The sequence below is a fragment of the Python bivittatus genome, unplaced genomic scaffold (assembly GCF_059951505.1).
Source record: "Python bivittatus isolate LINGU-HERP-01145 unplaced genomic scaffold, Pbiv_v1 ctg000350_np1212, whole genome shotgun sequence".
Lineage (NCBI taxonomy): Eukaryota > Metazoa > Chordata > Lepidosauria > Squamata > Pythonidae > Python > Python bivittatus.
The window spans coordinates 2114391-2369736 of NW_028277074.1; the positions used below are offsets into that span (position 1 = coordinate 2114391).

At 38.4% G+C, this 255346-nt stretch overlaps 1 protein-coding gene and 1 long non-coding RNA gene across 8 annotated transcripts; one reads left to right on the plus strand and one right to left on the minus strand.

The window, feature by feature from the left end:
* Positions 1-7282: 7282 nt before the first annotated feature.
* Positions 7283-69009, minus strand: LOC112540426 (uncharacterized). Of its 3 annotated transcripts, XR_015796743.1 has the most exons (5): positions 68873-69009; positions 41904-42047; positions 19276-19390; positions 11072-11223; positions 7283-8957 (listed from the first exon to the last, which is right to left on the minus strand). It is a non-coding gene; the product is annotated as an uncharacterized LOC112540426 (long non-coding RNA). The 3 variants fall into 3 exon arrangements; XR_015796742.1 differs by lacking the exon at positions 7283-8957 and having other exon boundaries at positions 10146-11223; XR_003084504.2 differs by lacking the exons at positions 7283-8957; positions 68873-69009 and adding an exon at positions 48597-48783 and having other exon boundaries at positions 10146-11223.
* A 215-nt stretch (positions 69010-69224) lies between these two features.
* On the plus strand, positions 69225-143063 carry NECTIN3 (nectin cell adhesion molecule 3). Of its 5 annotated transcripts, none has more exons than XM_088144504.1 (9): positions 69225-69378; positions 103286-103624; positions 110099-110395; positions 116190-116307; positions 120245-120396; positions 135013-135151; positions 136459-136543; positions 137334-137433; positions 139580-139743. In XM_088144504.1, the coding sequence occupies exons 1-9, from the start codon at positions 69225-69227 to the stop codon at positions 139603-139605; spliced, it is 1410 nt and encodes a 469-aa protein (XP_088000630.1). In that variant the 3' UTR covers positions 139606-139743. The 5 variants fall into 5 exon arrangements, with proteins under 5 accessions (XP_088000630.1, XP_088000631.1, XP_088000629.1 ...); XM_088144505.1 differs by having other exon boundaries at positions 139583-139743; XM_088144503.1 differs by lacking the exon at positions 137334-137433 and having other exon boundaries at positions 139580-143063.
* Positions 143064-255346: the final 112283 nt, after the last annotated feature.

Sequence of the window (255346 nt, forward strand, 5' to 3'; positions counted from 1 at the left end):
GGAGATGTTTTTGTTCACCTATTTCTAAAGAAGTTAATTATAACACTAAAGTCACCTATTTAGATGATAATCTTCCTTTCACAGTCAGCATAATCTGCCCTTCCTATTCACCTTCTTCTGATATCCCTACAGGTTCCCCCCCCCGGGCCTCTGTGTTAAGATAGGACTATACTGACATAGTCAAAGCTACTCCAAATATAGTTCTTGCTAGCTGTTTAGGAAACAGAAGTTGAATCAGCACAGGCAGCATCAGAGTAAGAATCTAGTACAAATACAGCCTGAGATGCAGCAACTGCCAGAAATAATTTCCAGAGCCCAAGGGTCAACAAATGCAGAGAGTCTAACACAGGAATTGGCAAGTGAAGAGACTTTCACCATTTCGTCTCATGTGATTTATAGCATCCTATAGCATCATCCAGCTGTTGCTGTGCTGATATATCAGCAATGAGGACAGGCTTTATATATCACACAAAGATGGCTAGGTGATGCTATAAGATGCTATAAATCACAACTGAGGAAAATAGCCATTACTTCAGGAACTAGCTACACAGAATTAAAGGCTTTTCAGACCAAATTCTTTGAGCTCAGCTAGAGCAAAGCTGCAAGTATCTGACAGACCCTTGCAAAGTCCCTACTCAGGAACAGATACCTACTCAAATGTAGGTTATTGCTCATGAAACATTCTGCTTGTGATTTTTAAACAAGCACTTTTAAATTTAGTAGATGAAAGTCTGCACCCTTTGAAACTACTGTAGTGTTCTTTAGGGCTGGTTCAGCTTCTCAGAATTATAGTTTATCTACTGAAGAAACAGATTAAGGAGTATCTCCTTCAATACTTGTACAAGGAAGTTGGTCCCTAGGATGCTCCAGAATCCCCAAAATGAACCCACCAAAAGAGACAGTGCATGATACCATTATTAATTAATATTATTAATATTTAACTTGTCCCCGCCCATCTCCCTGCAATGGGGGACTCTGGGCGGCTTACAACACACTAAAAACATAAATACAATTAAAAGTTATAAGTTTATTATGTATTATTTGTGCATTGCTCCAAATAATAATGATGTCACCAGGAAAATACACACACACACACACACACACATGTACATACACACACAGCTGTCAATAATGTGACTTTAGTTTGCATAAAGTTTGTGAATTGTGATATCCCCATGTCAAAGTACTTCATTTTGATTATTGATTAATTTTATATAACACAGAAATGAGATAAAAGGTAAAATAAAGAAATAAAACCAGGCAGAACAAAATATAAATTAAACACAGATCGCATGGGTGAAAATGTCTTAGTTCAGATTAAACCAGTTTGAACAGTAATATAATTAACACAAAGGCTTCAGACCATTGCAAATATAGCTAGAAACAGTTAAAGAGGAAGGCTAACACTTACTGTTATTACTAAACGTGGAGCATGTTTAATCAAGTCAAACTATTCCTGGTAATATCTTATTGGAACTTGCTAGCTATTAAACAAAAATTGGTAAAATTATAGGGCAGTATAACTCTGGTCAGCTAAAAGATAATTGATACATAAAGAGTCAATACAGCCTGGATATTGAGTTAATGAAGGTGTGTAAATGTGTGATAAATTTATACTGCATTTCTTGATAGGGTTGACAGTAAAAAAAGCATGTGAGCTGCTGTTTCAATAGCTCCTGATTTACAGTGACAAAGGTGTTCATCTTATGAGATTTTCTGAAATCTCCCTTCTAGAACTGTAGTTTGTAGGCATTATAGTGCACAAGCGTCAGAACCCTTTGGAATTTTGATATAATAATCAGATGAATACATCTAGCAGACTTTTGACTGGTACCCTGTTTGTCTAAGAAGACATCAGTAGAAATTAGTGTTTCTACTGTGCTCAGTTTGATGCTCCAAATAAATATACAGAAACATCAAAGGCAGGGCAAATAACTAGTATGGATGGGGGGCAGTCATATTCTATTTTCTATCCCTCTTCTGACCCAGATCAAGAGGAAAATAAAATATCATCCAGTGTAGTAGCTGTAGATGAGGAAGATATTTCTTTGGAATGTTTTCTAATGCAACTTTGCCCAATTTTCTACTTTCAATCCAATCTGAAGCCAAGACTCAGTAAAATGCGTATACTTCCCATGTTATGCCACCTTCTGCCTCATTTTGTGATGCAGTTCTCCAAATTGGGGGGGGGGGGCTATAAACATGTGTCTATTAGATTGAAAGGATACATGTACAGTATATGCATACACAAATGAAAATATTTTGCAAGATTGTGTTACATAAAAGTTCATATGTAAACGTTAGGAAAAAAATTGAACTCAAACAAGATACAGAAAATATGAAGAACATTGCTTCTGGAATTCTTTCCAACTCCTTTACCAGCAATAGCCTGAAAGTGTCAGGTTTCTTCTGTATAATGAAGTACTGATTTTATGTGTGTGTGTGTGTGGGGAGGGTGTTTCTGCTCCCCCTTTGTGTTGCATCTGTGAATGTTTGTGCATATGTATGCACTCAACATCATAGTGAGGACTGTAAATACTCCTCCTAGGCTGATCAGCAACATTCTGAGCAGCTGCCCAATGGCCTCTCCCATAGGATGCACCCATGGGAATTTTTTTGGGAATATCCATATTCCCAGCCAGATCGGAACCACTTTTCAACTTGAGATTTCTTTTGCTGGCTTCTCTCCCCATCCTCACCTTCCATACCACATTTGGTCTCATTTTGTTTAGTTTTACCATAGTTATTCTCCTGATGGACAGAGCTTCCATAATTTCTTACCAATATTTTGTTAGACTGAAATAATAAAAGGGTCTGTAGTAGGAGAATTACAAACAGATTGTATGCAATTTTTCAGACAAAGATTTGTTTTAAAAAAACTCGGGGGTGCAAAACGGGACATACTGAACTGCAGACTGGAAAAATGAGAATCAGGGACAAACTGCAACTCAGAGATTTGCTTATTATACATTGTAAGATATCATTACAGAGGGTGCACTGGCTCTTTCTTTACCTAGCATAATTTAACCTCCTAGTTGCAGATGGTCATAGAGAAAAAATGCTGACTCAGAGGGTCTGCCTCTGAAGAACGAAAAACTAGTACTGATTCACCTAACAGTCCACCGACGATATGAGCTAATTATGAGGTGGAAGATCCAAAGGCTTCTAATTAGAATGAATGGCTTTTATTTTTTCAGCTTTATGCTTACTATCAGGATTTCAGAGAGAAATAGTTTCAAAAAGGAGTCTGAAAGGTTGTGGAAACCTTGACAGAGCTGAACAAAACAGGATGCTCAAGCAGCAAAACAACTTCAGTCAAGTCCATGGAAAAATTAAACTTCTGTGCATTAGTAATAGAGAGGAGGGTTTATCCAACTGTGATATAAATTCATATGTCACATTGTTTAACTGGAAACACGATTTTAAATGTCATTTATCACAACAATCAAACCTGTGAATAATATACATTTCACAATGCTATGAATAAAAGGATGGGAGAGAAATGGCCATATTGAAAGGAATCTTTTGAGCTGTGGGCGTTTATTCCTCTAATTATTTCCTGATGCAATGAAGTTGTTCTCCTTCTGGTGCCCCATATTTATCAAGCCAAATTGTCCATAAAACTTTGTGCAAACCTTATTAATAAACACATGCTTATTCTTGTATTTTTATACACTGGTTGCAATATTTCTTATTTCAGGTCAGGAAAAAATTCTATTGGGAACGAATGTACTATATCACCTGGAATGCTTTCATACACAGGATTTAAAATAGTTTTTGCAACAATAGTTTGTGGTACAGGTGTCAAATTTCCAGTGTCTTAAGTATTCATTTTCACTTCAACTACTTTTCCTTCATTTTTTCCACCAAAACAAAGGAAAAGTGTTTATGATTACATTTTAGCACACTTTATCTCTAGAGGAGTACATATTGTTCTGTTCCCATTCCTTTTTTATTCTTTCAGCAACCCTAGGAGGCAGACTGGGGAAAGAGATGTTGGTCACCTGTATACAATATACTTGTCTGTTGTTAACTGTGGGTTATTCAGTTAACTGAATTCCTGGGTTCACACAATTCCCTCAATCATGAACAAACCACACTGGTTAGGTTGTGACTGAGTGTGTTGTAAAAACCAGGATGTGTTGTTAGAGGTCATTCAAGTCAATGTTCTTCTTGGAGGTTCCCCCCCCCCCAAATTAAATAAATAAAATAGCCTCCTACAAAGTCAAATTACAGTACGCATACAGTAAAAGCATATAACCTATCAAATGAACTCTTGCCAAGCTCAGTGGGAAAAACACATTTTCAAAGCTCCTAGATGGTGACTTAGTTCAAAGCTGTAATGGGCAAAAAGAATAACCCTGAGGAAGAGCCCCAACCAAGACAACAATCAGATAAAAGAAATCTGAGTCTAGGCCAGAACTGTAACTTTAGAAGGGGCCTCAGACAAGATCCTCCCTAGTTCTCACAAAAATAAAGGGGGGCAGGGGAGAGGGAAGAAGCGCATTCAACTTGCAATAATCTCTTACTTAACCTTATAATAAAAGTAGCATTAGCTTGTATGTCTTTTGTTTCCTAGTCCAGTCTACCGTAGAGGGCTGACAAAAGCACATTGGCCATCTACCATGCCAACCTGCAGATCTTTGTGTTTGGCATGTTGGCAGGTGAAAAGGCATTGACAGGTTCAGGTGCTGTTGGGCTTCTACTACACTGTGACCATCAGATTTAACTGGGGAACAAACCATCAGGTGAATTCTGCTGCTAATTAATATAAAAAACATAACAGCAATACATCATCTCTGATATATAATATATTGCTCTTATGTTTTTATTAGCCTCCGAGAGTTGTTTTTAGAAACAGCTTAGAAATATGTTAAATACATAAGCAAGCAAATAAATAATATAGTACACTAATACAAATGTGCAAACTATTGATAATTTCAGAGAAAGAACTGAGCCAAAGATACTCAATACATTTTGTGAACATTTCAGCAGTGTCAAAACACACCATCAACTTTGATTTTCCAATGAAAATGCTGACATACTCATTTTCCTCCCTTACTTTTTTCTCTTCTCTTTATTAACAGTCAGTGTATCACAGAGCCAAATCTGAGTCACTATGTAGAATCGTATTATTATTCTATTTCATATGTGAAGCTTCAATTCAGTTGGATCTCCATGCAATCAATCGAGGAGGGAAGAAAAAAAGCATTATATAGAAAAACTTCCCAGCTTTAAATTGTATGGTCACCTTTATTATAGTGGCCATACAATTTAAAGCTGGGAAGTACATCATTTAACTGGCCACTTTTGCCTTTAAATTCTGCGTTGGGGCCATATACCAAGTGAAATTTCATTTTAGTTTTAATTTACATTTCATTAAAATTAATATACTTAATATGATTAGTTATGTATTTAATCACTTTCTCTTCTGTCATATTAAAAAAATAGTTTGGTAGAAACTTTTCAATGCCTCTGAAGATCTTAATCTAGGCTTTTAGGAGATGCATGCAGGTTGTATATCTCTACTTTAGACAAAACCAAATTTAATCATTCAACAGACAGATCTTGCATTAGAGCAGGGTGCAAACTTCAGTCAGCTTGGGGACACACCAGGTTTGCATGGCATGACAAGGGCTGTACTTCCAAAGTGTGTGAGTGGTGGTAGTGGGGGGAACCAGTATCCATTTGGGAGAAGTAAGAACTTTAAAGGATGAATTGTGTGCCCTAAAATTCTGAAAGGCTTAAGACACCTTTCTAAACAATTGCAATTTTCAGAAGATATTTGGATTCAAATTTGGATTTTAAAAAGAGACGGTTTTAGGCAACTGCATAAGTAAATTTTGAGTAATAGGGGTGTGTGGAGGGGGACAAAATGGTTGAACTTTTATGAGCATGTTACAGAGCAGAGACAGTAGACAGTCTGGCAGTGTAATATGGGAATGAACTTGGAAGACAGGAGGATGAGCCACAGCCTAGACAATGGTTTGATAAATGAAATCTGAGTCCGAAGGAGGGGTCGGGGTAGAGAAAGCATCTCAGAAGGGACCCTTCCTAGAATCTGTCACTGTAACTTTACAATAAAGGTAATGTTAGTACTCACGGTTGGTGCTTCTTGTCTGGACTACCTCGAAGGACTGACAGGCAGGGACTAATCATGGCATATCTTAGTACAGTAGTTCTCACTATGAGCCATATGGCACCCCAAGGGCCCATGCCATATTTCTAGGGGGCCATGGTCTTTTTTCCAGCTAACAGCTACTATGGAGGGGGGTCACAGAAGTAAATGAAGCTCAGAAGGGGCCCAGGAGCCAAAAGGTTTGAGAATCCCTGATTTGGGGATGAGAAGCAGAAGCTGGTAAACCTTTGAAGGACAAAGGCTATTGAGCCAACTGGAAGTTCACCCTAAGTTCTAAATAATTACTGATATTGAACTAGAGGAAAGAAGGTAGGAAAGAAAGGAAATCTGAAAACTCTGAACCTAACCATGCCAGTGATGTCATTTATTAGGGGCTTTCCCTTCATAATAAAATGTCACAATTTTTTTTTCTGCATGGTAATTGTTTTAATAATAATAATATTAATAATTTATTAAATTTATATGGTGCCCAACTCCCAGCAACTCTTTTTATGAGTTTTTATGACTCAAGTAAATGCCATTTTCTTCAAATATTGTTTTCATATTTGGGAAGGGCTTCATTTAGGATATGTTTTTCATATCTATGCCTAAATATTGTAAATTTGAAAAGCAAAAAGTATTCAAGGAACACAAAAACATCAAAATGCAATAAAAAGGGTAAAGACACTAAGTCAGCAACTCAGTTTTCAAGGGATGGAATGGAGCTCCAAAGGATTTCCTTTCAAGAAAAACAAGAATGTTTCCTTTTCCTGTACTTGGAGCTAATGGAAACATAAGTGGTCAGTTTAAACATGACTGATGTGGATCACTGTTTCAGGCTGGAAAGAAACAGGTTTGGACTACAAAGCCTTTGGCTCTTCATCAGACAAAAGTTTATGTCATGGCTATCTGAACATTCATATGATCTTCCAAAGTTCAAGGCTGTCTCCAGGCCACTGTTTCAAGATATTTGATCTTTTATTGCAGCAGAAATTCAGTAACATGATGATATAGGCAAGACAATGGCATGTAAGATGCTAGTACAGCTTGGTAAATTTTAAGGGTCACTTAACTAATACTTACAGTTTTCTTTTTACTGTCATTGAATTTGAGTGGTCTACACTTTCACAAAAGTTCTTCCACAGCTCAGGTATCTCCAAAATTCCCAGTCATAGTAGCCAGTCACTTGATGGTTGCAGTGATAAAAAGTGGACTCACAAAATATTTGCACTGACGTATATTGAACAAGGACATATAATAGGAAAAGCTAAACTTTAATTCTGTGAAAAGAATACTTTTTTCTAGTTTCCAGTTCCGGTCCTGACTAGTTCCAGAGCAATCAAGGAACAGTACAGGAAGAAACAGTGCCTGGTCAGTCATCTATGGAGCCACTACATCCCTATGTCAAGAAGTAACTTCTCTTCTGAAACACCCATAGGTTCATTGCTTTCCATGTTCAGTCTTATATTTGAGGTGTAAAAGACCTCTTGCACTTTCCATTCAGGTAATTACAAATTGCATCTCTTAAACTCTTTTCACTGAAGGCACCCTTTCTGGCGTCTAGTATGTCAGTTTGGCATGGGCTTGGGGGCTGACAGATGCTATGTGCCCTTTGCCTATATTCCATAGTATCCATACTATCCAGCTTTTACATTGATTCTAAAAGTTTTTTGCAGGAGTCAGAAATTAGTGTTATCATCATTCTATCTCAGGTCTGAAACTCACTTGGAGAATGAATGATACAAATTGGATGTTCACAGAATGGTCATAATATATTTGGTACAAACTGCAGAATTTAGGACTTCAGACTACTTTTTGTGCCTTTTCAACAGTTGATATAAGGTTTCAGTACAACCATTATAGATGGAACTAAACATGCTTTTCCTTGGCATATGAATGTATCATTGTCCTGGTAGCAAAATTGACTAGGAGTGCAATGATTTCAGCCCTCTTTGATATCAGAGCTCCAATACAGAGCAGCTACTTGGTTTTCTGTTTCTTCACATGGTGAGATTGCTCCTATCTTCCCTCCCCAAAGGATGGCTCCAATATATCCCGCTATGGGATATCCTATTCCACTAGAGGAAAATATATCATTGGACTTACTGTAAAAGTCAATTTTTTAAAAAGTGGAAAGAAGATAGCTATACTTACAAGTGTGTTTTTTATCAATTTGAGGTAGCATTTTACTTTGGTCTAGGCTAGTTTATTTTTGTTTCCCAGTTTCCAGGTGTTGGGTAAATTCAGTTCGTTTTTCAACATTGGGAAGTGTGCCTTTGCCCAAAGTTTTAACCAAAAATGTTTTGGGCCTCCCTGCTGGGGCACATTGGAGGAACAAATTTCTATTGGATGCCCTCTCTACACCCTAGAAAAAGGATCTTCATGATAAGACCAACGATATATTTCTAGTTTGTGTCACCTGTAAGTCAGTCCCTTCCTGTTTTTGTTTTAAATTCTAAAATACATATAGTAGGAATGGTAAATTTTCAGTTCATGCTAATTAATCATGTGCTTATTCATAAGTCTATTCCATCCTGTTTTTATAGTAACATGACATTTCCCCAGTCTATAAAATAATCGCATATAATTACAAATGTATAGAAATGTATTTCATCTAATCATTTACATTTATGAATGTAGCTTCATGCTTATAATGAAACAGCACTTCATAAATTTCAGAATTGCATCACAAGATTCAAATAATATCAAAGGATAATGATATTATGTTCAGTACCTTACTTCAAAGTAGTTCAAAATTCACAAAAATCAGTTTCCTCAAACATCTCTAATAGGTCCCCAATCACAAGACCAGGTCAGCCTTCTGTTGATTCAAAAAGGCCTAAGATTTAAAAGAAGAGACATGTATGTGCATGGTCTGGTTTCTGTGCTTTGCAGGAGACCTATCTTCTCTTTATGTATGATTTCTGTCTTGTTTGTAGTCAAGTAACTTACCTAGCTAACCATGCCATCTATAACTTCTGCTGTAACCCAGTCCCTGAAGAGTTGAGATTTATTGCTGAGCTTGGTATGAAGTCTGATATATGCATAGAGATGTATGGAACAGAAAGTTAGATTGGTAACATTTACATGGTAAATTTGTATACCGCTTATGGGCTTGCATGCTTAATGTCTTTAATTTGATAAGATAGACCTTAATTACTTCATGAAATACAGTCAGGAAGACATAGAAATACAACTGGCAGAATGGGAAGAAAGAGTATGAGGGTCTTTCTTTCTACAAAGACACAATTTAATGAGAGTCTGGAGTGCTCAGTGGTGTTTTCATACCAAGTGTGACAGATTAGCTTTATTAGGTTATAGATACCTTATTTATTTTATGGACAGTGGAAGTATACAAGTCAGATGTAAGGTCACTCTTTTATATACTATCCCTCTGAGTATGAACAAAAGGTAACTATCCTTGCAGTGGAAAAATTTTATGCTTTTTATGTGTGATATTGCCAATTCGTTGTGCACCAAACTCATTTGTTAGAAGCTGAGCTTTTTAACTGTGAAATCATTATTGGGCTGACTGCTGATTATGTGATTAAGCATGTGGCTTCCTGCGTTTTTTATGACTCTTAAATATATATGTTTTAGTACTCTGTGTCATTGATAACTAAGGTCTTTAGAGTGCATGACTACCCAGTAGCCTGTTCTATGATGAGTCTTTGAATCACTGCACTGGTTCTGCATCACATTATGGATTATCTATTCCCAGGAAGCTTTCTTAAAATGAGACCACTGTTTTTTTTAGAAAATTATTATTATATGCATGAACTTCAGTTGCTAGAATTCTCCATCCAGCATTGCTGAGAATTCTGGGAGCTGAAGTCTATATACTTGGAAGGTGCATACATTAGAGAGGTTATTGGGAATGATATCATTTAAATACCAACTTGCTATGGTTTTGTATGTGTCCGTCCTTATCATTATGCAAATTATGAAAAATGCAGTATGATATCCCAATATAAGCATTTTGCATTTATGTCACAACATCACACACAAATGGATAAAGGGTGGAGTTTGCATTGTTTATTTTATTTATGTATTCATTTAACAAATTTGTTTAACAAATTAAACAAATTTATTTAACATTGTTTTGTCAGTTTGCCCTCCTTTGTTCCCTCCTCTCAGTCTTCAAGGATTCATACATGGATCTTTTTTTTCCCTCTGACCTGGAAAATGCCAGGATTGAATTGGAAGATTTTCCATGCAAGGCAGTGTATTCTGTCACAGAGCCATAAGATACGGACAGTCAGGGCTGCATAACTGCTATTGAAGCCTAAAAGTATGTTATCCAGGAAATGTTAGTGAAATGACTTGTATATAATGAATAGGAAATTATTAAATCCATACAACGTTTTTTTCTCTCTTTGATAAACAGGGAAGATTTGATTTCTGGATCACATTCATGACTAGAAACTTGTGAACATCACTAAATAATGTGGCTGAAATTCTAATACTGAAATTTAGGCTCTGCAAGCAAAATCATATTTTTGTGAGCACTTATGAACTGTTGAGAAACCTATCATTATGTATCTAAATTCTAAGACCCAGTCCTCAAATTTCAATTGCACTTAAAATGAGATTTCCAAAGAAATAAATTTATGTCTAAGCTACATTATTCTAATATAAGTTAACTCTAGAATAAGCTGAAGCAAAATGGTGCCTGGAATTTTGTGAACTGGGATGTGGAAAGCCAATATGAGAAAATACATTTTTCTAAATTTTTCATGGAGGTCAAAATTATCCATCAGTTTAGAGGAAAACTGCAGCCACTGTCAAAGCAGTATCAGAGCATTATGGGAGGAAAAAAAAAAAAGCCAATTTGAGTCATAAAAATGAGTATTCCGATATTTCCACTAAATTCCAAGTAAGGAAAAAAAAACCTGAAAGAAGACAACTCCCAGCATAATTACTAATAGAAAATTGGATACACAACACACTTACTGGTGTATTTCATAGCAAATATCTTACTCCTTGTTTCAGGTATGTCTGTATACATGCTCCAAGGTTTCCAGAAAGGCTTCCATATGAACGTCCTGCTCAGTGTTCTCCTGGGGGTAATGTTCCTGGAGCATCTATATTGCAGCAGGTCTCTACTGGAAAATAGAGGTTTCAACCCATGAAATTCAGATATGTAAGTAGGCCTGAGAAGCTAAAACCACAAGTCTTAGAAGACCACTTTTGTTCTCTAGCCAAATAGTTCATTAAAGGTTTTGTAGCTTTAACCTTGTGACGAACCCTGAATCCCAGCTGGAATCCATTCTGTCTATATGAGAATGATTCAGAGATTGGCTTCAGGTTAACCCTGCAAGCAACATGAGACTCACTATGCATATGTTTTGCAGGAAATCAAGCATGGCCTCCCTTGCTGCCCCCCCCCCCCCCCGCGGGAGATGTCAGCAGCAACTGTTAAAACCTGAAAATGTAGGTATTATAAAGACCAAAATAAATATAAAATAAAAAGTATTGCCAAAAATGGCATCTGCAAAGATAAATTGACTCCAAATATTTATTCTTTGAAACTGAATGTTTTGGATGATTCTTTAATCCAAAATACAGATTATTTTTAAATTGCTGAAACTATACAAATTAGTCTTGTTTTGTATTATAGGTAGCACTATTTTCTGCATTCATAGATAAATTATGGTTTTATAAAATATATCCATTATAATACTTACATTAGACTTATAATTATATAATCATTGTCAAAAATTTAAACATGCTTTATGCTAAAAAATAATATGTGCAAGTATGGCTTTTCTAGCTGTTATGAAGCTAAACATTTTTATATTAAAGTCACACTCCTCTTTTGTTAGCATATGGACACAAAAATGATGTTGTTGGATCAAACCCCAAAGTTTATCTCAATTACCATTGTTTTTCCATTAACAGAAATTCATGCATCCTGAGCCTCTACCTTTCCTGAAGTTATGTTGCAGCCTATCAAATTTGAGGCTTTGATGTTTTTTAAAAATTCACAGACTTATAAAGCTATCGCTCAATAGCTTTCAATAGAGGGATATATTCAATAGAGACTTAAAAACTGTAATATAAATAACAAATTAATATGTTCAGACATATGCAATTACATTGATGTATTCAAAATCCTAATTTGCATTTTCCAAGTGTGTGTGTACTTGGAAAATTAAATCTTACTTTTCATCATTATTTAATGAATCCTAGAAGGAGTATTCCACTACCCTTCCAAAATGCTAAAGAGTAGTTTTCTATATTGTATGATGTCCTAATTATACATAATTATATATCACAATTGGAATATGAGGTTCAGTTGGTTTTTTCTGCAGCAAAAGCCAGTCGTCAGAATTCCTTAACTTGGGAGAATTATTTAATTCACTGGGCATATAGCAATGTGGATTTTAGGTTTAGAATTCCCCATACCTTGGTTTCCTGTTGAATTATAGTATAAAACATTTTAAAATTATGTTGTGGCAGGAATTATGTTTGGTTGGAAGAAAAGTTTTCTAAATTACATGCTCATCTGATTTCAAGCATTTCCCAGAAACATATAAATGACACTGAGTTATTTTCAGATTCTTTTTATACATTGGCAAGAGGAAAGCACTACCCTCAAAGATCATGGAGAGGGAATTTAATGACCTTCCTTACCTGGAAAGGATGAATGGGTGGGTGGGTGGATGGATGGATAGATAGACGGACGGATGCTTGGAGGTAGAGATTGAGACAGTTGCAAATGTTCCATTGACCTGACTTTTAGACCTTATCTAGCATACAATGCTAATTTCTCTTCTTATTAGCAAATGTTTGGGTTGACCCCAATCAGAGACTGTAAATTTGTTAATTTATTATATTTATATTCCACTGCAATCAGTTTTTATTAAAATATCAGTCTAGCAAAGTTTCTGGGAAAGCTGCAAGTGTTATGCCATCACAACCTCTGTTGGAAAATATTGCATCTGAGCTATACATCAACTAACACATTTAGATAAATCAGTGGGTTTATGAAGTGTGATCGTCTCTTATGATTTCTGTCCTTGTTAAATTGCTTTCAGGTACCCTGTTCTGGTTTTTATGTTAACTTTTGGTCCATGACCATATAGCAAATAAATAAATTATACCTCCTGTGAGAAATTGTCTTTACTTTTTTCTAGCAGTTACTCATAGAGCCACTATTATTTACATGTTTATATTTTTACAAATGTCAGCTTGTCAGTATTAGTTTTTGCTGCTTCTTTGCTAGCCAGTACTTGTACATCCTTTATGTCTTCCTGTGGGTCCTGTCCCCAGTGCAACAGAACATGATAAAGTCCCTTAATTTTCCCATTCCACAAAAAGAACATAAAACTACTTGCTAGCATGGGAATGTGAAGTCTGATTTTGAGATTAAATCAGAAGATATTTTACTCAATCTCCAACTCAAATCGGTGTTTTTTTATTCTTTTTAATTGAATCACCTGTGCAGATTGAAAGCTGAAAGTTTATGATTTAATTTTAAGTCAAGCTGATTTTCCAAATGAAATCAATCAATAATTGAATGAATGAATTGAACTGAACTGATTTCAGTTGGAACCAAATTTCACACATTTGTCTCATTCCTGCCCCAAGATTCATGTATTTTTCTACATCTATTTGTTTTCATTTATTTGGCAGTGTGAAGAACAATAGTATCTTCAAAATTGTTCTGGGGGGGAAGGAAATGTAAAAATTGTAAATGAATGCTGCTAGATTCAACAGTTCCATAGACAAGGTAATACACCAGTAAGTTGAATTCAAACATCCATCTGACTGGCTGCAATCATGGTAGCATGCCAGCAGAATTCAAAACTGCATGCAGAATTCTTCCAAGTGACTGAAAACTTGCAGTTATGCTGTATTTCAAACCTCTTACTGCATAGGAGTGGAGGAAAACCTGTTGTAAACAATGCCTACACTAATACCAGAATATTATAAGTTTTACAAGCAAGACACTAAACTTTGGTGGGAGAGAGAAGTAGAGAAGATGGATTGCATACAGCTATAAAGCCTTGGGATAGATAAAAAATGAATTGTTAAAATTGAGCATTGTGTAGAGATGGTGGGCATGGCAAGAAATCCCTCTCACTGGAAATACTGTATATAACCCACAAGTCATAGCAGGAGCACGGCTGAAATTTTAATGACCTTTCTAAAGGCATCCAGAGTTGGGGCCTATCATATATTGTGGAGAGATGGGAGAGATAGATCTTTGCAGAGCACAGGGGTAGCAGCTAAAAAGGCATGTTTCCCAGGTCCATAAGATGGCAATGTTTAAATAAGAGAATGGAGCATGCCCTCCCTATGGTAGCATGTGGGGTGGACAAATATTCTTGAAAGAAGGAGATCTTGCAAGTAATCTGGTCCTATGCCATGTAGGGCTTTAAAGGTGATAACCAGCACCTTGAATAGCACTTGGGAGCCTATTGGGAGCCAATCAAGCTCACAGATTAGCAGCATCATTGCATAAGGACCTGTGCCCCTAACTATCTGTGCCACTGCATTCAGGGCCAAATGAAGCTTCCAGATCATCTTCAAGGACAGCCCCATGTACAGCTTATTGCAGTAGTCCAATTGGAAGGTGACTAAGGCATCCATGGAATGGATGCAACTGGCAAACAAAACACAGTTGTGCAAAAACCCTCTGGCTACAGCTGCCACCTACTCTTCGAGCAGGAGCTGTGAGCACAGGAGGACCCCCAGAGTGAGTCTGAACAGCCACTCTGTCCAGAATCAAAGATGAAAACACTCCAGTTGCCAGATCAGAGGGACATAAAACCTACAGGCACTCCATCTTGGTGGTTTGAGCTGCAATCTGTTCTTCCCAATGCAATAACAATATCAGCAACATTGCCATTAAAAAACAAACAGAAAATGGCAAGGGAGAGATGAACATGGATGAGGGTAGAAATGGAATGGCTTTTGCATCATGAAATCTGCCAGTAGGTGGAGCAGTCTGCTGGTGGATTGAGAAGACATCTGGCAAACCTTTTAAAGTATAAGTAATTTCAGTGTTCTGGATCAGCCCATTAATTATAAATTATGTTGTGCATTGGCATCAAGCTGGTATATAAGTATTTAAAATAAATAACTATGTCTGGATCTGGCATTAATTATAAAATATCTTGTACATTGGCATAATTCAATATACAGTTAGTCTTTGCTTAACATCCATTTGTTTTGTGACCATTCAAAATGATGATGGCACTGAAAAAATTGACTTGTGACCAATCCTTGAACTTACGACTATTGCAGCACCCCCACGGTCACATTCAAGCCAGCCCACCTTTATGACCGTCTCCCTCCCACCGTCACCTCCCCCAGCTGACCTTCATTGTCTTCACCTGCCTCCCTTTCACTGGTATCCTGACCATGCATCAAACCACACTGGTTAGCAATGGAAATTCCATCCCCAATTATAGTAATTCATCAAGGACTACCTGTATAATGTAAATATTTAAATAAATAACTATAGTTTACCACTTTTGTTAGCTAGGAGAAGAAGGGTAGGAAGAGCAAATAACTCTCATGTGCTTTTCTTTTTATTCATCTAAGAATTAGAGGTAGAGAAGTGTGACAGCTCCCTTCAATCTTCTGTCCAATTTTGGTGGCCCACCTCTCTGTCAGAGCAAATTTGACAGATTACCAAAAGTTCTGTAATACTTTAGTGCTTCATGCATTGATTCATTTTTCAAACAAGGACAAGTATGGTTTGATGGATACCTTTACAAGAATCCTCAGATTATAATGGCTACTTGAGAATCACATCCAAGTTTAAACTCTCTTACCTACTTTGTTAGATTTTTTTAAAGACATACAATTTTGCTATTTCCCCCCCTTTTCCCATTATGGTATCAACAGAATTATTGTGACTCAGAAATATTTTAACATCAAATTTTGGCATGTCTCAGAATACTTGCAGTAATTAACTTCTTATTCAATCACTTGCCCGTTCAAGGTCTTATTCAAGGGGTCTTCAGACTGAATAAACTAGGAGGTCAGAGACCCTTCATTTATGTCTTTAATTTTACTGAAATAAATAAACTCAGAAAACAGTATTGCAAATCCAAACCCAACCTGTCTGAAACTTTTCACCACCTGAGCAAATAGTCTAATCTATAACACAAGGTGCATTTTCTCTAGAACAGAATTTAACAGATTTATATGCAATGAGTTTTTTTCCTCCATGGAATGTGTTGCATCATGGAAACTGTTCATATGCATAGTTGATAGGTTAGGATTTCTACTTAGATTGGTCACAAAATCATTTTCTCTGCAAGAATGATCTGTCACACAGAATGGAACAGGAACTGTGGAACTGAAGTTTTAACATTTGTATTGACCTTGCAGAAATATAATGATATGCTAGAATATATCAAGATTTCATCAGAAGTTTATCATAACAGGTGAGAATATTTAAAATTCTATTGCTACAGAAATGGAGAATGTATATCCCTGTTACCAAACTATAATTCCTATTACTGTTATTGCTGTTAATAATTTGATTTGTATCCTGCCTGTGTCCTGTCATGCAGTCTCCAAGCCCTGGCAGGTTCAGCATCTCAAGTGGTGGATTCCACATTTGGTCAAACTTTATGGAACAGCGTTTTTCAAACTGTGTTCCATGGAACATGTGAGAACTTGGTGGGGTTCCATGAGATACTAAGAGCAAAAAATAAATTTTAAAAAGTTCACTCAAACACAGCCAATTTTCTATCACTAGAACTTTGCTTTTTGCTCAAGGGAAGATTTTGTTCTAAGCAATTTCAGTGACTTGAAAAAGTTTGCAAACCCCTGACACAAAATAAATGAACCATAGTGATTAAGTTGCTGGATTTGAACCAGAGAGACACAAGATGAACTCACCATTCCACCAGACTTCAGTGAGTGACTTTGGGCTACTCTTAGTTAAATATGCCTGAGAGGATGGTTTCTATAGAGACAAAATTAAAGCAGCCTCCTATGTACTACTGCCTTGAGCTTTTTCACATAATATGGCATAAGCTTCCATATTATTTGCTACACTATAAAGCATCACAATTTCTAAATCTTCCAGAATTATCACAGCCACAAATTTGATAACACTTTTTGGGATGATATTTTCCAGTAATTATCGGAATATTAATATTTTATTAAAATAATGCATCTACATTAACAAATCCTACATGATTAACAGTAGTTATTGAGGAAAATTTCCTCCCTTCCCAGTTTGACTTGTCCAACTGAAATTATTCCTCCCCGGCCTTCCATCAGACAAATATTTAATCTAATTTCAAGAATATATTGTATGAAGCTCCCTGGATTAGAGCGAGCAACCATAGTCTAGCATTCAGATCACACAGTAAACACTTAAATGCATTGAGGAAGCTTAAAGCATAGACAGGCCTCTCCCAGAATTTCTCCCCAGCAACATTCACATGTGACTGACAAATGGTGTTTAAGGAGTGCTGTTTATGATTCAAGAACATAGTATAGAGCTATCAGTAGTAACCACTAATAGTTCACTCTGCCATGAATGTGCCTAGTGTCCTTTTAAAACCATTATATTGGTATCTATACCACCCATCTCACAAGAAGCCTCTGCCTCATGAGATGGGCAGTGTCCAAATTTGAAATATAAACAAACAAATTCTTCACATCTGTCAGATCAGGAGTAGTACAACATTGTCCTGTCCATCTTGCCAGCACTATCCTCTACTTGTCTGGCTGGCTCACAGCCTACATCCCTTTCCTCCTATGGTTTCATCAGTTTTGCTGCTTCTCCAGTGTATTTAGTAATAATTAATTAATTTATTTACTAGAAATTAATAAATTAAAATTTATTATCTAATTTTATTCAAGAACTCATGGTGGTATACATGGCCCTCCCTCTTCCAATTTTTTTTCCCATAGCAAGAACCCTGTGATGTAAGTTTAGCTTAGAGAGAGAGCAATTGGCCCTAAGTCACCCAATGAACTTCCATGGTTGAGGGTGGACTTAAACCTCGGTCTCTCCATCTCAGTCTAGTACCTTAACTACTTCACTATATTAACATTAACAGGAGAAAAAGAGAATAAACACTTATTCTTTGTGTCATTGACGCCATCAGCATGCCCAAATATATGGTGCTTGATGCCATTGGTAGTAAACCAGTGATCAGGCATCCCAGGGAAATAATATTCCCCAGAGCTTCTAGTATTTCAGTCACAACTATATCTGAGAAAACAGCTGGGAAAACAGAATTTTCCCTCCCTTCCTCAGGACAACAATAAAGATGGAGAGACTCTTTGTTTTGTGACAGCATGAGTAGGAGGATAAAGATGAGTTCTTGTTCAGGCTGGAATAACAGGTGAACCGTAGAACATTAACTTCAGCAGCATCTCTAATTAAAAGTGCAATTCTACCCTTGATTTTCACCTGCTGCACAAGATAGATTCAGTAAGTCCTTTTGTGCTATATGAGCATAAAACCATGCTTCTGTCTACCATTTATAAACAATCTATCAAAATTGAAAATCAGTGAAAAAAGGGAAATAAACATTAAGATAAGGTAGCAACTTTCTCACTCACTTACCATCCTGACCATGTATTCCTGTAATTTCTGTAGTGCAGTTCCTGACCATTAGTTATTATTATGCCTATGGACTTTTGTTTCCCTAAAGGCAACCAGGTAGGGCCCTCACCAACGTAGGGAGAAGAATATTCATTGTCCCAAGTAAGATCAGCAAAAGTCTGCAAGAGTGCTCATCTACTTTCCCTGCTACTAAGCTTTTGCTCTTCTGGAGCAGAGCATATAGGACAGATGACAGTGAAAAACAAAACAAAACTGTGACTGAACATGATAAACCACTATTATCTGATCTTACAGCAGGGAACTGGAGTTATTTTAACCTAAGCACAATTTTCAGTATTTAGCAGTAGGCTGGTTCCTGTCTTAATCATATGAGAACATCCACTGAAACCATTGAATGGCCAATCAAAGTATTCTTTTAGTAGATAAGCATGATTAACTCTAACTCCAAATTTAATTCAGGTACATGTAATCACTCTAAGGCAGCGTTTCCCATCTTAAAGTTGCTAAGGTTAAAGTGAGAAACACTGCTCTAAGGTATCTAGACCATACACAGTTCTTTCTCTGTTGCTAATTTATTAAAAAAGAACAAGTGATTAAGCATTACCTATTTGGTTAACCTGTTGCTCCTTCTTTTGGAGAGCTACTCTTGTTAAGCAGTCCATTGTTTGCAAAGGGTTATAATTCGCTCCACCTTTCTGAAAAGCTGAAATCCAGAAAACCTGCATGAGATGAGGGGAAAAGACTTAGAATAAGCTGCAGTATTCACAATTCCTCTGCGTCTGGTACCATCAAACAGTGCTTTTTTTTTTTTTTTTTTTTGCTATTCCAAATATGTTCCTTAGCACAATTATTCTGCTATTCTCAGAGGTGATTTTACTCTAGATAAGGAGGTGTTTTAAATGCATTAGGAGTAAGATATATTATAGGCTATTATAACTTTTTTTGTATTCACAGGCATTTGTGTCAGTAAACAGCCACGACTACAACCATGAATTTATGTTAAACTTTTCAGATTTTTTTCTGTCTCTTATCTTATAAAGAGAAGAGCAGCTGTCTCCAACCAGTGCCTCGATCATACACACACACAACCTCAATTCCTATAATCCACAGATAGTATGGGCAATAGTTTCTTAAATGGAATAGTGATAGTTGTAATCTATAGGGAAAAGGTTAGACCACAACAAAGCACTACGTTCATTATATATACTGTACACATATACACATATATACACATATACACACCTACTTACATACACATATATATATACATACCTCTTTCTCCTTGATTTTACTTTAACAAGTAAGGGATTGAAAATATATTATTACAAACAGCAAATTCTAAGATTCTTGTTTTCAAGCTCTTTTCTACTGGCCCAGCCTCACTAGGACTGGACATTCAGGAACTTTAAGTGATAATAGCCTTTTTAAATTATACTGGATTCCTGGATGCCTGGAGGGAATGTCCAAATCTGGAGGATTTGCAGGTTTTGCTTATTCAACCAGATCTTTGCACAAATGTTAGGTGCATATAATGGCATGAACATGTTTGGATAATGTAGGGCAATAGGTGGTTCCTGATTCCTTTGGCTCCATCAATTGCTAAATAAATTATATATAAAATTTATCTACAATAAATACACATCCTGGCTTAGGCAGAAGCTAGCTGGGTGATTGTGGCCAGTCATTCTCTTTCAGCCCTAGGAAGAAGGTAATGGCAAACTACTTTGGAAATCTTGCCTGGAAAATTGCATGGCATTCACAAGGAGTCAAGAATGACTTGAAGGCACCAAAAAACAAAACAAAACAAAACAGAAACAGATTTTAAAAATTAAAAAAAATGTTGTACTATATAAATAAGGAATTCCTTTTTCCAGAGAAAAGACCATTCATGTGGATAGGCTTTGCAGCAGAGTTAATACAAAGAGGAAGAGGAAAAGAGAAAGAAAGAAAGAAAGAAAGAAAGAAAGAAAGAAAGAAAGAAAGAAAGAAAGAAAGAAAGAAAGAAAGAAAGAAAAGGATAGGTTTTCTACAACTTCTGGTGTGAATGAATAATTTATATTAATCCATATTTATTCACTGTCAGCTGACTTTTAAATGGGTAACAGGGATCAATTCAGTATGTAGCTGAAGAAAATATGATAGACAAAGAGCCAACTTCATATACAGCACCCCCAAAGAGAGAAGTTAAATAAACACTTAATCTTCTTAGATATAATCACATTACCGCTGTTTAGAATTTTAGATAAAGATTATGTTTCAGTTCAAGCATGACACATAGATGCCCCGTGCATGCAGGAGGTGAAATCACATCTTTATAACAGAACCATTTGACCTTTTAACTTGTCAGTCTGGAATAAATAGTATCTTAATTAAGGAGCATTTTTTGACAGCCACCACTGGTTGAGATCCAGAATTCTTTATGGATGCTACAGGACCACTGCAGCTTTTGTACTGGCATTGAAAGATGCCCTTGAAGACTACAGAAAGAAGGATTCAATGAAGCAAGAACAGCTCAGTTTAGAGAAAAGCACAGCAATTTCCATGAATTAAAATACTTAACCTACAATTATGGATTTGTTGATTATATTTCATTTATTTACTTATGGTGATCTACTGGATACCAGGAATTTATTTCTCTGAGGTGAACAGGTTGAGTTGGGGGTTGGTGCTTGCTAATCATTTTACTTCCCAGAACAGAAAAGAATTATTTTTGCCCTAAGGAGGAACACAAAAACAAAAGCAAAACATTGCATTTAATATGGACAAATGTTCTTACATAACCATAATTTGTCAATGTATTTTTAAAAAGTCATATATTTTAATATTGTATTGAAGAGTTCAAGTATTTAAGCAGAATGTCTTGTCATTCATTTTTGCATAATTTTGTACATTTTAGGTAACTTTATTTTTAAGTAAATAAATGAATAAAATATAAACAGAAATCCAAAACCAATACAGAAGTTTAGTGAGAGCATCCATATTCATGTTTTAAAACAGCTGTTTTTCACTTTCACACTTCTCTCATTTAAAGTATATTTGAACTCCTAATATATATTTTTAAGCTAGAAACATCAATCAAGATACTTGTAAGGTTGTACAGTACATAGGTTCACTGGACTTAAATATCTAGTTGAAGTTACTGCTGAGCCCAAAATTATTAATAAAAAAATTTCAACTGTTCTCCTTCAATTTGATGAAAATAGATAACTTTCTATTTATTTGTCAAAGAAGAAATTGATGAAATTCTCACAAGGTTGAAGTCAGATTTCTTATATTTCTTGCAGTTACAAGATAGCTGTGGGGGTTATATTAATATCCTAACTTTCATTGTCCAACCATTCCTACAGCAGTCTGCAGGTTCCCCAGCTTCAGTTAAAATTTAGTGGAAGACTTTATAGAAACATTTCCTCCAAGGGGCTTTTTTCAGATCAGGAGAAGCGTGCACCCAGATAGGTTGCAAAATGTTGTTAAACAGTGAAGCCAACTTAAAAAGAAGAGACAGAGATTTGAAAACACTCTGACAATGAGGTAGAAAAAAGAGACTTATTTTGTGGGGGAGAAAACCTTTGGGCACAATATTAGTTGAAATGTGTTCCATCTTGTAATAATTGTTCTGATAATTTGCAAATCTGAGAAATACTGTGTTGAACACTGTGAAATCTTTTCATCTGGATAGCACAAACAGGTTGATCTTACAATATCTTACAAGGTTTGCAAGAGCCATTTGCCATCCCACACCCCAAATATATCCCTATTTAGTGGAAAGAGATTTTTCTGCTCAAGGCTTATAGCTCACCCCAATTTTCAAGAAGTTTCTTCTTCTCACTCACTCTTCTCAACTTACTTAGTTTTATTTTTCCTGCTTCAAATGCCTTTTACCCTGGAAATTTGCAGGTTCTTCACAAGCTATACCTTATGGCTATACAACCTTTGACCTGAATATTTTGGCTTACATTATTGAATTGAATCATTGAATCAGATACCTTTGAATTTATTTGAAGATGTGATATACCTTTGTGCATGTATATACATTATTTAAGGCAACTAATTCTTTGAATTGAATTTCATATTCAAACTGAAGATTACAATTGAATTGCAAAGTTGAATCAGATCTTAGCTGATTCCCCATAATTATTTTAAATTCCAGAATGGATGTATAATATACCTAGTTACCCCAAATATTTAGACATAAATTTGCTTCTCTTTTCTAAATGAATAAGCATTCTAAATGAATAAGCAAGATCAAAGTTTGCTATTGAAAAAGAATGTTAATTTTCTATATAGCAAGCCTACATAGAATATTCATATATTAGAGAATCTGTTTACATGATTCATGTGCCCTCTTGAGTGAACTGCACTGAGAGTATCCAATTAGTTTTGTTTTCAAAATGTTTGCAAACATACTTTGATATACACATTTATGAATCCTTCCTCATATAAAGTATTTGTGTGATGGGGTTTTGTAGCCAAAATAATGCAATTTGCATTATAGAGTTACAAACAAATGTGAGAAAATTTCATGTCTGCAAAAAGGCAAAAAAAGGGGGGGAATTGGATGAAAGAATATACCCAGAAACAACCCAATACAGACAGCAAGTTCAGTTATCCAATAAATGCTGAATAACTTTTAAGGGGCAGAGCTAAAAAGTAGATGGAGGGAGAACAGAATGGAAGGAGTGATAAATAGTTCTTTTTGGTCTGTTTTATATTTATCCAAATAGATCATTTCCCAATTCATTCTGACCAGCTATTTTTAAATATCCCTTGGAATGGAATGAGAGCTGGACATAGGTATCACAAAGAAATCCATTAAGAACTAAGCATGATCAGTGGATATAAAATACTAAATGTGGTAGAGGGGAAAAATAAAGCTAGGATAAAAAGAAATGGAATGGAACTGAGTATTTGGAATCCTGAACCAAAGCAGTCCACACTGCATATTTTGTTACATGAACTCTTGTAAAGAATGTTTTTCTTACACAAAAAGTATTTTAGTGACTCCTAAGTGATATACATCTATTTTAGCAGCATTGTTCTATAAGTCTTGTATAGCATCCCATAAAATATAACAGAAATGTCTTTCCAAGACACAGATAAAAGGAACACAAGGTTTGCACTGATGTAATAAGTGTAAAATATAAATCTAAAACCATTTGTGATTACAGTATAAATAGCATCAAATTCCATTCCTCTGGGTAATATATAATATGTATTTTGAAACTGCCTTGACAAGTAGAAATCACATGGAATTGATATTTCTATTTTGATTCAAGATCATTGTTATAATTACAATTGATTTATTAGTTCATTTCAGGGAAATATCTAGCACATTTATATACAGTGAAGTTGTTTCTAGTTTCTTGTGTATAAATATGTCCTGTACAAACCCCCACCCCTCTAAGATTAAAAAATGCTATGAAATGTAACAATGAACTATTTGTTATGGGCCTAATGGAATTAGGAACCAAAGCATCAAGAGGTTTTTTGGTTTGTTTTGATCAGGGTAAGAAATCTTATTTATTAAGGCTTTGCATGCTTCAGAAATTTGGAATCTCCAAGATATATGAATACAGCACCTCTCTACTGTTCTTTAAAGCAATCCAATTTTTTAAAGTTTCTGTGCAACCCTGAAAAAGAGATGCCACTATTTTATGAATCATTGCTTAATGTGATTCTTAAAGTAGCAGTACATTGTTGTTGTTTCAGGCTCACACAGAAGCCTGAAAAAAAGGTAAGGTGCTTTAATGAATGACAGAGTGCTCTCACTTGCACAAGGTCAAGCCTTCTTTCAAATACTTTTTGAAGCATGCACAGGTCTATTATTACATTACTGTATATTAGTACAGCATTTCCACAATAATCTCTCAGAATTCACGTAGATTAAGAGGACATCGTTTTAGAAAGAACAGTGCTACACTGTGTGAACTACTGCTTGTTTAAAGAAGGGTCATTTTATTAACAGAAACAAACACATCTTTTCCTCTACAGTAAAGTAGCCTATAAGAATGATACTTGGGGTCTATTCTTCTTTAGGATTTTTGCCAGGTTTCCACTGAATTACTCCAGACATGGCAGCAGGTCCTAAACCACATACATTTTCAGATCCTCCAATCCAGTTCCACTGGAAGCAATGATACTGTGCTAAAAAATCACCAATTATTTGTGTTATGTTGTAGAGTGGGGAGCAACTCAGTTTCATGGCAACCAGAATATAGACACTTTTGATCATTCTGATTTTTTTCAATTCAATTCCCATTATTCAAATCTTAATTTCATTTTTTCCCACTGAAGCAGTAGTCCATCATTTTTTAATAAAAGTCTACATGGATTGCATGACAATTTGCATTCACCCCTTCTAATTTGCACACTTTTGACATATAGTATGCATTTTATACAGTTTATTCCAGAATAGCGTGTTTTTGTATGTTATCTTCCCTTGTATACACATTATGTGAACATTTCCCCAATGAAATACAAACTACAAACTTTCCTACAGAACACTTGACTAGAGCAGTACATTTATCAAAGGATAATTGCATTTTAATTCTTGTATCAGCTTAGGAAGTATGACTTTACCTTTGGTTTATGGTGATTGGGAATGGATAAAACTTAACACAGAGCATATCAAATAGCATATCTTGTAATATCTTATCTGAGGTCTCAGATCAAGGTTAGGTAACACAGGTATAAGCCCAGCAGTGGGCCTGTGGAGACCTTCCTTGGTATCTGTCAGGCTCCCTATCCATCTGATTTAATTATAGTTGGCTTGGGGGTATGGGGAGTGTGGGGTAATCCTTTAAAAAAATAAGCACATTGAAAAACAAAGTGACAACCTTTAGCACTGTCTAGTCATGGGAATACTTCTTCACCACAATTACCAAAAACGTTCCTAGAAAATAAAAACAGTGAGTGTTTTTGAACACCTAGAAAATAAAAACAGAGAGTGACTTTGTTTTGAAGTCTCCAGAAATAAAAAAAGGACAATGTGTGGTAGGGAGAAGGACTAGTGGTAGAGTTACCAGATCTGGATTGCAAGAATCTAAATGACCATAGAGATACCGAAGCCCTAGCATATTGTTCTCATCTAACGGTTGGCCAATTTTTGCAACCAAGATCTAGTAGCCCTATTAGTGAGGGTAACGATCAGCAACCATACCAGAGGAGTATTTGCCCATGCTCCCCAAGGCAGCCATTTTGAGAACAAAGTAGTTCTCTATGGCAACCCCTCTGTGAGTTTATCTACAATGTGTTTTCAAAATTCCAAATCCTTCCACCTATCCAATTGTTGCCTCCCTAAGATATAACTGTGAAAGCTGCTGCCAATTAAAATTGACAGCAGTAGCTAGGTAGATGAAAGATTCAGCTGACTCAGTATACTAGAGAATATAGCAATAGCTTGGCAAATGGTTCTAAGCCAAATTTTGTCCTCACAACATTAAATTATTTGCTAACAAATCATCAACTTTTCTGTCTGATTTTGTATAAATATTAGACTTAAGGAGCTTTCTGCAGACCAGCCTTTAAACAATATGTTTTGTAACTAGTAGTCTGTATTTTCAGTAGTAAAATTAAAAATTAAACACGTTTTATTCCTTAAACAAATTAAAGCATTACTTCAATCACAAAATATTTCCACCAGGTAAAAAATTTCATAAAATAATGAGCATTTACAGTACTAATTTTATGGGTTGGCTGAAAGGGAATAAGTTTATTTTCAAGGGCAAGATGCTATGAGGTATGCTAGTAATCAGCCTTTTAAATTTTATATTATGTCAACAGTATTACTTATTTTCTGGTCTAATGTGCATGTTGCAATTTAGTAGAACCACATACCAAACCTTAGGAGGGGTATTGTACATATATACAACATATTTTCAACGATCCTTTTTAGAAATAATCATATCAAAGGAGAAACTTTTGTTCAGTTTAATTCCTTTACAATCTGTCTATTTATTACCTTCCTCCAACTGTTCTAGATGTCTTCATATATACAGAAAAATCTATCATGCTATTCCTTTTCAGAGTAAGCAATATTAAGCAGGGTGCAGAAAAGAAGTAAGAAATAGTTAGCCAAAGAAATTAAAGTCATGAGATAAGAAGAAGATATTAAAAAAAGAAAACACCATAGCTCAACATATGGATTCATAGATACTAACCTCCACTGTCTATTCTGGCTTCACTCAATTGAAGATTTCACATAATACTTTTTAGAAAGAAAGAGAAGCTGTAAACAGTTTACTAGACTTAGTCATACCTGTGCCACATAGCAGTATCCCTGAATAACGCAAGGGCAAGACTAGTCAAGTTTGACAGAAGAGCAACCAAAGCCCAATTATACTGAATGATGCTCACACTACTTTGTGCAAGCTGGGATTCCTGTAAGCCATCATATTTTTTGCCATATCCCACCACAACTAGAAGGTGTATGCAGAATACTGACATATATGCAGGATGTCTGTGAGAAATCAGCCTCACTGAACTAAAATAGTAATCATAAAATAAACAAATAAAATACTTATTTCCTATTCTATATTTAGTTAAAATTGTCCATTTGTTTGCTTAACTAAAGACTACATCAACAGATCATAAACTTCTTTTAATGTGGTTGTAGAAATTATTTTCTTATGCTTGCACTGAAAAATGACTAAAGGTTGTAAGTTCTGGTATAATCTGCATAAGAATGTAGGAAGAGCTTCATTGTTTGTTTGCTTGCAGATGTTTCATTTCCTGATGAATGTGCTCTGAACACTGATGATGTTAACTAGTTGGGTAATGAAATGTCTGCAAGCAAATGACCAAGATCAGAGAGCACCAAGGACTCCACAGTTCAACCCTGAGTACATATATTCACTTCTATTGGAATGTAGTAAGAGTCACAGTGGAGTAGACTAAGAATATATTTAGTGTAGCATTAAGTTTCAACAATCTGCAGCTAGATGCATATTGAATCAAATATCCTCTTGAAATCAACACTGAAACTACAAGTGAATGAAATACAACTGAGAAGTATTATGTTATATTGTTTGAGGAGGCTTCCGAATGAGGAAAAATAGTGAACTAGACATCTCAGAAAGAGCGGAGATGCTGCTGTGGCAACAACCAAAGGACCAGTGGCAAACCTGGTCCAATGGAACCTCTGCTGACAAGGAGAGGGTGAGAGATTGCCCACTTGCACTCCAGATGGGTGCTCCTTGCAAGGAAACCACAGGATAGTGGTTATCCTTGCGAGTCTGGGTGCCAGGAGATGAGGGAAGCCCTCAAGCCCTCATCCGTGGTGGAGCCTTTAAGGATACTGGGTTCAACCACCTCACTTTCTAATCACCTTTGGATTTAAACTATTTTACAGTTAAAAGTAAATTAAGGGACAAGACAAATTTGGAATGTTAGGACTTTTGCTAAGATTCTTTTAAAAAATTGATTATACAAAACAACATTTCCACGGGCATACAAATTGTTTAATCTATCAGAAAAGAGATCATTGACTGACAGTTGGGAAAAAAGCAACAATGAAACCTGAGCCTTCGCAAATATAGAAAGGATAGAGGGGGTTAAAGTTCCAGGAAGGGAAAAAAAAGTGACATTTATAAAATGATGGGCAGAGGTTGAGACATTTGCTTGAGACATTTCAAGGGATTTTTGAAAAATTGGGAAAGAAACTTATAACTTTTTAAAGAAAATTATAAAGAAAAAGTGAAAGATGTAACTGACAACAATATGGAAGAATTTATGGATAGACAGGATGAAGTGGGGATACAAATTCTAGCTGATGGAGAAATACTGGAAAATAAAGAAATTGAGGATTATAAGACACAGATGACAGAGTGGAAATACAAAAGACAAATCAGGAGATGAAAAGGGACCTGGGCAAGGACTTATTTTTGGATTTACAAAAGAGGGTTCTAAAATCTTGAAGAAATCTTTGAGATGGAAAAAGAAAGTCTGAATGGAGACTCAGTCCTATGACAGCAACTTGATGAATTAAAGATTCAGATTGTTAGAAGCAAAAGAAAGGAATATAAAATTGACTTGTTTGATCAGGGTTAAAATAAGAAATATTTTAATAAAATTCTGGAAACCCTTTATGGGCTTTTTGCTAATATTTGGACATAAACGGCACCAATTTTTGGATTTGTGAATGGATAACGGGGGGTTATGAGAAGAAGTGAACCACATACATAATTTCATAGGGGATGGAGAATTATTAATTTGCTTATACTTGTTGCAAGGAAGATTGGGAGTCACTTCTTTAAATATTCTTTTTTCTACCTCTCTTTTTTGTACTTTGTATTTCTTTTCTTTCTTTTTCTGATTTCAGTCTGTATTATCTTTTAGTATTGTAAAACTCTTTAATAAAAAGTTTTTTTAAAAAACAAGGTTTTCTGTTTGAGATTATATTTTGCCTGACCAACAACTGTCTTTCTGAATACCTGCTCTAGTTTCCAGCTTGACTTTCAACTGTGTCTATGCTATAATTTCTGTTCCTGGTTTCTGCAAGCTCCAAATGTCCTATGCTTTAGCCTGATATCATTTGAAGAGGTTTTATTCAACTATAATCTCTGATTTTCATAAAACTAGAAATTTCACATGGTATGTTAAACAATGAAATAATGAAATTTCTTTAAAACTGGTACATGGATTAATGAGTTCCTTTTAGAAAGTTACATAATAGACATTCTAACATTCTATTTTTTTTTTTTCTTACACTCAACATGTTATGTAGATTCCAGTAAAAAAACAAAATGCAGAGTTGTAGTTCTTTTCCTGCTTTTTAATCATCTTCACTCTTATTCATCAAATATTATTCTGGATTTTTGTGTATTAGTTATAAAAATGAACTTGCTAGAAATTATGATGGCTATCTCAAATCACCAGGAATATATTCTAGTGGCCTTTTTATTCTGTAATAAACTGTACATATTACTTCCTCTCAGAACTCTCCTTGGGATAGTCAGAGAAAAAAAATTATATTAATATTTATTCTTTAATAGCCAGCTCTGTTTGACAACATCCTTTCTGTTTTCACAGCCACAGTTTTTCAATTTCAAAGCAATATAATATGATGAGTGGTTTAGAGAGAAGAGAAAGGGATTTCTCCCATTCTTTTGCTTTTGAAATTAGGAATTTTTTGCATTTCAAAGGGCAGTCTCTTTTACCACAACCCCAAAATTCTTGCCTCCTTGCTTGGATTATTATTTTTTTAAAATTCAATTTTTTCCTCCCAAAAATCTTAAAATTGAGACTTCATCTAAAATATTGTAATATTCAATAGTGGTAAAAACAATGCTGTTATGAACAGATAACCTATAATACCATATGGTTAAATGTAGGAAAAGCAGGAAAAAACTTCTGACTAAATGAATTACTACAATCAGATCTATGCACAAAACTTCATGAAACATACAATGAATTTTTTTAGAAAAGTGGGGAACGAAGAGCTGATTAAAGCTAAAATTATTTTAAACAACCTGTGTCACTAACTACTCTGTCCTGGAATATGCCAAGGACTGACTCCTACTCTCCCTCCTTCCTAAGCTGTAAAAGGAAGAAGGGTGAAGAACAAAGACAAGACAGAAAAGGAAGGAAGGAAGGAAGGAAGGAAGGAAGGAAGGAAGGAAGGAAGGAAGGAAGGAAGGAAGGAAGGAAGGAAGGAAGGAAGGAAGGAAGGAAGGAAGGAAGGAAGGATAGCAAAAGGAGGTAGAAATATATCCTCCCTAAATTGAGTGTATATATGTATGTATTTATGCATGTACGGAGAGAGAGAGAGAGTGTATTCCAATATATCCACTATACCTACAAAACAATAAATCTTTTCAGAGTAGACTGTTAGAATAATTCTGCAATAATTCTGAGAATCCATCCATTTTATGAGATAACTAAAGCTGTTTCTAGATCACAAAATTTTCTTATCCCAGTATCCAAGGAAAAGCCAAAGACCAAAGGATATGCGTGGGCGGCCATGAGGTGTACTTGGCAGAACTATTGATATTTCTTTATAACCCCTCAGGACAAATCTGGAAATAGCATGATATATTTTTTCTCCTTCATACTCCAAAATCTTTGCATTCCTCATTGCTTATAATATTTGAACACAATTAGACTTGCAAAGAAATGGAGGATTTGAAGATTGTGAAGACTTATATCTTAAAGGCAGCCAAAATTGAACTGCATCAATCCAATTAGCACAACCTAATTGAAACAGCTCCTGAACGCATTTTACTATGACATCTGCTAAACATCTTTATGTTCCTAAAAAGGAAAAATGATAAGGAGATTTTTTTCCCCCCTGCATGCATGACCTTGGATCTGGTTCGGAGCTTTTTGGCAAGTTACCACCTCTTTATACCTTGTTGTCATTTGAGTGACTAATGTTATAATCAGTTTCTCATGTCTCACTCTTAACTTCTTTCTCTTTTAAGTTTTGTTCAATATTATTTTTTTTTCCTTCTGCATGATCAACTCTGTTGATATGGTCTGAGAGGTTATGATTTATTACTTGTGCCATCACCAGAATCTCAAAATTGGTCAGTCTGGTGAAATTTGGGAACCAAAATGGTTCTGTATCTATCTCCCATTTGAATCAGAGTTTCAGCCACAGTCCCCACCTGTCAGGGAGAGGGATAATTTTGTACTCAGCCTAAATATGCAACATTCTGACAGCAACTCCAGAAGGTGGAGCAGGGAGTGGGGGGTGTCTGCCTAAAGGAAGTCTGCACTATGAGAACAGAAGCAGGAGAGGAAAGAGTCTGCTTATTATATTTGCATGGCATTTTTATCTCCCCCAAATTCTGGGAACAACCGGGAACACTTTAATTGCTATTTCTGCTTACCGGCTGTCATCAGAAACATTCACAAGTATTGCTTTCACAACTCCTGAAGGGAAGGAGAAGTGAGCTGCATTTTAGAGCATTGTCATTTTGGCAGATGTCTTCCTCAGTAATCCAGTCTTACAGTGATCAAGGTATAATTTACTGTAGCTAAGGTTTCCTGGGCCAGGTAGGGCCATAAATGGCATACCAGCGGAAGCTGCATCCACCTGTTGTTCAGGGTTAGGGTTCAGGCAGGATCCATGATACCAAAAGGCTCTCCAAGTCACAGACTTGCCCTTTCAGGGAGAGTGCAAACCTGTCTACAGCAACTACCAAGGCTAATAGCCATGAATGGTCAATATATATTATGGACAATCAGCATTTCCATCTTACTATGTCTTACTTACCGGCTGTCATCAGAAACATTCACAAGTATTGCTTTCACAACTCCTGAAGGGAAGGAGAAGTGAGCTGCATTTTAGAGCATTGTCATTTTGGCAGATGTCTTCCTCAGTAATCCAGTCTTACAGTGATCTACTTACTATGGTTTAGTCAAGGCTAGTTTCTTCCCATCCAGCTCCTAACAGTCTCCAAACAGAAGTTTAAGACTTCTACAACTTTTTTGCATGGCTGGGATGATGACAGGATAATGGAGTGTCTTCAGCCTATTGATGAATACTTCACCCCAAAAGACGGATAACCTCCCCAAGCAGTTTCATATACATGTAAAATAAATGAAGAGGAGGACAGAGTTTTGTGGCAATCCGTACTGGAACGACTATGCTATGCGTGGTGTGACACACCTGCAGTTGCCATCACATTTTGCTGGCTTGTCACATGTACATATTTAAATGCAGATACTCAAATAAATGTTTCATGTTAGTCTGTTCTAGTTTTGCTTATAAAGAGAATAGGCAGAGTTTAGTTCTCCAGGACAGAAGCAGGGGATGCAGATGGGCTGGTTTGGAGGTGGGGTCATAAGAAATCATCAGATAGTGCTCTGGGAAGAAGGAAGGAATATAACTGGAATGGACGCAATGGCTGGCAGGTAGATAGATTTAAACAGATCTATGGTTTTAATAAGGAACATTGTGGGCTGGCACACGTGAGCTGACTTGGGCAGTGTTTACACTGCTGAATGTTTGTTAATTTGAGGAAAAATTTGCTGAAAAGAGCTGTTGGGCATGATCCAGAAAACCCAAAAAGGAGGATGCTGGGATGTGATCTATGTTGTACAGAGGATCCCCTAGTGGTAAAAAAGGATGAAACTTCAAAGGTTTTATGACCCAGAGAAAAGGCAGTTGCGAGCCTCGCCCCAATTTCTATATGCTCCCTTAACTCTAAAGTAGGAAATACGTTAAGAACTGAGTGGTGCATGCTTATATTAAACTCACATCAAAATCTGCAAATATTATATCTTTTGAGTTGCTTTAAGCTGAAGTCTTGAAGTACAGAAAAAAAAAATGGTTGTGCTATTTCAAAAGGCAAGCTGCTAAGAAGGTTTCAGAGGAGAAAATAATTTACAATGGAATACAACACAGTTAGGTATGCTTGCCAAGTGAGCCTAAGAAAACAAAACTGCTCTTGCTTACTACTTTAACATGTTTCTTAATAAAAAGGAGGGGAAAAAATCCAAAAGAGCTGTCTTTGCATTGTAACATTCATCAAATCCTATGAATGCACAGGAATCCCCTGTAATATACAGGTTAAATTGGACTACCATGTCCAGACCATGATTATCAACTGGAACTGTCCATTCAAGGAGAAGAATAACCACCACTACAAAATGATGACCCCAACATCTAAATCCTTGCAGATGGTTCGGAACAATGTCATCATTAACTGTATCATGTACTGTACAGTTGAAATGTGAATACTTTTTAATGCACATATGGAATTAGTATTGTTTATTTCTATTAGAATTAATTATACTATTAGAAATTCTTCACCCACCAAGAAAAACAAAATACAAAAAGTTAAAAAAAAAAAGTGTTACAGAACATGTTTTTCCTAAACCAGATCTTTTCCAAAGGTTCTGTTCTTTGGAAATTGCATTTGACTCCAGCTCTTTTAGCATTTAGGAAATATGGAGAGAAAGCCTTTGACAACTTGGAATGGTCTTTCGTGCTTGCAATTTTGAAAAAAAAAAAAGAGTTTTGGCCCTAATTTTTTCACATGGACACAGAATATTTATAAACAATAAGAAGCCAAGATAATAGTAAACAGTTCATTTTATCACAACAATGCACTATAGTGAAGGGGGCAAGGTAAGATTTGGTAAGGTCCTTATTTTTATTGGCATTAGAGCCACTGGCAATGAAAATATATCTAAAGTTTCAAATGTAAAATTAGCAATTCAAGACATAAATTGAAATTATATGCTGATGATTTTGTATTGACTGAACGAATCAATAATATACCTATCTAGGGTACTGATGCATATGTTCAGACATTGAAAGTGAGATGGTTGCACATGTACTTTTGAAATGCCCCATATATCACTCTTGGAAGATGGAGCTAATCTCTCCTCTAATCTCAAATTATCCAGACAATTCCAACAGGGAACTGTATGCTTACTATAAACAATGAAGACCACAAAGTCTCTAGGAAGATGGTCAAATTCTGTGCTCTAGTGATGGCAGTCAGAAACCACTGGACCTGAACATAAGTAACTAAGTAAGACAGGCATACTTAGTTTCTGCTGTTAAGTAGGCTTTTATTGTGGATATCTTGCATTTTAATTTTGTTTCTTTTGTATGACTGCAAATTCTCTTATAAAGAAGAGAATTTATACATTCTCTTATAAATTCTTTGGTAGTTGATAGTAAACCAAGTTAAATACATTTTTTAAGAATTTCAATGATTATTTTGCCTTCCATCCTTCCAACCCAGATGCTTATGCACAAAATATATGTGAATTCACCACTGGGGGTAGGAGTGGGGGAATAGGCAGTTCACTACAAGCTGCTAACTCAAGACCCTTTATTTCCTTGACTTAGACTTGGTTATAAATTAAAATGTACAGTACATAAACTGTAGAAGTCAGATTACCAATATCCATATATTTTACATTACAAAATTTCAGCTGTCCTTTTTCCATTCAAATGTAAGGCAACTCTTCATGTATAAAAAAATTCTCATATTTCCAGTGCTGGAATTCTCTAACAACTGGCATTACAGAAATATTATGCCTTGGCAAATAAAACAATGGTATAAAAATACGTAGACAATTTATTTATGTCTTATTTCACTTACCCTATCTGTTATTACATGCTTCATTCTTTGAGTAAGGTGCTAAAACTGTAAGACTAACAGGAAGTTAGGATAATGTAAGAATCATTATATGAGAAGCTACATCATCAGACAAGTTTTAGGAAATCTTATGAAAAAGCCTTAGGGGAAAACTTTAAGTGATTAGACAGTTTAACATTTAAATGATAGCCTGCTAGTACTGGCAAGCCACAATGGACATAGCTATCCCTCTTTTTCTAGTGTTTGTGATAAAGATGGTTTAAACTGTTAGACCAAAATTCTTTTGACTATTAGAGTTAAAGAGAGATTTCTTTTTTTTTTTAAGTTGAAAGGATTGATTACTTCCACATTATAAAAGTAAACATTGTAGCCTCAATCACTATATTGAGACGGGGTGCGGGTAGTACATCCATCCTAGTGCTCCTTGATCTCTCAGCGGCTTTCAACATTGTCGACCACAGTATCCTTCTGGACTGGCTGTGGGGCTTAGGAATGGGAGGCATTGTGCTCCAGTGGTTCACTTCCTTCCTCAGTGGTAAGTTCCAATCAATGTTGACAGGGTGGGGAGAGATCGCATCCACAGCCCCTCATGTGTGGGGTGCCTCAAGGCTTGATGCTCTTACCTTTCCTGTTCAACATCTACATGAAACTACTGGGTGATGTCATCCACCAGTTCAGGGTGTGGTATCATCAATATGCTGACGATATCCAGCTTTACATCTCCACCCTAGGCGGCACAGGTAAAGCTGTCAATGACCCAGTATCTGGAGGCTGTTCAGGTCTGGATGGGGCAGAACAGATTTCGGCTCAATCCTAACAAGACTGAATGGCTGTGGCTGTTTGGACCCCCTGGGTCAGGGATGTCACCATCTTTGGTCTTGGATGGGGCGGCACTTCCCCAGTGAAGACTGATGTTCAGCTTGGGGGTCCTTCTGGACTCGCAGCTACTGCTTGAAGAGCAGGTGGCAGCTGTGGCCAGGAAGGCCTTTGCACAGGTTTGTCTTGTGCACCAGCTGCGCCCTTTCCTCAATCGGGAAGTCCTTCAGAAAGTCATTCATGCCCTGGTGTCAATCTTACTACGTAGAGCAGGCAGGAAACATGACCAGATGAGCTAATTCTACTTTATTGTAAGACTACATTAACAGAATCTTGAAAGTCTGAAAGTACAATTCTCTCCCTCTTTCCTTTACACCCTGGGAAATTAGGGAGGGTTTCTTCTGAGCCTCTTGCCCCGCTAACTATCCAGCTGTGGGCTATGCTGTCTCCTATCTGACTGTTCCCTATGCAGTGTCTCTGGGCCCATCTCCCAAGGTTATTCCCACATACCATTATAGCTGGTCACTTCACAATTGGATTATTGCAATGCACTCTACATGGGGCTGCCCTTGAAGACAACCCAGAAGCTACAGCTGGTTCAAAATGCAGCAGCACAAGCAGTAATGGGCACCTCTCATTGTGCCCATGTGTCACCACTGCTGTGCAAGCTGCATTGGCTGCCAATTGGCTACTGAGTGCAATTCAAGGTGCTGGTTATTACCTATAAAGCCCTGTATGGCATAAGGCCCAGATATCTGAGACACTTCTTGTCTCCAACTGTTTCTGCCTGCCCAGTATGATCCAGCAGAGTGGGTGTACTTCAGGTCCTCTCCATTAAACATTGCCACCTTGTGGGATGTAGGAAGCATGGCTTCTGTTATGGCCCCACCCCCTGGAACAGCATCCCCCCAGATATAAGGATGGCACCCCCTCTCCTAGGGTTCCAGAAAGATTTGAAAACCTGGCTTTGGTCTAGGCCTGGGATTGATGTTTATTATTTGTTCAATGACCCCTGTTTTGTTTTGTTGATTTTGCTGTCTGTTAGATTATTTTAGTCTGGGCTGCCTATTTGATTTGATGTTTTTAGTTATTTTTATGTTTTGTCTAGTTCTGAACATCACACAGAGTCTACTGGAGTTGGGTGGCCAATAAATTTAAATAAATAAATGTAATCCCATACAAATAACTACCATCCATAATTCATAAAAAATCCAGTGGAAAGAAGTTACTGGCATGTTGAATTAGAACTGTGAAGACTCACATTCAGTTCTACCTACAGCCAGGGAAAATCACTAGGTGATCTTGAGTCAATCTCTTATCTTTCAGCTAGTGTATCTCACAGGATTGTTAGACAAAATTGGAAGAGGGAGTGCACTGCTTTTAGCCCCTAGATCAGGAATTAGCAACATATATCCAAACAGCATCTGTGGCACCCTAACTTTTGTTTAAAATAATAGTTATAATCTAGAATTAAGAATCAGCCTATAATAAATAAAATTAAACTGAGAGAGCAATTCACACAGATGTTCACACAAATTAGTCATAAATGTTGAGTCAAATTACTGTTTCTCTTAAAATCTGGCACAAAATTACTGCTCTGTATGAAAATTATTCTACACACTGGTAATAGGAACCTCTGGTAATAAGGAAACTATAACAGACTCACATCAAAGTCCAAAGTCATGTTATATACCTAAGTGCCAACTGTGCCCTTATTCAAAGCCAGGAACATAAAAGGTCTATCAACAATAACTCATAAATTCACTATAAATATGCCTCTGCGATCTTACATAAAATGATTAATTGAAATTCTATATTTAGTAGGCAAGATCTATTTGGAAAAAACCCGGATATAAACTTGATATTTTTCAGGCTTTGAATGAATATTTTAATCTCACAATCTTCTTAGATACCTTGGATTAGAATCCTCAAAAATGCTAATTTGGAACACACAAAGATAGCAGCATATAAACATATTTAGAAATACAGTATATCAGTTGCTGAACAGTGAGTTTGGTTTCTTTTCAAATTACTAAAAAAGCAGCTGGGATCAAGAAAAGAATTTCTTATTTTGCAACTTGAATTTTATGATATACAATTTGGTTTTGGTGACATTTTAAATGCAAAAGAACGCTGAGTCTAAGCATTTAATATACAATCCAATTACTTACGTTCTTTCCATGAAAATCATTTGTTAGTCTTACAGGTCCAGACTAATTCTTCAGCCTTCTTTCTACATTATTATTAGTACAGGGTTCCTCCCTCTACTCCTGTTCCTGCTGCATTACCCTTTTTTTGCCCAGAATATTGTGGAACAGAGTCCTAACCACTTTTGGAAACTTAATTGTCCACTAACACCCTTGCATACAAGCCAATCACACAGAGGCATGATTCAAATAGTCAGCTGCTTGACAACTTAACCTCTTTGCAATATCCAAAGTGATCAAAGCACAGTACATCCGGTTATTCTGACCAGTATATGGGAGCCTAAAAGTCTTCCAAAATTTGCAGAAGTCAATAAAATATGACCGAAATATCACTTTTAGAGAAACAGCAACTGTCATGCATAATGACTTTTATTTTTCCTGCAAGCTCTCAGAGTTCCTGCTGGGCCAGTGTTTGCCCTCTCTGCACAACTGAGGATTTTGAGCAGCTCTGTTGCATTCTTTACTTCCTGATATTTCTAGTTCAGTGATCTGTATTCTGTAGAGGGAGATTGACAGAAATCTCATTTGACAGTGTGAGAAAAAACAACTTTTTACTTAACTTAAAACAAATTCTACATGTTCTATTCACAAAGTTTTTATGGGCTTCAGACTGGTGTCGGTGGGGCAGTGATTAATTATTGTTATTTAATATAATTATTAAATATAATTAATTTATAATCATATTATTATTAAAGCATAATAAAAGCAGCAGAAATCCACATATGCAGTTTTTGATCTTTCTGAAGACAGAAAGTTGTTGCAATGTGTTTTACCTTGTTCAGAATGTTCTATATTGGGGATGAGCAACCTTTGGTATCTGAACTGCAGTTAATATATTCATAGCACCAGAGTTACATCATCGAGGCCAACCTCTTCCTCTGTGCAGGAATCCAAATAAAAGCATTTCCGACAAATGGTTATCCAACATCTATCCAGAAAGGGAAGCCTATCACCTTTCTGGGTGACTGACTGCATTATTTTCTGTAGCTGGAACCAATATTTTAGCCGATGCAGCCTAAAATTGCATTTGCCTTTTTTCAGTTGCATCATATTGTAGACTATATACAGTATTCAGTGTGCAATCAGCTACTATATCAAGATGCTTTTTACAAATACTATTCCTTAGCCATAAATGCTAAAATGCCTTTACATTTTATTTCTATTTTCTGGGTAAGGAACTTAGTGTCTTTTAAATTTAATATTGTTATTTCAGCTCATTTCTCTAACTTATCAAGAGAATTTGAATATTATTTCTGTCATCTATGGTATTAGCTATTTAGTCCAGTTTTTGTATTATCTGCAGATCTGTTATGCATTCCTTATACATCATCATCATCATCATCATCATCCAAGTCAGTAATAAAAATGTTGAGAATAGATTACAGGGACAGAACCTTGTGGCCTGTTCTGTAAAATCTCGCTTTAGTCTGATAAAGAACGATTGATGGACACTCTTGGAGTGAGATTTTTGTGCCAGCCATGCTTAATTGATATGCCAATCTAGTTTACTAATAAATAATACACAGGATACTTTGTCAAATGCTTTCCTTTAATCAAGATATATTGTGTCTACAACATTGCCATAATCTAAGGAATTACCCAATCAAAAAATGAGATAAGTTTAGTATTTCAATACACATTCTTCTTAAATCTATAATGACTTCTTGTAATTACTGCACTATTTTCAAAGTGCCCAGAGACCTATTTCTTTTATTACCTGCTGCAAAATCTTCCCAGCTTTTGATGTCAGACTGACTGATTTGTAGTTCCCCAGATACTCCTTTAGAAATAAGGGCTATATTTGCCATCCTTCAGTCATCTGGCAATTTATGTTTTTTGATTCTACATGGTCCAGATTCACATGATGTGAGATGGGTGACCATGCAAATATGATAAATAAAAATAAATTTATTCATCTATCTATCTATCTATCTATCTATCTATCTATCTATCTATCTATCTATCTATCTATCTATATTCTTCAAACAAAAGCACCCTATGATAAGCCTATTTGAGAGTTTGATTTACCCTTTTCATGCAGTTCCTGCCTGAGAATAGTCACAGATTCATAGGATTCTAAGCCAGAACACCTCCTCGCCAGCAGTCAACACCCAGATAAGCAGAGATTAACACCAAGGTTAACACCAGACAAACAATCAAGTAGTAAACAATATCCTAATCAAGGAACTACCAACTCCGACAGACAGTTAAGCAGTAAAGAACAGCCTAATCAAGGAACTACCAAGGAGAAAACCACACCCCCACCAACACTGACAGGGCAAGCCACTGTATAGAAACAGAGAGCAAACCCCACTCCCTTCTAGCACTGAAGATATTACCTAGCCGGGTAACAAAACGTTTGCAAGAAAACAACCTAGTTCAGAGAACCCAAAGGACTCCACAATCATAGGATTGGAAAGAACCTTGGAAGTCTTTAGTTCAACCCTCTTCCCAGCAAAGGAATCTTTACAGCATCCTAGGCAAATCCCAGGCTGTCCAATCTTTTCTCGAAAAGTTCCAGTGATAGAGCACCCACAGCTTCAGGAGATAGGCTGCTCTATTGCTTAATAGTTCTCATAGTCAGGATATTCCTCCTAATTTTAAATTTGGATCTTTTTTTGTAAAGCTTCTTCCCAATGATTCTTGTCTTACCTGCAGGTATTCTGGACAATAAATCTACAACCTCTGCCTTCATATATTGGAAGGCTATTAGCCTTCTCTTCTTTAAGCTAACCATACCAAGTTCCTTTAACAGCTCTGTGGGGAGACTGCCCTGCCAAACATTTGCAATAATGGTCAAAGGAATTTGCTAAGGCCACAAAACCAAAAAGCAGTTTGGGAGGGGAACATGGATATGTATCACAGACTGCCCAACCCTTGGCAATAAGGATGAGGAGAAATTCATATCTGAGTATGAATTTCCCCACATTCACATTTTTGTATCAATGTTTGAACTGAAATTTAGTTATTATTCACAATTATGTTCAAGGGACTTTTTTATAATATAATACCTTGTAAAATTATGTACATTGAGTGAAAATTCAAATGTGTATCTGCTTGGAGAAATGGTACCAAAATACTAATTTTAATACACACTTTATCAACAACAAAACTCTTTTGGCAGCTTTACCCATTCCTAACTGGCACTGGCTCACCAGATTTTCAAACCACGATCTTTTTTAGCTCTATTTGAGCTTCAGATCTTCTGCTTCTGTCGTTTGTTCCTTAGAAACAATGAATGAGTCAAATGATTCAGTCTGAAGATCCATGTAGATCATATACACGATTTATTATGGGTGTGCATTGGAAGGTGCCCTCCCTGCCTATTTCTTGGAAAAACATGATTTTTGGAACTGGAAAGAATCTAAATCAATTAGATTCACTAATAACACGTAACACAAACACTATAGCTGAAGTAAATAATGGAAAGATAACTTATAATTCAAGAGCTCTCAGATACCTTTTGGAGGAGGAAAAAATGTGGGTTTTTTGACAAAACTGTTAACAAATAAATCATAAGAGTTTCTTAACAGGCCAAATTGCAATATATTCCAGCTACAAATATATTCCAAAAATATATGTATATGGCTGCATTTTACAGTCAGGTAGAGAACAAATGTAGAATAAGGGCATAGAAGGTGAAAATAAAAGTATAAAAAAATCTAACAGAGAAAGCTAAGAAAAGATAAGGTGAACAGAAAACCACACCTTGTTCCAAGGTGTTTAAAGATTTAATTCAATGCTTATCTGAAACCTTTGAACTGTACTGGAAGGCAAAGTTTTGCTGAGAAAAGCACCTTAGCTTTATAACCTTTACTTTGCTTGGAGCCCGTTCATTAACATCAATAACAATTCCTAACATATTATTTCATTCAGCTGCTGTAAGACAAATATATGTTATCTTCTTTTAAGCTACCTGTTTAAAAATAATTCTGCTTGATTGATTACTAGTTTATTAATTATTAACACTATTTAAATGCCACCCAATAATCAATGTATTTTGGACACTTACAATGGCAACAGAAATAATAGTGTGTTTATGCAAGCATATATTCATTCATTATTGGAGAGGGTGGTGTTTACAGTTAAATAGATTTTGAATTTAGTAGGCTGTTTAAAAAAAAAAAACAGTCTTCAAACCAAAAACTCACCATCACAAAAAAAGTGTCAAGCCTCTTTGTTGAGAGAATTCCACAACATTTTCCCACACATTTTCCCATGCCTTAGGGAAGCCAGCCTGTGATCCACCACATTTATGAGGATGACAGCAAATTCTGCATAGATACTTGAGGAATCTGCCAAAAGAAAAAGAAAAAATATATAACCCTTCTATACTGAGAGTTCTCAAAAGTATTCTTATACTTTAATCATGGAACCTTGTAACCATATTTTACTGGCTGTCCTAAATAATTCATGGTTAAGCCATGGTTCAGACATTTCCTGACCCAGTTTCTCACCCATATTAGAAGCATCATATAATTTGGTGTATGTCTGCTTTCCCCAGCCTGGCACCCTTCAAATGCATTAGGATTACAAATACCAGTATATTTTTAGCCAGAACCACTAAGGGTTGTGCTGGTTTTCAGGATACTCAGATTGAGGAAGGTTACCCTAGATCCACTGTCTTAACAAGTTTTCTTCCATTATAGGTTCTACAGCTGCCTTAACACCCATAAGATCTATAACAAGAGACTGCTCAACTTTTCCCAACCCTTACATGAATCTTTCTACAAAATCTCAGAGTTAAATTAGCATAATTCTCATTATAAAATATATACTTGAAGAACTATCATGTAACTATAAACCCCTTTCAAATGCAGTAATCTACATTTACGTTCCATTTTTAATTTTTAAAAAAAATAGACATGGCGGTGAGCAAAAGTCATGTGAATTACCTTACCCTGGCAAGTTACCTTCTGGAGAAGGTAAGCAACTTCCAGTTATAGCAAAAGCACTCAAGCTTGTTGCTATTGATAGATCTCTAGAAAATACAGTGATGAAAGACTGATAAAAGTCTTCCATCACTCTGGGAAAGAGACTTCAGTCTGAGCACATTCACTGATTTTATCCACCTTAAAAAGAAAAACATACAGTACAACCTCAATAAGGGACAAGCTAAGCCAACACATACACAAAGAGATGCTGTGAACAGAGTGTGGTACGGTAAAAGGATTTTGTCCACAATGGGAAATGATTGCAAATCCTAGCAACAAGAAGAAAACGAACTGGAAAAAAATGGATTTGTAATATTGTTTTCTTCTGGGAAACATTTGCAACATTAAAAGGCAAGGTAGGGTGATTCTTCCTGCTGCCAATGTATTGTAAATATCTGTTATGTATATATTGGAGGGAGATCTAAAGAATTTTCACACAAGGATTGTGCACCAGAGTGAAAGAAGCTCCCAATCTCTTTTTTTTAAATATATTTTTATTAAGAATTTTGATTACAATAGTAAAAACTAATACAAACTAAATTTAGAGAAAGAGAAAATAATAAAAAGAAAAGAAAAACGAAAAACGAAAAGAAAGAAAAAAGAAAAGAAAGAAAAAAGAAAAGAAAAAGAACAAAAGAAAAGAAAAGAATAAAGAAAAAGAAAAGAAATATATGAAGTGACTTCCAACCATCATCACAAGTATAAACAAATTTAGTAACTCTTCACCCCCTATAAGGTTACAAAGAGATATCTCTTCATCCCATATCTCATCCCTTAACTATAAACAAATCCATAAAACATCAACTTTGCAATCCTGGTGTCAGCAAAAAGTCCATAAAGAGTTGCCAGAACTTTGCAAAAAAAAAAAAAAAAAGTATTATTTTAACCTTGATCAAATAAACCAACTTTATATTCCTTCCTTTTACTTCTAACAGTCTTAATCTTTAATTCAGTCAAATATTGTCATAGGATTTGATTTCTCTTCAATTCATCTTTATTCCATCACACAGATTTCTCTTCAAAGCTTTAACAAGCTTCTTTTGTAAATCCAATAAGAAAACATTTTCCAGGTCATTCTCTTAGTTTATCATTTGTATTTCTCTTTTAATATTTAAAACTTCAGCCTGTTTCTTTTGTATATCCAGTAAAGCATCCTTTTCCAAATCATTCTCTTGGCCTGTCATTTGTAGTTCCATTTTCAGTACTTTCTCTGTCTTGTCAGATAAAATTTGTTCTAGATCTGCCGTTCCTTCATTTTGGACATAGTTTATCCATAGAAGCAGGCATCATTACTGACAGTGTTGATATTGTAATTACTAATTTCTGGCTCCATTCTTCAAAGATTTTCTTTAATGTTTCCAATGTTATAACATTTTGTGTCATTTTGTAAGTCCCAGTATTAACTGACAACAGACAGACAGACAGACAGACTTTATTGATTAGTCAGTTGACCATATCAAGGCATGGGCATTAGCCACAGTAAGATACAACAAAATGAGGTAAGGTAAGATACAGTAAAATGAGTTAAAATAGACTACAGTATGGTAGAATAAAATAAAATCTAGTGAAGTAAGATAAAATAAAGACAAAAGAGTAAGATAAAATAGTATAAGATAAAATAGAATAAAGAGATATATAGTAAGATGCATATTAAAATTCAAAAACAGTGTTTGTTTAGATGAATTCATCACCTTTGCATGCAACCCCAATGTCCTATAAAACATGTTCTCTGTTGGACAGCCCTGACTATGAACTTAACAGTTCTAGTGACTACATATATGTTTGTGCCCTGAAGGAAATAAGATAATCTTATTTCTGATGTTCCACAAACACATGTTCTCTCAAAATATGGCACTTTGTGAAATTGTCTGTATTTGACCATAGAATCTAGCTGCTTGAATCCTGCTCTGGTAAGGGCTATCCTATGGTATTGGGTCAAACCCACTGTCAAGTATTTCTGTGTTTGAAAGGACGTTTTATTTTGGCCAGCCATTTCAATGACCTAGTATTTGCAAGTGACTCAATATTGGTTTGGGCATTAACATCCAGGACTCTTTGTTTGAACATTGCTTCGGCCTGATGTGTGGGTGAGAATAGATATTGTGTTGAGAAGCCGAGATGAGAGATGATTTGGAGAAGTTGATTGATCCATATGGTGGGTTGAAGTATGCTCATCTGTTCTTCAAGGCACATTTTTGGTAGTCTATCAGGTTCCATTAAGAGGGTCTTCCATCAGTAATTAAAGACTTTGATTACTGTTAGACTATAAGTGAAGTGGGTGCCTGTTTCAGCTCTTTCTGCTGCTGCAGGCGTATTCCTGTCAGTCCCCAAAATAGTTCTTAAAAGGTGTGCTTGATTTTGTTTGTGTAAGGAGGCCTTTGATAGGCCCTACAGATCTGTGACATATGTTAGCTTTGGTACAATTTTTGCCTTGTGGACCTTAAAATGGGGAGCAGAATGCTTGGGTGGTTATAACTAAGTAGTTTAATTAGCATTTTAGAGCTTGCTGTTGCCTTTTTAGAACTTTGTTTGAAGTGGTTGGTCCAAGACCCTTTATCTGTAAAAAATACACTTAAATATGAGAAGGAATCTATTTGTTTTATAGGCTTCCCATCCAAGTGCCAATTGTATTTGGGCTGTCTTTTTTTCAAAAATCACCACTTTGGATTTAGTCTTATTCATATTCAAAAAGTTTGAAGCATAATAGGCACCAAATTTCCCCATCAATCTTCTCAGGCCTACTTGGGAGAGTGCCATCAGAACCATGTCATCAGCATACAAAAGGATGTTGATATGTCTTTGGCATATGAACATCCATAGAATGGAGAAAATCCTGGGATGTCATTAACATAAAGATTAAACAACATCGGGGCCAAGGTCTGACACCGTTGTAAGTGGGTATGCTCAGTATAACAGAGCCATTGACTCCAGCATGTATTTGTATACAGGACCTTTACCAGGTATAGAAAACTAGGTTCCATAGTTTGGCAAGCTTCTCCCATAAGATGTCTCTATTTATGGAGTCAAGTGCCACACTAAAATCTATGAAAGATGTAAAAAGATATTTACCATCTGTTGTATATTTGGTAATAAGATGGTGTAGAACAAAGCAAGTATTTATGTGGAGTACCCAGGTCTGAACCCAGCCTGTTCCTCCACTAATATATTCTTCTCAATCGCCCTATCCTCTATATTTCTCAAGAGATGTTTTGCATACATCTTAACGGTTATATCAATAAGGCTTACAGATTTTGGGGGTCTTGTCTCCTTTTTTGTGTATGGGAACTATGATGGAGAGTTCCCAACCTGCTGGGATATGGCCAGCGTTATCTATATATGTAAACAGCCCTGCCAACAGTGAAGCCCATCAGTCAATGTGTGTCCTGAAAAGTTCTGGGGTTAGGAAGTCTTCACCAAGTGCCTTACTGAGTTTCAGTGACTGAATAACACGTTTAATATCTGTCACTGATACTGGTGGCCAGCGAGGGAGCTTATCAAGGGTCAGAGACTCAGTAGGATTTCTGGATGATCCTGCTTGAAGTTGGCAAATAAGTTAGTATAAAAATCTTCCCAAACTATAGCTTACGTTCCTTCAGCATGCCAGATACAATGTTCTAAAATATGACTGACTTGGACCTTTTTGCTGACTTTTCTAGCTCAGACCAAACTGTAGCTGGTGTTGAGCCTTCTTAGTGGCTATTAGTCTCTTTTAATAGCATCTAAGCTTTAACATCTTGGCATGATTGTTTGGTGTGGGGTTTTTTTTGAACCAAACGCATAGCTGCTTTTAGGGTTGAACCAATTAGATCTTATGGGCTGTTGGTTCCTAGCTGGCAATTTTTCTATTAAAAAGTTTCTTAACATGTAACACAGATTAGCGTACCTGGCAAAAATCCCATTTGGGTCTTGAGTAGGTGTAACAACTATTTTCACCCAGGATTGAGCCTTCTCAGAGTTCATAAAGCTGGCAGTTGTCCTGGTGTCCACCTTAGACCATTTGAGCTTCCTAGCTTGCCTCACTTCAAGGTTAGCGAGTAAAAGTTCACTGCAATTGGTTGATGGTCACTGTCCTTCCTCATGTAAACTTGAATGTCTCAGAATAAGTCAGTTTTGTCTGTTGAGACACATATGTAATCCAGGACACTGCTTGCATTCCCAGCATGGAAAGTAAAGGGATATATGAACCAACTGTCTTTGCCTCCTAGGATATGAAGATCGCATGTATAGTTCAAAGAGATCAGCTTGGAGTTCCTTTTAGAGTCTGTAGAGTACCAGGGTTGGTCATTTGATAAATAGTCCTTCGGTATGATGCCCAAGTGGGAATAATCATGCAAGGAAGTCCCACCCAAGTGTTAAAGTTTCCCAGTAGGATCACAATGGCTTTGAGTTGTTTTATATTTAACTTTAAGACTGTCTTTTCTAATTGCACCCAGATGTCAGGAGAGAAGCAGGGAGAGAAATATGGGATAGATATACATTTAGCAGCACAACTTCAGATGATTTGTATTTAAACTGAATAGCTAGAAGATAGAACTGAATAGCCAGTTCCTGTCCTTGGCAGCCCAATTCTGCCTTGGCAAGTATGGATAATCCCCGAGGCCCGCCTTTTATCTTGAATATATATGCTTGTGTAGACCCTGACCTAAAGCCTGGTAGTTGATCATCTTCATCATCAGTAGTTAGCCATTGTCCTCTATTTGCCCTGTTGTTTGATATTTGTAGGGTGATTTCATTAGGCTGTAAGTAGTACCGTATTTTTCCGACTATAAGACGATACTTTTTTCTAAAATCCTTATGCTCAAAATTGAAGGGCGTCTTATTCAAGGAAGTCAGCTGAAAAGAGAACCGCGCAGTGGCAAAACTGCCCATGTCTTGTCTCTGCGAACGGGCTTCCTCCTATTGCTAGCCTCTAACCACGAGTGAAACTGCCCATACCTTGCCTCTGCGAACGGGCTTCCTCCAATCACAAGCCTCCAACCACGAGTGAAACTGCCCATACTTTGTCTCTGCGAACGGGCTTCCTCCAATCAGGAGCCTTATGTAACGGACGTCAGCTGATGCTGAACAAACCAGTTGGAACGCATCCCATTGGAGGTGGAGAGCCCATAAAGATGTCAGAAAATAAAAATATACATAAGAGAATGTCTTACTGTGCAAAATTTAAACTGAATGTAATCAGTTTTGCAAAACAGCATGGAAACAGAGCTGCAGAGAGACAGTTTGGATCTCCTCCCACTGAGTGTATCAGGTAAATGTTACCTAATTACTAAATAAAAATGTGCTCTGCTTTATCTTTAAAATATTGATTTCTTAATTTTGGGTTGGAAAAATTCCGTCTTATAGTCGGAAAAATACGGTATTTGTGATTGAAATGCCTCTCTCCCTTAGTTACATGATCACTAGGCACTTGCTTCTCACCCTTCTCCTCATGAGTGGTCAGCTGTCTCTGATTGTTATTCTCTCTCTCTTCCTTAGTGTAAGTGTAAGGTTGCCCATGATTTCCCTGCTGACTGCTTTTATGGCAGACTTTGTACAGGAGGTCTAAGCTTTAGCAATGTTCTCATTTGATTGGTTTTCAATAACCTTTACAAAGGCCTCTTTTAAAGAGTCCACTTTGGTTTGGACTGTGGACAACAGCTCAAAGACAGAAAGAACAGTCTGCGCTGTCGGCAGGCTTTGTCTTGTTAGAAAGTCAGTAATATTTTCATCCTTTAAGTTTATCAGATTTGTATTACCCTGCAAAAGCTGTGCAGCTGCTGAGCAGATTACAGCAGTGTGTTCGGGGGGGGGGGCATCCTCTTCCATAGTAGAGGAGAGGTCTATAAGCTGTTGGCTTTCGATCTCTGCTTGTAGATCCTACTCTGGAGCATCATGTCCATTGGAGGGATTAGAGGGGATTGGATTACTTACAGGAGGTGGCTGCCTGCTTGTTAGGTAACTGTCCACTTTCAGCTGTTTTGTGGGCTCAGATGTAGCTCGTGTTGCAGAATGTGTCCAGTGTCTCTTCCTTCTTCTTCCCATGATGATTGGTGGTGTCCTGAAATTTTCTCTGCTCTTTCTGTATGTTGAGGGTTCTGATAGGGCAGCACGAGGCTGTCACACTAAAAGCATGGGTGGAGAGGTAATTGTACAATAAAATAAGCTAGTATTTAAAACATTAAGATTAAGAAAAAAGATTATTTAAAAAAATAATCTTTTGGAGGAGCTCTTTACAGCAGTTGCTGCCTCATCACCATCTTGGCTCATCTTATAGTAAAAGTCAATATTCCAAATATACAGTATGTGCACCCTTAGTCCATTTATAACTTTCTTAGATCAAAATCTTATTTAGCTTTTTGCTGTTTATTTCAAATTCTATTAGTTCTTAAACTTATAATTAATTTTTATTTTATTCCAAGTTGAAGATAAAACTCACCCGATGATTTTTCATACTTGTTGTTCTGAAGGTCTCTAACAGCTTTAAGATGGTTAATAGGCAATTTATGAAAGTGATTAGAAAGTGAGGTTTGCAAATTTAATATCCTTTAAAAGGCTCTGCCGCGGTTGCAAGCAAGATGGCTAAATCCCTCCATATCCTATCACTCAAACCCATGGAAAACCGCTATCTTGCAGTCTCCTCATAAGGATCAGCCGTCCAGAGCTCGCGTGGGTGATTTCCTGTCCTCCAGTCCTTTCCTTATCTGGAGAGGTTCCAAGGAACTGGTCTACTCACCAGTTCCTTGGTCTTTGCCACAGCTGTCAGCTCTGTTTTTATGGAGACATCTTCACTTCACCATACCTCCCCTGGAAGTCCAAAGAAGCTCTCCATGATTCCCCAACAGTGGCTATATTTTGGAGCTGAGTTCATTTATTGCTGGCTCAGCTATAGTGTATTTGCAACAACAGTAAAAGTAGTTCCATGGATCGTGTAGGTGACCCATTTCCTTTTTACATGAACTCCTTTTACACTATACCTTCTGGCTTCTAGATCTTTCAGAAGAAAAAGTAGTTTGATGCTTTTTCAGCACAGGAATCTGAACAGCAGGATTTTTCTGCATGCAACCAGTCAAATACACCAAACAGAAAATATAGAAAGGGTATGTTGCAAGCAGTTTGTTTGTTTGTTTGTTTGTTTATACATACATACATACCTACATGAAGGATGTGAAAGGATTTTTCTTACTGCAGGTTTGCAACAGTTTAAAGAGCAGTGATCCTTTGCTCCTTTTGCTTAAGACTTTTAGGGTGGCATATTTGAAGACCATTGTGGATCATTTTCAACCTGCTTTTGAAGGGTTAGTATATGAAAGCAATGTGAGGAGAAAGTATTCTTAATCCCAGGAAAAAAAAATACTGTTCATGTGTAATCCTTGGGTCTGTGCCTACACTTTGGCTGTCAGAGTAACAATCTCTCTTCTCTTTTTAACACAACTCCAGTATGTAGGAAACAGTTACTATTTATTTCACATTATCCAAGAGCAAATTAATTAACAATAAAATACAAGCATATTCATCATCACAAATATTCTATATTATACAACACTTCCCTTTGTACTCTTTGGAGTTGCCTGGGCACCTTTAAAGCCTGTATCCTCAGATCTGTGGTCATATCAAATTCTAGGCAATATGGACATTTATATCCAGCAGTGAGGGACATAGCAGGTTCCAATTCAAGTATTTTGGGTACCTGGCGATAAGGACTCAACAAGCAGTAGCGGGGGTGGGGGGTTTAGCTGCCTCTTTCATTTCGAAAGTATAGATGTGACTTAAATGCATCTTGTATTGAACACAACAATACAATACCAGTACCATTAAAGCTACTACTTGGTGTCAGGCTCCACCAATATCTGTTCCAGTCATAGTCCACAACATATACTGTATCCTGAGACAACAGGCTCTTCCGAAAGCGAAAGGAAAGGAAAGGAAAGGAAAGGAAAGGAAAGGAAAGGAAAGGAAAGGAAAGGAAAGGAAAGGAAAGGAAAGGAAAGGAAAGGAAAGGAAAGGAAAGGACTTAATACAAAGTGCAGCCTTCTTGTTTCTTCAACATTCAACATGTTTCCTCCAATAACTCAAGTGATGCCACATCATCTATCCTCCCCAGTAGAAACGGTTTGTCCTTTCTTTAGCTTTACATATGCATACTGTCTATTTTGTCCAATTCAATTTAAAACATTAGGCATCACCAGCAACTCTTGATGAAGTAGGGAGATGTGGAGGCATTATGGAAGAGGGGATCATTAATTCACTTACAGCACTATATCAGTAAACAGGAAATGTAAGAGACAACAGTTCAACCATGATTTGGGCAGCAGACGTCTGTAAATCGTAAAGTTCCATTGATCAACAACAACCAGACTCCAGCCCAGGTTCCCAGCCACCTTAATTCTTTACTGGTGGATCTACCTGAATTGAGTGGAACATGCTGCCCAGTACCTGCACCAGAAACCCTCAGCAGCAATGGCCACTTCAATTCCAAGCAAGCATTTCTGTTTCTGCATGTGGAAGGGAATGTGATTTGACTAGCCAGCCTGTGTGTAGATATATGTATTGGGGTGGGGTAGGGGGAAGGGGAAGAATGATGACCCAATCAAGAATGAGACCCAATCAAAGAGTATGTGTGTTTCTGTGGGTCATGACATATTAATCAGATTCATAACTGTTGGAGTATTTCTCAAATGGAAGGGCATTGCACATTTGTCAAACAATTTCTCTGCTGAAGAATTTAGCAGTTTAAGTTAAATTAAGCAGTTTAAGAAGTTAGAATGCAATATATATTTGCTTCTGATGAATAGCAGGATAGCAATAAAAAGCAAAACAGTAGAAAAGCCTGTGGAGCTTTCCAAATGGCTCCTTTGATTATATATAACCTTATACATTTAAATAAGCAAAGAAACAAACAGCTGATTTAGGATGATAGAAGTTGTTGGGATGAATGGAAGTTGTACTCCAATGTGTGTTGAGGGACCAGGCTCAGAAAAGCTGGCTTATGCCATTTTACAGATTATGTCCTTGCTTATAGGAATGCCCAGGAGGTGGAGAGACCAGTAGATGCAAACAGATAGCAACCAGCTTCTACCTTACTTTCACTCTGTGTAATATGTGAAAATGTTGGTTTTCTGCTTTGAAATGAAATAATGTATTTCTACTTTACACACGTTCCTTTCACTGCTGTAATATAATATCAATATCTAATGTAAAAAGACCCCTTCCTAAGCTAATCTCTGCGAAGCAGCTGTTCCTGTGAAAGCCCAATTACTATTATACTTGCCTTATTTGATATTTCTATGTTTTAACGATTGCTCACCAAGGCAATTGGGGCTCTTTAATAGAAGTTTAAAACATACAGAAAATGCCTATAGTAATTTGTAAGAGGAGTTATCCAGACTCCATAATCAGTAGCAGCAGGGGAATGCTAGTGTCATGCACATAATAGTGATTTTTTTTGGGGGGGGGTCTACAATTGCAGTTTTTGGAGGAAACTCTATGTAGTTAAAGAACTAGAATCCAACCCTGCATTTGTTTTATTCAAAATGGTGGCTCTAGAGAGACAGTCAGTAAATTTTATGATAACAATATATTTTGTCCATACTGATCATCAAGCTGTAATGTCAAATATTCTGGAACACGCAGGAAACTACATAACTATATAATCAAAACCCTTACTCATGAAATAGATACTTTGCTGTCATATTCTGTAAATATCCAAGGAAGAGGGTTTTGCAAGACATTCTCTACCAAATTTAGAATACAGAAAAGACTCACATTCATGGGCATGCAAGATCTGTTTTTAGTATTGAAAAGACATGCAGTGGACACATCTTTTCCAACTTGTCAGAATATCCAGAACTATAGCTATCCAGGAACTCTTTCAACACCATCAATTGGGCCCTTGCTTATTCTATCAATTCCTTCTCATAAATCTACCACAATTAGATCTAGAACAAAGGCTGCTACCCCAGCTAGAAATCTCATCCATTTCCTAAATGTTGCCATGTAGTGGGACCTAGGAAGTGTGTCTTTTCCATAGCAGGCCTGTTCCATGGAATACCCTTCACCCAGCATCTGGTAGGCCATCACCCTTTTAGTCTTCCAGAAAGCAGTAAAGAGCTGGTTCTTCTTCCAAATGTTGGGACAAGGTAAGGTTGGAGCTGGGGATGGTACTGTTGGGTGCTTGGGTGAAGGATGGTTGAAGTGCCAAGTTTTGGTTTTATTTGATGGGGGGATTGGTTTTTATTATTCTTGTGAGCTACCCAGAGTTGTGTATCTTGATGGGCGGCCATATAAGTCTTATAAATAAATAAGCTCCCATGAGCAGAGTTGCTCTGGCCAAGGGATAGAAAAAGGATATGGATCTTTTCTGATCCATCCAAGGAACATGCCTTCTTTTGGTCATCCTTGCCTTGATACCCTTCTGTTGATCTTCAGTGACCAGATAACTAAGGTTCATGATGGTTGAGTAATTAAAAGACTTGAAACCCCAAACTTCTAAAGGGCACTAAATTGGGGGTAGATGTTGAACTCTCAGTATGTATAGAATGAGGGAGAATCAGTATTAATTGTCTATGAGTATTAAACCATGTCAGTATAGTAAATCCTGGCTACAGAAGAAGGTAGTGTATAATGCTGAGTCATGTCAAGCTGAGTGGAGTCTATACCTACAAAGATCAGAATTGTGCAGGCAATAGTTGCAGGCACAGGTTTTCCCTATGACAATCTAAGGAAGCTAATGTTGGACTTTGAAGAATCAGGATACAAAGATTATTGATGCTTTTGAAGTTGGTGCTGGAGAAATCTCCTAAGAACTCCATGAATAGCCAAGAAAACAAATGAATGGATTATTGAACAAATCAACCCAGAGTTCTCACTCAAGGCAGAAATGACTAGGCTCAAGTTATATTTTGTACATATTATGCAAAGAATTACCTCTCTGGAGAGGTCTATAATGTTGGGAATGTGGAAGGAAAGAGAAGAAGAGGACAACCAGCAACAAGGTGGATGGATTCAGTTATAGAGACAATGGATGCACCATTGAATGATCTGAAGGACCAGATTGAGCACAAATCCTCATGGAGAAAATCTATCTGTGTGGCTGCTAAGAGTCAACATCAACTTAATGGCACATAATCACTCAGTCAGGATAGTGAAAATACTTTTAAACAAATGACATTTGTTATAAGCTTTCCTCTCTTATGTTTCTAGTAAAGCATCATCTATGTACTTATGAGCTCAGTAGCTCCATGAATAACAGACCTCTTTACATTTCCATATAAACCAATAGCAAATATATAATAGCAAAAGCCAATACCAAAAGTACATGGAAAAAATGAAATTGACAGCCACTTGCAACAGTTTAGGCATCACTGGTCAAACTATATGCTTCAGTGAATTCCTAAATGAATAGAAACTGACACAACCACAACATTATTACAAAAATCTATTATTTTTTCCACCTGTACACAATTTCCTTGCCACTGGGTGCCCAACAACTCCAAAGAGACACAAAGCTACTCCTGTGCTTAATGTCTGGCAAGGTGTTCTCTTCGTGAAATGTTTTACCCCTTTTGCCCAAATGTGTAGTTTGTGGCTAAACAAGTTCACTTTACATTTCATCAGTCCAAAACACTTTGTTCCAAAATATTTCAAGCTTATCAGGGTTTTATTTTGCATACTTTAGATGATGTCTTTGTGATGAGGTCAGAGAAAAAAATGTCCTTCTGACAACTCTCTCATGTATGACCAATTCTGTACTGGGGTCCTGTGGACAACTACAACAGTTTCAGCTAAACTTTTCAGTAGGTGGTTTATAGTAATCTTTGGATTCTGTTTTGCAGATCTGGCTAGTTTTTAGGAAATTCTAGCAGTTATCTTTCTAGGTCTTCCAGTTCCTGCACTGATTTCAATAATGTCATGTAACTTTCCTTCCTTAACAATATTTTTCATAGTGGAAACAGATAGCGGGAAGCATTTAGAGACCTTTTAAAGCCCTATTGTGCTTTATATATGTGAATTATCTTCATGTTCAAATGCTCAGACACCTGCTGCTTAGAGGAGCCCATGGCTACTAAAAGTAGGAAGAACAACAATCACAATCTGAGAGTGGAAGAGCCAGTATTTGTTCAACTGTGGAATTGTATTCACCTGGCTAATTGTAGACCTAATATTTGGGGATTTATTAATACTTTTACATTTTTTAAAAAGTAGTCTCAATCAACTGGAATGGTGTTCAAAGTTCTGCACTTGCCTTATCCACTATTTTCTTATTTTGAATCTGTAAACAACTGCACCTCAAATTTGCATAAATACGTTGTGTTTTACTTTGTACTATGCAGAGACTCTGTCAGCTTCTGTTCACATAGGGATTTATTGAAACAGAGCAATTTGAGCAGGGGTATCCAAGTCTTGCTTTAAAACAGTCTGCAGTCAGAACAAAAACTAAAAGAACTGGGGCAGGAACTAAACTAAAGAAGATCAGAAACTAAGCAAACAGTATTAGTCACAAATGCCAACTCCTGAAATCTTACCTGCCCAGGTCTCTAGGGTTGAGTCCTTCTAAGATCTCATCCTCTGAATCAGACATAAGATTCTTGTCGTATGGGGTTTTAATCCTGTGTCAACAACCTCTCAGGATCCTGGACTACTTTGCCTCCAGTCTGAGGTTTCATGTAGGCTACTACTTCCTAGAGATCTGAGTCAAGTCATGGTGTCTGATTGGCCTCTGAGCAAATTCCTTCAGCAGAGCACCACAAAGCAAGGTGCAATGTTTGCATATGAGTCTCACATTTTGAACATCTGAAAATATCTGGGAACAAGATTTTCACATGGCAATAAAAAGCTCAGTGCATGTGATGCAATGTTAATCACTGCTCTTTGGGCTGGAGCAAAAAAGGTTGTGATATCATTATTTGAGGCAATACATCAGAAAAAAGATCAAGCTCATTTTAGCCTGCTTATTTATGTTTTTCTTTTTTCCCAGGGTTGAAAGAAATGAGCCCTATTTAACAGGTTTAGATGTAAAATGGAAGATAACTCCTAAAAGTATATACTGTCCATACTTCATATATCCAAGAGAATTATTAGGAATGTGACCTTCCTACTATATCAGTAGCTTTAGAGGCATTTATATAAGAAAGCTTCTAAGTAGTAGTGTCCTTCTATATTTCTAACGCTAGGCATTTTTTTACTGTTTATAAATTGCCTTTTGTCAAATTTTATTCAAGATTGCTGAAAGTACTATTACTAAGGCAGATATACATACTGTAGTAATCCACATTATTTATTTCAAATGCCATCCCTTTATATTACTATTTTTATAATTAATGCTTAAATTAGGACATCTTTAATCTCAAACTTGAACTATTTTACTAATATGGTTCATGCATCATACTAAGATATGGTTGGTTAACTATGTTTATTGAATGAATCACAACTGTTTAAGGTGTGCAACATGCTAAGCCATAAACTAGGGATACCACTTCTAACTCAACCTCTTTAACTACTGACAAGATGGATTTCCAATAGCATGGAGATGTCACTAGAAGGCTCAAATTTTCAGCCAGTTTTATGCTCAGTTTTGGAGAGGTTTTAAGGTTGGGAATGTGTGAGTTTTGCTTCACTAAACCCTTGCAATCTGATTTCTGTTTTTAAAATATGCTTCAGAAAGCTGGACATTTTGCTCCCAAATTTCCATGTCAGAATGGGATTTGGGGAGCACATAAGGTTTGTTGATTATTCATCCTTGAAATAAATTATGTACAAACCCAGTGTTTTGGTTTATGTAAATTAATAAATTATGTACAAACCCAGGGTTCGTAAATATCATATCAAACTATGTTGCCATTTGTTTGCTTTTAGCTTAATTAGTTGTGTGAACTAAGCCATTTACTCTTTCAATGTTACTGTTAGGTCACATTTCTTCTCCTCCTCCTTCCTCTAGACAATTATAACATAATTATGGATTCAATCAGAAGGATTTTCAAGCAGTTTCAGAACAGTGTATCAGTTCAGAATCTTGGTAGTATTGTGACTTTTGAATTGTAATTAGAGTTTTAGAAGGAAAACTGATGCATAGGTTATAGTAACACAAATTTATCTTTTAATGAGATAAAATGAGGCACTGTAGACCAGTGATGGCCAATCTTTTGAACAAGTATCAGTTTTATTTTATAAGCCTTTGTTATCTATAATAGTTATAATAGCAAAACTACAGATGACACATTAAAAAAAGACTTTATACATGTACAAATACTTATCCACCATTTTATACATGCACAAAGAAACAAAACAAACAAAAAACAAAAAGGGAAAGTGTGGAAACTTTCAAAGTTCATGTGAAAACACTGACCACATATACTGAGCTTGGTCTCTTTTTATCAACCAGTTATGTAAAATAGCTGGTTATGAAATTAGGTATAATACAACTACCTATAAGAAGCAATATCACTCATTATTAATACCCCAAATGGAACAGTGTTCTATTCATGGTTTACCATGATGGTGTGGTTCATGCCATTGTAGTTTGTAAACCACTATGTGTAGTTCAACATGCTGTGTGAAACCAACTGTAAGTTAAGCTCTCCTGATACACTTGCAATTCAGGCTGTTTTCTCTAAGGAACATACTTTTGTGCCATCATAAAGTTCTTAATTTGTGCAACAGAATTCATAAAGAAATGCCAGTTCCCCAGAAGCTGCACATTACATTGCCTCAGTTCCAAAAAAAAGGAGAGGTCTTGCCTAGACTTTCTTGAAGGGAACAGAAAATTAAGTTCAGGTTCTACATATATTGCAAAAGCTATGCTCTACAACACACTAACCCAAAATTAACTAAATCATGGTATCCCTGATTATTTCAACTTACACAACAGATTGATTAGTTTGCCTAACAGCAGTATGAGAGACGATACCTAGACTGGTGCTCTCCTTCTCCCCCTTTATGCATGGATTCCCTTCCCCTTTTCATGATTTTTTTGAGCCACAGTTTCTCATGATGCTGAAACTACCAATGCTTAACACCTGTTGAAAAGCATAGCTGAAGAAAGTCAGCTGCTTAATAGTCATTTTCAGAGTTATTGGTAGGTGATTGTTATAGCATTTTTCAAATTCCAGACAGACATAATCATCCTATAGTGCTGTATTTTAGAAATGCAACTTGCAGTTTTGCCTTTATATCTATGGTATTAAATTTTATACTTATGCATATGCATGAACAGAAAAAGGCATCTACATATTTAATACTTTTTATATAAATAGCATATCATTAACTTAAATTAGTGCCTGTGGCTTTGTTGTATATAAAATAGTTGTGCAGTGCACTGTTTATTCAACCTTATATATATTTCACGCATATTTAGGAAAATATTCTTCTGTTTAGTCCCAAAACACAGACAATATTACTATCTACCAAGACAGACATTTTGCCCCCAAAGACAGATATCTGATAGCAGACAAAAGTACTGCTATGTTGGTTATGTTGGCTGTTTCTATTATTAGCAGGATTCACATTTGAACAATTACAAAGTAATTCAGTTATACAAAGAAAAAAAGTTTCATTTTGCCATTTGTTTTTAAAGTTTTGTCCATTTCATTTTCTATAATTATAGCTCATTTGTTGTTTTTCATTACAGTGCTACATCGGGATACGAACGCCTCTACTAACGAACTTTTCGGGTTACAACCAGCTCCGGCCGCAATAATTTACCTCGATGTGCAAACTCCGCCTCGGGGTACGGTCATTTTTCCACCCCTGACACATGGTCCGTGGCCATTTTTCCGCCCCTGACACGTGGTCCGCGGCCATTTTTCCGCCCCTGACACGTGGTCCGCGGCCATTTTTCCGCCCCTGACACATGGTCCGTGGCCATTTTTCAGCCCCTGATACGTGGTCCGCGGCCATTTTTCTGCCCCTGACATGTGGTCCGTGGCCATTTTTCCGCCCCTGACACGTGGTCCGCAGCCATTTTTCCACCAGACTCGTGGTCTGCGGCCATTTTTCCGCCCCTGACACGTGGTCCACGGCCATTTTTCCGCCCCTGACACATGGTCCGTGGCCATTTTTCCGCCCCGACACGTGGTCCGCGGCCATTTTCCCGCCGCACCGCGCAGTGTCCGGCCGTTTTCCCGCCGCGCCGCACGGCGCCCGGCCGTTTTCCCACCCCTGATGCGTGGTCTGCGGATGCCAGAACGGATTAACAGTAATTACATTGAACCTTATGGGAAAATTTGCTTCGGGGTGCGACCAAATTCGGAGGGCGGAACAGATTAACCGGATTTACACTGAACCCTATGGGGACATTTGCGTCGGGTTACGACCAACTCGGGATACGCCCAGAGTCACAGAACGGATTAAGTTCGTATCCTGAGGTACCACTGTAGTTGTTTTTCTATTGATTTCAGTAATAAATAGATAAGCCAGGTAGGCTTTGATTGTCTTTAATTTTTGAGTTTTCTATACTCATGCCATAAGATGTTCAAGTGTCTTTTTAGCTATGGTTACAGAAACCCAGACAACCTTTAGATTTGTTGGTTAACTGTTAAACATTTTGTGGTATTTGAATTGCACTTATACAATTAATAAAGATACTCTATGCATGTAATATCTAGCATTGAAATGTATTCCTTGCCATAAAATATGTATAAAAATTAATCCCTTTCCTTCATTCTTATTATTTTTCCCTTCAGCTAGATAATACTTGTATTTCATGTATGAAATATGAATTATTGTTACAATTTATTACATTTTGAGACAAACTTAATGCATGTTCCCTTACACACCCAAATATTGCATTATAAATGCGTAAATGCATACATGTAAGTTATTACAAGCACACACAAATAGTCTGGCAAAGGTAAAAGGAAATTATGCATCCTTTCTTTTTCCTTTAATAAGTCACATATATTACAAAACTGTGAGTAGCCAAGCCATTTTGAAGCAATATTTAACCATCACTCCAGATCTATCAAAGTGAGAAAATCAGTTAAGACTAATGCTCTAACTTGAATTTACAGTGAAAGAAAATGAATACCAAATGCTGGGGCATGTGGATGGGGTGAACATGGGTATATGGAATTAAAATTATGCACATTATTACACAACTACTGCTGTGTTGATCCCCAAAGCTGTAAGACTTCCTTTGCTCAAATAGGAGTATACAAAAACAAAGTATTATAACAAAGACATAATTCATGATGTAGTTTCCAAAAGGACAAAACTGTATAGCAATAATAAGCAACAGTATAAATAACTTAAAGTTTGATGGCCTTACATGACATTCTAAAATCAACTTCACATGGTGGCCGTCTCACTCTGCTTAGACCCTGATATAAACCATCACAATTTCTTCACCAAATCAAATATATATCTAAGATACTTTAGATGCTCTTCAGTGGAAACTCTCAGACTAATTAGGATAACACCATGAAACAATCAATAATAAAATATTTCAAAAGAGTGCATCATCATCATCATCATCATCATCATCATCATCATCTTCTTCTTCTTCATCATCATCTTTTTATCTCATATTTAATATAAATATAATATAAATATATTTAATTTATAACCCCCAATTAACTAAAAATCATCAACAATTTAAAAAATTCCAGGAGGCACAGAACACAGAAATGGCACCAAACAGTTTTGGGGAGGGAATTTTAAATGAGGGTACTATCATTGGTCACCATTTATTAGTATAGGGGTTGAACCAGGACTTTGGAGACCTTAACGTCTGCACAGGTTAAGAGATAGTACTCTCATTTGTTACAATAATCCTGATGTCCTATGGACAAAATAACTTAGTAGAAACATAACAGGATAAATAATGTAGTTGCATCTCCTCCACATGAGGTTGATAGAGTTACCAATTAGACATCAGGAAATCATCATCATCATCATCACCATCATCCAAAAGAACAGAAGTATACAAGCAGAGCCAGCATCAAGTACGTATATTGCTGTAAATTCCTTGGATATTGTATTATGTAATATCTTTACATTTAGTTCAGGCTTAATACTTTGATAGTTCTACAGGCTCCAAAATGCCTGTTGATGTATCAGTCTAGGTGACTGAATAAATAGCAGCTATTGACAGATTGTCCAACAGTTAGACTTTTAGTTATACCTACTTTTTCAGTAAATTGCAAATCTAAATGACATTATACTAGACTTACCAAAAAATGTCTTAAATCATGTTTTGATTACTTGCTTCACAATTGGTTCTATAGTGTCATGGAGAAAAATGTATTTGCAAAAACATTAGATAGCAATAACCTTATGGAAATAACATTTTAGCATTTTACAGATATATGAAGGAGCTTGATGTCAGTTTATCTCACAATTTCACAGTTTGACTCATCCTCTCATCTTACCATGAAATACTGTATCATGGCCTTAGATTGCAGCCCTATGCACTAATACTTAATAATCCTTTTGTGGTACAATGGCAGGATCACACAATATGCTTAGCTAGATTGATAGTAGAGACTGCATGTTATGTAAATCCACTTACCTAGTCAATACTGGGGTAGGAGAAGGAAGTTTTAACTGAAAACTACACCAGAGCATTTGTGACTCAAATTACTGTCCCTAATCAATCATTTGATACAAATCCAAAAATCCAGTCAAAAATGGGGCAATGTCCAAGCCTCATGTACTCAGTTTTCCAAAAAAGATGAAAGTATGAGCTTCTGAAAATTCAAGACCTCTGGTATAAGAGTTGCTGCTGAGGCCGCAATGCTACATATCACATTTTGCAACATGCATCCCACATCCACTTCTGTCTACTGGAAAATAAAGGGACCATTGAAATAATGAAGCCTTGCACCAATTCTCTCTTGACACAAAATAAAACTGGAATAAGTGCAAGGGCACTATTCCCCAAAATTGTGATCCTTGACCTGGTCATCACAAGTGCGTTCTGTCAGATCCAATAGTAAGTTGTTATGAGTGTGAGATTTGCCCCGTTCGACAGAGAAACTCTCGTGACACGCGTGGTTCACAAAGAAGGTTTACTCATGCGTAACGTAGTAGTCACACATAAAGCCAGGACTCACATTGAGTGCTACCCGGTACACACCGAGGAGCGCTCACCTTTCTTTCCCTGCAGCCAAGACCGGAGAGGAATTGATTAACGGCACCAGGAGATGGCAAGCGATGGGGAAACCGCGTGCCAGCTGGGCTACCAGGAGCCCAGATCCGAAGGCGTGATGGCGGGACCAGTCCGGGGCGAATGGCGCACGGACACAGCCAAGAGGGCGCCAGAGGACGGGTGGTCGTTCGGCGGGGGCAGGAGCCCCAACGGGTCGCCAGCATGGGGGGTCGCGACGAGTAGTGACTCGGAACCCGAGGCCCGAGAGCTTGAGGAACGATTCACCCGACTGGAGGCCAAGATCGAGCAGCGGATGGATGCTGTCCAAGTGATGTTGCAGACCATCTTTCGGCGGGGCAAGGCCCCAGGGGCAGAGTCGCAGGCGAAGAAGGAATCGGGCGATAACGGCAGCAGTGAGGATATGACCTCAAGAAACTGCACGGAGCCTAGACCAGAGGTTGCGCAGATGACTCCAGTCCCTAGCGTGAGGAAGAGGGGACCCACAACCACGGCCAGTTTGCGGGGCGCCAAGCGGGCGCTCAGCAGCGGGGCGGAGCCAGAGGGCTTGACGGGACGTGCGGTTCCCGGGAGCAGCGGCGCAGGGTCCAGGAGCCAGGAGCCGGAGGAGAGGCTGGACGGGCTGGAGGGCGACCTCCAGCAGCAGACGACAGCTGTACCGGGCATGCGGGAGGCATGGAGTGGCGGACCCAGGGCCCCAGCTGGGGCAGCCGCAGAGGGCGGCGTGGAGACCAGGCTAGCAGAAGTGGTCAGCCTGACGGGGAGCGCGAAGGGAGGTCGGCGGCCAGCAGAAGCGCCCCGATTCAGGAGCTCAAGGAGCGAGCTCTTGGGGCGCCCCAAGCCACTAACCTATCTCCCTGTGCAGGACAGGCTCCACTCAGAGATCCAGGGGGGAGCACCCAGTAGGGACGACCTGGAGGCTCTAGTGAAGTGGAGCTGGCTGGTGGAGACGGCGGGGGATGCCGGAGACCCGGGGAAGCGAGAGGCGCGAGCCCCGATACCAGCCACAGCGGACCAAAGTGAGGCGGCACCGGAGGCGAGACGCAGGAGCCGACGGCAGAGGATCGAGGTTGGAAACGCCCGGCAGACTGCAGGGACCTGCTACCGGTGTGGAGGCAAGGGGCATCGGATGGTGCAGTGCCCCTCGAGGCAGGGGGTCTTGGCGAGCTGCACAAAGGACGGGGGCCGGCGATTCCCGGCTATAAGGGACCCCGACCGATCCTGGGAGGAGACAGCAGCTAGTGGAGCGGTGTGCAGCGGAGCCGGCTGGCTCACGAGGAAGCCCGGCTCTGCGAGGAGGGGAGAGCGAGCCAGCGGGAGGCGATGGCCGGCGACGCTGAGGCGCACCCCAGAGCAGCCAACGGAGTGGCAGCGTGAGGAAGGGCGGGACAGAAGAAGCTACTCGCCCATGAGGATCAGGGTCCACCTCAAGGGGGTGAGATCAGAAGCAGAGGCGAAAGTCGATGCCTTGCTGGATTCGGGATGCACCCACTGCCTGATCCACCCGGTACTGGCATCCGCACTGGGGCTCAGCGTGAGGAGACTCAGGAAGCCCCTTGCACTCAGCCAGTTGGATGGATCGACGGCAGGGGGGGAACCGGCGCAGTATCGCACTGAGCCGGTCGGTTTGACAGTGGGGACAAGCCGGGAGGAGCTAGGCTTAGTAGTTGCCCCGGGGGCCGGCCATGCACTAGTGCTGGGGCTGGCATGGCTTACGCGCCAGAACCCGCACATCGATTGGGTGGCCAAGACGGTGCGGTTCGGCGGCACCACCGAGCAGACGGGGTCGAGCTGCGGAGGTGGCACGAGAACAGGGGGCCCCACAGAACCCGGCGAGGTGGCGGCAGCGGCGGCAATAGAGCCCGGGAAACCAACTGCACACGCGGCGAGGGCGGCGCCGAGGGGGACCGGCAGAGGAGCCGAGGCGGCAAGCGCACGAGAGAGCGTGGCAGCAGAGACGGTGCGATTCGACGGCACCACCGGGGAAGCCGGGTCGAGCCGCGGAGGCGGCGCGGGAGCTGAGGACCCCACGGAGCTAGGCGAGGTGGCGACTGCGCGACGGAGAGCCGAGGGCCGGCAAGCCGCAGCAGCGACAGCAGCGGGGCCCGGGCGACCAACCGCCCGTCAGGCGAATACGAGGACGGCGCCGAGGGCGACCAACAAACGAGAGGGGTCAGAGACCGCCGAGGTGGCGGTGGCATCAACGACGAAGGGCCCCACAGCAACGCAGGGGTCGGCTACAGCAGAGACGGTGGCAGCGGGACCCGAAGGCCCCGTGGCAAAGCAGGCGGCGATCACACTGGCATCAAGAGCGGGGGCAGGAGCGGCGCCGGGAGCCGACTGGTCCGCGCCAAGCGTGAGTGAAGCAACCGGCGATAGACTGGGACCCGGCCGTGGCCAGGGGAACCTGGAAGGTTGTAGGACACTGAGGGAGCCGCCACTCGAATTGACAGACCCAACAAGGAGGACCCAGCTGGAGGCGAAAGGCGGAGCCCAACCCCCAAGGGAGAAGCAGGGGAAGGGAGCCGAGCCGGAGCTGAGGCGGCGCTGTGCAGAGGCGAGCGAGGGAGACCCCTGGTTAGTAAACAACAAGGACTCCCTGACGAAACAAGGGACCTGCTGGGAGCACAAGGGGAGGCTCTACGTTCCAGAAGCTTGCCGGGTGGATGTGCTCCGGAGAGGGCACACCGAGGACACTACGGGACACTGTGGGTTTGTTAGGACTTTCCACCTCCTGCGTGAACAGTTCTGGTGGCCGTCTCTCCGGAGGGATACGAGGGAGTACGTGGCCAGCTGCTCGACGTGCGCAGCGGCGAAGGAAGGGAAGGAGGGGAAGGAGAACCTTCGGGGACCCATCCTATAAGTGACTTAGCCAAGGAAAGGCACACCGTTATGGCAGATGGGGGCAACACCCTAGTAGCCCAATTAAGAGGGGGACTTGTCTTCAGGGGGCGGTATGTCATGTTCGGTCTGCACTGGTCTTCGGTTAAGCTCGTAGCCAGCGAACTCCACCGGCGGCAGCTAGCGAGGGAAAGAGGAACTGAAAGTGCCGCTAATTAATGGGCCACCTGCGCCCAGCCAAACAGGAAAACCGCAGCGGAAGCTTTTAACTATAAACTGATAACGGCGCGAGCCAACAATGAACGGGGCCGCAGGCAGCGAAACAAGATCGCGCGCAGCACAGAACCCGCGGGCTTGCACGTAACGGGGAGGGACCAACCCAAGCCGGGGGGGACTGCCCATCAAGGACAATGGACCCTGACCGAACCTGCCATCATGGACAATCAAGGGGGATTATTGGGGGGGCCAATAATCCGCAGCAGCAACGTGATCGCGGGGCGGGAAAAAAGTGCGGGAAGGGGGGAATATAACAAGTGATGCAATTGTACCAAGCCAGTCCTGGCTTTGCTTGTGACTACTACGTTACGCATGAGTAAACCTTCTTTGTGAACCACACGTGTCACGAGAGTTTCTCTGTCGAACGGGGCAAATCTCACAATGAGCAGGTAAATGAATGCCTGAGTTAAGTATGTTGTGTGAATGCAGCCAATGATACTTTGATACAATGATACCTACTAGAAGGACCCTTCTAGCACTGAAGATGTTACCTAGCCAGGTAATGAAATGTCTGCCAGGAAACAACCAAGCTCAGAGAACCCCAAGGACTCCACAGTTCAACCCTGAGCTACATATATTCTCTTCTATTGATATCACAGCATGATTTTACAAAGCGACGCGCTACTCCTCCAACATTGCTCATATGATCAGTTCTTCATGCAAATATATTACTTGAACTGATGATATAGCTAATGACATAGTCCTAGCACTTTTTTTCACCCTTCACACTCCTCTCAGACCTTACCATTTAATGAGATGGTTCAAAATTGGTGCCACGTTTTCTTACTATTTTGATGTGGGAAACACACACAGACTATAATCCCTAAAAAAGCTTTGCATCATTGATCCTCCTACAGCAGACCTCACTTTCTCCAAAAAAAGGTGTGATCCAAACCCACCAAAAGTTTGGCTAGCTATGCTGTAAATAAAGATTAAAGTAATTTTGAAGACAGAACAATCATCTCTACTAACAAGTTATACCTTGTAACAGTTTTCCTAATCATTGTTTTTAATTCATAAATTTTTATGGCCTGTTTATTAGCAAATATTTTTAAAATATAGCTGGATCTTGATAAGCAGACCAGTATGTATCAGAGATAAATTTAACTCATAATTAGAATTTGTCCACTGTTTAAATTCACAACCACTGCAGAATTAAACCTGTTCATGTTGGTTTATGTACATTATACAAGTTATTTTATCAAACTTAAAATTATTTTCCCCATAGAAATATATAATAGAATATTACTTTGTGATGCTTATGTACTAGAATGCTGGGATGTGCCTAGAAATTTGCAGTTGTGGCAGCATACAAATAACAGAAAATAAGTACATTTTAAAACACATCTAAACAAATAAAGATGCATTAGAAGAATTAAAAAACAGCCTCCATACAGCTCCAGCACACAGATGAGAAATCTCTTATTAAAATACTTTCCAGAAAGCAATCTTTCTTTTTTCTCATACAAAGTAGTACATTAGGAAGAAAAGTGGGGATGTTGGCCAGAACTTGATAAGCACATTTATTCAGTGATGAAAGAACAAACATGCAATCCCAGTCAAAAATCTGAACTAGGGATAATTCCAATACATTACATTATTCCAATAACAGTCTATCAAAAGAAAGGGGATAAGGTAACTTTAGCAGCTAAGAAATTAGACTGTAAGCACTGTCACTGGATATTTAGTTATAATATGAACTTCAGGAAGGAAAAATCTTACATAAAAAAAAACTAGTAGATGCATAATATTCCAATTTACAGCTACCTCAATCTGTAATTTAGATACAGATTACTGGGAGTCTCCTTTTCACTTCACACTAGAGATTCTTCTTTTGGCTCTGCAGACTTTTGCCCTTCAAGCACAACATGTTCCAAGTAAGCAGGAGGAATTGATGCAATTTGGATTAAATTGTTTCTTTTAGGGGCTTCCCTGCCTTTGGCTGCTCACAGCATCTTTGTTTTCTCAACTCAATTTAAAGTCAAAATTTGCATGCGTAAGACGAGAAGAAAAAAAACCTTGCAGCATCAAATATACCCAGTTTCTAACATGTATAGCAACTGACCTCTAGGAAAAATAAAAGCAGGATATGAAAACAATATCTCCCCCACCCCCCATTGTTTGTCTAAACCATTAAATATTGACTATTTAAGAGTAGCTTTCTTCAACCTAGTGCCCTCCAGATGTAGTCAACTATAACACCCGGAATCTGCAAGCAACCTGGCCAAATTACAAAAAAATAAGTCCCAGTTCTGAATACATATTTGTGTATTTATCACTTGGGATGTTTACTAAGGAAGTGCTTTCCAATATGTGGTAAAATGTTTGAGGATTCAAGTTTTGAAAGAAATAGTTAAATATATATTTATTGTGCTCTTTTAAACCATATATGTAAAACCCATAGCATTAAGATACACACACACAAAATTCAGAACTTGGCCATTTTTTCTTTCAAATTTGACATTGCCATGTTAATTTAGGACAGTGAGACTAAATATATACTCTTAATTAGGAACTGTATACACTGTGATGTAATAAAACAATGCAATATATAAAACCATTTAATTTGTATCTTTCTATAGACAGAATTCTCTCTCTATACATTCGTATAGACACTCATATCCAAAGTAAGCCCATCATCAGTTGTGTTCCATGATTATTTTCTTCAAAGGTTCAGAATAAAGAGCAAACAAGTTCATTACAGTCCAGAAGATCTCTCTGGAAGGACTAAGTATTGCAGAATCAGGCTCTCAGTATGTGCCAATTTCTCAAAACCACACACAAGACATGTTCATAAACATTCTTCCATCATCTCCTCATCTCCAAACCCCACTATTTCTAAAGAGATCTGATTGGCTAAGAGGATTGGGAACATGATATGCTGCTTTTCACTCCTGCCAATTCTAATCTATTTCTACAGCGCAACAGCTCAACATCTCACGTTTTTAATGGACTGTGCAAAATGAGCTTTGTGGCTATTTTATCAGTACAAGCCAAATGTCCACAACATAAAAATGACCCCAAGAAAGGACACTTGCTGAGGATAGGTAAGCAAGGGAAAGAGCCTTCCCCCACCCGCTTGAAAATAAAGACTTTTCTAAAGTTTGCATTGTCACTGTCTCTTCGATTATTTTTTCTCCTGTCTTTCTTTTCCTATCCCCTTCTGTTGAATCGATATAAAACTACATAATTACTACCACGGAACCTGATCTATTTCACTGGCAATTAAGTTGGCAATAAAAACATATTTAATAATCCAGTAATAGGGAGCCTCATCCTAACTTTTGTCAGGCAGACTATTTCCTTCCTCTCCCCTCCAACTGTTATCCATTAACAGCCACGACGGAAAACAGTGTAAAACTCCACACTTAAAAACAATCCCCGCCAGGTTCGTGCAAAACGCCCAAGAAAAGGCGGGATGGGGGCGGGAGGGGATCCTACTGGCGTTAGCGTCGCGAACCACTCCTGGCCGCAGGCGAATATGGGAAGTCGTGTCACGGCTAGATGCTATTGATGGCGAAGAATTGCTGGGTTTGGGGTGGGAGAGTTGCTGCTGATTTGCCTCGAGACAGAGAGAAAACCTCGATCTTCATCTTCTTTCTCCTCCTTGCTGTGTGTTTGTAGTACTCTGTACATGCCTCCCTTAGCTCGTCGGAGAACACAGTTGGCCCAGCGGGAAGGGAGGAAGAGTGAGCTAGCAAAAGCGTTTGTCAGCAAGCCAAGTTTTCCAGCATCGTGAGGGATTTAACAATGCCAAGAGTAAAATGGAGAGGAAGGAAAAAAATAAGGACTGAGAAGTAACGAAAAAGCTGGAAAAGGGAAATTATGGCAAGGAATTATATTATTGTTAGAAACAAAGGACTCACAAAAACACACTACGGAGAAAGGAAAAAATGTGGATAAAGCAAAAAGCGAGAGAAAGAAAAGCAATGATTCCCCCCCCCCCCGGTTTGGGTTGCTGCAAGTGAGTAGGGGGAGGAACGGGACGTACCAATAACATTTATGGGGGAAGAAGACGACATTGTGACATCTCCAAGATGTCCAGCTTCCCAGGAGGTGCTACGTCATCCAGACTGGGGACAGTTCCTTAGGGCTGGGCCTTCAGGAAGGGAGAAGCTCCGCGCGCCGTGGCTCAGCGCGTATGGGGAAAGTCTGCCTTTCCTCCCCCCTCCTCTGGCAGGCGGGGTGGTGTGTCCCGTTCCTTTGGAGGGAGGGGCGGCGGGGGCGGTGCCTCCCCTCACAGTGACACACGGACCCGGCGCAGGGAAGAGGAGAAGGAGGCTGTAGCGGGAGCGCTTGGGAGTCGTAGCGGCGGCGGTTGGGAGCAGATCCTAGCCTCCAGCATGGCTGGGTCCATAGAGGCGGCCGCTCCGCCCGGCCGCGAGTTAGCGTCCTCTTCCCCGTCGCCCCGGCGTTGCTGCTGCTGCCGCCGCCGAGCCATGCTTGCCTTGCCCGGCTTGCTGTCGTTGGGCTTGCTCCTCTCCCGCGTCTGCTGTGGTGAGTAGTGCAGAAACTTTTTTTTTCCGGGAAGGGGGCGGAGGCGGCGGTTCGCCGGTCCAAACCAGTTTCCTCCCAGAGTCTGTCCCAACGTGGAGCTCGGAGGGGCCGCTGCCGAGAGCGGAGTGGCGGGCGGGACTTTGGGGAAACTTTTCTCTGCCGTCCGCAAGCGAAGTTTCGGTGGGAAAAGGGGGCGGCGGTGAGGCGAGAAGAAAGTGCCTCACTTCTTTCCTTAGAAGGGGCCGAAAGAAGAGCGCGCCCGCCCGCCCTCTCCCATCTTTGAACGCGTTTCATTCCTGCGTTAGTATTTCACCCACATGTAAATGCAGCAGCGGAGAGGCGGGGGGCTCGGGCGGAGCGGCCGCTGGGTGCTGCTTCTGGGTGGACCGGCGGAGAGATCGCGAATCCAGATAAGGGGGGGGGGAGAAGACTGGTGGGAAAAAGGGGTCCATGTGCGTGAGAAAGAGTTGCCTGCTCGGTATTTCCCTTCGAGTGACTCCCAACCTTAGCTATTTAAACTTGGTTAATGCGGGTTGCAGCACTTTGGAGACTAACGAGGATCTGAGCTGTTGTGATAAACATTTGTGACTGTCGCGCCATGAGCGTTTTCATAGGCGTCTCTCTCCGGCGGCGATTTGGTAGGAGCTTGCGAGAAGGTCGAAGCCTGCAATTCTTTCTCTCTGTGTTTTATGAACGTGCGTCTGTCTGCCTGCCTGCCTGCCTCTGGTTTGCGTTTCTACAAGAAGCGCGCCTCCGTGCGGGCGGGCGGGGGCGAAGTGTGTGTCCCGCTGCCTTGTTATGGTTTGTTGTCGGCGCTGTTGCTGGGAGTTAGAGCTGTAGGGATTCCACTTGTCACTTGGAGCCGCCGCCGAGACCGTTACGTCCAGCATTCTGGGAGAGCTGTGATGGGCAGGGCTGGCTGGAAGCTGCATTTGCCGTCTCCTCGCTGTCTAGGCTGATGATGGGATAGCTCTGATTGGGGAGGAAGACAGGCGGATGTCTTTCTATAGCTGGACTCCGCCCTTTTAAATACATTCCATTCCGGATTCCCTCACCTTTCTCGGGATTGGGCGGGGGACTGAAAAGCCACTAACTGATTAGGACTGTCAGATAACCAGCTTGATGTTTATTAGCAGGTGCCGAAGTGAACGCGGATGCGTATGACATTCGAGTTCTTTCAGAGTCTGTTTAGTCTTACAGTTACTTCTTAGTTTTTATCAGTAATACCAGTAGACAGATGGAAAGGCAGGTATTGGTACTTGAGAGAACTCAAAGTAAAGATAGTGAAGACCTAGCTGAACAATAAACATAAATACCATAAATCTACTTTGGAAGGATTAAAGGTGGATTTGTGTGAAGTGATTGCAGAAAACAGTATGTTAAGATTACTGAACTGGTGTAGTAGTAATACTGTCTTATCTGATCTTCTGCAAGCTTAATCAGAAGTAAATACTGCTGAGTTTGTTTCAGGCAAGCATGAATGGGATTGCAAACAATTTTCTAGTGCTCTGGAGCTGGAATATAAAGGACAAAGAATAGCTCCTAGTTGTGTGTTAGTCCTGCTCTGCCATGGAGTTGTGGTATGAAAAGGGAGATAACATCCTATTGGTAAAATGTTTTGGGTAAGCCTAAGGATTTGGAAAACTGCCTACCATAAGAGTTAAATGGATGCATCATTCTCATTCAGAAGGTGAGAAGAGTGAGCATACTGCTTTCACATCATGCCTTAACACTGTATTAATGGTTGTGAGTTGTGATCTGAAAAGCAGGCAGATTTTGAAAGGAATAAACCATCCTCTATATTATAGAAAGCTAGCCTGACTTTTCAGAGTCATTGTTTGCTTATGGCTCTTGAGTTTTCCAAGAATTAGTTTTACTAGTTAAAATAATTATACTGAAGTTTGACGGGACATGATTTAATAATGGAAAAGGCTTAAAACTGAAGGGTCAAGTTGTAATGCAACCTTAGAAAATTGTCATTGTGCACAAATTTATAATGCATTCATAAGTCTAAGAAAGCTTTTCTAGAATTTAATATATTAGTTCCCTGAAGTTGGGGGAAATTGTTATATTTGGCACAACATAAAGAAAAAAGATACTTGATTCATTATCCCTGTGTATGCTGTGCTCAAACAGTTTTTAATCCATTTCATGGCTTGTTATTTTATATAGGCAGAGATCAATGCTGGCGGAACTCACAGTGTAGTTTATGAAGTTAATGCGACCTCCACTCTGCTGGCATACCTTTAGAGGCAACAACAGAATGAATTCAGTAGAATTTAATTTAAAATACATTTGGATAAAATTTTAAACGTTGACAAGTTATATGAGTTATATTTAGCATCTTAATTTCTGTTGAGAAATAATGTGGCTTGTAGGAAAGCAGAGAATACCTTGGCATTGTGTTTGTAATGAATAGCTAATCCCACAGTTGCCATATATATACTTTCTTATTATTTTGTAGCATTCTTCAGAACATGAAATGTCTTTCAGCATTCATTACAGTTTATTAAAGTTTATTGTTAAGTATTTCAAACTTGTTTGAAGGCTATCTAGTGAGAGGGTCTATTGCCATTCCAGTATTCCTGAAATTTGCCTCAGTCTATGAAAATGTTTAATATTTTTAGTTTTTTGCTTTCTTTATTCTAGCAAGTCATAATACAAACAGTGAATTGGCAGCCAGTTCTGCTTTGTTTACAAGATTAGGCAGTGCATATTATAACTGGTACTATCAGCCATAGAATAGCCATTGATTGTGAACACACATTCTCTCTTTTATCATTGAGCTTAGTTTGAAAAAGTATGAAGCAGACAATGTATTTCTCAGATCTATTCCTCATGTTTTTTCTAGAAGAGCATCACATGAGATTGGATCAAACACTTGTTGAACTCCAAATAATACTATGCTGACTACATGTCTTTATTCAACTAAAATAAAATTACCATGCCACCAAGAGATTCAAATGAATTTTGAGGTGGATTTGCTGCAGAATTCCTCACAATGAAATTGGATATAAAATGTTTGACTTGTCTAGGCAGGGATTAATTTAGAATGTGAAAGCATTATGATATGTTTCTTTATCACCTTTAGACTTGAATGAACCTAGTATAATTTGAGTCCTTCAGGATATCATGGTATCCATAGAAGAGCTGACCTACACAGCAAAGTCGTTTCTGCTGCTGCTGAGTCCTCTGAGAGTGACAGAGTTTGAGGATCATACTTTAATGTTTATAGGATGCCTCATATTGTAGGGGCATTTAGGGACTACCAAGGATTGTGACTTAGAGGTGGATGATTGTTAGGCCTCTTATCTCCTGGATAATTCCACAGAGGAATAAAATCGGCCAAAAAGTAAGAATTTGCTGTGTTGGGATAACTGCCCATGACTTTATTCACATGCATACTTTATTAATGTATAATGTGCCAATAGTGGGTTATACACCACTATTAATACATGTCATTGTTCCTGCTCTGAAATAGTCGAGTTAAATTGCAGTTGACTCTCTATGCAAATTGAAATGCTTGACATAATCTGTGCTACGTTTCATTATGTTATAGAAAACATATTACATGTTTAATTTAGAGAAAACAAAGTAGGTAGATTAGAATTATGTGTTGTGCAAAGGTGGTGATGCAGGTTATTTGCTGAATGTGATAAGAGCAGCATATAATGAAAAGAAAGTAGGCTTGAGAATAAATGGAAAGCTATATTAAAGGCTCAACACTAAGGAGTAAACAATATGTAATGTTGCCTTACTTAGTATATGTGTGGATGCACATACAAAGGATGCTTGTTATGATATTAGAGATATATTGGTTAAGGATGTGAATGTGTGAGGACTTTTCTCTGTCGACGAGGCCACACTGACTGAAAATGTACAACAAATGTTAAAGTGTATGATGCAGTGAAGAATATAAATCTGAAAATGTACAAACACTGAGATACTTGTGCTTTACAGAGCAAATTGAGTGAATCATTGCAATTATACATAAATTGTGAAATCTAGAGCAAGTAAATGAATTTGCATACTTTGCTAGAATGTTTCCTAAAGATGGAAAAGTGATTGAGAAACCATTAAGATATGAAATCCTGGCAGAAAGTTAGTGGTTAGTAGTACATGTTCAGTTGCAAAGAATGTTTGTTGAAAAAAACTAAAAAGGCTGTGTATAAAAACTTTTGCCCACTTTGGAAGTGAGAATTAGCTGTGTCAGGAGAAGCCGAGGTGTGAGTTGAATGCAGTGGGAATAGATTACTTAAATAACCAAATTTGTGAGTTTCCCCTTCCCATTTTTAAAAAATTAATGTGTAGGGATAAAATTTGAGGCAGGAGTATTATAATAATTGTGAAATTATAATTTCAATTTAAATCCTACCCATCTATCTGCAGAGTATTCAAGGTGACTTGGAATGCCACAGTAAGCTCATAAAGGAAGATAGACAAATATCTGAAAATAAATATATGTACAACCATAAAGTTAGAAAGGGCTATCTAATCTATTGTATCAAATCCTGTGTTCAGTGCAAGGATCCAGACTAAACTGTTCCCAACAGACAATAATCCAGTTTCTACTTTAACGTATCCAGGAAAGGGCAGCTTGAGTCTTCTATAATTAGTTACACCTGCATTTACCATTAGGAAGTCTTTCCTATTATTCAATTAGAGAGTGCCTTCCTGTAATTTAAGACCATTATTCAATATTGTGCTTATGAAGATGAAAAGGAACAAATTATCTGTGACATACAGGTAATCCTCAACTTACGATCATTTGTTTAATGACCATTCAAAGTTATGACAGCTCTGACAAAAGTAACTTGCAGCTGTTCCTCACACTTATAACCATTGCAACATCCCTGTAGTCATGTGATCATAATTCAGGTGCTTGGCAGCCGACATGTATTTACATTTTCTGAGTCCTGGGATCATTTGATCACCATTTGTGACCTTCTCAGGGGGCTTCCAACAAGCAAGTCAATAGGGGAAGTCAGATTCACTTAACAACCATGGTGATTCGCTTAATGACTGTGGCAAAAGGTTGTAAAATTGGACACAACTCAACGATCACATTGCTTAGCTGTGGAAGTTCTTTCAGGTACATTTATCCTTTTCTCAAGGCCAAGTATACCAATTTCCTCATTCTCTTATAGGCTTTGCTTATGGGCTCCTGATCATCTTCATTGTGTTTCTTTGTTTCTTTGTATCTTTTTCATTTTCTTTTAATGTTTCTTTCTTCCTGAAGAAAAGTGTTGTTTTGTAGTCTGTGATTATGCAATTTGGAAGTCCATTCATGCCCAGGAAGAGGTTCCTAGTATATGTCAACAATTCCACTAAAATTGCCATTACTGAAATGTATCTGGGTCTGAAGATCAATATAGTGAAGTAATACAAATGAAGAATAAAAGCTCCAAGCTTCCAAATGTGAGTTTAGTATCAGAGGAAGGGTAGAAGTCAATTATGGAAAATAGGCAGCATGTGGAAAGAATCTTGGGATTGTGTTAAAGGTTAGGTGTAGATTGAATCTAAAGCTTTCCCTTTAAAAGGGGGCTGGACACATGGAGACAACAATTATTCAGATTAGAATTAAAGAAAAGAAACAGTACCTTCTTTACTGGAATGAACAAAATACTCTTAGATTTTGAATTAGTTGATTAGACAGCTGCTTACTTTAGACAGATTGGAACAAGAGGTTCTTAAGAGAGATTTAGAGAGATCATAAGGAACACTTGATCTGTCAGAAGTTGGTGGTCATGATCGACCCAATGATATCTAAGTCTCTTTCAAAATATCCAGAAAATTAAACAGGATAAAGCAATCTTAAATCTTAGCGGATGGAATTATTTCATTTGAAGTCACTTGAAAAACAAAGATTAAAAAAAATCCCTAATAACTCTAATTCTAATTGCATATATATTTTTACATAACTGATATGTAGGTTATCTACTTTAAATATGATACTTGCTAATAATTTTGCACATTACTGTGAGGACCTTTCTGCTTGTTGTTATGAACCTTTGTGTAGCTACTTGGAACAATAAAAAAATTGTTTTGTAAAACGGACAAATTGTCAGAAAGATTTCAAAGTGTGTGTGTGTGAGAGAGAGAGAATGAGAATGTATCATTATGGCTGATAAGGACTGTCATCAGAATTTATATATTAAACGTGTGTCCTGCCTTTTGTGCAGGAGCTCAAGGTGATGTGCATAGTGCTCTATCCTATTTTCCTCCCCCTGGGAGGAAAAGTAACCCCCTAGGATAGGGTGGGCTGAGAGAGAGTGACTATTTCAATGTCACCCAGTAAACTTTCTTGACTGAGGTGGATTGAGCCTGGGTCTCTCCTCTCCTAGTCTAGCACTTTAACTACCATATCACATTCGCTTTCACCTTGGATTTAGCATGGTGTGGTGGTATTGAGAATCTTCAAGCCGAATGTGCTCATTTTATGATCCTGCCAATCTCTGCCAAATTATATTAAATAATTTAACCTTCAGGCACTGATGCAAATAGAATGAGTTTTAGCAGTTTGGCCCCACTGCAAAAAGCTGGCATCACCATCACTCATTAATTAACTATATATCTCTCCTCCCCCCCCAAAAAAGTTTTCCTGGCAGGTATTGGCTTGTGTTAAAGCAGTGGATTAGCACTGTTAATTATTAGCACAGGAAGCTTCTCCAATGTGTTTTTGTATATGTAGATTGATAACTAAATGGGGGGTGGACATTGAGATTACCATGTCACAAGCCCCTGAAGCCTAGCATCATTAGGTATGCTATTTACATTGTTTTCAAACATTTGCATTATCTCTTTTGATGACATTACAGGTAGTCCTTGCTTAACAAGCACAGTTGGGACCAGCAGCTCCATCACTAAGCAACATGGTCGTTAAACAAAACATCACATGACCACAGCTTTGGATTTTACTGCCAGCTTCCCCATTGACTCTGTTTGTCAGAAGCTGGCAGTGAAGCTCACAAATGGCAATCCAGTGACCGTTGGACACTGCGATGGTCATAAATGCCCACCAGTTGCGAAGTGCCTGAATCTTGATCACGTGGCAGCGGGGACATTGCAATGGTTGTAAGTGCAAGAACCAGTCGTAAATATACCTTTTCAGCACTGTTATAACTTCAAATGGTTGTTAAACTGGGCAGTCGTTAAGTGAGAGCTACCTGTACTAATCCATGAAATAGCTCCCTGAAAACTGCAGACTACCTTTAGTGTATTTAAACTGTGATCACTTACCTACTTTATTCAACATCTGAATTTTTGGATTCATTTTCATTAAATGAACGAATGGTATCCCAATCAGGTGTTGTCAATAAATACTTCGGAAATGAGAAATACTTCTGGTAAAGAAGTAAGTTATTAAACTTGTATGCCACCCGACCTTCAGCAACTCTGGGTGGCTCACACAAGCAAACAAAGAAATTACAATAAGATCAGTAAAAAATAAATATGAAAGATAGCAAGTGTGATAAAGCAAGGGGTCTCACTCTCCCTCACCAAAGGTGAAGAGGAAAGTGACAAATACAGGTAGTCCTTGACTTACAACATTCGTTTAACGACCATTTAAAGTTATGATGGCACTAAAAAAAGTGGCTTGTGACCAGTCCTTGCACATATGACCATTGCAGCATCTCCATGGTCACATGACCAACATTTGGGCACTTAGCAACCAGCATGTATTTACGATGGTTGCAGCATCCCAGAGTCATGTGATCGTCATTTGTGACCTTCCAGGGGTTTCCACCAAGTACAGTCAATGGGGGAAGTCGGATTCGCTTATTAACCATGTGATTCACTTAATGACTACAGTAATTCACTTAACTGTGGCAAAAATGTAAAATCAGATATGACTCATTTAGCAACCTCATCACTTAGCGATGGAAGTTCTGGTCCCAATTGTGGTTGTAAGTCAAGGACTATCTGTATTTGAATTGCATGGGGCAGTGTACAGTCATGCAGTCTTCATTTTTGAGAAAGTACACACACTTATATTTACATACCTATTTATCTCTATACTCCTTTCTAAGTAAGAATTTGGAACTGATCCCCCTGTTGAGAAAAACTTCTGTTGATTACTGTAATACTATGTATCTGTAAAAAACTAAAGATCAAGGCTTTTGCAGTAGCATAGGCTGGAATGGCTCATTTATATATCTTTGCAGTTTATCACATTCAAAAACTAAAAGATGCTTCAAACCATGTGGGGCTGGGGTAGAGAGAAACTTTTTTGCAACTCCTTAAAGCAGATGCATATTTCTTTGGATTATGTGGTAGCAGCTGCATGTTCCCATAAAAGACACAGATGCTGTAAGGAGTTGCAGACAGGTATTACATTCATGCCCCAGCATACACTTTTTTACCTTAAAACTGAAGTGCTGGAAAGCCATATTAATTAGTGAAATTCTGGCTATGAAACTGAACACTTTTAAGAAAAAAAAGATGTGATTCATTAAGGTTAATACAAAATTGAACCTAAGAAAGTCATCTGGGAAACAACAAAGCTAGGATTTAGGCTTTGTCGCACCTGTCTAATAGGTGACTTTTAGACCACTCCCAATCTTGTCCTCATCTGGATTGTGGGAGTAACAAAAACTTAATTTTTCAACAATCTTGTAAATATTTCTCATAGTTATACATGTAAATCATTTTATTGTAATATGGAAGTATTAATACATTTGTTCTAATATTGTGTTTAAAATTCCTTGGAATTTTGGATGATACAAAAATATCTGCATAGTATAATAATTTTTTATTAGAACTATTGCTACTGTTTTGAATTAAATCCACTAGGCTTTCTGTGCTACCTGAATTGAATTTTATTAGGACTCCCTTAATCAAGAACAGTTAAATGAATAATACTTATGCAGAGTACTAGCCTTTAACATCATCCTTGTTTCTAAAAAAAATGTGTCTGGAAACTACATTGTCTTAAGAGGTGTTTTTTTTTCCCCCTGAGCAAACCTTATTCTGCAAGGCCTTTTCTTTGCAGTCAAACACTTCAAGTAGCATGTGACTTCAAATCTTCAAACATCTGTGTTCAAGACATTTTATATGTTGTAATTGCATGCTGTCTATTGGTTCTTATAAAAACAAGGTCAGATTCCATTCTTCAGAAAGTCTGGGATATTAGACATTTGAGGCTCTATTTTATTCCTAGATGATATTTGTGAAGCTCTTGGCAATAGAATTTTGTTTTCCACTATACCCACCCATCTCCCTCTTCATTGGCAAGGCTTGACTCAACACCACACACTTCAAAGATTCTGCAAACCATATTACAGCCTTCCATTTAAATATATTATGAAGCTGTTTTCAGAAATGAATATTAAAAAACTTTTTTTTTAAATTGCCATTAAGACTCCATGTGAGTTGGGAGGGAGCAGATGGTTCTGCTGGGCATATTCTTGCTACCCAGCCAGATTTCTTCTTTTCATATTTTTGGTCTGTTCGCTATTTCCAACTTGCCCCTGTAGTTGCAGCATTTTCCCCACAAGCCATTTTCTTCCCCCACTCTTGCATATCCAGTTTTCTTGCCTTTTCAACAATAACAGAACTGTCACCATCATTCATTTCCTGTGTGTTCTCTTCCAACTGGCATGTGGAGTTAGTTACTTCTATTATACTAGTAGTGCCTATTGGAAAGGCAAGGGAAAAAGAAAGGTGAATGCAAAGAACTATATTTGGAAGAAAAAATCATATGGAAGAGAGACTAGGCATGTGAACGTGAAGGTAGGTCTTCACAGGCACATCTATGCTTAAAAATGCCATATCCATTAGACTTTAATGGAAGACTTTTATTATGAATATTGTAATTCTGTTATCTGCAAGCTAATCTATGGCTTATCATAAATAGGTATGTAACTTAAAATTTTTCTGCAAGGATTGTTTTGTTTTTTCTGTTCTGTGGGAGGGTAGGCAATCATCAGTGTACTGAATGGATGCAACTGCCTTGTTTGCTGTGATCAAAGTATATTACTCCAGTCTTGTTTCATTTCTGCTGGCTGTCTTACTAATGTGTATATCACAATAAATTATTCTAAAATGTATATTAAATTCAGATTGAGCAGTATCAAAATTGGTGAGAAAAATGGTCCTATTAAAATAGAAGGATTGGCTATGGATTATGAAATAGAAATGCTTTCAGCATATATCTATAATGGAGGAAAAGAAAGTATTTTGCCTCCTACAGGAGGGAATTTTATAATCAGCTCTTCAAAATAGGCTAGGTCAGAAAAACAGACAGTACAATGAATATAGGAATTCTAGTTTATTGTTGTAGGGTTTAATAATAGAACTTAACGAATTTTCGCTGTGCTCCCTATTATATGAAACTGATTCAAGGTATGCTTATTTTAATTTTATGTATTATTTTCATTCATTATATTATTTTGAATATCTTTCTCATGCTTTCTCCTTTCCCAGGACTGAGTTTCTCTTATTTTGCCTTAACTGTTCCTACATATCTTCAAAGTTATATCCACATTTCTCTATAGAAAGTGCTATATTAGCTGATTATACAGAAAAAGAAGAGTCAGTGAGAAGTGCCTTCACTGGTGTTCTGTGTGAAAGGGGTGTTTGAGATAATTAAATTTGTTAATGGGAGAATTACAATTTTTTTGTAGTACTGATTGTAATCTGTCTGGTTCTCAATCCTTTGTGTTGTAAGATCCATCAACCACTTCATCAAAGAACCTGAGCCCCACTGTGATGGGGGGGGGACCACATTTTCCAAGAAGAATATGTATATGTTTACAAGCATTTGATATATTTATAATTCATGATAAATTTGAATGGTCAAGATTATTTTTGAATCTCACCTATTGTATACCTATCAGTTTCAGAACACATTGACCTAATTCATACCAGTATTCTGGTAGCCATATTTTAAATCAACTGTAATTTTCAACTTAAAGAATTATATCATTCAGCCTAAATGAACATAAATAAGAGATATATGTTCTGTCTTCTCTTGATGGTAATCATTTCTTGCCTAGTGAAAGATGATAAAAAAAAGTTCATGGCAATCATGGACACCTGTTATGAGGGACAATAGGCTTCTTTTGGAACTACCTAGCTTAATATGCAGAAACTTTGAGGGACGCTGTGGTGCAGGGCTTAATGACGCTGGAGTTTGCCGGTCAGAAATGATCGGCACTCCAGCGGTTTGGGCCCAGCTCCGCGGGATGGGGTGAGCTCCTGTCACTCGTCCCAGCTTCTGCTCACCCAGCAGTTCGAAAGCAATTCCATCTGCGAGTAGATAAATGGGGACTCCCAACTAGATGGGAGGAACCGGCGGTGCTACATGGGGGAGCAAAATACCGGTGTTGGACCGAACTCCGAATGCAACTGGCACGAACGATGATTGATGCGAGCGGTGAGAAAGATCTGTGGAGGAGGAAAAGCCTGGATGACCCCCTAGCAACCACTGCTGGTCACATAGTGTAATATATATAGCACTGTAGATTTGTAATTGTAAGAATTGTTAGTCACTGTTAGGATTATATACTTTATGAGCCGCCCAGAGTTCCCCATTGGGGGGAGATGGGCGGAGAATAAATTGAATATATAAATAAATAAATAAACTTTAGACAGCACAATTCCCAATTATCAGTATCTATATTTGGAAGCACATTTCTAGTGCTTTTAGGGAACTGGTTTAAGCAGGTTCTGATGATTGCTTTGCATTTGGCTAGATGGAAATATTACTGGATTGAAGTAATATGGTGCAGATGCCCTAGTCTCCCTAGGGTCACCAGTCATTTTCCACTGACTGATTATCACCACAATGCTGATGTAAGGAAGAAAGTAAATAAGCTATTTCTCTTGAAGAAGACTGATTTGCCTCTTCTTCCTTTGTTTAGTCAAGGTATGATATACCTAAGGTAGCAGATTAGGAAAGAGTCCATAGAAAGAAAAGGCATTGAGTTGACTTACAGGAGACACTTCTGGCCACAAGAGGGCATTCAGGTCTAGGAAATAGGAGAGAATGCTTTGAGATTATTAAAGATGCTAAGTGGAAAATAATAATAATTATTATTATTATTATTATTATTTATTATTATTATAAGGCTAACACTTATTTATCAAGTTCTTTATCTTTCTTATGAAGAAGAAAATTTAAAAGGATTGCAGTCTCATGTTTAAGAGATTTAGGCTTGAAAATAGTACATAATTTTATATTTCCTTCATGCAGCTCCAGTGGCTTCCAATCATTAATTCAGAACTCCCACTTCTTCCTTAGAATATAAAGATGGAAATGAGCCAACATAGAGATGAGACCAGTCAATCTCTAAATCACCTTTCCTACTGGCTTTATATAGACTATTGTGATGGAATGGAATTATGAAGGCCAGACTCAGGGAGAAAAACATTTTCTTTCATCTCCTGAGGTGAGAGGGAGAGATAAGAGGATGAGACTGGCACCTCCCTGAGGAATTCACAATGTTGTGGCTGGCATTACTTGGGAACTGGGGTTTCAGTCTGGGAAGATTCTTGCTAGAGGTTGTAGCTAATAAACATTGCTGGACTGAATTTTTATTTCCTTGGGCTAGGCCTGACAACCATAAAGACAAGAGGGACAAGATGGAATAACCTTCCCAGAAGGTCCACAATTACTATATAACTGCCCTTTAGTTCTACCCTAACAAGGTGTGGAACATCATCCCCCCAGAACTTGAATTGGCCCTCGTCCTGCCAGCCTTTAGGAAGGCCCTGAAGACATAGCTCTGCCACCATGCTTGGGGTCCGGCAATGGTGTGGAGTTTTTACAATGGCTTTCTTCACTCAAGAAAAGACTTTGGCTACTGACCATGGTTATTCTTTTTAAACTGGTTATTGGTATTTTATATGTTCGTATATTGGTTTTTAACTTGTTTTTACTGGATTGTTGGTTTAACTGTCATGAGCTACCCAGAGTCATTTAGGTGAGAGGGATAACCATACAAATTGAATAAATAAATTTTAAAAAGTGATCTATAAAGACACTTTATTAATATCTATTAAGATGATTAAGAAGCTTATGCCTGTTGCTTGTGAAAGTAGTTCCTGAAGAATAGTTGTACAAATTAATCTTGAGACAGAATATTGGAAAAATATTTATTGTTCCTCCACATGCCAAGTCATCTAATTGTGTCTTAGTCTGTTAGCTGAGCAGTGACAGAAAGTTAATTTTTTATTCTGTTCAGTGCATCCTTATCTGTTTGAGCTTAATAAATTATTTCTTGGCTGTGGTAGTTTCAGAACTTTAATGAAAAAATAAAATTTGAATGCTTATAGTGATCAAAATTCAGGTACTTCACAACCAGTGGGTGTTTATCACTATCACAGCATCCCACATTCACGTGATCACCATTTGCACACTTCACAGCTGGCTTCTGACAGAGTCAACAGAGAAGCTGGCAGTAAAATTGCAAGTCGCGATCATGTAATGTCTCACTTAATGACTTTGGTGACTCATGTAACAACCAAATGGGAAGTGACATTGTAAGTCCATCGTGGTCACATAATATTTTGCTTAATGACTGCATTGCTTAGTGATGGAGTTGCCGGTCCCAATTGTCACTAAGCAAGGACTACCTGTATTGGGGAACATTTTCAACATCTGGATTGCTATAGCATTTATACATCATTCAATAATCTTACAACTACCAGCAGCACTAGCAAACTGGTATTATCAACTAAAACAAGATAAAAATGTCTGTTCTGAAGCAGAGAAAGATTCCATAGCAGTGAAACAATTGTATAGTCGTAAAAAGAAAGGTAGCTCAATGCCATAGGAGATTATGGATGCTATTAACCAAATAGTTCTTAACCAAATAGTTCTCACTGGCCATGACAGGGTAGCTTTAGATGACCAGCTATTTCACATGGTGGAAGATACTAGTTTCCAGAGCCTTTTCAAGCTCTGCTAACTATCAAATGTTGCTAGGTATGACTTTCAGCACGCAAATGGTGGCCTCCTTTAGGCAGATATGCAAAGCAAAAACTTTGGGACTTTCAGATCAAGAAAACTCCTGGTTCATCTCTTATTATTTATTTATCAGACTTCCTAGGAAGGCGGTGAATTCTTTTTCCCTGGAGTTGTTTAAATAGAGACTGGATGGCTATCTGTTAGGATGCTGTAGTAGTAGATTTTTTACTTGTGTTAGCCCTGCAAAGTATTCCAGACAAGAAGCAAAACCAGGAGTATTAGCTCTAACTTTATTGTAAGGTTACATTAATGGAACCTTGCAAGACTGAAAATATTTCTCCCCTTCTTTCCTTTTACTCTCTGGAAAACTGGGGAGGGTCTCTTCTGAAACATTTCCCACGCCATCCCCCCTTCTGTAGGCTGAGACTTCTCATGCCACTTTTCCTGTCTGTGGCTGTCCCTCCCAATGTCATTCCCACATACCATTACACTGAGCAGGAGATTGGACTAGGTGTTTGAAAGATCTCTTCCAACCCTTACACTCTATAATTCTTTGACCAGTCCAAGATGGAAGATCGAATAGCACTATGTACTTCAACAGTGATTCAATCCAAAGAGTTGCCACACTCACTTCTTACTACTCCCACATTGTGCATGGTCTGAATGGAACAAGGTGACATCTGCTGCTACTGTTGTCAGCACATTCCCTGTTGCTATACCCAAGCATGCATGAGGGCTGGTCCACACTGAGGAGATACATTTCTACTACACAGTAGGTAGTGTTGGTAATAACTTGCATGTTTGATAGCTGGCTGTCAGGAGCTAGGATTAAAATCATTCCTGAAAGAAATGACATTTGCTACCTTGAATGTTATGCAGAAGTACTGTAAGATTGTTCCTCTTCAGATTATCTTGCAATCTACAAACGAATAAGAAGATCAAGTCTGAACTTCATCAACACTTGATTCTGTAGAATATCGTTCCACCTACTTTTTGCTTAAGCAACTTCATGATCAAGAGGTGACAGTATGCAACATGGCAAGACAGAACTCTGATGCTTCAAACATCAGGGATGGAAAATCATATCGGAGGCTTTTTTGTGCTCTAACTAATATGACAGATACGCTGAGCCAAATTCTGCCTATGACCAGGACCACTGAATTCTGAGGAACGTGATGCTTTGACAAGCTGAGGACTTGTAAATAATGTAGCTGGTGAGGCAGGAACCAGCAGGCCAGACAGCCAGATGTCAACATAAACCAGGTGCCTTTGAAGACCATCAAAGAAAAAGCCACATAATCCATTCAATTTGCAGGATGGAAGGCATTTAAAATCTCAAGCTTGAATGCAGACCTGTATAAAAACTGATTTCTGAGTACCACTGTAGGCAAACCATTTTTGTGTATATAGCTTTATTATTTTTGTCTGCAATAAAGGGACATATCTAGCTGACTTGTTTACTTTTCACTAAATTTTGAATAAAGGTAAGAGGTATCTGGAGAACCAAAATGAATAGTTGTGTTATGGTGCAAAACCAGAGGTGTACGCTAGGTCACTTGAAACAAGTTTCTACTGCTTCACTGCTGAGCTTAGTTCTGTGATTGTCTATGCAGACACATTAAAAAAATATCCAACTGTAGTTTTATCTCTTTGCTATGGTGTACGGTTGTAAGTGCAAAGACCGGTGGTTAAATTTTTGAGTGCCATTGTAACTTTGAATGATCGCTAAACGGAGTCATTAAGTGAGGACTACCTGTACTGTTTTCTCTTCCACAGTTCCTATAAACATTTAATTTAAAGATATTGAAAAGCAGAAACAAAAGGGTGATATCATCTTAACTAGTTCCTACCCTGCTAAATTAAAGCAGTTAATTCACCACTGTGTCTCAATCTCCGGACTTTTTTGTGACTACCAACTTGTGTCACTCAAAGCTGCAGTCCAGAGTGGTTCTCAGTCTTTGTGCTAAACTGATTTCCTCTACTGTGCTCTTCCTCTCCTCCACTAGCTCCATTTAATGAGAGATGGAACATGAACCTACAGTTGTATTTGCTTATGCTCTCCAAATCTCTGTGGTTTGGAGTAAAAAATAAAAGTCAGTTCAAACAGAACAATGTCAGAACAATGGGACCAAACTATAGACTATGGAAAGTTTTGTTCCATGCTGAGAATTCTTGAAATGAGTATTTCTAACCCAACACATTGGGTTTTGAATACTTGCTGACACCCATTAGCCCAATTTAAAAGATTATATATACTCTATGTGTGTGTGTGTGTGTGTGTGTGTGAATATGTATATATATTCACATAGTGGATATATGAAACGTATGAGGGAACTATGGATAGACAGAAGGCCTACATCCACACTAACTGAGAAACAACTAGTTACCCAGTGTTTCAACATAGTGAAGAGGAAGCTGCTCTCACAAATTGAGATAGACCAACTCCACATTACAACCCGGACTCAAGCAGACCTGGAAGAACAAGCAGATATGCAGCCAACACCTGAAGCTGGAATGTCATTACCACCCCTTCCATTACAGAGCACAGCAGCTGATATAAGGCATAAGATCATGGATAAACTAGCTACAGTCAACCCTCGAGTCCGATTACCAAGGCTCAATGGAGAAGTACCATCAGATAGTATGCTAGAAGATGCCAACAGAGCCCTCCAGACAATCCCTACTATCACCATAACTGAAACCAATGAATTGGTATATGCTACAGCCGCTGTAATCCTGGAAATGCTTGGCTACATGATCAAGAAAAACAGCAGTACATACCCACCCTGGAAAATGAGATTGGAGGTTAAGATCAAGGCAACTCGAAGAGAGGTCAGTCAGCTGATGGAACTACAGAAGGGTGTGGAGATTAAGGATAAGACTCGGCTACTGAAAAAATATATGGGCCTGACTCCATCTGAAGCCCTAGAGACTGCTAAACAAAGGCTCACAGCACTGGCTGCCAGGCTAAGGACCTACACTAGAGAAGCAGAGGCCAAGACGATAAATGCCCTGTTCTCCAAAGAACCATCCAAAGTGTACTCCCAACTGCAGTGCAACCACAGAGTAACAGCTAAGCCACCAGCAGCGGAAACTGAACAGTACTGGAAGAAAACATGGGAGAAAGAGAAGACACATAACACCAGTGCAAAGTGGCTGCAGGACCTGAAAGCAGACCACAGCAATATCCCAGAACAGGAACCAGTCACCATCACAGTAGCAGACATCCAACAGCGGGTGAAGAACATGAAAAGCTGGACAGCACCTGGCCCGGACATGATCCACACCTACTGGCTAAAGAAACTAACAGCAGTACATGAATGCCTAGCACCACAGATGAATCAACTGCTAACAACAGCCTGGCTCAGACTCAGACTGGCTAACACAAGGAAGTGCTGATCATGAAAGACCCTCACAAAGGAATAGCACCATCCAACTACCGGCCAATAACCTGCCTCCCCACAACATGGAAAGTTCTATCAGGCATCATAGCTGCCAAGCTACAAAACCATATAGGCCAGTACATGAGCACAGCTCAGAAGGGCATTGGGAACAACACCAGAGGCTCAAAACACCTGTTACTCATAGATAGAGCAGTTGCCCGAGACTCAAGGTCTAGGTAGACCAATCTGAGCACAGCCTGGATTGACTACAGGAAAGCCTATGACTCAGTGCTGCACACATGGATCTGTGAATGCCTGGCACTATACAAAGTCAACAGGACACTAAGGACCTTCCTCAAGAACTCAATGGGACTGTGGATGACAACACTGGAAGTCAACTCAAGAAAGATCGCACAAGTGGCCATCAAGTGCGGCATATACCAAGGTGATGTACTGTCCCCACTGCTGTTCTGCATAGGCTTAAACCCCCTCAGCCAGATAATCACAAGGTCTGGATACTAATACAAGTTCAAGAATGGAACTACCATGAGCCACCTCCTCCACATGGATGACATCAAGCTGTATGCTAAGAGTGAACGAGACATCGACTCACTGATCCACCTGACACGGATCTATAGTGAGGACATTGGGATGTCATTCGGACTGGAGAAGTGTGGCAGGATGATAGTAAAGAGAGGGAAGGTAGTTAAGACCGATGGAGTAGAACTACCAGTAGGCCACATAGCAGACATAGAGACCAGCTATAAATACCTTGGTGTCCCACAGTCACATGGGAACCATGAGGAGGAGGCAAGGAAGGCAGCAACATCCAAGTACCACCAAAGGATAAGACAGGTCCTGAAGAGCCAGCTCAGTGGGAAGAACAAGATCCATGCCATCAACATGTATGCCCTGCCAGTCATCAGATACCCTGCCAGTATAGTGAGCTGGCCAAAGGAAGACATGGAGGCTGCGGATGTGAAGACCCGGAAGCTATTCACAATGTACGGGGGTTTCCACCCCAAGTCCAACACCCATAGACTGTACACCAGCCACAAAGAGGGTGGGCGGGGTCTGATGAGTGTCAAAGCCACTGTCCTGGACGAAACCTGGAGTATCCAGGAGTACATCAGTAAGATGGCACCCAAAGATGAGCTGCTGAGAGAATGCCTTAGGCAGCAGCAGACAAGGCAGGCGGTTCAAGCAGAGGAAGTGCCATGGCAAGACAAGCCCCTGCATGGGATGTACCATGGACAGATAGCTGAGGTGGCTGACACTGGGAAATCCTACCAGTGGCTGGAAAGGGCCAGACTAAAAGACAGCACTGAGGCACTGATCATAGCAGCACAAGAACAGGCACTAAGCATCAGATCCATAGAAGCAGGGATCTACCACACTAGACAGGACCCAAGGTGCAGATTGTGCAAAGAGGCCTCAGAGACAATCCAACACATAGTGGCAGGGTGTAAGATGTGGGCAGGAACAGCATACACTGAACGGCACAACCAAGTAGCTGGCATTGTTTACAGGAACATCTGCACAGTGTATGAGCTAGACCCCCCCAAGTCCAGATGGGAGATTTCACAGAAGGTTGTAGAGAATAACAGGGCTAAGATCCTGTGGGACTTCCAGATCCAGACGGACAGGCAGGTGCCAGATATCGTGGTAGTAGACAAAGACCAGAAGACAGCGGTAGTGATGTAGCAGTGCCAAGTGACAGCAACATCAGGAAGAAGGAGCATGAGAAGCTGGAGAATACCAGGGCCTGAAGGAAGAAATAGGATGTGGAAAGTCAAAGCCAAAGTGGTCCCAGTGGTGATAGGAGCACTCAGGCCGTGACTCCTAAGCTGGGAGAATGGCTCCAACAGAACCCAGGAACAACATCAGAGCTCTCTGTGCAGAAGAGTGCAGTGCTAGGAACAGCTAAGATACTGCGCAGAACCCTCAAACTCCCAGGCCTCTAGTAGAGGACCTGAGATTGAGGAAGACACATACCACCCATAGGGGTGAGAGGGGAATTTTTTATATATTTTACTTGCTCAGCCTTTCTGAGCAAGTGGGGCATTTCTCATCTGATATGTATAAGAATAAGTGGAATGCTGCTCACTTCATTGCACTTCTAGTCCTTTGAGGTTTAGATAAGTTGGCAGGAGGACAAGCAGACAATTCACCAAGCTCTATAAAACTCCGAAAGAGAGACCACAAGAAAAAAAGGAACTCAATTATTTCATCTATGTTGAAAATAGCAATACCCCCTGCAGTCACATGAAAACTGAAATCCTTTATAAAAAGTGTCCCTACTATATACTACCTTTTTTTTTCACTCATTCTGAAAGAAAATATTTAGTTTCTTATTGAAAGTTTTTAAATTGTCTTTTACCTCAGTTCCAATGCTAATCTGTTGGAATCTGTGTCCAAAGTATTTATGTGTTTTCTACAATTTTGTCTCTGAGTATGCATGTTTAACACCTGAAGCTTCCAAAAATTAGGAGACATACCGTATTTTTCCGACAATAAGACGCCTCCATATACAAGACGCCCCCCACTTTTCTAGCCCAAAATTTAAAAATCAGTATTTTAAAGATAATGCAGAACACATTTTTATTTAGTAATTAGTTAACATTTACCTGATACAATCGGTGGGAGGAGGTCCAAACTGTCTCTCTGCAGCTCTATTTCCAGGCTCTTTTGCATAACTGATTACATTCAAGCACGAGTGAAACTGCCGATAGCTTGTCTCTGCAAACAGCCTTCCTCTGATTGGTTTGTTCAGCATCAGCTGACATCAGTTATATCAGGCTCGTGATTGGAGGAAGTCTGTTTGGGAGACAAGCTATTTCACTCGTGATTGGAGGCTAGCAATAGGAAGAAGCCTCTCTGCAGAAACAAAGTTTGGCAGTTTTGCAACCGCGATTCTCGGCTGGCTTCCTTGAATAAGACGCCCTTCAGTTTTTAGGGTAAGGATTTTAGAAAAAAGTATCATCTTATAGTCCGAAAAATACGGTAATTTCTTAACAATCTTTTTTGGGAAGCTGTAAGAATCAGTCGGTTTGCTCTTTTAATATCTCCTTCCAGATTTATTACAAAAGTGAGGTGGGTTTTGGCTATGTAGGGCAGCAGGAATGAACTTTAACTTGAGGCATCTTGGCTTGGCTGGGTGTCAGTTCCTTGAAATGCTGAGGGAAACCTCCGCCATTATTGTTTAGGGAGGGGGTTCTCTTTTCCCCATGTAATTTAGCATCTGTGTCAAACTCCTAAGGAAATGTGTATTCATATCACTAATATGCCAGCGACATCGACTCATTTCGATTTCACTCAGTGGATATTATCATAATCCTAAACTCTTACCTAGTTACAGTAATGGATTAGATGTCGGGTGCCAAAATTAAAACTCTAGAGAGCATAGCTAATGCCCTTGAACGACAGAAGGAAGAGCTGCTACCAAGGCAACAGACAAGTAGCATTTGAGCCTATTCCAAGAAACCAATTTAAGTAAATATCTCAGGCCTCTCCCTAGTTCACATTGAGATAAAGTAAGGAAGGGGGGAAGCATTTTCAGCTTTGTAGCGTTATGTTACTATAGATATTACAATAAAAGTAGTCCTGACCTATAGTTTTTAGTCTGGTCTACCTTTTAAGGCTGACAAGCTGGAGAGAGAGAAAGAGAGAGAGAGATGATAGAAGTGCTTGTAGTCAACAGAGCTACTTCTGGAATTAAGGTGTAAATGTGTGCTGGTTGAGTGAGCACTATTGTTAAAATGAATGATAATCATTCAGGTTCTTCTGATCAAAGTGTTGATCTTCAATATCCAGGTCTCAGCTATGGCCAGAAGTCCCTTACATTTATTCCAGTAGAAGTTATAGCATGGCACATACATTGTGTGTATTAGCATGCTCTTTATAGGGATGTTTCTGAACAGTATTTGAAGACTACATTTCATTGAGTTTGCCAAGTCAGAAATGGTTCATGATTTCTTGTCTGCCATGATGACTACGTACCAGTACTAAATGGTATCTCGTTTCACACCTGCAGTAGGACCCATGCTAGATTTAGCATTCTGTACTTCTGGAGCTAGTGAATGAAAATGAGGGAACTAGTGGACTAATTACTCTGATTAACTTAAACTGGTGGCTGCTGTAAATCTCTGCGAGCTTAGAGGACCAGTTAAAATTATTTAACCCAGTATTTCTTAAAATATGTTCCTAGGGCTATGAGGGAACCCCAAGATCCTCTCAGGGATCCACAAAATCAAAATTATTTACCAGCCTATGTTGAAAAATGATACAGTATTAAAATCGCATCAAACAATTGTGATAAGTGGTAGTGGCAGTAAATGTGTCAATTTTAATTTTTAATATAATAAATTTAGATAAGTATAGCCCATACGAACAAAAGATTCTAAAAGTGAGAAGCGGTCCTGAGAGAAAAAAAGTTTAAAAAACACTAATCTAACCCATGTATCTTACATATCATGATGGTTTACCAAATGTATCCTCATTTAGCAACTGCAATTGGGACTGGCAACTCAATCATTAAGCAAAGTGGTCACTAACTGAAAAATGACATGAGGGTGATGATGCAGTTTTACACAGAAGAACACGTATTGACTGTAATGGCAAACATGACAGAGAGAGATGCTACAAAGGTCGTAAATGTGGGCGTTGGTTGCAAAGTTACCTTTTCAGCACTGTCGTAACTGAACGGTCACTATCCAAGGCAGTTGCTAAGTGAGGACTACCTGTACTTTATTATTAATTCTTCTTCATTGCAGGGCATATGTCAATGTTTAGGTGAACTTCCAATGTACATAGAATCAACCACTCCTTATCTAATTAATGGCTTATTAGATATCTTCTGAAACCACATTTCAACCCCTAAGCATTGGATCTGTTTTTTGGGTATATATCTGATCTCAATTTATTATATTTGTTTTTGTGTTTGATCAAAAACTGATTTAAAGTTTATCTAATCAATGACTTGCAACCTGTCCATGCATTATCATAATTAGATACTCTTACAGACTTTGGAAAGTCTCCTAACCACATATTGCCCTTTTTAATGCAAAACATCCACCAAAAGTTAAGAGACAAATTAAATTCAGTCTTCTTTACTAGGTATTAAACAGGTAAGTTACACTGATAATAAATTATGTTACTGTCAAAGAACATATGAAGCTTTGTAAAGAAAGAGTTTTATCTTTCAAGATTACAAGCAGATTTGCAAGATACAAGTTCCAGTTAAGGGGGCTAGTCCTAACTAGAATCCTGACAAAATGAGTTGTTGATGCAGGAGTGGGAGGTAAGGAAGCTAGGGTGCAGTGATAGAGTCTGCACATGCATCTGGAGTATAATAACGATGGAATATCCTCTGGACTTATTTATTTAAGCAATTTATATGGCTGCCCAACTCACGGTGACTTCAGGCAGTTTACAGGAATAAAAATCCCAAATACAGAACCCATTACACCCCTTACCCTCCTGGCAACAACAACACATTTACACTAGCCATTTGATGTGCTCCATATCAACCTGGGATTCCCAGTCCCTCTGGCAAAACCATGTCTTCAGGGCCTTGCGGAAGAGCATCAAGGTGGGGGCCAGTCTTACCTCTGCGGGAATGTTATTCTACAGGGAAGGAGCCACCACAGACAAGGCCGTTCTTGGTTCCACTAGATGGACCTTCTTAATAGGGACCTTTAACCTACCCTGACTCCCCAATGTGGTGAGTGAGGCAGATGAAACTGGGAAAAGGTGGTTCTTCAAATAACCTGGTCCCAAGCCATGTAGAGCTTTAAAGGTGATAACCAGCACCTTGAATTGGACCCAGAAGCAAATCAGCCAATGCAGCTCCCGCAAGAGAGGTAGCATGTGCAAATCTAGACTTGCACAAAACTCTGCAGGCCACTGTGTTCTGAACCAGCTGAAGCTTCCAGATACTTTTCGAGGGCATCCCCTGTAGAATGCATTACAATGGTCAAGACAGGAAGTGACTAGGGCATGGGTGACTGTGAGCAAGGTCTGTTGATCTAGGAAAGGGCGTAACTGACACACAACCTGCAGTTGTGCAAAGGCCCTCCTGGCCATGGCTGCCACCTGCTCCTTGAGCAGGAGTTGTGAGTCCAGGACAATCCCCAGATTATGCACCAGGTCTATCTGGGGCAGTGCAACCCCATCCAAGACCAAAGATGGCAATTCTCCATGGACCAAAGAACCCCAAACCCAGAGTCATTCTGTCTTCCCAGGGTTCAGTTTCAACCCATTGCTCCCCATCCAGTCCTTAACAACTTCCAGGCACTGTGTGAGAGAGGTCATGGCATTGTTTAACTCACCGTGGGCTGAGATATATGTCTGAGTATCATCAGCATACTCATATCTCACCCCATGGTGACAGATGATCTCACCCAGCAGCTTCATGTTAAACAGAAGCGGAGAAAGTACTGAACCCTGCAAAACCCCACAAAGCAGGGGCTGAGTGCCGGACATCTCACTCCCTATCAATGCCAACTGGGAACATCTACAGAGGAAGGAAGTGAACAAGGACAACACAGTGCCACCCACTCCCAATCCCCAAAACTGCTCCAGAAGGATACCATGGTCAATGGTATCGAAGGCTGCTGAGAGGTCAAGTAGAGCAAGAATGGATGCACTGCCCCCATCTTGCTCCTGCCAGATGTCATCAAAAAGCATGACCAATGCCGTTTCCATCCCATATCCGTGCCTGAACCCTGACTGAAAAGACCCAGATAATTGGTTTAATCCAAGAACCTCTGGGGCTGCAGCGCAACCACCTTTTCAGCAACCTTCCACAAAAAGGGAAGATTGGAGGCAGGACGAAAATTATCCAACAAGATGGAATCTAGTGATGGCCTGTTAAGAAGAGGATGGACCACAGCTTCCTTAAAAGGTTGGGGCACCACCCTCTCCTCCAGAGAAGCGTTAATTACCACCAGAACCCACCCACATGTCACATTCTGGGAGGCTTTCACCAGCCAGGAGGGGCATGGGTCTAAAACACAGGTGGTTGTGCTCACACTCCCTAGGAACTTGTCCACTTCCTCAAGAGCAACAGGATCAAACCATTCCCAGATAACCAGGCAAGAGCCTGCCCCACGCACCTCCACTAGACCAACTGCCATGCCAGAGTCTAACTGGGAACGAATCTGAGCAACTTTGTCTTCCAGAAAATCAACAAATGCCTTAGCAGGCCCCTGCAGATAGACTTCTCTATCCTCGTTCCCCAGAAGGAAAATGGTCACCTTAAAGAGGGTCACTGGGCAGTTATCTGCAGACACAATTAGTGCAGAGAAGTATTTACGCTTTGCCGCCTGAATCACCATGAGGTAGGCTTTAATAGCAGATCTTACCTGTGTTTGGTTAAATTCATTCTTTGTCTTCCACCATTTCATCCCTCTCAATTCCTCTGTATACCACAGGGGGCAATGAAGTCCATGGGTCAGAAGAAGTCACATGGGCACAATCCTGTCCAAAGCCCCTGTCACCTTCCTATTCCAAGTGGCGGCTAGGCACTCAGCAGGACTATGCAGCAGATCTTCAGTAATAGCCCCCAGCTCCTTTTGAAATCCATCTGGGTCCGTCACCAGGATGGACCAATCAAATGTTCTGCCTCCCTGCAGAGGGGTATGGCCTTAGAGAAGCTCATAGCCGCCAAGACATGATCTGACCATGACAAGGGGACCAAAGATAGGTCCTCCAATTTCAGATTATGTAAGCACCACTTCAACAAGAACACCAAATCAAGTGTGTGATCACTAATTCTAGTCAGGCCCTGGATAACCTGGGACAGGCCCATGGAAGTTGTGGTTTCCATGAACTCCCGAGCTACCTCTGACCCCACCCTCAGGGATGGCAGATTGAAGTCCCCCAAAACTATAAGTTCGGGGAACTCCACCACCAGCCCTGTAGTGAGGTCCAGGAGCTCGGGTAGGGAAGCCACTATGCAGCAGGGAGGCTGGTACAGCAGCAGCTATCCCATCTGGTCCCTTGAGCCCAACCTATGAAAAAGGGTCTCACAACCAGGCACTTGTGGAGTAATGCCCCTAGAGGCCACCAGGGATTCTCTGATGACCACAGCCACACCCCCTCCCCGGCCCTGTAGTCAAGGTTGATGCCATACTTAATAACCAGCTGGGCACATTTCCAAGAGAAGAACCCCCACCCTTTGGTCCCAGCCAGGTCTCAGTAATACAAGCCAGATCATCCTTTTCCGCAAGAATCAAATCAGCGATAAGGGAAGCCTTATTCCAGGGTGATCTGGCATTTAAGAACACCAGCCTAAAACCCAGGCCTCCACACATCTGCTGACCAGGTAAATGGGTTGAGTTCAAGAGAGTGGAGCACAAGATCGGTATAAGGCATCGAGGTCGCATTCCCCGTGAGTAGCCTGCCCCTTGTCTCCTGCCATATTTCCCTTTATCTGACAACACCAAAATACATTGCCCTACCCTGTTTGCCCTACCAGCCATTCCATGCACCATCCTCAGACCTCTTGATCTAAAAGGGGAATCCCACTAACCAACATACAAACAGGGATAAGGTGAGCCCAACAGGTGCTATAGCAGTTGCTCTCAGCACCATCAAGCCACCACCCCTCCACTTACCTCAACACCAGAGAAGGTCACATCAACACCCCCTTCTCCCCTTTCATACTCACCTTGACTCCACTCCAACTCACAAGCACAACCCTACCTGGTTGGTCTCACCCACCCAGCAGGGAGCCACTCCCCCTCCCCTGGCCCTCACCTAGGGGAGAAGGGACAACCACATTCACCTGACTCTCACCAAGCACCCACCCCCACAACCCCAGGATCTCCTGAACGACCTCCCAGGGCAAGATCATAAGCCCATACAAGGATTGATCTAAAAAAATCAGACAAGCAGTCCAAAAAATGCTTGTCCCACGGTGTCCCAAGTGCCCCAAGTGCTGTTGCAGCTGCCAAGCGGTCAAATGCCTCCAAGAGTCCAAAGCTCTCAAATGCCAGTAAGAGTCCGAAGCTCCCCAAAACCAGTCAATTGGCCAAAAATCTAGCCAGTAGCCTACCATACTCTCCAATGCCAACGTGTGTGAGTAGGTCTGGCTGCCAGTGAAGGCCGGGGGGGGGGGTTGTCAGCTCCACTGCCATCATGCAGTCTGCACCATCTTCTGAAGTTGCAGTAGCTGCAACAGCTGATTCTCAGGGTCTCAAACTTGGGCTCTGGTCTAGCCATTCACCACACAGTAAAGGTAGTCTACTGGGTCCAGGGGAGTCCAGAGGGAATCCAAGAGATCCCAAACATCCATAAAATTCAGCCCCCTTCTCTGTCTTCACTCTCACCCACCCCTCTCCAATCTCTCCGCTCTTCTAATTCTCTGCCAATTGTCCAGCCTCTCATTCTTCATTCCCGCCCCTTATTCTAAGCTTCCTATTAATACAGTCCTCCACAATCCTCCATATCCACAAACCAACCTCAACATCCAAAGTTCTTCTGAAAAATCCTTCTACAAATCTCTCAGAGCACCATCGAGCATCCAAATGCACTGCCACCATTTTCAGACTTTTGCTAGAAACACTATTCTTTATTCTCTGGTGTCTAGGGTTCCAATCTCACTTTTCAGTTTTTGGCTTTTATAACTATTGTTTTGTTTTGTTTTACTTTGTCTGCATTTTCCCTTACTTTATTCCAGAATGTTCCTATGGTAGCCCTTGCTTATGGTCAGCTTATACGTTCACCCCAGGCAACAAAGGCATTTTTCAAAACTATAGTTAATTTTATCCTCCTGACTTGCAGTCTTCATCACCTGTTTCCTGACTTACTTTCTTTTGCAGCTCAGCAGACTTTCATCCACCTGCGATTGCCCCATTTTAAACAGCAGAGAGGACAAACCACATCCTATTGCATCCTTTGCTTTGCACTTTTAAGAAGTTATAATTTTAGCTACAAAAATGCTTTTAAGTGCTAACATTAAAGTAAGACAGCACATCAAACTAATGCAAATTTTAAAATTTGAATTCTAAAGTTTTCCAACAGAAGCAGGGAAGATATCTCCATTGAGGCTGCATGGAACAGGCTGGCAATTTTTTTCTGTTTTGTGTGGCCCTTCTTCTATCAAGATGGGGGGAGTTGTCCATATGGAATATTTTCAATTTGTAGATCTTTACTATTGGATTTCTTCTAAACAAGCCTTTCTCAGCCTTTTGACCCTCAAGGAACCCTTGAAATATATTTCAAGCCTCACGGAACCCCTGTACATGCAGGCTCAAATATAGGCCAGAAGTTATTTGTTTCTTGTATAGGCTTATATATGTGCATTAACAGTGTTCTTAAACTAAAAATAAAGAATGAAACCTACTTCTTTAATGTGAAACCTGTGCTTGTGTTTTGCTCCACAAATAATCAATCCTGGGCCAAACTCGAGATAAGCACACAGAGATTTTTTCAACTGAAATAAGATGATTTCTGTCTTTGCTTTTGATGCTTGTTAAACAAGAAAAATGCAGATCTCCTCTAGAGCAGTGATGTTTTGGGGCTGTCGCTGGGCAACACGGACTTCCAACTCCCTCCAAAGGTTTTCCATGGGGTTGAGATCTGGAGACTGGCTAGGCCACTCCAGGACCTTGAAATGCTTCTTATGAAGCCACTCCTTCGTTGCCCGGGCGGTGTGTTTGGGATCATTCTCATGCTGAAAGACCCAACCACGTTTCATCTTCAGTGCCCTTGCTGATGGAAGGAGGTGTTCACTCAAAATCTCACAATACATGGCCCCATTCATTCTTTCCTTTACACGGATCAGTCGTCCTGGTCCCTTTGCAGAAAAACAGCCCCAAAGCATGATGTTTCCACCCCCATGCTTCATAGTAGGTATGGTGTTCTTTGGATGCAACTCAGCATTTTCTCTCCTCCAAACACAACGAGTTGAGTTTAGACCAAAACATTCTACTTTGGTTTCATCTGACCATACGACATTCTCCCAATCCTCTTCTGGATCATCCAAATGCTCTCTAGCAAACTTCAGACGGGCCCGGACATGTACTGGCTTAAGCAGGGGGACACGTCTGGCACTGCAGGATTTGAGTCCCTGGCGGTGTAGTGTGTTACTGATGGTACCCTTTGTTACTTTGGTCCCAGCTCTCTGCAGGTCATTCACTAGGTCCCCCCATGTGGTTCTGGGATTTTTGCTCACCGTTCTTGTGATCATTTTGACCCCACGGGGTGAGATATTGCGTGGAGCCCCAGATCGAGGGAGATTATCAGTGGTCTTGTATGTCTTCCATTTTCTAATTATTGCTCCCACAGTTGATTTCTTCACACCAAGCTGCTTGCCTCTGTTTTTTTAAATAAATCACAATCTCCCGAGGAACCCCTAGGGACCTCTCGCAGAACCCTAGTTGAGAGACCTTGCTTTATACTTGAGCAAGAAGGCTCATAGCCAGGAATTCAAGATCATAATTCTAATAAGATAATAAAAGAGCCATTCATAACAAAGGAAACCAGAAAACTATAGGAAAATCAATGAATCAATGAATGATGCACATGCACACACACACACCTTCACTAGCTTGCTCAATCCTTGCTCCTCGTGGTTGATTAGATCAGCCAAGGTTGGATTGACACCTGTGTTAAAATGAGCAATGCATATTTGGTGGGGTGTTTTCCAATCTGTGTAAATATGGCAGTTAAAGGGCTTGAAAAAGCCCTTTAGAAATCTTATATTTATAGGCCAGGCCAATCTCAGATATTCCATTCCTTCATAAGATGATAAAGAAGTTGGTAGTTTCACAATTTCAGATATTTTTATATTTTTATTTTTATTTTTATTTTATTTATATTATAACATATTTATATATATTATATAGATATAGATATAGATATAGTGGCTGGATAGTGTAGTGGTTAGAACACCGCCTTTGATGCAGGAGACCGGGGTTCAAATCTATGCAAAGAGTGAACGAGACATCGACTCACTGATCCACCTGACACGGATCTACAGTGAGGACATTGAGAAGTCTTGTGGGACTTCCAGATCCAGATGGACAGGCAGGTACTGGCTAATCAACCAGACATCGTGGTAGTAGACAAAGACCAGAAGACAGCGGTAATGATAGATGTAGCAGTGCCAAGTGACAGCAACATCAGGAAGAAGGAGCATGAGAAGCTGGAGAAGTACCAGGGCCTGAAGGAAGAAATAGAGAGGATGTGGAAAGTAAAGGCCAAAGTGGTCCCAGTGGTGGTAGGAACACTCGGGGCCATGACTCCTAAGCTGGGAGAATGGCTCCAACAGATCCCAGGAACAACATCAGAGCTCTCTGTACAGAAGAGTGCAGTGCTAGGAACAGCTAAGATCCTGTGCAAAACCCTCAAACTCCCAGGCCTCTCGTAGAGGCCCGAGATTGAGGAAGACACGTACCACCCATAGGGGTGAGAGGGGAATTTTTTTATAAATAAAAAAAAATATTTATGGCTGCCCACTCCAGGCCCTAGGCAGCTTACAAAATCCCCCCCTCGCCAAAAAAAACCCTAGTAAAAACAGTTAAAAACATAAAACAACACAGACTGGACTAAACCATAACAGTAAAAAGAAACCATAACAGGGGCCCCACAAACACATTAACCCCAGGCTTGGGACCAAAGCCAGGTCTCAAGGGCTTTCTGAAACTCCAGGAGAGAGGGTACTGTCCGTGTCTCTGGGGGATGCTGTTCCAGAGCATAGGGGCTGCGGCAGAGAAGGCATACTTCCTCAGTCCCAGAAGGTGACAAAGTTAAAGAGAGACCTGGAATGCATCCATTTTGCTAGAAAGTACCTGCCAGGCAGAAACAATTGGAGATGGGCAATACAGGTAGTCTTCACTTACCAACCACTTGTTCAGCGGCCATCAAAGATACAACAGTGCTGAAGAATGAAACTTACAACTAGTCTTCAAAGTTGCAGCCGTCACAACATCCTTGTGACCACATGATCACAATTCAGGCACTTGGCAACTGGCTCACATTTACAGTAGTCGCAGCATCCCACTGTCTCATGATTGCCGTTTGTGACCTTCACAGCCAGCTTCCAACAAGCAAAGTCAATGTGGAAGCCATAGAAAGCCACAAGTGGCGGTCACCGTGACATCACACTTAGTAACCCACGGTGATTTGTTTAATGACCATAGCTGGAACTGACATAACTGATGTCATAGGTCAGCACAGTTACATGACATCGCGCTTAACAACTGCACCACTTAGCAATAGAGTTGCTGGTCCCTGTTGCAGTCAGTAAGCGAGGACTATCTGTATTTGGGTTAAATCAATTATATGGACTAATTTCATTTAAAGTTTCATCTAAGGATGTACTAAAACTACTTTGCTCATCTGGGTAGTTGATCTGTGGCAGAAACTAGACTGAGCTGTGCAGTCCTACTGGTTCTTTTGGACATTGCAGTGATTTTTAGTACCATAAATCATGGTATTCTTCTGGACTACCTGGTAGGTCGGACTTCAGAGAAGCTGTCTTGCACTGTCATGGTGGTGCTGGGGAATGACTGTTTTATAGATGATTGTACCTTGTTCTGTTTAACAACTACATAAAACTGCTAGTAGAAGGCATTTTGAATTTTAGTGTCATGAATATGTTGGTATACAGTTCCGCCTAGTTTGCCTGGTGCTACTCTCACAGAAAGAAATTTCTGAACCTTCCTGAGCCAGTCAGACTTGATGGCAATTATCCATAGTTTGATTATAACCAGTTTTGGCAATCCTTGAAAAGTATCCAGAAATTGCAAAGGGTGGAAAATGCAGCAACCTGGTTGGTCATACAGTATTTGTACTAAAGATCAGCTCTAGGTGCTAATTGCCTACTGGGCACAATTTAAGGTACTATTGTTTTAAAGTTTTAAATGGTTTAGGATCTGATAGCCTCTCCCACTATGAATCTCCCTGTTTACTTACATCAGCCCTACTGTTATGAAATGTCCTGGTTAGTTAGAGAGTCTCTTCTAAGATACACCTACTGTCAGAATATCAACTACCAGATAAAATGGGAGAGTTTCTCCTTTGGGATTGCCAGGCTATGGAATGCAGCCCCAAATGCAAGTGCTTGGCCCCCATACTCACAGTTTTGAAGAAGATGGCAAACTTTTAATTATCATTTTAATGATACTGACTTTTTAAAATGTTGGTTATATTTATTTCACCATTCTATATTTTGTGATATACAGTACATTATTGTTATGAGCCACCTTAAGCACTATATAAACAGAAGAACAATGTATCAGTTATAAATATAATAAAATTTAAAAACATTTATAGCAGCTTCCTCATATGATGGCTTTTGATGGTGAAGCAGAGATCTGCATAAAGGAACAGGTTTGGAACTACTAATAAAAACCAAGAATCATAGAAACAGAAAGTAAGTTGGTATCAAATATAGACTCAATGAAAGGCCCTCTGAAATAACTCAGTTTTTAAAGTTTCCTGGAAACCAACAAGGAGTGGCCAGTCTGATTTCTGTTGGGAGGCTATTCCAAAGTACTGGCAATGCCACAAAAAAGTAGCTCTGTCTAGTCTCAGCCCCCAAACCTCTTGGAAATGTGTAATTACAAGAAGTTTCTCCCTACCTGTTCTAACTGACCAGGCTATATTGGTTGGAACAGACAGTCCTGAAGAAATCTAGGTGCCAATCCATAAAGCGCATTATAGGTCAATACAGTACCTTAAATTATGCCTGGAAACTAATTATAATCAGTGTGGAGCCTGCAAAATCAGTGTTATTTGCTCCCAGCTGTGAGCACCAGTAGGCAACTGAGTCACTGCATTCTGAACCAGTTACGATTTCTGAGTAGCCTTTAAAGGCAGCTCCATGTAAAGCACATCACAGTAATCAAAATGGGTTGTGATGAGGGCATGGGTTATATTGTAGTCAGGTACTCTTGCCCCAGTTGCAGCTGTATACCAGCTATAGGTGGGCATAGGTCCCTCTCAGTATACCTCCACCTGCTGATCTTGGAGGAGCCATGAATTCAAAAGGTCCCCCATATTGCAGACCTGCTGTTTCATGCGCAGCACCTGCCTGTCAAGGAACAACTCTGGCAGCTGCAGAGAACCCCAGTGGAAAAATAACTCCATCTTATTAAAGTTGAATTTCATCCTATTTTCTCCTATCCAAACCCTTACAACATCTAGGTGCTGGGAAAGACATCAAAAGCATCTTCCTTATAGCCTGGAGTAGCGATTTACAATGGATTATTTATAAGGTGGTGATAGCTGGATAGCTCCAGTGCATAATGATAATGGAAGAATGGGGGATGGGGTTTTGAAAATATTTGGAACTTTCATATCCTCTGATTGAATGTGATCCAGGGTAAATAATTATTCTGTTAGGTGACATGAATGGGTTGATAGGACTAAGATGAGAGTGTACAGAAAAATGTACCGGACCATTTGGTGATCCAAGAATGAATGAGTGGTGATTGTCAAGAATTTGCTTAGAAAAAGTCTTGCTTGCCTTAAATACATGGTTTAAAGATAAGTCTGTTTATATATACACATGGAAGAGAAATAAATTTAAAAGCCCAATTGGTGTTGTTATTTATCTTTGTGAAAAGCAGGCTTCAAGCCTAACATTCAGAGCTTCTTATGCCAGACAAGCTCAGGCGTACCCAGCAAACATGTTCAGTCAGGTATGGACTTTTGCATATAAGTAAGAATTACATTCATCTCAAATCTTTCCTACTTAGTTAGGAAGAGGTTTCACTGTTTGGAATACTGAAAGCAAAACTCCAGAAACATGGGGCAAGAAATTTCTGTGCCAGAGCTAGGGCATACAATTTCCCTAACAGCTCTGATAAATGGCTAGAATTAATCTGGAAGAGGATTGAGGGAGGTCTAGAGGACTTTGCTTAAGGATTCAGTTTATTACTAAGGAATAGGTAGGTACTCTAATTGAATGTGTATTAAGTCTTTTTTGTGTTTTTGTCTAGCTTGAGAAGATTTCAATAAAGAGATAAGTAATGCTAAAATCCAAATTAAAAACTATAAGATTAAAATTAATTGCATGAATCAATTCCACATGTAGGAAAATACAGTGTTAGTCCACTTCTAAAGTAGGGCTTCATTAAAGTTTCACATAGTGTGATATAATATAGAGAAAAGTTATCTTAAATGGTAACACAGGTGAGTGAATTTGTCTAATCTGCCTAATAGCTCAAGTCTTCAATTATTTAAAATGAGAGAGAAAGTATAACAGGGAAAAAATATGATCTTGTATTATTTATCTTTCCTTAGCTTACCTGTGTGTTAATTAAATAATCCTGTCTTAAGTAATGCAAATTCAGCAACTGAGTGTATTATTTTGGAGTCTTTGTTTAACAGAAGATATGGAACATAGTTATCTGGGTGACCAGGGAATATCTTTAGGGGTTCCAAGAAAGAGCTTCTAAAGTCTCAATAATAACTATAACATAACAGGGTATGGGTCAAAGATTCATTGGGCTCTGAGCCACATGAGCAGTGTCTGTCTGCATAATGAACCTTCCAGTATCTGCCTTCAAAAAGTGCTGATGGAAAAATGTTAATTATCCTAAAAAATACTTGTGGAGCATCAACTGATATTTTGTCCTATTTTGTCCCTCTTTTTTAGGTGCCTTAGCTGGACCAATAGTTGATCCACATGTGAGAGCAGTTTGGGGAAAGAATGTTACATTGAAGTGCATAATTGATATCAATGAAACATTAACACAGATTACATGGGAAAAGATACATGGGAAAAGTGCTCAGACTATTGCTGTTCATCATCCTCAGTATGGAGTTTCTGTTCAAGGAGAATATCAAGGAAGAGTATTATTGAAAAACACCTCGCTAACTGATGCTTCTATCATCTTAATTAATGTTACCTTTTCTGATTCTGGAGAATATGTATGCAAAGCAGCTACATTCCCTCTAGGAAATTCCCAATCATCAACAACTGTAGCTGTATTGGGTAAGCCTATTTTATATTTATTTTGAAAATGTTTCATCCAAAATGTTTGAAAGTCAAAACTAAAACTAATAAACCTTACTATGAACAATATCCAAAATTCATTTATATATGTAGGTTTGATCTCCTTTTAATAATGGAGGAAACAGAGATCCAATGGAGATATCCTGTTGAAGGAAAGGTGCAGATTACTTCTAATCATTTCTCTTGCCCTTGCTGCCCTTAATCCAACTCCCTATTTAGTTGCAGATTGTCCTTGACTTTCCAGAGCAGATATTCAGGGGCATAGATGGCTGTAAAAAGAGGCAAGGAGGTTTGGAAACAATTCAGCTTTTACCAGCAGGAGTATTTAGTTCATCACACAGTTTGAATCTTTTAGTGAATGAGCAATTCTAAGAATAATTACCACATACCATATCTGAAGAAGGGAGCTTCTGATTTATTTTTTCATTTAAGAGAGTTGCCTACAGATACTTTTTTTTTTTTGGTTTGGAAATGTGAAAGCAATGAAAAAAAATGGGGCAAGGGGTCCCCCTTTGGGAGAATGTGGCTATAATTTTTCAGCCCTCTTTGTTTTTTTGAAGGGGAGGAAATGAAATATATGCAGTAATTTTTCCATCCACCTTTCAAGTGTCAAGTTACTTTTTCGTTTATAAAATACACCATATGTGAATTGGCTTCCTCATGAAGGTATGCTTTTCTGTAATAAATGTGTGTTTTTGCTATGTCTGCTTCTGTGCTAATGCTGTGGGGCATAGTGAGGATAGGAACAGATCCACCAACTCCTAGATCAAATTAGTAAGAGAAAATAAGGCCTTAGGTGGAAAAAAAATCCTAAATTATTCTCTTCTGAATAATATCCCTTTTGGATAAAGAAATGTACGGGTAGTCCTCATTTAGTAACTGGTTCATACAGGAACCATTCGCAGTTAGATGGTGATGAAAAAGTAACTTTGTGAACTAGTCCATGTATTTATGACCTTCACAAGTCTGTAAAACAAAGGAAAGCTGAAGTAAGATCATAAGCACAGTTGCGGTTTCACTTGGTGACCATTTAACTTAATGACTGAGTTGCTGGCCCCAATTGTGGTCACTAAACAAGGACTACCTGCATTCTTATTGTATTATCTGAGATTTGTAAATTATGGTAACAAACACCAAGAAAAAAAAAACAGGAAAAAAACTTCAGGCTTCCAGTATTCTTTAATAAGTTAGCCAAAATGTTCTGCCTCAAATAGTTGGAAAGCCAGTTTGAAATAGATCTGGATAATGTTCATTGAAGATTCTCTAACGCTGAGACATAATACTTAAGTACATAGGTGAAAAATCAAATATTTGAAACTAGCTAGAAAGGTGAAAAATCAAATATTTGAGACTAGCTAGAAATTACTTACGTGGTAATCAAAGTTTCAGTTAAAGCTGGGTAGAAGTATAAATTCTGAAAAAAAAAAAAAACTTAACAATTCTGTTTATCAGGTCTGATAATCATAATACCATATTTTTCCATCAATAAGACGCCCCCATGTACATGACGACCCCCACTTTTCCAACCCAAAATTAAGAAATCAATATTTTAAAGATAGTGCAGAACACATTTTTATTTAGTAATTAGTTAACATTTACCTGATACACTTAGTGGGAGGAGGTCCAAACCGTCTCTCTGCAGCTCTATTTCCATGCTCTTTTGCATAACTGATTACATTCAATCACAAGTGAAACTGCCAATAGCTTGTCTCTGCAAACAGACTTCCTCTAATTGGTTTGTTCAGCATCAGCTGACGCCAGTTACATAAGGCTCATGATTGGAGGAAGCCTGTTTGCAGAGTCAAGCTATTTCACTCGTGATTGGAGGCTAGAAATAGGAGGAAGCCTGTTGGCAGAGACAAAGTATGGGCAGTTTTGCAACCACGCGGTTCTCTCCTCGGCTTACTTCCTTGAATAAGACGCCCTTCAATTTTTAGCGTAAGGATTTTAGAAAAAACTATCGTCTTATAGTCGGAAAAATACGGTACATCAAGTGCTATGTTTTCATTCCAGATTTAAATATTGTTTCACTCCAGATTTAAATATTGTTAAATATCTTTTTTCTCTCCTATGGAGTAACATCAAATATTTCATTATATTTTGCATATCTGTAGCATTTCTGTTAGGTCAAATATAATAACAGTCTATTAATATCATATATGCTTTTGACAGTAATATCCATCCAAAAGGGTGGCTATATTGGTGTAGAGAGTAAGAAAGATGATCTTGATGGAGATATGCAGGAACTATTATTTAGACAAAAGGGTCTGAAATATTTTTTTTTTGTTTTAATCCAGAGCAGTGAGATAAATTTGGAAGCAGCTTATGCAGACACCTTTCTTAATTCACTGGGATATAAAAAGGAAGGGAAGGATAGCACAATCATACCTGCAAGATTCTGTTATAGCCAATCTCAGTAAAAGTAGTTTTAGCCTTCATGTGGAGTTGATTTTCTGGTCTACCTAGTGGTGCTCACATGGTTGTCTTGGGGCAACCTTCAAGACTTAAACATTTATTGTTGATAAGCTTCCATGGAGCATAGTCTGCTTTGCTTCCAGAAATAATTATAATGACAAAAGTATTAACAGTGTGTGATTGAAGTTCATATACATTTAACATAATGCCTCATCATGCACTTCTAAGTGGCTGTTGAATAAGGTTTTTGTATACATAATTACTATACAAGGAAAGTATTTTTTGTTTTAATGTCTGCCACTTTTTATTTAAATGCTAAGATACACCTTGATTCTCTATCATCATGTGCCTGTGGAATTAATATTTATCTTAGTTTTTACTATTGTTCTCTAATATCATCTTTATTTGTATTAAATAATTATTAACAGTTGTATGCATTGGAGTAATATATTTGGTACTGCTTATATATCATTTGGAACTTACTATTGAATGACTTTTCATTGAAATTACAACATTGGAAGGATAAATCTACTAGCAACAATGTTGATATTTATTTTCTATTAATATTTGGAACTAGTCCTTTTTTGACAATGGGACAAGAAAGAATTTTTAGTCAGTTCAGTCAACAAGCCTCTTGATAGATTAGGCACTGAACGGTGCCAACTATGGCAGTCCTCTAATAGCATCAGTCCCAACAGGCAGACTAGACACCAAGCTTCAGCAGTTGCCCAATAGCCTTTGCTCCAGCTGTGACAGTAGCTAGCAACCCTCCAAGGGCCAGGTTTGTCTCAGAGGCCAAGGAAGGTGATACAGAAACATTCAAACCTCTCAGGACATAGCAAGGTTATGTGAATTAGTTTTTCCTTCTGTCTTTCACCAGAATGGAAGCAGTAGAACTGAGGAGTGCCAGAATGTAGCAATATGTAAGAGAAATGGGTTTGAGCCCCAGTAGAACAGCGAAGACCCAGGGCAGCCTAACAGCATGGTGGTTCAGGATTCTGAGGAGGAACAGGCTGTGATTGAGTCCAGTCTATCCACAGAGAACATGGAAGTTTCAGCCCTATCCCTCCTTGAGTGGAGTAGTCTCTAGAGCTGAGTTGTACAGAATATTAAATCAGCTCATTCCAAAACAAGCAGGAAGAGATTGGAAACAGTCATCTTTACTTTCAGAAGCTCATTAAGCAGATCCTACCTTTCTCTGTCATCTGTTTACTTGAACCTAGTTTTACCTCTTTTGACATGCTCATGTGAAAAAAAGAAGATACCCAAACAGGCACAAAGAAAAGAGATTCAGAAAGGAGATGGACATCTATCCTGACAACATTAGAGACAAAGGGACTGAAAGAATATCTCATGCTCAGGATCCTCAGCTTTCATTGTACTGAGTAATGAGGAATCATAATATTTTTCAGGCTGTTTCCTAGAAAGCTGGATTGGAACAGATATACAGGAACACAAGGATATAAAAATGGCAGATTTACTGTGGAAATGCTGAGAAGCCATTATGAAAGAATTCTAGCAACTGCAGGGTACCAAATATGAGTTCTGTTCATATTGCAATGTTCAAATTTGTGTATTTCCTTCTTCTGCCTATTCTATGAAGCTATTCACTTGGCCAGGAGAAACAATTGCTCCTTGTTTTGATACTAGATATGGTATCAGGCAGTTTACTTCTCACTATTTGAAAACCAGCTCTTATACCAGTCAAGGAAGTCAAAGATGGGGCAATGTGACACATCTGAGACCAAATCCACTGGGGTTTGGATTGAGAGCAAAGTTTGCCTTCACATGATGCCTTTGCACAATTAACACCCTCACATCAGAGGTTGTTTAGTGTTCATTTATTTCCAGTGATATTTCTTAAGTCAGCAAAGTCATTAGATCTCTTCCTCAGCAAATGTACAACCAGTACTCCAAGGAATGAAATGAATCCAGAAAGAAGAACTGTGCATCAGGACTGCAGCCATCCTTTCCGTCATCACCTGACTTTAGTAATATGGGCATGAGAAGTGTTTGAAAATACTGTACTTAACACTTCTATTATTATATAATTCCCTATGAACTAAGTTTAATATTTTTTTATTCAGCACTTTATTCAGTACCAGAAATAGTTTAATTTTAAGAACTTTTATCCTTCCTAACCCTCAGCTGTGCATGGCATCTACAACTACTCAATCTTGGCTGATTTTAAACAAGCTAAACAAGATGGGAAATTATCAGAGTTTGGTTGGGAGACTACAGGTAGTCCTTGCGTAATGACGGTAATTGGGACTGGAATTTCTGTTGCTAAATGATGTCATAATGTGTGATATCACATGACTGCATCACTTAGCAACAGCAATCCTGGCAGTCCCCATTGCTGTCGTTAAGCAAGGACCTCACATGACCACAATTTGTGACTTCCTGATGGCTTCCAACAAGCAAAGTCAATGGGGAAGCTGGCAGGAAGGTACAGTACAAGTCCCTGTCACAACAAGCATTTCCTTAGGTGGGTTGCCAGGTTAGGGTGGATGCTGTGGCACGGCACAAGTGTGGGCGGGTGGGGCTGCTATGGCCTGGTGCAAGTGCAGGCAGGCCATCCGGGAACTTCTTAGATGAAAATGGCAGGAGTGACTTGCGATCTCCTCCCGGCTTCCTCATTGACTTTGTTTGTGGGAAGCCAGCAGGGAAGGTTGCAGATGGCAATCACATGACCGCAGGACACTGCAGCTGTTGTAAGTGCAAGCTGGTTGCCAAGTACCTGAATCATGATCACGTGACCATGGGGATGTTCTAACAGTTGCAATTTCGAAGACCAGTCATAAGTCCCCCTCATTCAACACTATCATAACTTTGAACAGTCACTGAATAAATGGTCATAAACTGAGGGCTACCTGTACCAGGAAATTCCAGAGCTATAGGCTATAGTAGGTAGGATGAGGGCAGTAGCAAACAACTTATGAATTGTTGCCAAGAACATATATATCCATGAAGTCAACTACAGGCAAGCTCAGTTCAAAAGAGACTTGACATGTTTTTATTCTCCCTAAGGGGGGATGGTTCACTTTGCCTAGCAACACTTCTCTTTTGGAATATATATAGTTTCATTTATTTGTAAGGATTTTTAAAAATAATTTCTATTAAACTAGTGAAATACAAAAGAAAAACTATACATTGAATGTGATAACACAGTGGGGGGGGGGACTAATTATAATGGTTAAATAAATAAAACTCCATATGGTAAGTATAAAAATCCATATGACACATATTAGTGAAGAAAGCCTAATGCAAAATCTCTGCACAAGCCCCACACCCTCTTATGTATTTTGTATCTTTCCTTGTATTCTCTAGTAAAACTTCAGTTTTTTCTTTGCAAGTACTGACTGGGAAAAGCAAGTGAGGGTGAGCAGTGAAGTCTGCGAAAGTGTTCAGTCGTGATGGATTTGTGGTGTAGACTTATTCCTGCTCCTCATTCAGATGAACAGACTAACTAAAAACCGCACCTATGCCTTTTTGCTTACTTTGCCCATTCCAGAAAGCCTCACGAACGGCCAGCAACTTTGTAAAAATGAAGGACTCCCCTGGAGCATGTGGCAGAGTGCTGGTGGCTGCAGAGGGCGTAGGCTTTTAAGCCTTTAGTGAGGCTGGGGGCCACCCACAACCTTGGCTGGCCATGCTTGTGGCTCAGGAATCCACCAGGGTCCTGAAGGGCTGCTGACCCTTACACTGTGCAAAAGGAACCTGGCTGCTTAGGTATCCCACATGTGGCAGTGCCTGAGCACCTTTATGAATGGACATCCCCACAGGTCCATTTTTCAGGAATGCTTCCAACAGGAGCCTGCATCCCTCCACTCCCTCTAGCGACTTTCTGTAGTCTCCTAGCTAATGTTGCTGTTAATATTTTACTATCCACTGTATTTGTCAGTTTCTTGAAAGATGATACATTTCTGTAGAAGAGAAATTACAATTAAAGGTGAATTTCATGAAGTTGGAAGCTGTTCCACATGTTCTATTTAGAAAAGTTAAAGTATTTATGATTTCTTTGTATTTTTTCTGTAGTTGAACCAACTGTGAGTTTAACAAAGGGACCAAATGCTTTAATAGATGGTGCCAATCAGACAGTTGCAGCCATTTGTACAGCAGCCACTGGAAAACCAGCTGCAGAAGTTGTCTGGGAAGGTGGTCTTGGTGAAATGGAATCCACTTCAACTTCATTTCCAAATGAAACAGTCACAGTGCAGAGTCAATACAAGCTTGTTCCTACCCGGTTTGCTAGAGGAAGACGTATAACCTGTATTGTGAAACACCCAGCATTAGAGAAGGAGATAAGAATGCTTTATGTGCTCGATATTCAGTGTAAGTAATGATATACTCTATATCATTGGTGGACATATCTTTTGATGGGTGTGGCCTATACCTATATTTTTTGCACAGACACGGACTATAGTACCTGGTCATGTTACAGTGGGTATGAGCAAAATTTCCTATTTTTTTCTTGATTTGAGGCAATATAATCCACACACACAAACCTGTTGCTTTCATGTTTCATGAATCAAAATTATGGTGACCATTCTTCTGATGTTCGGCAATTATAGTTCAGAGAGGGCTTCAAGCGCTGTAAAATGGAGGTCTGGTATTTTGGGGCCTCAGCTTGCCCACTCCTGCTTATTACTTTTCTTTCTGTAAAACTGTTTCAAGTTATGAATGTTAGGATAGTCTTACATGGAATATTTCAATTTAGGCATCTTCAAATGGCTCTGAAAGGTATTAAAACACCATTATTGTTGTTGGTCTCACAGTTAGCCAGATGTTTAGACATTTTTATCCACCTATCAGATCCTTCCCAAGGACCTGGGATAGGCAGATGTTGTTTGATGGTGTTAAAGGTATCGTCGCAGGATATAAGCTGTTCCAAATAAAGCTGCCTTTTGCAATTGACTGATGGTGATTTTGTCAATGCTGATGGTCTTCAAGTGGTGCTCCAGATGTTTTGAGATTGCGCCTAAGGCATCTATAACTATTGGTACTATCTTTGCTTTCTTTTGCCATAGTCGTCTGCTTCTATTTGCAGGTCTTTATATTTTGTGATTTTCTCCAGTTCTTTTTCTTCTGTCCTGCTGTCTTCAGGTATTGCAATGTCCACTATCCAGACTTTTTTGTCTGTCTTATCAACATCTGTTGAGTCTGGGGTGTTGTGTGGTAGGTGCTTGTCTGAATTCTAAAGTCCCAGAGCTCTTTAGCTTCTTCATTTTCTATTACTTTGTCTGTTTTGTGGTCCCACCAGTTCTTGCTTGCAGGCAAATGGTATTTCTTGCAGATATCCCAGTGCACCATTGTTGCTACTTTGTCATGCCGTTTTTTTGTAGTCAGTCTGTGCAATCTTCTTGCAGCAGCTAACTAGGTGGTCCACTGTTTCTTCAGTTTCTTTGCAGAAGCAGCATTTGCTATCTGTTGCTGTCATCTCAATTCTGGCTTTGTATGCATTTGTTCTTAAGGCTTGGTCTTGTGCAGCCAGAATTAGCCCTTCTGTCTCTTTCTTCAACTTTCCTGCTCTTAGCCATTGCCAGGTTATCTGCTTTGCCTGCTAGTTTGTGTGTGAGTGTGTGTGTGTACTGATCATGTATTACTTTGCCTTGCCGTGTCTCTTCTTCATTTGGTCTTTCTTACAGGCTATTTTGGTTTCTTTGGTATTCAGTAAGCCTTCACGGTATACTAGCTTCAATGCATCTTCTTTACTGTCCTTCAGATATTCTTCCAATGCCGTTTTTCTTCTTCAACTGTCTGGTGTACTTGTAACGTTCCACGCCCACCTATGCTCCTTGGTAACTAGAGTCTGTTAATGTCGCTGTGTGGATGAAGGGCATGATTCATTGTCATTATTTTTCTGGTTTTCCTATCCAGGGCTTTTAGTTCAATTGAGTCCAGTCCACTATTCCAGCTGTATATCTAATGCCTGGACTGCCCAGGTGTTAATTGCCTTGATGGTATTTCCTCCACTGAGTTTGGACTTTAAGATCTTCTTCACTCTTCTGATCTATTCACTACTAACCTTCTTGACTTTAGTGTGCTTGATGTTGTCAGCTTGAAGGATGCCCAGGTATTTGTAGTGATCTTCTTCGTCCAGACTCTTGATGTTATTTTCATAGGGCATCTTGATTCCTTCAATTTTCACTATTTTTCTCTTGTTGATATGACTTTCTGTAATCTCCTAGCTAACGTTGCTGTTAATATTTTACCATCCACTGTATTTGTCAGTTTCTTGTAAGATGTTACATTTCTGTAGAAGAGAAACTACAGTCAAAACTGAATTCCATGAACCTGGAAGCTGTTCCATCTGTTCTACTTAGAAAAGTTAAAGTATTTATGGTAAGGGTGGCACATTCATCCAGTCCAAACTCCACTGCAATATCTTGGTTGTATATTTGAACAGTATTGAGCAATGATCCTATTTCTGATGATGTTTTACATACAGCTTCAGATCGTCCATATAAAGGAGGTAGGATAACCTGGCAGATGTTTTTGATGTTTGATAGCCATGGCCTGATTGTTCAGTATTGTTGACAGAAGAATCAGTGCAATGACAGACAGTAGTGGTGATAGTGAGTCTCCTTGAAAGATTCCTCTCTTGATATTAAACTCTATTACCATTGACCAGCATTTGTGTCTTCCGTTGTGCCATTGATCTTTGCACAAAGCTTCTGATGTTTCTACTGACTGCTGTTATTTCTAGGCACTTGATTATCCAGTCATGTGACAGAGTTGAATGCCTTCTTGTAATCAATCCAACCTACATTCAAGGTGGTCTTCCTTCTCTTGCAGTTTTCCAAAATCATATTGTCAATTAGGAGCTGATCTTTTGTTCCTCTGCTGTTTGGGCAGTTTCCTTTCTGCTCAGATGGAAATAACTTGTTTTCAACTAGATGCTGTTGGACTGCATCAGCTACCACACTGATGTTAGCAATTTGAAAGTTGTCGGTAAGCAGGTAATTGGCCTGTAGTTGCCTAATGCTGCCTCTTTTGTTGGATCTTTAATTATCAGGTAGGTTTTGCTAGATGTTAACCAGTACAGATAGTCCTCACTTAACCATTCATTAAGTGACTGTTCAAAGTTACAACAGTGCTGAATAAAGGGACTTATAACTGGTCCTTGCACTTACAACCTTCATAGCACCCCTGCGGTCATGTGATTGCAATCCAGGTGCTTGGCAACCAGCTCGTATTTACAACAGTTGCAGCATCCCAGAGTCACATGATTGCCATTTGCGACCTTCCCAGCTGATCCAGCAAGCAAAATCAACTTTTCTTCCAGTAGTCCTGCAGCTGCTGGCCCTGGTTGCTCAGCCAACAGTCCTGAGTCCTGTAGCCCACTTTTCACCAGATGTCCAGGAACTAGAACAGCTAATGTGGTCCTTGTTGACCTGGGCAACGACTGATTCGGTATAGGTTTCTGTAAATTACGTCTCACTGCATGAGTTGCTTAATGACCACATGATTCGCTTACTGGCCATGGTGATTCACTTAAGAACCATTGCAAAAAAGGTCATAAAATTGGGCATGACTCACTTAAGAAGCAACCTGCTTAACAGCAAATTTTCCGGTCCCTATTGTGGTCACAAGGACTATCTGTATGTTGTTAAACTACTTGGCAATGAGTGGGTGCAGACCAGTCAGATGTTTCAACCAAAAACCATACAATTCATCTTCACCTGGAGTTGACCAATTCTTGATCTTCCTTGCCCTTTTCTCCACCATTTCTGTTGTTATTACAAGTTATTTCATTTCAGCTTCTTTTATATTCTTATCTACCCCCTTTTTCCAAGCTGCATTCTTGTTGTATTTCTTTGGGTTGTCCCATAGTTGCGCCCAGAAATGCACTGTTTCTTCTTTGTCAGATGTTGACTGGTTCATTGTAGTTTCTCTATTAATGGATTGGTAGAAATGTTTCTGATTCATCTAAAATTGGAGATTCTGCCTATAGTGTGCAATTCAAGCTTCATATTTGCTGATCTTTTTGGCTATGACTGTTATTTGCTGCTTTATTGGTCAGCTTTTCTTTTATCTGTTCTGGCTTGCTTGGATCTGATCTTGGCATGCTGATCTTATTTTCCAACTTGATCTTCAATTTTGGTGGTGTGCTGTTTGGTTTTTTTTTTTTTTTCTTGTTTGTTGATTTTGCATCGAAGGTTAGAACTGCAGCCGTGTTATACGTTAGTTGGCTTGTTTCTTGCAGTGAGCTGGTGCTTATATTTGATATTACAGCATTGGCATAATGTAATACTTGTGCTAGCTGTTTTTTTGTAGCAATCTTCAATGCAGGCAACCTTATTCTGTTGTTATTTTATGTTGTTCTAGATGTTCAGTTATTCTTTGTTTCAATTTATCTTGTTTTTTAGTTAGAAGGCTTTATTCTTTCTCAGGAGAAGGCAGAGGAGAGGGTGCTTGGTTTGGGAATGAAAATGATTCAGTAGCTATGCTGGCTTTCTCTACTGTTGACTCACCCTAGTTTGCCTCCACAGTCTAAGCTACTTCTGGCATGGCTTTGATTTCTTTGCCCTGCGTAGACCTTTGCAGTTCTTCCAATTCTACTTCTCTGAATACTGTATTTCATATTATAAATCAGTGTTGATCTGCTAGCGTCTGTTCTGTTATTTCTGATTCTGAATGTTGTTCTTCCAGAACTGGTGCATTTTTTTCACATTCCTCTTCTCCTTGGACTTGATTTGTAATAGCAGATCATTATTTCTGTGTTTTAGTCTTCATATATTTGCAACAGGTAAACAACTTTTCTTTCAGTAGTCCTGCAGCTGCTGACCCTGGTTGCTCAGCCAACAGTCCTGAATTCTGTAACCCACTTGTCACCAGATGTACAGGAACTAGAACAGCTAACCTGGTCCTTGTTGACCCAGGCGATGACCAATTCGGTATAGGTTTCTGTAAATTACGTCTCACCATATTGTTTATGGGAGAGACACTCTTCACCTGGCTCCTCTGATGAGACCTGTCCAGTATGGTTGAACCTCTGGCATAGCTCTCATCCTCCTTGGAACACTCAAGCCCCACAACCACATCAAGATAGTGCCACACTCGGGGTGGTGATAGTTGTTGTGTTGTTGTTCTTAACAATGAGCCTTTGAGTCGTTGGGCAAGTTCCTGCAGTTTTCTTTGTGTGATTTTGGAAGTAGTTTGCTATTGCTTACTTCCTGGGGCTGAGGGAGAGTGACTGGCCTAAGGTCACCCAGCTGGCTTTGTGCCTAAAGCGGGATTATTTATTTATTTATTTATTTATTTATTTATTTATTTTGTCCCCTGCCCATCTCCCCCCAATGGGGGACTCCGGGCAGCTCACAACACGTTAAAACAATAAATAAATATACAATTAAAACCTGTAACAATACACATTCACAAAAATGAAAAAATCTAGAAGGCCGTTGGTTCAAGGCAGCAACGCCAGGCCACCTGGTCTCTAGCCCAGTGCCTTAACTACTTCACCAAACTGGCTCTGTTAAAGCATTAACATATGGAGCACATATTATGAATGAACACATGAAATTGTTTAACATATATTGAAGATACCTAATCTGTCTACGTCTAATTATTTCTGCTGATGTTGGACCTTGCATTGTAAACTTAAGTTTGAATAATGCATCGACCAAGCTAGAACTTATTTTTCTCAGCTTCATTCAGAGAGACAAAATCAAACTAATTTTTGGTCTGTTTCTAATATGTCTATAAAATGCAACAGAATGAAAAATTTAACAATTACTACCTAGTCATTTTATCTTTAGTCTTAATAAAAACATTCTCAACTTTATCTGATTTACTGTGCAAAAAAAATGTACTGTATTCATCACATTTTAAAAGTTATGAATTGTTAAGAGACTACTTATGTGTTTCTATTTGAGAAGTGTCCTCAAGACTAAGTCAGCTTTTTCATGGAAGCAAATATAATTTGATTCATTCTGTTAACCATGCAGTTTGATATAGGTAGTTAACACTTAAAGGATTATTTTTTTGATGTTAGTAGTACTAGCCTTTGAAATTATAAAATAGTTTAAAAGGGTACTGTTGTCTACAGATTTTACTCTGGACTTGATTTTTAAGTACTTCCATAATGACTTATGCAAAACCTTTTAATTATGTATGTTTGTAGATTCTCCTGAGGTTACAGTAACTGGATATGATGGAAACTGGTATATTGGAAGAGAGAATGTTTTACTCAGGTGTAATGCTGATGCAAATCCATTACCAATGGAGTTTACATGGAGTCGGTAAGTCATTCTCAAAATAAATTAAACTTACCTAAATAAGTTTAATTTTCTTAATCAAAATCAGTATTCTTTTTTCAAATCCACTTCTTAAAATATTGTTTAACATTTTAGAATATTTCTTATTCCTTGCCCATCAGTCTATGAAATCAGGATAAGAAACTTGGCACCACCAGATACTGCTGAAATATAATTTTAAAAATTAGATCAATTCAATAATAGCTTATAATCATATATTCATATCTGAATGTGCTGTATTTCTAATTTACCAGATATTGGGAGCAAATATAGCAGAATATTTTGAATCTTCCAAAAACACCTAATTGAGAAATAGAACTGTAGATTAAAAGGCATTTTTGTTTAAGCCAGCAAATCAGAAGTGACAAATGGCATAATTGTCATTGTTAAAAGATTATACTTGGGATATTGCACTAATCTTCACAGACTTGAAATCATTGCATTTCCTACATATTAAATAACATAAGATACAGATACAGTTTGAATAATTTATTTTCAAAAAGTTAAAATAATTAAATGTACTTTAAATAATAGTTTTCTTTTAAATAAATGTATTAGCAATTTAATTAACTGATAAAACTCAGTCATATACTCTTTAAAATGGTATTCAATTGTACCGTTCAGAACAAAATTTAAAAGAGCCTTTTGAAGTTCTGCAGAACTTTTAAAATTTTGTGGGTGCTTTTTTCAGTTGTACAGTTAGATGTTAAAGACAAATATGGATGTGGGGTTTAACATGGATTTTGTAGATGTTCCAGGTGAGAATATTTCAACAGTTTAATAGTGTGAACTATGAACATATAGCACTGTACAGACTGAATAAAATATTTAAATAAAATCATGAACATTAATTAATTATATATATTATAATTATATATATTAATTATATCATACTATTTGCTAATATGAAGAAGTAAGTTAAGAGTTCTGGTAACTGACTTCTGTATAGGTTCATAGACAAAATAGATAATTTAATAATAAGACAGTTTAAAATATGATCATTCTCCTAGCACACTTTTGAAAAATGCCTTCCAAACATCTACATTTAACTGAATTGAAACTAATTCAGTTATTTGTGATTTCACTAGTACCCACTCTCATTTTCTGTAACTTAATTTGAGAAAAATCTGATTGTTTTATATGAGTATCTCTCAAAAATCTTTGAATACATAAAATATATTTCCAGAAAATATCAACCAATAAGAATACATTTTTACTTGAAATAATTTTAAATTCTGAGTAGCAGCTAAATTGTAATTTAAATCATAAAGCTGAATCTTCCTAATTAGTGATTTAAATCATAATTTAAACCAGTTTGATTTATATATTGTATTAGTTTGATTTAAGTAACAAAAATAAAATATTATGTATTATATTTTTATTGCTATAGCACATACAGTCAGGTCCAGAAATATTGGGACATCGACACAATTCTAACATCTTTGGCTCTGTACACCACCACAATGGATTTGGAATGAAGCAAACACAATGTGCTTTAACTGCAGACTGTCAGCTTTAATTTGAGGGTATGTACATCCAACTCAGGTGAACGGTGTAGGAATTACAACAGTTTGCATATGTGCCTCCCGCTTGTTAAGGGACCAAAAGTAACGGGACAGAATAATAATCATAAATCAAACTTTCCCTTTTTAATACTTGGTTGCAAATCTGTTGCAGTCAATCACAGCCTGAAGCCTGGAACGCATAGACATCACCAGACGCTGGGTTTCATCCCTGGTGATGCTCTGCCGGGCCTCTACTGCAACTGTCTTCAGTTCCTGCTTGTTCTTGGGGCATTTTCCCTTCAGTTTTGTCTTCAGCAAGTGAAATGCATGCTCAATGGGATTCAGGTCAGGTGATTGACTTGGCCATTGCATAACATTCCACTTCTGTCCCTTCAAAAACTCTTTGGTTGCTTTTGCAGTATGCTTTGGGTCATTGTCCATCTGTACTGTGAAGCGCCGTCCAATGGGTTCTGCAGCATTTGGCTGAATGTGAGCAGATAATATTGCCCGAAACACTGCAGAATTCATCCTGCTGCTTTTGTCAGCAGTCACATCATCAATAAATACAAGAGAACCAGTTCCATTGGCAGCCATACATGTCCACGCCATGACACTACCACCACCATGCTTCACTGATGAGGTGGTATGCTTAGGATCATGAGCAGTTCCTTTCCTTCTCCATACTCTTCTCTTCCCATCACTCTGGTACAAGTTGATCTTGGTCTCATCTGCCCATAGGATGTTGTTCCAGAACTGTGAAGGCTTTTTTAGATGTCGTTTGGCAAACTCTAATCTGGCCTTCCTGTTTCTGAGGCTCACCAATGGTTTACATCTTGTGGTGAACCCTCTGTATTCACTCTGGTGAAGTCTTCTTTTGATTGTTGACTTTGACACACATACACCTACCTCCTGGAGAGTGTTCTTGATCTGGCCAACTGTTGTGAAGAGTGTTTTCTTCACCAGGGAAAGGATTCTTCGGTCATCCACCACAGTTGTTTTCTGTTGTCTCCCGGGTCTTTTGGTGTTGCTGAGCTCACCGGTGCGTTCCTTCTTTTTGAGAATGTTCCAAACAGTTGTTTTGGCCACGCCTAATGTTCTTGCTATCTCTCTGATGGGTTTGTTTTGTTTCTTCAGCCTACTGATGGCTTGCTTCACTGATAGTGACAGCTCTTTGGATCTCATCTTGAGAGTTGACAGCAACAGATTCCAAATGCAAATAGCACACTTGAAATGAACTCTGGGCCTTTTATCTGCACATTGTAATTGGGGTGCTGAGGGAATATCACACACCTGGCCATGGAACAGCTGAGAAGCCAATTGTCCCATTACTTTTGGTCCCTTACCAAGCGGGAGGCACATATGCAAACTGTTGTAATTCCTACACCGTTCACCTGAGTTGGATGTACATACCCTCAAATTAAAGCTGACAGTCTGCAGTTAAGGCACATTGTGTTTGTTTCATTCCAAATCCATTGTGGTGGTGTATAGAGCCAAAGATGTTAGAATTGTGTCGATGTCCCAATATTTCTGGACCTGACTGTACTTTGTAGAAAAGTGTTCATGATTGATTACTAATTAGGATTCCAAAACAGTATCTTGAGAGAGTCTGGTTAACATACATGAACCATGTACAGATCTAAAATTTCAGTGCCAAATTTAGTAGTTTGCATCTGTGGACCTCAGCAACTTCTAAGACTTCAATTTTCTGGCAACATCCACCAGTGCTGCTTTGTGTCTTCTGGTTGCCATTTTAAGTTACCAACAATGTCACTTTAGAATGTTCAAATGGTGGTTCTTAGCCTCCTACCAGTTAGCTAAAGCAGCTCTATAGGCCCTCCCAAACCTGGATTAACCCTATCTAAGAAAAGGAGCTTTGTAACTTTTGTTTTATACATATGCACTGGCCAGGAAATATAACAAATTATATGGAATTTCTAGTAAAGACTTGCTAGCATGTATTCTTTTCCTTCAGTATCTGGTATATGTTTCTCTTATCATTTAGCTAATGTAACATACATACACCCCTGCATGTGCTAGGGAACAGATTTCAGAACATGAATGCTATAAATAACTAGCTATAAAGATGCTTCTTAAATATGTAGCTTGATTTCCATTAATAAGGTTTTATACATTACATTCTTGTATAATTTTTGGTATCCCCTTGTTGCTATTTACTCATTATATACTCTAGATAACTCCTCTGGGAATGAATAGACACTTTTCTAAGTAGCACTTACATATACTGTATTAGTTTCATGATAAATCAGTGATTCTGTTGAATTCTTTTATTAGTAGCATAAAATATGGTTACAGCCATTGGTTTCATGCAAGTAAATATATTTCTGTTCTGGAAAATGAGAACAATCAGTATGAAATATTATTTGCAAAATGCTCATACTACTCTAAATATTTTGCAGGCTGGATGGGCATTGGCCTGAGGGATTACAGCCTTCCAACAATACTTTACATTTCAATAGTCCTTTGTCTTACAATTATACTGGAACTTACATTTGTAAAGTGGCCAATTCACTTGGTCAAAAAAGTGATCAAAAGACTATTTACATATTAGGTAAGTTTTTCCCCTCCCCCATTTTGGTTATTTTTCCCTCTCTCCCTTCCCATACATTTCATTTTTCTTAAATGTTATCTCAGAGTTTGTCTCATATATTTGATTTTTTAAAAACAATTTTCAAGGTATGGTTACTATTGCATAATTTAGATATCTGCGTGAGACCTGTTTTTTTCAAGGTATGGTTACTATCTTTTTCACCTACGCCCCTCCAGTGTGAATGGCAAAAACAAATTTCTTTTAAAATCTTTGATTTTAAAAAATGTTTTTATTGTTTTTCTTCTATATTTTATATCTTTGATATTGTCTCACTATATTGCTGTTATTTTTTATTGTTAAATCGCTTAAATGTTTTATAGGAAGTACCAGATAAATATTTTAAGTAAAGAAATAATGAAACTATATCATAGATAATTACTTATACTTTTTAAATCTATGTTAGCTTGAAAAAACAATTTCCAAATTACTTACACATTCAATGAGATTAAATATCCAGGAGCTCTGTTCTATTTGCATGATTTCAGGTTACATCAGCAAAATTATGTGATACATCTCTACACAACATGGACAGAAATAATATAATTATTGTGATAGTACTGGTACAAGAAGCAGATCACAAATGGTGTGTATACTGTGAGTAGGAAACTGGTGTAGCAGAAGGCTACTTGAAATACGAAATGGAGAGATTAGTACCAGGAGTCAGTTCTGTTGTTATTTTGTTGCTAACAAGCCAGTCTGTATCCGTTTTAGCCCCACTGAAAATGTTTCATCTAGCAATGCTTTTAGCATGAAATGGGTCATTTGAAATATCATGGAAGCATTTCAAACTGATCTGTTCCGTGCTCAAAACACTATTTGAATGGCCTTTTGCACTAAGAAGAGGGGTTCCAAATTCCAAATGAGACATGCAGAATTTTGCACTTGTAACATATTAAAATGAAGTCTTTTGCATATCCTGAAGGGATATACAGTTGATCTATTTTACCAAGTTGTAAAAAATGACAAGATACTGTATGTAAAATATTTTGAACCTGTCCTAAATGTTCAAGTAAAGAATTTATTTTAGATGCTAGGTAGATAGGATATATGGCTCATGAAAGCAGCATGGTTCCTTCCACAATTTTTCAGCCTATCTAGAAAGTATCTATAACGTCTTTGTACATGATCTGAAAGTTAGTTGAAGAGAAATTATGTGCTGAATTTTCATCTGCAAACCATGGCTGTAATGTAATGTATTGTCCAATAGTATCCTTTAAAATCTTGAACTGTGTTAGCATCTTTTTCTAGTAGTTCTTGCTCTGACAGGAATCCTGTTTGTTCAGATCAGCATCTATCTTGTCTATCCTATTTCCCACAGGGCCCAGTGAGATGCATTTATGAAACACAAGCAAAACATGAGAACAGTGAAAAAATTATAGACTATTTCACAATGCAAATAAAGTAGTAGGAGTGGGTCAGCTTCCCTAGGTTTTATACTGTATGTCTCCAGACTGTGAAGTAATTGAACATCCTTTTCCATAAAGTGAAAAAAGAGACCTATTACTGCTAAGCCAGACCTAAAAATATCTTGTGGCAAGTGATGCTATCAAAAATATAATTGGGTTCTAGTTCCACTCTTTACATAGCACTGATAAGGAATCAAAGAAATCTTTCCCTGGATGCCTAATACATGTTGCTCTTGTAGCAGCATCCCCTCTTCTGGGAAGTAGAAAATAAGGTTTTCACATCTGGACACCAAGCTAAAAAATATTGAAGGCCAGAAGCACCCCTTAATGCTTGATAGAATCAAGTTCTATATGTGATAATGTCTTTAGTATTTAAAATATGGAGATAATACATTATTGATATAAGAGGAGAAAGTATCAGTAGAGAAAATGATCCTGTGGTATTAGCTGCAAATTCAGCAAGCATTCTTTCAAAAAGAAATGGGAAATGAAAATAATGCAAGGCTTGCATTTCTGAAGCTGAAAAAATCAGCTACAATATATTAATTTCACTTTAGAAAATGACAGTTTAATTACAGTGGATGGGAAAGCCCCCCCCCCCATATTAATAAACTTTGAAAGTAGGTTATCTTGATGTAATATCAGTTTTAAACAGGGCTGTAATACAGCACTGATCATTATGGCTGTGTTCTTCCTCTTGAATCAAAGGCAATAAAGATGTGACCTAATATCTTTGACCTAATCCAGTAGAACTTCTTATGACATTTTAACTACTACTTAATTTTTATGAGACTTTTTTGTCTTGTCTGTTTGTTTTTGCTGCTGTTTATGCTTTTACCAGGGTTGCTGCTTTTGTTGCATTATATTGTACACTTTGATGTGCTTGTGAATGCTTGTAATCTCTCCTGGGAACTTATTTTGGAGGGAGGGGTAAAAATCTCCTTCATAGGTAATTCCTGAAACCATAAAGAAATAATTAAATAACTGTAACTTTTCATTAATTACAATTAAGGTTTCTATTAATATTTTTAGTTAAATACGTATATAACACATAATCTTACAGTTATATAATAAAATTAGTGTTCCATTTCAGTTGAAATGTGTTTACAGCACAAATCTTTTTTTTAAAAAAATTGAGCAGTACACTTCTACCCAGAGAAACTGATTGTGTGATATTATTTCAAGATTATTTTTAAACTATTTACTTTATTTCAGTTGCTGATCTGTAAGTCATTTAGGAATTTTGGCAACTTGAAATGTGAGTTGTAAATTAAATAATAAAAAAGAATCATAATACTATTTATGAGGATAGTGGTAACAAAGAGATGTTAACATATAAAAAGTGTACATTAATTTTTTCTACTATACTTGTTATGCTAAACTATGATGGGAAAGGCTCTCAAATAAGATCCTCATTTATTCTTTCAATTTGTGTCGCAGTTATGAAGTTCTGACTTTGGGTCTGTTGTACACCCTTCAGTAGTTACTCACTAAGTTCAGTGTATAAAAATAGAATATTAAGTACAGTTTTTAAAGAATGGAAGTGTTCACTGTTTCACCTACGAAAGAGCATTTTAATTCCCACAATATTCTTTGCATTCCTAATCTGGTCTAGCAAATTAGAGGACTCTCAGGAATAGATTTGTACTGTTCTTGGAATGGAGAGGAAGAGAGTAATGGGAAGTTCAATTATATAAGCAGAAGTCTGTTTGAGTAATGATGGATGAAGAATCCTACATAGGCCAACTAATCTGTTTCAAGGAAGAAAGGGCTTGAAAAGGAGTATTTGCATACTCCAAGTATATTACTATCTCCTTTTCCATGCATTCTTCTCTTTTTTAATCCTAGATTTAAATATGACAGAACTTATTTAAGTAATCTTATCTCCGTTTTATGCCCATATATCAATTCCTACTCAGATCCACTTTCCAGGCACACACACACACAGCATTGTTCTCTAAATAATGGTGATTATTTTTGTAGTGTTTTTAAGTAAATAACTTGTGTGTATTTTGAATAGATAAGTAGCCTTGGCTTAACAAATTATACAGCACAGTTCTACACAATTTCAAGTGGAGCTGTTTAGAGTCTCTTATCTGTTTCACTCCCCTGCCCGCCGCTCTTACTCAAGCAGCTTCTCTCAGTACTTTTACTTCTGGGGTCACTCATATCTGGGAAGGGCTGGGACCAGAAGGGGGGAAGCAATTGTTTCTTGGGCTTTTTGGATTCTGGCACATTTGTTACGTTTTTGTCTCTAGTGTTCTCCAAAAGCTGCAGTCCTTTCTACCTGTCCGCCTTTGTAGATCCCTCCCTTAGTCCTCCTTGTTCCTGTTAGGTCATAACAGATTCCTCTTTCACCTCTTCCTTGATACACACAGTATCTCCAGTCCCCACCATACAAATACAACTCCAGAAATGTCCAGTAATCTCCTCCCCATTGTTTAACACTTCCCCCTTTTAAATATTTTCAATTATAAGGCAGATGTGCCTGCATCCAGGTATTTTAATCAGGAATGAAGCTTTTCTGTATCTATGACACTGAGCCTGATGTTGACACACAGAAGAATACTTTAACCTTGAGACCATTAGGACAACTTAGGCTGCCAAATATTTAAAGTAATTCTGTGTATAGATAAAATATTTATATATTAGTTTGTTGTTCATTAACTTACAAAGCAATAAATACCCCTGGTACTTGAACAGAAGTCATAGTAATTCTCATCATGTAAAATATTGAAAAAAAATTCTGCATAACTCTGATGCAAAATGATGATGATGATGATGATGATGATGATGATGATGATGATGATGGAATGGGGGGGAAGGAAAAGAAAATAGACCATGAAAAGATCTTAAAACAAAATTGATTTCAGAAACAAGTTCTAGATAAAGGGGCAATCTATAAATAACAAAAAGACACTTGTGAGCACCTTAAAAATAACATCTATTTATTACAAGCTTTCATGATTTACTGCACCTCATACGCATGAAACACCATCCTTATTTGGCAAGTATGTACCCTATTATATCCCCTATACCAGATGTTCTCAAAGTATGGCCCGTGGGCCGGATACGGCCCGCCAGGGTCATTTATCCAGCCCACCTGCCTGATTGGCCGCTGCTTCTGTCTGTCAGAAGTGGAAGTGTCAGGTCTGTGTCGGGAGCTGCAGGCGATGCACAAGGAGGGAGATTGCAGAGCCAGACTATTCTACATGACAGGTATGCCGGGTCTGGCGGCTCTCCTCCTCTCCTCAAACTATAGTCCGGCCCCCCAACATTCTGAGGGACTGTGAACTGGCCCCCTGTTTAAAAAGTTTGAGGACCCCTGCCCTATGCCCTATTAAAAGCCACAGAGGATCATGATGACAAATGGAAGAAGGTGAGTTTGTTTTTTTCCCTTTCTGTCTTTCAAGTCACTTGCTTTTTCATGGAGTCATTCCACAGTACGTTATTCATCTATTAATTAGGTGCCATAATTCCCTTGCCCTCATCTAGCATCTGAGGAAATAATGACTCGCTATCTATTCTTTCAACTGCCATTACCAATCCAATTTTACATGAATGAGCTGCATATAAAGGCATGAAGTAGTTGCTTTCCTACCAGTATACACTTTTGTTATAATGAAAGTTTATTAATGGCCTGATTGATGCACTCATTGAATGATAATGTGCCATCAGATCAGTGTCAATTCTTATTGGCCATATAAAGAGACCTCCTCTTTTGGTGACCACATAGACAGACATTCTCCATGATGATGTATCCCCAACCTAGCCTTCAAGTTTCCCAACAGCATACTCATTACCACTCTAATCAAGTCCATCCACCTTGCTGCTGTGCTTCTTTTTCTATATGTCCCAGCATTATGGGTTCTCAAGGGAGCTGGGTCTTTGCATAATGTGTCCAAAATATAATTTGAGCCTAATTATTTATGCCTTAAGTGGGAACTCTAGATTGATGTTCTAAAATCCATGTACCATATTTTTCCGTCAATAAGATGCCCCCATGTACAAGACGACCCCCACTTTTCCAACCCAAAATTAAGAAATCAATATTTTAAAGAGAGTGCAGAACACATTTTTATTTAGTAATTAGTTAACATTTACCTGATACACTCGGTGGGAGGAGGTCCAAACCGTCTCTTTGCAGCTCTATTTCCATGCTCTTTTGCATAACTGATTACATTCAATCATGAGTGAAACTGCCGATAGCTTGTCTCTGCAAACAGACTTCCTCTAATTGGTTTGTTCAGCATCAGCTGACGTCAGTTACATAAGGCTCATGATTGGAGGAAGTCTGTTTGCAGACTCAAGCTATTTCACTCGTGATTGGAGGCTAGCAATAGGAGGAAGCCTCTTTGCAGAGACAAAGTATGGGCAGTTTTGCAACCGCATGGTTCTCTCCTCAGCTGACTTCCTTGAATAAGACGCCCTTCAATTTTTAGCGTAAGGATTTTAGAAAAAAGTATCATCTTATAGTCGGAAAAATACGGTATTTGTTTTCCTGGCTATCCATGGTACTATCTCTTTTGGTGTTGGTCTTCTCTAATACCAAAATTCAAAAGTGTCAGTGCACCTTTTGTCTTGCTTCTTGATTCCCATTTTCCTAATGACATTACACATTTGACATGGTTCACACAATGAAAAGCCTCTCTGTAATCAATGAAGCATGTATTGACTTTTTTCTTAATTATCTAGTGTGCGTCAGTTTCATGTTTCTTGGCCTTTAACATCCAGCCTAAATTTCTGGCCACTCCATTTCCATGTACAGCTCTAATCTGCACTGATTGATCCTGAGCATTATTTTGTTTTATGTAGAATTAAGGATATCGTGTGATAGTTTGCACACACTGTTAAATCTCCTCTCTTTGGTACTGGTATGTAGACTGACCTCTTTCAATCTGTTGGACACTGTCATTCTGCAGATATGCTGTCATAATTTGCTTAGAACCTTTGCAGATTCTTCTTGTGTTACTTGCTATATTTTTGTAGATGTTCCATCAATTCTTATATCCTTCCAACCTGGTAATGACCAGACTACTGATCTGACTTCATCTTCGACTATTAGAAGATCTTGTAAATAGGGAATGTCTTCTAAGGTATCTTGAATGTTGACATCTCTGCTGTATAGAATTTCAGTATACCCCTTCCATCTTGGTTTGAATCAGTTACTATCTGTCTATTCACATCCTTTAACAGATCAAATACAGGCTGGAACTCCTCCTGAGCTTGGAGTTCTTTTGGAAGAATGTCCTTGTTTTTCTATACCTTTTTTCATCAGTGTCTTTACTGATGTCACTGTAAATTGTTTCTTATCTCTTCTAGCAGCTCTCTGAAATCCTTTGCTAAGTTGCCTCCTGAGATCTTTGTCTTACTTAGCTTTGACTTCTCTTCTTGGCAATTTCCACTGTCTGTTCTGACATCCAGTTTGCTTTCTTCTGTTTCTTGCTCTTTGGCAATCTCTTTTAATACTGACCCATAACTGCCCATCGTTGAGAGTTAGGACTTCAAAACTATTTCTGATCTCCTTGAAAATGGTGGGTATCTGGTTGAAACTTGCACATGAACAATTCATGATCTGTTCTCCAGTCAACCCCTGGCCACGTCTTTGCTGTTATAACTTAGTTCTTCCACCTCCTTGCTCCAATAATATAGTCGATTTCATTTAGTCTATCTTTGTATTTATTATATACACTATATGCATGGTGGTATCCATGTATGTAGGTATTGTTTTGGTTGACTTAAAGACTGTGTTAGCAATGAAGAAATGACTGAATTAGTAGAAAGTGATGAACAGAAGTGTTATTTTCAAAACATAATTAGCATCATGTTTTCTTAGTTGTTTTTTTTTAAGGGGACAACCTTTGGAATACTTTTGTTTGAAGAAATTGCAGAAGCTTAAAGTTTGGGTTTGCTTGTTTGCTTTTCAGTTGTAAGATGGTTGATGGGAATCCGTGGATTTCATTCACTTTTTAAAACTAAACATCATGTTCTAGATCCATCCATTTATCTGTGTAGTATCTCTGTTCATCTGTTTTTATTTTTCATTCAGTGCACTTTAATATGGGCATAGTTAATTTAACAAATTATGTGATGAAACTGAATAAGTTGTATGTGATATATACCTAACATTAGTAGTGTATTTTTAACTTTTATTGTGAATTCTTTATCTTGATAGCAAGGCATTACAAAAATAAGCTCTATAGGCTATTAAATGAAATGAAGTATTGAATTGGATTAATTAAAATATTCAGTATATGTTCATTTTAATTATCTCAGTGATTAAAATGCCTTATTTTCTCACATTGAGCTTAGATTTTGTCTTGCCTACATTGCTAATGAAGTCTTTGAATGTAGTTTAAACATTATACTTAACACTTACTAATAGCTTTCTACATTAATTTTACTTCAAATGATGATATCCAGCTGCTAAGGAAACTACTCTAAAAAAGTCCCCTAAACTGACCATCATCTTTTTTATTATTATTTTTGCATTATCTTCAAGATACTTTCTATAATAAGTATAATTTATATTCACATGATTCATAATTGTCACTATTCAAAGAAATATTAGAGGGCCAAAGCTTGGGGGCATGTTTAGTATATTTTTAGCCCATTTCTTCTGATACATTGGTATGTCATAGACTAATGAAAGTCAAAAACTTTTGTCAGTTAGCATTAGAACAGAGCTATTGCTTCATGTGCATAGCTTTCTAGTTTGCATATTTTTAGATTCAGTTTTTAATGTACTGTCTATACACAGCTAAGATATTCCAGTACCCCAATTTAAATATGCATTCAGTTTGCACAATCAGTCCCTGATAAACCTGAGCAATGTTGATTCTCAGCATTGATTATATTGCTAAGTCTTAAAATAACAACCTCATAATAGAAGAAAAGTCTACATTTTGTGTCAGGTAGTAAGACTTATTAGATACTTTTCACATAAACTTCAAAATAATTTTAGTTTTAGAATTATTTCTTTAGTTTTAGCTCTTTGTTTGATTAACTGTTTAACCAGACAGCAAGAATTTCAGAAGCATTGAAATGAACAAAATACCCTTAATGCATTGATTGCTAAATCCTAACTATAAATCATATTATATATTTTGGAGGCAAGGTTTAATTATATCTATCTAACTTTGGCATGCAGTTTATTTTTTTTTTAGTTTTTCATTCTTTAATAATCCCTAAGTTATATATTATCCAGGAGGTCTTTCATTTGTTTATTTTGAACTCTGACAAGGGAAATAAGGAATTTACTAACTTCTCTCAGCTGATGGAATTGATCCATGTTTGCTACAAAACAACATGGAAACATTGTCTTATTAAATTATTTTAATATATTAGCAAAATATCCAGAAGCTGTACATAATTGTGTTTTCCACCAGTAGTAAACAGTTTTAAAATAAAATGAAGAATGAAAAACTATGTTAAGGTACACTTACTTACTCATCAACTGTGCTTTCTTATCAGCTCTTAACTTAAAATAGTTTGCATTGACATTCTCTGCCTTTCTGTCTTGTGTATCTCTTTGCTCTTTCATTAGATCCTCCCACTACTACCACTTCACCATTCACGATTCCATGGCTTCCTTCAACTGATGGCATCACAGGTTTAGCAACTCAACCAAAACTAAAGCTTTTTCCAACATCATCATGGCCAGCAATACAGGAAGACAATTGGGGCACCATCATCGGTAGTGCAGTGGGCGGGGCTCTTTTCCTCATTCTTGTATGTGTCCTGGTTGGAGCTCTCTGGTATAGGAGAAGGAGGACGTTCCGTGGTGACTACTTCGCTAAGAACTACATTCCACCATCAGATATGCAAAAGGAGTCCCAGATAGATACCCTGCAGGTTGAGGATGTGGATTCTTACCCTGACAGTGTGAAAAAAGAAATAAAACACCCCGTGAACAGTCTCTTAACTAAAGACTACTTGGGAGAAACTGAAAAAACAGACTGGAACAAAGTAGATACTATTAACAGATACCAGGACAGGTATGAAAGACCAATGGATTACTATGAAAGTGGAACACTGGGAATGAAATACTTGGGTGATGAATGTTATGATGAAAATGAAGATGACTTAGTTTCACATGTAGATGGCTCTGTAATATCTCGAAAGGAGTGGTATGTGTAACAGTAACGTCATCCACTTTCATGTCTTGACTATACATAAAGTTCCTTCATTAGCTGATCACTTTCAGATTGTTTATACTTTTTCTTGAGGAATAAGCTTTTTCAAGTTGATTTTCAAGCTTTTTATATTCTAACTTGACAAATGAAATGTAAAAACCTCATTTAAATGTACTGAAGCTGCTTTATGTTTTTTTTTTCCAATGCTGTACTACTGTCTTTCATAAAAATGAATTTTAATATAGTGCTCTATTTGGCATATAGCACAAGATAAGAACAACCTGCTACATTTAAAAAAGAAATTCTTATAAAAAGTTTGAAATGAAACAACTGTCTTGTTATTGTAAATTTATGATAAAAATTACCTTGATAGAACTTTTTGAACTATAGTTCTACTAAATGGCAACATGAAGCTGATTCAGAATCAGAACTGATCTAAGGCACATTTTGTTTACAGAAATGACTTTTATGATATGAAATATTCTGATGGCACAGTTTTTTCAAAGCTTTATTGTTAGGTTTTCTGCACAGAATTTAATACCTCTACATTTTTGAGCCTTGCCATAATTAGATACTGTAGTGGGTGGTACCTTTTACAGATGACTTGTTGCACTGAACCTGCTGCAGTGGATGTTTCAATGAACAGATCTTGCAATGTAACAGGAACATTATATTTTTTTACACTGCATCTTATTTCCAAGCACTGGAATACTAGAATTCAAAACTTTTAGTTAAATTTACAGAAGAATCCCTTCCATAAAATTTATTATATATTGTTTCAATCAAATGGTTTTCCTTAAGTATTGTTCAGGAGATGGCTAAGTTTCCCTAACCATTCTACTGAATGTTTGTTAAGCACAAAGCTATGAATGCATTGAATCTCAGATGCAACTTCTATATTCAATGAAGGTGCATTTTAAGAAATAAACATTTGACTTTTCACAGAATTTGGTGGTGTTTCAAGGCATATATGGGCTATATAAGGAGTTGACTTAAAGAACGGGCCACTTTAAATGCAAGAGTAACTTTATGTGTATGGTAAGCTGTATTTATGGATATTTTGAAAAAGCAGAATGAAAAGGGTGTTGCAACACAAACATAAAAGAATACTTAAATGGAAGATACACTTTCCTAATGGTGTATTTCCTGTGAGACATTTTGGGAAATGTATGTTGCTTCAAAAGAAATGTGATAGAGAGAAGCTTGCTACTAAACTAAGGAATTGAACAGATGGAAGAAACAAATATATATAACAAAAGGGATTTGTGATCTCTGATGAGAAAGGATAACTCTGGTGTTTTAAAAATTCTATCAATAGATTTAGAAAATGAATGTAGTTCATTGTACAGAGGATAATGCAGTGCAACAAATAAGAATCAAATAGTAGTTTTAAGCGTATGTGCTTAGAAGCAAAGTCCATTGAAATCAGTGGAAATTTTCTTTTCATTAACTATAAAACTGAAAAGGTGAGTGTGTTTAAAGAAGTTGAAGTAACTTTAAAATATTAGTTGAATTTGGCAGCATGAATATATGGAAGAATAGTGCTCTTTAGCAACTATTTTTCAATATTTATCATGGAATATTATGAACATATTACAAAAAGATCTACAGTATTTTAGCTTTTCAGTGAGTATAGTATCTATAAGGGTGCAGTTTTGACAGTACACTGTGATTTGGTTGCTGTGTCTTCAAAAATGTGACTGCAGCTTAGTATTTATACATTAAACTGGTTTTCTACATATCTCCATCACATTGATAATTCAAGTGTTAACATTTTACTTGACCAGAGTCTCTCTTCAGTGTATTTGAAAGTAAAATTATCACACCATATTTTCTGTGAACTCAAGTGAGTTTTTGTAATTACTTTATCAATCTGATTTATCGTCTAGCTGAAGTGCTTTCTTCTAATCAAAGTTATCCTTTGGTCAGATCCTTAAGCTAACAGTGGATTCTAAACTCTGCTTGGTTGGCGGGAGGGGGGGGAAATAGTTTAGTTTTGGATTTTGTTTTGAGGGTTTTTTTCCCATTTTGGTTTTGAACATAGCTTGTGGTCCTAGGAACATCTCCATTGTAATATACTCTGTATGCCCTCTGAATGGTCTTTTGTAACACGAACATCTAGAAGGAAGTACCCAATATTCTGTGTTTTTTTTATTATAATTTTGTTAAATTTATCAAGAATTTTACAGTTGAATATGAAAAGATTCATAATAGGTTTACAGTTCAATGTTGCAGTGTTTCTTAATGTATGTTTGGTGTAAATAGAGAATTTATTGTAAGTATGAATAGTTGTGTCAAATAAATCTTTTGTTAAATTAACCTCTTGAATGCAGGTCATATGCATAAATGATTGAAATGCATATAAAATAAAACATTTATGTTCAGCAAGTGGGGTAGGTTAGAAATCAATATAGAAGTATATAGAAAAAAAGTGTCTGAAGTATTTTGGCACAAATTATTAAATATGGCTATTATTATGAAAGGTTATGTATTAACAATTCTGAAAACCAGTTGATAGTTGAATTTTACATAATTCACGCTATGGTTAAGTTGCACAGAACACAAGCTTTTTTTTTTTAATACTATTGTTAAAAATTGCTTCACACAAATATTTGTCAACTATTTTACTTGAAGAGGCAAAAGTAAAGTCAGCCATGGGTAAAAGTTGAGTAATAATCTGTAAACACATAAAAACTTAAGAAAGCAAGGTCTGTAGTTGGACTGTATAGAAAATCAGAGATACTTCCAGGAAGCTCACAAGCAGGACATGAGCATAATAGCATTTTTCTGTTTGTATTGTCCAATAATAGTTGTTGAAATGTATTTTAGAAGTGTCCTGATAGGGAAGTAGCCATTGTTAAATTTATTCTCCATGAATTTATATAATGGCATTCTCATTTAGTTTCTCCCTGGATCTGAGGCAAAAGTATTAGTCTTCTTTGCAGAAGTTATAAGAAGTGGACTGTTAATAAAACCTGTATATTGCCTATGTTTTAGTGAGTTGGTAACTTTTTCAGAATGCTTTATTAATTTAGTGCCACTAGTAATTTAACTTTAAAGAACACATACGGTAAAACTTCCAGCTTAAGTTCAGTAGGATCCATCTACAAAACATACAAAATTCATAGATGGAAGTTTGTCAATCGAATCTTCATGAAGAACTCTATAGTTATTTCACATATCCCAATTCTTCAAAAGCGCTGAACCTGAAGCTTGCACATAATTATCCTATTCAAATAGTTTAAACAGTCTGTTCTGTCAGCATCTGTAGTAAAATTGTTATTAGAACTCATTTATCAGCCCGGGTAGCATGCTGTGTTCTAAATTTCCAAATTGGGTTCAGTGTGTACTGAAGTGCAGGTTCACACCAATACTTTGTGCAAGAAATGCTAAACAGTGAGAAATAAAGACACAATGAAATAGTATTAACCCAGGATGTATGTCATTGCATATATATTGCATAAAACTATACAATACTTAGCAAATTTAGGCTTCAGTCAAGCTTTCGTTTGTCATGTTTAAGTTCCCTGAAAACAAAAAGCCTTCATATAGCCTTGGTTAAAATGTCTTACTGGTTTATTAACTTGGGACAAATAATATGTTTTATTTATTTGGTCATAGGTAGTATGGGCCAATATTTGAATGGGGAACCCCTTCCTTGCAGGATGAAAAGTATTTGGTGTGTGAACTACCAGATGATATAATGCATTGTAAGCTGTCCTAGAAAAAAGAATTTTTGAAGAATGGACTAAACAAGAATGGATTAACATTTCCATACTCTACCTTTTGCTTTAGATCTCACTCTATAAAGCTTTATCTTGTAAAGGACAGAAAAGGGAAATTGAAGGCAAACTTGACATAATTAACAACAGCTAGTTTGTCCTTAGTTGTGACTAGCTTTTTATCTGGATTAGACCTGTGGAATTGTATATAGTGGTGTCATGCTGACTAGAGCATCTGCTTTTCAAACAGATTCTTTTCATCCTGCACTGACCTCCTATCCATTTTAGAGAATAGGAATCTTTTAGAACAGAATTGGCTGCATGTGTAGAGATGAGGGAGGGTAAGACGCGGAGGAAATCCCATTGCACAAGTCCTTATATAACTTGAGATGCCTTTGAAAGATCAAAGCATTCTTCCTTAGAAATGATGTCCATATGAAATTATTGGAATATGGAAATATTAAATTATTGGAATGTTGTCTACATTTCTTTTAATTTGGTAATATGCTATTTCAGTAAGCCAAAATTAGAGCAAGCACTGAAATGTTCTGAAGAATGGTAGGGAAAAATTGTTGTTTTGAAAAGTATTTGTGTTTATTTAGTAAACATAAACCAACCCAATATATTACTAAGGTTATGATCTACATACCTAGCTATTATTTATACCTAAAAAGTTAATATTGTCTTATCACTAAGCTATTTAGATGCATTGCTATAAAGTTAATTCATACTTGCAGTTAGTGGAGCACCAAACTTTGTTAATGAAATGAATTATATTTATGGAAGTAGCTTAATTTGTGAAAAATCATATCTACTATGTTGATGAAAAATATGCATAGAAAATAGATATTCCATTACAATAACAGTGATCTCACTGACAATCAATAGGCAAGGTTAATTTGGTAAATACAACTATTCATATAATTTTGTTGAAAAAATTTCAGATAATAGTTTCTAAAGTGTTTCAGTGTCACATATTCATATATCAAAATCCAAATCTTTTGCTAAGCTAAAACGTACTAGAAATTTGTAAAGGCAATTTTCTCAAAGTAATGTTTAGTAGGTCTGGCATTGAAAAAAAAATGCCATTTTTTTCTTTTCAATATTTAAAAACTCAAATTGACATATATAAAGTGTGTCACGTTATTTTTTTCATACTACAAGGCAGTTGGTGCATATGCAACAAAAACAATGAACTGTAGATTCTATGAAAAGTTTATTTTTTAAAGGCAGAAAACTACATTTTGTATTCAGAATTTAAGATATATTAACCACATGGCTTGAAATCATAATGATCGATGACTTACATTTCAGATGTGCCATTTAAGCAGTCATCATCAGTAGCTGTAGCTGGGGCTGTAATTGGAGCAGTACTTGCTCTCTTTATTATTACCATCTTTATAATAGTACTACTGACTCCCAGAAAAAAGCGGCCATCTTATTTGGACAAAATGTAAGTTTGCTGTATTTTGTTTCAAACTTCAGTCAAGTTCTTGGTCTGTAAAAGTATAAACCCTACTTTGGTATAAATACGTGTTTTTACTTTTATCCTGAATTCATAATTGTGTTTGGAAGCACAGTTACTGAAATTAGTAAGGCAAATGGTCAGAATGGGTTTGTTTGTTTGTTTATTATACATATACTCTTAATCTAAAGGACCTTGCTTTTAGAGATCAGTTATTTGTTTTTCCTTAAGCAGATGACAATCATTGCATTAGTGGTGAAAGGTAATTGCCTATTCTATGTAAACTTTGCCTTTTACATAATTTATGAAAAAGTTCAAGGGAGTTAGGAAAAAAAACTTTAGTACTGTGTGCATGTGTCTGTTATAGAAGTAAAGTAGTGACTAGGCATCAGAACTTACAGTGCTTCCTCTTTAATTTATATTTGTAAGGTTGTCCAGTTCATAATTGCTCTGGGCAGCATCACTCTTAAAAACAGACAAAAACAATTATCAAAAGATGAGGCAACATAGAAGATTTGGCATGATTCCCCAGTAGTCTTTTGCAGGTTTTTCCCAACACAGAATTTTGCCTCCTCCTGTTAGCTCTCATATTGACATTGATGCTACTTGCCTGTATTAGATAAGAAATGGTTGGGTATTACTGATGTTATTCCAAAAACATTTATATGGATATAGTTCTCTGCGCATAATAATAATTCTGATCCATAAAACTAATGAAAGAGACCCCACATGATGAGAAGTTCCTAGATAAGTATAAAGGGCAGAATTGCCACAATCACTTTCAAAAAGCTTTGACAGCATTTTATCATCTTATGGAACAAGGGAATTACAAAGACAAGGGAGGAGGTGAGTGAGTGTAGCATTACTAAGAAGGTTTAGAGAGAATCTTAGCAAGTGGTTATAGCTGCTGTTTAAACCACATGGTATTAGAATCATTCCAAGATGATGATGATGATGATGATGATGATTTTCTTTAAGTGAAGTGAGGAAGTTGCATTATAAATGGAACCCATGCATATGATTCTTGAATATAACTATTATAGAAACGTTTCTGATAATCTAAACATGCATTTTCCCAACTTTCATTAATTTCTTGTGTCATTTTCAGTTGTTTTGGCTGATGTTTCTTATACCACTTTAAAAGAATGTTCAAATACAGAATTTGCAAGATTCCATCAATGTAAAATTACACTACTACATTAGAGAGAAGGTGTATTTATTTAATTTCAGCTCTAATATGAATTGATTTTTATCACAGCAGTGGTAGTTACTAAATCATACATTTTCTAATTTAGGATTGATCTTCCACCAACACACAAGCCTACATCTTCCTATAAGAAAAGAAATATTTCTCGGTCTCAGAAAGAAATAATCAATGCAGTAAGTTGTTAATCAAAGGTCACAATTCCAAAGGAAAGAACACACTCCTACTGTATATAATATCCCATATTTGGAATTTATATTTTGTTCATTAGTAGATAATCGTTGATGAAATATATTCCTACCATCAGTCTGTGGCTGATTAAGTAGATTTTTAGATTGTGAAAGACTGACTGGGCTTGTCCCAAGTTATTTGAAGAACTGTTTGTGAGGGATGTGATATGTTCACAAAGTGTAGAGTTAGCACTGATCATTTTTCCTACAGTAAGGGTATCTCCTAACTTGCTTCATTGCACCCATGCCACAGCTGTCACCTTTTTCCTTTCTCCATGATTGAGAATTACGTAGCTAATGCTGTCCTTTAACCTGTCAGAGGAGTTCCTCATAGCTGTACCAACCATAGGGGGTCAGGATTGGAAGATACAGCTTTTAGGCATGCTAGGTGGCCTTCTTATCTAAGTGGCTCCCAAGAATAGCTGCAGCACCAGAAGCAGTGGCCACCAATGAGCTAACTTCTACTCTTTCAATGAATCAGACCAAGCAAGGGAAGGGGTATAAGCCAGCAACACCAGATGCCTCATTCTCTCCCTCCCTCCCCCCCCTCCCCATTGCTGAGGGAACAACAGCATTTCAACTCTTCAGGTGGCTATGCCAGGTAATTCATAGTACTGTACAAACACAGACACCATTACCCAGACTTCCCCTGGCTCTCTCGAAGAGGGATAGAGGCCCACTCCATGGGCCTCTGAAGCACCCAGACATCTTTTTACAAAGTCAGTTCTCCAAACAGGACTATGTGCAAGGGACAAGCTCGTTGGAGGGAGCCGGTTGGCTCAATGAAAACTGGAGCCCAAAGGAAAAGTTACGGAAGTTGCATACTTTTTCAGTAGGTAGGTTTGCTTCTAAAGCAAATGTTATCAAAGTAATATTTTGCATTAATAAGCTATTTTTGGAGTTTTGTATAGTTGAAGCATCTTTCCTATGTGTTTACTTATAACTGGCCCATTTGCAAAAGAAATCTACCACATACAGTATAAACCGAGAATTTTAGGTGGCAAAATATAGCCCAAAATTGGGTTCAGCTTGTTTGTGGATGGGCTTATCCACAAATATATATGCAATACTTTTTAAAAGTACCCATAATATCCTGTTTATACTTACAGATAGACCCATCGATTGGATAAGCTGATCCTCAAATTTTTAACCAAATACTATGAAAACTCGTGCATAAGCCAATTGTGAAAATTAAAACAAACATTTTGAAGGTTGGCTTATCCTCAGGTGGCACATTTTTCATGGTATTTTGGTTAAAAATCTGAGGATCAGCTGAGGGTAGGCTTAAACATGAGTTTAAAACTGGAGAGCCAATTTGGTGTAGTGGTTAAGGTATTGGTCTAGAACCAGGAGACTGAGTTCTAGGCCTCCTTAGGCATGAAAGCCAGCTGGGTGACTTTGGGCCAGTCACTTTCGGTGACAGGATTGTTGTGGGGAAAATAGGAGGCGGGGTATTAGGTATGTTCTCTGCCTTGAGTTATATATAAAACAGGACGGGATAAAAATATCATCATCATATCCTAGGCCCTTGGGAAGGACTCAATATGTGGATAAAAATGCCAAATCCAGTCTAAGCATCTGGCTGACTGTGCAACCAACAATAATATATAGTACACCCTTTTGAAAGGCTTTGATAAAGCTATAAATCAGCACTTTAAAATTGCTGAGTTACATTTACTAAAATCCAAACAGGCATGAATAATAGTGGTGTGCAAAACATTTTGAATCCAGCCATCTCATATTCAAAATACCTCATTTTGAGTGCAAAGTGCCCTGTTTTGTATGTGAAATGAGACAAATGGCCTCTTCTGCATGCAAGAGGGCTCTTCCACATTTGAAACAGGTTGCATTATATTTCACGTTCAGTTTAAAACATTTTGCACCTCCCTTATAAGGAGATTACTCATATTTATTTCTTAGTTTATGGCCTGAAACTGTAACCATTGAAACTTATTGATATAGAAATATAATAAATATTTTTCTAGATTTTTTAAATTTTCATTTTCTGTAAAAAATTTAAAGGACTTTGAAGAAAAACAGTCACAAATAAGCTTCTAATAACAAAAATATTTATTTGTCAAATTTATATGGTCACCCATTTCACATGAAGTGACTCTGGGTAGCACACAATAAAACCTATTAAAGCATACTACAAAACCCTTAAAAACAAAACAATAAACAAAAATAGAAACAAAACCATAGCAGGGAAATACTGCAGATTATACGGTCAAAGCACAGGCTTCCTATCACAAGAGGTTCCCCAGGCTTGCTGAAAAAGCAAGTTTTAAGGTCTTTCCAGAAAGCCATGAGGGAAGACCATATTAATAATTTTAATTAATAGTTTTAAAATATGTTAAAAGTAAAGTCAGTTATAACTAGGGTAGCTGACAGGTGGATTAAAAGTCTAATTCATATGGCCTTCCTAATCTCAATGGTGAGATTGCTCCACCAGGGAACATCATAATGGAAAATAAGGCTGTGCACCATTTCAGATCTGAAGACAAAGCTGTGTTGAAGCAGGCGGGGTGCCATGTAACATTTTACTACAGCTCCTTAAAGCAGATGCACCCTTTCCAGGAACATGCAGCTGTCACATAATCCCAGGAAAAACATGCATTTGATTTAAGGATTGCAGCATGGTGCGATGCTTGTACCCTCGCGAGGTCTGAAGCACTTTTTTGTCTTTGGAGACAAATTGTTTAATAGCCCTAATGGAGAATGCCTTTTGTGGTAGCCTTGCTAAGAGAAATCAGGAAGTATTGTAGTTGGGAGAGCACCCTCGGCCAAATGCAAGGATGGATAGATTTGTATGGAGAAAAAGTAGTTTGTTCTGTTAGTTGTCCCAAGCGCCTTACATGCCTCGTAAACCAATAACAGTGTTATTGTGGTGCATGAGCAGCATCTATAAGAGGAAAGTGATACAAAGAAGGTCATAAACAGAAGATTGATTTATGATACCCATTTGTATTTTTTTCCCCCTAGAAGATGATAAATTGCAGGCTATTTAGCTGTGAAGATGAAAACCCCATGTCTCAAGACAGAGATCAACAAATGTACCCAGCATTGAAAGAAACAAACTGCAAAGATTGGATCAATAAGAAGCACCCAGATCCAGGCAATGGAAGAATATATATCAATCCCAGGGAACAATATGTATGACTCAATCTCTCATATGTGAATTGATGTTGAAAGAAACACGACCTAATCACCATTTTACATAATTTCTGATTACTGTGTGTTCGAGTTAGTAGTTTGTTTTCTTTGTGAAAAAGAAATATAAATGTTTGTATGCCATCAGCCATTCTCTATGCCGCTTAAGAAATGTCAGTTTATTATCTATTAATTAGATGTGCATATAATAATGGAATTAGAATCTTTTCTACCTATTCCTCTGAATTATTTCTACCCAAAACATTGTTTAATAGCATAGCGTTCTCCTCCCCAGTACTTAAGTATTGCTGGTCTTCCATAGTGGTTACCTATTCCATTATGTAGTAAGAGGAAAGACCACATGAGGTTCTTTTGGTATTAGCTTTATCCATGATCATAGCGATTTGCTTCAGGAAAAAAAAATGGTTTGTGACTCATGTGGAATATTGAGATCTGCTGCCTAGTTCATATATCAACTACGTTTGCACCCTTTTGCTAATGTCTAGGGTTGATACTGGCCAACATATCATAGGTTCAAAAATATAGTACTATCACTTAAATCTGTGGACTGAAACTTACAGGATGTGTTTTCATGTAAATGATTCCCCATACTCATGAGTACATGTGTTGCCCATGCTAGAAATAACAGTTGGAGATTAAAGAGAAGTTTTAAGTGTTCCAGAAAGAAGAATGTAGATAGATAGATAGATAGATAGATAGATAGATAGATAGATAGATAGATAGATAGATAGATAGATAGATAGATAGATAGATAATCAATCCCCTCTGACCCCTATGGGTGCTATGTGTCTTTCTCTATCTTGGGTCCTGTACCAGAGGCCTGGGACTTTGGGGGTTCAGCACAGTATCTTAGCCATTTCTAGCACTGTACTGTTCTGGACAGACAGCTCTGATGTTGTTCCTGGGATCTGTTGGAGCCATTCTCCCAGCTTAGGAGTCAGGGCCCTGAGTGAGACCACTTTGGCCTTTACTTTACACACACACACTGTGTGTGTGTGTGTGTGTGTGTGTGTGTAAGCAAGATTAAAGGATAACAGGAATTAAAGCTGTTTTTGTTTATGTTCTGTTCTTTGAAGTGAGGGTGGAAAACAGTTTAATGGGCAGCCTAGTTGCATTCAGAGTTTTTTCTTTGTTTGCCACATGAACTACTTTGTGCTAATTCTAGCACAATTATATATAATCTCACGGGCATAAAAGGCTCCTACATTTAGTTTTTACATCCCACTGCAAGATGCATCAAGCGGTGACTTTGCTTGCTTCTTCAGTACAGTTTAAGATTAACTTCACCTAGTGTGCCTTTTCCTTTTTTAGAGTGGCAAACACAAATGGGGAAGGTTTTGTCATGCTGATAGTAACAGGGTAATGAGAGAAATGTAGATCCACACACCTACATTATGCTGATTTTTTGTTGGTTTTTTATTGTATGGTGCTGTTTCATGGAGTTTATAGAAATGCAAATAGCTTTTGAACAGGTTTGACTATTGCTAAAGATAACTAGAGAATAAATTACAAGTAACTTTGAAATGTAAATCAATACTAACATAGTGTACACATAAAGCTAGCAGATAAATATATGATTTTACTGGTATACAGTAGAAAGGCATGAACAGTAGCAGAGCATGTTAAGTTATATATTTGCCTGTATGATTTTGCAGTACAAGTGTAGCACTTAGAAAAAAAATGTATAGAAAGGATGTAGGGAGACAAGGGAATTCAGAACATAATATACATTCTTAAAAAATATGAATTTGGCATTTAAAAAAGCAGTTATTAAGTTCTAGCATTCTGTTGAAATATTAAACGGATGTTGATATTTTGGTAGCCTGAAAGTGTAATATTGACTCTGAATTAAAACAAATCAAGAATATGAATTTGCATCAATATAATTTATTTAAAGATACAATATATAGATGGAGCATTTTTAATTCAACTATTCTAAATGTGCATGGTCGGAATGAATTGTTTCACTATATCTGCACTATACTCAAATGAGGGGTAAGGAAAGTTAGACTTGAGTTTTTGGAAATATTCCAACTTTGATCTTTGTCCCTCTGGACCACTTTAGTCCCCTGTCTTTTTCTAAATGTAAGCAAACAAGATGAGAATAATAAAGATCTACAATAATGCCTTAAGCCAAATAGAGACTGTGATGTTCCTGTTATTACTAGGTAAAATGGATAAGGAAGGCAATGGAATCTTGGGTGAAAATGCAGTTATCACAGGATTCTGTTCAAGACATGGATTGCACTTGCACATATTACACATTGCCCAATGTTTTAAAAAAATATTGACACAGCATTCTGTTATTATATATTTCTTGACAGATTTTATTTGATGACTAATAGATTTACTTTAATGTACTTTAATTTGCATTCATTTTTTTTTTTCATTTTGGAGAAATCAGTGGAAAACTACATCTTTGTGGACATTATCGTGGTTCACAGGCTGATTTTCATTGACAACATAGTTCAAATGTCTGATGTTTACTACTTTCCAAAGGCAAGGTTCCTCTTCAGCCCTTGTCTATGCGTTAGTTGAATCTAAGAAGTCCTAGTATTCCAACTGATTGTTCCTGCTATATTTTCTCTTATGAAATAGTAAACTTAATTTTGTTCAAGAAGCTTTTAATATCTTGTAATCAGTATCCCTGTTTCAAAAGAAATGGAACCCCTGAAAAGCAAGAAGACACCAACATCCTTACAGGAAGCAGAGAAAAAGTTCCCATCCACCCCAAAAAGAAAGCAGGCCACTGAAACCCAAATAAAGCATTGTTATTTCAGGCAGGGAAAGGGAGGACTTGAATAAAATATATTTGCCCTTGGAAAATATCAGGGGACTTAAATACAATATAGAGAAATGACTGACTGGAATCCTGTACCCGTTAGGATATAAGAATATGTTGTATCTAGTGGCATGTCACAAATGTAAAGTTAAACACTGACTGAAATACAAGCTTTGATTTTTAATTCAGTTTTTCGGCACACATAATTCACATATACTTATATTCATTAAATTCACACCAGATTATGAAAATAAGATGCACTGCTGATAGTAATAATAATTTAAAATGCATTTTATAACCGATGCTGGATTTTATAACATTAACTTCATAAGTTAAAATAATTATGAATACTTTAGGGAAAATATATAATCAATATTGCATAATATGGAGTGATAATTTTCAACAAAACTTGCACACATCTGTTCAACATAGCTGCTGTTCATTTTGTCATCTTTAAACAACCTCAAATTCTTCAATTTAGTAGATTTTGCTATACACACATTGGTAAATTATATTAATTTCATTGGTTTTATTTTACTTTTTTTTCTTTCTATCCCAGTGGAATTTGTGGGGGGGTGGGGCAGAATTTGTAAAGGAACATAGGATTCTTGTCTGTCAGTAGGACACCACTCTAAAAACTGAACAGAACAGGTTCAAATTGATATGGTGGCAGAAGCCAGGAGATAGAAAGTTCAAAAACTGGCTACATTCAGTTTGGGAAGAAAAAACTCCCCAGCCTATCCCTACTGAAAATGCAATTGCTGACTCCTCCACTCTAAGGCCACCTGGACAAGTAATCCAGAGGGAAACATTTGCAGCCCGCCCTGTGCTTTCCAGTGCACACATATGCACCCAGATACAACCTGAGGGGAAAGTAGTAATACACAAAGACGCAACACATTATTTCATTACACAGAAGAAAATACAAACACCTCCTATGGCTACTGCTGGTAAAGGATTGGAAAGAATTCCAAAAGCCATGCTCTGCACGTTTTCCCTCATTTGCATTTACTATTGTTCTTGTAGAATCTGCTGCTTTTTAAAAAAAATTTTCTATGATGTTTACTGCATTTTTTAAATGATAAATTCTCCTGGAGGTTTGGTAGGTAGAAAGACAGGATATAAATATTTAAAATAAATAATGCTCCCAATTGGTATGTAATTGTAGGAACACTGTAAATTAAATTTCATTTTTCAGTATAGTTTGCTGTTTTCGGGCAATGAAGTAGATTAAGCTGAAGAATGTATGAACTATAGTACTTAAAAATTGAATATAAAAATAGGTAAAGCATTAAATATTGTTGAACTCAAGGGTAATATTATGCATCCTAGAATGATCTGCAGAAGTAATATCCACTGTTCACCAATTTTTAACTAATAGCAAATGCTGAAACTCTAGTCTAATGCCTTAAACACTATACCTTAAGTATGTTGGTTACAGTATGCTTTCCCTGCTTATGCTTTGCTTTTGTTGGAAACAACCTGGCTCCACTTTTTTTCATTGTATTGAATGCAATAAACTTTATAGACTTTTGCTTTCTTTTTATTAAGTTATGAATTCTAGGCTCCTGAACAACTTTTGACTTGGTAATCTCTTGTCCAGTTATACCTTGTTACTGTCCAACCAATTTGCAGGTAGGCTACATGCATTATACTTTGGAGTAGTATTGATCCCTCTTGGTAAGTGAAATTTATGAATTCATATATTCATCAAAATATATCTGCTATATTGTTTCACTCATCAACATGATGAACAACAATGGTGGATACCCATCCTGTTAGATCTGGCAGGAGAGGCATGCTCCAGGTTCCATCCACGACAGAGTGTTGTCTGTTGGAACCCATGAGGAGAGCCTTTTCCGCTGTGCTGCCCACTCTCTGGAACATCACCCACCCCCACCCCAAAATCAGACTTGCCTCAATCCTGCTGGCCTTTTGCAAGGAACTAAAAACCTGGCTTTGCCTTCTAGCCTGGGGCCCTGGGGGCGGGGGGGGGGGGGCGTTCCATGGTTAGTTTGAGTGTTACGAGTGTTCTCAGCTGCTATTTTGTGCTATTTCTGTTTTTAATTTTGCTTGTTTTATTGTTTTTGCTGTTTTAAGTGTTAGACATCCAGAGTCACACATATGAGAAGGATGGCCATATAAATTTAATTAATAAATAATTTTTTAAAAACCCTAAGCTACTAGTAGTCCTGGGTTAAAAATAACACCACTGGAAAAGCTTCTTTCATCATGACACTAAATAATCATAAAGAATTAAAGATACTTTTTCTGTTTATTTTAAGCTGATCATCGTATTGTCTGTCTTGTCATTTGTGGCACATCTTGGAAATACAATTATTTTTCTGCTTTATTCCTGTTGTTTTCTGGATCCAGTATGTGACTGGCAGTGAACAATGTTATAAGGAATTTATGGAATGGCACGAGTTGTGAATACTTTGTGTTTCTGTATATTAAACTAACTGCAGCAAATGTTTGAGAATAATAATAATTGTTGTGGATATTGCTAGAATAGACAGCCTATTAAGAAATCCTCTCAGCTATTAATGATTAAAACCTTTATTACATCTTTGACAGAGAGGGTGGACATTGTATTTTCTTATGTTTATGATTTTTATTATTATTAAGCATAACTATTAAGAAATGAATTTATGTGATTTTTAGGACCAAGACTCACTTCCCCTATGTGAAACTTAATTCTCCAAAATCTAACATTTATTACACCAGAAACAGTTTTCTTATATATCCTTTTAGATGTCCGTGAATTAATATTGGGAAAATGGGACATCTAATGTAACAATAGTAAAAGAAGTCATCTTGCCGTAGTAGTAATGAACCACCATCCTAGATTCCTGATTTTAGTAGAGTTCTCATACAGATACCCATTTCACGAGGGCAAACCCCTTAGATATGACCATTGAGCAGAATTCAGAACACAGCTTGCATTAGCAATGATCTCATTTGGGATAATTGAATATCTATTTGTTCTGCATGTAATAATTCCATGTGCAGTGCCTATAATAAACTGTGATACTAAATAAAAGGCTGTGCTGACGAACTCTGACTTTGGTTAAACGTAAATTGATTCCTTGATAAAGTAGTAACTCCAGCTTCATAAATTTCACTTAGCAGTACTATTAGTAATCCTAAACATCCTTGACTGCTTCTTGGATAAGAAAATTGTTGTTCTAGCTTATCTTCTTATTTTCTAATTAGTCTTGTTCCTCTCTGCTCACTCCAAAACTATTAATCAGATTAGAACTAGAAATCTTTTGCATTTATTTCACAAAATGAAATAAAATAATAGTCAGTTAAAAACATACACAATTATGAAGGCAAATTCTAAATTTGTAAATCCCATTTTGTTTTTAATTGCAAAAATTCAAAAATCTTTTAACTATTTCCCTTCTAAACTATTTGCCTATAGTAATGCAATAATCAGTAATAATTTCTTTATTCATTTATTTATTTGATAATGTGTATGCTATCCAAGGGGGACACGGTGGCGCAGCGGCTTAATGACGCTGAAAGTTGCCGGCCAGAAATGGTCGACACTTCAGCGGTTCGAGTCCAGCCTTCGTGTTAAACAGGGTGAGCTCCTGTTTCCTCCCCAGTTCCTGTCAACCCAAGAGTTCAAAAACTTACGTGAGTAGATAAATGGGTACTTTCACTCCGGTGGGAGGAAAAATGCTGGTGGCGCCTTGCAAAAAGGAGTTGGGAGCAGTTGCCGGTAAGCACGAAAAACCGCGCGCCCGAAAAGGGCGCAAAGCAACGGAAACCCCGCCTCCTGCGCTCACCAGCTGGGCTCTGCCCTAGGAAGGAGGCTCTGGCAAACCACTTCCGAAAAACAATTGCCTTGAAAACTGCAAGGACTCGTCCAAGCAGTCACTGCAGGGTCAGCAATGACTGAGCGCAGACAAAAAAAAAAAAAATGCTATCCAAAGATGCTAATTACAGTAAGAAAAATATATCAATAGCGCATCAACAATTCCCAAGTAAACCAACCAATGTCATAAATCTGGAGGAAGCATGTCCAACCTTGTCCTTTTAGACCTCTCAACAGCCTTCAATCCTTCTGAACTGCCTGCAGGGATTGGGGATTAGGGGCACTGTACTGCAGTGATTGTGCTCCTTTCCTCTTGTTGGGTGGGAGAGATCACTCTGAAGGCTACTCTTGTGTTCTACTTCCCCTCCTACTGAATATTTACTTTAACTTGCTGGGAGAGGTCATCTGAAGGTTTGGGGTTCAGTATCATCAATGTGCTGCTCTGGTTCTTTGGAACAGCCTCCCTGTACACTTCTGGTTGGCTCCACTCTAACTGCCTTCCTTAACTTGCTCAAAACAGAGCTCTTTCAGAGGGCATTTAGTCTTTGATCCCATCTTGGTTTTGTTATAGTCTGGGTTTTTTTTTTTTTTTATCCGTTCAATTGTGTCTGATTCTCAGAGGCTGCCTGATCAAGTCACTGCAGTTTTCAGTGGCAAGAAGTGGTTTGCCAGTTTCTCCTTCCTAGGGTAAGAGGAAGTGACTCGCCCAAGGTCAACCAACTGGCTTTGTGCCTAGGCAGGACTAGAACTCACAGTCTCCCATTTCTAGCCTGATGCCTTAGCCACTACACCAAACTGGCTCTCTAATGCTGTTATAACTTTGTTGTTCCATAGTGTGAGAGCAGCCCCTGAGAAAGATTGCCTTGACCCTCTTGATTTCACAAGGGGATGGGGACCCTCAGCATGCCTCTTTTAAAAGGACAGGACAAGCAGTCTGTCTTCTGTCCACTCAGAAGAGATGGCCTGCAAGTACATGGGGACTGAGCTGTCTATGGCTTTACAGGTCAACACCTGTACTTTTTTATGTTGGACCTACAAACCTACTGATAACCTACAGCAACCTCAGCACTGGAATTCCATTGCTAAACTTTCTCGTGCCGGTTAGCAACTGGGCCATTGCCTTTTGAAATAACTGCAGCTTCCTAGGCAACGTCAGAGGCAACTCCATCTAATGTGTTTGTGATAGTCTAATTGTGTGATAATGAAGGCATGAGTCACCATCCATGGTTTTCTAGTCCAGGAAGGCCTGCAGCTAGTATACCAGCCAATGCTGGGCAAAGGCTCCACAACTGGCAGATTCCACCTGCTGTTCTAGTGGGAGCCGTAAATCTAGTGGAACTCCCAGATCACAAACTTACTCTTTCAGGGGGAGTGCAACCAGATTCAGAGCCAAACTCAGAAATGAAGATTGATAACCAACAAACAGCAATTTGATCTTGCTAGGATTCAATTTAAGCTTCTTTTGTCCCATCAAAAGTGTGATTCAAGGTGCTGGTGGTTACCTTCAAAGCTCTGTATGGCATAGGACCAAGTTACTTGAGGAACCACTTTCTCCTCAAAACATTTGCCCACCCCACAATGATATATCATCACAGGGAGGGCATGTTCAAGGTTCCTTCTTTTAAGTCTTGTCATCTTATGGGACCAAAGAAGCATGCCTTTTCTGTGGTTGGCCCTGCTCTCTGGAACAATCTCTCCCCAGATATATGACAGGCCCCAATTCTCCTTGCCTTTAAGAAAGCCCTTAAGGCCTGGTTCTTCCCCCAGGCATTAGGGTTCAGCTGAGTGGAAATCTCCCCTCTTAGGTTTGTTTTGTTCTGTGTTTGGGTGCCATTTACATTTTAGCTTTTGTATTTATTGGTTGTTTGTTGTTTGTATTGTTATTATGAGTTTATGTTGTACACCACCCAGAGTCACACTGTCTGAGTTGGGTGGTCAAATAAATAAATAAATCTTCATAGCAGGACTGGAAGAATTTCCTGTGGAATTTTATAAGACATTTATTGACATATTTGATACTAAATTCTACCAACTATACAATGAGATTTTTGAAATGGTGTTTTATCTTCTTCATTTAATGAAGCATATATCACAGTTATACCAAAATCTGGCAAAGATCATATGTTGTATGTTGTCATTCTACTTTATTGATCAATGTAATCAAATGTATTAATTAATTTTAAGTGCTATTTTAGCTAATAGACTTCAAGTGATTTCAGTGGTCAAGAATGATCAACTCAGCTTTACCAAAACTAGATAACAGATCAGATAATATTTGGTTAGTAGTACATTTGATTTATTTGAACCAAAACAAAAAAATCAAAGTTGCAATTCTATCAATCATTCGATACAGAAAAAGATTTTGATAAAAATCAGTAGAGAGCATATGTATGTTACCTTAGCCAACTTAGAATTTCCAAAGAATTTATAAAATGAGTCCATATTCTCTCTGTGGCCCCAAAATCTAAGGTGAAGATCAACAATATTTTTAATCTAAATTTTTACAAATATAGGTATGGACAGAGATGTCCACTTTTTCCTTTGTTTTTGAATATTACCTTGGGATCCTTAGCTTGTGGTATTAGAAAACATTATAATATCCATGCTTTTTAAACTGTTCATTAGAATATAAATTAATATTATATGTTGATATGTCATTGTTTATTTTTTAATGTTATATTTTGATTCTGGGTCTGATGAATTACATAATATTCTATTAACTGGTCTAAGTCAGAAATGATGCCAATGTGCAAAAATTATTCATACACTGAATGATTATAATATTTGTATGTGTATTGAATTGATTTATTCAGGAATTCTTATCTTATGTGCCATTTCTCAAATAACACTGGGAAACAAAAAAAAAGTGTGTATGTTTCACAAACAAAAACTGATTAATCTTATACTATTTTTTATGCTGAATTTGAATATGCTTTAAGAATTTATCAGGCAAAATTTTTGAAGAACATACAACTTTACTTTGATAAGAACCTATATTTACAGGTTAATTAAAACCACAAAAGTATTATCTAAAAAGAAGCAGTGTTTGATTTTCTGCCAAATGTCACCTCAGTAACATCTCTCCTAAGGGTCCCACAGTAGTCAGCCACCATACTGGGACACTACTTGCCCTGATTCTGCTTTTCCATGTTTGAAACGTCCTGATGAAATCATTCACTGTGCTCATCACTGACTGTGTTGAGGTTGTCAGAGAAAAGGAGAGAGTCTGAGAAATGAATTTTCAATTATGTGTTACATCCCATAGCTTGGCTCAACTTCAGGGTATCACTCACTATTTTGCAATAATCGCTTGCTTTATGATTTCCTAAAAGGTTTTTGCAGATGCTTTTGAATCATTGCCATGCAGCCTTTTTTAACTTCACTTAATTCATCAAATTTGTCATCTTTTTTCAGTTCTCTTATCTGAAGACCTACAAAAATACCTTCCTTAATCTTAGCATCACTAATCCTGAGAAATTCATTCCTCAAGTATGTGAATCTAGTTCCTGTTTTAACTGTCATTTTAACCAAGTTTTTCATAAGTCCAAGTCTGATGTGCAAAGAAGGAAGGGAAACCTTTTTGGGGTCGACAAATGGACTGTTTTCTACATTCTTTTTTTCTGGAACAAGTAAGGTATGTTTTGCCCATTGTTTCTGAATGTAATGGTTTTTCCTGTTCCTTCTGTCCTTTCACACAAAAAGCAACAGTACTTTATGTATCCAAACTGCAGACAAGCAGAAGTGAATTGACCTTCAGATCTCCACAAATATTCCATTTATATTATTCATGCTGGATCTTTTCCAAAAGTAGTTTCATGTACTCATATGACTGTTTCATGTTAGCAGCATGAGCTAATGGTGCAGATGGTAACTTATTTCTGTTATGAAGGACAGTTTTCAAGTTATCTTTTGAGGAGTCAATGAACAAATGCCACTCATTTACAATGTGTTCATGGCCAAGAGCCTCCATAACCAAACATATTTACAAAACACCATCTTCTTAGGAGAAGAATTTGTTAAATTCATCATGGCTATGAAAGAAACACATTTTAGTATGGCAGAGAAGATTCCAGCCATTTAATCTTGAACCTAAAAGTTCAGCCTGTTTCTTAGACAAGTTCAAACTCTGAACAAAATCATTCAGATGCCCTATGTTAACAGTTGTGGTTCATTTGAAAAGCAGATAACTTGAAATATTGGGTCAGAATTAATATTTTCCTTTTTCTGCTTTGTATATGTACCACCATCATCACCACTAGATTCATTGTCACTAAATGTCACCTTTTCTGGAGGCTTTGGTACAAGCAATACTTCACTATGTGGGACTGGCCTTGTTGCAGATGGTAAATCAAGGTATTTCACAGCGTGCTTCCTTTTAGAGGTGATCCCTGTTGTGCTTGTTGGGCAAAAATAACAATCTGATGAATGGTCCTTTGGCTTCCTCCAAATGATAGAAATGGCAAATGGCATATGGTGTGAATCCTTTAACCATCCTGCTAAAAGTCTAACACGTGTCACACAGCAAATATGAGGGACCCAGTTCTTATTCTGATCACCCACTTTACAACCAAAATAAAATTCATAGCATTTTTGACAAGTAGGGATGAACTTTTCTTTCTGAGATTTAAATGTTAACTCTCCACATACATAGCAGAAAATATCAGGATGAGTTGCACTGTTTCGCAACATGATAACATGTACATAAGCACAACACTATTATAATCTAATATTTAATTGGAATACAGACAATATACATGTAAACTGTCACCAGACTGACAAGGAATTGCTATCCAGGCTGGGCTCAAGTCTAGACATTTCCAAACATGACTCAACCTGCACAGTTTGCTGCTCAGTGCTATTTATCTGGCCTTCTTCCTTTGTCTTGAGGTTATTTATGTTACAGAACAGTAACAGCTAGATTTTGCTCAATGACTGTTATAAATACAAATAAAATATAGTACTATAATATCACTAATTGAATGGAATAATAAAGATGGGGGCCACAAGAAAGCAGTTTGATAGGGAAAAAATGAATTTCATTTATGAATTCAGCATGAAAATTTCTGCTTCACATTACAATTCATGTAACAAAGTTGTTCTTGACCAGTGTAATTAAATAGCATATGAATTAAGATGTATAAAAAAGGTTTCCTTGGATTTTGATAGATGGGAGTCAAAGGCTTAACCTTTGAGGTAGGATTAACTTTTTCATCCCCTTAAGTTCTGCTACACTGTCTGAGGGGGGGGGGGGGCAGAGCATTCCTGGGAGTGATGAATGAAGAATCAACCAAGGTGTGAAGGTCATTTCAGCTACTCAGCTAAAGCAAGCAGGCATCTACATCAGGCAGCAGTGATATAGGAAGATGCTGGAGGTAGATGATCACTTTAGTGATGGCAAAGGCACCATTTCATACCAGGAGAATGCAGTGCTAAACCATACTTATGTGCCAGAACTAATTGGTACTGTCCTACCATTAGCAGGGATTGCTACATGTGGCATAGGTACAACTAAGGCTGATAACTTTGTCTATACAACCTGTCTTACTAAAAAGTGTTAGGTGAAAGCATCAATTGACCTAAGCTGAGGTAAGCAGCCAAGATCATATCGATGGGTCCCTTTGGATTTTTTAAAATGACTACGGCATATAGAAAATTACAGCTTAAAATATAGGATGAGTATACGGTAAAAAGCATAAATTAATGAACAAAATAACTCTTTGCTGTTCTTTTTAGAACGAGAATGTATTGATTGTTGTGGATCACTGAAGGCCAGTCTGAATTTCAAATTAAATCATATTCCACTACCACTATCAAATGTGATTATGATAAACATAAAATCCTCTCTTGGAGAGCCTCATAGACATGAGATTGTCTCTTAATCATAGAATCAAAGTCAATGGGTCATAAAGGTTGAGAACTTTGTCTTTTCTTTTGCCAGTTCTATACATTCAGTTCTACACAGTGATGAGGCTTGAGTGAAGATGTCTCTTTTGTTAGAAGTTTCTCTTCCTGATGAATGGGTGAAGGCTCCCAGGGTATATGAATTCTGCCCTTTGAGATTTGCTTTGCCCCCCACCCCTCACTGTAAAGATGTATTTATTTCATCAGGCTTTAAGTTGTTAGATGATTTTAGTGCTGAGTTGATAGATAATTTTAATTTGTATTTTTAACATTTTATATTCTGCTTGTGTTTTAACATTTTGTTAGCTACTGGATAGCTTGCCAGAGCAGGAAATTTGGATCTAATTTAATCAAAATAGATAAAAAGAATAGATAGTTATTTTATTTCAGTCCAAGACCAAGGATGTAATAGACAAACATGTATGTGGGGAAAAAAAAAAGTTTGTGACCAGGGATGTAACAGACAAATGTGTATGTGACATTCTTTACAGAATTTAGAATCAGTTGGTTGTGCTCAAATGTTAATCCAAAAGTTGATACTAATGAATAACAAAATATTTTTAAAAGTGAAGAAAAAATAAAAGGATAATATGAAAAATATTTTTTTGATAGAAAGCGAAAAATTCATACTACCCCTCATAATGCTTGCCATGAATTCTATATAACATCAGAATAACCCTTTTAATTTACTTATTTTACCTGTATGTACCTTTATTATTCGCAATGCAAAGAATCTCAGTTGTTTTCATCAAGTCAGTTTTTGTTGTTGTTGTTGTTGCTGCTGGATACTACCACATTTCATAACAATTATTTTCTCATGGAGTAGGATCCATAGCACATTATATGCGGTTGTGAGTGTTGTGTGAAACACATTTTCACAAATGTCCAAATTTCAGTGTTAAAAAACAATTTTCTATGTTAAAAACAGCTCATGGCTTTGCAGCATGGCTATACGCTTAAAGAAAAACATGGGTTTCTGAAATCTGCTGGTAAGGCTTATTTGTAAAAAGCTGTTGCAGATGTCGGCTTTATCCAATTATTACCTCATGTTTAGCTTTTAAATGAGCTATTTTCACTTATAATAAAGCAGGGATGGGCAACCTAGTAGTTGTGGGCATCAATATGCCAGTAGATGATTCCCTCAACACCCACTAGATGTTAAAAAATGAATGGAAAACAGGTCTACCTACCTACCTACCTACCTACCTACCTATCTATCTATCTATCTATCTATCTATCTATCTATCTATCTATCTATCTATCTATCTATCTATCTAGTGGGTGGCTCACAACAATTATTTAAAACCAAAATATTGCAAAACAGAATAATACTGTCTACCATCATCTGTCCTCATTAAATGCCACTGAGCATATAGACATTCTTCTTTTTAAAAAGTGGATGGATACAGCCCTGTGCTTTTGAAGTGTTGCCATCTGCTTAGATAAGATAAAGACTGGAGTAGAGCATTCTGAGAAGTTACAGGAAATGGTGGAAAGCAAGTTTTTTTGGCAAAACAATGGAGTTTTGGACAGGTTGCGCCTACCATGGTAATAATTTTGTTAGAGTATTCACTCTAACAAAACTCCAGATATACCCACTGACCACCACCATCACCACCCAAAAAGTTGCCCATATCTACTTTTTTTTTCTAGTTTTGAGAACTGGAAGATGTCCAGCAGAGTCAGGTCTGATTGTTTTAATCAGTAAGACACCAAGCCATCCATGGAAATGCAGGTAGAAAAGGAAATGCAATTGAGGGAGAAAGTACAGAAGACAATACAACAGTAAGATTTAAATGGAGCATACTGTATCAATGCTACTGATTCTAAATGTGATCTTTGTTAAACTGAAGCAATTGTAATTGGTTCAGTTTGAATGACATTCCTAAACTGGTGCCTTCCACATATTTGAACAACAACTAAGGAATTCTCACTCAGAAAGACTGCACTAGAAACTTACCTGTTATGACCCATTTAATTTACCAAGTGTTATTTATATCAAGTTCAGCTATGTAAAATGTACAACTGATTATCAAGGCAATAGGAATTTGTACTTCTGCTACCTTAAGAGGAAGCCTATTTGTTTAAAAAAATTATAATCTGCACAATTCATGGAATGCATGCTAGGATAGAATTTAGTTAGGTGGATCTCTAACATTAGCCTATTTTTGTAGAGTAGTTAAAGTATTGGACTAGGAACAGAGAGACTCAAGTTGAAATCTGGCATCATCCATGGGAGTTGACCAGATGACTCTCAAATCAAATCAGATCTCGACTCTGGGCCAGTTAATATCTCTTAGCTTAACCCACTTCACAGAATTGTATTAGAAGAAAATTGGAGGAAGCAAATTGTTAAATATACATCTTGACTTCTTGGAGGAAAGGTGGAATTTAAATCATAATAATAATATTGTTATGGAATAAGTCCTAATTACTAAGTCTACACATTGAGCTAACCACAATGACTGAGCATACACAGCAAATGATCCTTTATGAAGACAGTTCCAGAGCTTAGTTAATAATGAAATAATGAAATGAAGTGAAATTCATCTTAAAATGAATGTCATTCTAACTAATTAGGACCAGGGCAATAAATGTTTAAGTTTTTAATAAATGTAATACAGGGTAGCTATTTTGTATTCCACTAGTTTAGAAAGCTGGCACCTATTCCTGCCAAAATTTCTATCCGAAAACAATTTTCTCCAAGGCTTTCTAAAGCTCTGTATTTAATTGCTGCTATGTAAAATAGCAAAGAACCCTGTGAGTCTTGTTCATAATTGTATAATTCCTTCTTAATGCTAACCAACAGCTCAGCATGTGAATTAACTAGTGTTTTATGGTTTTTTGTCTCCATTAACAGTCTTGAAAATGCTGTGCATTAAGCACCAAATGCCTTGGCTACATAGAACATTGGAAGACAGTGGAATTATTTTAGCTGTTGTCTGCAGCTCACTGATGGCTTTGTCACTTATTCAAATTGCCATATATCTTTGTCGAACTATAGTTCTTTGTTGTTTTACCTTCTGAATTATTTGCTTCTTCATTTAAAATCCTGTATTATCTGTCCATTCATCAATTAAACAGCCTTCACTGTTTAGTTTAGTTTATAAAATGTTTGACTCTAGGGCTGATGGGCATGCAATGTTAAGGTTTAGTCAAAAGAGGGAGGCCATGGAAATAAATTGCTCTACTTCCTTCCATTCTGATTCTTTCTTACATGTAGTGTGCATTTATTACCAATAATCAATCAGGTCAGAGTAAGAGAGGGAGGGCTGCAAAGGGCTTGGAAATGAACTTAAATGGCTCCTAAAAATCCATCTCAAAACAGAAAGATTTTCAGCTCAGTGACAGCATCCTCAATTTCCAATTGCTTTTTCTTTTCCTATTATAGCCCAATATATCCAAATCATGGATGAAGGGTGAAACATTCACCCTATTTTATTGAGTAACCAGTTACTCAGATATGGCAACACAGAAGTACAATCAGTGACCATTGGACATTTTCTAACACCCCCCATACTATGGCTGGTGTGGGTCTTCCGGGCTGTGTGGCCGTGTTCTGGAAGTTTTGTTTCCTAACGTTTCGCCAGCACCTGTGACCGGCATCTTCAGAGTGCAGGAGCACAGACAGGAGCAGTTCTCTCTGTACCCAGGGTGAGTTGACCCTTTTGTGGGTATTTATAGAGATCTGAGGGGGGGGAAGGAGGGGATTGGGGGAGGGGGACCCTAACCTTAACCCAACACCCCCCACCCCCCTTCCCCACCCCCCCCTCAGATCTCTATAAATACCCACAAAAGGGTCAACTCATCCTGGGCACAGAGAGAACTGCTCCTGTCTGTGCTCCTGCACTCTGAAGATGCCGGTCACAGGTGCTGGCGAAACGTTCGGAAACAAAACTTCCAGAACACGGCCACACAGCCCGGAAGACCCACACCAGCCATCGTATGCCGGCCGTGAAAGCCTTCGACAATACCCCCCATACTATCAATTTGATCATTTCTGTAAGAGCTTCATCTTTCTAGGGTTAATGCACAGCAAACTGTATGCCTGATAGGTACAGAATAAAGTTTCTCTCTCTCTCTCTCTCTCTCTCTCTCTCTCTCTCTCACACACACACACACACACACACACACACACACACTTCCTACTGTCCTGGGACAATGTCTCACACAGTGATGAACGATCAGCTTCTTCTCTGAGTAAACATCCAATCTGTGTTGAATCTTAAAGTACATCTAAATAAAGTTAGTGGCAATTCTAATAAGTGCTTCAAACTCCAGGCATCCACTTAAAAGCAGATGACTCATTTTTAATAGTTATATTCAAAAGGCGCACACTAGTGCCAAAACACACATTGACATAATCGGCAGACTGACAAAGGAATTACTTGCTGAAAGTTCCATTCTATAAAATCAACACAATTCTACAAAATCAGTATAATGCATATTTAAGCAACAGAGAATCTGCTGTATGTTTTAAACTTTTTTTTTTCCATGCTTGCCTATTTCTGCAAAATAGAATATTCTGAATAGTCATTCCTGTTTGATTCTGGTGTTTGTTGTTGATTCATGGTGCAGATTAAAAGTCAGCAATCTGGTAAGAACAACAAAATGCATGTAACCAAACAAATAGTTGGATGTCTAACAGGAAATATCAGAGCTAATTGTACTTGAAAGTGGTTCCATGTAATTTCAGCGCATCCTTACGATGTAATGCCAGCAATTTTGCCAGAGCTATAATTTCCCAAACATAATGAGTTGGCCATTACATGTGTAATGGATCTGCATATATTCAGGACAACAGAAGCTGTATTGCTGTAGACAGAGTTTAGCAGTTTCATTTGACTTTATTGTCACCACTCTATCACTTTCAAAAATGAAACGTGTGTGAGAGAATCACAAACAAAATGGCTTAGATCTTGCACTCCCATAGCTTAAAACATCTCATGTTGCATGTAAAGAGAGACTAGATTACTTGAGCAGGACTTCATCTGCTTTCCAACTACCATAGTTTTTTGGTCTGGCTATTCAGAAGAAAAACCCAAAGACGGTAATGACAGAACAGCTCCTTTCTCCAGTAACTATATGTAAAGCTTCTGCAAAGGCACTTAGCTGTTGTTATGGTTTTGATTACACTTGGTTAAGCACATAGGACCCATTGTAATCAAGGCTATTCCACACATAGAGAGAAGGCTTCAATCGCTCTGCAGTATTCTGCTTTGTAGAAGTCTCATTCCACCTTCCACCCTCCACCCCATACATAAGTATGTATATAGTTGACAAAAAGTAAAAAAATCCAAAAGTGATAATTAAAGTTCTTTTTTTAATCATTTGCTCTGGATTTCCCAAAATAAAACAGGTAGGAAGGGGTGGAAAGATAAGTCATCTGTGATGGATTCAATTAGAATTAGGCCCCGACTACCCTAAAGAAAAAATGAGGTAAACCAAATGCTAATCATTTAATATACCTCAGGTCATAATCTGAGTTCCCAGATACTGTTTTCTGCCTGTCTGCTTATTTGTCTGGTGTTGATCCCTGCTTATCCCTAGCATCCTGGAAGCCTGACATTCAGACAAATCAGCCATCAATAGACATATAGAGATAAACCACATTTATATAACATGCAAAAGTGACAATAAAAAACCTAGGAAGGAAACAAAAAGACTACAACACATCCCCTCCTACAGCCAACACTCAGGTAAGCAGGGATCAACATTAGACAAAAAATCAGGCAGAAAAACAATACTCCAATCAAGGAACCACCAAGGAGGAAACCATACCCCCACCAAAACTGGCAGGGCAAACCCCCCCCACACACACACTGATGATGTTACCTAGTTGGGTAATGAAACATCTGCAAGCAAATAACCAAGCTCAGAGAACAGTTCAACCCTGAGCTACATATATTCCCTTCTATTGAAACAATTATTATTTCAGTGAGTAGTTTATGCTTCCTAGAAATAATTTGCAGATGTTCTGAGGAAGAAAGCTGTCAAAACTTCCTAGTAATACGTTAAAAAGTTTTATAGAAAAGGAAATGGACGAATAAGACCATCCAGCAATCTTCCCAACCTCTTATCCCTGAATGAGCTGGAACTGCAGCTCCCAAAATTTCTACCTGAACTTTCCCCAAACCATTTTTACATGACAGATTCTGGAATTTCAGTCTGAAAACATCCAAAGAGTGGATATTGCAGGAGACAGCCATGTTCTGTAATGGTATGTGGGAAAGACCTTGGGAGATGGGGCAAAGAGATGCTGCCTAGGGAATTATCAGATAAGAGACAGCATAGTCCACAGATTCTGTTAATATAGCTTTACAATAAGATAGAATTAGCTTATCTGATTGTGTTTCCTGCCTGGTCTACCTAGTAAGGCTGACGTCAATTTTGCAATTCTGAATGTACAGTTCTCCCACCATCACCTTTACAACCCAAGAACATAGGGAGGGCCACTTCTGAGCCTCTTGCTCCACCCACTATGCAGCTGTGGACTATGCTGTCTCTTTTCTGATTGTTCCGTAGGCAGCATCTCTTTGCCCCATCTCCCAAGGCCTTTCCCTCATACTATTACATGTTCATACATTAGACTTGCGTTCTACTCACTACAGCAGACAGACTCCATGCATTCAGCCAGGAAAAGTAATAATCCTCTTATTTCCCACAAAGGTAAATTTAAAGATGCAGACATTTTCTAGGAAGCAAGAAAAGTCATTAAAACAATAAAAAACAAAAGTTTATCATTCCTGCTGCCTTTCTACATTAGAAGATAGCTGTTGGACTCTGTTGCTTTGTTTGATGATCAGGAAATCATAGTATTTCCTAGCCACAGCTGTTTCAGCCCATTCAGAACTATCTTTCATTATTTAGTTACTCTCTCTGTATTAACTCATACTTCCTCTCTTCCCTGATTTTGTAACATCATTATGTATTTAGGGTAAGCTACAGCATGAAAGAAAGCCTAGGCAATGCAGAGTGGCTCCTGGCAAAATTGCCCAACTCACTTAATGGTAATTATACCACTGGGGCCAACCTGACTAGTTTTCTAGTAGGTCTGGGCAAAATTTAAAAGAACCAATTCACTCTGATGGTTCAAGCAAAGCACCACCCTCAAAGCTGCTTCATGTAGCAATGTGGCTATCTTGCTTCTAAGAGTGGAGTGCCCAGGTATGCTGAACAATGGGGTAGAAAAGCCAAAGCCTCTTTCCCAGAGTAAGTACATTTTGGGATAGGAAGATAGAGTTGGGTATAGTATCCGTGATAATAGAGTGTGAAGGGCAAATCTTTTGTGGGCTCATACTGTCATATGCATGAGTATAATGCTTCGCCACTTAAAGAACAACTGGTTACTTTAAAACTGGAAGATAACTTAAAGATAACCTTTATTAACACAGGCAAAAAATAAAGAAAACAATGAAGTGATGTAATTTTCAAGATGCAGATTTCATTCAATTCAGTTCTATTCAGTTAATGTTTTCAAAAGCAAAAGAAGCCATATCTAAATGCAGAAATGAGTACAAATGCATTCAGTACCACCCATGCCTGTCTTTTGAGAAAGATCAAGCACTGAAGCCTAACTGCTGAGCAAAGTAAGTTATCAGCTCTCTTATTATAGTTTATGGTCAAACAGCTTGTGAAATTCATTTTCTGGTGAAGCTTTATAAACTGACACTTGAAATCCCTAAGTCAATTGTGACTCTGTTTGCTTCTAATTTGTGACTATTACAACTGAATCCACTTACCTCAGTGGCCTATATTTTCTCCCTTGCCTTCTTTGTAAAGAGGAAAGACCTGCCAAATAAATTATTGGATTGGACCTCACCTTTTAAAAGTTTATCTTGGCAGCTACCTTGATTTAATCATTGTATCCAAGGGTACAAACCGTCAAGCAATGGAATCCTTGAATCATTGTCTCAGCTTCTTGCTATGCAACTTCTTCTCTGTGCAGGCTTACTGTGGTATTTCTATTATTATTCAGTTTCTTTCTATATAATTCCTTTTATTATAGAATCTTTGCTTATTTTAGAAGATTGCATGTAAGAAAGAGCCTACACTGCAGTTCAAAAGCCTCCAAAAATTAACAAAAGGGTACCTTTTGGAGCATTCTAAATAAAATGCTTCATTGCAACTGTTATATCAATTCCTTCTTGTTGTTGTTCAGTCGTTAAGTCGTGTCCGACTCTTTGTGACCCCATGAACCATATCGTGCCAGGCCTTCCTGTCCTTCACTGCCTCCTTGAGTTTGCTCAGTTTCATGCTCATATATATACACACACACACACAACAGTGATTAAAAATGTGCTACAAAGAATGATTAAAATCATATATAGCAGACATAGATGGGATGAAAAGCTCCACTCCACATAAAAATTAAGTAATTAACCTAAGGACATGTTAGGGGGGCTGGGAAAATAAAAATGTCTCTGCTGGGCACTGAATGTTGCCAAGAGTACTTCACCAAGAAGGACATTTTAGAGTTCCAGGACACCACAGAAAAAATCTGATCCCAGATTGTATTTTGCTACCAATCAGCACAGAAAAAGCTCTTAATTACTTTCTTAGGATACTATAGAAACATTCTTCAAGCCATGTTCTTTTAGATCCTGTAGTCTCAAGTACTGCTTTTTAGACTAATACCAACACCTTGAAATGAACCTTTGTTAGGGTTAGTAGCCAACCTATAGAGGAAAGAGGGAATGGCCTTGAAGGACAGGAGGAAGAGCCACTACCAAGGCAATGGCCAGATAAAAGGGGCCTGGGCCCAGGCCAAGAAAGTAATGTGAGTAAATGTCTCAGACAGTCCCCTTCCCTAGTTCATGTGAACTTAAAAGGAAGGAGTGGGGAAGCACATTCAGGTTTGCAAGGTTTTGTTACTATAGCTTTACAATAGAAGTAGTGCTGACCTACATGGCATTGGTTTTCTAGTCTGGTCTACCTTGAAGGGCTGACACAACCAAATTGTTTTTAAACTTATGTCAATATAGAACATTTATTTACCAAACAGGAGCTGCAGAATTTAGCTAAGGAACTTCTTTGGTTCAGTGCTTAGGTTGAATGCCTGACCCACCCAACTATGTCCATGCCACTATGGCTGGAGGACTCTGTGTGGATAGTAAACCAAGTAGAATGTTAGACATTTATCTAGGTTGCAGACTGTGCATTATTTACACTTTGAACAATCTCTAGACAACCTACTTTGGTTTATAGGGATAATAAAAGAAAGCAAGTACCTTCTAAAAGAGCAGTGGATGAGCATTGGTAAGAGTCTGAAATCATCTGTGATACTGGCATTATTCCTTAACTAAATGAAAATGAATCCATACATGCAATCAGCTAGTACATTGGGGATAATGCTAGATTAAATAATTATTTCTAAAGAGCTAGTTTGTTATGAGTCCCCTCTGTAATACTCTGAAGCAGGCCAATACAAAATTCCATAGATTCATTCTGTCTAATGAATAGATTCATTTAGAGACATTGCAATATCATTCAATAGTTGAGTAACCATAATATTTAACATAGGCAGATGATAACTTTCTGTAAAAAGATTGCAATTGACAGAAACCAGTTGTATACCACATGGAAGCAAAAAAGAATAACATTATATCTTGACATTGCTCAGATTGGATTGGATTGGACACTGTCTATTCCTAGAGCAAAAGCCTAGAATTGACCAAAAAGCAAATACCTAGTTTTCTTTTTTATGTATCCTGTTTTAATTTGGCCATTAAATGATGATGATGATGATTGGTCGCACAGTCAGCCAGATGTTTAGACTGGATTTGGTATTTTTATTCACCTATCGTATCCTTCCCAAGGACCTGGGATAGGCAGTTGTTGTTGCTTGATGGTGTTAAAGGTATTGTCACAGGATATAACCTGTTCCAAGTAAAGCTGCCATTTGCAATTTGATAATGCCAATGGTATTCAAGTGGTGCTCCAGATGTTTTGGGATTGCACCCAAGGTGCCTATTACTATTTGCTTCCTTTTACCACAGTCGTTCTATTTCTATTTGTAGATCTTGTGTGATTTTCTCCAGTTCTTTCTCTTCTATTCTGCTGTCTCCAGGTATTGCAATGTCCACTATCCAGACTTTTTTGTCTTTCTTATCAACATCTGTTAAGTCTGGGGTGTTGTGCGGCAGGTGCTTGTCTGTTTGAATTCTAAAGTCCCAGAGCACTTTAGTTTCTTCATTTTTATTACTTTGTCTGTTTTGTGGTCCCACCAGTTCTTGCTTGCAGGCAAATGGTATTTCTTGCAGATATTCCAATGCACCAGTGTTGCTACTTTGTCATGCCATTGTTTGTAGTCAGTCTGTGTGATCTTCTTGCAGCAGCTAACTAGGTAGTCCACTGTTTCTTCAGTTTCTTTGCAGAAGCGGGATTTGCTGTCTGTTGCTGTCTTCTCAGTTCTGGCTTTGTATGCATTTGCTCTTAAGGCTTGGTCTTATGTAGCCAGAATTACCCCTTCTGTCTCTTTCCTTCAACTTTCCTGCTCTTAGCTATTGCCAGGTCTTCTTGTTATCTGCTTTGCCTGCTAGTTTTTTTGTATAGTGGCCATGTAATACTTTGCCTTGCCATGTCTCTTTCCTATTCTTCATTTGGTCTTTCTTACAGGCCAGTTTGGTTTCTTTGGTATTCTTCAGTGCATCTTCTTCACTGTCCTTCAGATATTCTTCTAATGCCATTTTTTTCCTCTTCAACTGTCTGGTGTACTTGCAACATTCCATGCCCACCTATACTTCTTGGTGAGTAGAGTCTGTCAACGTCACTGCATGGATGAAGGGCATGATTCATTGTCATTATTTTTCTGGTCTTCCTATCTAGGGTTTTTAGTTCAGCTTGAGTCCAGTCCACTATTCCAGCTGTATGTCTAATGACTGGCTCAGGTGTTAATTGCCTTGATGGTATTTCATCCACTAAGTTTGGACTTTAAGATCTTCACTCTTTGAATTTATTCACTACTAACCTTCTTCTTGACTTCAACATGCTTGATATTTTCAACCTGAAGAATGCCCAGATATTTGGGGCATTCTTCATCCAGACTCTTGATGTTATTTCTATTGGGCATGATTGATTGATTCCTTCAGTAATAGTAGTAGTAGTAGTAGTAGTAGTAGTAGTAGTAGTAGTTTTTATTCACTATATTTAATACACAGTCAACCTTTAAAGCCTGAAGCTTTGATTCAACATTTCTACCCAGTCTGTCCCACTATAAGAGAGAAAACTCATCTTCAGAATTTAGCAAAGGCATTAATGCCTTGAGGGGCTTTTCCTTAGATCTTAGAATTGTACTAATTAGTAGGCAGATGACTGATCTGAGAAATTTGGTGCTCACTTCTTTCAGCTCATTGACTTGACTGAATTGTAAATGAGAACTTTCTTACCGTGCCATTTGATCTTTAAAAAATCCTAGTTAGGGTCCTGCTGGACAACATAAACTTATTATTTTATAATGAAAAGGGTAAGAGGACTTGTCCCCAAACTAGGACTCTGTTCAGGCTGCTCAATTGCAGTGAAACATCTGCTGAAAGTTAGCAGTTCAGTGAATATGAACCATGTTTTATCTTATTAATTAAAGGCAGATGATTAATTAAAAAAACAAAACAGAAGTGAACCGAAGTAACAGTAACCAAACACAAATGGCTCAGTACTAGATTCACAATTTATTACATGACCAAAGTATATTTGCTGCTGCTTGTTTACTGGGTGAGCTTGCATATTTGCATTTTTCCCTCTCTCTCTCTCTCTTTGTGTGCCCATCTCTTACCTATTTCCTAGGAAAGTAGTGAGTTGTGAGATTATGGACAGCGTCCTGAGCTGTATAAACAGAACCTTTTTCCCTATTATAGGAATGTAAATGTAGGGCAGGTAGAGTGAAGACAAGGCATCTAATAGAAAAGCTGAACAGCACAAAAGATAATGTCAATTAGATCTTGTGTTTCCCTTGCTTCTTCCCTCCCAAATTGCCTATAGCTGCTTAAGCAAGGCATTGCAATAACTTGGATTTAACTACAATGAAGAAGACTGTCTAACCTTAGCTCACAAAGCTTGCACGTTGTACAAGTGCCTCTGTTATGAGATTTTTAAAGGGTGGCCTCTACCACTGCTTACTAAAGAATTTGGCAACATGCAATCAAAAAGCAATCACCCGTTCTCTTTCCCACAAGGGACTTGTGACTACCTAAATTTGGTGGCAAACTGCTGAATAATGCAGTTGTGATATTATTTAGCACTTCTCTTGAAAATAGGACATAAATTTATTGGTCTGCCCCTGGTGACTGATGGACCCAGTGTGGTTCCAGAGGGAACTGGAGGTTATTCCTGAGGTACTGCTGCGGCTAAGACCACTGGCCACTGCCTGGAATAGGAAAGCAGCTGAGGCCTTAGATAGGATCATAACAGTGCGACCTCTCTTGGCCCATCATTCTCTTCACTCTCCATGGTTTATGGAGGAATTGAGAGAGTTGAAAAGGATCAAGAGATGTCCAGAGTGCCACTGGAGGAAGACGAGGGACGAATCTGACTGGACGTGAGTTAGAGTCACTATTAAGGCCTACCTTGTGGTGATAAGAGTGGCAAAATGCCAATATTTTTTCCATTCTTATTGTGTCCGCAGAGTCCCACCTGGCAGCCCTGTCTAAGGTTCCTGGGTAAGGGGGGCTTGGAGGTTTACTTTCAGGTCCGTGCAGAATAATTTGCTGAATGTCTGGTAGATAAAATCACTCAGATTTGTTCCCAGTTGGAGGCTAAGCATGGTGCAGGTCCTTGGGAGATGCCTAGGGAGTGGATTTCCTTATCACCTGGGAACAGTTTGATTCTGTTGGTCCTGAGGAAGTGCACAGGGTCCTTGGGTCTGTAAGCACTATCACCTGTGCATTACATCCATGCCCCTTCTGGTTGGTCAAGGCCACCCAGGAGATGATATGTGGGTGGATGCGAGTGATGGTTAATTCATCCTTGGGAGACGGGTGTTCTCGGCTCCTTTTAAAAAGGCACTGGTTTACCCTCTCCTCAAGAAGCCATCGCTCAACCCACTGTTCTGGACAATTTTCTTCCAGAGAAAGAGACTGGAAGTGTCATGGTGCAGGGCTCCCAAGAGACCTTGGGAGATGCCTAGGGAGTGGATTTCCTTATCACCTGGGAACAGTTTGATTCTGTTGGGCCTGAGGAAGTGCACGGGGTCCTTGGGTACCTTTCTTCCAGGGTGAGAGACTGGAAGAAAGGTAGTAGAGAAGATAGTGGTACTGCAGCTCCAGAAGATCCTGGTTGAAACAGATTATCTGGACCCCTTCCAGTTAGGATGTGGGACAGAAACTCTGATGGAATGTATCTACGAAGAGGAGGGTGATGTGAGAGATCAAGGCTATCAGGAAGGAGGGGGTGCATTCCAAGAAGGGAAAGGAGACAAAAGACAACACAGTCTGCAGGAGGAGTGTGGGAAGTGAAAGAGTTCAGGAGAGCCCCTCCCTAGAATCTCCCAGGATATATCCACTTGTTGTAGTAGTATAGATTTAATCTGGCAAGATTCTGTCTATAAGGTGTAAGCAAATAAAGGAACTTAACTCAACTGGACTGTTTCACTGTTGTTCTTGGGCTGGGCCTGACAGAAATAGCATTAGTCGCACTTTTAGATGACCTCTGGCGGGACCAGGATGGAGGCAATGCATCCATCCTGGCTTTTCTTGATCTCTCGGCAGCTTTTGATACCATCAACCATGGTATCCATTTGGGTCAGCTGTGGGAGTTGGGGGTCAGGGACGCAGTTTTGTGCTGGTTCACCCCTTCCTCCAAGGCAAGTCCCAATTGGTATTGATAGGGATCAAGAGATCCAACCCAAGGCCCCTGCTCTGTGGGGTGCTGCAGGGCTTGGTGATCTCTCCGCTCCTTTTTAATACATATATGAAACCGCTGGGTGAGATCATCCATCACCACGGGATGAAGTATCATCAGTATGCTGCTGATACTAAATTATGCATCTCCATCCCAGGAGAATTAAGTGATGCTATGGATATTCTTTCATGGTGCCTGGAGGCTGTGGGGGTCTGGATGGGAAACAACAGGCTTCAAGTGAACCCTGGCAAGTTGGAGTGGTTGTGTGTTCGGAGCTCTCCCATAACTGGGGTCTTACCATCTGATTCTGGATGGGGTGGCACTGCCCCAAACAGGCCTGGTGCACAATCTGGGGGTCCTCCTAGACTCATGACTCCTGCTCGAAGAGCAGGTGGCAGCTGTAACTAGGAGGGCCTTTGATCAACTTTCTGTTGTGCACCAGTTGCACTCTTTCCTGGATCAGGAGGTCCTTCTCTTAGTCATTCATGCCCTGGTCACCTCCCATATGGACTACTGTAATGCGCTTTACATGGGGCTACCCTTGAAGAGTATTTGGAAGCTACAGCTGGTGTAGAATGCAGTGGTGCAGGCAGTTATGGGTGCCTCTAGGACTGCACATATAACACCTCAGCTGTGCGAGCTGCATTGGGTGCTGGTCTGCTTCTGGGTCCAATTCAAGGTGTTGGTTATGACCTTTAAAGCCCTTCATGGCATGGGCCCAGGTCACCTGAGGAAACATCTCATCCCCATTACATTGACCCGTCCCACCCAGTTGGGCAGGAAGGATATGTTACGAACACCATCGCCTAAAGTTCAGGAAGGTCCAGGAAGAGAACCTTTTCTGCCATGGCTCCTGCCCTCTGGAATATCTTGCCCCCTGAGGCGAGATTGGCCCCCACTCTGCTGTTCTTCTGAAAGGGCATTAAGACCTGCCTCTGCCAACTTGCATGGGGACCCAACGAGGGTTCACAGCACTGGGGGTGGCTGGTAGCCTGAGGATGCTGTCTCCTCTTTTTAGTTTGCATTGTTGTTTTAACTTTTTGGCTTAATTTTAATCTTCTGTAGTTTTTAATGTGTGTGTGTGTATCTATGTATCTATGTATGGATGGCATATATAAATTTAAATAAATAAATAAATAAATAAATAAATAAGGTTCAAAAGGTTGAATTGCAGAAAAACGGTGTGTGTGTGGGGGTGTGTGTGTGTGAAAATTTTGGTCCTCCCACATCTAGCTGCATCATCACTGTATCTTCTGTCACCCCCAGAAGCCAAAATAATTTTTTAAGTACACTCTGCAGCTGAAAAAAATTAATAAATAAAAATTGTGCAATTCTATCTTACTGTCACAACACATAAAAATGGTCCTTTCTACCTCCAAAGCAGAAATTGCTTGCATACAAAAAACAAACTGAAGAGAAAAGATTGGTAAAGGTAAGGATTTTGTTGGGCAGAGTGATAAATCTCAAACACTCCTGTTTGTGCAGAGCGCAGCAAAAACTCCAGGAAAATATTAGCCATGACAGCAAACACAATGCAATGTCCATTTCTTGTTTCCCAAAGAAAGCCAGTCAGAAAATATATACTAACTGGTGTTTATTGATAAAAATGCAAAATTCCATAAAATGCAAATATCATACAAAATATAAAGAAAAACACATCTTCTCATTTAATGTAGCATCCAAGACTTATTAGCAACACAAGCTTAACAAAATCTCTAGCTACAAACTCTTAGAGAAGAGGTACGCTACTTGGTACTTTGTTACAACTACGTAGCCCATAAAACCTACATAGTGGCTAACACTAAAACAACTACCAACTACTCAGAGAGGCTGCACATTTTCCTCCCTTTGTATTATAGCTCTATGCCACCCCCACTGGGTAACTAGCATACACACGCCAATAGGTGGCAGTAAATAGCACAATACACAACACACAATAACGGGTGTTTTTCACATGATCTCTGTAGTCAAAATATTATTTGTTATTGTTGTAAAGATAACGGGATGAATCCTTTCCCATGAGAAAGAAAATCCTGACACCCCTCTCAGCCCGTTTTCGACACAACAATTACACGTTACAAAAATAATACAGACAATTGATTACAACAATACAGAAACAATTACATTTGTTCAAAGCCAAGTCTGGTTAACATTGTTTCATGTTGTACAATAGGCAATGATTTGGTAAATACATCTGCAAGATTTGCTTCAGATACACAATACACAAGATCAATGAAATTTTCTGACATAGCTTGTCTTACATTTTTGTACTTTACATCCACATACTTAGTACGAGCTTTTAAGTTTTCTGTTTTAGCTAACCCTATACAGGCCTGGGAATCTTCATGCACTGTATAAGGCAATGACATTTTGATGCCTAAATCAGTGAATAATTGATGAAACCATCTTAATTCACAAATTGCTTCTGACAAAGCTGCGAATTCTGCTTCTGTAGTAGATAAGGCAATTGATGTTTGTTTCTTTGCTTTCCACGCAATTGTGGATTCACAAAATTTACAAACAAACCCAGTTATTGACTTTCTGTCACCTTCTTCTGCAAATGAACTATCAACAAAAATTACAGGCTTTTCAGGCCCTTTGGTTGACATTTTGAGACAAAAATTTACTGTACCTTTTAAATATCTCATTCTTTTTAATCCTTGCCAATCATGCTCAGTTGGTTTAGCTACTTTATGGCTCAAAACTCCAACAGCATAGGATAAATCAGGACATGTCCATTGGGCTAGGTGAAGGATTGAACCTATTACAGAATGGTACACTTCAGGTTTTTCACACAACTTTTCACATGTCTCATGTTTTAAGAAATCACATGTCATTGGGGTCTTTACAGGTTTTGCATCTGACATCCCCATCTGTGCTAACAACTGTTCTATCTTTTTCTTCTGACTCAGATAGATTTCTCCATTTTCAGTTCTATGCACTTCAATACCAAGGTAGTATCTTAACATACCCAGATCCTTCATTTTAAAATATTTCTCCATTTGCTTTGCAAATTCTTTCACCAAGTTTAAAGAACCAGTGACAAAACAAAAATCATCAACATAAGTGATAAGGACTGTATAATTTTCTCCAGTTCCCCTGGTGTACACACATGAATCAGCTAATGATTTCTTGAAACCAATTTCTAACAAAGCTTAGAAACATTGATGCCAACATCTCCCAGCTTGTTTCAATCCATACAGTGCTTTACGCAACCTGTAAACTTTCTGGGAATCTCCACATGAATATCCTGGCGCTTGTTTCATGTAAACAACTTCAGGAAGATCAGCATTTAAATAAGCTGTATCCACATCAAAATGATGAACAACCATGTTTCTCTGTGCAGCTAAGGCCAACATTACACGCAATGATTCAGGCCTAACTGTGGGTGCATATGTCAGGTTGTAATTCACAAACTGCTCTTGTGAATAACCTTGTGCCACCAACCTAGCTTTATACTGCACAGTATCATCAGGTAAAAGCTTCTTTCTAAATACCCATCTGGAACCTATGGCTTTTTCTGATACAGGTAAATCAATAATTTCAAAAACATTTTGTTTTACCAATGAATCAAATTCTGTGTCCAGAGCAATGTTCCATTTATCTTGCTCATCAACAGGTAAAACTAACATTTCTTTGAAGTCTTTTGGTTCGCAAGTGATGTGACATACTCTCACTTGTTGAACAACAAACCTTTCAGGTGAAACCCTTTTGTTATACAGGTTGACCTACGTGGAATCTCAAAAACGCTTTGTTCCTGTTTTTCACTTTTCTCTTGTGCCTGTGCCTTTAACTGCTCAGCTTCAGCTACAGCCGGCAACTCCTCCGCTGCCGCTTCTTGTTTTATCTGCGGAGAGGGGGGTGCATGGGCTGCTTGCTCTCTAGCTAAGTCTGTGTATGAAGGCAAAATGACTTCTGAATTTGCATGCAGCCTTTGCCAATTCAACAGCTCTTCAAAATTACAACTTCTGGAAATAACTACTCTTCCATTTCCTACTGAAAATCTATATCCTTTAGATTCTCCTGAATATCCAACAAATCTCAAATGCTGTGTTTTTGGTTGGTTTTTCCTCCTTTGAGCCTGAGGAATCTGTACGTAGGCAAACGTTCCAAACGTACGCAAGTGCTTTAAGGAAGGATATCTCCCATACAGCAAAAAATAAGGAACTTCATTCACAGCTGAATTCCAGTGTCTATTCGTGAGAAACACTGCTGTTAACATTGCTTCACCCCAAAAATGGAATGGCACATTAGCATCCTTCAGTAGGCTATCTTTCAAAACCTTCAGAACGCCAACCTTGCGCTCAGCTACACCATTTTCTGCAGACACACCAACATTTGTTAATCTGTGGAAAATGCCTTTTCTACGTAGCCAGTTTTGAAACTCATTGTTTACAAACTCACCCCCTCTGTCCGTTTGCAAACTCCCTACTTTGTGCCCATGTTTTCTCTCAACAAAAGCCACAAACTCTTTGAAACGAGAGAAAGCTTCAGATTTCTGTTTAAGCAAATAACAAAACGTGAAACGTGTTTTATCATCCACTAACACAAACATAAATCTTGCTCCACCTTCACTTAAAGGAAATGGACCAGCCAGAACTGCATGCACAAGATCAAATGGTTTTTTAACAATTCTGCTACTTTTCCTAGCAATAGGTGCAGATTTTATCTTAGATTGCTTACACACAGTACAATCAAGATATTTTCCACACTTCTTGAATCTCAAATCTGGATACACTTTTGCCATTTTTGACAAACATTTCCATCCTGGATGTCCAAGCACTCTGTGATAATAATGGATACAATTATCATGCAAAGACACATTGCCAGTGCAACTTCCAATTAACACATCTTGTTTAGGAAGCATTTCATACAATTGATTAACCAATTCCCCTCTAGCACATTCAATTCCCTCTTTACTGACATAGCACTCAGAACCTTGGAATACAACAATATACCCAAGTTTCGTTAATACAGGGACACTGAGAAGAGAATAATCAAGTGTAGGCACACAAAATACATCAGAAACCACTTCCCCCAAACAAGGAATGAACACGTTACCTTGCATAGTGACCTTAGCTATAGAACCATCAGCCAAGTTAACTTGTTGAATTTTAGGCTTGCATTTGGTCAGTAACAACTGCTCATTGTTTACAATGATTTCACTACAAGCAGAGTCCAACAACCACTTATCAGTACAATGTTTGTTTCTGTTAGACATCAAGGCAGACACCATTCTAGTGCTTGCTTGCTTTTTAACAAATTGTCCCTTTCCATGACGAGGAGCCTTTCTGGAACTCTCAGTAGGCTGATTTTTCATAGGACAGTCTTTTAGAAGATGTTTGGTAGACTGACAAAGAAAGCATTTCCTCACCATGCACGCAGTCTCTGTGCCAATAGAAGAGCGCTGCTTTACGTTATCAAGCCTCTTCTTTGATGGTAATTGTAAATCCCTTGAACTCTGAATTTGTTGCAATCTGTTTGTCAGGTAATCAACAGTAAGATCTGCTGGCGGTAAAACATTCACAGTTTCTACAAGCATATCAAACGAATCATCCAGACTCGAAAGTATTATACATGCTTTTTGATTCTCGGGAAGCTGCATATTCCGATCTGCCAACTCAGCAAACAAAGTTTTCATCTTGTTCAGATGCTCAATCACATTAGCACCTTGCTCCAATTTAAGGTTATACAACTGCTTGACAAACTTACGATGGCAGCTGAAGTCTGTCTTGCATAGATTTCACGCAATGCCACCCAGCATCCATTAGCAGTCTCCAAATTACGAACATGCACTAGTTCTGAAGACTCAAGTCCCAATATAAGATTACCATATGCAAGGTCAAGCAAAACTCTCTCAGCATCAGTAGGAGCTGCTGGCGCAGGATTGTTTACAACTTGCCAGAGCCCTTCTTTCATGAAGAAAGATTTCATCTTTATACTCCATGTCTGGTAGTTCTTTGAATTCAATCTTTCAAACGGAAGACTCACCGTTGTCGTTGCCATGTTTTATTCTTTATAACAGGCACTTGACACAGAAAGAATCCACACTTCAAACGAAACGTTGACCAGATGCTCACAAGCAGGGTGATAAATCCATAAATCTCCCGTCACTTAGGAATTTCAGTCCTGGCTTCCAGCACCGGCATCCACGGCAAAACAAGCCTAGAATTTCACGCCTGGGCTAGCACACGCCTGGGACCACAGTCCTGGGACTAGGACTCCTGGAACCATAATGCTGGGACAACACTCCATACCTGGGCTGGCACAGCACCACTGGCCATAACCTGGGCCCATAACCTGTCGGGCAGAGTGATAAATCACAAACACTCCTGTTTGTGCAGAGCACAGCAAAAACTCCAGGAAAATATTAGCCATGACAGCAAACACAATGCAATGTCCATTTCTTGTTTCCCAAAGAAAGCCAGTCAGAAAATATATACTAACTGGTGTTTATTGATAAAAATGCAAAATTCCATAAAATGCAAATATCATACAAAATATAAAGAAAAACACATCTTCTCATTTAATGTAGCATCCAAGACTTATTAGCAACACAAGCTTAACAAAATCTCTAGCTACAAACTCTTAGAGAAGAGGTACGCTACTTGGTACTTTGTTACAACTACGTAGCCCATAAAACCTACATAGTGGCTAACACTAAAACAACTACCAACTACTCAGAGAGGCTGCACATTTTCCTCCCTTTGTATTATAGCTCTATGCCACCCCCACTGGGTAACTAGCATACACACGCCAATAGGTGGCAGTAAATAGCACAATACACAACACACAATAACGGGTGTTTTTCACATGATCTCTGTAGTCAAAATATTATTTGTTATTGTTGTAAAGATAACGGGATGAATCCTTTCCCATGAGAAAGAAAATCCTGACAGATTTTTCATTTTTGAAAAAGTGGAAATGGTAAGGGGTTGTAGATTTAGGGGAAACTGCCAACCAGGAGCATCCTCAGAGTGTGGTCAAAAAAGTAAAAATCAAGGCCATGATGGTGCAATCCAAGCATTGCCTATTTCTTTATATGTGATGCGCATAAAAACTGCTATTCACTGACAAACACAGATCCCAGGATTGCCCGTGTATGAAAGGAAGGAAGGAAGATATATCTCCTGGAGCAACTTTCTTTTGGTCCTTCTATACTCAGAGTTAAAGACATACCATTAAATTTACTCTCTCATTCTCTTTTTGTTGTCGCCATGGAAAGTAAGCCAACAGCGACCCCGTGCCACTGCAATGGCAGAGTGTAATAAGGGACAAAAAGACAAAGAGGAATCCATTACAGTGATTCCTGTAGCTAAAGGATTTTTTTTTTTTTTTTAATCTAAGAACTACTGGATATAGTTACCCTGCATTGATATTCTTTTCCCACACAAATGTCTAAGTCCCCCTGATCTGTTCAAGAGAATTGACATTATGCTTAGGTGTTAGATAAACAACTTTTTTGCTAATTATGTTTGCTGAGAAGGAGGGATAGAGTTTCCTTCTCAGAGAAAGATAAGTTTGTTTGTTTGTTTGTTTAAACAATATTTATAGCCCACCCAAATCCATATGGAGTCTCGGTAGCAAACAACATAATTCAGGATACAGGCTACCTATTATGGATGTCCTGTTTCAACTAAGGGTTCAAAGCATGCTTAAATAGTACTGCTTTAATTTAACAAAAAGCAAGGAGGGTTGGAACCATCTATATTTCATGGAAAAGGTGTCCCATAAAGTGGGGGTCATCACAAAGAAGGCCTGCTTTCTGTCCACATCTGATTAATTTCGTAAGGATGAAAGTCCCTTAGCAGGTTCTGTCTAGAAGTCCCTACCAGACGGGCAGATTTTATTTTGGCAAGGATATTGCCTGATACATCCTGGCACTATACCATACGAATTTTAATGGTAATGATAGTAATGTAACTCAGAAAAACAAGAAAGCTGCTGTGACTTTTCTTGATGCTTCAGGACTTCCACAACATGTCTGACTTAGCCTAGCACGGTGATATACAGCTGGATATTATCAGCATATTGATAACACCTCATCCCAAGCCAATGGATGACTTATCCCAGTTTTTTTTCATGTATATGTCAAATAATATGGCAGAGAGAATCAAGCCCTGGGACACCCCATATTTAAGCTCCAAAGGTCTCAACATTGCCCTTCCCCATTACCACCAAATGGAATTGCCCACTTAATTAAGAGAGGAACCATTGGAGAATAGTGCTCCCAACTCTCAGCATTTGCAAATGCTCCAGGATAATATGGTTAATGGTACTGAACATTAATGAAAGATCTAATAACAATGGGGTGGGAAGCAGCCTTCCATCTAGTCTCTGACAATGATAATCTACAAGAACAACCAACACAGTGTCACCTGCAGGTCAAAAGAGGCAAGATGGCAGTCATGGCATCACAACTGAAGCATTGTCTCTTTTGTACATACATTGACATCCATGTACAAAAAGACTTCCCTTGTAGATGCCACTGAACCAATGCCATTTCTGTCCCATAATCAGACTTGAGTCCTAACTGAAAAGGATCCAGATAAGTCATTTTTTATAAGATCTCTATAGTTGGTTGGCCATCATCTTTTCAATAATCTTTCCCTTGGGACAAAGTTGTTGAACATAGCTGAGTCCTATGTTCCCAGTTTCACTCAGGAGGCTTAACTCAGGAGAAGTTGCATCCCCACCACCTCTTTCAAGGCAGGTGGCACCATGCCCATCCTCAAAGAAGGGCTGACTTTCTCCTGATCCTGCTGCTCAGACCCTATCTAGCCATCTGAAGGAACCAAGAGGGACATGGATTAAGCCTATAGGTGCCAGAATTTAGACCACAGAGAATTATATCCACTTCCTCTGCTTCTACAAATTCAAAATAATCCTAGATTATTTTGCCTCCTTCATCATTATAGACTCTATCTGAATCTATCTATCTATCTATCTATCTATCTATCTATCTATCTATCTATCTATCTATCTATCTATCTATCTATCTATCTGGTAGAATTCCTCTCACTAAAACTAACAAGCTGTTATGCTCCAAAGTATGCTCCCTGGGCCAGGAGGTTCTACTCACTGTCACTCACACCCTCGTGTCCTCCCATTTGGACTATTGCAACAGTCTACATGGGGCTGCCCTTGAAGAGGATTCGGAAGCTTCATCTGGTACAGAATGCAGCTCCCCAGGTTGTAAATAGTGTTGGCTACTCAGCACATGTAACACCACTGCTTCAGGAGCTGCATTGGTTGCCAGTATGTTTCTGGGTGCAATTCAAGGTGCTGGTTGTCACCTTTAAAGCCTTTCATAGCTTGGGACCAGGCTATCTTAGGGACCATCTTTTCCCAGTTGTTTCTACTCATCCAATCCAGTCGGCAGGATGGGTATGCTCCAGGTCCTGTCAGCCAAGGAATGTTGGCTGGTGGGGACCAGGAGATGTGCTTTTTCTGCTGTGGTGCCTGCCCTCTGGAACATCCTCCCTCCTGAGATTAGGATGGTCCCAACACTTTTGGCTTTTCAGAAGGCCTTGAAGACCTGGCTTTATGCCCAGGCCTGGGGACCCGAGTGCGCAAAAGGCCCTGTTTCATGGCTGTACTGACACCGATGCTTTTTAAGATCTCTTGCCTGTATTTATATTTAATTTTCTGTTTTGTTTTAAGTGTTTGATTGTTTTTATTATCGTTAGCTGCCCAATGTCACTAGTCTGAGATGGGCGGCTATCTCTCTCTCTCTCTCTCTCTCTCTATCATAGATAGATAGATAGATAGATAGATAGATAGATAGATAGATAGATAGATAGATAAATGCACTATAGTCCTACCAACTAATTCAGGAGCTAACATCCAACTTGGGCACCATCTTAAAAAAATGCATATCCAATCCAGAGCAACTTAGCAAATTGGTAGACATAAATGAGAAAGCATTCTGAATGGGAGAGGCACTGTTGGGCCAAAGACACAGGAGATCTAGGGAGTCCAAAGAAGTCTGGATGTTTGCTTAATAGTTTTCTATTAAGTTTCAAAGTCACAGCTGCCCCATCCTCTGCACAACTGTCTTGACTCATGAATTGGCAGCCTGAAGGGCAGTTTTCTGATCCCAGTGCTATAAAGAAATGTTACTAATGACTCCAGGGCAAGAAACCCAGTTTTGTTTGCTTTTCTTCAGTTCTGACAGCTTGATGCCAGGCAATTAATAACACATCTATATCCCTAAAGTAGTCAATAAATTTGAATATGCTGATTCAGTTTTGCTTGCCAGTCTGTCCAAAGTAGTTTAAAATCTCATCATTTAGCAGAATTAGAAAATGCCTTTTCGCACTGGAATTTGGAATCAAAATAACTTGCTAGGAATAATTGTATCGCTTTATTTCCTTTATTAGATTTAAGTTGATAGTACAGTATATTAAAATAGCATTACATGCCTTTTATTAGCACTTTCAGCTCAGAAAATACGCTATTACACAGGAAGCTCAGATTTTTTTGCATACTGAAAGCAAGGATGCCTCATTGTCTGGAAGTAAGAATGCAAAATTAAGATGGTAACATCATAATACCAAGGAAATAAGAAATAAATATATTTTCTGTGTATGTAGCAGTACTACAGAGTTATTCACATGTAACATTCCAGTATAGAATGCAAGGAAATTGGCACTGCTAGTTATGTGCCACTAATGCCAATCTCTTTTTTGTCCATATTCAGCCCTGATGAGGCTGAGCTGTACACATATACAGTGCTTTCCTTATGATCACCTGGACATAGCTTTCCCATCAAGTGGTTGTACACATTCAATGAACATCAGCACTAGAGCTAGTGGGTGCAGTCCAGTTCCTCTATCCTGTATTTATGAATATGTTGAGGTTGATTTTATGAAAACATATAGAAAATTATTTTTATACGTATGACATTGGAAGTAATCCAAATTATTAATAAATATGTATAATTTTATGTTGTGCAAATCTGTAGACTGATTTTATTTGTACCAATTTTGACATGTTTGTTTTGACTTACAGTTGAAATAGACACATTTGTGAATTGATTTTGCTGATTCATACAATAACATTGTGTAAAGCAACTCCTTAGCTATGCCTAAACATAGAAATACAGCATATAAAGGAGAGAGGCATAGAGCCATGTATGTTGGCCCTATACTATCCTTAATGTCTTCATCCTCTCTCTCACCAATCTTCCTGAGTGGGTAGTCTGAAGAGGGTATTGGAAGCAGATGAAAGAGAGAAGGGGAATAAAATATCAATGTGGTTGCTCTTTTTAAAAAAGAACAAATAATATGGGTAAGCCATGTCTTCTAAACAATATATTTTCAAAGGATAACCACCATGTTCATGTTTCCATGTCCAGCAATACTATCTACTTCATTAGATTCCCATTACATTAGTTGTACTTAGTTCCCATTGTGTGAAACAAGTACCACAAATCTCTCTGAGTTAGTCAGAAGTAAAGTTTTATTGGAAGTGTTTGCAAAGGCTGGTGGGCTTCGTTGCAAATAAGAAGCCACACCCACATACACACTCTGGCCTAATTGTATACATTCCCGATCGCAAGTCCCTCCCCTTTTCCCCATTGGCTAAGGTACTCAGGGTGTACAGTCTTTCCGGCCGCTCTATGATTTCTTCCTGGTCCCTCCCACCTCATCCATTGCAAGTCTATGGTAATTTGCTCAAGGTTTCAGCTAATTCCATTATACTGATAAAGACTCCCCCAGGTTAAATTAGTTTTTATTTACATTGTCCCACACAAGGAGACAACTTCCTCTCCATCTGCTACTATTTGATAACCATAACACTTAACACTACTTCCTTCTTTCTCACACAGCTGCACTGTTAGCATGCTCAAGCTACCATTTCTTTGTCAATAATAACATATTTTATCCATCTCTCACACCATTCCAATCAATGGCAAAGCTTAATTATAGCTAACTTTCCACTTTAATTTCTATGATTCTTAAGTTCAAATAACTTATTCAAGAATTAGTGTTCTACATTCTGTATCAGAATTTAACTCAATTACTGAGATCACTAAGTAAACTTAACTAAAATTATAGATGTCCAGTGTACTGACATGGGGACAGAGAAAGAGAGAGAGAGAGAAAACAATGGAGGCAAATATGTGTAGCTCAGGGTTGAACTGTGGAGTCCTTGGGGTTCTCTGAGCTTGGTTCTTTTCTTGTAAATGTTTCATTATCTGGCTAGGTAACATCTTCAGTGCTAAAATGGGATGAGGTTTGCTCTCTATTTATCTGCTGTGGCCTGCTTTGCCAGTGCTGGTGGGGGTGGGGGTTCTGTTTTGCTCTTCTGATAGTTCATTGATTAGCATATGTTGACTGCTTGATTGTGTGCCTGGTGGTGACCTTTGCTTATCTGGGTGATGATTGCTGGAGATGATTGCTGGTGATCACCCCCACCAGCACTGGCAAAGCAGGCCACAGCAGATAAATAGAGAGCAAACCTCATCCTATTTTAGCACTGAAGATGTTACCTAGCTGGGTAATGAAACGTTTGCAAGAAAAGAACCAAGCTCAGAGAACCCCAAGGACTCCACAGAGAGAGGAAAGTCAAACTTATTAGGTACTGTATTGGCAATTTGTTTATTTGTTTGAAAGTCAAACTTATTAGGTACTGTATTGGCAATTTGTTGTGTCACTTCACTCTCTTAAAAATATAAAACAATACAATTTAATTTTCCTGGCATATTTGCCACCAGAATTCAAAGAAATTGGTATGGGACATGCTGTTTAAGCCTGTGTGTCTCCTTGCAATTATAGCTCTGTGCTTTGAAATTGACCTTCAAGAACTAAACAAAAGTCATTGTAGTTTAAAAGCAAAAGCAATGAGATAGCAGAATACTTAATCTCCTTAGACAGAGACTCAGAGAATTTGAAGGAAAAATTGTACAGCTCTTTAATGTTCAGTCATTACATATGCTTGCAGTTGAGTTGTTAACATGTTCAGTGTGTCTGTTTCCTATTGTTTAGAAATAACTATGCAAGGCATAGTGCATATCTAACCCAAATTCAGGCTGTATTTGGACTCTTTGTAGATAAAGAACTTGATTTGTAGAAGGCTATATTCCTATGTAGCTCCCATGGGATGGACAGTCTTTTGCATTCAGGCCTTTGTACATATCCTTTCCAATGCTGCTTTCTCGAGAAAGGGGTGGAAAGAAATAAGCTTGTCTTTGTATGATTGGCTATCTTGGGAATCGGCTATGCTAATTTGGGGTTAGAAATTCAAGAGCACTGGTAGATTCATCCGATTAGTTAAAATAAAATAATCTACCACTTGCATGTATTGTTCAAAATAGGATAATAAATATTCCTGAAATACAAATGTCATCCTGAAGTATTAAAATGACAAGAATCAAGTTTCTACCTATCAGGACAACATTACTTATCTGATATATCTAAAAAGAAGTGAGATGATTTCTAATTCTAATTGCCTTAATTCGTATGAGCCAACAGCCTGTTATGTTTGTTACTTCTAATTTTGATTTATTATTCTATGGTTGTGGAGCTGCCACCAACAGTGCACCACCCAAGCCGAAAAAAGAAGCACCAGCCTTCTGAAGTTTGCAGACACTGAACAGTAAACTCCAAGGGGGAGCCTCAGGGGCCACGGGACACAGGGGAGAGACTAGAAAATAGAATGGAATGGCTGAAAAGGAAGGAGAAAGAGACATACTGATACCAGAATAAAGAATCAGTCATATAACTGTCTGGACAGATGTCCCTGGTCCATGCTGAGAAGATACTTTAAACTTGTAATCTGTTTTAATGTAGCTGGGATCAGCATAAATGTGTATAATCCCATCCACCCCAAATGCAACCTAACACAGAAGAGGAAACAATGCCCCAAAGGAATTGCAAAACTCAGGGCAGACAGAAAATCAACACAAGTATGTTCAATGGCCCAACAATTCTGTTTGACTCTTTCAGTTTAAAAAAAAAAAAAGACAACGGGGGAGAGGAAAGAGGAGTTGTTGAAAGCAGTTCCCGAAACCCTGAAAAGAAGTCCTCTAATCACACTGTTTTCACAAGGCTTCAGTACGAAACTTGGTCTTTGCTACTTCAAAACCAGTCTATTGAAGCTGATTTAGGTTCTGCATTTCCATATACAGATGCAGCATTTACTAGTGTGACATATTGGTGATACAAATAAATTTTCTAAATAATCAAAATGCAGTTGAATTAATATATAAGAAGAAAAAAAGTAGATTGACAGCAGAAACTGGGCAACAGCCATCTAGATTAGTAAAATGGCAGTGGAAATAAATGTAGTGTGTGTCTTTGAGCCCAATTTGATGTAGTGGTTAAGGCATCAGGCTAGAAACTGGGAGATTGTGAGTTCTACTCTTGCCTTAGGTACAAAGCTAGAAAGTGACCTTGGGCCAGTCACTTTCTGTCAGCCCTAGGACCATAAATAAAGTACTATTCATATAACTGAATTAATTTGGAAAATCCATTCAACTTGACTCAATTATTCAAATCAAATTGGAAAATTGACCTGATACATATGTTCCAATCAAATTGGAGTTCAGAAAAAGCCAGTTTTTGCACTACAGGTAGTCATCATTTAGCAACCACAATTAGGACCAGCAACTTGCTCGCTATGTGAAGCAGTCACTAATTGGGGAATCACATGACCTCTACTGTGCTTTCTGGCTTGAAACTGACAAGAGTCATCAGTTTCACACCTTTGGTTTTTGTTTGCCTCCTAACTACTCCCCCGCCCTTTGGAATACTCAATCCTGTGCTGGATAATAAAAGAAGAGAATTAATGTTTGTATTTACATTCATTAGAGAAGAAGAGTTTAGAGAGTAAGCAGACACACAATGGGAAATACTCATTGAAAGCAATGTGCTGGTGCAGACAGCCATGAGCATGCTCAGCAGACAGATCGTGTATTCCGCATAATGTGCCTGTTTACTCTCTTTTAATCCCTTCCTCCCCAATCTTTCTGCTGTGTGAGGGGGAAGAACAAAGGAGATATTACCTATAGAAACTGCTTGGTGAGAGAAGAAGAGGGACTGTGGTTGGTATATGGGAGGGGGAAGAGAGCAGGGAAGCACCAAAATGACTTGGGCATTGACCAGGGCAGGGGAGAGGTGCACAGGTTTGTACATGGGGTGGAGGCAGTACATTTGGATGGAAGATGTTCGGTGAGGGGAGAAAGGTTTTTTTCCAGTCATGTATATTGCAGGGTGGCATCCCTAGCCCACTATGGGCACTGGAAGGCTGGAGGGGGAAGCAGTGAAGGATAGGGCTTCACCTAGGGCCCTGTTGCACACAGCCTCCAAGCAGAGTAGAGTGGTGAGGGAGCTTCCCTCATGTACTGCTCCTGTCTAGGACTTTTACTCCTGCTTGGCCATAGGGGATACCAGGAGAATACCTCAAAAAGATGTTTGTCAGTTCCTGCACATCTTCTCCCGGCTGGCCCCAGATCCAAAGGGACCCAAAGGGGTGCCTTTCTGGACTCATGTGATGTTCCAAGTTGCACACACCTGGAGTCTCCACCCCAGGGTATTTGCAAAGAGAAGGCACCTATGGGGAATACACTGGCTGTTTGCTGAGTGCACTCACAGCTGCTGGCACCAGCACATTTCTTTCAATGTGTATTCCGATTGTGTGCCTGCTTACTCTCTTCTAATCCCTTCCTCTCCAAACTCTCCACTCTGCAATGGGGGGGAAAAAAGAAAAACAACAGGTCAGACACAGGACAACACGTATTGACTGTAATGGTGATCACATGACTAAGGGACACTGTGAAAGACATAAATGGTTGTAAAGTTATTTTTTCAGCACTGTCATAACTTCAACTGGTCACTGAATGAGTGGTTGATAAGCAAGGAATACCTGTCCCAATCAGTTTGAAAGCATCTAATCCAATTCCACAATTAACTTTGATTTTATGAGTTGATTTTAAGACGTAATCAAATCACCATCAGATCTCTATACTGATATTTTGCATAGCTCTGTTGACCACTGTGTGTCACAGGCTACTGGGCTAGATGGGTCCTTGGCTTCATTCATCAGAGCTCTTCTCATGTCTAGGACTTTTTGAGGAATTAAGGTAATAGTGATTTGTCAGTAATGCTATTATGCAGTAACACCAGAAACCACAACATGAGTCCTGAACACAAAACCCTATTTCATTTGTGCCTTAATAGCCTCTTCTTCAGTTATGACTCATCAAATCACAGGTGTAAACTGTACAAATTTGTCCACCTCTTTTCAGCCATTCCTATTAGGATTTGATTTCCAGACAACTAATATGTGTTAGGCTTCTCTAGATACTCTAGTTTGTCCTCCTTGATATGTAACACCATGAAAATTGGAACCAGCAATCCCATGTTAACCCTCCTTTATTACAATTCTGCTGCCACTGCAGGTTATTCCAGATGATGTAATCCAAGAGAACCAAACTACAGCACTGTTAGTCCATGCCTGGTTTTACTTTGGTCCAATATTGCCACTGACTCTTTGTTTTACAAATTATATTTGCATTTGCCTTAACTTCACAGTATACCTCCAAATCGGTAGGGATTTTGACACTGAGTTGATTTCTTACTCAGTACCATCTATGTTGGTTTCAGTGTTCAGTATTGCACACCGTGTAGATACATCATCCTGCCCTACCCATTCAAAAATATTTCAACAGACTGTCACATCTGTCTTTATGGCTTGTCAACTGCCATTTATTACTTTGGGGGTGAATTCTCATGCTGTGGCAATTGGCTGGTGTATGCAGACGTGGGCATGCAGAGAATTCAGAAAAGACACTGCATTTTTTCCCTGAATATCCTCCAAAGTGACATTGGTGAAATAAAGATATGTTCAATCTTTCTCTTTGTTTAAAGGCAACACCAGACAGACTTGGATGTACTTCAACAACCAACTTAACATTTGGTTTTTATAAAAGAAATCAAGGACATTTCACAATTGAATTTTTTTTTCCTTAATAAGAATTTTTGGTTAGGAGGAGAACCCTTTAATCCAGCAACAAATTGTCAGCATTCATAGGTTAATCAAATAATTGTTGATATGTCAACTAGCCAAAATGGAAACTACAGTAATTGTTTGGTCATATACTGTATTATTCTCAATATTATAAATATTATAGAACTATTTAAACACCTAGAAGAATGTTTATGGAATCAGACTGTACAGGAGACAAGGCTGCATGTGCTGATCTATTGCCTTTATACCCCTAAATGTTATTTCTGCATCCCACTCTTTATCCAACTTCTTTGAACATGGAGGTTAAATGGGAGTTCTAATTGTTCATTTAAATATCAGTAGAAGTTTTAGAGACTGATAAATCGGGATTTCTGATCACATAGATAATTCTACTTGTGTTCACATGAATGAAACAAATTCCTATTCAGACTTTCTTCTGGACAGTCTGGGAGTAAAAGTATTAGTACTGGCAAATACAAGGAATGCGTAAGGCATGGAAGCAGTGTGCATCATTCCATTTTCTTATACTCTTTACAGTCTTATACATTCTCCTGAATACATGAACAGGGTTTTTTAGAAGTGCTTTAAAAGCCAAGTTGCACACAGCACCTCCTAAAATTTCTGCTGAAACAGGGACCCTTTCTACAAGTACAAGATCAATTTTCTTCCTTAGATCTGCTTCATAGATGACAATTTTCCATGGGCAGGATGCTTCCATGTTAAAAAATGGCATGTATGAGAAATCCATATAGCCTTAGCTATATCTCAAATCTATGAAAAACCGTTATATATAATCTTGATGTGTTTTGCTCTCTTTTCTCTTTCTCTTTCTTTTTCTTTTATATTTTATATTTTCTTTTTATTTAATTAAATAGAGGCACAAAATAAATGAAACATCGTGCCAGATTGATTTCTGCCACTGTCAGCGTATGTCTTAATAAGTTGCAGTGTTTTTCATTGTACTCCCTGGGATCATGCATATTAAAAATATTTGTGGTCTCAATTCAAATTTTATTTTCAGAATTTTATGGGTGTTTTGGTGTATTTCTTTCCAATATTTGAGTCTTTTTGCATGACCACCAAATATGGTAAAATGTTCCTTCTTTGTTACGATATTTCCAACATTTATTGCTGTATGATTTGTCCACTGTGACAATCACTGATGGAATTATATACCATCTATGGAACATTTTATGCCAATTTTTCATCAGATTGTGGTTTGATGTAAATATTATTGCTTTTTCCATAGTTATTCCCATTGTTCCACTGTTATTACTTTTTTAAAAAGTTGCATCCATTTTATCATGCAGTTTTTGATTTGTTCTGTCTCCCTATCATATTTCAGTAACAATGTATAAATTTGTTTAGTCGTTAAGTCGTGTCCGACTCTTCGTGACCCCATGAACCATATTGCGCCAGGCCTTCCTGTCCTTCACTGCCTCCCTGAGTTTGCTCAGTTTCATGCTCATTGCTTCAGTGATGCTATCTAACCATCTCATCCTCTGCCATCCTCTTCTCCTTTTGCCTTCAATCTTTCCCAGCATCAGGGTCTTCTCCAAAGAGATCTCTCTTCGCATTAGGTGACCAAAGTATCTGAGCTTGAGCTTCATTATCGATCCTTCCAATGACCAATCAGGGTTGATTTCCTTTAAGATTGACTGGTTTGGCCTCCTAGCAGTCCGGGGGACTCTCAAGAGTCTTCTCCAGCACCACAGTTCAAAGGCATCAATTCTTCGGCACTCAGCCTTTTTTATGGTCCAGCTCTCACAGCCATACATTACTACTGGAAAAACCAGAGCTTTGACTATGCGGATCTTTGTCGGCAAGGTGACGTCTCTGCTTTTTAATATACTATCTAGGCTTGCCATAGCTTTCCTCCCAAGGAGCAAGCGTCTTTTAATTTCATGGCTGCAGTCTCCGTCTGCGGTGATCTTGGAGCCCAAATAAATGAAGTCTGTTACTGCTTCCATTTCTACCCCTTCTATTTGCCAGGAATTGATGGGTCCAGATGCCATGATCTTAGTTTTTTTAATGTTGAGTTTCAAGCCAGCTTTTGCACTCTCCTCTTTCACCCTCATCAAGAGGCTCTTTAGTTCTTCTTCACTTTCTGCCATTAGGGTGGTTGTTGTTGTTGTTTAGTCGTTAAGTCGTGTCCGACTCTTCGTGACCCCATGAACCATATTGCGCCAGGCCTTCCTGTCCTTCACTGCCTCCCTGAGTTTGCTCAGTTTCATGCTCATTGCTTCAGTGATGCTATCTAACCATCTCATCCTCTGCCGTCCTCTTCTCCTTTTGCCTTCAATCTTTCCCAGCATCAGGGTCTTCTCCAAAGAGATCTCTCTTCGCATTAGGTGGCCAAAATATCTGAGCTTGAGCTTCATTATCGATCCTTCCAATGAGCAATCAGGGTTGATTTCCTTTAAGATTGACTGGTTTGACCTCCTAGCAGTCCAGGGAACTCTTAAGAGTCTTCTCCAGCACCACAGTTCAAAGGCATCAATTCTTCGGCGCTCGGCCTTTTTATGGTCCAGCTCTCACAGCCATACATTACTACTGGAAAAACCATAGCTTTGACTATGCGGATCTTTGTCGGCAAGGTGACGTCTCTGCTTTTTAATATGCTATCTAGGCTTGCCATAGCTTTCCTCCCAAGGAGCAAGCGTCTTTTAATTTCATGGCTGCAGTCTCCGTCTGCGGTGATCTTGGAGCCCAAATAAATGAAGTCTGTTACTGCTTCCATTTCTACCCCTTCTATCTGCCAGGAATTGATGGGTCCAGATGCCATGATCTTAGTTTTTTTAATGTTGAGTTTCAAGCCAGCTTTTGCACTCTCCTCTTTCACCCTCATCAAGAGGCTCTTTAGTTCTTCTTCACTTTCTGCCATTAGGGTGGTATCGTCTGCATATCTGAGGTTGTTGATGATTCTCCCTGCAATCTTAATTCTGGCTTGTGATTCTTCCAGCCTGGCATTTCTCATGATGTACTCTGCATATAGGTTAAATAAGCAGGGTGACAGTATACAGCCTTGTCATACACCTTTCCCTATTTTGAACCAATCGGTTGTTCCATGACCAGTTCTGACTGTTGCTTCTTGGCCCGCATACAGATTTCTCAGGAGACAGGTAAGGTGGTCTGGTACTCCCATCTCTTTAAGAATTTGCCACAGTTTGTTGTGATCCACACAATCAAAGGCTTTTGCATAGTCAATGAAGCAGAAGTAGATATTTTTCTGGAACTCTCGTGCTTTCTCCATGATCCAGTGAATGTTGGCGATTTGATCTCTAGTTCCTCTGCCTCTTCGAAACCCAGCTTGTACATCCGGTAGTTCTCGGTTCATGTATTGCTGAAGCCTAGCTTGTAGGATTTTGAGCATAACCTTGCTAGCATGTGAAATGAGTGCAATTGTGCGATAGTTTGAGCATTCTTTGGCATTGCCCTTCTTTGGAATTGGAACATAAACTGACCTTTTCCAATCCCGTGGCCACTGTTGCATTTTCCAAACTTGCTGGCATATTGAGTGCAGCACTTCAACACCATCATCTTTTAGTATTTTAAATAACTCAGCTGGAATACTGTCATCTCCACTAGCTTTGTTGTTAGCAATGCTTCCTAAGGCCCACTTGACTTCACTCTCTAGGATGTCTGGCTCAAGGTCAGTGATCACACCAGCGTGGACATCAGGGACATTAAGATCTTTCTTGTATAGTTCTTCTGTGTATTCTTGCCACCTCTTCTTAATCTCTTCTGCTTCTGTTAGGTCCCTGCCTTTTTGTCCTTTATCATGCCCATCTTTGCACTAAACGTTCCTTTCATATCTCCAATTTTCTTGTAGAGATCTCTAGTCTTCCCCATTCTATTGTTTTCCTCAATTTCTTTGCATTGTTCATTTAAGAAGGCCTTCTTATCTCTCCTTGCTATTCTCTGGAAATCTGCATTCAATTGCTTATATCTTTCCCTTTCACCCTTGCTTTTCGCATTCCTTCTTTCCGCAGCTATTTGTAAAGCCTCATCAGACAGCCATTTTGCTTTCTTGCATTTCTTTTTCTTTGGGATGGTTTTAGTTGCTGCCTCCTGTACAATGTTACGGACCTCCGTCCATAGTTCTTCAGGCACTCTGTCTACCAAATCTAATCCTCTAAATCTATTCATCACCTTCACTGTGTACTCACAAGGAATATGATCTAAGTCATACCTGAGTGGTCTAGTGGTTTTCCCTACATTCTTCAATTTAAGCCTAAATTTTGCAGTAAGAAGCTCATGATCTGAGCCACAGTCAGCTCCTGGTCTTGTTTTTGCTGTCTGTATAGAGCTTCTCCATCTTTGGCTTCAAAGTATATAATCAATCTGGTTTCGGTATTGACCATCTGGTGATGTCCATGTGTAGAGTCGTCTCTTGTGTTGTTGGAAAAGAGTGTTTGCTATGACTAGCTTGTTCTCTTGACAGAATTCTATTAGCCTTTGCCCTGCTTCATTTTGTACTCCAAGGCCAAACTTGCCTGTTATTCCGATTACTCCTTGACTTCCTACTTTAGCATTCCAATCCCCTATGATGAAAAGGACATCTTTTTTTGGTGCTAGTTCTAGAAGGTGTTATAGGTCTTCATAGAAGCGGTCAACTTCAGCTTCTTCAGCATCAGTGGTTGGGGCATAGACTTGGATGACTGTGATATTTAATGGTTTGCCTTGGATACGCACTGAGATCATTCTGTCATTTTTGAGGTTGTACCCCATTACTGCCTTTCCCACTCTCTTATTGACTATGAATGCAACTCCATTTCTTCTAAGGGTTTCTTGCCCACAGTAGTAGATATAATGGTCACCCGAATTAAATTTACCCATTCCCGTCCATTTCAGTTCGCTGATTCCCAAGATGTCGACGTTCAATCTTGTCATCTCATGTTTGACCACATCCAGCTTGCCTTGGTTCATAGATCTTACATTCCAGGTACCTATACAATATTGTTCTTTACAGCATTGGACCTTCTTTTCGCTTCCAGATACATCCACAGCTGAACGTCCTTTCGGCTTTGGCCCAGCCGCTTCACTCTTTCTGGAGCTACTTGGAATTGCCCTCCGCTCTTCCCCAGTAGCATATTGGACACCTTCCGACCTGAGGGGCTCATCTTCCGGTGTCATATCTTTTAGCCTTTTAACATTGTCCGTGGGGTTTTCTTGGCAAGGATACTGGAGTGGGTTGCCATTTCCTTCTCCAGTGGACCACATTTTGTCAGAACTCTCTGTCATGACCTGTCCATCTTGGGTGGCCCTGCACGGTATAGCTCATGGCTTCACTGAGTTACGCAAGCCCCTTCGCCACGACAAGGCAGTGATCCATGAAGGGGAATATATAAATATGTCCTAATAAATTATCTTGGTTCTGTATAAGTGTTTCAAATTCTGTCACCTTCTCAAGATCCCTGCCTTAGATTGCTTTTTATTTTTCCAGTTACTTGCAAATACATTGACCAGGGTATTAATTGCTTCATTAAGCAATTATTATTGTGTCTTTAGTCTATTTCTCAAGTCCAAATGTAACATATTGGCATATGAGATCAGATCTTTCTTACTATAATTATCCTTGAAATAAAAAGTGTTTGACAATGATGCTACTGTGGGATAATTGGACTTAGCCTTGCTTTCAAGTGATTCAAATTTTTAACCAACTTTTTCTTATAATATATCTCTTCAAATTCTTGTTTTATTTTGTTTCTTTATAACATAGTTATCTACAAAGTCCACTGGCTAACCCTGCTTCTTCTATAATTAATATTCTCCTGTTAGGAAATGTTATCTATTCTGTTATCAATGATAGACAGCTTTCTCTATAATGTAGACTGAGAAAAGCTAGTCCACCTCTTTCTTTTGAGTCTTGCACATTTTTGGATCTGACTTTTGCTTTTTTCCTGCACCATATAAATCTGTTGGTTGTTCTTTGCCAGTGCTGTAAATTTTTGTCTGGGATATGAATTTGTGCCATTTGAAATAGGAAGTTTATCTCGGGTAACTCATTCATTTTTATTGTCATGAGAAGTCCCAGCCAGGAAAGTTACTGCCCACCATTGCTTTGATCATGACACTTTTTTAGTAAGACAGAAAAATTATAAACTAGGTTACCAGCATTAGTCATACCCATATGACATAAATACCCATGCCACAATTCCTTGCTAATAGTATTTAGCATTTTGAAACATTTTTGTCAGGAAGCCCGAGCACAAGCATAGCTCAGTTTTACCCCACTATATTCAAGCTATTTATTATCTGCAAGAACTTAGAATCTCTAGTCTCTAGACTAGAGACTATCTTGCAAGCCAACATGCTATTTCCTGTCTAATGTGGTAATGAATCTAATTCCTCATTGTGTTTATTTTTAATCATTCAAAATTTGATGTCACTGGGGTTTTTTAGTTACATTTTAAGATGAATTATAATCTCTGTTCTTTTGGCCACCACTTTTGGAACACACACTTATTGTAAAAGATAACTGAAAAGAGGTTGGTAACTCACCTAACTAGATTTTGAGCTCAGTTATTGCATGAAGTTATACTGGAACCAACAGTGTTGCCAAAGCAAAATCCTAATTAAAAGAGGGGCCGGTCCAGCTTTTATCAGCCTTAGTTATAATGTCGCTTGTCAGCATCTTATACATTCTTTCTATTTTATAGATATTTAATTCTTATTTTCAGTTAAAATAAATAACATTTTTTAAAACAAATTCATGAAAGATATTTTCACAAAATGTTATTATAGACATATTTAAAATAAGTGACATTCAGAGAGGAGCTTCTATAGCTTTGTTTTCTTTTCCTACTAGTTCCCAATCTGACACATTTTAAAAATACTCTCCATATGTCACTGCTTTGGATGAGCACAAGTGTTTCTTCTTGAAAGAAAACAGTTGCAGGTTGTGAGGGGTCCTCCAATTAAGAATGCAATTGCTGCTACTTTTTTGTCTGATTGCATCTCAGTTAAGTAAATATCTGTATTCCAATGTGAGTCATTTTTAAAGTGGCTCATTTAGCACAGCAGTCTCTGCACAAGTTTATCATCTCTTTCTCTCTGTGTTTGATGTTCAGCATGAATAAGTTATTGGGGTTTGACAACTCCATCTGTTTTGTGAAAATGGACAGCTCTCATCTCATGCTAACTTTTCTGAAGGTGCCTGAAGTTTTCTGCTGATTTTCTCTTAGGTTGCATTTTATGAGTCTGTTTTATCCACAGGAATCAAAGTATGTCATCTTATTTCCATGGTTTGGGGGCCCATATATTGGGCCAGTGGGAAAAGGAGACAAGCTGTAATAGCATTGTGTTTCACTATCTATGGATTCAAAATAAGATATTCCCTTAAATCTGTGACGTAAGTCCACATGTAGCCCTCAACTTAATTTTCTATGGCTCTTTACCTGATTGCAAGTCTTTTACATGTGATCAGTTTAAATACCTGACCAAATTATTGGTCTGGCAACCTGTTATATGAGGATGGGACAAGAAGGCAAAGAATATAAGGAGAATATAAAAAGTGTGTGTAATGAGAGGACTCCCAATTACTTTTGCCTCAACCTGTTGGATCCAAATAGATTATTACCAAAGAAATGTGCCTCTCAGTAAGAAATGACGGTTCATTTCTACCATAAATCCTTTGCGTGCATTGATCCTATGCATGATTACCTTATCATGACCACTAAGCACCATTATTGAGCAGGGGGAGAGGGTATTATTTGCTGCTTTGCAAATACTTGGGACATTTTGAATTAGTCTTGATTTTCTGGTGGGAAATCATACTGGATGAATCATTTCTGACTGGAAGATTTGGCTATTGCATGCTTCATTCTTTGTTGATAGTTTTCTCTATCTTATGTTGGGAAGACAGTCTCTGCCTATTTCTGTCTCCAAGGTCATCAGCTGCCTGTGATCATCTCCCACCAGAGGAACATATCATGCTGCATAGAGCCGAGTACCTTTCTAAAAGGTGGCAAGTGGAATTGGTAGGTGTTAAATAGGGACATGGCTTACTTAGGAGGAAAGTAGCTGCTGTTCGTGAGTGCCTTGTTGGCAGCCGTTAGAGAAAGAAAAGGAAAAAGGAAAGTCCAAAGAAATCCAGCACACAAATACCCAGGAGATTTACTGCAGAGAAAGCAAAACAAAGCAGTAAGATGAAGAACTGTCTAACAGCCCTTGTTGGAACCAAAATAGCTGTGTGCATGTGTGGAGAATGAGATGATTCAGAGAAGCTCCAGGGCAAAGGAGAACCTGGAGGAAGCAAGACAATGGAGAACAGAAGACTCCAGCAACAACTGTGTCTTTTGTCTTCTGAATTAGGTACACCAGCTGGGTGGATTCTGAAGCTCTAGAGAATGACTTCATTGTAGGACAAGAGAGACAGTGAGTGTATGCATGGCTTTGAAGAGTTGCTTGCAGTGCCTAAGCAACAGCAACCAAGATTAAAGAGGAAAGGATGAGTCCAGAAAAGTCCTGGATAAGGTTGCATGCAGGCATGTGAGAAACTGAAAAGCAGTGGGCAACACTTCAGCAAATTGCCAGTTTCCTTTTGGTGCAATTCAAGGTGCTGGTTATGACTATAAAGCCCTACATAGCATAGGGCTCAGTTATTTGAGGGAATGCCTATCTCCTGTGGTGTCACCCAGCAGATACAAGCTGACAGGGCTGGCACACTCCTGGTCCTTTCAATTAGACAGAGTCATATTTTGGGATCTAAGAGGTGTGCCTTCTCCATCATGGTGCCTGTGTCTTCTGGAATGAAGTTGCCTCTGATGATGTTGTGGAAGGTTTTAAAGACCTGGCTGTTCTCTCAGGCCTGGGCTAGGTGGCTCAAGCCCTTTGTATGTACGTATGTACTGTATGTATGTACGTATGTATGGTTTTCTGTGTTGTTGGCCAGATTTGCCATTTTGCTCTCTATTTTTTACTTCTTTTCTACTTACCTTATTTTTTTCACTTTTATTCATATTGTATTTTATTCTGTTTGTTATGTTGTGAGCTGCCCAAAATTGTTCTGGAGTTTGGTGGTGCCTAAATCAAATAAATGAAATGAAATGGTAACCCAAAAAGACTGAGTCAAGAGAACCTGGGGAGAAAAGAAACAGGAGGAGATGTTGGGAAACATCCTTTGTTACACAGAGTCTGGGAAGAATAGTGACAGTTGCTGGCCTAGAGGGCCTCAGAAAAAATCATGAGGTGACTGGGTGAATCTGAAGAAGGCTGAGATGACAAAGGAGTTGGCTAGAGAAACTAATAAGCGTCTAGAAGTTATAATGAAAGCCTAACTTCAGAAATAAAAATAGATTTAGTTGCTAAATTGATATGTAAGCCTATAAAGTATACCTAAAAGTATAGAGAGATAACACCTAAAGATATAGCACCTTAGAATTCACAACCTGCTCAATACACGTACCCAGTTATTTAAATGAACCCAGTTCGCAGAACAAAATACTCTTTTGTAATAAAACCATGTGTCCTGCTGGGTCACCATCACACCTTAAGAAAAACTCCATAACATAATAGTGATGGGAGAAGTGGGAGGAGAGACATTCACAACTTAGAACAACATAATGAGGATTCCAGATGCTGGATTGGAGAGCTATCCTGGGAACCAAGAGGGACAAAGAAACAAGAAGATCAGCAGTGATTGGCTGTGTACTAAGAGGAGAAAGAAAATTAAGAGAAAAACACCCTACTTGCTTCCCACCCCCATGTGCCAAGCTGCCCACAGGTTTCCTATATGTTCATAGCTCGTGGCCAGAGCAGCAGAAATCAGTGCTGGAAAAGAGACAAGCACAAGGAAGAAAGAGAGAAAGCTTCATATGGAAGCTGGAGCTGGTGCCATTGTGCAGTGTCAAGGGTAACCAGTATTGGGAAATAAGCAGAAAAAGAGGGAGGGCCACTTCAACAGAGAGTGGTAGAATGGTTCTGGAACCTTGAGATAAATAATAATAGAGGTAGATGAATAAGTATTATGTAAAGCTAGGATAGATGCTGAATAGGTTAAGGTAAATGAGAATAGGTTTATGGCAAAGTGGAAAGTACAATAAATTTAAAAAGCTACTTCACTGTTCTCTTATTAAGCAAAATTTATCATTTCTGATATACATAATAACATAATTGCTCCCAATAAGAATTGTATGTCCTGCCTGGGGCTGTCCCCATCCCTGAACCCCATGGCAGCCAAATAAGTCCAAATAAGCCAAATACTGGGAAACGAAGGACTAGTTGTGACTACAAAAAGCTGGTATTTGAACATTAAGCCAAATGTCTGAATGATTGCTTTGACATTTTCCAAATGTTCAGGCTCAAAGGACATACCTTATTTCTGAAGTTAGCAAAAATTTCTCATTCACCTCTACTGACAGTAATCACTAATATAAGGTACTTTCTACAGTTTGTCGCTAAATAAGTATTTGAAGAAGCTGGGTTTTCCTATATTCAACCCATCTCTCTAACAATTGTACCATGTTGTTTCTAAGCCTTACAGCAGCCCTATGGAAAAAGAAAGTGAGTATCATTACAGGTATCATTGCGAACCAATGTGGTATAGTGTTAAGATGTTGGACTAGGACTGGTGGGAAGATCTAGATTCAAGGCTACTTCAGCCAGTTCACTGGTCACTACGTCTCATTCCTTCACAGGATTGTTGCTGTGGGCTAAAACTGGAGGAAAGAATATACCACCTAAACTCCTGGAGAAAAACTAGTAAGTAAGCAAATAAATAATGAGGCAACCCAGCAAGTAAAATCCTGCAACTGAGAACCATGTGACTTCTTTGCCCTTGTCTTTGGCAACTGCTGCAGTTTAGGATCTGGCAGCTGCTGTGATATGTGAAATGCATCTTAGTTCATTAAGATCAAAGAAACCAGGCATTTGTTCTCAGTGTGGATGTCTCCAGCCAAAAGTACTTATGCTGATTAACGGCTTTTGCTTGAATTGTTAACCTTCAAACAAGCTACCCCTTGGGGAATTGCTGATGCCACAGCCACTTGTCTCAAAACTCAGCTGTCTGCTTTTTATTGAACTTGATGTACAAATATTTAAAAGATAATTGAAACACTAATTAAAGACTATTCAGGCATTCATAAATTAGATAAATCACCTAATGACAATTTCAGGAGCTAAAAGGCGAGACTATAGACTGAAACAAGGACAATTCTTCATCCATTCTTACTTATCATTGTGTATCAGATAGGGTAGATTTTTTAAAAGAGCTCAACAGTACAAAAGGGTTTCTTCTGATGATTTCAATATTAGCATAGGTATCAAATTGTCCCTCTATTGCAAAAGGGCAATCCATGTGATCATTTCCGATTGCAGATTTTCAAGAAGCAAAGTGACAATTAGAAGTTTGTTATTATTAATAATAATATCAGAATAATAATTTAGTAATAAGTTTGATTATATTTGGTGAACTAGTGGTCTTCATTTACCAAAGTGCTTCTGATCTGTGGAGTCCTTGGGGCTCTCTGAGCTTGGTTCTTTTCTTGCAAATGTTTCATTACCCGTCTAGGTAACATCTAAAATGGGTTGGGGTTTGTTCTCTATTTATGTGCTGTGGCATGCCTTGCCAGTGCTGGTGGGGGTGGGGGTTTTGTTTTGCTCCTCTGGTAGTTCCTTGATTAACATACGTTTACTGCTTGATTGTGTGCCTGGTGGTAACCTTTGCTTATCTGGGTGATGATTGCTGGTGAGGCGATCTTCTGGTCTTTCATCTCTTTTGAATAGTATGTAGATGCTGTTTATCTCTATATGTCTGTTAATTGCTGCCTTGTCTGAATGCCAGGCTTCCAAGAATTCTCTTGCATTTTTGGATTTAGCTTTGTCTAAAATGCTGACAGTTTCCCAGTTAAAACTGTGGTTGAGTCTGTCCATGTGTTGTGAAATTAAGGAGTTTTCATCATGTCTTCTGACTGCTAGTTGGTGCTCATGGATATGCTCTGCTAGCTTTCTGCTGTCTGTCCTACATAGTGTTTGTTACAGTCCTTACACTGTATGTTGTAGATAACTCCTGTTTTTACTTCTTGGACTACTGGGTCTTTTGGTTTACTTAAGATATTTTGGAGTGATTTTGTTGGTTTGTGTGCTACAGAGGTGCCATGTGGTTGTAATAGTCTGTTGGTGATTTCTGAGATGTTTCCAATGTATGGCAGTGTGACCCTTTTCATAGCTTGTGTAGGTTGTGTTGTAGTAGGTTGAGTGGTCAGGCACTTTTTGATAAAATTACGTGGATATCCATTTTGTTGGAAGATGTTGTATAGGTGGTCTGTTTTCTTTTTTTTGCTGTTCTGGGTTGCTGCAACGCGTTTGTGCTTGCTTGAATAATGTTCTTACACAGCTCCTCTTGTGGGAGTTTGGGTTGTTACTTTGGTAATGGAGTACTTGATTAGTGTGGGTTGTCTTCTGATAGACTTGGGTTTCTAATTTACTGTTGTTTCCTCTGCTGCTGATGATATCCAGGAAGGATAGTGTGTTGTTGTTTTCTTCCTCTCTGGTGAATTTTATTCCTTTGAAGATGTTGTTGATGGTTTCATGTGTCTTCTCTAGTTCCTTTTTTTATTATAACAAATGTGTCATCTACATACTGGATCCATACTTTAGATTGTATGTGAGGAAATGCTATAGCTTCTAGGCATTGGATTACAATCTCTGCTATGAGTCCTGACAGTGCTGATCCCATGGGTGTGCCTCTGATTTGTTGGTATATTTGTCCATCAAACTGAAAATAGGTGGTGAGGCAGAGGTTGATGAGGTCCATGATTCTGAGTATTTCAATCTGGGTGTATTTGGTTAAGTTGGGTGTGTTATGTAGTACTGCTGATATGGATTCTTTCACTAGTTCTGGATTTATGGACATAAGCCTCTATTGGTGCTTCTAATCTATATACTACTAAAACTCTCATGTCTGTAACCTTAACTTGGCAAAATGGTGCATCATAGGGCAACTATTTTTGAACCAAGGTACCTCAAATGGACTAACAGAATGCATCTAAAATCCAGGACTCATTACTTCCATGGGATTGAAATTTGGGGAATTTATGGCTGCTTCAGTACTGCTGTGCTGCTGTGCCACCAAGGTCAGCCCAGGTCCTGCCTTCCTCTGTCCCCTGCACCCAATCAGTTGGCAGCAAGGCCTGACAGGTGACTGGTGATTGGCTGCTTTGGAAACAAGGCAGAAATCTGAAATCTCTTAATGGCAGTTGGTGTTGATGGAAGGATGAGGGAGCAACTTGGATTGCTGATAAGGTAGAGCTGGCTGGGGGTGCTGGTGGTTGACAGGTGAGCCCTCTTCCTCCCTTGAGGGAGGGGGCCCTTGGGGACATGCCAGGATAGGGAGTGCAGTATTCCTTATGGCCTGCAGCTCCCTTTGTTCCACCTCCTTCCAGCAAAGTGGCAGGCAGTTCCACAGGTCAGTTGAGGAGGAGAAGGAGGTTTCACAGGAGCTCTCCTGAGGGTCATGAGGGGAGGGTAAAATGGAGCAAGCCTATATTATATGTGGGGAGGAAGGGAGGAAGGGAGGAAGGAAGGAAGGAAGGATTTCTGATGCTCCCTGCCAGCTTCCCACAAGCAAAGTCAGTGGGGAAATCAGCAACAAGTTGCAAGTTGCTCACACTCCCACTGCTTTTTTGTCCTTGGTCATTCTGTTTCTCTGTTTAGGTAAGGAAATATCTCTGAAATGATGAGCCAATGGGTCATGGGTTGTCTAGTAGCTTTTAAAACCCTGAACAAATCAAGCTGGTTAATGAACTATGTCTGGGACATCTCTGGGAACTGACAGTCAATTGGTCCTCACCCTGTCTGCTTTTCAGAAGGCATTAAAGCCTGTTTTCTTCATCATCCATTGGGTCTGGAAGTGGTATGGCCCATTGAATGATTCCTCCCCCCCGCCCCCACCCCACCCCAGGCATTTGTCACATTGTTGATTTGGATTACGTTTTTATACTTTGATTTATTATGTGATTTTTATTGACTTGTTACTGTTTATTGGTGATGAATATCAGCCTGAGTTGTACACTAAGTAGGGCAGCTACATAAATAGTTTAAATCAATCAATCAATCAATCAATCTGTATGGTTTTATCTGAGCATCATTGTCAGCAGTGGGGCTTCTATTTGTCCAGTGCCAGAAGTAACTTGGCTGGCCAGTAAGGGGAAAATGACCTTTTCAGCATTATTTCTTTTATGGAATTTTCTACCCCAAGTTATGGATTTGGCTCCTTCTCTGTCTTAAATGTGACTTTTCGCTAAAGAGGATTTTTTTTTTTTTTTGTTCATTAGGCTACATTTATTGGTGCCTTTTTAAACTGGTAAATGTTTTTGTATTTATGGTTTAGTATTTTATTTATATATCTTTCGTATTACTATTCCTTGTTTTTTTCTATAGGGAACTCAAGCTAGTTTTACTGCTTCAGATTTTGAACGTACTGTGATTATTTTACTCCACTTTTTCTACACCATTTTAGGAAGTTTTATCTGAACGTAAAAAACTACAAACAACAAAAAATCTACTCAAACTTGAACCAATCAGGTAATCCTACAATAAAGCCATGGGTAAATAAGCTGGATAGCAGAACAGGTCCTGCACCAATGCAAAGTGGACGTCAGTGATATGATCTGTATGTGTTGGTTTCCATTGCAGGTGGACCATTTCTTCCTAGGGACAAATCTGTTCCTGCTCAGATTTGAGTTACAAAAACACCCTTGCTATTAGATAGATAAAATTGGGAAAATCATATCAATGTACATACAGTATGTTCACTTAAAATAAAACCATTCTAAGACATACATTAATAGTCACAGTATCTATCAATAGGTAATTTTAAAAGTTCCTAACCTTAAACATTGCTCTTATTTCTCAGGCCCAAGTTTCGGAACATGCTACAATGAACAGCCAGCCCATCCAATCTTTCTTGGGCATCATCTAATTTCATTTGTTGCTCTTGTGACTCTTTTGAGATTTTAGAATGGACTGTGTTATAGGCAAGGATAGGCATCATCAGATGCAGAAACTGATTTGAAATAATGACAGTACCTTTGGTTTGCTTTGGGGGGAAAAAAAAGCAAGAGTGAATTCACAGGAGGTAATGGCAGATGGAAAGGCTGGTTTTGGAACAGAATGTTTGCTTTGTCACATAAAATCTCTATCCTATTAAGAGAGAAAGGGAAAATGTTTCACTCTGATTAAAATGGAAAGAAAGCCCTACACATTTTTAAATAAATGGATGTCAGCCCTCTACAATTAAAAAATACAAGGAACACATGTTGTTTTTCTTTTCTTTTCTTTTTCTTTTTTTAAGCTGGTCACTGACTAAAATTAATTAAAATCTAATCATCTAAGAAAAGCAAAATCTGATTTGGTGCATTTCTTTCCTAATTGGCTTCCCTTTTTTGTCTGTTACCATGTGCATTTCCCTGGATACATACTTGTCTTATGTCTCTTAGATTTTTTTTAAAAATTAATCTTATAAAAACATAGTGTAAATAAATGACATATTCTCTAACTATTGTTTGCCTTCTGTTCTGGCAAAGGAAAGCACTACTAGGTTCAACAAGCAGTGAAAGTATGCTAAAGCCTGTGTGATTAGCAGGGAGCTGCATCTTGTCAAAATGTCCAATATATCACCTTAAGCCTTTTGTCACTTATCAGGAGATCTTTAAATATGTGATCTTATCTCATGAATCAAGTTCTTTAGAGAAGAATGGTGGCTCGATTGCATCAAAGTTAATAGGAGTGTAGTGCAATTTATATACCCATTTCAAATGATGTTTTTTTTTTTTAATGAGAACTTTTACACTCAATTGTGAGTACCTGAATACAAAAATACAGTAAGAATATTTTTATAAGTGGAATTTGCTCATCCAGTGATATTTGAAACAATTATCTGCATATGAAAGAGGTTTGGGTGGTATCATCGGGACAGGAAAAAAAGAACTTCAGTGAAAGTTAAAAAAAGAGTTTGAATAAGAACAAACTGGATTTTCAATTGCATATTGGAATATGGGATTTTCTTCTGTTACCAACAGAAGAAAATATAAGAGAAGAGAGTTGAACTGTGGAGTCCTTGGTGCTTTCTGAGCTTGGTTGTTTGCAGACGTTTCATTACCCGACTAGATACCATCATCAGTGCTAATAAGTGTTGGGTTTGCTCCCAGTAGCTTGCCCTGCCAATGTGGGTGGGGTTGTGGTTTTCAAAGTGACAACACACTACCCTTCCTGGATATTCTCAACAGCAGAGGAAAAGACAGCAAATTAGAAACACAAGTCTATCAAAAAAACAACCACGTTAACCAAGTGCTCCATTACCAAAGTAACAACCCAACCTCCCACAAGAGGAGCTGTGCAAAAACATTATTCAGACAAGCACAGAAGCACTGCAACAACCCAGAATACCAGAAAAAGGAAATAGATTGCCTATACAACATCTTCCAACAAAATGGATAACCATGCAACATTATCAAAAGTGCCTGACCACTCAAATTACTACAGCACAACAGTACAGCACAAGCTATGAAAAGGATCACACTGCTATACATCAGAAACATCTCAGAAACAACTAACAGACTATCACAACCACATGTCATCAAAGTAGCACACAAACCAACCAAAGCATCTTAAGTAAACCAAAAGACCCAGTAGCCCAGGAAGAAAAAAGAGGAGTCATCTACAACATACAGGGTAAGGACTGTATCATTCACTATGTAGGACAGACAGGCAGAAGACTAGCAAAGCATATCCATGAACACCAACTAGCAGTCAGAAGACACAGTGAAAACTCCTTAATCTCACAACACATGGGCAGTTTCAACTGGGAAACTGTGAGCATTCTAGACCAAGCTAGATCCAAAAACACTAGGGAATTCCTGGAAGCTTGGCACTCAGACAAATCAGCCATAAAGAAACACATAGAGATAAACCACACGTACACCCCATTCAAAAGACACAATAAGAAAGCTAAGAAGGAAACAAAAAGACCAGAACAAATCCTGTCCACCAGCCTACACCCAGATAAGCAGGGATTAACACGAGACAAACCATCAAACAGAAAATAATACTCTAATCAAATTAATATTCCCTAATCAAGGAACTACCAAGAAGACAAACAAGCAAACAATCAAGCAGACAACAATATCCTAATTAAGGAACTACCAAGGAGAAAACCATACCCCCACCAACACTGACAGGGAAGCTACTGTATATAAACAGGGAGCAAACCCAACATTCACTGGCACTGATGATGTTACCTACTCAGGTAATGAAATGTCGGCAAGCAAACAAGCAAACTCAGACATCACCAAGAACTCCACATTTTCTTGTGGTAGTTGCCAGCCTCTCTCTCCATTTTTTTTCCTTATGTTTTTGAACCCATCTGAACAATTTGTATGCAGTGAGCATGTTTGGTTCAACTGGGCTGATTCAGGACTCTCTTCTTTGTTTTATCTTTTTCTCCTAACTTTTTAATTTTGGGAATACTTATCTCTTCTAATCCAACTAACCCCTTGCTTTTGTGCATGGGTTATCCTTCTTTAGTCATAAGGATAGTCTGCTCTAGAAGGGTAGTTTGCTGTTAGTTAATTTTTCTGGAGTCATATACTAAAGGTTGGGGTCTAGGTCTCAAGCAGAATTCTTTTTCTCTCAATTCCAATAACACCAGATTGTCTAATTCCTTTTCTATCTCTCTATTTGCTATTTCTGTTTTACTTTCTAAAATTTCCCCTTTGTCATTAATTTAACTTCTCCCATAAGTTGCCCTATACTTAATTTTTTTTGTAACTTCTTCTTTCATCTCCTCTTTCATCTTTACAAACCTTTCTTCCATTCTCACTTCAAAAACAACCAACTCACTTTTAACAGATTTGACAGATTCAGATACCTGCTTTCCCATCTTTTCAAACATTTTTTAAAATATTTCTCTAGTAATTATCTTTTCTGTTGGTTGCTCTAATGATCCTGTCTTTTCCTTCACCATGCTTTGCAGCTTTTCTGGTGGTCACTATTCTTTTATTTATAATCCAAAAGTAAAAGTAAGTCAATTACAAAGATAGAAGTAAAAGGCAGGCTTCTCCTTCCCCCCCCCCTTTCACCTTTTCTATACCCTTAAGGCTTTAGTCCAATCTGTCTTTCCGTAGTTTTAATGATGCATTCTATCTCATGTTACCCTTATCCCCTTATTTTGTAAATTCCACCAATTATCTTCTCCCTTTGATGTCAAACAATCAACGCTTCCAGGAAGGTCTGATCTGTTTATTTAATTAATTCTAAATAATGTCAAAAGCACTTTTGTCAAAATATTAATCTTTCAAGTTTATACAGTCCCCTTTATCCATTTATAACTTTCTTAGTCAAAATCTTGTTAAGTTCTTTGCTGTGGTTTTAAAGTCTTTTAAAAGTATTATTTCCTTTGTTCTTCTTTCTGTAAGTCGAAAGAATGGCTAACTCACTGAGAGGCTGTTTTCTTTGTCCCTCTGTTTTCAAAGACCTCTTTTCAACTGTAAATTGATTGTATCCAAAAGTGATTAAGAAAGTGAGGATTTGGTCAGATTTAATGACCTTTAAAAGGCTGCACATTGTGTGTGCAAGCACACTGCTTCTCCCTCTCTCCCAGCTGCTCTACTCATGAGAAGATCCCAAGACTTCCATCCTACAGTTTCCTCATGAGGAGCAGCTGTCTGGGGTGCAAATGGGTGATCTTTTGGTCTCTCCTTCAAACAGAAAAACTTTTGCCAGCCAGAAATCACCGCTGGCCACCATTCGCTGTCATAGTGCCATCTCTGCTAATTCGGAAACCTCTACTCTGCCATAGAACCTTACCCAGAAACCTCATTTTGTTGGGAGATTAATCTACCTTCTATTTTTTTTTCATAAAGGATCCGTAATTTCCCCTCCTGATATAGTTTTACTTTCACTCTTGCTATTTGTTTATTAGATTTATATTCCATCTTTATTTTGTACAAATGTGATGAATGGCTTGGATGAAGAGGTTCAAGGTCATGGGGAGAAGCATCTCCTCAGCCCACAGCCTGAGTGTATGAAAGCAAAGAGGATGAGACTGGCACCACCCTAAGGAATTTGTAGTGTTTAGTTGCAGACTTTGGGAGTTAGAGTGAGTCTGGCGAGATTTTTTCTAGCAGGTGTAAGCTAATAAAGTAACTAAGCAATTCCAGAACCATCTCATGGAGTTTCTTGGGCTGAACCTGACATCAATCTCACCAGACTCACTCTAACTCCCAAAGTCTGCAACTAAACACTACAGATTCCTTGAGGTGGTGCCAGTCTCATCCTCTTTGCTTTCACAAGCTCAGGCTGTGGGCTGAGGAGATGCTTCTTCCCATGACCTTGAACCTCCTCATCCAAGTCCTCCATCACAACAACTCAAGACTGAATACATAATGCTGTTTCCTCCTGTTTTCCCCACAACATAAACTCTTTGAGGTGTGTTGGGGTGCGACAAAGTAACAGGCGCAGAGTTAGGGACATACCTTTCTAGAAATCAGCTAGAATTCATTGCCCTTCCTTATCCTTTCTTCCTTCCTTCCTTCCTTCCTTCCTTCCTTCCTTCCTTCCTTCCTTCCTTCCTGTTCCTTGTTCTCCTAGATTCATTCCTGACATTATCAAAAAAATGGTCTAGCCTACATCCAGAACCTCTCAGTCATGCTTTTAGATTTACAGGTAGTCCTCGCTTAATGACCATTTGTTTAAAGACAGTCCAAGGTTATGACAGCCTTGGGAAAAGTGCTTTATGTCCCCCGCAGTCACATGATAACAATTTGTGACCTTTTTTACAATGGTTGTTAAGTGAATCACCATGGTCATTAAGTGAATTACATGGTTGTTAAGTGACTCACAAGCAAATTCTTGCGAAAAATGTCCATTGGGGAAGCTGGATTCACTTAACAACATCATAAAAAAGGTCATAAAATCAGCTCTGATTTGCTTAACAACCAAATCACTTAGCAACCTAAATTCCAGTCCCTATTGTGGTCGGATAGCGAGGACTACCTGTATATTCATCCCCTTACCATTTATATAGACGAATAAACATGCTTACATCACAAATTTGAAACAAACAGACCTTTTTCTAACTTCATCAACCAATCACTATTCTCATTCATTCTTGGGTTCTCAAACAGTGACCCAGCCATTTTTTTTTTTTTTCTTATTTTCTCTTCCTGTTCCCACCTATCGGTTCTTGCCACTTAACAGAATAATTTCCCCACTGCAGAATATTGATAAATTTTCACCCATGACTCATATTTCTTTTATTAACATGGATCCCAAGAACAAAGCACATTATCACCAACAATGAATTTATATGTTCATACACATTTACAAGAATCTAAATGACATCGATTCATACTTTCTGACAAATACATTAGCTCTTGCAAATGTATATCTTCACTTCCCTGCATGTATTCATCAACTCCATACCACAAGATCACACCACCTACATTCAGATCTATTACATTTTTTCCCTTTCTTATAGTTTCACAGGAACATATTTTTCTTTCTTTCAGTATATTCAGTACATTTCAGTATATGTAGTGATGTATCCATGCATACCCTCATCGCTACTGAAAATTTAGAAGAATCTTTTTTGTTATTTGTTGTGGTTTTTTGTTTGTTAATACTTTTTTAAAAGAAGAGAGAGAGAGAATGAATAAGCAAAAATAGGGAAAAAGGGAAAAAAATGATTGATACAGAAATTTTATGTCAGTAAAGGCACAAAGGAGTTACCAAGGCTGTACAGTTAGTACTTGGTATATGATTGATAAGAAATTAACCATAAAAAACAAAGTATATTTCATTATTTTAACAATACAAAAAAGAATTTGAATCTCTGAGCTGAGTGCCAAAATCGGCACTATTTTGTTATTTGTTATTTAAATATGCATTTTAGTAAATTGTGATATTTTTTGTTGATATGTTTTGGAATTATGCCTAGTAGAAAGTTTCATAATTTCTACAAAATAAGACTTGTGAATTCTAAACTTTAAAAATACAAGGAAAAGTTCCAATTAAGAAAACTCTGAAAACCTCTTTATTTTAAATTTGGCCTGTTGGATCTCCTAGCCTGTCCTAGTTTAAGCAAAGGTTATGTCATTTCTCAACTACAACCTGAGGCAGAGGACTTTTGCTGTCCAATGTTTCTGACTTTAAAAAGAAAAAAAATGATTTGAATTTATGACAAAGTTATCATAATTGCTTGTTGGGATATAGCACAACACATTTCCATATATACACACATTTTACCGAATAAAATTTCAGCATTGTTTTGCACAAGTACAACGCTCCAAGATCACTGCCAGTTGTACATGCAATAACTGCTTGGCTTTGGGTAGTCTGCCAGTCTCCAGGGCCGTGTTCTGCAGAGTTGATTGACTCTGTTTACAAGTATATTGCAGTTGACAAAGTCAAAAATAAATTAACTGAGCGCATGCCAGGAACCAGGATGTGATTTGCCATTATTTAAGTTAATGGTCTAGGAAGTATGTGGTAAAAAAAAATAGCATTAAATGAATTAGTTCTAAAATCATTCACGGTGATTATTTTCAGAAAGCATCAGACTGAAAGCTTACTATGACCAGAAGTATTTTATTTATAGGCACTGCTCAGTCAAGCTTTTTTAGTACATTAAGTATCATAAGACTTTCAACCCGCACAGGGTTTTCTTGTTTAAAACAATTTGCAGATGGGAAACTGTAAATCTGCATATTGAGATTCTGGGTCAAATAATATATCTGTCACTACGAAGCAGGAATTTGAACTCATACTACTTACATCACCCATCTAATCTAATCTAATCTAATCTAATCTAATCTAATCTAACTTTGATATGAATTCTATAAAAGAGATTCAACCATTCTTTTGAATATGTCATCTGTTGAATTCAGCTCCAGAATCATATACCAGTTGTTGACTAATTCTCAATTTTTATTTTATTTCTCTTATCCTTTTCTGAATCCCAGTTCACTTCTCTGTATTCCAAAGCACAAAAGGCCAATGTAAAAAAAAAAAAATCTGTTTTCAAGAGTGATAAGTAGTACCTTCTTATTGTGTTCAAATGTGTTAAGCATTTAGCAGAGGCATTAAAATTATATTTGTGCAGACAATGCATTCAATGACCACTCAGTTCAAGGAATGGAAAGAGAGCTGTAAAGAGTCCAGAACATCCAGAAATTGAATTCACGGCACAAGTCTTACAATGAGACATGCTATTTGTCCATCTAGTTGAACAGTGTCTTCATTAAATTTAATTATAATATTCCATATGATTGTGCAGTCAAGGTAAAGATTAGATTAAATGGATTGCATTTGATTTAAAAAGTGTCTGAAGAACACACAACTGAAATTTATGTCATAATAATGAAGCAAACAAATATATCCCAAAATGCAAAAAAAAAAAAAAGGCAAGAAGTCTGTCTGCTGGTAACTAAAAATGGCTGAAGAAAGATAGAAAACAAAATGCAACAGGGGCAGAGGAAAATTTACCCAACTCAATGCTGAATTTCCAGAGAAGAGCAGGAAGAGACAATGGGCAAGATCTAAATAATCAGTGCAAAGAAGCCGAGGAAGGAAACTTTTATGCAAAGATGGCATAAAATTAAAGTGAAAGAAGGCAAAAATCTGCTGTAAGGACTATACAAAAAATAACCTAAAATTGATATACTGTATACAAAGGTTTGATACCTGAATGATATCCAGACATTCTGAAAAGTTAAGGGGCCCTGTAGGAAATATCGCTAATAATAAAGCTGCAGGATTTGATGAAATACTTGCAAGATGATGCAATTAAAGGATTACCTGGTGTCTATAGGCAGATATGGAGCAAAGCAGTGACCAAGGAAAAGGTCAACTTATATTCCAATACCAAAGAAGAACAGTGCTAAACAATACTTAAACTACCAAATAACTGTACTATCTCATCCTAGTAACATAATGTTCAAGACATTCCTAATCCAAAGATCAACAATATATGGAACTGTCAGATGCACAAGCTGGATTCAAAAGGTGCAGGTTCCCCATTGCTGACATCTGATGGATAATGGCAAGAGGGGCATACTAGAGATCAATCCATCCACTTGGTAATATGCACCAGAACCATATGTTCACCTGTAATCAGGTTGTGGATAAATGAGGTCTTGTTAGAAATGGCTCTAATTTATGTTTTTCGCCAGCACATGGAAGCCAAGATCATCAGCAATCTGACCACCAGGAGTCAGGACCTAGATATGACAGAACTAGGCCAGAAATGGGGATTAATATGAGAAGGTCAATTTCCCTCTACCTACAATAGCAAACATAGTGCTGCCTGACATACCTCCCTCAACTCCCCCAACTGAAATGCACTTGCCTACCACCCTAATAGCACAAGAAAACTCTATGCAAGATCAATTAGGACTCTTTGCTCAACTTCTCCACTTCTTGACCCATTCTTACTCACCAACATTCTGAATCAACTTGATCTAACAAACTCTCTGAAGATAGTAGTCACCACCCAACACCATCTTTAAAAAAGGAGGGGTATCTCTTTGTTTAAACATTCTGGCATTCACACTCTCTTACCTTTCTTCTTGCCCTTAATAGTTGCTGATTGTGCTGCTGTTCACAGCACTTCATACAGATGTACAAAACTTTCACTTATATAAATTAAGTATATTCTAATTTTTCAGATTTTCAGATAATTAAAAATAAAAGAAACATTCTGCCACCAAGAACACACAGACATGGGTTCAAGATCTGATGGGGATAGGCAAAATCACATTGTTCTCAGGTTTTTCTCTTATTTTATTCAGAAACAGATATAAACAGTTTGAATATAAGACAAACTTTACTATAGTGTACAAGTAGTTTCACTTTCCACCAGCTTGAACATTCCTACTTGCCTGTGTTCCTTAGCAGTAGGATTCCCACCCCCAACTAACAGTCTGACATGGTCTAAAGCAAAAGTACCATGCCAGCTTTTATTTCCTCTAGACTTGTGTTTGTTCTCAAAAGCATTCTAAGAAAGCAAATCTTTACACAGTATGATGTGTGCCTAACATACTGTATGTATTCCTAACCATTTACATCCTTCCCACTCACCACCCACCTGTTCTTAATTCCTAGCTGTACTCCTATTTATCATGGTAGGTCTAAGGAAAGAGTTTATTATATTAGTTGGTATTGTATCCTCCAGGCTGAAGCTGAAGAGGTGATAGGTGACTAGCTGGTTATTCTCTGGCAGGCAAACATTTGATCTTGTTATCTTCCATCATTTTCAGCCCCAGCCAAGTCATAGGGTCACTTCACTGTGTGTTCCTATGATGCTTTTCCCCATGATGCTTTTCCCCTTCAGCACTCTTATTCCAAAGTTTGTGTCCTGAAATGCTTCAATAAGTCTTCTCCCAAACTCACCTAGCATCCCATAAATCCAAAATAGCATTAATGACTGAATCCATTTTAGGTTTACTAGTTAATTTCCTTCTCCCAGTACCCACCCCAGGTTTCACACAGATATGAGTTCATGCAACCAGACAGCAGCAAAGCATGGCTGACTTCTTGTCACATATGCCATTAAAATCATATGAAACTGAAATATCATTGTAAGACCCATTGTTACAGTTATCCTTAACACTTAAACTGAATCCAAAAGTAACTGTCTTGCTTCCAAAATGTGCTTAGGCTTGGATATTTTGTGTTCAGTCTTAGTTAATCTCTAAGGGAGAGCTCTTCAAATAAAGATGGGGTTCAGAGAGAGACCTGCTTGAATCCAAGTAGAATCCTATTTTCTGACAAAGCTCCAAAAAGAACCTGACATTTTGTTCTGTGGGAATAATATGACAATAATTCTATATCCATTTACAAGGAAATAAATCTTACTGAACTCAATGGAATTTAATTTTGGATAGATATAAATAGGATATATATGAAACATTCATGTTTTCACATATGGTTGGGTCCTAGGCTTATATATATATCTAATTAGCATGAAATGGCATATTACCACTCATAACAATTAAAAAAAAATGAGTAGATTTCTATGGTCAACTGTAGTTAAATAATTTGGCAGCAGACTACTTCAAATGGATTAATGTATGAATGGTTTTTTAATGTTCCATCTCTCTTTCTGTATATTGATCATAGCTTCCGGTTTCTCTTATTTGCTTGTCAGCCATGTTTCTCAACATGCAATGAATCTGATATTCTAAGAATTTACAAACTATAGTTACACTCTGTTATTCTGTAGTTTATTGCTCTGTAATTAAGGTGCAATTGTTTACCAAGCACACCTAGTAAAGCGGATTCAATAATTAAACCAATTTTATTTGGTGGGACTGATTTATCACCATGGCATGAGAACTTAGTTTAAATTGATTTTGGTTTCAGATTTCCCTGCAGAGTAATGATTGATTGTTTAGTAGTTTAAAATTTTGCCTTCATAGCTTAAGATTGATTGGAATGGCTATTGCAGCCTGCTGTTTAATAATTCTGCTGCACAATTTTCATTGTTGTGATTATTTTGGAGTAGCTTTTTTATTAGCAACATTTATTGTAAAATGATTAGTCATTTAATAATCTGTTGGGAGATGGTAATTTGGTCACTACACAATTGTATTTAGTACAACCATCAGGCTCTTGGAAGAGTTCAGACTATTTGGTTTGTCAGGCAGTCTTTTACTTCTTAACCAAAGACATACAAGTTTTTAAAAGTATGAATGTGTGAGTTAACTGTAGCTGATTCAGAGGAGTAGCTCCTTTTTATCAAGACCTACAGAGGCTAGTGGGAGACTGCCCAGAAATAGTTTTTGCAATGGCATTCATATATTCAAACCTTATTCCTTAGATTTAAGATGGCAAACTGCATTTCCTGAAATAGAATTTCATCATGCTTTGAAGAGGTGCTGGCCATGTTGCTTATAGTTGGGTTCCTGTTGCAGAGGACATAGGGAATGGCCTTGAAGTACAAGAGAAAAAGCCGCTACCAAGCCACAATCAGACAAGTGGGGCTTCAGTCCTTTCTGAGAAGCTAATCTGAGAAAATGTCTCAGACAAGCTCCTTCCTAATTCATCCTAATTCACATGAAAATAAAGTGAGGGAGGGGGGAAGCACATTCAGATTTGCAAGCTATTCTAATAAAAGTAGTTTTAGACTTATATGACATTGGTTTCTTGGTCTGGTTTACCTTATAGGGCTGACATTTGATGTATTGACCAGCCCCTTTAGATTGATTTCATGATGACAGCAGTAGCCTTTCAAAAATGCTAGGATCTACCATTTACATTTCCTAAAGTTTGCTAGAGTATTCATGTTAGTGTTAATCTTGGGTATGCAAAGCAGGAATGCCATGACTGGAGCCAAAATTTTCTATCTTTCCAGGTTTGAGATAGAAGGGGCTCCCCCTCCCTGCTCATGTTATATGAATATTTTACAGCACGCACTACTGTATTCATGTGTTTCTTATAAAAAAATGAAAGCAACCATATTGCCAATTTCCAAACATATGCTTGTAAGGAGCTTCAGGTACCATAAAAAATGTTTGGGATTTTCACATGGGCCTGGGGCCTCAAGCTATTCACTTGTGATCAATAACTGGGATCAGAGACTTGGAAGAGTTGAGTGTAGATTCCCACTTACTCATTGGTAACTCTAGGTCAGTTAGATTTACAACACAAGGATACATGTGAGATTTGGATTAAAGCATTTGCACTGTTCCAAGCTCCTTTGGACGCAAGAATACAATAATAGGTAAAGTACTTTTATAAATCTGCTACTGATTTTCATTCAATGGAAGAATATTTAAGATGTCAATCTTAAATGCACAGTGTGGCTTGAAATATAATAATTAGGTAAGATACCACATATTTTTACTAGGGAATAGTACAATTATGGTTGAAACTGCATTATATATTTTAGAAGATGAGCTCTATTATTATGCTTTCATTCCATCTTTCACAGTACAAGAAAATGTGAAAATATTCTTGGCATTTCTTTATACGTAAAATTCTTTATGTATATCATCATAAAAGTAGGTATCAACTGCCATCTATCATGTCTAATCTTTTCATTTATGCTTTGTCCTTTGGGTTTGCATCTTGTGTGTCGGGTAAATGAAACAAACATGATTAAATTGTACCAGCCTCCCTGCTGCATAGCATCCTCCCTGCCTGAGCTGCTGGAGGCTATCTCGGGGTTGGCAGTGGAGTTCCCCAGACTTATGGTCTTGGGGAACATTAATCTGCCATCCCTGGGGTTGGCCTCAGAGGCGGCCTGGGAGTTCATGGCTACCATGGCAGCTATGGGCCTATCCTAGGTCATCTGACAGTAGTCACACTCCAGACATGGTTTTCTTGTCAGAGCAGTGGCAGCGTGATCTGGTGGGGGATTTTATATTATCCCCTCTGTCATGGTCAGACCACTCCCTGGAGGCTATGAGATTCTCCTATGCTGCCCCCCTCCACAGGGAGGCGGGACCTATTGGAACACTCCACCCCCGGTGACTGATGGACCCGCATGGGTTCCAAAGGAAGCTGGGGGTTGTTCCTGAGGTCTTGCTGCATGGTCCAGTGGAGGCCCTGGCTGCAGCCTGGAATAAGGAGGTCGCTGGAGCCTTGGACAGAATTGTGCCTGTGTGGCCTCTCTTTGCCCATCACCCCCAGCACTTCCTGTGGTTTACGGAGGAGTTAAGGGAGCTGAAAAGGGCTAAGAGACGTCTAGAGCACCGCTGGTGGAAAACTAAAGACGAGTCTGACTGAACACAGGTTAGAGCCGCTATTAAGGCCTACCTAGTGGCAGTAAGGGCAAAATGCCAGTATTTCTCCACTCTTATTGCATCCTCAGAGTGTCATCTGGCAGCCCTGTTTAGGGTCAGTCGGTCCATCCTGGGTAGGGAGGGCTTGGACAACTATTTACAGGACCGTGCAGAGGAATTTGCTGAACGCCTGATGGATAAAATTGCTCAGATCCGTCCTCAGTTGGAGGCCAAGCATGGGGCAGGTCCAGTGGAGTTGCCCAGGGAACGTTCTTACCCAGTTATCTGGGAATGGTTTGACCCTATTGGTCCTGAGGAAGTGGACAGGGTCCTCAGGGCTGTTAGTGCAGCTACCTGTATTTTAGATCCTTGTCCCTCCTGGTTAGTTAAAGCCACCAAGGAGGTGACCTTAGGGTGGATACTGGTGGTGGTCAATTCATCCTTGCAGGAGGGGGTGTCCCCAAAGCCTTTCAAGGAGGCTTTGGTCCACCCCCTCCTCAAGAAACCATCACTAGATCCCACCCTTCTGGACAATTTTCATCCAGTTTCCCATCTTCCCTTTCTAGGAAAGGTGGTGGAAAAGGTGGTCACATGGCAGCTTCAGAGGATCCTGGAAGAAATGGATATCAGTCAGGGTTCAGGCCCAGTTATGGCACAGAAACAGCATTGGTCGCACTTTTGGATGATCTCTGGTGAGAGTTGGATGGGGGTAGTGCATCCATCCTTGCTCTTCTTGACCTTTCGGTGGCTTTCAATACTATCAACCATGGTATCCTTTTGGGTCAGCTGCAGGAGTTGGGGCTGGGTGGCACAGTGTTGTGCTGGTTCAGCTCCTTTCTCCAAGGCCAAACCCAATCTGTGTTGATAGGGAGCAAGAGGTCCAACCCACGTCCCCGAGTCTGTGGGGTGCCTCAGGGTTCTGTGCTTTCACCACTGCTATTTAACATCTACATAAAACCATTGGGTGAGATCATCTGGCACCATGGGATGAGGTATCATCAGTATGCTGATGATACCCAATTATACTTCTCAATCCTGGGTGACCTAAGTGATGCTGTGGCTACCCTCTTGCGATGCCTGGAGGCTGTAGGGGCCTGGATGGGGGACAAGAAGCTTCAACTGAACCCTGATAAGATGGAGTGGCTGTGGGTATGGGGAGCCTCAAGATCTAGGAGTTTATCATCTTTGATTCTTGATGGGGTCGCACTACCCCAGACAAACCTGGTGTGTAATCTGGGGGTCCTCCTGGACTCACGACTCCTGTTCGAAGAGCAGGTGGCAGTCGTGGCTAGGAGGGCCTTTGTGCAACTTCGTGTTGTGTGGCAGTTACACCCCTTCCTCAATCAGGAGGCCCTCCACACGGTTACTCATGCCCTGGTCACCTCCCGGTTGGATTACTGTAATGCACTCTACATGGGGCTACCCTTGAAGAGTATCTGGAAGCTACCGCTGGTGCAGAATGTGGTGGCATGGACAGTTCTGAATGCCCCTAGGAGGGCACATATAACACTGCTGTTGCATGAGCTGCATTGGTTGCCAGTTTGCTTCCGGGTCCAATTCAAGGTATTGGTCATCACCTTTAAAGCCCTTCATGGCACAGGACCAGGTTATCTGAGGAGCCATCCCACCCCAGTTACTTTAGCCTGTCCCCCTCAGTCCAGCAGACCCCACCAATCAAGGAATTTCAACTGGTGGGGTCTAGGCAGAGGGCCTTTTCTGCTGTGGCTCCTGCCCTATGGAACAATCTGCCTCCGGAGGTCCGGTGTGCCCCCACTCTCATGGTCTTCAGGAAAGGGGTGAAATCCTGGCTGTGCCAGAAGGCCTGGGGGTTGGATGTGGGCTCGCACCAGTGGAGGTGGTTTGTGGGGTGATTGACCTTGCCCCCCCCCATCATCTTGAATGTTTTTAGTATTTATGTACAGGGTTTGTTTTTTATACTTGATTTCTAATGGATTAATTTATTTTATTATTTATGGGGTATTTTTAATTATTGATGGAGTTTTTGATTTTAACTGTGAGCCACCCAGAGTCACCTGTTGGGGGGAGATGGGCAGCATACAAATTTAATAATAAATAAATAAATAAATAAATAAATAAACAAATAAACAAACTACAGAGCACACCCCAGCTGGAAATAGTTTCTCCAACTTCACTTATCTGCCATTGGCTGCTTCTGAATATGTTAATTTTCATGTTTGTAAAGCAGGCCTCTTAATTTGCATGACTTCTACTCTAATAACTTAAGTTGCCCAGGCATTTTATAAATTGCCTTTTTAAAACAGGAAAAAAATGTGAATTATCTTGTATCATAGATTTAAATCAGTAGAATAAACAATGTCATTTGCTCTACTTTCTGATTTTACTTGAGTTCTGTTCCTACAAGACAGAGCATATTTTAGACAGAAGTATATTACCTAACTGGCATGCTAGCTAGACACCTTACAGACTGTTAATGACACTTGGAAACATCTAATTTTAATTTTTTTTCTGTCATTTTATTTTCATTTTATCTTTGTAGTCATTGGATATCATCAATGTAAGTATGATCCTATTAACTGATTACAGTGAAGATTCTTATGTGGACTTACTATTTAAGTATATATTTTAAAAGCTGATGTTTCTGGTTCTGGTAGTTTTATATGAATTTCATTTTAAGACCAAGTAGAATGAGAATTTTACTTCTGACTACAAATCTATATACATGGTATCTGTTTGTAATCTCCCTTTCCTTACAGCATTCCAGGGCATTTAGCGGAATGCATTTGTAAGTAAGCTGCTCACGATACAGATCTAGAGATTTATAAAAAAAAAAAAAAAAGGAATAGGCAATAGATAACTGGTTTCCAAATCCCCAACAGCATGTTACCTTATCAAAACTTTATCAAGGATTCTAGAACTTTTTCTGACCTGAGACAGCACTTGGTCTTTGAGTAAGATGCAAAAAACCCTCACTATTCCAAGAAACATTGGAACATTTTCTTTTTCTTATGCAAACCATAGGAATGGCTGGATTTACTTCTGGAAAATTAACGGACCATTCACGGATTAGCATGTTCTAAAAGAAAAGTATAACATTCCAGTGCACTCCAGAACATTCCATCTGTTCAATGGGCAGTTTTGCTCTCAGACAAACTACCTTTGAGTAATATTCCAGGGGGCATATTGTAAGAAGTAAGAAGGTAAGGCCAGGACAAACAAAATTTCATTTTCATTTAAACTTCTTTAAAATTAAAATTAAATACAGATAATACTCTCCAATCATGTATTTAAAACATTTCCCCTTCTACCCCATTAAAAAGTAATTAACTAGCAACTTTTGGACTTCATGTCCAAGAAATTGAAGCTTGGCTCTTTAATATATCTATGCCTTCAATGATATCTGAAAGGGACAGATGGACAAACTAGCTAAATACATTTGCATAAAATGTCAATCAAAGTCCTCATGGCATGTTCTGTTTTTTAAAAAATTAAAGTTCTTATATCCTTATTTCCAGTTTCAAAGCCCGTGGAATCTACTTTGCTTTTTACTAGATTATAAGAGATGCCACCTGGAACTGAGGTGCCAAATGTCAGTCTAGGTAGCAGAGATGATCTCTTATTGAATTCCTAGGTTGTGTACTCTCCAGTACAAATGTGTATGTAAATTACTATAGTATAAGGTTTCTAATAGTTTAATGTATTGTAGATCTCAAATTAGATTTTCTTAAATAAGTGGAAGTTAGAATTCCTGATATGTTGATAAACATGAGTACAAACGTGTGTGTGTGTGTGTTTATACATCTGCCCAACTTGAAATTCAGCCATAGGGAGAGTGGTAATCATTGGAAAGGGCTAGGCTGAAATACATGACCATAGTTTCTTGATGTCGCTGTTGTCTCATTTTGAGGAGGATTTTCAGTATGTGTATTACATTTTATTTTTTAAATAAACTTCAGAATTGCACCAATTTTTAGTGTTCTGACATCCCATTTTAGCAACATAGAAATGGGCTGTAAATTATCTTATTGCATTATACACTCTTTAGTTCAGGCACACATTCTGTTCTTATGTTTTGTTGAAGAGGCTAATAATCTAATATAGCAATATCTTTACTCAAAGTCTTTGTAATAATCACCTGGTACAAAAAAATTAAGTTCACTTTCTTTTTGCTACACAGATTTTTCATTCATAGCCAGTTCAAGTCCACCAATGCAAATCCATCAAGAAGAATTATTTACCAGTTTCTTTTTAAAAAGACATAATTACATTATAACAACACTGTCACTCTTGAATATAGTGGGTGATGAAATATGCCACAGGCTGGGGAGTATACAGATTGTTCTTATGGACATTACTAGTTAAAAATAACTTGGCTGAGAATTTTAGTAAATAATATAATGGATGATAGACACACTGATCTAATGAATCCATAAAAGCATGCTGGTCTAAATCATCAAAATGTGGTTCTGTTTCTGGTTTTGTTTTGGGTTTGTTTTTATTTTCAATATAAAAAGCAAGGGAAATAAACAAGAGGAATACTTTAACTTAGCGTCCTACATGGAACGGGCAGTTGGATTCAGAGGCCTAAATTATTATTTCCAACTCTACAAGAATTACCAACAGCTTAGCAAACTTTTATCAGGATCCTATTTTATTTTGCAAATATTTTCTGACTCTTTAAATAAACCAGTTGTGCATCCTTTCTAACCTGGTGCCATCCCTGATGGCTAGTGGAAATTGTAGACTCATACATGGCATCTGTGAATACTTACATGTTATTATTGGTGAAAGTTTTGTCACATAGACATTTCAGTTGAGTGAAACCATCTGCCAGCTGTTTCTTGGTTTAAAAAAGTTGCTTTCAAATTGATGAGCCGTATTCCTAAAAGAATAAAAGAGCTACTGGGAAGAACTCATAAGTATCTTCATAAACAGCTGATGATATTTTTAACATCCCCATTATGCTTGGATGAAGGAGCATATGCAGCACATTCTCTGGAGGTAATATGACCTTTAATAAATCCACAGTGAAACTCCATAGCCATTCCATCCTCATCTCATTGTTTGGAACATGAGATAAAACTCTGCCTTTGAACCATCTAATGAAACTCCATAAAAATTGAATGAAGGCAGTTTTCTTAAAACAAAGGATTTGTTTGCTTGTTTGTTTGCATTTTGAAACTTACAATTTTAATTTGAATATGTTCAATTTCTTAGCATCTGTTAATTAGTTTTGAAGTTAGCAGGCTTCACATATGAAATTTCATAAACTGTGTATCATAACATACAAATTACATTACACATCATCTATCTGTACTGATATTAAATACTACAAGACAGTAACCAAATATAGTTAGAAGTGATTAACTAGTAATTTTAATGTTAATGCCTCAAATTAATGCAATAAAAGTTGGAATTACTATTTGAGTTTTCCAAGCAAATAGATGCCATTCCTTTATCTTTCACTTTTTTGGTTTTTGTGGAATTGTATTAAGGCTCACCTGAATATAAAACTTAAATTAAAGCCATCTAAAATGCCAAAGCCACATTAAACATAAAATTATGTTTATTAAAACATTAAAAATAGAGAAGCATTCTAACAAATCTGTGTTATCCAACTTACAATTGCTATAAACTGCATCTTTGGAAGTGGCCAGACATTCCACTTGGCTTTAGTCTGGCACAATGATTCCCATCCACCTGTCCTTGTGGAAGAGGAAATTAGCCACTGCTAATTGGCTAACCAAATCTGGGCTACAAAACTCCGTATCTGTTTTATGTATTACTTTATTACCATTTTGTAGCTGTCCAGGTTTTTGCAATCTGGATCTTGAAGTCCTATTAGTAGTAGCAGTGTAGAAGATTTCTCTCAAGGCCAGCTTGCCCATCAGTGCCCTTCTTCAGAGCAAATAACTGCAAATAGACAGTGCCTGAAATTCAGTTATTGCTGATATCACAATAGTGATATTTTCCATTATTATGTCATAGATCTTTGAGGCCACCTTATCACCATACCTCAGTTCAGGGGTTCTCAAACATTGTGATGCAATGACCCTCTAAAATAAATACAGCAGGAGGAGGAGGAGGAGATAATATTGATAATAGTGATAATAGTGATAGCAGTGTAATATTGATATGAATTTCAGTCACTGATGAAAGAATTAAAATTTCTCCAGTTGTGTAAATCTTCTGGCACTGTACCCCAGAAGCTCAAGATGCCAACTTCCCAAGCCTCTTCCCAAGCTTTATGGCATTTGAATTGGTCCCCTACTTGGAAGCAACTTAAGAGGAAGGCCAACTGATGCAGTGACAAGTGAGGCTGCCCACTTTATCAGTGTATATCCCACTGGATACAAATGCTCCTGAAGCACTGAAGTTAGTAGGAGTTATGTTGTTCACTGTCTCAATCTAAATCCTAGCCCACATGAGCTGATACATGCAAGTTATTATACTTTATGAAGATTCTTTGCAATTCCCATCTTCATTCGGATGGTGGTGTGAATGAATACTGAAAGGTTTTATTCATTGTAGTGACTTGAGTTCAAACAATTAGATAACCTTTGCATAGAAAAATGCTGTCTATACATTTTTGTAGCAGTTATTAATTAGATATTTGAAAAATAATTCCCTAGCTCCATTTCACATTACAGTTATGTGAATTGTGAATAATCAGGTTTCTGTGTGAGTGTGTTTCAAACAGAGTGGTCATTAGTTGATGACCTGTAACTATTCACTCTGAATATAAATGTATGTGAAGAAACAACCAGGAACTTTTTTTTTTATGTGTACTTTTTAGGAAAAAAAATGGATTGTTTGTTAGTTAGCAAAAGAGACAATTGCAATCTAAAGCATTTTAGTACCTTGTTTCACTTACAAGCAGAGGGTTGTTGTTTCTTTCTATCACTGAGAGATATTATTCATCTATTAGGTACTGCCCCAGACACACATTTTCAGTCTTAATGAAGTAGCACTGGAAGGGTTTATGTATCTATGTGTCTGCATGCTTGTGTCCATCCATGCATGTTTCTTTTTGTTTTTTAGTGTTGGAATACAGTATATAACTTGAAACTATGACATATTTTAAAGTATTTTACTAGAGATACCAAAATTATGAAACTGTAATCCATGTTACTCAGAAGTATGGCTTCAAGCAAATTCTATTTTTTTCTGTGCACAAGCAGGAGGTGATGGCTGTAAAACCCAATGGTGTTTTCCTAGCAAGTAGTCAGCTCTGAATGGGAGATGGAGGAGCAGGGAAGGAGAAGGTACCTGCACACAGAAATAGAAAGATATGAACTTACTGTTCAGGTACAGGTAGTCCTCGTTTAACAACCACAATTGGGATCAGAATTTAGGTCACTAAGTGATGCAGTCATTAAGCAAATTATCATGTGACCACTTCGCTTAGCGACTGCAACCCCAGCACTCCCAGCTGCCTTTGTTAAGCGAGAATTGTGGATCATTAAGTGGATGGATTCCCAGGTAAGGAGTGCAGGGTGACTTAGGGGGGAGGCCCTGGGAGGCCTGGTGCAGGCCGTGCACAAATTGGGGGAGTGCTGCAGTGTGGCTCAAAGCTGTAGCCTCTCCTGGAAGCCTCAGCTGCCCCAAGCCAGCCCAGCAGTGCTTACAACTGCAGGGGCACTGCAACTCCCCTCACCTGCCTATCTCCTCCCATCTGTGCCTTTTTGGCCACCCTGCACAGCAGAGCTCATTGGCAGCAGCACTGGGGCTGAGGCTGAAGTAGAGGCCCAAGGCCTTCAACAGTCTCAGCCAGCTGCCACTGCCCACAGGCCTTGATTTCAACCTCAGTGCCACCACTGCCACTGAGAAATGCTGCCTCAAGTCCCATACCACTGGCCTTTGCCACCTCACACTATAACCCAAGCCATGCCTCTCGTCCCTTCCCTAAAGTCGTCGTCTCATCATCCCATTCCTTCCCAAAGCCATGCATCCCATACCTTCTGCAAGCTGCGCCTCTCATTTCTTCCCTAAAGCCAGCATCCCATTCTTGTGAGACCTGGGGAAGACTAGAAGGTTTCTGAAGGATTGTAACAATGGGATGCCAGCTTGCAGAAGGTATGGGACATGTGGCTTCAGGAAGGAACGGGACAACAGGATGATGGCTTTAGGGAAGGAATGAGAGGCACAGCTTGCAAAAGGAATGGGATGCCAGCTTACAAAATGGGATTATTTATGAAATAAACATTTGTGGTGAACTGAAGAAAAAAGATGTACTGAAGTGAGTATGTCATTATGGATCTCTGTTCTTTGTGCTTTAGGAAGTATCAGGTGGGAAGTGAAGTAAGGCATATTGTGAGATGCTTCCTACTCCCAAAGTCATGCTCTTTCATTTAGCTACTAAAATAAATATATATTTTAATGAAAATATATTTAAAGTGGCTGTTCTGTGGTTAATAAATGTTTGGAATGACATTACTATCACTTGAAATGTCCTTCAGTTAACAGGTGTCTAATATGTGTATTGTAAGAACAGGCTTATTGAATAACTAGATTAAGAAATTTGTAATTAAGTTACAAAGATAAAAATATTAGACATGTATCTTTAATATGTTCAAAATCAGTACCAATCATAAAAAACATGCTTCCATTTCATAAAGGCTTCCTGATAAATGATTCCCAGTACTATCAGTCAAAAGACATTGCATAGCTATTCCATCTTTCCCTCTTAACAAATTTTATATAATAAGCAAAAAGATGGAAAAATTAATATGGAAATAACAGAGGGCTACAACTCGAAGACAACCTCTGAACCAGTGCCTCTATAAAATTCCATGAATGGGGCTGAGTGAGGTTAAATAAAATTTTCATCTGGAAGCACACATAAAGTCCATGCACCAAGTTTTTAAGATATCCATTTGAATGTTCTTGTAGGCTAAAGCCACTTGGCTGCGAAATTTTGAAGATGCTGACAAGAGATTATATATCACATTATCAGGAACAGGTGAACAGATGAGTATTACCGGAGCCTTGCAGAGAGGAAATAAAAGAATGATAGGGTTTCCTGGCAGTGGCTAATGATGATGCTTGCAAAACACAATGAACTGAATAGAAACATGAATTCTTCTACCCAGTGTGTCTGATTAATATGTTAGTTATAATGGTGAGCAATATATGATTCCCTTTATTCTGCTTTTGTATTTATTTTAAAAAGAAGAAAGAAACACTATGACTGGTAAGAGCTGGTAAAGAAAAGCCAAATCTAAGCACTGCAGTTCCATTTCTAATTTTGCTTTTCAAAGAGCTTGCTTCATCTATGTATTATGTCCCAAAGACAATTGATTAGTTTCATCATACTGTGATTCAAATGTGCTTTCCTCAAAAGAGGATATTCTCACTGGCAAAGTGTGAAGATCTAAGGACCCAGCAGATTAAAAACATTAAATAAAATAGGTGGGATCCTAAATGCTCTTGTAGGTTTCATTTGTTTGCATGTTAGACATATATCCCATCTTTTCATTCAGAAACTCAAGGTAGCCTACATAGTGTTCCCTGTTCCTATTTTTCCTCAGAACTTCAACTTTGTGGGATAGGTTGGGTGGAACGTGAGTGAACTTCTTTGGCTCAGGTAACTTCTGTGGCTCAAAATGGACTAAAATCTGTAGCACCACTTCAATCTTAACCATTCTATCACATTTACTGTTTGAAAACCCCACTAGCATTTAGTGGGATGTAGACATCCTCTTCTTTGCTTTTCCCCTTGCAATCTCTAGAAGTTGCAGTATAACTATATGTAACATAAACACTACAGCACTATGCCAACTATTTGATACAAAAATGCAGAATATCTCACTGTCTCATTTCATCAGTGAAGCTCTGGAGAAAACAGTGGGGAAAAATTTAAAAACAAAATATTGGCAAGGTATAAGTCCTCTGGCCTGTTGCCTTCTTTGAAGACACGGATAAGCTCTCAGTAAACGTTGTTCTTCCAACCCATAATTAAATCCATCCAATTTGTAGAAGTGAAACAGAACTATTTTGTTATTTTTCTAGCTTATAAATACTTTCCCTTTTTTCATGCACACAAACACACACACACACACACACACACAATATTACAAATATCATTTTAAAATAGAATTAATATTTTAAAATTGAAAATTTTAATAATTCCTTATATATAAGTAGAAGGGGGCAATGCACAGAATCAACTAATCTAACTCAGGCAGTTGAGAAAAAAGAAAAGCTTAAGACATGGGTTTTCATTAACATCTTCAGATTACTTCCTGACTATTTTCTTGAGCTGCTGAAAAAATACCTGAACAGTGGTTTAATAATCCCTGAGTTAATTAGATCTTTTGTAAAACTGGGGTAAGAAAATGTATAGTATTATGGTATCTTCAGTGCAAGCGTTCCTCAGTGCTGTACAGACATATCAATTCATTGTCAAAATGTTATTTACAGATACAGTGAGAATGATGTTTCATTATAGCAATTAAAAGTGAAGGTTTTGGATCAAATATGATGGCCACAGCCAATCATACACATATTTCATTAGGAAAAATGCTAGATTAATGTATCTGTAACTATAGAATTGGTACTTGCCAATGTTGTTATTTAAAACCCTTGGAAAGGACTTTCATGTATTAAAGATATGAACTTTGGAGATCCAATGACATGCTCCTTTGTTTAATTATGGGTTTTTTAAGTCATCCATCTTTTTAAACTCCTATTTCAAGTGTGTAGACCTGAAAGCTATTAAACTGAGGGAGGTATGAGGTGGAAAGCTCTAGTGAAGGCATCTCTTACCTCAATCCTTACAAAACAGAATTTGTAGAGTTGGAATAATCTTATCCTGCCCAACAAAACCTCCCAAATTCCTACAAGACACTAAGGTCCAATGCTGGCTGTGGAATTCTGGAAGTTGAAGTCCACTCATCTTAAAGTGGCCAAGTTTGGACAACACTGCTTTAGGAGAAGCTAAAGCTTCCTTGCTCTTGCCTTTATTTCATCAGGCTAGAATTCATAAGAGCTACAATACTTTGAGAATATGCACAACTGCATTCATTCCTAAAACCAAGAGTCCTTCAAGGCACTGAGAGCAAAAGAAACAGGGCAGTATGCTACTTATCTCTGTGTTCCAAATCCATCTCAAGGGCCAAGTGAAAGGAAACAAAACTGAATTCTATCCTCCTCAAGGACCTCTTTTTAGATGGATAAGGAACTCATCTGAAAAAGGGAAGAGCAGAGTGGGAATATCATCTTTCTCTATACATTCTCATTTCTCTTTGCCTCATTTATACATCAAGTTCTCATAAACTCCAACAGTACTTTTCATTGTTGCCCTAGTTTTATACCTGAGGAAGAAAGGTTTTCTTATTAATTTTGCATGTCTTGTGGTTTAGAGACAAAAATCTAAAAACTTTGGTGCTTAGCATAGTCAATTTCTTTTGACTTTAATATATATGAAAGAAAGTTCTTGGGATAGGGAAAAAAGTGCCTACTTTATTCTCTAGAGAGTATATACTGTGTACTATAAGGTTTAATCTGGCACAGGAAGATGCCATCTAATGAATACTAATGAAACCATAGTAATATGAATAACAAACTAGGCTGTATTTAAGGTTTGTAATTCTTCTCCAAACCCCTGCTGTGTTTCCTTTATATTCTCCAGCACTTAACTGATTGCCTGAAGTAAATCACTTCAGAAATGCCTAGAAGAGCAAGAGTATTGATCCAAGAATTTCTTAACATAGGAAATTGGAAAGAGCCATTTGCAAAAAAATTTATAAAGAATGTATAGACAAACTATCTAAAGGATCTGATTAGCTTAGCTGACACTATTTATTTATTTAGACTACTTCAATAGTTTTCATTTTCTAGGGAAGAGCTGGAGGCATCCTTATATACAGTTATTTAAGAATACCCCGTGATAAGATTGGTTGGGGTTATGTGAGGTTTTTAAGATAATCTATTTTGTCCATAAAATGTTCATAATTATTTCTTTAGGTTCAGGCCTATATGTTAACAGAGGTGGTTTTTAATTTAGCATTCACCCCCACCCAGATGTTAAATCTTTTAGTGGCCTCAATCCCTTTTGCAATGTGGCTCCCAGGCTGGCATTCAACATGTATGTGTGGTTCTAGGTCCAATGAAAGTGGCACTTGACCATAACATAAACTTCAGTTCAGAGTGTGATGCAGTGGTTAAGAAAACTAATTCAATTACAGGTTGCATAAATGGACTACAGTGTCCAGATAATAGAAACAACAGTGCTGCACAATTCTGTTTGGGCAAACATCATCTGGAGTATTGTATCCAGGTTTAGGCATCATACTTTAAGTGGAATATTGGTAATTATGGTAAAGGCCTAAATATTACCTCTTTTGAAGAAAGTTTGAAGGAAGTGGAAAAGTGTATCCTTGAGAGATAAGAGATGGTATTGTTATAATAGGCTCCAATGCAAAGGATAAAACCTTTCATTTTTCCAAATCCAGGTAGTACGACACTATCCTAGATACTTGTCATCCAAGGCAGCTTTTAAGAAGCATTCAAAGCAACATTGTAACATCCCAGAGTCAAAATGGGATGCAATTTGAGAAGCACCACACAAAGATTCTAAATGTATAACATCTGAGCTATTTTGTAAATTCTTCACAGAAGTAAATAATGCTTCTTTGGTTGACATTTCAATCCTCTGTTTATGAACTATGCAACATTTTGTAAAAAGTACTGAACCATTCCTAAAATGGTGCAAGAAAATCTTATGTAGTCTCACATTCCCAAATAGAACGAGGACTACATTTTATTAAAGGGCAGATTGTATATCTCTCATAAAAGATTATATTTCTTTTAGGACTGCAAAGTTTGATTGGCTCTCAAACCAGCCACTAGATTTATCACATTCTTGATTTAAGCGTATTTTCATGACATTTTAAAGAAGCCCATTTGTTTTACTTCTGAGCAGCTAAAGCAATTTTTTTCTGTATTTCTCTATGAGTATATAAGTATCTGCATGAAGCCTAGCTGCTTCTACTGAAATCTTAGCATTAATTTACTTCTGCAGGTATCAGAATATAATTGTAACTTAAATACCCGATGCAGAGGATTACGTGAGTCTCCACCTCTGACATGATATTATGATTTCTCTAACTCTTCTTCTTAACATAAAATGGGCATTTACTGTAATTAACATAACTACACATAGTCTTCATAGAGGATTTTCTACTAAGTTGTCAGAAAAGTTATTTAAATGATATAGTATGATATTAATTTAAACTATAAAATGGTTTATTTACCTACCTACTCTGTACAACTCTTTTTTTTAAAAAAAAGAAATTATCTAAATCTTCAACATTGAAGTACATCAGGAATTGAATATCTATAAAATGTCCCACAAAATAAGCAAAAGTGAAGCATATATCTTAAGTTTAATCTTTCTCTGGCTATGGGTTTGTGGCAAATTATTTATCACAGGAACAACATAGTGCTAGTGGTATAAGGAGAGCATAACAATTTATTTAATGCTATGCCTAAATCTGCCTTGTAATTTCTCAAACATTTTCTTCCCTTGTGAAAGAGGTTTCCTTCAAATTACTCCTGGTCATGCTATCTTGTAGAGTGGTCTGATGATAGAGCTTTCATTTCATTTCATTTCATTTCATTTCATTTCATTTCATTTCATTTTTTTTTGCAGCCTTCCAGATTGCCCACACATTTCCTAGTCTGAAAAATGGGAGGGCTTCTTTCACAGAGCCTTTCTGTAGGAAGTAGAGCAAGTATGAGAAGTTGGGGAGGCTGCCAATGATATACAGATGATTGTACAGGACATTCTCCTACATCCCTTGCTAGTTTGCAACTAATAAAGGCAAGAAAATCATACTTTATCCATGGGAAATTTACAGAAATTCTCTTCTCTTTGAAAAGAATTTTGGAAACAACTGTATCTTCCATTAAATTGAATGAGGACTGATAGGGAACCTCCGGTAAGGACATGGTGAGCTAGACATTCCTGAAGGAGTGGGGACAGCATTACAGTGGAGATAGGTGGCCAGAGAATCCTGGCTGGCAAAATCTCTGCAGAGAAAGGAGAGATCATGGGATCATTCACATGTACTCTGAACAGCTGCTCCTTGTGAGTAGACTGTAGGAACTGAGGGTTTTTTTGCAGTTGGCTGGTAAGTCGAGCAGTTGGGAGTTGATGGATTCCATCTGAGCTCACAGTCATAATGTAGCCTATATGAACATAAAGTAGAGCCTCATTTCTTAATCTTTTTTGGAATATTTTTTACTGCTTTTCAAATATTAAGAACCTTCAGAACAACAAGTTTTATGTTATTCACTGGGTGAGTTTCCTTCAATCCTTAATGAAAGAAGTTTTAAGTATGAGTTCAAGGACTTAGAAAAATTTTTTGGGGGGGGAATAGATGGCAAAAGGGTGATAGGAGTGTTGTTTTTGGAAAGTTATAAAAGGATTAAGGATTCTGATAGATTTGAAACAAGATTTTGAAATTAATTAAATGAATCCTTCCCATGAGAAATGGCTGTTGTTTTGAATTCTGGAAAAAAAATGATAGGATGGCACTTTGAAGGTTGGACACTAGAGGGAACCAGAAAGAATTAAATATTGCAATTAAAGGAGAAAAATCTTAAATTCTACTTGCTAACACAAAAGGATATCTGTGAACAATGGACTCAGAACTTAATTTTAAGAATGTCTGCCATTATAGATATACTGTGTATAAATGATGTTATGGAAGAGGAACAAGTTCTACTGGACAAGACTGAAATTAATTTGAATGTGGAATTAAAAATGACAAGCTACAAGAATGATCTAGAAAAAGACAATATACTGATCATACAAATGAAACCAGCTGATGTCTTAATAATTAAAAGGGACATACAAATAACAAACCAGAAGAGTGAATTGGATAATTTTCCTATATTGGATTTACAAAAGAGATTTGACGAGAGTTTTGAAGGATTTGGTGAGAAGGGACAAAGAAAAAGGGGAAAGAAATCAAGTTCTAGGACATTACTTGAAGGGATTAAAGATTCTTTAACATTGTTAACAGTAAAGGGAAGGAATATAAATTTTGTTTATTTGACCATGGTTAAAATTTGTTGTTGTTGTTGTTTAGTCGTTAAGTCGTGTCCGACTCTTCGTGACCCCATGAACCATATTGCGCCAGGCCTTCCTGTCCTTCACTGCCTCCCTGAGTTTGCTCAGTTTCATGCTCATTGCTTCAGTGATGCTATCTAACCATCTCATCCTCTGCCGTCCTCTTCTCCTTTTGCCTTCAATCTTTCCCAGCATCAGGGTCTTCTCCAAAGAGAACTCTCTTCGCATTAGGTGACCAAAATATCTGAGCTTGAGCTTCATTATCGATCCTTCCAATGAGCAATCAGGGTTGAATGGTTAAAATAGATGTTGTTATTTCTGGTAACCCTTAATGGACTTTGCTGACCAGGACTGAATGACAAAGTTTTAAGGATTTGTTTATAGATTAGAGATGAGATATGGGAGGAAGAGATCATTTGTTGTGTTTTAAGAAAAGGTGATAAGTTGTTAAAATTGTTTATACTTGTGAAGAAGGGGGAAGTTACCTCTTTATATATTTCTTTTCTCTTTACTATATTCTTTTTTTTCTTTTCTAGTTTTCTTTTTCTATTACTCTTTTCTTTCTGCACTCTGTTTTTTTTTCTTTTCTTTTCTTTTTTTGAAGTTTGTATTAGTTTTTTTCTGTTTAACTGTAATACTTAATAAAATTGTTATAAAAAAATGGAATGAGGACTGGTAGACAAAATGTGTCAAATTATATCTGCTCAGCACTACTTTTAAAGTAAACACAAAAACAGAGAGAGAAGAACCCAATTAAAAGAACCGTACAAGAAGGTTATCCGGAGTTGTGTATGTGAGATGGGCGGCTATACATATTGAACAAATAAATAAATAAATGATCTGAATGGCAAACATGCATATAGATATAGATATATATAAAGAGGCTTAGGAGTAGAAGTAAAATGACCAAAAAAAAAAAAAAAATGCCAATAGCAATAGGTAGGTTTAGTGCTGCTGGGGTATCATTTTTCCATGAAAGTGATATTAAATTGGGGATTCCTTTTGGCCCTAAATATACAGGTTGCTCTAATTATTTGTGGGGTTCTGTTACAACCAAACAACCTTAAGAAAACATACATTGCACATGACACAATCCCATCTGCCATTTTGTTCATGCCTAAAATATACAAAAGCTCTCCAAAAGGCCTCCCCCAAACAGAATCACATACAGAGCTGTAGTCTGTTTTTTCCAATCCTGGATACACAAAGCCACAGAGAACAAGACCACACATAACAAGAGCCCCTTGTAAAATCATGTTTTCCTAAATTATCATATAATAACCAAGTCTGCTGACAAAAACCTAAAGTGTTTTCTCAATATACCCATTTGATTGAAGGAAATTCATTTCCTTTAATACCTCTTTAAAATGTTAAAATTTGGCATTTCCCATTTTGATTTGCTCCCAAACATCACCTTTTAATTCATTGTGTACTATTTTATTCTCATAAACATTTTAACATGAGTCCTTAAATATTATTTTACTGTTCTTTCCTGGATAAAATCAAATTAGTCACTTTCTCTTTGGAGCCTAATTAAGTTTGCTTATTTCTTTATTATTTTAATTTTTATTAGTACAATTAATAAGCTTAAATCCTAAATTAAGAAGCTTGTGCTCAAGACTGTGGCAGTTATGTGAAGGAAATCCAGTTTGAATCATTTCATTTTTGGCATCTGGCTGATTATTAAATTAAATGGATTAGACTGGTGTGTGTAGCTAGTCCTTTAAGCCTTCCTGTCCTTGCAAATGCCTTTAACCTCACTCATGGCTTTTCTGAGCCAACCTGCCATGCTAATCTGTTACAAAGTCCCAAACATGACTGGCCGTTAATTGATTGTTTCCAATTTGCAATCCAAGCAATCCCATTGCTTACTCATGCTTTTATTATTTAAAATTTTAATAGGATGTTATAAAAGGCTTGGAACTGTAATCTCATTAAAATTAGCACAATTAATTGAAATGAGCCCTTTTAAAAGACAGAAGAACAATATTAAAAACTAGAATGTAATAGCTCAGCAGTGATGTCTGGATTCTCTCTAAACTGGAGTGAATTAACTAATTAATAATGCTTTTTTAGAGAAAATGAATACTGTGGAAGCCACCAGAATTGACAGGAAATGTATTAAGTTTACATTTTAATGTGAATTTATCTAATTTCCTCATTCAGAACTGAAACATAAATGGACAGTCACACTATTCCAAATTCTGCAGTGCAACTAGTCAAAATCAAAAATATATAAAAATAACTTTAAAAGAAAAATTAATCACAAAATGCAGCTATTAATTTTATATATAATGATATGCATCCATCTATTATGGATTTTGAACCCATAGAAAATTCAGATCTATAGCTTGAAAGAAGTACATATGTTAGCTCTGCATGCAAGTTTTCATGTGATCTTTAAAATATCATGAGCTGATATGAAAATAGGATAAATCAAATTTCAAACTGGAGAAATAAAAGCCACATTTAACACTCGTCTATGCTGAAATGTGTCAGAAAGTGCATGTAATGGTAATTCTATTTATATTGCACCTGTACAGAAAACTAAGCAATGTATGAATAGATATAACTAACTGAATCAGGAACAGGACAGAGTATGCTTTGTCTAGACTACTCCAAGCCTCTGTACTAGTGCAAACCCTCTAAGGCTCTGATCATATGAATGGGACATTATGAGCTCTTTCCCATATCCTGGGCATGCCCTCCAGATAGGAAGAAATATGTCACTTGGGAAAATGTCACCTCAAAGATGAAGCTGGAAATGTTGAGGGCAGAGACGATGTTTTCTGCTACTGCTGCCAGGTGAATAAGAAGTAGGGAAGGGGAAGGGGATTCTCCTTGCCCCTCTCCCTTACCCTCCCCCCAGCACAGACCCTCACCTTCCTGCACTTCCCCCGCTCACTATCCTTTCCCTTCCCATATCTTTGCACTGGCTGGAGAGCACTGTCCCTGCCTTAACAGCAGTAGCAGGTCCCTGCTACACCCAAGCCAAGCATGGATCCTCCCAATGGTACTGCTCTCCAGCACACATGGAGGTAACAACAGGAGTAACATTGTGGGAGTTGGTGGAAGTTTCCAGTCAGGACCTCATTCCACAAGGTCACTATTCCTACCAAACCAGAAAAAAGAAAACTTGGGTTGCCAGGCAAGACTCAGTTCTCTCCAGCAGCCAAAGCAGAAATGGTTACACAGTTCCATAACTGGATGGTTAGAGAGCTGCCTCTATGGACCATTTGGAGCCCTGCAGACCACCTACCTTTGTCAGGCTCATCCTTGCCTTGGGAATGTGGAAGGAATGAGCAAACCATTAAAGAGGGACTTCCAGAAAAGTTTATTCAGTCTAGACAAAGAACTCAAAATAACCCTGCCTAGATTTTGTTTGCTATAAGATGGGGCAGGGAAGCTCTGACAGCCTTTCAACAGACCTACAACAATAAAAAGCATTTCTGGAATCCCTGCCATGCCTGTTTCTGGCCTACCTTGAAGAGCTGACAATAACCTAGTTTCTTTCTCACGCTTTCCTCTTTTTCGTGCTTTCCTCTTTGTCAAGACTATATAATCTTTTCTGAAGGTTCCCTTTAATGATTTTGCTCAATCCTTCTCCTTCCCAACCCCAAGTCTACCTTCCTTAATATCTTGTTAAGAAATATTGCTTAGAAATTTCAGAGTAGGATATTAGGACTGCCAAAGTAAATCCAGACAAATAGATCCTCTTTAAATTTTAGAATAGGGAGTAAATAGAATAGAGAGCAAAGAGCTCATAAAATAATGATAAGATATTGGGGAAGAGCAGGAAACAGTGTACCTTGTGTGTTGGAACAAGCATTAGGTGTGATCAGGTATAGGTTTCCATGGGGGAGACAAAGGGGGTATATGATGAAACAGGCATCATGACATCTCAGTGCTAACTCTGCTCATTTGTGCTTGTACATGACTTCAAGTGAAAATATGTAAGAGGTAGAGTTTGTGTTGCAATGTCACAACACAAGCCTCAGCATTTTGATAAAACCTACTGGTTGCTGCAGATACTCATGTGATCAGGTACTACACAGGGGTTGCTTTAACTATTGCTCAGCAATTAAGTGATCCACTTCTACTTGTAGCTCCTATTGGTGTTTCCTGTTGCTTTTACAATGGAAATACATGTTGAGTAGTGGCATCCTCATGTCTATCAGATGTCTACCATTAAATCAGAAATCCTTATATATTTTTCCACTTCTAATGTGATGTGGTGTGACTCTGTAAGACATGAGATCATCAATCTGTGAGTCTGATTGTTAATGTTAGGTATAGTTTGGGTAAACAGCTGCTTAGTATTTAAGGTATCTGCTTCATCTGCCTTCCATTCAATGCATTGTGCAAATAGATTATGCTTGTCATAGTATTAAAGTTGATTCTTGGCTGGATGACAGCAAAAATCTTTGCATAGGTTAAAATATGCCAACCCTATGGGTATACTAACTTCTTAATAAATACTTAGTGATTATTTGAAGTACTGAATCTAACCAAATAGACATAACTGACCTTTAATGAAACCATTAACTATATTTTATCAGCCATATTTATCAGCTATTACTTATCATTTGAAAAAAAAGGCCTTCTTTACATGATTATCAAAAACTCTCACTTTTTAAATTTATTATATTAGTTTTCTACTGTTTTAATCTATGTTTATATCTTGTATTTTAACTGTTGATTGTAAGCAACTTCAATATTTGCAATAATGGGGTGGTTTATAAATATAAGAAATAAATAAATATACAAGAAAGAAAATATAGTGTTCCCTCCTATCCATGCTATAAAAGTAAACACTCCCTAAAGTCCTGGCACTTACATGCACAGGTCCATGCAATTTCCTTGACAGTGCAGAACTGGTTTGCAATTGTCTTTTTCTAGGATATTCTGATTCTAGCCTCCTGAGACTTCCTTGTGATCCAAGTACCAATCAAGTCTGACCCAACTCAGTTTTTTGGCTCTAGCCAAAGTTAGCTAGGTGCAGCCACCTGTCAGGCACTCCATGTTTAGAAGCTGACAGATTTGATACTTGGATTTTAATTCATCCGTGGTGACAACTGCAGTTTCCACTGTAGCTGATTTATTTATTTATTTATTTATTTATTTATTTATCATATTTATATAGCCGCCCATCTCACACAAAGTGACTCTGGGCGGTGTACAACAATTAGAAAGAATAAATACATAATAACAGTTACAAATAAAAAACTATAACAAAAAACTGATGATAGTAGACTAAGGGCAATTCCATACTTCAACCACTTGCACCCTTCCTGAAGCCTCCAAAGTAATTTGAAACTGATCAGTGGCTATCTTCACTTCTGCCAGTCTTGAAATATTATGATCAGCCAATCCACATTTCTTCCACTCAGTGTAAAATACAGCATTCAATCAGAGCTAGAAAAAGAGAAACCAAACTACTCAGCTGTCAAAGCCAGCAAGTGTCCTGCAAATGCACAGATCTAGAGTCCGTTCTGTAGTAGCACAAAATTCTTGTGTAGAGATTCTTTATGCTACAGTGCATAAAGCAGGGTAAATTTGGCACACACAATTTTGTCCTCCACCTAGCAACTGTCACCGGATGCAGTTGCTTTACTCTGCATGTTAGTAGGACTGGCTCTTTGTTTTCCCTACCTGAATTTGTGTAGATGATGTCATTGTGGGGAGAGTAAGGATGTTGATATGATCTTCCATTGACTCCGTTATTTAATTGAACAAAAAGCCGACTACCCTATTTGACACAATTGCATGTAGTGAATTGGCTTATTACTAAATGTCAAATCCAGAAATCATAGGCTCATAGGGAAATAGCATAGCTGGAAAACAGCTGAGAACTTTTAAGCAGCATCAGGAATTACTTTTCACAGGGGTTCCTTACAGAAGACCAAGGAGTGGCCAAGAGAAAGATTCAAAGCAGAAAAGGTGTGGAAAAGTGGTCAGCAGGGCAGGATGTAGCAAGGAAGAAACGTAAAATGACCAAATAGATAAGACTTCAGAAAACAAGCAAATATGAAGCACAGAGAAGATAAGCAAATAATGAGGCACATACAGAGCAATTAAGTTTGTTCCATTTTTACAGTCAGGATACTGGGACCACTGAGAATGAACAAGACACAGTTCCAAGCTAGCTTTATTAATAACATGAAAGACAGATCTTCTAATAAGATCAGTTTGCAGAATTTTCACTAAAATTTCTCTTTATCTCTGTATGTCAGATATTAGGCTGTGTAAAACAAGGATATTAGGCTATGCAAAGCAAAGTCACTGTGTTCTGCAGACCCATCTCAACTCTGATTGCTGGAGCAATTCACCTTAATGCAATGCCTCAACTCAATAAAACCCAAGACACTTTGTCTCAATGTTACCAACTGAGGGGTCAAAGTGAGCCACTGCACCTTTCCAGAAACACCCATGGTAATGTACCAAAGCCTAGCAAAGTAGCCAGTTTAACAAGAATTGACCATACAAAGGATGCAGTAATTTGCCACTTCAGACAGCAGCCTTAAATGGATGCTCCACTGAGATGTTATTAAAGCAAAGCACCACTCCAAAGCTTCAAGCTCTACCAGATCCTTTTTCATCCCTAAAGGACTGGGAAAAAATTACTAAGTTCTGAGAACCATAGAGATTGTAAAACAATTGTCAGGCCTGCTGTCAAATGAGCTTTGGGAAAGACACTGCTTTTGCTTGCATTTAAAATAATGTAGATTTCACATCTAAGAAACTGGAAGATTTTCCTCATTGTGGAGAATTTCAGTGAAATTATGCCTTGTTATCTCTGCCCACAAATATGATGGAAAACTTTAAGAGGCCAGCATATGCTTAAATGAATTTTAGAAAATAAATATCTTTATTTGAAAAATACAGGTAGTCCTTGGTTAACAATTGCTCTGTTTAGCAACCATTTGAACTCATGACAGTGCTGAAAAAATAGCTTTATGACCAGTCCTCGAACTTATGATTGTCACAGCATCCCCTCAGTCACGTGATTGCCATTCAGGTGCTTTACAACCAGCACACATTTATGACCATTGCAGTGTCCCACAGTCATGTAATCACCATTTGCAATCACAGCTGGCTTCACAGCCAGCTTCCAACAAGCAAAATCAATGGAGAAGCTGGCAATAAAATCACAAGTTGCAGTCATGTGCTGTCTCACTTAATGACCTTGAGTGATTTGCTTAACTACCTCAGTGGAACTGTTGTTGTAAGTCCAGCCCAGTCATGTGATGTTTGCTTAACAACCACGTTGCTTAGCGACTGAATTGCTAACCCCAATTGTGGTTGTTAAATGAGGACTACCTGTAATCTCTGGATGAGCAATTGAGCTTGTTCATTTACTATGGTTTGCTTGGCTACTCAAGAACACTCAATTTTATCCTGCTGATAAGTTAATGTGGTAACTCCAGCAGCATTGCATCTCACTCACTTTAATGTAATTTAAAAAACTATTTTGTGATCAGTTTTACCAGGCCTTTTGGCTGAATTTGAATGGTTTGATTATTAATCAACAGGAATTGTCATATTAAAATTTATAATGAAATTTGCATGGAATTTGCAACTTTGGAACTACGCTTTTTATTTTAAAAATTGAAGATGGAAGCAGAATTCTGCACGTCTTTTCTTTAAAAGGCACTATTTCAAAACTGAAAACCTAGGGTTACCTTCCTGATTACTGGCCTATGAGGCAGATTTTATTCTACAAATCTTCTGGTTGTATTTCCCTAACTAGATCAGCCAGTGTGATTTCAACTGTAACCAAGCATTCTGTGATGTCTCTGTGTCTGCTTTCTGATTCATGTCAGATAGTCAATTTAATTAGAACAAATATTTAACTTTTCACTGACTACTTTCAGTATATCTTGATTTATTGCCTAGAACTTTGCAAAAAGCAAATAGAACTTTCTCATTATTCTAAACAAAAAGTTCTCAGATTTTATCCTAAATATCTATGTTCCTCTATGGTTCTGGCAGAGAATGTTTTTCCTACTTTGTCCCCATCTAGTATATTTTTCCTTTGTTTGTGTAATAACCTAAACTAGCAGAAGGAAGGAAGGAAGGAAGGAAGGAAGGAAGGAAGGAAGGAAGGAAGGAAGGAAGGAAGGAAGGAAGGAAGGAAGGAAGGAAGGAAGGAAGGAAGGAAGGATAAAAAAATACATCTGAACTGGTGTGCTGTCTGGGGGTCTCCCTGGACTCTCAGTTCCTGCTTATGCAGTGGCAACTGTGGCCAGGAAGGACTTTGCACAGGTTCAGTTTGTGTGGCAGTTGCATCTGTTCCTGGACCAGGAGGCCCTCCTTACAGTTACCAATGCCTTAGTCATTTTGTGACTTGACTACTGCAATGTGCTGTACATGAGGCTGCCCTTGAAGACCACTTGGAAACTGCAGCTTGCTAGGCCCATGTTAACACCTCTGCGCCATGAGCTGCAATGGTTACCAATATGCTTCCAGGTATAATTCAAGGTACTGCGGATTTTTTTTTACCTTTAAAGCCGTACATGGCATAGGGCCTAGTTATCTGAGGGCCTATCTGCTCCCATAGTATCTGCCTGTCTTCTATGATCCAACAGAATTGGCTTGTTTCAGGTCCCTTCAATTAAGTAGTGTCACCTGGCAGGACCCAGGAAGTGAGCCTTCTCTGTTGCTGCATCTGCCCTCTGGAAAAACATCCCTCTGGATTTTTACAGCCCCAACTTTAACTGCTTTTAAATTAATTTTAAAAAGCCTGGTTCTTTCCCCAGTCTTGGGTTAGTATGTGGTTGGGCCCCTTTAAGTTGGGGAATGGCGTGAGTGAACTTTTTAATTTGCTCCTTTGGAGCACCTGGGGTCCTTTTCTTATATGATGTTGTTTTCTATCTGTTTTTAATGGTGAAGCTCTCCAGTGTTGTTCTGGAGTCAGGTGGCCTAGAAATTGATGAATAAAGAAGTTGATAAAAGGTTATAGAGACAGGCAAAACCTAGCACTTAGTTAATTACATCTTATCAGGAGGAGAATCAAAAGCATGTGCTCCATTTATGTGTCTCTGTGAACATAGGCAGAAAGAAGTGACTTCAGATTAAGTCTTTTAGATCCCAAATAGGTGGAGTGAAAGACAAAATCCTTAACTCTCTCTCTATACCCTACTGCCCCCTTGTGGTCAATAAGTCTTGAGATGCTGAAGAATCAGTGTCATGGGACTTGGACTTCCAACAATAGATTCATAAACAGTGATGTGTTCCACTATGAACCTGCATTTCCCTGTCTTTTGTAGTTATACCAACAGTCAGCATCCTTAGCCACTTTTTAGAAGAGACATTAATTTACCCAGTGTATAAGCATTAACATTTAAATAGCTTTTCAAACTTCAAAAGTTCTAATCAAGACAAATGAAAAGCATTGTGACACAAGCCCCTTCTCTTGTCTACATGGGTCACATCACACACATTCAAAAGGGCAGCCACTTGCAGTTTTTGTCATTCTGATGAAAGCAGTGAGAGCCTGCAGACACTGCACATGAAATTCTGATAGTCTGGCTTTTGTTCAGGATAATAATGCACCTTTCAGAAACAGAAGACCCCAAATGACAGTAGTTCATGCCTTCATTAACTCAAGACCGGATACCTGCAACATGTCTTACATGCAGCTGCCTTTGAAGACTACTCAGAAACTGCAGTTTGGTACAAAATGCTGAAGGGTGAGAGCAGCTTCATCAGGGTGACTCCTATACTGTGGGTGTCAGATTGGTCGCCAATAGGTTTAAGTACAATTCAAGGTGCTGGTATTGACCTATACAGCCCTATATGTCTTGGGTCTAGTTTACTTCTGGGACCATGTCCTCCAAAGAGAATCTGCTTGTTCAGTTTGTGCAATCCAGAAGAGATCCTGCAAATCAGTTCTTCTTGGGAGACTGGAAAGGGAGTAGAGTTGGGAAGCAGGTTTCCTTGATGGCAGTCCCACCTCTCTAGAAACAACTTACCTGCTGAAATCAGGGTGGCCCCACTTTATTAACATTCCAGAAAGCATTGAGGACTTGGCTACTCTGATGAGCTTTTGGTAGTTGTAGTGTCTGGCTATTTTCTTATTAACCTTTTAGACTAGGATTGAATTATATTTCACTGTGGGTTTACTTATTGTTTTTAGATATTAATCATATGGACTGCCTAGAGTTTATTAAATAGGTGGGTTACAAGAAAAAGAGAGACAGACATATAGATGGTTAGACAGACAGACAGACAGCTTTCCTTTCAATTCCAGCAGGCCTTTTTTGAACAATAAATTCTCTTTGCTTTGATGAGTTCTATACCCATGGTTGCTCTGCAGTCATTACTTCTATCTCCTGGATTCTGTCTCCCAGGTTTATTTTCTAGATCAAAAAGAAACTGTTCACGCCAAGACACAAAGATCTGGTAAAACCTGGTTACTAGTCTAGTGCTGTGCCACCAGGTTAGCTCTGTTCCTCTCTACTTGTGATACTAAAGGTATAGCTACCACAAGTATACTGTTAAATTAAAAGTAGATTAAAACTTTGGATACAGATATTGTTAACCAAAGTTCAGAAATTAAACAAGAATTGTGTTAAAATGAGCAGATACTTAAAGCTTTGACATCCATATATGTACCATAAGCAGACTAGCACCATATCACAGAGAAGGCAGAGCCCAGCAATGGTGTCCCTTTATCCTTCATTCTGCCACAGAATGTTTAACTTTATGATCTGGGACAGTGAATTCTGTCATAGAGGGAAAGACAGATGGATACAATCATCTTGATGCTTCTAAACCTAGCTTTTTTGAAGAAAATGTAGTATAGAAGCTTAGGTTAATATGAGGTATAAAACCAGATACAAAATTTGTTTTTCCTTCTGACTCTATTGGAAACAGAAGTACTCAAACATGTCTTTTTAATTAAAAGTTATTCTGAAGTGGGAATCTGGTTATTTTATTTATTAGTCAATTTTGTTTCAAGTTGGTTTGCAGGTATTAGTTTTCAGGTTGTGCGGCATGAACTTAGGAAAAGACATGGCTGTTTTAAGGAGCTGCAGACTGATGTTCCATTACACTCTGAAGCACTTCTTTGTCTTTGAATGCAAAGTGTTGCAAAGTACAAATAGAATTTGTTTTGGTTTGTGTGTCTTTTCAGGTTCGGGGGGAAAAAAGGTGCATTCTGGTTTCAGCTTCACCTTTGATACAGTCTCTAAATTTCAGGAAAGGAATGTTATGTTAAAGTTTACAATTTTCTCCATCTTTAAAGAGAGATTTTTAAAAACAGAATTCTACTGTCTATGAAACTGTAATGATCAATAACCTAATCACAGCTGATTTATCTGCTTAGCAAATGATTTGAATGGTCTCTGATAGCTTACTCATCCAGGGAATACTAATTTCAATGTGTTTCAGTCCTAAGAATTCAATTTCTCTTGTTGCTTTTATAATGAGGCTTCTCTGTTGTTCCTTATTTAAGTAATTATTAACCTAATGAGGTCTCCCGATATGTAAATATGTTACAGTCATAGAAGTCAAAAGAACAGTTTTGACCGTTATGCCCAATGCCCTGCTTAGTGCTAGAAACCACATTAAAAGCCATCCAGTCTGTGTTTCAACACATCCAGCCAAACAAAGCCAACTGCCACCCTCTGTAAGTGGATTCACTGCTGGGCTGCTCTGTTAGGATGTATTTTCATAATTTTCAATGTGAGTCTTTTTAATTATAAGATAATTATTCTATATCCTTATTCTGGAATAATAAAGAAAAGTTGTTCTTGTAACTGCCTTCAGATTCCTGAAAATTAACATGTTCCCATCTATTCTCACCAGTTTTGTTTCATCATGGTCGAACATACCACCTAGGTCTTCAATGTGTCCATTTTCCCAAATTCTTTGCTTCCAATTCAACCTACTGGAAATGGTTTTGGCTATATACCAAGGATCTGAAGCCAACATTAACAAATCTGAATTTGGAGATGGAGATGCAGGTTGGCAGATATATTGTTTAAACATTAAAGTTTTTTTCCCAAGATGAAAGTAACAAAAGTGATAAAATAAACTTCAGTACAATATTTATTTTTTAAAAAATATAATACAGTTTAGAACTAACTAAAGCAAGTTATTTCTTTGCTACTCCAATTAGAGCTAAGCAAAATTAACAGTTGGATATAGTCTACTTCTTGTTAAGATGTGGCTGAAGCAGAAAATTCCCAGGCAGTTGGAACTTGTGCTAATGGAGAGCTCTGAAAAATGCCATTAACCAGAATGTGATAGAGTTGGTCAACGTTCACTTTCACTCAATATAAAAGGTTGTAGTTGTGCTAGTGCTGTTAGGAAGTTAGAAGATTTTTGAGTTATCAGTCTCAGTTTTCAGACAGAATGATGGAAACCTTTAAAAAGCCTTTTATACATCACATTTCTATATGCCTTTCTACTGAGAAATAAGTCCATCTACATTCAGTAGGATACATTCCTTTATTAAGTTTTGATAGAACTAAGGTACTAAATTGGAAATACATTTGTTTTGTATTTCCATTTAAGTTTGTTTTTAATGATGAAAAAGCATGTATTTATAAATAAAAATATTTTGTTAAAATTTGGATTTTGATTGATTTCTGAGAAACTCTCTTCCACATATTTTTTTCTCCAGCATAATAGATTAATTGTGGGAAAATTATTGTGGGATTATTGGCCATGTGTTGTTTTAAAATGTGTCCTTCAGTATGGGTTTTCTGGTTTCATAAAGAGTAATATGTCTTGAACCTAAAATATACATAGGACTGCATTGTTGGATGGCCATTTTCTTCCATAAATGTTTCACATTTATGGAAATGTGTTTCCATAAATTCCAGCAAAACAAAAGGGTAGATACAAATTTAATTGTAGAACATAAACAGAGTTGCAATAGGGTAGGCTAATTTCGGAAATAATCTGTCATCTCATCCTCAAAAAATATAGCTATACATTTTAAAATACCCTCAATGAACAAATGACAGTTAAAATAAGTAGGGTTGCAGAAGCACAATAGGAGTTTACAAAATCTGAAAATGTTAGGTTTCCAAAGAAAATTAAGTACAGAGTTTACTGGGATTTAAATTAACTCTCAAAAACGGTCTGCTTCATGAGAACAATGGCATCTGAAGCTGATCTTGGAGGGACAAAACTAGTTGGAGTGTCCATTGTGGGCATTCATCTAGTCAGTCTGAGTAACTCAACTGCTCCCTCCCTTGCCCTCCTCCTTCCCCTTTCAGACTATTCTGTTACTTGATATTTCTGTCAATAGAAACTTTTTTTTCCAGGATTTCTGAGGATTTGTAGGAGTAATCCATACTTCTCCATGAAAAAGATAAAGCAGGTACACATCTTCCTAATTCCTGCATGAGATAAAAGCTTGCATATATTGCATTTGCCTCAACAGGATTGGGAATGCACATTAGAAATGATCAGTAAATTTTGTATTATTTTCTATTTACTGGGAAATAATATTACTAATCTGGGAGCTTTTCTCTTTCAATTACTATTTGAAATACAATAATCATTGATTCATAAATAGAATTGATATTTAAAAACTGCCTTGTGGAATTAAATTGCAAAAATTGGATGACTTTCAATTATGCAGACCAATTATATTAAAGCAGCCATAGGGTGAATTAAGAGTAAGAATAAAACTGTGGACTTCAGCTGCTTCACTGGTTTTTATAGCAATTGTAAATGATAATATGAAAACTTATAGAGCAAGGCAAATTAAGAAGTTACTATGGAAAAGTGCAATTGACAAAGGTCTTTCCCCTTGAAGGTCCATTTGGAAGCCTAATGTTTTCACAGAGGAGGAAGAGGAGGAGGAGGAGGGATATGACTGCACACAAAAGAGATTTCAACATTTCTTTCAGATTACACAAAAAATGGAGTGGTGAAGGCAATGTGATATCGGAGCTGGACTTGTGAGACATAAAGGATAGGGCTTCTCTGATTTTCATTTTATCGGATTATTTTTAAAGGGTATTCCCTGAAAAAAGAAATATACATTTTGAGGCTTCAAAATACTGATTGTATAAAATTATTCTAACGAATATGTTCCATTTGGGTTATATTTTTCTAATATCATGCATACATGTGTTTGCACATCTGTTTGTGTGTATCTTTCTATCTCTATGGAAGAGTTTCCTCTAAAACTCACAATATTTTAATATGCAGTCACAGCACACATAAGCTGAACAGAAGGCTTTGTCTAGAACTAGATTTCAACAAAAGCAGGAACACAAGGGGAAATAAAAGATACAGTCTCAGTCTCCATAGTTCCAAGTATAAGAAAGTATTTGATAATTTCATAGTATTTCACAAGCTGCTGCATAAACTGAACAACTTGAAAACACAAACACATCTAAAAGTTCTCAGAAAGGGAATTATCATGATTGCTGTTGTTTTGTCAATTCACAGAAATTGATTTGATGAGCTTATACTCTACAGGATTAGTCTTCCAGTAATGTTACTTGATATTTTCTGGAACCTCCATGCAGACTGATATATCTCAAATATACTACCCAAAAGGCATAATATTTGAACTGACAAAGTTGCGGTGTGTTAAAATGGGTCAAGGTGTGGGAGGCGAGAGGAATGCAAAGGTATTTAAAAGTAAAGAAGAAGGAATATTTTCCATTCACTTAGGTATTTTCATCACAAGCAAAACAACTGTCGTGACAAATGATAGATTAAATCTTCTCTTCTATTGATAGGTTAAATGTTCCAAAAAGCAATAGTATCAAAAATAAGGGATAAGATGGGGATTCCCTAATGATATAAAAATATATATTTCTTCTTGAATCTTTGTGAGCATAATGTCAGAGTTTGACCTCGTTTATGTTAATAATGCAGCAATGTTAAGCCAGTAACTGTATGATGATGAGTTGACAACTCCAGTTTAATTTGTCCTTGTTTGTGGTGCCCTTGTAGCATAGAAAAATGACTTCTTTGTGAGAGAGATATTAAAAAGATTCTTATCATTATGAAATTCATCAAGGATTGAAACTCAGAAAAAATATGGTATCATTATTAAGTTTTTCCTACTTTGTCAAATTGGGAGAAGGAGCCAAAGGGTAATGCTACAGTTTACAGGTAGACCACCCCATTCTGTATGAAGCTTGCAAAAGCTGCTTGAAGCCCTCTCCACATCTGCCAACAAATACCCAGGATGATATTAATTTAAGATTTAAAGTTGGTTTATGGTTACTTCTATTTTAGAATTGATTTACTTGGTTGTACATTTTCATTTTTTCAAGCAACCAACTAGATGACAAAATCGATTGTTGTTTTTGTTACATATATATTGTTTGTGTGCATATAAGCTTTAAACTGTTTATCTTTAGTTTTACTGTGTACTGCTGACAGAAGTATGTATGTACAAGAGAGTTTATGGTCCTGTCTCCGAAGAGTGTCATGTATTTCTTTATGTTTCATTAGAAGGGTCCAGATGGAAATTTTAAAAGACAGCATATTCCTGTTCTGCATAAAAAAAAATAACAGTAATGTGCATGCTAGATTTTTTTCTTTTGTCTCATCCACTTTCAATTCTTAGCCCCAGTCACTTCATTAATTTAGAAAGGTTTCTTAGTTTTTCTACTGAAATTACTTTATTTATTTAGGTATTTATTTAAATCATTTTTATCCTGCAATCATCAGATTATAAACAGTTTACAACAATAAAAATAAAAGCAAAACTCAAAATTAATTAGTACCATCTATTCCCATCCTATTGCCAAATGAAGATCTTCCATTCATTCCAAAAATCTTATGGAAGAGCACTGTTTTCACTGCCTTCCTAAGCAATAGGAAAAAAATTATTCCAAAGAGAGATGGCTGCTACTGAGAAGGCCATCCTCTCAGCTTGCATCCCCTGAATTCTTGGAGGGAAGGTACTCATAGCACCTCCTCCTGACTAGGTTATATAGGGCAGACAGATTCCACCTGGGGCAGGTGGTCCTCAAGGGCTTTGTAGGCAACCACTAGCACTTTGAATTGGGCCCAGATGCCTACCAGCGACCAATGCAGCTTCCATAACAGATGTTAGTCTACTCAACTGACTAATACCAGTCAGCAAACCACCAACCATATTCTGTGTCACCTGCAGCTTCCAGGTTATCTTTAAGAGCAAGAGCCTTGTAGAACAAATTGTAGCTAACTAGGAGAAGACAGTGTGAGTTATTTTCTTCAACACTTCCCAGGGCAGGAAAGATTGCAACTGGTGGATCAGCCAAAGCTAGCCAAAGGATCTTCTGGCCATGGCCACTACTTGCTGCTCTAGCAGGTGTTGTGAGTCCAAGTGAACTGTGCTTGGACAGTTACGTACCTGCTCCTTTAAGGACAGCACTACTCCATCTAGAGTGATTGATGGATTGTCTATAGAACCATAGGGTCTCTGATCCAACAGCAATTTTAATTTTGCTTGCATTTAGTGTCAGCTTGTCCCACACTATCCAACCCCTTACAGCACCCAGGTTCTGCATCAAGAATTCCACCACACTTCCTGCTTGGCCTGTAAAGAAGATATATAATTGGCTATAATCTGCATATGCACCCCAAACCAACATATTACTTCACCCAGTAACTTCATGTAAATATTAAAAAGAATAGGGGAGAGGAGCTGTGGAGCATCCCTCATTGACATGCCCAAGGGCTCATTTATCCTCTCCCCTCAACACAGATATGAACCACTTATTCAGGAAAAAGTAGAATCACTGTGAAATAGTTCCCCTGATCTTCAGCCCTCACAAGTATCCCTCAAAGAAACCATGACTGATGGTATTTATTGCTGCTGACAGATCTAACAGGACTAAGGGGAGGGCACCACCCTTATCCAGGTCTTTTATGCAGGTATAGAGCGTAACGGACCTTGATGGGGATATGCAGGGTCCATTGCCTAAGCAAAATGTCTGAAGCATTTTTTAAGTCTGCAATGAGATAATATTCAGAAGCATTTCAGGCAGATACCTCCCTAATTCACTGAACTATATGAAGAAGAAGGAGAAGATACAGAACAATCAGACTTGCAAGATTCTGTTATAATAGCCAATCTGAGTAAAAGTAATTTTAGCCTTCCCATGAAGTTGATTTCCTAGTCTGATCTACCTAGTAGAGTGACAGGTTACCATCCCATGAGTGGGCCTGAACCCCAGCCTGAAGGGATCCATGTAATTCATTTCATAAAGCAGTTATAACCCTTTCTCCCATGGAAAAACACAATGGAGCTTATAGCAAAACAATGCCTGCTCACAGTACAAACTGTCACCTTGATATTCGAGCAGCTATCAGCCATAAAACATGAACTGGACATGTTGAAAGGTGATATAGAGATGATTTATTAATAAGAGGGCACATAATCCCTTCCTTAAAAGTTGGCCACATCATTCCCTTGCCCAAGGATGCATTCCTTTCTCTTCTACCCAGGCTTGGCTAGAATCGCTAAGTTATTACAGCTGGATGAGCAATCCTTAGATAGGAACCTATCCACTTTCTCAGATATCACATGCCTATGTTAGCCCTTCACATAGACCAGCCCAGGAAACCAAAGTCATGCAGGCCAATATTACTTTTATTATAAAGATATAGTAACAGAATCTTGCAAGTCTAAATGTGTTTCCCCCCTCCCTCCATGCAATGGTATGTGGGAAAGACCTTGGGAGACTGGGCCCAGAGACGCTGCCTAGGGAACGGTCAGATAACAATTAGCATAGTCTGCAGCTGGATAGTGGGTGGGGCAAGAGGATCAGAAGAGACTCTCCCTAATTTCTTGAGGATAAAGGAAATAGTGGGAGAATTGTACTTTCAGACTGCAAGATTCTGTTAATGTAGCCTTACAATAAAGTAGAATTTGCTCATCTGGTCATGTTTCCTGTCTGGTTTACCTGGTAAGGCTGACATCAATTCTGTAAGTCTCTTACTCTCTTCCAAAGAGAGGAATTTCAGGAATGTCCTCTGATCCTCAAGGAGCTCCACTATCCACTGAGCATCTGGCAGCAGTGTTTTTGCAACATCTGCAGCAAGTAGATGCACAGATGACAATTTGCAGAATGCCATGATACAACTAACACAACAGCTGGGGCAGAATTTGCCCCAACCCATGGCAGCACAATAGATGGTGGCTCAGCCAACGTTCCTGCGTTTTCATGGGAGCTTGCCAGAGATGTTCGGAGGGGACCAGGATCAATTCTGGACATTCACTGCTCAATGTGAAATGTTTATGGAAGGCAGTCTGGTGGAGTTTCCCACTGATCACACAAAAGTGACTTTTGTGCTGAATTTGCTGAAGGAAGCAGCAGCTAAGTGGGAAATATCGTTCATTCAGGGAAATGATCCAGTGCTGGACAACTATTAGGACTTCATGGGTAAATTCAAAAGACACTTTGGGGATCCCATACAAAGAATCATTGCTAGTTGAGAGATCCAGAAGGTCAAGTAGGGACAGAGGAATATAAGGTCATATATTTCCGACTTTAAATTATCTGCTGGTGTAAGGTGGAGTTACTTAGCCCTGACTGACCAGTTCAGAGAAGGCCAAGGATCTAAGAGATGAGCTGGTGAGGCAAGGCACCCCAAGTACCCTGGAAGAACTGTATTGGTGTTGTGTAACAATAGACTTCTGACTGGAAGAGTTAAGGCAAGGAAGGAACGGAAAAGGGAAAAGAACCTATAGCCTGTCTTCCCCTGTACCACCCTTCCCAATGGCCTCCTTGGAATCCAGCACAGGAAAGCCCATGCAAATCGGAGTAGCAAAGAAATCCCTGTCATCAGGAGAGAAGCAGTGAAGAAGGGGTCAGTGTGCTTTTACTGTGAAGCCCCAGAATACACAGTCAGATCATGCCTGGTAAAAGCACCAGCGTCTGACACAGCAATGAGATGCAGAACTTGTAAATCAACAGAGCACGTAGCCAACAAGTGCCCAGCTCACTTTGAAACTTTGCTGGTCCCCTTCCCAGGAGTTCTGAATGGGGGCCCTCCACCATTTGAGGAGAGTTCAGTCAGGCGACAGCAGGCAAGCATACTTAATTACGCCTGTTTTTGTTACTTTAGATTCCAGACAGAAGGTCAAGATTTCTGCTCTTGTAGATTTGGGAGCAATTGCTAATTTTATAGATATAGAAACAATACAGAAACTAAAGTTGCTCGCTCAAGCTTTAGAAAGCCCAATGATAGCTGAGACGATTGACAGACAGCCACTAACAGCAGGGCCGATTTGCAGCACAAGGCTCCTTTGACAATCAAAGATCACACAGAGTTCATAGTGCTTTATGTAACTGCCTCCTTGCAAGTTCCCATCATCTTGGGAATAGAGTGGCTTCAGCTGCATAATCCAGATGTAAGTTGGGAACAGGGGACACTCTCATCCCCCTCCCCTAAATGCCAGCACCATCACTTACAAGTAGTGAAAGCTTACCACCACCACCACCACCCACTCCAGTGCAGAAAGGATAGACACTGCCAGAAAAATATGCAGACTTTGCAGATGTGTTTGGGAGGAAGAGGCAGCCATGTTAACTCCCCGCCCCCTACTGAGCATGTGATTGCACCATCAATTTGAAGCCAGGAGCCCAAATCCCAGCAAAGAGTTAGTATCCCATGATCACCCATGAGTTAGCCATTTTCAAGGATTATTTGGATGTCAACATCAAGAAAGGATTCATTTATCCTTCCAACTCACCAGCATCAGTACCCATCTTTTTTGTCCCCTAAAAACAAAAAGGAGAAGTAGCAGCCACTCTGAAGGGAAAGGAGGAAGCCCCCATGCATGCCATACATGACTACAAAGACCTGAACAGAGTGAGAATTAGAGACCATTATCCACTCCCACTTATCTCAGATCTACTAGAGCGGCTACAAAAGGCACACATCTTTACAAAACTAGACTTGAGAAGTGCTTACAACTTACTCAGAATGAAAGAAGGACACAAGTATTTAACAGCCTTCAATACAAGATACAGCAAGTTTGAATACACAGTGGTGATGCCTTCCAGCCTGGCTAACTGTGGAACTGTTTTTTCTAGATTCATGAACAACATATTTTCAGAAATTTTAGAGAAGTGTGTGGTGGTGTATTTAGATGACATATTAGTTAATTCCAAAGATCCCTTCTTGCATGTCACTCATGTTAGGATTGCAAAAATTATGGGAGAACAAGCTCTTTGCCAAACCAGAAAAGTGTGCATTTGACCTGCTTCAGTTAGACTATTTGGGCTACAGAATCTCCACAGAAGACATACAGATGGATCCAGCCAAGGTACAGTGTATCCTGTCATGGTACCCCTCCCCCCCCATAATGTAATAAAGATATGCAATGCTTTCTGCGCTTTGCTAACTTCTAAAGGAAATATATCCCTACTTTTGCTGACCATGTAAAACTGCTGCCCCAACTTCTAAGAATGGGTCAGCAGTTCTCCTGGTCAACACAAGCGCAAGCGGCATTTCAAGAGTTAAAACAACTCTTTGCCTCTCAGCCCCTTCTCTGCCACCCTGACCTCTCCTGCCCCTTTGTGGTGCAGACAGATGCTTCAAATGTTGCCTTAAGAGCAGTCCTGCTTAAGACAGAAAAGAAAGGCGAGGCAGATCTACTGCCATGTGCCTTTTACTCCAGAATGCTCCTCCCAGCAGAAAGGAACTATGATATTTCAATAAACAGTTGCTGGTGGTAAAAAATGCCTTTCAACAATGGGGACACCTACTAGAAGGAGAGCCCACCTTATACACGTTCGTACAAGCATAAGAATTTAGAGGTTCTGCAGAATGCTCAATCTCTCACCCCTCAGCAAATCAGGTGGGCACAATTTTTGTCCTGCTTTCATTTTTACATCTCATGCATTCCAGGCTCCCAAAACAAACTTCCAGGTACACTCTCACATAAGCCGGAGTATGATGTGTCCAGTCACCCCCTCCCTACTACAATGCTCCAGCCATTCAACTTTGAGTTGCACCGTAAATCAGACTAGCACAAGAAGCTGGCAGCAGGAAAATAGGCTGTTGATCTATTTGATCAGATTAGGGCACAGCAACAGCAGATGGAGATGCCAGGGCCTAGATGGATGACCTCCAGGAAGCCCAACAAGGTACTGTTGCGCCTTTGACAGTAGAGGGAGGACAGCTGATGCACAATTGATATTTATATGTTCCTCTTCCACTAAGGGAGGAGGTACTACAGCTGTGCCATAATAAAGAACAGCAGGACACAGGGAGATATTTAAAACCCAGCATAGACTTTTCTGAGAGGTTTAGCGGCCACATGTCCATGCCAACATAAAGAATTATGTTTCTTCTTGTTGCCTCTGTCATAGAGCAAAACCAATCCCTGGTAAGTCAGCTGAGTTACTGCAGCTTCTAGAGACCCCATAGCAGCCCTGGGACACTGTTTCTCTAGATTTTATCACTGATCTTCCCCCAGTGCAGGGATATACTAGGATACTAATAGTAGTGGGTTAATTTACCAAACTGGCTCATTTTATTTCTTGCAAAGGTCTCCCAACAGCCCAGGAAACAGCTCAACTCTTTTTGGACCACGTCTTCAGATATAGATAATTGGTCAATCATGTGGTCTCAGACAGAGGGAGTCAGTTCCAAATTTTGGAAGGCTGTCTTGCACTTATTAAATACTAAAATTCATTTGTCTTCCTCGCATCATCTGGAGATCAATGGAGAATCTGAGAAGGTTTACCAACTGTTGCAGCAATATTTAAGACTCTATATTTCATACCAGCAAGACAACTGGACTGATCTCATACCTTTTGCTGAATTTCCTCACCACGGTACAAAATACTCCTCTATCAGTATGTCCCCATTCCATGCAACCTATGGATTCCACCCACAGGTCTTACCAACAACTAGGCAAGAAAATGCCACTCCTTGTGCCACAGATTTCCTGCATGAGAGGCAAGCATCCCAAAGCCTCCTATAAGTACAGCTAGAACTAGCAAAGCTACATACAAGAAAGCAGCAGATGCATGCAGACAAGAGGGAGCTAGGATTGCAGAAGGAGATTCAGTTGGCTTTCTACAAAATTTCTGACTTCTGCGAGACCTTCCAAGAAACTAGATTCAAAATGTATTGCCCCTTTCCCAGTGTCTAAGCAAATAATCCCAGTAGCTTTCCATTTGCAATTGCCAGCATCAATGAAGGTCACCCTGTATTCCATCACTGTTTGCTAGTGAAAGAGCCCCCCCCCCCGCACTCTGCGTTCACAGACACCACCCTCCTATGCTGGTAAATGGGGAGGAGGAGTATGAGGTGGAAGTGGTGCTAGACTCTAGATGGAGAGGGAAGCGGGTTGAATACTTGAAGTACACTAGAAAGGTTACCCAGAGTTGGAGAGGTCATGGGAGGCAGCAATGGACATGTATGCGCCCCAATTGGTGCACCATTTTAATGACCAATACCCAAACTGCATCCTTGACAACTACCTGCCTTGCAGCAGTTAGGCACAGATCAAGATGAATAGGAGGAGTTCTTCTGTGGGGTGAAGGGTGCCTCCGGGATAGCAAGAGTCCAAGTAGGGGGCATGGGAGAATTGTACTTCCAGACTAACAAGATTGATGTCGGCTTTGCAGGGTAAACCAACCATAGGAATCGTAACCAGATGAGCTAATTCTACCCTATTGTAAAGCTACATTGACATAATCTTGTAAATCTGAAAATACAATCCCCCCCCCCCTTTGTCTCCTTTACAACCCAAGAAATTAGAGAGGGTCTCTTCTGAGCCTCTTGCCCTGACCACTATCCAACTGTGGGCTATGCTATCTCTTATGTGACTGTTTCCCTGTCAGCGTCTCTTTGCCTGGTCTCCCGAGGTCTTTCCTACATACCATTATTGGTATATATACCTTACTGTCATGATGTAGGCTCAGCCTTGAGCTTACACATGTGTCTGGTCATCTTCACTCTTTGACTTTGCCAGAACATCTCCCAAATTTCCTCAGTAAACCAAGGAGTATCCCTGGATCAAAAATCAGGGGAGGCCACTCTGGAGCAGTCTTCATATTCCAGAGCTCAACCAGAGAGCCCACAGAGTTGTTTTTCAGGCCACAAGATAATTCCCCAAGCACCTACCAGAAGCCAGTTGGATCACTAAAGTACCCAGGCTGGACCATCTAAATGGGCCATTCCATTTGAGGTTGATGGTGGCTCCAAACCATCAGTCTGTTGGTGTCAGGACCATGATGACTTGAGATAAATCCATGGCTGTCATAATGACCACCCCAGATCCCATCACCAAGGCATGGAGGTTAAAATTTCCCAGTACACAAGGACTGGGGGATTTTCACTACTAGCCTAGGAATAGGATCAAAGAGCTTGGGGATACTGCTGGGTATCATGGGAAAGAGTATACCAGTGATACCTCCAACTGGTCCTTGGCATCTAATAAATATGAGACCTCACAACCATCATCTGCATTGTCAAATTCATCTAATGTCACAAATCCAAAAGTATTTCATCTGGCCCCAGTATCACCACACAACTTCAATAAGTCTTATTTTTCCTCTCTTTTCTTTTTCTTCCAAGTACAATCCTTCATGATGTTCCAGCTGCTTAGTAAGTATACGTATGTGATAGCCAGTTTGGTGTATTGATTAAGGCATCAAGCTAGAAACCTGGAGAATGTGAGGTCTAGTCCCACTTTAGGCATAAAGCCAGCTGGATTACCTTGGGCCAGTCACTCTCTCTCAGTCCTAGGAAACAGGCAATGGCAAACCACTTCAGAAATCTTGCCAAGAAAACTACAGAGACTAGTCCATACAGTCAACACTGACTCAAAGGCACCAAGAAAAAAAAAAGTAAGTATATGTAAGTAATGATGACTTACTAGCATGAATTAAGTTTTCATCCTATACAGTTAGAGCTATTGGGTGCTTTACATGTTGTGCCTTGTGCCAGTATACATGTACCATGACGACTGGAGGCAACCTTCAGCTTTTATTATGGGAAATCTTTGTAATTTGACTTCTCTCAGATAATTCCATGGAGAGACAAATTAGTCTTTATGGCCCTTTAAAAAATAAATTAACTGTATCCTCAGTAATTGTCAGGTTCTTTTTTTAAAAAAAATGCATCACATTTTAATGGATATTTTCTGTTTAGTAGTCTATTCTTTATATTTATTTAATTCCGTTACTGTTAAGAATCTTGGTCTCCTATCATCAATGAAAATGTAATATGAATGATACATGTATTCAGAAATACTAACAAATTTAAGGTGATGTACCTGGGAGTCCTCTCTAAAGTCTCTAAAGAACTTCAAGTATTTAAATATAGAATAAGTGAAGGAAAGAATCATAGAAAGGCCTTGTTGTCATTCTTTATTTTAGGTGAGACTAGAAATATTTTAAGGGTCTTACACAAAGGAATACATTAATATTCAGGAGTGGGGGGAAAGTATAGAGGCAGAAGAACTTGCAGCTCCACTTAGCAAATCAATTATGAATCAGTCAAATCAATCACTTCTATAGATATGTCTTCTTCTTACCCTTTTTCTACCACAGAAGAAGAGCTTCTTATTGTGGTGTGCTTACTTGTACATGTCTATGCCTCTTTCACTGAGGAAATGAAGAGCCTTTAAAAAGAATAGAACAAAACATGCAGTGAAAAGTGCAGGTCATCCATTGCTGAAAGAGACAGAAATAATTGCTACAATCAAATCACTTTAAATGTGACTTTTACAGCCCAAGGACAGAAAACTAAGACAGAATGTTTGCAAACAATTTAATTCATAGCAATAGAATGTAAACAGATTGTATTGCTCAGTACAAAGCACTGCAGAAAGAGATGCAGGAAAGATTCACTTCACCAGCATTTGGCAGAAATATCATCCCACCCTCTATTTAACCTTGTTATTGGGAATTTATATGTTTAACTTCTAAGATCTAATGCTTTATTTCATATTGCTCGGGGGTTCACCTGTACTAGCAGGTTAAAAACAAGATGAAAGTTTGCTTCAGAGGACAGTGTTAGGAGTGAAGGTTAAGTGTGTGCTTTAGCAAATTTTTTATGATCCTTCAGTTTAAAAATAGAAGCTTGGTTAGTTGGTAGGAGCACTTTCTGTAAAACACTGTGGTGACATCATACCAGCTAGTCCATTATATATAGTATAATAAGCAAATCAAGACAATTGCTAAAGATAATATTTTTCACTAACAGGTTCTACTTGTCTGGACCTTTGAATTCCACAATATTCTGTGTTTTTGAAGCTTGTGTTCTTATTTTGGAAAGCAGTACACTTCAATAAATTATGTATAGTCCTGAAAATGGGCTAAATCCAGTTATATTCAAAGTGTAGACACACTGAAATCAGTTGGATGTGAGTCATGATATAATTCAATAATATCTAATAATAACATAGTGATTTTTCAACAAGTAGCATAAACAAGCAACCAGTTCAAAGATAATTAAAACACCAAAATGTCAGACAATAAGTAAATATAAGTCTTTACACGCTATATTTTAAAAATAAACAATTTAATTAAAAAAATCTAATCTACAATTTGCAATCAGTTAAAAACAAAACCAATTAAAGACACTATGTCATATCCTACCAACATTACTAGCAAAATAATTCAACTAAATACTCCATAAACAGTGACATTTCCAGGTCAATATGCTATCAACGAGCTAAAGACAATATTTTACACTATTGCTGAGGCTCTGGTTAATTTCTTCAATTACATCTGTGGCCAATGCAAATGTGCTTTTAAATCCTTGTTAAATATGCTAAAATTGGTAATTATCCAAAGAGTACTAGGAGTCTGATTTCATAGCCTAGGAATCAGGTGCTAGAAAGTTCTTAACCATGCAGAGGCTAAGTAGGAGGGAAGCATAATCAAAAGTGTTTGTGAGGCTGAAAGAAACAGCAAAGAATAATATAGCAAGAAATTGGAAAAGAAAGCCAAGATGGAATACAAGGTCATCCAAAACCAAAATTTGATATTGGGTCATTGTTTTTATGGAGCACCAGTGTAGAGCTCTACCGTATAAGAAGTTATAGATAAAATGGGAAAGATCCAGGACAGTGCAAACACCACTGTTCTAGACCTGGATTAAGAGGGAAAGGTTGAAAGAGGAATGACCTATCAAAAGACTGTTACAGTAGTCCAGGTATAAAACAAGGTAAGTACCATGGATTCTATAGATTTATTCTAATTTTAAGTTTTGGCCCAACATTATCTACAAGACAGTAAGCAACTTTTCAGCACTGAGTTACATCACACAATTTCATAGGTGCCAGAAACATTAAACATGTAAATAAATAAACATCATTAAATTGACATTTCAGCAAAACATTTCAGAACCCCTTTGTTCTTGAAATCCTATTCAAGAACAAAGAACTTGAATGACTTGGGAATCTTGTGAGATTCTGGTCATTTTTAATTAAGAAAAGTCAATTTCAAGCAAACAGTGGTTACTATTTACTGCCACGGTAATGTCTATGTCACATTTCCCACCTCTGATATAGAAAATATCATGTTACAGTGTACACATACTGAATTTCAAGATATCCACAGCCTGCTAAACAAAAATGCTATTTGTTCTGGTAACTCAACGCAGATATAAAATGACTTCCTGTCACCAAAATGAAATAAATGCTCTTCTTCAGGCCTTCTTTATGGTTACTGAAATTTGACTAGGATATGTTAAAACAGTTGCAAAATACTACAAGGCATATCTGAGGAGAGGCCTGTCATAAAATTAGGTGATAAAGCTCTCTCAAGTCTATCCATTCTGGATCTCATGGAAGGGAGGTAAGCTGTTACTTTTTAAGTTATTTAATTTAATTCTTCTCACTTCTTTATAAACTGCTTCTTGAAGAAACCTGCTACTCTCATGTTGCTTCCTTCTGCCTTTCCTTCCAGGCACACATGCATAGAGCACACGATCTTTGATTCTCCCTCCCTAGAAGGATATAGTTAGGTAAGTGCATGTATTTTCTGTAAATAAATCTCATTTCTATTATGGTTATAAAATCTGCTCCATTAATCATTGTTCAGGCCAGATTTCTACTCTCAGGAATTCTCACAAGCACATGCAGAACCCTTCAAACACCATCACTCAGAATATTTGTGGCTGGAACACACGTGTTCTGGGTCTAGACAGACAGAACGTCATATGGTATTCCATATGAAGTTGGAAGTAGGTTTATACAGAGACACCAACAGGCATCAATGCCACTAGGATTCAATATAGTTTTTATCAATTACATATGATGTATTTTATTTGTCCCCCAATCATTGCTCAGTAAAAAGGGGAATGAATTACTAAGAATGCAATCCTATACAAATGTACAATATCTGGGGAGAAATCAAGGGCTTATTTCTGAGTAGGATTACATAAGATTGTATTATAAAGTCCACTGCAGAAAAAAATCTAGGTATAAATGGAAGAATGGTGAGATGAGGTCATATGCTAATTCTGAATATGCTTATTCAAAATGGCAAATCACCATTTAAAGATTGTTCTGTTGAAACTGAAATTTGCTGCAACTGCTACTTCATTTATATCTCTGTTTCTAGATATAACACTGTATTACAGTTCAGCATTTCAGAAATTTGTTCCTTTGTCTGTCTTGGAACAAATATGTTTTCTTATCCTGTTTTTTCAGATACACTACAGTTAAACCTACCACTGCTTACAGTTATGTTTGGGAGAATATGAAAACTGCAGTTAGTTGAAAAATGAAATAGGTGTTTCCAATATCTTATTGCAATTCATCTGGAAATGAGTTCTAGGAAAGAAAACTCATTTGATCATAACAAGTTACTGTGCCATCAATTCATGTGTGCATTATTTTTTTTAATGCAAAGAAAAAACAGCCTTGATGCTACAACATTGTTGATTTTGTCCAGTGTTTTAGCTCCTTCATTTCTGGAAGTGGGGGATGGATCTCTGCTATATCAGTGATCCAGGTATTATGGATCTAGAAAAAAACTTGTATTTGGAGTTATCAGAAACTGCTTATTGTGATGAACAGAAATTCAGATAGCAATTTTGTCAGTGAAGAACCTTATGCTTCTGCCAATCAATATTTGTATATAATTTTTTTCTGTTAAAGTCAGACCTTGCTTGAACAATGAGATTTTCTTGAGCTATGATGTGATTCTTGTCCCCCCCACCCCACCCCCGCTTTAGTATTGACTTCAGAAAGATCTTCAGGAGATCTGCAGGTGACAGAAAAGGGTTGAAGGACCACACAGCCTACTTTGCACCCCTGAAAAGATCCTTTTGCTTTCAGGTATTCTAGAGGATTGTATCCCATTCCTTAAGTTAAAGGAGGACTCAACCACCAGCCTGGATGGCTTCTGCAGCTGGAATGCAGAGATCACCCTTCTTTTGAGTTGAGTCTCCTAGTTTGCCATCAGATTTTGAGTTCTTGCTTGGTCCTGATTCTTGCCTTGTTCTTTTACCTTGTCTCCTACTTCAGCCTTTGATTAATTATTGAGATTATAGGCTTATGCCATAAGCTTTTATCAGTAATTGTAGCTTACATATCAACCTCGGCTATTCCATTTAATTGGTGAAGGTCTGACTTTTTCTTTTTCCTGGTTGTCTGCTATTTTTATTATTTTCCTACAACACAAGACAGGCACCAAATCCATCTGTTAACTTACATCAAGAAGCCAACTTAGAATAGCTTCTTCTAAGAAAACTAGTGGCAGTATCCAGTATTATACGTGTGACATGATGAATTATTCATTAATGTGTGACCCTTACAAATATTTGCATCGCTTTACTTTCCAGATGGAATCTAGGCAGAAACTGTATTCGACAGCCTATCATTTTTAATGCAAGTTTTTCTTACTCCTTTGACAAGGCTTTCCTTACCTTCATTTGCCAAAAGAGAAATTTCCCCATAAATCACAGTGAAATGCACAGAGGAAGATGTAAAGCATACTGATCATAAAAGTGACCCCATTGTTTTAGGTCTCTGATGAGAACATCCACTTTTCCAATAAGGATTAACGCAGATTTGATCCCTCTGTTGGGTAAACTGTATGTATAAAGGATTCCCACAATCCAGAATTTCTAAGATGAACTGAGGAGTCTATTTTGTTAAACATTCTTTTTAACTTGAATATTTGCAATTACACATCCAAAGAAAGTGATAAATATGGACATACTGTCCTTTTATTAAGTATCTCTAAAGCATGGATTTTCAATAACGAAAGGAACATAGCCCAGGGTAGATTATAAAGAGGGAGGGAGGGAGGGAGGGAGGGAGGGAAGGAATGAAGGGCTTTACAAATACAAATACTCCAATATATACTCTTTTTCAAGCAATTCTGAAATGTGTATATTTTTCTTCTGATATATCTTACACAATATTTATGCCTGCATGCAGACTTTTTCATCAGAGGATGGATACTAACAAACTGTTCAGTGTTGCTGCCCATGCCACCTTTGGCAGGTCTTTCAAATATAGATTTCAAATCCAGATCTTTTATTCCCTCACAATTAATTTACCAGATGCTGCATACATTTC

Bases quoted from the DNA above. Each gene is read 5' to 3' on its own strand.
- NECTIN3 (XM_088144502.1), top strand. From the start codon at position 69,225: ATGGCTGGGTCCATAGAGGCGGCCGCTCCGCCCGGCCGCGAGTTAGCG. The intron at 103,625-110,098 runs GTAAGCCTATTT...TTTTTTCTGTAG, and splicing joins AACAACTGTAGCTGTATTGG to TTGAACCAACTGTGAGTTTA. The intron at 120,397-129,387 runs GTAAGTTTTTCC...CTCTTTCATTAG, and splicing joins AAAGACTATTTACATATTAG to ATCCTCCCACTACTACCACT.